The 287,649-nt window shown below is 42.7% G+C and overlaps 9 protein-coding genes and 1 non-coding gene across 19 annotated transcripts; 3 read left to right on the forward strand and 7 right to left on the reverse strand.

Moving 5' to 3' along the window:
* Window positions 1–19,327: 19,327 nt before the first annotated feature.
* Lin52 (lin-52 DREAM MuvB core complex component) lies at window positions 19,328–92,911 on the reverse strand. Of its 2 annotated transcripts, none has more exons than XM_075948023.1 (7): window positions 92,803–92,911; window positions 92,533–92,618; window positions 86,892–86,966; window positions 84,811–84,848; window positions 82,472–82,538; window positions 79,633–79,716; window positions 19,328–20,682 (listed from the first exon to the last, which is right to left on the reverse strand). In XM_075948023.1, the coding sequence occupies exons 2-7, from the start codon at window positions 92,561–92,563 to the stop codon at window positions 20,627–20,629; spliced, it is 351 nt and encodes a 116-aa protein (XP_075804138.1). In that variant the 5' UTR covers window positions 92,564–92,618; window positions 92,803–92,911; the 3' UTR covers window positions 19,328–20,626. The 2 variants fall into 2 exon arrangements, with proteins under 2 accessions (XP_075804138.1, XP_075804137.1); XM_075948022.1 differs by lacking the exon at window positions 92,803–92,911 and adding an exon at window positions 79,515–79,535 and having other exon boundaries at window positions 92,533–92,680.
* Window positions 92,912–93,043: 132 nt separating this feature from the next.
* Aldh6a1 (aldehyde dehydrogenase 6 family member A1) lies at window positions 93,044–113,114 on the forward strand. The gene is made up of 12 exons (XM_075947875.1): window positions 93,044–93,200; window positions 99,602–99,661; window positions 100,797–100,871; window positions 101,041–101,202; window positions 101,680–101,758; window positions 103,459–103,761; window positions 105,071–105,192; window positions 106,491–106,680; window positions 106,872–107,053; window positions 108,622–108,801; window positions 109,126–109,224; window positions 111,290–113,114. Exons 1-12 carry the CDS (start codon window positions 93,048–93,050, stop codon window positions 111,392–111,394), a joined length of 1,710 nt encoding a protein of 569 aa, XP_075803990.1. The 5' UTR covers window positions 93,044–93,047; the 3' UTR covers window positions 111,395–113,114.
* Bbof1 (basal body orientation factor 1) lies at window positions 109,209–140,266 on the reverse strand. Of its 3 annotated transcripts, XM_075947872.1 has the most exons (12): window positions 140,192–140,266; window positions 137,626–137,854; window positions 135,297–135,362; window positions 133,545–133,688; window positions 126,532–126,612; window positions 122,934–123,004; window positions 120,009–120,153; window positions 117,795–118,288; window positions 116,431–116,532; window positions 113,790–113,864; window positions 113,518–113,632; window positions 109,216–109,354 (listed from the first exon to the last, which is right to left on the reverse strand). In XM_075947872.1, exons 1-12 carry the CDS (start codon window positions 140,236–140,238, stop codon window positions 109,289–109,291), a joined length of 1,635 nt encoding a protein of 544 aa, XP_075803987.1. In that variant the 5' UTR covers window positions 140,239–140,266; the 3' UTR covers window positions 109,216–109,288. The 3 variants fall into 3 exon arrangements, with proteins under 3 accessions (XP_075803989.1, XP_075803988.1, XP_075803987.1); XM_075947874.1 differs by lacking the exon at window positions 133,545–133,688 and having other exon boundaries at window positions 109,209–109,354; XM_075947873.1 differs by lacking the exon at window positions 116,431–116,532 and having other exon boundaries at window positions 109,209–109,354.
* Window positions 129,472–133,683, reverse strand: LOC142834917 (E3 ubiquitin-protein ligase RNF113A). The gene is made up of 2 exons (XM_075947884.1): window positions 133,545–133,683; window positions 129,472–130,957 (listed from the first exon to the last, which is right to left on the reverse strand). The coding sequence occupies exon 2, from the start codon at window positions 130,844–130,846 to the stop codon at window positions 129,707–129,709; it is 1,140 nt and encodes a 379-aa protein (XP_075803999.1). The 5' UTR covers window positions 130,847–130,957; window positions 133,545–133,683; the 3' UTR covers window positions 129,472–129,706.
* Window positions 140,267–140,372: 106 nt separating the features above from the next.
* Window positions 140,373–179,247, forward strand: Entpd5 (ectonucleoside triphosphate diphosphohydrolase 5 (inactive)). 4 transcript variants are annotated; one of them, XR_012907694.1, is made up of 17 exons: window positions 140,373–140,450; window positions 143,718–143,796; window positions 154,162–154,234; window positions 158,139–158,421; window positions 159,390–159,469; window positions 160,887–161,030; window positions 163,469–163,544; window positions 163,764–163,799; window positions 164,477–164,565; window positions 164,801–164,880; window positions 165,583–165,644; window positions 166,453–166,554; window positions 168,171–168,311; window positions 170,044–170,100; window positions 171,677–171,792; window positions 174,823–176,985; window positions 178,143–179,247. XR_012907694.1 is itself a non-coding variant. In XM_075947877.1 (16 exons), exons 4-16 carry the CDS (start codon window positions 158,205–158,207, stop codon window positions 174,907–174,909), a joined length of 1,287 nt encoding a protein of 428 aa, XP_075803992.1. In that variant the 5' UTR covers window positions 140,373–140,450; window positions 143,718–143,796; window positions 154,162–154,234; window positions 158,139–158,204; the 3' UTR covers window positions 174,910–178,831. The 4 variants fall into 4 exon arrangements, 2 of the variants coding, with proteins under 2 accessions (XP_075803992.1, XP_075803991.1); XR_012907693.1 differs by lacking the exon at window positions 154,162–154,234; XM_075947877.1 differs by having other exon boundaries at window positions 174,823–178,831.
* On the reverse strand, window positions 178,874–190,431 carry Coq6 (coenzyme Q6, monooxygenase). 2 transcript variants are annotated; one of them, XM_075947882.1, is made up of 12 exons: window positions 190,191–190,431; window positions 188,092–188,226; window positions 186,737–186,795; window positions 185,818–185,941; window positions 182,765–182,895; window positions 182,063–182,170; window positions 181,923–181,985; window positions 181,538–181,645; window positions 180,673–180,875; window positions 180,483–180,598; window positions 180,168–180,334; window positions 178,874–179,471 (listed from the first exon to the last, which is right to left on the reverse strand). In XM_075947882.1, the coding sequence occupies exons 1-12, from the start codon at window positions 190,375–190,377 to the stop codon at window positions 179,442–179,444; spliced, it is 1,431 nt and encodes a 476-aa protein (XP_075803997.1). In that variant the 5' UTR covers window positions 190,378–190,431; the 3' UTR covers window positions 178,874–179,441. The 2 variants fall into 2 exon arrangements, with proteins under 2 accessions (XP_075803997.1, XP_075803998.1); XM_075947883.1 differs by lacking the exons at window positions 188,092–188,226; window positions 190,191–190,431 and adding an exon at window positions 187,875–187,929.
* A 174-nt stretch (window positions 190,432–190,605) lies between these two features.
* Window positions 190,606–204,037, forward strand: Fam161b (FAM161 centrosomal protein B). The gene is made up of 9 exons (XM_075947868.1): window positions 190,606–190,719; window positions 193,455–193,774; window positions 194,782–195,332; window positions 196,063–196,412; window positions 198,073–198,200; window positions 200,674–200,838; window positions 201,063–201,162; window positions 202,543–202,685; window positions 203,068–204,037. Exons 1-9 carry the CDS (start codon window positions 190,666–190,668, stop codon window positions 203,138–203,140), a joined length of 1,884 nt encoding a protein of 627 aa, XP_075803983.1. The 5' UTR covers window positions 190,606–190,665; the 3' UTR covers window positions 203,141–204,037.
* A 1,338-nt stretch (window positions 204,038–205,375) lies between these two features.
* Znf410 (zinc finger protein 410) lies at window positions 205,376–236,081 on the reverse strand. 3 transcript variants are annotated; one of them, XM_075947879.1, is made up of 12 exons: window positions 235,775–236,081; window positions 229,778–229,956; window positions 228,748–228,883; window positions 225,132–225,350; window positions 223,752–223,943; window positions 220,760–220,910; window positions 219,528–219,709; window positions 218,410–218,499; window positions 215,099–215,224; window positions 213,753–213,893; window positions 212,264–212,391; window positions 205,376–206,089 (listed from the first exon to the last, which is right to left on the reverse strand). In XM_075947879.1, exons 2-12 carry the CDS (start codon window positions 229,808–229,810, stop codon window positions 206,051–206,053), a joined length of 1,437 nt encoding a protein of 478 aa, XP_075803994.1. In that variant the 5' UTR covers window positions 229,811–229,956; window positions 235,775–236,081; the 3' UTR covers window positions 205,376–206,050. The 3 variants fall into 3 exon arrangements, with proteins under 3 accessions (XP_075803994.1, XP_075803995.1, XP_075803996.1); XM_075947880.1 differs by lacking the exon at window positions 213,753–213,893 and having other exon boundaries at window positions 235,775–235,900; XM_075947881.1 differs by lacking the exons at window positions 213,753–213,893; window positions 215,099–215,224 and having other exon boundaries at window positions 235,775–235,900.
* Window positions 236,082–237,555: 1,474 nt separating this feature from the next.
* Window positions 237,556–263,223, reverse strand: Ptgr2 (prostaglandin reductase 2). Its single transcript, XM_075947885.1, has 10 exons — window positions 263,099–263,223; window positions 257,859–257,939; window positions 255,140–255,258; window positions 250,913–251,104; window positions 250,311–250,481; window positions 246,028–246,237; window positions 244,174–244,295; window positions 243,317–243,404; window positions 240,999–241,038; window positions 237,556–239,393 (listed from the first exon to the last, which is right to left on the reverse strand). The coding sequence occupies exons 2-10, from the start codon at window positions 257,893–257,895 to the stop codon at window positions 239,317–239,319; spliced, it is 1,056 nt and encodes a 351-aa protein (XP_075804000.1). The 5' UTR covers window positions 257,896–257,939; window positions 263,099–263,223; the 3' UTR covers window positions 237,556–239,316.
* Window positions 263,224–281,961: 18,738 nt separating this feature from the next.
* On the reverse strand, window positions 281,962–282,068 carry LOC142835432 (U6 spliceosomal RNA). The gene has a single exon (XR_012907859.1). It is a non-coding gene; the product is annotated as a U6 spliceosomal RNA (small nuclear RNA).
* Between the last annotated feature and the right edge of the window lie 5,581 nt (window positions 282,069–287,649).

Here is a 287,649-nt window from a genome sequence, read left to right on the forward strand (position 1 = left end):
AGTAAACTGAGGCACTGATCATCAACATGCCAAAGGTCACAGAGGAAGCTGAGGACCGGAGGTTTATCCCATGTAGTCAGACTCCAACCTGTCCTGTTAACCATGACACTACCCACCCATCTTTATTAAAACTAGACAGACAGAAGGACAGAGTGGTGGACAGACATCCTGAACAACACCAACCTGCTGTATTTTTTAAAGTATTTAAACATTTTTAACTATCACATGTGGAAAGTGGGGCATAGCCATGGTCATGTATGGAGTTCAGAAGATAACGCGCGCGCGCGCGCGTGTGTGTGTGTGTGTGTGTGTGTGTGTGTGTGTGTGTGTGTGCGTGTTTGAGACAGGGTTTCTCTGTGTAGCCCTGGCTGTCCTGGAACTAGCTCTGTAGACCAGGCTGGCCTTGAACTCACAGAGATCTGCCTGCCTCTGCCTCCCGAGTGCTGGGATTAAAGGCGTGCACCACCACCATCCAGCCAGAAGACAAGTTTTGAAAGTCGGTTCTCTCCTTCCACCATGTGGGGGTCTTTGGCATCGGACCCAGGTTATCATGACTGGTGGCAAGTGTTTTTACCTGCTGAGTCATCTTGTTGGCCCAACCTGCTTTATTTTTGAGCGTATCATTTTGGGAGAGCAGAAAGGAGGATCCAGCCTGCATGGAGGCAATCACAGAGGGTTTGCGTCTTTGTTGATTGATGCACAGAGCGCTGTTGATGCACAGGCGAAAGAGCCATGGTCCTTTCCCTCAAGCAATTCTCAATGTAGGGACCGAAGCCCCCCAGACAGATGTGGCAACAAGTATAGATGGAGATGTGAATCATACGGGAGATTGGGGGCATCAGCCAGGCTTCCTGGAGAAGGTACACTGGAGCTGAGATTGAAAAGCTCAAAGGGAAACTCCAGTTCCCTTCGCAGGACCAAGTTCCTCCAGGGAGCCTTCCTTTCTCAGCTAACCCATCCGATTCTTTCTTTCTTTCTTTCTTTCTTTCTTTCTTTCTTTCTTTCTTTCTTTCTTTCTTTCTTTCTTTCTTTTTCTTTTTTTAAAAATGTGCGTCGGTGTTTTGCCTGCACATATTTCTATGTGAAGGTGTCCGATCTTGGAGTGACAGTTGTGAGCTGCCGAGTGGGTGCTGGAAATTGAACCCCAGGTCCTCTGGAAGAGCAGCCAGTGCTGTTGACTGCTGAGCCATTTCTCCAGCCCCTCATCCAGTTCCTTCTCTGAGCACCCACTCCAGAGAAGCAGATTTCTTTGTAGGACAATCTGTATGCCCACACTCCTGTGTGATCTGGCAGTCCTGTATCCTAGGCTGAGCAGAATCTGTTGAGCCTCTTATGGGCACAGTGGTTGCCTTAGGAGAATCCAGTGGTTTGGTTCCAGGGGCGCTTGGGATTCGGGGCATGAACAGATGCCCAGATACCACTCAAACCACTTAGAAGTAACAGCAGCCACCCAGTCCCTATGCTGTATGGGACTCAGGTTCTTATCTCTGGGTGGTCTGCCACCCACCCTGAGCTCCTCCTGCCCTGGCCCCCATGTCTGCCCTGCCTGGTGGTGGCTGGGGCAGCTTTCCTGAATAACGATGGTATTGGCTCAGATTAAGGGCAACTAGCTGGCTCTTGGCTTTTCCTTTTTATATAACAACTAATCTTCTAATCAGTCATTATTAAATTATATTCTGTTTTTAATTCATTCACAGATCACCGTTGGGACAGCTGGATGGATAATTGGGGAGAGATAATTTATGTAAATGAGGTGCAGCAGCAGAAGGTTGGGGGAGAGAAAGACCCAGAGCCAAAAGGACCCCTTGAATGCCCAGAGTGAGGAGGGGACAGCGCTGCACCCCATCTGGTTGTGATGGAGGTTGGAAGCCTGTTGGACTGCATCACATTGAATGTTTCTGGAGAAAGGGAAGCATACTACTATGGGGATCAGTTATTTGGGGATCAATTCTGCTCTTCAGTGTGCCCTTAGAGGCAATAGAATGCCTTGGAGAATTCTAGAGTAGAGTAATTCGCAGCTGTATCGCCACTCAAGCTGTTCATTAACCTTAGTGTTTACATCTGCAAAATGGGACTAATACAGGACCTGTCTTTGTAAGAGTGTTGTAGAGACCAAGTCCCTGATCATAAGGAGCTCAGTACAAAGCCAGGGACACCCAAGAGTCAACACTGAGTTCAAATCCTCCTCTCACACTTGCCCGCAGTCAGGAGGCTTCTTTGGCATTTGTGACGCTGACGCTGTATATCACTGATAATAGTCACGTGGGTACCGACACCTTGAGGGCTGAGCACCTGATTGTGCAGGGTCTTCTTCAGAGCAGCTGTTTGAAGAGGGAGTGGCTGACAGCTTCACTGCAGACACCGGGTGTCTTCCCATGGGTCCTGAAACAGAAACCCAAACTGAAGCCCCGGAAGTCACCTAGAAAGGAACAGGACATAGAGCACTTGTCTAGCACATTCAAGGCTCTGGGTTCCAGTTCCAGCCCAGGGGAATAAACAAAACAACAGCAACAAAACCCACAAGAGTTTCCTAAAACAGCGAGCCCGGAAGAAGGCCATTTTAGGAAGATGTGTGGAAGTGGCAGGCAGGGGAGACCTTCCACCTTCCTGGCCTCCCACGGGGACCCCAGAAATGGGGCACAGGTGGTCTGACAAAGACCGAAGAATGGGATCTGCATGGGCCTGGATTGGCAGGGACTGGCATGAGGAGGACCTTGGACTATTCCCAGAGGGATCAGGGGATTAAAGGGACCAGGGAGGGTGGTCCCAGGAGGTCCCTGTAGAGTAATGAGATTAGGCCCCAGACAGTGTGAGTGAAAGTTACTACCATGTGGGGCCTCTAGACCGCAGCTGTCACCCACGCCTGGGAGAGAGTTACCATGACTTCCCTACTGTCCTGGGGGCAGGCTAGCACCCTCTGTCTCTCTGTACCCCCTGCATTCCTGCTGGGGTCGTCTGCCAAGGGTCTGGCCTTTGAAGCTTAGTCTGCTGTCCACCCTTGACAGATGGGGCCACCCACACTGTGCTCTGGTTCTGTCTTGTGCTTGGTTTCCCGGGATAGAAGGCGATGGTAAGGATGCTTCAGACCTTCTAAAGAGAGACCTTCTGAGGCAGGGAGATCGGGAGCCAGGCCCCTGGGTTTGACAGCTGTGTGACCCCGGAGAGGTTTGTTAGCCCCTCTGTTCTAATTGACATAGTGGGAGCAACAGCATAACAAGGTTTTCACAGGAGAGGGCAGTGTGGGGCCTTTAGTGCCAGGCACTCTCCAAGGTTGAAGTCACAGGCTTGGGGCTCACATTTTTTATTTTTAAATGTTCTTTATTACTACATGTTAATTATATATAATAACGACTTTTATTATGGTATTCTCTCTCTCTCACACACATACATACACATATATAAAATGTTTTATCGTATCCACCCATTCAGTACCTTACTTGCCCCCTATGCACTCCCGCTGATCACCTTCTTCCCAATTAGTCCTCCTCACACTTTGACGTGAAGGGACCATTACTATGGGCTGAGCCCCTCGTAGCTCCCTCTAGTGGTGATGGAGCGGATAGCACGGGCTCGGGCACCTCGGCTTGAGCAGAACCGGTCTTCACGACTCAGAGGGAAGAGCTGGCATGGGTGCCAAAAAGACTTCCCCTCTTAACCAGTGCTGACACCCATCAGAAGGCCATCTTTCCTGCATTTGTCTGTCAGTTAAAGGTTGAAAGAAAGTACCTCCAAGCAGGGGCCACACATCAGAACATCTTTCCCGCGGTGTGCACAGCTCCAAGTCCCGCCCAGGAGGGAGGAGGGCTTTGACCTCGGGTGTGGACCGCTGACGCCAATCTGCTGAGAGCTTGAGGCACCTGGAAGAAGCCAGAGTAGAGGTAGAGAACCACAGGTAAGTCAGTCCCTCTGGAACTAGTTCACTTCCTCGTCGTCTACCCACAGGCAGGACCAGACCAGCAGTTCAGCTTTTCAGTCCAAAGAACCATACACAGATTTCTCATAGTCACTGCTCACGTTGGATTCAGGAGCCTATGTAACAGCCCCCAAACTCGTAGTGCTTTTACATGAATTGAAGCCTTATTAATCTCAGTATCTGTACATTTTAATATTATTCAAGAACACTGTTGTTGTTGTTGTTTGTTTGAGGCAGGATTTCTCTGTAGCTTTGGAGCCTGTCCTGGAACTAGCTCTTCCAGGCTGTCCTCAAACTCACAGAGATCTGCTTGCCTCTGCCTCCTGAGTGCTAGGATTAAAGCTACCACTGGCTGGCTTAAGAACACTTTAAAAGGATTTATTTATTTATCTTATAGATGTGAATGCTCTATCCACATGGACACCTTTACCAGAAGAGGGCATCAGATCCCACTAGGGATGGCTGTGATCCACCATGTGGGTGCTGGGAATTGAACTCAGGTCTTCTAGAAGAGCACCCAGTGCTCTTGACCACTGAGCCATCTCTACAGCCCTCAAGAACACTTTTAAAAAGAAAATTAAAAATAGTGAAAAGAATACAGCATGCTCCTATACCTTACACCAAGTTTTCCTGTGATCGTTTAACATTTGTGACTAATGAAGAAAATAGAACAATACACACTCACCCAAATAAAATTAGCCAGTGGTATGGACAGCATATAGAGGGGAATTTCACAGTAGCTCCCCTTTTCTGTCTAAATAAAAAGGAAGGTTTTAACTTTAACATAGTAAAATTACATATAACAAAACAGGTATCAAGCAAGAATTACAGTTACAATATTTATGTCTACTTTTTAATCATAACTAAGGAAAACTATAATTTTAACTATCTATTCTTCAAATCCATCAAAGACTCCAGAAAGATATAATATTACCTAAGTTAACTGGAAGTGCATTGTAAGCAACTTCCAAAACTCTAGAATTTACAGAGACATCTCTCTGCCTGGACAGTCACCCAAAGTTCTTCTGTATCATTGGGACATCCATCTTCAGCCTACAGGCCCATAGTATCTGGCAGACTTTTCCATGAAGCAGAAAATTTTGAGGACAGTTCCATCTATATTGGCAGTTTGTCAGTCACTTTCTTCTTTTTTTTTGAAAACTTTCAGAGTTTGCAGAATGTCTGACAGACTCTTTCATGAAGAAGGAACCTGAAGGATCATCTCACCTTCTTTAGGCAAGTTCAGCAGTCATCTCTCTGTGGGTCCCGCATGTCCAGCTCACACATCAAGAGCAGTCTCTTGTTCAAATGTCTAGCAAAATCCATAAGGAGCCTTTTTGATGCCCATCATCCTTTTGAAGTATATCAGTGCTGCCAGGATCAGATGTGTCTTATGTCATGAAAAGTCCTAATTTATTAAAACATTTAAATGCCATATTCTGGCAGGGAAGTGGTGGCACAAGCCTTTAATCCCAGCACTTAGGAGACAGAGGCAAACAGATCTCTGTGAATTCGAGGCCAACCTTGTCTACAAGAGCTCGTTCCAGGACAGGAACCAAAGCCACGGAGAAACCCTGTCTTGAAAAACCAAAAAAAAAAAAAAAGGCATATTCTGTTAGTCTTTGAAAAATTTGAAGAATACCTACCAAACTGAAATATATCTATGTATATCTAGAAAACCTAACATGACTACAAGCTTGACTATTATAGATGATTATCTATTAACTTGTATTTCTTAATTTAATTATACAATACATTTTAAATGAGCTGCACAAACACAATACCTTAATCAAGAGCAGAAACACATATACACAGTATAACAAAATTGATTTTAAATGTGTATCAATAGACCAAGATCCACACTAACGCAAAGTATTCATATCTATATCAGGATACCCCATGAAAGACCAGATTAACAGTGCTCCCAATCAGCAGAAAGTAGTCTAGAGAAAACGCCCAAATTCTCTAAATGAAGCCGGACGGTGGTGGCGCACGCCTTTAATCCCAGCACTTGGGAGGCAGAGACAGGCGGATCTCTGTGAGTTCGAGACCAGCCTGGTCTACAGAACTAGTTCCAGGACAGGCTCCAAAACCACAGAGAAACCCTGTCTCGAAAAACCAAAATAAATAAATAAATAAATAAACAATAAAATAAAAAAATTTCTCTAAATGATTATTTATAAATGTTTGTTTACATTTAAAGGGAGCTATGTTATAGAGATGCATACTTTGCATTGGTATGGATCTTGGTTTATTGATACAAATTTAAGGTCAATTTTGGTATATGTATATTTCTGTCCTGATTAAGGTATTGTGTTTGTGCGGCTCATTTAAAAATGGAATGTGCAGTTAAAAATACAGATTAATGGATAGTCATTTTTAATAGTCAGACTTGTAGTCATGTTAATTAAGTTCTTTAGATGTACAGAGATATATTTCAGGTGGATAGGAATTCTTCAAATCTTTCAAATATGGCATTTAAAATGTTTTAAGAACTTAGACTTTTCTCTACAGTGAGACACATCTACTTCTGGCAGCACCAATTACTTCAGAGAGGTTGACGGACATTAAAGAAACTTATTATTAAATTTGCCTTCAGTGTGACAAGGCTAGCCATTTGGGCAAGAAACTGCTCTTGCCAGGACTGCTTGATGGTATGCTATAAGAACCCGACATTCAGGACCCACAAAAAAAAAATGACTGTTGAAGTTGCCTAAAGAAGGTGAGACAGTCCTTCAGGGTTCCTGCTTCAGAAAAAGTCTGCCAGACATTCTGCAGGACACAGAAGAGAGTGACTGACAAACTGCCAATATAGGCAGAATTGTCTTTGAAATTTCCTGCTTCATGGAAAAGTCTGCAAATGCTATAGGTTTACAGGCTGAAGATGGATGCCCCAATCCATCTTTGGGTGACTGTCCAGGCAGCAAGATGTCTCTGTCAATTCTAGAGTTTTGGAAGTTGCTTACAATGCATTTCCTGTTAACTTGGGTAATAATATATCCTTCTGGGGTCTTTGATGGGGTTGAAGAAAAGATAGTTATAATTATAGTTTTCCTTAGTTATGATAAAAGATAAAATAGACATAAATATTATAACGGTAATTCTTGCTTGATACCTTTTTAAAAATATGTAGTTATACTATGTTAAAGTTAAAACCTTCCTTTTATTTGGACAGAAAAGGGGAAATGGTATAGGAAGTCCTTCTGTATATGTGTTGCTTTTATTGGTTAATGAATAAAGCTGCTTTGGCCTATTTGGTATACACAAATAATATATTCATTGACTTTCTTATTTGCCATTCCTGCCAGCACACAGTAGGCACTTAGTAAGAGCCGAATGTTTCTTGCATCTCGAGATCACACAATAACAATTGTGTTTACCTAGCCTTCTCCTTTCCACTGTGAGCTTGGATCAGCAGGCACAATAAATGTTTTCTAAGTGATTGATTTATACCAGGGGTGGGAGAATGTCTCCAAGCTTTCCCAGAAGTGAAGACAAGTGACCTCCATTGCCCCCAGAGGGAGGAAGCTGTGCTCCACCAGGGTGGTTAGAGGTGGCTGAGGTGAGGTGATGGGGGAATCTGCAGGGGTGTGTGCTGGAGTTTGAGCATTACTGGAGCCATAGCTGCCAAGCTCACCCTGTCCTGTACTGGAGAGCAGGAGCTAGTCAGCTGCCAGGACCACATCAGGACTGCGATCTCACTACCTAAGGGGCAGTCTGTCCTGGGGTGCCCTTACCTTAGGCCTTGCACCCCTAACACCCAATTGGAGAGGGCCCTTATCTGCCCTCCTCTTTCAATGGTTCCTCATAAGGTGATCCGTGTATAGCACCCAGGGTTCTTTCTAAGCAGAAGACGCCTGAGCCCTGGGTACCAACAGGTGCAGGGAGATGGGGATGTAGATGTGGTGACTAGAACCCCAGGCCTCCAGCATCTGGCATGTTCCAGACAGCCAGCTCATATTTTTCAGGGGTGCACTGAAAGCTGGAGACCGTCAGGAGCCTGGAGGCTCAGACTTGGGGGAGTCTCTCTGACTGAACAGTCTCTATCCACTCTGCTCCACTGTCAGCACTCCCAAATACGCTGACCAGTGTGCGCCAGGCACTGCAGCTGCAGAACCTCACAGAGAGCCAGGAAGTCCTTTAAAAAAAAAACTTATTCTCGATTTTTAGAATAGAAAAGTAGCATAAAGCTATCTGAGTCACAGAGCTCACATCAGCCAGAAGCCTGAACCCCCAATCTCCTCCCAGTCCACTCTGGGCTCAGGTCCTGCCCAGGACCTCAACTATCAAGTGCTGCTCAGGAGAGGCTCTTCATGGCTTTTGCCCCTCCCACCCCACTTCCCTAAGCTCCCACCTGCCTCTAGACTCTCCATCTCCACCTCAGCATTCACCCAGCTTCCAGAGAGGTCCTGGAGACCGCAGTGTTGGGGACACAGGGCCCTGGTGCCTCTTAGCTGGGCTCGTAGCTCAGAGCTTGAGGGATGCCCGGGCAGTGCACAGTGCTGATCCTAACCAAGTTTGCCAGCCCAGCTTTTCTCATGGCTCCCACATAATGGTCTGCTTTGTGCCCACCTGCCGATAATGCTTAATTAGGCGAGGAGTTGATTAATTTGAGGTAATTGACAGCTAATTAGAGGCCTACAGGCTCATTAACTTGACATCTTGTCTTTGTGAATTGGCTGAGGATGACTAGGTGAGGGTGGCCGTTGCTTCCCCCACCCCCAGCTCTTCCAGCCCCAATGAGGCATCACCTAGACAAGGGCTGGGCAGACCCGGGGACTAAGGTAGGGCGGTCCCAAGGTCAAGAGGAGAGGAAACTGTGGAGGCGAAAGATAAAGAGTCCCAAATGGAGAAGCCTGCCTGACTGTAGGAAGGAGAGAGAACAGGAATGGAGGGCATATTATACTGGGCAAAATCACCCGAGAGAGTGTGGGATCCAGGAATTCATACAGTGGGGAGGGCTGCGGGCGTAGGTGAGCGGGGAGCCCATTGGTAACAGGTGGAGGCTGTGGAGAAAGACCCACTTATAGCTGAATCCCAGCTCTGCCACTAAACCCAGGTGACTACCGCTGAGCTATTTAATCTCTAAGCCTTAGACTCATTTGTAAGATAGGAATAACAACGTCTGCTTATCTCATGAGGTTATTGTGAGCAGTTCATGGGGCACTGACGCAAAGAAAGAATTCAGATCAATACTTGGGGGCCTAGTAAGTGTTCAACTAAACATTAACTATTGGGCTAGTGAGATGGCTCAGTGCATAGAAACACCTGCTGTGCCAACACAAGGACCCGAGTTTGGTCCCTGGGGGGCGGGGGGAAAGAACTGACTCTGGGAGGTCCCTCCCACATCCACACATGTGTTGTGACAAACACCTGCAGGTGCTCACATACACATTACACACACATGCGTGTGCTTGCACACACACACACACACTAAATAAAACTACAAAATACGTTAACTACCCTTGAGAACAGGAAGTGACAAGGCAGTCTAAGAGGGCAGATGGGCAGGGGGTCATGGGAGACAATGACCCCTCCCACGGAGAACCAGGGTTTTCTTGTGGAAATCTGCATTCCTCACCACAACAGTTCTGAGAGTGTGGGTAAAAGGCCTTCTTGTTGCAATCTCTTTAGGGGGAGATTTAGAGTTATGTATTAAGATTCAGACATATACATGGCTTTTGACCTGAGCCCCCACTATTAGCGTGCCCTGAGGGTTTATATACAGGCACAAGGACTTACACATATAACACAGTCTGCAGACCCTCCCTGCATATCCCCAGTGGGAAGAAGATGGGAAACAGCCTAAAAGTCAAAAATCTATCAGTGACTAAATAGATTATATTTCCCAAAGCAGAATAGTATATTGCATTTGAACCTACACATATCAATATAACAAGATCCAAAATGCATTAAATATGGGGTGGGGGTAGGTCAGTGCCCTGAGGTCCAGGAGATGGGAGGACATATATTTTTTTATAATCTGTTCCTTTGAAATATGGTTTGTATTTATTACCTTTTCAGAAATCAGTTTACAATTAAAAAGCTACCCCCAAATAAACCCTAACTTAACATCTACCCGAAAAGGCAGAGTAACTCAATGAGGAGGGCGTGTGGCCCTCTCCACCTAGTTCCTTCCTCTTGTCTTTTCAAGGCTCTAAGAGGGCATGAGGACCATTTAGAATCCACTGCTGTTCTATGATGACGGAGCAATATGTGGTTCCACACTGACAAGAACGGTGGCAAAACCCAGGCGTGGCTATGATCCCTTGAAATGTAGTTTTGTTTTGTTTGTTTTAATAAATAAAGAAAAGAGGGTTGGTTAAGAGTGTGTGCTGTTCTTGCAGAGGATGTATTTGGTTCCCAGCACCCACATCAGGCCCCTCACGACTGCCCTGTAACTCCAGCTCCTAAGATGCCCTCTTCTGGCCAACACAAGTACTATACCCATATATATATATATATATATATATATATATATATATATATATATATATATATATCACCGTCACCCGGATACAGACACCTGGACATCAAAATTAAATTAAAAAAAGAAAGCTGGGCAGTGGTGGCACACGCCTTTGATCCCAGCACTTGAGAGGCTGAGACAGGCGGATCTCTGTGAGTTTGAGGGCCAGCCTGGTCTACAGAGCAAGTTCCAGAATAGCTAGGACACAGAGAAACCCTGTCTTGAAAAACCAAAAATAGAAAGGAAGGAAGAAGGAAAGAAGGGAGGGAGGGAGGGAAGGAGGGAGGGAGGAAGAAAATATTTAATGTTTTTTTAAATTTATTTATTTATTAAGGATTTCTGCCTCCTCCCCGCCACAGCCTCCCATTTCACTCCCCCTCCCCCAATATTTAATGTTTTAAAATTTTTATATGCATTGGTGTTTTGCCATGGGTGTCAGGTCCCCTTGAAGTGGAGTCACAGACAGAACTGCCATGTGGGTTCTGGGAATTGAGCCCGGGTCCTCTGGAAGAACAATCAGTGTTCTTAACCCCTGAGCCATCTCTCTAGCCCAAGAAAAGGTTTTTATCAGAGCATAGTTTTGGAAGGTGTAAGTCCAAACAGCATGGGACAGGATCATACAGAGCTGCCTTTTGGTATATCATGGTAGGCAGTCACGTGTGTTTTTGCTGGACCTGAATTTTTAATTTGTGCTTACTTTTAATTTAGATATAACAGCTACGCGAGGCCAATGGCTGCCACCGCATGTCTAGCACAGAAAGATGCTTAGAGTGAAGAAGCCAGTGGTCTTCCCTTACATCTGGAGAGTTCTCAGCCCAGAGTAGAAGCCTCAGCAGTCGGGGTTCCAAGCAGACCTGTGGCTTCTGGGCAGCATAGTCAGCCTGTACAGATGGGGCGCATCAGAGGCACTGGCGGCTCCATTGGAAGCTTAGAGGTAGTTAGGTGCACAAAGGCTCAATGAGGTTTTCCCCTGCTCAGGGAAGGTTTCCAGACACGAATGCCTGCATCACTGCCACGCTGACTCAAGCCCGCACCGTGTCCACTCCAGACTGCTGCAGAACTTCAGAGTCATGGTGCATGCATTCTTTCTGTCTGCTGTCATCCTGTCCTTGTCATCTAACTTCTACGTGGTATTTATGCATCACAGGCACACACATACACACACATATATACAGACACACATATATTAATAAAATTTTAAAAATTTTATTAATTTGCTTGAAATTTTTTATCATTTTTTATTTACATGAATGAGGCAGCCACCAATATCCTTACCAGTGTCTACTGGTGGGCACATTTCTATTGGTCATATGCCTAGAAGCAGAATTAACCAAGGTTGAATTAAAGTTTTTCTTTTGAGCCAGTCTGTGGTGGCGCATGCCTTTAATCCCAGCACTCAGGAGGCAGAAGCAGGCGGATCTGTGTGAGTTCGAGGTCAGCCTGGTCTACAAGTATAGGGAGTTCTAGGACACTCAGAGTTACAGTTAAGACCCTGTCTCACGGTGGGGCGGAGACTGTAGGTTCAAAATAATAGCCAGTAGTCCCATTTGCAGGATTGTCTCCCATCTTATTAGAGCAAACTAGACAGTTAGTGGCTCTAATTCAGGATCTGTTTAGAGTGATTACCAGGCACACAGGAAGCTTGAGGCAGGGCGTTGCATGTCTGCAACTTCAGCATTCAGGAAAGAGGACCAGAGGCTCCCAGTCAGCAGGCTACACAGCCTTGCCTCCAAGATGTGTCTCAAAAAAGGAAGGAGATTAAAGATTGTGCACACCTTTAATCCCAGCACTCAGGAGGCAGAGGCAGGCGGATCTCTGTGTGTTTGAGGCCACACACAGAGAAGGAGAAAGTAGAGGAAGAGAAGGAAAAGAAGAAGGAGGAAGAAAAGAAGAAAAAAGAAGACAGGAAAGAAAAGAAACACCTTCTTTCACAAATAGACTGCAACGGAAAGTTGGCTTTTTTGTTTTTGTTTTTCGAGACAGGGTTTCTCTGTGTAACAGTCCTAGTTGTTCTGGAACTAGCTCTTGTAGACCAGGCTGGCCTCAAACCCACAGAGATCCAGCTGCCTCTGCCTCCCGAGTGCTGGAATTAGAGGCATTAACCACCACCACCGGCTGGAAAGTTGGCTTCTTAGTCCTTGGGCTGGGAATTCCTTTGGCCTGAGGTCTCCTTAAACGCACAGTGCCATACAGAATGGCTTATTTCCCCAAATCTCCGACACCAGGATTTTGTTTCTCTGGAAAAAAAAAGTGGTTGAGAGATCAGGTGTGGTGATACACACCTTCCACATTTTATTATTACTTTATGTGGATGTGTGTCTGTGTAAATGAATGCCACATGTATGTGGGTACTCGTGGAGGCTAGGAGGGGGCATCGAGTCTGCAGTTACAGGCAGTGTTGCCAGCTGGTATGGGTGCAGGGAACAGAACTCAGGTCCTCTGGAAGAGCAACAGGGCTCTTAACTGCTGAGCCCTTTCTCCAGCCCTAATGGTGCACACCTTTAATCCCATCACTCAGGAGGCAAAGGCAGAAACATCTCTGTGAATTCTAGAACAGCCAGGTCTACAGTGGAACTCTGTCTGGGGAGGGGGGGGGAAGTGAGTATCAAAGCTTAGGAAATAAAATTAGAGAACAGTAACATGAAACCCCACATGAGTGCTTACTATATAGGGCTGAAAGCCAGTGAAGATGGAAAATGATTTCTTTCCCCTAATGGGTCAAAATGGCTCCTCAGTCCCCAAACTCCTTGATGACTTCCTTGTAAATACGGTCAGCTCATGGCTTGGTCAGAGCCCACCCTTGTAGAAGGATCTAGGAGCTGACACAGTCTAGGGGCAGTGGAACCTGCGTGGCCCTCAGGTGCACAGCTGGGCCCTCGCAGTCCTGGTCAGGAATGCCCACTGTGTTTGTTCCTGGGTCAAGGCCAGCTCCTCTGTGCTTTCCTGCTTATCTATCCCCTTATTTAACCTCCCAAACCCTGCCACCCACCTCCGCTTTACAGGCTCTCTGCCCTCCCCACACCCACACCCGAGGCCCCTTCATCATTTCCCCTTGACGTGTCTACTTTCATTTTCCTAGGACGAATCCTTTGACAATCGCCTGCCCATATTTCTAAGCGCGCTGGGTCTTGCTGTGCCGGTTTTCCTGTCCTCTCTGGGTTTTCGAACACCAATCATCTGCAGGTTTCATTAGCACGCTGTTTACACCAGTCTTTCAGATCACTAATGAAGATGGGAAGTGAGCCACCAATCCTCGCGGCCCCCACCAGGTGCCCCTCCCTCGCCTGTGCTGGAATCATTATCCTTCCTTGTGTGGCGGGGTCAGAACCAAACCAATTTGCATCAATCTTTGGTGCTTTGGGAAGTGCAGTCTGCGCTGTGGTCCTCTTGCAGCAGACTGCTTCAGCTGCTCTGGAGAGCTCCTGCCGCCTCCTTTGGAGGGGGATGATCAGGTCCAGCCACCCCTCTTAGCTGGCAGAAAGCCTCAGAGCTACAGCAATGGCCAGGCAGGACTCAGGGTTGCATGTGTCTGTCATGTCCCCCTCTTTGCGTCTTTTTTTTTTTTTTTTTTTGGTAAACTAAATGAGCAGCACATCTTGACAGAGGAAGGAGCTGATGCGGCCAGCGTGGGATTTGCATTTCTCATCTATTTCTACAGACATACAGGGCAGTGCTGCTTAGGATCCTCCAGGACCCATGCAGGTCTCTGGGCTTGATGCTCCAGGCATGGGGCTGGGTGGCTCAATCGCTTCTTAGGACAAGGCTCTTCTTCCTGCTGTTTTCTCCTATCTCTGGCCCTCGTGCTTTTGTCTTCTCCACCAGACATCTCATCTTGCAGGAGGACCCGAGTTTGCTTTCCAATACTCATGTGAAACCCAGGCATAGCAGGGAATGCTCGCAATCTCAGCACTGGGAGGTGGAGACAGGAGGATTCCTCAGAGTGGCTGGCCAGGCAACCGAGTTGAATTGGTTAGGGTTAGCTCTAGGGTCAGTGAGAACTAGCTCAAAAAATAAGGTGGAGGAGCAATGGAGAGACGCCTAATAATGCCCTCTGTATGCATACACGGTCCTGTACACACACACACACAAAGACAGAGGCGGCAGGGGATGGGGGAAGGAGGTCTGTATGAATGGAGGGCTCTTGAGATTGCTTCTGAGCCACTCTTGTATTCGTAGACTATTTCTGGTTCTAGGCCCCACATGCCTGTAGGCCTGACGCCAGTCAGGGCCTCTCATCTCCATTCTGCCTTAAGTCACTGACTTTTCTAACTTGATTCTCCCCTGCTGCTCCTTTGTGTGGCGCTGAGGGCACAGGTCACCATGGCTCCTGAAGCTTGGCTGCATCCAGGAAGGCACCAGGATGTGACCTGAGACCTCAGGCTCCTCAGGCTAGGCTGCCCTCGACCTACCATTGAGAAGGAAGCTGGGGGAGGGGGGCGGGAAGCTGCGGCCCCAGTGGATCCCATTCAGTCCTGGGAAGGGAATGAGAACCTGGAGGAATGTGGAAGGGTAGGGAACAAGGGACAGGGGCAGGACAGAATGAAGCAGGGGGATGTATTCCTGGGGAGTGACCGGAGTGATGTCCAGGGCGGAGACCAAAGATGAAGTGATTTGACATTCACAGCAAGACCAAGGTCAGCTCAGAAACCTTTGGAGGTCGTGGAGCATACTCCCCTCCAAGTCCTTTTCAGCCACGAATGGTCTTTTGTGGCACTTTCTGCAGTCAACAATTGAATTTACCAAGTGCACATTCTAGCCTGGGGTTGCTCCAGAAAGTGGAGGGCTAGAGGGAAGGGGAGAGACTTCTCTGCATTAATTACTCCAGGGCTACCATATCTCCCCTCAAAGTATCAATAATTTTAACAAATGTGAGCAGGAAAAAAATTAAAGCTGCCGGGTCCAACTTTAATAGCCCTGCCAAGCAGTCCTACAATGGGCAAGATAGGCCTGCCCTGCTTCCCACCTCTCCCAGGGACCCACTTAGTTGCTGCAGCTGCTCTAGGAGCTAGGGGACACCACTGGACCCACGTCACTGGCAGACCAAGGCACAAAGGTCAACTATTCTACACAACGTCACACTCCTACTGTTTGGCTGGAGCAGGAGTTGAACCTTGAAGCTGCACCACATCATCGGGCTGTTTCTTTGAAGTGGGAAAGGTTTTAAGGAAACAGGCAAAGTAGAACTTGACTAAACTATCCCCACTTGTCTAGAAATTTAAGCAATTTTTGGGGGTGGGTGGGTATGGGGTCTTGTTATGAGGTCCTGACTGTCCTTGAACTTGTGATCCTGCCCAGCTAAAACAAATTTTATTTTTTTGGTTCTTTTTGGAGACAGGGTTTCCTGGCATAGCCGTGGCTATCCTGGAACTCACTCTGTAGACCAGGCTGGCCTTTTGAACTCACAGAGCTCCACCTGCCTCTGCCTCTTGAGTGCTTGAACTAAAGGCGTGCGCCACACTGCCCATCTGGCGATGAACACAGTTCTCAGGAGTCAGTGCTTCCTTTCTGCCATGGAGGTCCCAGGGTTCAGACTCATCTCATCAGCCTTGATGGCAAGCACCTGCTGGCGCCCTCACCAGCTCCAGTGAATTCCTAAGTGTGAATTGCCATGCACTGTTTCACATTCTGCTTACCAAGGAGATGGTGACACCACCCATTGGGACTTACCTTGACATCTCCCAAAAGTCATTTAAAAGTCAGGTATTGTTACCACTGTCTCTGGAACAGGAAGGATGGGAAAACGGTCACTGTGAGATTTTGGGGGGGGGCTCTTTTGATATAATCTGATATAATAGAGCATTTTGGTTATTGGAGGTCACTTCCAAAAATATCGGGTATAGATCAAAATAGAGATGAAAAAAAATGTGAGCCAAGCTTCAGATTCCCACGGAAACTCCCCATACACCCTTGTCCCTGGTGAAGATCAAGTTGAGCACTGTGTCACCATAAGTACTTCTGACATGGGTCGCAATCACAGGACTGTCACAGAGTGCAGCTAATCATGATGGCTTGGGTTGGCAAATAGGCTCCTTTTCTGTTTTTTAAAGAGATCATCCAAGAGAGCATAGCAGCAGTCGGCAGGGGAAGAGCTGGAGATGCAAAGGTGATGGGGGCTAGAAACGCAGGCAGGCCGAGGAGTGGTGCCCCCGGCAGGCCATGCGCTCTGTGAGAGCAGAATCTACCTGCAGGCTGTGAGGAAATTCTCCCTGACATGGTTGGAAGCAGCTCAGGGAAGGTCCAGCAATGGTACCACAGCCAGACTGCACGCGACTTCGTTAGAGTAGACAAACAGGAAAAGGGATGAGGGCAGAGGATGCATAAACTGAGCGAGGTCAGGGAGCAGAGTGGGCTTCCTGGAAGGTCGGGATGCTAAGTGCTTCGGACTCTGGCTCCACAGAGAGCCCAGGCTGTGCCCAGTGCAGCTCTCCTCTGCCCATAGCCTGTGCCTTCTGGAGTTGGGCAAACCTCTTACAAGTTGCTTTGTTTAGAGACTGTCCCCCTTCCCTCGAGGTACTGCTCCCTCCTCCTCCCTGCATCTGTCCTCTGGTTAGAGTTGTGTGAAGCGGAAGACAATTTGGGGCTTATTAGTGTCCCAGGGAGACATGTAACTTGTGCTGCTGGGACCCAAACAGCAAGAGTCTTAGCAGCAAACTCCAGCCGAGGACGGACTGAGGATTGTCTTACCTAATTACAAGGAATGGCTCTCTTTGTGTTTGTGATTCTGTACGGTTGTCTGATCGCTTCTGATCGCTTTCCTCCATTTGCTGGCTCAGGTCATGCTGGAATTGTGCTAATTAGAAGAGAAATGGCCAGTGCGATCCTGTCAGCCCCGGTTACTGGTGGGGACAAAGCTGAACATTATTCTGAGGCAATGTTTTGTAAGAGCCCTTCTCCTGCTCTCATTAGGAGGAAGAGGACCCCAGGAGGGGAGTTCCGAGAGCTTGGCCTGGCTAATGGAGCATGGGGTGTTCCTGTGCAAATGAACAGGCTCTGCCAGGACTCCCCAACCAAGGGCCTCACACTTGCACCTGGTGTCACCTGAAGCCTCCAACTGTCCTCGGTCTAAACGAAAAAGTGCCAGACAAAGGTGGGAAGGTTGATGACCTTTTTAGATGCTGGGACACACTTCCTAAGTGGCAACAATTCTAAATAGCTACAAAGAGCCAGTTACAGGCTAATCAGAACTTAGGAACTGAACTAGGTTTTTTTTTTTTTTTTTTTTTTTTTTGGTTTTTCGAGACAGGGTTTCTCTGTGGCTTTGGAGCCTGTCCTGGAACTAGCTCTGTAGACCAGGCTGGTCTCGAACTCACAGAGATCCGCCTGTCTCTGCCTCCCGAGTGCTGGGATTAAAGGCGTGCGCCACCACCGCCCGGCAGGAACTGAACTTGGAATTGGCTGCTGGAATAGGGTGGACTTGGATCTCTTAAAGGAAGAAGACATAAAATGGAGACCATGACTTCAGATTTAGAGATAAAGATAGGCCAAGTTCAAGCTGCTAAGAAACCACTTATTTGACCTCCTGGGTGCCAGTTACTTTAGCCTACCAGCCTCCTTTCCGACCTGCAGTCCATCTTCCTGCGATGCCTTAACGCTGGGGGGATAGGGACCTCATTGAGAAGCATTCGTGGGCAGCCCACATGCTGTTCTGAGGCTGCAGAATCAGGAGTAATTCCACCAGCTGCATCTTCGCTGTCCTGATACAATAACAAGACCAACGCCAAGGGGCAGCTAGCAAAGGCCAGGCCAGATGTGGTGGTGAAGACAAACCACTGGCAACAGGTGACAGAGGGGCTCCTCTTCTCTAGGTCTCACACAAAGGAACTCATAGTAAAGCAGATGCAGATGTCTTCCATGAAGGCACGAAGAACTAGGTAGGTAGGAGGGAGACAAATCCCAGGAGCTTGTGATAGTAAAGGGCATTAAGATCTGGACTCAGATTACCTAAGTAATCTGAGGTATGACCAGGTGTGATCCCACGATCAGGTGTGATCCCGTGATCAGGGTCACTGGAATGGCACATTTACATATTGAAGAAATAATGGGGAAGGTCAGCTCCAGTGGCTTGCCAAGGGCTTACCGGAAGAAGAGGTAAGATATGTGCGAAGTGAAAGGGAGGCTTTCTGAGACTCCAGTGGTGCAGGCAAGCAAGGCACTAGGAACTGTTGAGGGTAAGAAGAGTTCTTACTGGAAGAGAGACTTTCTGCAGGAGAAGAAGGAACCCAAGCTGAGGGATCAAGTAGGATGCTCTTTCAAACTGTCTGGAGGACAGAGATGGCTCTTTGACAATACACGAAGGTGGTAGCAAAGGCTTCTAAAAGTTCCTACTGGGACAGGAACTCTAGCAGTGAGGGTAGGGCGGGGGGGGGGGTCAGAGGACTTGTCACTCAAGTTGTAGTCTGATGAGCCCAGGTTTTAAACACGCAGCTTGACCCTTTAAAGGAAAAATTCGACCTCCTATACAAGGGACATATTTATTATAAAGACACATACATAAAGAATAACCCTCTAACATTCTAAAATACATATACATACTTACATAAATTTATATTATCAATATAAAAATACATCATTAACATTTCTAAGGATGACAAATACAAAAACAATAAATATCACAATTCTAAAACATCTACTTATATTAATTTAAGTGCTGGTGAATAGGATGACAGAAAAAGAAGGAGGCCATAGCAGATCAAAACACCAACTACTGGCTTCCCATTACAGACGAGTTGGTTTGGGGAGCTAACCCAGTATTCTCCACATACTTTTCAATATCCCCAAACTCTGAAAAGTGCCTGATGCCATCAACTCTCAATAACAGAGTGAAGAAAAAACTCTTGACACATGGCATTATTTTCTGACCACTCGTATACACTCACTTTAACCGCATTTAGTGAGATAAAAAATGTCAATCACAGACTTAAGCTTAAAATCAACTGGCCCTTCAAGGGAGTACTCCAGCAGAATGTTTCTCTTCTCATACTTATCTTTCATGGGACATATTTCATTCCTCTTCCTTTCAAAAAGTAAAACTGTGTCGATCACATAGCACTAATGAAGGGAAAATTCAACATCAACTCTAGCATTAGGCACAAGTGTCACGAATGGTCAAGGTTCACCCTTGGTGAACCTCAGGAGAACTGTGCCCTAACAATACATGGCCACAGCTTCTCCTGTGTCCAAACTCCCACTGGACGATGGTCACAGAGCTTTTCTTCCATAATATTGAGGGAATTCTCTGCGTTTTTCAAAAACATGAGACTAGGTCTAATCCATTTTACCCATGGGCAAGTTTTTCAGATGTTAGCAGATACATACAACTAGCAAAAAAATCTGCGAGAGCTGCATTTAAGCCAGAACATTTTCACATGGGTGTGTCTATCATATAAGCGAGTATCTGACACGTGGCTGAGAGGAGAAGGGACAAAGCGCTGTCACCACCCCACAGCACTAAGTCATCAGGCTTTGTTTTCAGCCAAACGGGAGCTCTCACAACCGTGTCCTCCCGCCACCGGTTCACACTCCTCTTTCACTTACAAACGTAACAGACTGACCAGAGCTCCTTTTGATGCCTTCATACTAGTCTGGAAGTCTAGAACTCAGGGTGACACAGCATGAGCCTTTCACTCTAGAGAGTCACTACAAGGGCTCCACTAGTCTGGAGTCACAACTGCAAGGTGGCCTGGGAGGTGAGGGATGGACAGTGCTTAAGGGTGAAAGTGTCATTGGAGGTACAGCCTTAAAAAAGCAGATGGACATCTCAAGAAGACTCTGTTTCCTTCAGAATGGAAGCCAGAGAATCCATTAGATCTGACAGTTCACAGGTCAAGATGCGTAGTCTGGTCCAGCAAGTAGTTGATCTCTGACGTCTTCATCATGAACGCTCTTTAAAAAGACCAAGTACAACTCAACAGAACCCATTAATCGACTTGTCACTACTGACTTTGCCATTACAGAATAAAGTAATTAAAAGATCCTGAGCCTCCTGATCGCCTTTGGAAAGGACCTCTCAGATGACAGGGCTGCCGCGTTACCGCTTGTAGCCAGAGCTATGAAGTCAGCTCAGTGAATGGCAATGATCCTTGGGTAGAACAGATTCTTTCTTGCTTCCAGATGTCTCAGAGGTGCAGAGTGCCAGGAGTAGGGGAGAAGCCAGTCTTTCCCACGGAAGCATGTGGTGTGCATTGTCAGAGCCACACTGGGAAGGGGACTTGGTTATGGTCTTCAGGACACTGCACAAGCAGTTGCTACTTCTTGGGCTTCTCTAGGATGTTAAGGAATTTTCCTCTTGTCATTTCTCTGGCTGCAATCACAAAGTCAACAAAATATCAGTGAAAATCTAAAATGGAAAAAAGGGATTACAGGAAGATTTAAGATAAAAATGCAGACTAGAACAAGAGACTCAACTTCCCCAAAGGTATTGTCTGACTTCCACACCCTTGTCCTGCGCATCTGCACTTATAAATATATGTTAATATAAAAAAGTATACTGGTAATTAAATCAATTGATAGTTAAATCAATTGTAGACAACAAATTCAACCATCTCTAGTGTTCTAAAAGACGAAAACAAACTAATACTGACAATTAAAACTGGACAGCAAATGTGAAGTTGGCAATTGTCTAAAGTGCAGGTGACTGGGGTGGGGGGCAGGGAGAGTATCAGCTATTCTTATAAAAAAAAATCACCAAGGAATTCCCAGTAAGTCTCTCTGTTTCTCTGTCTCTCAACTCTAAACACTCAGGTTCACTATCTTATAGAGTTTGTTCTGGGAGGCTAAAATCCAGTCAAGATTAGAATCTTATCTGGACTGTTGGTCTCTGTACATTTATAAACTCAAATCAAAACCAGTGATCACACACCCCACCTCTGAGCAGTGGGAGGCCCCATGTACTGGAATGCAGCAGGGTTTATATTCCCTCAATGCAGTTCATCTGGGATGGTGTAATAAAGCAGGGTTTATAGAGCTTTGGTCTTCTCTCCTGGCATTGTCAGTCCGCAGGTATTTAATATAGCCAGGCAAGGTTTATGTGTCTTTCTCTGACTTTCAGCACCATCAATCTCTGAAACCTAGTTACTGCTAGGTTTATTCAGCTACTTGCCTGCAAGGCTCCAAAGTAAAAGTAAAACACTTCTCAATTAAAAAGGGGCACCACTCTAGAAGCCCCCCATTATAGTTCTGTCAAGCAAATTTTCAATAAGCATGAGCAACGTAACTCCCCCACCCCACCGCAGCCCCATCTTCATTCCACAACGGCATCTTTTTAGATCTCTTTAATGGATTTAACAGTTCTGAAAATTTCTGATGGCTAGGCTGGGAAGCCAGAAGTCTTTCAGAACTATGCTGTGGACACAGGGCAAGTGGTGTCTCATGGTCTCACAAGAACAGGTCCATCTTGGTTCAAGAAAGAAAGAGGCTAGGGAGGTATCTGCAGTAACAAAAAGAATGTTTCCCCCACCTTCTGTTGCCTTCATCTAGGACAGAATGACTTCAGGCAGGTCCTCCACTCCAATCACCCTAAGCCTAACGCCTAACAGCCGCTTGTTTGCCAGGCCTAGCGGTAAAGGCCTGTAATCCTGGCCAGGGCTGGACAACTCGCTCAAACCCAGTCATAGAATAAAGTAGACTAAAATAAGGCCTGGGGACAGAGCTCAGTTGGCAGAGTGCTTGCCTATATTTTAGCTCTAGGCTCTAGGGTCATTCAATCAGTAGCACTGCAGACCAGCTCCCCCATTCTCCCTGCCTGAACCCTAGTTCCTCATATGTACGATCTGTCACCACAGGAGTCGATCCTTCCCAGTGTTCACTAGCTCCCAAGCTCCAACAAAACACAGGGGGTGGTGTCTCAGTGCTGCCAATCCTGCCCAAGCCCAAATCTGACCCTTCCTTGGTGGATTTACACAAGGTTTTGTACATGTTTCCTTTACTAAAATGTCAGAGTTGAGGGCAGGCCTATTGAATACATGCTGGTCACAAAAACAATATACAAAAGAATAAATAAATAGGAACACAACAAACACTAATGCTTCCTTTAGAGTCAGTTAAGACTATACAGTGGAGCTGGGCAGTGGTGGCCCACCCACACCTTTAACCCCAGCACTTGGAGGCAGAGGGCAGGCGGATCTCTGTGAGTTCGAGGCCAGCCTGGTCTACAAGAGCTAGTTCCAGGACAGGCACCAAAACTACAGAGAAACCCTGTCTTGAAAATCCAAAAAAAGAAAAAAAGGGGGGGAAAAAAAGGCTAGACAGTGGCTTTTGGTAAACTACTCTCTATATGGTAGGTTTTTATTTTTTATTTCTCAAGAAAAATTATTTAATTTTTTTTTTCCTTGAGACAAAGTCTATGTAGCCTTGGCTGGCCTGGAACTTACTATGTAGAAAAGGCTGGTCTCAAACTCACAGAGATCTACCTGCCTCTGTCTCCCAAGTGCTGAGATTAAAGGCATGTACTACCTACCATGCCCAATAAAAACAACAAAAAATTTAGATTGTGTGTGTGCATGTCACAGTGCCCATATAGAAGTCGGAGGACAGTTTGTGGGGTTAGTTCTCTCTTTCCATCCTGGGTTTAAGGGACTGAATTCAGATGGCAGGCTTGGCAGCAAGTACCCTTACTGGCTGAGCCATTTGAAGGAATGCCAAATTAATGGAGATCAGGGGTCAAGGAAATCCAATCAGCTACTTAGCCAAGGAGAGACAGCAAAGATGTTTTATAGAGAATTCAGGATTTGGGGCTGGGGTACAGCTCAGTTGGGACACTTTTGGCCTCGTATCACATAAACTGAGCATAGGGGTGCATGTCTGAAATCCCAGCACTCAGGAGACAGGCAGGAGGGCCAGAACTTCAAGGCTGTACTTAGTTGCAGAGTAACTGAGGGAGGCCAGAGTGACTATATGGAATTTTTTGTTGTTGTTGTTCAAAGAGAACAAAGAATTTGAGTACCTTCTAGCTCAAGCATTTAGGAGCTGGGTAAGCCTTGGACTGGATGGCCTTCAAGTCTCATCTTCCTCTGCACAGCAGGAGCAGGCAGGGCCCACCTCTCTACCTTCTCCTGGATACTGTCAGTATCACTGACAATTGTTTTTAGAGATTGGCAAGAAACTAGTTCTGTTAGCCCACACACATTTTTTGAGTACACGAGCGGTGAGTGATGAGAAGGGAGGTCAGAAACCTCAGAAACTGCACTGACTGGAGCATTCACCCTTAGCCCAGTCTTCACAGTTACTCACACTTTCAGGCAGAGTGCCTACAAGGGTTAGCTGCCTACACTTGAGGTGAAATTGTAAACTTTAAACCCAAACAGCATCAAAGCAGCCAGTAGCATGGCTGGAAGCCAGTGTGGAAACCAGATGTGGGAAACACAGAACCCTGATGCACCCTGATTTCATTGGTGATTTCAGGCCTCCTAATTCCTTACTGTTATTTAAATTAGGGACTTTATTTATATGAGTGTTTCGCCTTTATGTATGCAAGCATGGTGCCTGCAGAAGACAGAAGAGGGAGTCAGATTTCCTGGAGCTGGTGCTATAGTTGTGAGCTGCCACGTGGGTGCTGGGAACTGAACCCAGATGCAGTGGAAGAGCAGCAAGTTTTCTTAACTACTGAGCCATCTCTTGGCCTTTTACTGTTGCCCCAACCCAAAGCAAAAGAACTGAACATGCTGAGACTTAGAATTTTAAAGTCTCAAATATTTGAGGGCGAAGAGTTTCAAAGGAAAAATAAGTGGAGTTTCTGAAGTCTCTTAGTGGTCAATTTTCCTTGAACTTAACCAATCCTTTTTTAACAACTCCCTTTCCACTCAATCATTCCTCCCCTTTTGACCTAATCCAAGTATACAGAGTTGCAGGAAACCACCGTAAAAGTGGAAGTAATTCAAAAGACATCATCTTCTACATGGGAGGGGAGGAAGTTTGCCCTCTTGCCAGTCCCATATAGGAGATATACGAATGCATGACACAGCCGCGCCCTAAAAGAGGGCTGTGTCCTATAAATCAGATCCTAAGCACCAACCCCTTTTTGTACACAGGGAAATTGCTACAGGTCAGGGGCTGTGCCAGAGCAAATGCCCTCCTGTTCACTTGTCATAGGAGAGTTAACATTTCTGATTAATTCGCACAGCCCTTATTTTATTCCCCATTTCTTTATTCTCGCTCTCTTGATCTGTTGCAGGGTGAAGACTTTTACTCAGCCTTCTACTGTAATCACCACCCGCACACCGCACCCCCTAAACCTAGTGAAATTGTTTAGCGATGCCAACCGCGCTTTTAATTTGCAAGACATCAGACACAGAGGTAATTTATACCAACATCTGTTCATTTTTGACTTCTGAAACAAACTCGCACATGCTGTTACAAAATCCCATTAGGAGTAAAGAGACAGCCTTCTGCTACTGTTTCGTATTCCTTACACACACACACACACACACACGGACGCACACAGGCACAAACACACGCGCACACACTTTCTTCTAGGAGGATTACACATGTAAATATATTTTGCTAATGTATTCTCACTGAAGGATTTCAATTCTCTTGGGAAGAGCCTTCAGAGCTACTGCTTACTGGCAAGGGAAAGGAAGCTATCATCTCCTGCCTAGCTCTACCCCTCCCTTCCTTCTTCCCAGCAGTTATAATTTTTTTTTTTTCTGGATAAATGGCCAAGGTAAGATTTTATGTCCTTAGCACTTCTAGTTCCTCCACTTTCTCCAGGTTCTTCCCAGTGCCTACGCCGTGTGATAACAGGAAGCAGCGGCAGGGCTGGAGGGTGCACAGTCATGAAGTGCCTGCCACGGAGCTCCAGGACCTGAGTTTGGTCCCCAGAACCCACTTAAAAAAAGCTGGGTGTGGTAGTGCACGCTTGTTAGCCCAGTGCAAGGGGTGGGGCCAGGTAGAGCCCTGGGGCTTGCAAATCTTATCTATAGAGTTCCAGGCTAGTAGTGAGACTGTCTCAGGAAAGAAGGGAGACAGTGCCTGAGAAGGAACGCCTGAGGCTCCCCTCTAGCTTCCACATGCACATATGTGTATGCACCCTCACACATGGATCCTCAGCACACAAAAGAACAATCCTAAGAGCTAGGGATGTAGCTCAATGGTAGCCTGCTTGCCTAACAGGTTTGATACCTGGCAGCACAAGTATATAAGAAAAAGGGGAGAGGGAGAGAAGAAAAGGCCTAGAAAAAAAGAAGTAGCCAGACAGAGTTTTATCTAGTTGGTGAAATTTGCACTTTTGCTTTGGGGTCTGTTGTCTACAACTACCAGCTTGAAAGGGAAGGCAATATTACTACCTCTCTAATAACTATGCAAGAGTGGGCCCATTGGTCATTAGCTACCAGAATGTGACATGCTGATGAGAAGCAAGATACCATGTCATATGATTTACAGGCCCTCCTAGACAGTGCACAACAAAAACGGTCTCTGCAGGGTTAGCGTGGGGAGGAGGCCACTGGCTGGACTGCAGTCAGCTCACAGGTTACGTTGCTTCTATCCCCCTTTGTACTTTCTCTCGGTTGTCAGGTTCACGGCAGCTGTAAAGACCTGGGGACACTTAAAGAGATCATGACGGAAGGGAGGACACTATCTTGCTTACTCCAAGAGGTGTGGGGTTAATAGCATCTCTTCCTTAGCCCCTTCATTTCCCCATCTACCATTTAGCCTTGACTCTAGTTCCCATTCCACAATGACTAGCCCCAAAATGCCTTCTCTGCAGTAAATTTTCTGGTGGCTGGGTGAAAAGATTCAGTAGTACAAATTGATTTCTTACAAGTGAGGGGATGAGGGATTACCAGAGGCCCCTGGTTAACGAGATTGGGTGCACAGTCTCTCTCGAGACCAGCCCTCTCTGCCAGAGCTTTGTACCTTTTGTCCATGACATATGGGTTTCATTACAGAAAGATTTTTCAGATTATAACTTTGAGGCAATTGCCTGCTAAAATTCTGCTCGACTTTTATGTAGGGAACAATGTAAAGATTAAGTAACTTTTTAATGAAATAGAAGAAACTCATAAAATGTTTGGGCTTCAATTTCAATCTTTGGGTGCTGCAATGTAATTAAAAACATTTGCAAGGTGGAGAAGAGTTATTCCCTATCTCTCTTGCTTTTCCCTCATCTAGAAGAGTAACAACCAGCAGCTTTCAGGAGCTTCTGCTAGAGCAGCCAAGAAAACAAAGGAGACAACATAATACATGACAGGTCTCTTTGGCATTCAACAGATTTAGACTCCTAAACCCAGTTCTTACCTTGAACCTGGACCCCTGTGGGCAAGTCCTAGTCTATCTCTTGGAGCTTCAGATTCACCTGCGCAAGGTGGGATTAATACAAAGATCACACAGGCATTCACAAGCGCTACCTCCTGCCATCGTATCTTTCTTGCACCTCAGTCTTCAGCTGCACCATGGAAACACTGCTCTACCACCTTCAAACTCACGTGAACACTGTTCTCAGGAGGAACTTCTTCCCTAGGTTTCTGGTTAGCCCTGGCAAGCATTGGTATTTTCTTAGATGTCCACAAACAAGGAGTACCATGTCTGTACTAAACAAACATACAGCATGATAACTAGCAAACGGAAGCTTATTAATCATCTTTTAAAAATAAAACTTTATTTTAAAATAATTTTTCATTTTATGTATGAGTTTTGCTTGCATATTTTCTGTTCACCATGTGCATGCTTGGTGTCCTCAGAAGTCAGAAGAGGACATCAGATCCCCTGGAATTGGACTTATGGATGGTTATGGATCACCACGTGGGTGTAGTAACCAAAGCTTGGTCCTCTGTAAGAGCAACAAGTTCTTTTAACTGCTGAACCGTCTCCCCACCCCCTATCTACTCTTCTTAGAAGCTCTTCAGCTGTGAAATAATCACGGATGGCACAGACTCTAAAGGTCTGCACTGTGCTGGGAGAAGGTCTGTTGATGACCTCCCATGACCTTATGGATGACTTCAGTAATTCTGAAGAGAAGGTTCCAGTTACATTCCAGTGTCCACTTTACAACTCCCCCAAAGTCAAAGAAGGGTTAGAATATCAGGGTGTTGAGGCGCTTCCTTAAAAAACATTCTTAGCTGTCTGCTATACTTGATTCCATCTCTTCTGCCATAAGCAAACATGACAGGAACAGAAAAAACAAACAAACAAAACAAATACAAAACCCAAATCCTACAGCCGCTACTGGAATCATGTTGGGTGTTAGAGGCAGTTACCTACATGAAGATTTACTTAGAAGAAAAAGGAACATATAAAAGCCTGACTAATTTAGTTTAACTTAACGTGCCAAAGGGCTGTTTATTTAATTAGCTTTGCAAAGATGTCTTATAGATATGGTTCAGCTTACTATCATTGTTTTGACTCTGAAACCTTGAATGTTCTCTAACAGCTATGACAGGAGAGAGACCCGCTCGTTGGCCATCACTGTGTACTATGCAGAAAGCATGAAGGGCGTGGCTCATCAATAAAGTCAGTCACAGAGTGCCTACTATGTGCCACATACGTTCTGAGAGAGACTGTTCTGGAAAGCCTGCTGCCTTAGAGGTGAAGCCAGGTGTTAACGGATATTTTGGTGCAGGAGGAGAACAAACAGATGCCAAGGTGGTTTCTAACGCTGATTTCGGTTTTGTGGGAACTGGAACGCTTTCCCGCTGCAATGGTAGTCAGCAGAGCAGTTCCTGCTCACCAACCTGAGATTCTTCACCAAGCTCTAGGTCAGTGTCAGACTTCCTCTGGACAGAGAGGAACACCAAGTCAATAACCCAAGTTTAATTCAAGAAGTAATAGCAGAAAGCAAAGTTAGGACTTGATGAACTCGTAAACAAATCTGGACAGTTCCAATGGAAAACAATTTTAATAGTGCTTCATAAAAGAAAGGGAAAAGAACAGAAATATCTAGCCAACAGATTTATATCCAGAATATAAAACATCAAGCAGGAACATAAAATATGAGAAGTGTCAGCCATAATGCTTGACGACTGAAGGCAGAAGCAGAAGAATCTTAATTGTCAGCCACTTGAAAAATGCTGTCTTCTGGTGAGAGGAAGCCTGTTTCTTCTTCAACTCTGTTTGCACAGAAAGAGCAAAACAAGACTAGATTTCAAATATGCAATCTTACCATCCTTCTCCCTACTGAAAAGCCCAAACAAAAAATCTTAAAGATTTGTATTCTAGAAAGGAAAAATTATGTATATGAGACTGGGTACATGTAGCCCAGGCTGGCCTCAAATTTGTTCTGTAGCTAACGAACTCTTGATCTTCTTGCCTCTACTTCCAGAGTGATGGGATTACAAATTCGAGCTAGCAGGCCTGGCTGGTGCAGTGCTGGGGACTGAAGCCGGGGCTGAGAGTGTGACAAGCAAGCACTACACCAACTAAGCTAGATTTCCCAGCACCCCTTTCTTTCAAATGGGGTTCATGTAGGCAGAGCTAATTTCCAACTTTTCTGTGTTGCCAAGAATGTCAAACTGCTGATTGTCCTGTCTGCCTCTTCCTCCTGTGGGCTGGTAGAACTAGAGGAGGTGCCACCAAACTCTACTTTGTTCCTCTCAAGTGTAAAGCTCAACTGTGAGAAAAACAAGGAGATCAAAGCAATCAATCAATAGTCTGGGGGTTAGAACTTTTAATAAATTACTCATAAATTTGTGCAGAATACTCATGCTTCAGGGCTTTACATAGTAATACATCCTGGGGAAACATGATGACCCAAGTCTTCACAAGGTTAATAGCCTTACTCATAAAGTGCGAACAGTAATAACCCATCGTCCAAGGTTAAGACAGCACAACCGGACAAAGAGCCTTATCAGTAAACAAAACACTCTGTCCCCAAGTCAGAGTAACTTATTTATATGTTGTATACTACTCTCAGAGAAAACAGGCCAAGCTCACAGTACAGATCACTCCACTCAACTTGGATATTTGGACAACTTCCCTTCTCGGTCCAAGCCATTTCTAAGTGCTGCTTAAGTCTGAAAAGAAAGGACTAGCCTTCTTGATCCCCAGGGCAGGGAAAGAGTTACATCCTCACACTGAGAAGCCAATAGAACCTCTCTTGATTATAATTTAGATAAGAACCACTAGATTGAATAATAATGTCTGAAACTCCCCTGGCTGTTTCACCTTGAGACGTCCATCACTGGGTTAAACATGATGCTAATTGCATTTGGATTGATTAATTTCTCTCACTCCTGTCTATTCGAATAACGCTTAACAAAATAATCATAGCATCCAGGGCCAAATCTTTTCCGTCAAAGGAATGAAGCCATCAGAACAAGCAGAGATGAAAGAAATGAAGATGACCCGTAATTACAGCTACGGTGATATCATTACCATATTATACAAAATGAGCATGGGGGGTGGAGGAAGGAGGGACTGAGATTTTTTTATTTATTTTGATGGAAACCTACAACCTAAGAATACAGATTTGATATTGAAAGCAAAGCACAGAAATATGTAACTTTAAAAAAATAAAAATCCTGCTCACAAAATTGCAAAATCCAGCAAACCCCAAGACCCAAGATATATCAAGTGTGTGGAACTGTGAGCAGGTGTCATCACACCATTTGCTCCGCAGGAACATTATGTACATGACCTGTGGAGATGTAAAACATTGTCTTCCTTCACACCACAAGGATTCCCATAGATACTGGAGAATTCTTCTTTACACAGAAAACAGACTTTTATTTTAATGTTGTTAGAAGTGGTCTTGTTTGTAAATTTATAACCTGAGTTTTAACAGCTCTAGTTTAAGATGTCAAAGAAAATAGACGTCTATGATCTTACATATGGTTGCTGGACAATATTATGGAGTTTATTTAAAACACTAGCAGGGAAGAACATAATACTATTTTCCTATAAAAGCCTGATAGGAGCTTTTAACACTTATGACAGAAAACCTTTGACTGCACAAGATTTGAAACCTGGTTCAATCAGAGTTATGGGTTGGCCCACCCCAACATCCACCCCATCTGTGATCTGCTAGAACATGTGAAGGGATCAGTCCCGCAGACCCAAAGCTGCAGAATCTCCACAACACAGCGCAACAGCAGGATAACCAAGATGAGTTCCAGTGAGGGCCCAGCATCAACGGTGTAGCAGAATCCAGAGGCCTCAAACCAGACCAATGGCTCTGCAATGAACACTTGCAAGTAAGATATATGGATAAAAGAATTTACTACATGACTCACTGTGTCACACCATAGCTTCCATGATGAGATTGATTTTTCCTTTCTTTTTTTTCTCTTAAATTTTATTTTATTTTGGGGGGAGGTTGCAAGGACAGAGCATGGATACAAAGGGATGGGGAAGATGCATGATGTGAAAGACACAAAGAATAAATAAAAAGTTAAAACAAACAAACAAACAAAGGGCTGGAGAGATGGCTCAGCAGTTGAGAGCACTGGATGTTCTTCCAGAGGTCCTGAGTTCAATTCCCAGCAACCACATCACACCTTACAGTTGGTTGGCTCACAACTAACTGTAATGAGATCTGGTGCCCTCTTCTGGCCTGCAGGCACACACGCAGACAGAACACAGAATATATAATAAATAAACAAAATCTTAAAAAAAAAAAAAACAACCAAACAAACAAAAAACAGAAACAAAAAAGCCTGGTTCTAAATCTAGAACTTAGTAGATGTGATAATTACATCATTTAAAATGTTCGAAATACATACAAAAGCGTACTAGAGGAAATGGCATGATATCTAGGATTTGTTTTAAAAGTGTCAGTGAACACATGCACATCAAAAAGTGTGACACAAGTGGGTGCAGATCTAACAACACAGAGGCTGACCATTATGGGATGTGGGGATCAGTGTGGGGTTCATTATACCATTCACCTTAGTTAGGACATGCTTTAAAAGAAAACGTCACTTAACATTTATCACTACATCACAGAATACTTCAATCATACTAATTCTAGAAGCTCATGATGAGTGTCGGGAGCAGTGAGACCCCAGATCTCTCGCTATCTCAGTGGAGACCTCCAAATGCCACGCACCGCGCCCCTGTGTCTGCGCTCTGTGCACTGGCACCCAGTTCCCGAGCTTCAGGCAAGGGGCTGGAGGTTAAAATACACAGACATACACAGACAGACAGACAGCGACGCGGGTCATCCTTAAATTCCCCAAGAATGTGTTCAGGGGCAGATTATATAGAGATAGCCACGCCCCAGCCAAACCCACCAGAAACCACTCTCCTGCCATCAGGAACTCCTGAGGGTCTCGTACTCAGAGCAGCTGTAGGCACTCAGATCAGGGGATTACAAGAAATTCAGGATCTGGGGTCTCACTGCTCCCAACAGATGAGCACTCAGATGAGCAGACCAAGAAAAGAGACAGGGATAATTAATTCTGCAAAGAGCTTGGAAATGGCTAGACAGAAAAACTGTTAGAAAAGGGATAATTTTTCATGTCACGAATATTTATTTTCATCGTTAAAATATTTGGATGAGAAATAAATTAGATATGATCAATGGTCAAAAGCAGATTAATTATTTTTTTTAAACACACACTGAACACAGGTTAGGTCTAGTAATAAAGAAATGCTACTTTCCAGCCCACCTCTCTCTTAATTACTTAAGAAATCACACAGATAAATAGCATAATATTTCATTCTGTCCATAACACGGCCATAAGAGAAGCTCACTGGGTCAATATGTCTCTACAAGCCTCTTGGGAGGTGGAAAGAATAAGTCCTTGGCTAGTTATTTATCGACTCTCTCAGAAGAGGCTACAGCAGATAGGACTAACTTAGCAAGACACAAAAGAAACTAGCTTAACTTAAGCTTCCACTAGCCCAACTGCAGTTCAACAACTTCATTCTCACACTATCGACAGCTATACACTTTATTTGATTATTCTTTTACTTCATAGACTTAACCAACAAAAAATTATTTATCTATCTATTATTTATTTTACGTGTTTAGGTGCATGCCATGAGTGTATATGTATGTTGTTTTAGGGTTTCTATTGCTGTGATAAAACACCATGATCAAAAGCAACTTGGGGAGGAAAGGGCTTACAGTTCCCCATCACTGAGGGCAGTCAGGGCAAGAACTCAAGCAGGGAAGGAACTTGGAGGCAGGAACTGAAGCAGAAACAGGGAGGAGTACTGCTTATTGGCTTGCCCCTCATAGCTTGCTCAGCCTGTTTTCTTTCTCTCTTTTTCTCCCCTTGCTTTTTTGAGACGGGGTTTCTCTGTGTAGCCCCAGCTATTCTCAAACTAACAAGAGATCTGCCTACCTCTGCCTCCTGAGTGCTGGGATTAAAGGCATGTGCCGCCACCACCCAGGACCACCTGCCCAGGAGTGTCATTGCTCCCAGAAGACTGGGCCCTTTCATATTAATCATTAATCAAGAAAATGCACCCCAGGTTTGCCCACAAGTCCATCTAGTGTGGGAGTATTCTCAACTGAGGTTCCCTCTTCTTCAATGATTTTAGCTTGTGTCACATTGACAAAAAACTAACCAGGACATATGTGTACTATACAGGTGCAGGTGCCTACAGAAGCCAGAAGAGGTCATTAGATTCCTGGAACTGGAGTTACAGTTAGCTGCTCCATGTGGGTGCTGGGAACAAACTCCGGGTCCCTTGCAAGAGCAACAAGAGCTCTTTAACTGCAGGGTCATCTCTCCAACTCCCTGATTTATTCAATTTAAAACAGATTACTTGTTACTCACATATGTATGTTCCATTTGTCCAAACTGACTGGAAAATAAATTCAGTGATAGAAGAGATTTTTTTAGTTATTGAACTTGAAAAGATGCAAACTGTACAGTAGTTACCTACTAAGTTTTAATTTAAAAATTTTTATTAATAAAACTATGCATCATAGAAAAATTATGTCACAGTATAAAGGCATAACACTTTCATCTTCAGCACTTACGAATTTCACTTAAAGCTGGATTATAATCAGATAAATTTTATTTTCCCTGTGATTAGAAATATTAGAAATAAATAAGCTAGTTAAACTGTGTTTACCCCAGAATATACTGTTTTGATATTTCTAAGTAATCTTATTTGTAATATTCATAAATTATAAGTTTAAAATATTAAGAACAGAAACAAAAATCCTTAGCCAGAAAAAAAAAAATCAAACCCTGTAAACAGTCTGCATCACTTAGCTCCAGAGCTTAGCCTGCACCTTGCTAATAGACACTGTGGAGCGAGAAAATAATCTCTTACGATAGTACAGACCAGCAATTAGGTATTTTTAAATAATTTAGGATCTTAAAAGTTGCTTGTGGGTAATCAATACGACAAACAGAATATAAGGGAAGTGTTGTTAATCAGAGTTTATGCAGGCATATAACTTTTCCTTAAAATTTATTTTAACTTTATTTTATGTACATTGGTGTGAAGGTGTCAGATCCTGGGGAACTGGAGTTACAGACAGTTGAGAGCTGCCATGTGGGTGCTGGGTGCTCTGGATGAGCAGCCAAGCTCTTAACCACTGAGCCATCTCTCCGAAGAACTGTACCTAAGGTTGACCTCTGACCTCCACGTGCATGTCTTTTCATCATTTAAAATAAATAAATGAAGGCAGAGGCAGGCGGATCTCAGTGAGTTTGAGGCCAGCCTGGTCTACAAAGCGAGTTCCAGGACAGCCAGGACAACATGTTACACAGAGAAACCCTGTCTCAAAAAACTACAATAAAACAGACAAACAAATAAATAAACAAATAAAATCCAGGCTGGAGATGCTATCCTAAAAGTTAAAATATTGTGTTTAACCAAATTCTGTGGTATAGTCACACCTTTAAAAACTTTCTTATCGATTATTACTGTATGTTTGCACACAATTGGTGTGTAGGGACACATGCCATGACACACATGCGGAGGTCAGAGGACAACTTTGTTGAGCAGGTTTTCTACTTCCACTTTTCCAACACACAGTTTCTCTGTGTAACCCAGGCTGCCTCCAAAGTGCTGGGACTCAAGGTGTACGGCCACCATTGCTGCTGCCGTCACCTCTATCACCACCACTACCCTGGGCCTGCTGCTTCTTCCACTTTTTAACTCAGGTCAACAGGCTTGCACAGGAGGCATCTTTATGGGCAAAGTCATCTTTCTAGCTCCCAAGTAGTCAAATCTTAAAATCAATTTTGTGTCTATATTCATGCTGACTCCTATAAATGAATATACCATACACACTATCCTGCTAGTTCCCCACTAAACTATTTTTTTAAAGATACAGAAACTACAAAATCTAGTTTCAGAATTTGCTCAAAGATTTATTTAGTAGACTATTTATCAAGTAAATAGCTGATCTAGCTGATTTTTAATAAATCTCAACACCCCAAATCCCAAATTAAGAGCCAAAAACACTGTGAATACAACTTCATTAATCACATTGTTTGAATGACTTTCTTTTTTCTTTTAATCTAAAGAAATTACTGTGTGTATGGATGCTTTGCCTACATGTGTATCTGTGCACCCTGCACATGCCTGGTTGTCCATGATGGCCAGAAAGAAGGTGCTAGATTCTCCCAGGGTTGGAGTTACAAATAGATAGGAATTTTGTAAAGCACAAAGAAACCAGGAGTCCTGCACTATCACTACCTGCCTTACTCCCTTGGGGCAGAGTCTCTCATTGAACCTGGGGCTAGAAAGCTACAGTGATACTCCTATCTCCCACTCCACCACGATCCAGAGTAAGTCTTCCCACATCAATGAGTGCAATCGAGACAACTTCTCACAGACATGCCCATAGGCTAACCTAATGTAGACAATTTCTGACTCAAGCCAGAAGATTCTAGAATATGTTAAACCAACAATCAAAACTAAACATCACATTCATATAAAAAGGCTAAAAATGGTGATACCAAAATTTTTGGATATAAATGTTCATAGTAGCATTAATACACTGTAGCCAAAATTTGGAAACTACTCAAATGTCCATCAACTGATGAATGAATGAGTGAATGGAAAATATGTGCTATTATCTACAATGCTATATGGTAACATAATATGTGGGTGCCAGGGATTTGAACTCAGGTCCTCAAGCCTATATTAAAAGTGCTCTTATTAGGGTTTTTGATCCTACTGCACGTACTGGCTTTGGGGGAGCCTAGGCAGTTTGGATGCTCACCTTAGAAGACCTGGATAGAGGTGGGCGGTCCTTGGGCTTCCCACAGGTCAGGGAACCCTGATTGCTCTTCGAGCAGATTAGGGAGGGTGACTTGATCAGGGGAGGGGGAGGGAAATGGGAGGCGGTTGCGGGGAGGAGGCAGAAATCCTTAATAAAAAATAAAAAAAAAAATAAAAGTGCTCTTATTTTCTAAGCCATTTTCCTAGTCCCCCTAATCAATGTTCTTTATTTTAAAAAAATTGGGGAACTGGAGAGTAGGCTCAACCATTAAGAATATTTGTTGTTAGCCGAGCGGTGGTGAGGCATACCTTTAATTCCGGCAAAGGCAGTCGAATCTCTGTAAGTTTGCGGCCAGCCTGCTCTACAGGACAGGCTCTAAAGCTACAAAGAAACCCCGTCTTGAAAACAAAAAAATACAAACAAAACAACAAACAAACAAAAAGACTATTTGTTGCTCTTGCAGAAGACACAGGTTGGTCTCGGCATCCAGATAGCGGCTCACAACCATTCTAAATTCCAGTTCCTGGGATCTGACACTTGCTTCTGCCCTCTGAGGATATTAGGCATGCACACACATATACACACATGCAGGCAAAACACTCATACACACAATAAATCTTTAAACTTCTTAAAAATTAGGGTTCTGTAACAGGGGAAGAGACAGGAACTCAGGACTCTTTGTGGAGACAGGATTTCGCCCCTTTGGTCTGAAGATTTGGTAGAGGTAAAGGGGTCTCTCTAGTGGTTGGCTGCTTTCCTTTTCTGATCTTCAGGTTGAACCCCAATATCTGTCTCTGGGTTTTTATTGTTCGTGCTACATATTTACACACAGACAAAATACCCTTACACATTAAAAAAAAAACCACTTGATTTAATTTTGTCTAAATTCAAGTAACATCAAATTTATACTTATGATGCATTATTTTAAAAAGATATTATGCCAAGCGGTGGTGGTGCATGCCTTTAATTCCAGCACTCAGGAGGCAGAGACAGGTGGATCTTTGTGAGTCCGAGGCCAGCCTAGTCTATAGAGTGGCTAAGAGCACTGGCTGCTCTTCTAAAGGACCTAGGCTTGATTCCTAGCAACAACATTGTTACTCACAACTGTATATAACTCCAGTTCTAGAGTATCTTGTACCCTCAACTGGCCTGAAGATATTATGTTTGATCATGGTACACAGACACGTGTACAAGCAAAATACCCATAATACACAAAAAACTAAAACCAAACCACCATCACCACCACCAAAAGCCAATTAAAGCAACCTAAAAAAACTTATAAAATCAGCAATTTCATAGTTTCATCCAAATCACAACAGCCCTTTGTATCCAGAAAATTTTACTAATGTCTAAGTCATTCAGGTTTCAGACAAAATGTTTCCTTTTACTCTAAATAATGTTTTAAAATTCACTGATTTTTGGATCAGAACATTGCTAATTCAAGCCAAGAATTAATAACATTGCTAGCCCCATTAACAAATTAGTAACTGTACTACAGAGGATTAGAAATAAACAGAAACATTGCATCTGGGCGGTGGTGGCGCATGCCTTTAATCCCAGCACTCTGGAGGCAGAGGCAGGCAGATCTCTGTGAGTTCGAGACCAGCGTGGTCTACAAAAGCTAGTTCCAGGGCAGGCTCCAAAGCTACAGAGAAACCCTGTTTTGGAAAACCAAAAGAAAACAAACAAACACAGAAACATTGTAAAATGGGGCAGTGCAACAGATACAGTTACTGTAAAGATCTTTGAAAGCAAAGAGAATGGGGTTTTATGGATTCTTTTAAATACAAAACCTTATTTGAGATCAGCCCATCCTTGCCAATCTCACCTCCCAGCTGCTCACAGACTTCTGCCTGAGCACTCTACTCCGGAGGCACTGAGCACCTTCCCAAGCCCAGTTAGTTTTTGGATATTTAGAATGGCTTGCTTACCTAGGTTTGTGTATCTACCTACTATTTACTGAGTTAATTTTTTTTTCTTTTTGAGATAGGTTTTGCTATGTAGCCCTAGCTGGTCTGTACTTGCTGCAGTCTAGGCTAGCCTCACACTTGTAGTAACCCATTCGCCTCAGTTTCCCAAGTACTGGGAGTTAAGATATCCACCGCTACTCCTGGCTTCAAAGTTCTTTAATGGTGCGGCAAGTGCGTAAGTAAACACCCAGCTGCTCTCGAACTTCTCATTCTACCTAATACTGTCCTCTAGGACAGAGCAAGGATCAAAGCTCAAGTAGTGAAGGGAGGAAAAAATGGGATGTAAGGAGTCTAGTCAAAAGAAAAGGGAAGTAGGTGAAATCTTAGCAACAGCTAAGTCAATGAGCAAACCCTAAACACTTTAGAGCAATGAAACCAGCTCTTTGCCATTCGAAGCGAGGATGCTGCTCAAGTCCAAAAAGGTTCCTAGAAATTGTACATGTCATTTACAATTAGAGACACTAAGTGTTTCTTTAGCTGAAACATACAATTAAGAGAATGGGATGCAATGTTATATCCAAATATGGTTGCTCCCTAGAAAGACAGGTGATGGCTCAACCCTCTCTCCAAGAACATTTGACACCTATGCTTTCATCCTTCAGGGATTGGAGTGAATTACATATGCTGTAGGTTGATAATTAGTTTTTCTTTCTTCCTTAAAAATGAAACAAAAAGCATAGGAGGCCAGTGTTGGTCTCTTCCCCAGGAGACACACTAGCCTGAGTGGTTTGAGGAATACATGCCTTGATCAGACTTGTACTATGACTGCTGAATACATGCGCCACCCCAACAACACCTGCTCTCCCAACCAGCCACCTGGGACTGAAGAAGGATCTATCAATTTCAGCTTCCCCAGAGAGATCACCCAGATGCCATAATTAATTCAATGTCATGTGAAAAGCAGAAAAACCCTACCCATCAACATCTATCAGCAATCAGAGGTCGATATTTAAAATAGTATACTAATTGGAATTATACAATTTTATTTTATTTTTCCAAATGAGTTACAAGTCGACCAAACATGGGCACAGTATTACTTATACCAAGGCTGGAAAGACATAAAGGAATTAAATTTCTTACTCAAATCTGTTCCCATTATCTTGCCAATGGCTTGAATTTTGAGTTTCATTTCTATATCACTGAATGGAAATAGTTGATTCTCATACTGAAACTGAATTATTTATTTGGGATTATAGTAATAACTTGTTACAGAAACCAAAGATCCATAAACAACCACATTTTAATTCAAAGTAATTAATTAGCCTTTTTCATAAACAAATAGAGGTGGCATATTTCTATGCTCTTTGCTTATTTTGCTATTGAATGCTACTTAGCCTATATATCTAAATGCTATTAATAGCTGGCCTTTGTCCTCCCTATTACCTATTTCACCTATTCTTTGTTTGTTTATTTTTAAGACAGTGTCTTACTGTATAGCTCTGGCTGGCCTGTAGCTTGCTATGTAGACCAGGCTGGCTTTCAAGTAACAGAGATCTGCCTGCCTCTGCCTCCTTGGTACCTGGACTACCACACCTGGCAATTTCACCTTTTGAACTCACTTTGTAGAACAGGCTAGCCTCAGACTCACAAAGATCCATCTAACTCTGCCTCCCGAGTGCTGGATTAAAGGTTATGTGCTACTACTGTCTGGTTAGTTTCACCTATTTTTAACCATAAAGTTATATATTTACATATTTCAAAAGTCAAATAATTCTAAATGATTTTTTAAAAGAAAAAAAAAAGAAACAGCTCCCAATGGCAACCACTCTCACCCTGTTCAATGCTATTTCTTCTTTCTTTTTTTTTTTTTTTTTTTGGTTTTTCTGAGACAGTTTGTCTGTAGTTTTGGAGCTAGTGCATTATTTTTTATAACCTCAATGTCTATTATTTACTGCTTTTTTCTTTCAATTGGACACCTTATCTATTGACTTGCCCTAATAAGGACAGTGATGATTTAGCTGTTTCCACACATTCCCCCACCTTTAATTCCAATATTACATATGCAAGTACTTCATCTTCTCAGAGTTCTACAGCCTTGTGCCACTTAGTGGCAGTGACATATTCAAAGAAACGCTTCACTAGGGTGATTTTTGTTTTTGTGTAAACAGAGTGTAGTTCTACAAACATAGCTGTTCCAGTCTACCATATACCAGGGTTAAATGGTGCATCTTATCGCTCTAGGGCCATGATGAATGAAATAATACAAATAAACCAAGAACAATATAACCAGAGACAAATTAAACACAAGATATGTGAGGGTACTGCTGGCACACCATGGCACGCCTTATAGGACTTTTTAAATATACATATACATATATTCTTTTTTAAAAGATCTTTTTATTGTGTATACAAAAGGGTACCAGATCTCATTACAGATGGCTGTGAGCCACCATGTGGTTTCTGGGAACTGAACTCAGGAGTTCTGGAAGAACAGTGTTCTTAGTCTCTGAGCCACCTCTCTAGCCCATATATATTCTTAAGCCATCATCAATTTACTGTAGTGAATACATACATAGCACAATCATGTATTGTAGTTATCAAGCACTATGTTCCATACTTCATCATATGTATAAGGAGGACAGAGAGAACAACTCTGGGAGTCAGTTCCCCCCATCTTTTCTGGGTCCTAGAGATTGAACTCAGGCAGTCAGACTTGCACAGCAGCTCTTTCACTTGCAGAGATCTAAGCTGGCTGCCCGCCCGCTGTATTTTCACTATTGGCCATGCAGATTTGTTATAGCAGCATAAACACAAGCACAGGAACAACATATATTATTATAGTGTTATGATAGCTATTGTGTAACTAGGGAATAGGAATTTTTCAGTTCCATTATATCAGTTGAATATATTCAGTCAATATATTCATCAATCAGTTGAATATATTGTCCATTATTGACCTAAAGGATTGTTATATGGTAGAACTTTATTATATAAATGCTACGATAGCCTTGCGACATAGTGAAATAAGCTATAATTTCTTTTCTTTCCTGGCATATTTCTATGTTTCTCTGGGATTTTGCTTGTTTTTCTCTGTTGTGTTTCTATTTACTTTTAATTCAACCATGGAATCTATGTCTCTGTCTAAATCTTTAAAAAATATCAAGGTGGCTAGGCGATGGTGGCACACGCCTTTAATCCCAGCACTCGGGAGGCAGAGGCAGGCGGATCTCTGTGAGTTCGAGACCAGCCTGGTCTACAGAGCTAGTTCCAGGACAGGCTCCAAAGCCACAGAGAAACCCAGTCTCGAAAAACCAAAAAAAAAAAAAAAAAAATCAAGATGTATTATAGAATTTAACTTTGCCTTCCTAAAAACATTTCGGTTATTGTTGTTGCTTTCTTCTTTAGTTTTCATATTAAGAATTTTCTTGCCAGGCGATGGTGGCGCACACCTTTAATCCCAGCACTCAGGAGGTAGATGCAGATGAATCTCTGAGTTCTAAGTCAGCCTGGTCTGAGTTCTAGGTCAGCCTGGTCTACAGAGCGAGTTCCAGGACAGCCAGGGCTACACAAAGAAACCCTGTGGGATTCCCAGGGGTTCAGAGAGATGTACCCAACTAGGTCCTTGGGCAGCTGAGGAGAGAGAGTTTGAAATGGCCCGATCCTATAGCCATACTAACGAATATCTTGCATATCACCATAGAACCTTCATCTGGTGGTGGATGGAGATAGAGACAAAGACCCACATTTGAGCAATGGACTGAGCTCCCAAGGTCCCAATGAGGAACAGAAGGAGGGAGAACATGAGCAAGGAAGTCAAGACCGCGAGGGGGCATCCACCCACTGAGACGGTGGGGCTGATCTATTAGGAGATCACCAAGGCCAGCTGGACTGGGACTGAAAATGCATGGGATAAAACCAGACTCACTGAATATGGTGGACAATGAGGGCTGCTGAGAAGCCAAGGACAATGGCACTGAGTTTTGACCCTACTGCATGTATTGGCTTTGTGGGAGCCTAGCCGGTTTGGATGCTCACCTTCCTAGACCTGGATGGAGGGGGGAGGAACTTGGACTGCCCACAGGGCAGGGAACCCTGACTGCTCTTTGGACTGGAGAGGAAGGGGGAGGGGAGGGGGGCGTGGGGAGTGGAGGGAGGGAAAAGGGAGGTGGGGAGGAGGCGGAAATTTTTAATTAAAAAAAATTTAATAAAAAAGAAAAAAAACCAGCCAAGACATTGCCTGCAAACTCTAAGAATACGGGTTGGGCTTGCTGACTGTGGCTACACTGTTGGGTTGGAGAACTTCTAACATCACTCACTACTGTCCTTCGGCTTGTCGGACTGTCTGGAGAAGTCTCTTCTAAGCAGGTGAAAGCCTAGCCAGGGAAGGGAAGACTTACCATGCAGTACGCATAATCTACAACATTCCAGTATACACCCTAATCTTTATGCATGTATGCATTCACGTCTGTGTATGGGCAGGCTAGGGTTGATATCAGGTTGTCTTCCTCAGTGACTCCCCAACTTAAAAAAATTTAATTTCTTCATCATCATCATGTGATATGTGTAGACACATGCATGCCAAGGCATGCCTGTGGAGGAGGTCAAAGGACAACTTTGTGGGGCTACCTCTCTTAGCTCTTCCCACCTTCATGAGGGTTCTAAAGATCAAACTTGGGTAATCAGGTTCCCATAGAAGTATGTTTTTTTTAAAAATATTTATTTATTTATTATGTATACAATATTCTGTCTGTGTGTATGCCTGCAGGCCAGAAGAGGGCGCCAGACCTCATTACAGATGGTTGTGAGCCACCATGTAGTTGCTGGGAATTGAACTCAGGACCTTTGGAAGAGCAGGCAATGCTCTTAACCACTGAGCCATCTCTCCAGCCCCCAGAAGTGTGTTTTTTTAAGAAGTGTTTTTTAAAATTAATTAACTAAATAATTAATTTTATGTGTGAATGTCTTGCCTGCATGTATGTAATTGCACAACATGCATGTACTGACCCATCACATTGACTCAAACACTTTAAATTTTGAGGCAGGGGTGCTCACTGAACCTGAAGCAAACTAATTCAGCTAGAGTGATTGGCCAGTAAATTCTATTCATGGCAAGCATTCTCCTTTTCCCCAGAGCTGGGGGAAAAACACTTTGTGTGTGTGTGGGGGGAGGGGTTCTGGGGCTTGAACTCAGCTCCTTGTACTTGTAAGACAAGTACCTTACCAAAACAACTACCTCCCACACTTCAATAGGTTTTTTTGTTGTTGTTTTTTTTTTTTTTTTGATTTTTTGAGGCAGGGTTTCTCCGTAGCTTTTGGTTCCTGTCCTGGTTTTAAAAATTTCAAAGTAAAAATATAACCCAGTAGTAACTGGAAGACATCACTACATAATGTTATGAAAAGATGACTCTCCTAATCCCTTAGTCACGTTAAATTCTCTTAACTTCTTTTGTGAACAGCTTTCTATTCTGCTTCATTTTTCTTGAGTGTTGTTCTCTTCCCTTTCTTTCCCCCACCACAGTGGACTCTCCTGTTCCTATCTTCTTCTAGTTTATAACCATGTAACTGTTCTTCCATTACTTATCTTACCAATTCCTCTGTGGGCCAGGCAGTGGTGGCGCTTGCCTTTAATTCCAGTACTTGGGAGGAAAAGACAGACGAATCTCTGTGAGTTCAAGGCCAGCCTGGTCTACAGAGCAAATTCTAGGACAGGGCCCCAAAGCTACAGAGAAACCCTGTCTTGAAAAACAAAAACAAACAAAAAATTCAAATGTGGAACACTTGATGCCAATTAAAGCCCATTCCCAAATCCTAGTTAAAAAGCCAAACAAGTAACAACCAAAACCCCAAGTGCAAAGAATCAATCAAACAAACAAAATTAGCAATTATTAAAAGAAATTCCCTAATATCTATTCTGAGTAAGACAATTCTAAGTATAAGGTTACTCAAATCATGCGTGTAAGCTGAAGAAGAAGACTACAAACTACATCAGAAACCCCTTTATATTTTGTTATGATAAAGTTATAAGATTAGTAGCTGACAAGAACCCAATAGATGAAATAACCCGATTATATGAAAGCACTTAATACTGCTTCTCCTGGCATCTTCCTTGCAAAATTAATTAAAACTAGACAGGATATATGAGTCTCATGAATTGAAAACTGGCCTTAAGACTGCAAGGAGTGATTATACACTGCCTTCAATCACATTAAGCAAAGTGTCTGGAAGAATGTCCAGAGTATTAGATTGGTTATAATCTAGTATTTCCATTAGTGCTTGGGAAAGTAAAGAGTAAGTTAATTAATGCTGAGTACACATTAACTAGAAGATATTTGTGAAAACGAGCATTACCTACAGTAATAGAGGATTTTTAAAAGCGGGAAAGATATGGAAAAAAACCTTTAAAAAGCTAAATTGTTTCCTTTCATTATAAATAATATAAAATGAATTTTCACCAAGTCCTATAGATATAGGATATGTAAAGCAGATGGACAAGAACAGCAGCCACCCTAGGAGACCTAACGCCTCTTAATCAATAATTATAAATTACAGAAATTTAAAACTCACAGAAAGATGTGAGACCAAGTTTTGCTATATAGCCTAGGTTGGTCTGTAATTCATGCTCTTCTTATCTCTGTCTTTTAGACTTTGTCACCACATCTGGCTTAGCTACCATATCCTTTCTTCCTCCTCCTCCTTCTTTTTTTTTTTTTGAGACAGGGTCTCCTGTATCCCAGTCTGGCTTCAGTCTTGCTACATAGTGAAAGATGACCTTTAACTTCTGATCCATTTGCCTAGGAAACTAAACCCAGGCTTTTATCTATGCTAAGCAAGCACTACACCACCTGAGCGACATCTCTAGTCAAAACTGTGGTCTTGGGCTGGAGAGATGGCTCAGCGGTTAAGAGCACTGTGTGCTCTTCCAAAGGACCCGAGTTCGATTCCCAGCAACCACATGGTGGCTAACAACCATCTGTAATGAGGTCTGGTGTCCTCTTCTAGCAGGCATATATGCAAACAGAATATTGTATCCATAATAAATAAATAAATATTAAAAAAATAAAAATAAAAAAAACCTGTGGTCTTATTCAAATACGGAGTGTTTATGGGATGCTCAGGGGAGGCTGGGGTCCTTCCAATCTCAATCTGTCTAAGTCAATCAAGGCTATCTCATTTCCTTGAAAGGGAAAGATTTGGGTACAGGAATGTGACCAACATCATTCAATGGCACAAGAGGGGAATCCACCTTAAAGCTTCTGATATTTTCTCACTGATAAAAGAATTCAGAGGGAACAATATTTCTTCTTAGATACTACTGACAGCATATAATATAAAACCTGTATTGGCCATCTTGAAAATATGAGAGGCCAATCTAAGAAGGAAATGAACACACTGAAGGGGAACTAATATGGGTCTCCAATGGTGAGTTGCTGAAAACCAGTCTTGAAAATGAAGCATCTCTGGACCGCTTGTTAGGTGGAGCATCTCAGCCTCCAGTCCACAGCAGCTGGGGTTCTCTAATTTGCAGATATAAGCAAAGAGACTCTATTAGTAAGCTACAGCTACCAAAACAAACAACTAAGTGAGTGGATTAAACATGAGACTTCTATTTTTTCATAGTTTTGGGCATTAGACATCCAAGATCAAGAGGCATGATCAAGGGACGGGCAGGGTTGGTTTCTTCTGAGGGATGTGAAGAAAGCATCTGTTCTATGTCTCTCCCTGGCTTGTAGATTCCTTACACTGCCTTTGCTCTGTGGTCACTTCCCTTTTGTAAACCTTATGTTGAATTAGGTCTCACAAAAAAAACTTGCTTTAATTTGATTACCTCTGTATTTCCAAATAAGGTCACAATCTGAGGTACCAGGTTATGGTGGGGAACACAATTCTTTTCAAGAATCTGATGACAGCTATGAATACTCCACAAACACAAATGTGTAATTTAGGAAATTCATTAACTCTAGATTAATCCATTCTTGAAATAATGTAATCAAGACTCTCTTGAGCACCACCCACACGGCCCCACTTAAATCAGTAACTTTAAGACGCTATGCTATAAGCCTTCGATCTACAATGCTGTCCTGCCTGCAATATATGCTAGTGCAATGGTGGGAGTCTATGGAGTAACCAACCACTCTCTGATCTGACTCAGAGCCCACTCCAGGAGACGGAACCCAGACCCGACACTGCTGGGGTGACCACGAACCCCAGACTACATAGTCCAGGGACCTAGGAAAAAACCAAATACAACTGTTATAAAACAAATTAACAAACAAAAAATATAGCAATAAAATGACTCCTAATGACATTCTGCTATAAGCTTCCTGCAGCAGCAGCTGGGAACAAATACAGAGACCCACAGCCAGACATTAGGCAGAGACCTGAACACTCAGTCCTAAACAGACTGTCTCTACCAAATCCCTCCCCTCAGGGCGCAGGGAACTCTGCATAAGAAGTACTGGGAAGTGTGTCCTTTTCCTATATCTTATTGCTTCCAGTGTAGTGCTTTTATGGGATTCCAGACTGCAAAATAATATTTACTTGTTTCATGTGTCTCTGCTTCTCTATCGGTTTCATGTGTCTTTCCTTGAGCTCTTTTCCTTCTGTTTGCTTGTTTTGTCCTATTAATTTTGTTTTATCTTATATTTTATTATTATCCCTTAGAAGCCTGTTTGTTTTCTATTGAGACAGAAAGGGGGTGGATCTGGGAGGAGTGTGAAGGGGACTGCAAACAGGTAAATTATGTGGGGGGAAAAACTCTTCTATAAAAGGGAAAAAAGAAGCAATGTAATTTTTTGGTTATGACTACAAGAAGCCAAGAAATACCTATTGAATGAGAGCTGTGTTAAAATTCCCAGAAAGCTTAAGAAAAAGATAATTACAAAGTAAAGGAACAGCATAGTGGTGCACCCCCTTAGTCCCAGCATTCTGGATATAGAGGCAAAGGCAGGAAGATCGCTGTGATTTAAGTCTAGCTTTCTCGACAAAGCGAGTTCCAGGCTAGCCAGGGCCACACAGGCTAGGCTCTCTCTTAAAAACAAACACAAACAAAAAGTCCCACAAAACAACAAAAACACATTCTGGCAAGTGATGTCTTTCCTTGATTACTAGAACTAAGGAGCTGTGTGTTTTTTTTCTTTCATGGCAAAGCCTCAAATGTAGGAGCTACAGTGAATTTATTTGAAGTAGAAGCTTCTTGCCTTTCCGATGCCTAAGGAATTTAAATTTTATCTTGTAGAAGGAATCCAAAGGGCAGAAGGAATTTTATGAACAACAATATGAAACATCTGGGACTGAAATTAGATGTTTTCACCACTGCCCATGCCACTTCATCATTAATATCTGCTAATAATGATGGTCAACTTAGCCCAAAATGCCAGTATTGAATAGTCACATAAAGAAAAGTATTCAGGGCTGGAAACATGGCCTGGTGGGAAATGGTGCTTGCCAACCAAGCCTTACAATCTGAGTTCAATCCCTGTGACCTACAAGGTGGAAGAAGAGTTATTACTCCCAAAAGTTTTTTCTGACTTCTAACCACACCCACAAAATAAACAAATGAGTAATATATATATATATATATATATATATTTTTTTTTCCCTTGGGTTGGAAAGCTGGTGCTGGGGCTCAGAGCAGTAGGTACTGCTTTTGCAGTAGACCCAAGATTCAGTTCCCAGCATCCACATGGTGGCTTACAGCTAGCTGTCTGTGTCTGCAGTTCCAAGGATCCGGCATCACAGACTTCTGCACCCACAGGGCACATAGACATACACTCAGGCACACACACAGCCATCTTTAATAAATAGATAAATCTAAAACCCAATCACAAGAAAAAGAAAAGCACTTATGGCTTAGTTTTTATCACGTTAACAAAGGAGTAAGTATGATTTGTAACCAAATGATGCCAATTCTTTCTCTATGTTAATATGACTTTATCTGGCTTAAACTAGCAGGACAAAACAAATCAATAACCTTATCTAGAGGAAATAAAGCCAAGTAAAATTGCACCCAAAACATCAATGTTTATGTCAGTCTTCAGCCCTTTCTTGCTCAGCTGTACAGTCTCCAATCAACCCTGAAATACAAGTGATTGGGCTCTTCTGGGCCCACCAGTTAAAGGGAGGGGACATTTATCTACCGTCAATTTGTGGGACAGTAATCTCCTTCCCACTGCTCTGATTACGAACAAGCAGGATGCTAGAGAAGGCCTCACCAGAAGCTTTAAAAATAAATAAATAAACCCAGCCCCTTCTGCTGCCGGAATACAGAAAAGATTGGCACTAATACAAGAGAAAGTGATGTGTCCAAACAAAAGCCAATCCAAAGGAAGAGCACACGCTAGCCTGGCATTGTAGGTAGCTGGATAGCATACTTGTTAAAAATGTATATTTTAATTTTCTGTATTGCAAAAAGCCCCAATTTGCCCAGGGATCCAGCTAAGCTGCCATTTTCTACAACGACAGAGTCTAATCTTTATTTAATGGATTTAGCATCTATCTTTACTAGAGTGGTCTCTAAGGAAAAGGGGAGGGGAGAATGCAGGGGCAGAGAAGAGCCTATCTGGTCCCCCTCCCCCTTTCATCCATCCTGCACTCATGTTTGTGTTCAAAATTCAATTACCTCCTTATTGATACTTCACAGAGATATTTAAGCTGCAAACATGAAGCCCTGATTTCCCAAGGGGCCATGCCCCTCTCTATTTCACTGCTCTGCTTCCCCCAGGGTGAATTCCTGAGGCGTCCATATTAATAGGTAATCAGTCACAATTCATTTATTAAACAGCTAGCAAGGTTTATCAGCCTGCCCTGATTAGCCCGAAGAAACCGCTGAATTCCTAATTTATTTATGGAAATGTGAGTGTCTTTTTGAATTCCATTCAGGATTTGCAAGGTGTTTAGGTTTAGCATACAAACATCTAACAGGCAGCACAAGCAAGCAAGCAGGCTTTCCAGGAAAAAAAAGACATTGCCTGACACTAGAAGGCAAAGAGCCAGTGACATACACTGTGGAGATTCTTCTGGTCCCCGGATTTGGGTCCCCATAATCCTTGGATTAGTGCTTATCTGATTGCTTTCTGTTTACATAAAAGAGTTAGAAATGCTGTCACTAGGCAGCGATAACTATTCAGTGCAACAAAAATCAATCTCTGGGATGCTGCTTTTTGATTGGCAGAAAAGTGGCCCTTAATGGAGTAGAATTGAGGACCTCAGTGATTTAAAAGACAATAATTCTTAGCAGAGTTTAAACCAGGCTGGAATACAAACCAAAACCACTAACATAATACTCTTGAAGCATTCATTTTAGAATAGTAACTAAACCAGCTCCTGTTTTAATCTTATACCACTCTAGGCTACTACATTGACAAAATAGCTTTGCATATAATTTCCACAATTCTAATCAATTAACAATTCACCCAAAATTGCCCATTACGGATTAAAAGGCCAATACAGATTAAATAAAGCTCTTAGGAGTAACATTAAAATACATCCAAAATGTCCCCCACTAGGTGAAATTAGAGAAGAAAGTGTTTTAGGGAATGAGCCTAGCACCAAGACTCCTGCTTCCAGCAGAATTAGACCAACTTCTTATTAAAAATGATAAAAATGTTATTAAAAATGCAAGGATTATTGTCAATATTTCAATGACAAAAAAGAACACAGCTGATGCTTATTTTTAATTATCCACCATTAATATTTAAGTTCTCATCTGCCCTCCTCACATACCACAATGTGTACAGTGGAAGACAAACCTTAACTCTGAGACACACATCAGCTGACTTCCAGCTGAGGGACATTCTACAGCATCCCTCCAGCACCTCTAAAAAAAATCAAGTCTTCAAACACAAGGGAAACATAAGAAACTGCCTTGGCTAAGAAGAGCCTAAGGAGGTTTGACTGCTAATAGGTAATTTGGTACCTTGGAATAGAAAAGTGACTTTAAGAATAAACTAAGAAAACCTAAATTTATGGACATTATTATTATTATTATTATTATTATTATTATTATTATTATTATTATTATTGTTATTATTATTGACAGGGTTTCTTCTCTGTGTAATCCTGGTTGTCCTAGAACTTATTCTATAGACCAGGCTGGACCAAATGCAGAGAGAGATCCACCTGTCTCTATCTCCAAGGGCTGGGATTTAAAGGTGTGTGCCACCACTGCCTGACTTAGTCATTAATTTTTTAAAATTTTTACTAATTATATATATGGTATTCCACCTGCATGAATGCCTGCACACCAGAAGAGGGCACCAGATCTCATTACAAATGGCTGTGAGCCTCCATGTGGTGGCTGGGAATTGAACTCAAGACCTCTGGACGAACAGCCAGTGCTCTTAACCTCTGAGCCATCTCTCCAGCCCTTAGTCATTAATATTTAAATTCAGAATTGTTTATTCATTATTGTATGTGTAGATACATATGTGTCATAAAGGACACCTTTTGTGGAGGTGGTTCTCACCTTTTTTTTTTTAAGTGTATTAGTGTTTTGCCTGCATGCATGAGGGTATTGCGTACCCTGGAACTGGAGTTATAGTTATGAACTGCTACGGGTACTGGGAAGTGAACCCAGGTCCTAGGAAGAACAGCCAGTCCTCTTAACCACTGCACCATCTCTCCAACCCCCTCAATTCCATTTTTTATGTGAGTTCCAGGGAACAAACTCAGTCATCATGCTAACACACAAAGGCTTAACCCAATGAGCCATTTTCATCAACAAATGTACCGCACTAATAGTAATAGGGGAAAATGGATACAGGTGATATAAGAACTCATTTTTACATATAAAACTATAATAAAATCAAATGTTTATTTAAAAAATAGTGACAGTTTACAGACTAGCTCAGAAAGTAGCCAAAACATGAAAAGTAATTTTATGTATTTACAGAACAAGGAAAAAAATCACTTTCCACTAAAGATTATCTTTGAAATATTAAAAAATAACACATTTATAAATTAAAAATCATAAACTTATTTTTGCTTAAAAAGAATAGCAAAAGTACATGAAATTGCTAACATAATTAGTTATCAATTTTGAATGTATTCTCCAAAAGGTATTATTAACATAAATTTACAATAGGCAAAGAACAGAATTAAAAAGGCATGTGCACATTATGTAGGAAGAAAGGAAAAGTTAAGTCAATTCTAATATTAAAATATAATTAGAAGAGGTGTCTGTAAACAAAAAGATGGCACATGGTTAACACTCTAGATTGTATTCCCTCTTTATTCCTCTCCTTAAGCTAAATCTCCTAGAAATTATTTGCCTGTGTGCTAAAGACAAATTACAGCCTTAAGTCAGAAGCATAAACTTTGTATCCTCTCAAATTAGTCATTGCAAGCATTAGGAGTCTATTAATAATACCCAAGTGAAACACATTTTTCCTTTAAGGCCCAACTTCTTCATTTACAATTACTACATATGGTCTTGGCTTCTAATTACTACATATGGGAAAGTCAAGACTCAAGTGTGCCATGGGGGCCAGAAGATAAGTCAGCAGGTAGTTACCTACAACCAAGCCTGACAACCTGCATTAGATCCTTCAAGTTGTCCTCTGATCTCGTTCTCTTCACACACACACACACACACACACACACACACACGCGTGCGCGCGCGCGCGCGCATGCACACGCATAATTTAAAAATCCCAAGTACATCATGGTAACCATGATGCTTTATATGCTAAAAGTAAGGGCTGTGGAGACAGATGGCTTAGACTTGATTCACAGCTCTTGAACTGGTCTAGACCTTTGTCCTCTGTAAAATGGGGTCAGCAGTCTTTAGACAGAAAGCATGTGAGTTCACTTTCTGCAATGACTATTGGTAAAGAGGCAAATAATGAGGCTGTTAAAACCATGATACAAGTTTTCCACTACAGGAAAATTCCAGAAAACATCTGAATAGTATAAAAAAAATTGTAGCATCCATCCACTCGTCCTGAAGACAACTCATCCTTTTGGTGCACATAAGGAATGCTGAGAAGTTATTATTCACTATCTGTATTGCACAGATAAGAAAAGGGAAATTGAGGCTATCAGTCACTAGCTGGTAGTACAAAGTCAAGATGAGTATAATTCTTCTGGCTCCAAGTTTTTAGTTTTTTAGGCATGTTTTTTTTTTTTTTGACTGGTAATTTTTTTTTAAGATTTTTTTCTTTTGAGGGCCTGGAGAGATGCCTTAGTGGCTAAGAGCACTTTCCGCTCTTGTTGAGGGTCCCACTGTCCATACGGCAGTTCACAACCATCTGTAACTACAGTTCCAGGGGCTCAAAAGCCTTCTGGGCTCTGTGGATACCAGGCACATGTGTGGTACACATACACACATGCAGGCGAAACATGCATACACATAAAAATAGAAATAGATTTAAAACAATTACTTGTTTCTATTTGTGTGTAAGGGTTTGCCTGAAAGTATGTATGTGCACCACATGTGTGCCTGGTGGCCATGGCGGTCAGAAGAGGATGTCAGAACCCCTGAACTGTAGCTATGGCTGGTTATGAGCCACCACATGGTGCTGGGAACTGACCTAAGTTGTTCTTCCTATGCAAGGGTAGTAAGAGCACTTAACCACTGAGCCATTTCTCTAACTCTCTGGCTGATAATTTTTGACATCTTTCTTATCTCACTTTAAGGCAAATTCCTTACAACGAAAGCTCCTAAATATCAGAGTTCTTAAATCTAATGCTTTCCTCCAGCACCATCATTTAAGGAAAAATTAACATAAAAAGAGAAACTCTTTGAGTAACCTTAAATTTGTATTAAAATATATTGCAAGGATAGAGAGATGCCTCTAGGGGACCCGGGTTTGATTCTTGGCACCCACAAGAAGGCTCATAATCATTTGCTACTCCAGTTTCAAGAGATCGGATCCTTTTCTAGTCTTTGTGGGAACCAGGAATGCAAGTGACACACCTATGCACACGCATGCAAAATACCCATATAAAGAAAACAAAAAATTAAAAAATGGACAGCAAAACAGATCAACTTTATTTTTTCTTTTAATTTCTGTTCAACTGCACTTCTGTCAGAAAATGTCACCAACATCTTTGCCCAAAGCAGTCAGTAATAATCTCAATCGTAGAATATAAATAGATATTCCTAAATATTAATGCTCCCTGAAGGAATTACCAGAGCAAACAAACTTCTTAAGGCTAGTCTAGATTTTATGTAGAAAACTGTATCTTCCAGTTGTTTTTGGACTTTAAATCTTGTTGGTAATATAGCAAATGAAAAACATTCTTGTCAAAAAAAAATTCTTGTCTACTTGTCCCACTTATGGGATCCTTTTAATTCCTAATGAAAAAGTTGCTAAGATTCACCTCCAAGTGCCTGCCTACCTTTTAACTAAAAACTCTAAAGGAAATGCTGCCATCTACTGAGTCATATTCATTATCATCTTTCCTTAAAGCCAACGATTGTGGGCAAATTTTATTAGTAAGGATGTTTGTGTTAAAAAAAAACAAAAACAATACCGGGAGGTTGTAGTGCACACCACCTTTAGTCCCAGAATTCGGGAGGCAGAGGCAGGTGGATCTCTGTGAGTTCAGGGCCAGGCTGGTCTACAAGAGCTAGTTTCAGGACAGGCTCCAAAGCTACAGAGAAACCCTGCCTCGAAAAAAAAAAACCAAAAAACAAAACGAAAACAAAAACATAAAAAAACAAAAACAACAAGAAAAAAAAACCCAACCACCACTCAGGCTAGTTGACACATACCTTTAATCCTTGCACTTGGGAGGCAGGGACAGGCTCTCTAGGCAGGGTTCAAGGCCAACCTAGTCTAAACAGTGAGATCCAGGCCAGTCAAGATATAAAGTGAGAGTCTATCTCAAAAGACACAAAACAAAGAAACAAAAACCAAATAAAACCAAACCGAAACTTTAAGGGACAAAGACATTGTGTACAGTGATAGCTGCCAGTGACAAAAACACCCAGAAACCATTTCAATGATTCTTACTCCATTGGCTAAGTCTGGAGAGTGGGTTCCCTTCATCTTCCTATCTGGCTAGAAAACCACTGCTGTTCAATACCCTTCTTTCACAAGCTTCAAAAACCAAACCCAGCTATAAGAGCTACATTTCAAGTTAAGGAAAAACTGGTTATCAGACTCCTGTCAATTTATTTCAATTTTTATTTCTTGTCTTTACAATGTTTTTAATTTTAGAAGTATAACACATAAACAGGAAACTGTAAGTATAAGAAACTTTACAAAATCACATATTCATGAAACAAAGAAATATAAAATGACCACAGTTGCCCAGAAATCTCCCTGCTTGGGGGTCCTCCCAGCCATCACAATCCCAAGGCAACCCTTATTTTGACTTGACTGGGTAATTTAGGAACATTATATGAATGAAACTATAACTTATGTTCTTTTGGATTTGTGTATCACTCAGTGTTCCTATAATGGCTTGTCAACAGTTCATGTATTTTCATAGGTATATAATCTATTGTATTCTTTTTAAAAGCTTGTTATTTATTTAATGTGTATGTGTGTGAGAGTATATGTATGTGCACTTTGTGTATTCAGGAGCCCAGGAAGGTCAGAAGAGGTCTCTGGATCCCTGAAAACTGAGTTGTAGTGGTTGTAAGCTGTATATGGGTGTTAGGAACCAAATCTGGGTCTCCTTCAAGTGCTCTCAACTGCTGAGCCACCTCTCAATCCTCTATTATATTCTTGCTACTGTCAAGGCACTGAAGATTATCACCAGCCAGCTCCCTAACCTTGTATGCATCTTTTGATATACAAATCTATGCCTTTCTATTTTTAGGATATCTAACTAGCATTAGAATCACTGAGTCACAGGGCGTATCTGAAAAGCCTTAGCAGGCATTACCTACCAGTTTTCTGAAAAGGTTGCATGAATGTTACAGAGGAAGGCTACTTCCACCTTCATCTCCCTTGCTGTTCTACTTTCCTGATGGATTAGCATGCAGCATGAAGGTCTTACCAAATGTACAACATATCCAACTTTAACTTCAACTCTTCAGAACTGAGGGCAACATAACCTTTATTTATAAATTATAGGGCTTCCGGTGTTCTGTAACAGTAACCAAGCCTTACTAATTCAGGAACAGAATTTCAAACTGTAAATTGTTTGAAGTTAAAAGCATCTGAAGCAGTATGAAGCAGGCCGGAAGTGCTTAGGGAAAGAGAGCAGGGAGCGTTTGAGATGACTACACCTTTCCAGACTCAGAGGCCCTCACCTAGATCTGGAGCCCAGGGATCACTAGAAGCCCAGTTTGAGGACGGAAAAGCCTGTGTCAATACCTGGAGCTCCATTCCAACTTCTCTTAACACTCTCTTAACCCTAACCAGAACCTCTGGCTCCTAAAGAGATTGTGCTTTTTGTTTGTTTTACTCATGCTTCTGGGGATGGAATTCAGGACTTTGCACATGCTAGACCAACGGAGATACATTCATGCCCGTGACTATCCTTTTGTGTTTTTCAGACAGTGTCTTTCACCTTGTAGCCCACACTGGCCTGAAACTCCTGGCCCTAGTCTCCTACCATAGAATATTACTTGATGGAATTACAGGTGACAGTCACCACACCACCTTAGCCTTAGGCTTTTTGAGACAGAGTCACATTATACAGTTTAGGCTGGCTACAAATGCATTATATAGCCCAGGCTGGCCTCAAACTAACAATCTTCCTGTTTCTACCTCCCTGGAGCTGTTTATGTGTGTGTAAAGTATCACATCTAGTGTAGATGACATGTTTTTCAATATCAAGTAAGTTATTTTAGTTAGAATTCAAGAGATTTTTATACCCTTCCTTCTTAAATGATTATATGGAATGTGTTTGAAGTACTTTCTTAAAATCAAGAATATTACTAGAATTGAATGGAATTACTCTAATTGGAACCTCTCCCCCAAGACTTCTCCTATTTGTAGTAACAAAGACCCTTGTCAATAACGTGAGAATACTGTGCTAACCTCATTCACGCAGCAATCAGGCCTGGTGCTGTCTTATCTCATCATGATGTCTCAACTTAAGGGCAAAAAGGAGACAGCTGCCAGAATATTTTAATACCTATGAATTTAGAGAATTGCTTTACGTCAGTCTAATCATTCTGTAGAGTTATAAAAATATCTGCTACAAAGTGGTGCTATGGGTATGTGTCCTTATATAGCTAGGGTAATAAAACATCGTGCAGTCCTGGGTCAAAGCCTGCCAAGCCACAACTGATATATATCAGGGATGCTGTGAATTTTTAATACTGTTCTTGCTAATCTTTTTAAAGGATTCTTGAATAGTTTTTAAAAAAGAATTAGCTGCAATAGCAGCTAACTGCTTCAGGGCTTTAACAATGAGCTGCGCACAATGAATATTTAAAACCAGCATTGCATGTCATAGAGAAGTAAACATTTGACATGGAAAAGGCATTTTAAAAAAAAGAAGAATATTTATTTTAAAAGAAGGGTCTTTGAGATTCCAATGAGTAATAAATACATTCAAAAGAGAAAGCAAAAATAATCAAAGTCATTGTCAAGGAACAGGTCATACTCACTAGGTTAGCGATGCACAACAGTGGTTGGTGACTTCCCACTCCCAGGCTTAATAGAACGAATAGAGAGAGGCCTTCGATCTGCCTCTCTGTTTAATTACTGGTTTGTATGTGTAAGAACAGACAAACAAGCAATGGTTTTTACTGAACTACCAACAAGAGGAATAATTATGAATGAAAAATAAATTGAGTTGGTTAATATAATAGCAACTGCTATATGGAATGATATATTTTACACAGAATCTGACATTGGGGAGGGAACCAATTTACCACTGAAAAGTAATTGTTTCTTTTATTTCACTTTCCCCATGGCCTACTCTATCTCTCACGCCTGCAAGCTATGCTAGTTAAGCACCTCACACTCAGCACACTCTCTTCAGTTTATAAATGCCTTGCTTCCCTAACAAGATCCTCAGTGCTTTGAGAGATGCTTATGTATTTGACATCCAAGGTCTAGCACACTGCTTTTCAAAACAGCCCATAATAAATATTCTACTTACTATCCTTATTATAATATACAAACTCTAAGAAATAGGTGTTAACCCTTGGTAGGATCCCAGATAATTTCACATCCATTTTGAAAGCTACAAGGAAAAGGAGAACTCATTCATGACTTGAAGAATAATAAAACCAGTATAAAGACCACATATTAAGATTCACCATCTTAACCATTTTCAAATGTACAATTCACCGGGTATCATTAATATCAAACAACCAATCTCAAGAACTTTTCATCCACAACTGAAACTCTGTAAGCAGTAACCAGTAACTTCTCATCCCCCTCTCCTGTCAGCTGGCAACCACTAGTCCGCATTTTGTACCTATGGGTTTGACTGTGTTAGGTACCTCATGTAAGTGGAGTCATACGGGGTTTGTCTTACTAGACTATTTTTTCTCACTGAGTGTAATACCCTCAAAGCTGCAGGTCAGACTTTCGTTCTCTCAGACTGCAGTAACAGTCAACTGCATGCGGTCACTGCGCTCGCTATTTATCCATCTGCTGCTGGACATGCAGCGTACTTTCCTCTTTCCACTCCCACCCCATTCTCAAAGGTGCTTTTACAGCACAAAGCTCTAAACTTTAAGGGACCTCAACATTTTCCCCCCTCATTTCTAAGCTTTATGCTTTGGTATCACATCTAAGAAACCACCGCTAATTTGAAGGTCATGAATATGCCTATTTTTTACAAAGAGTTTTAAAAGTTTCAACCCTTATATTTAAGACAATGATCTATTTTTACTTAGTTTCTGTATATTGTGAGGGAGGAATGGAGTCTGGTTCTAAATTTTGCTAATGCATAGTCAGTTGTCATTATATCTATAGTTCCTTCTTTCAAGTAGTTTTGAGCTCTTGTCAAACCCAAGTGATTATAACTGTAAAGACTGATGTCTAGGTTCTCAATTCTGTTCCATTGATCTATATGGTATCTCCATGCCACTTTCACATGAATTGATTGCTATAGCCATAGCAGGAAGAAAGAGAAGGAAAATTATGGGACCATGGGAAGAGAAATGAATACTTTATCCTGGAGCCTCTTGCAAGCTAAGAGTAAACTGCAACATAATTATATAGAATATTTCTGTGAAGAGTACTAAAATAGAGACAATATTCCTTTCATATTGAAAGAGTTCATTTAAGAATGTTTTAACAAGCTGGGTGATGGTGGCGCACGCCTTTAATCCCAGCACTCGGGAGGCAGAGGCAGGCAGATCTCTGTGAGTTTGAGGCCAGCATGGTCTATAAGAGCTAGTTCCAGGACAGGCACCAAAGCTACAGAAAAACCCTGTCTTGAAAAATAACAACAAAAAGTTTTAACAGAAATGAACCATACTGTAAACTTACAATTTTCTAGAAATCTCATGAAAACCATTTACTGAAAGAACATGCCATGAGCCCTTGAGGATTCATGGTCTTAGCTTATCAAATTGTAACTCATTGCCAGGTGGTGGCAACACACTTTTAGACTCAGCACTCGAAAGGCAGTGGCAGGTGAGTTTGAGGCCAACCTGGTCTACAGAGTGAGTTCCAGGACAGTCAGTAGAGCCCTGAAGGATGATGATTCTGAACTGGTATTTTCAGAGACGTCTTCAGGAAATCAAAGCTTCCTTTACATGAATCCGTGAATTGTAGGGGGCTTGATTTTATCACCGAAAGCTCTGTTGTTGATAGTTGGTTATGGTGTTCGCAGCTGCTATGTTAGAACTTGTCCCGAAGGTTCTAGTTCTTCAGTACCATGCATGCCTCCACCATTCTTTGCCACCCTGTCTCTCGGCCCTATTGCTTTTTAATTCTCAACTTGCTCTGGTTTAACAGAACCCATTTGATTCTGTGCACTGTTTTGTGTCTTCTAACTATTAAATTTCTCTGTCTACTCTGAAAAAAATCTAATATCTGCACTTCAGCAGATGTATTTGGCTTACCTTAGGAAATCATTTACCATGAATATTTTTTATTTATTTTTTTAAAATCTTTTTTTCACTGCTGGGGGTCAGTACTGTACCATTACTCTCAACTTATTCTGTTCTTCTAGGAAGAACAAAGCAAAAAGAATTGTCTCACATCTGAGAAATATTCTTTGACAAATGTATAACCAACAATTCTTCATTAAATGTAAGGCTCACAAACTCTCCCTTTAAGATGGGCATCTGGAACTTTTGGGACAAATTAGAGAATTGACTTGTTGCTTTCCACAAATGAATCCCAAAGTCTGTGTTAACCCTGAACATAAAATTTTTTCCTCTGAAAAGAAGGCATAGTTGCTAAGTTACATCACATCACATTTGAGCCTTTATATAAATTATTCTTTAACCAGAGGTAACTACCAAGTTGTTTTTCCACTAAAATAAATACTTTGGTGAAATATGTTGAATTATTCATAAAATTTTAGATTGAATTTGCCTCAATCTTTAAACTCAAGGAACGAGGTGCCAAATTAGCAACGGCTGCTGTAGGTCGTTGAGTGAACAAAACAGACATATGTGGCTGGTGGTGACTATTCTGAACAACAGCACAGGTTTGGAAGACCTCCAACACCCAGAAGAGCCTCAGAAATCTCTATACCTGTTACTCATGAGTTGACTGAAGGCTTAGACAAGAATAAATAGTAATTATTATTATTAAGCTAGGGGATATACACTATTCAAATGCTTAACATATCAAGGACGGGAAAAACAATCAGTCATGTTTAGACAAAACAGAACTTTGTGGTGTTGAGAATGGGTTTAAAAAGCTTTTAGTTTAAAAGGATGTGAACTTTTGTACTCTTCAACTTGTAAATGGATTCTGCTACTGAAGTCAGATGCAGCTAAAATTAGGTTTGTTAGGCCAAGAAAACAACTGATTTCTCCTATCACTGATCTGAAGGATTCCCAGGAAATTGTTTTGCTTCGATTTATTCATTATACCACCACTCCCTGCAAGGCCCTTAAAGCTCATGAGACACAACTGAACTTTGTTAGTCAAGCTGTTAGAAGCCTAACTCCTCATTTCCATGTGTTAACAATTCCCCGAGTTCATTGATGTGCCTAAAAACTTGATTCATGGGACTTCTGAAGCAGAAAGTAAAGGGAGAAAACCACTGATTGAATTTTAAAGGATGTCTCTAGTAGATGCCTTGGATTACAGTCAAAGTTGTTTCTCCTATCTGGTACTGAACTCTTTTCATATACCAAAGAAAACATCAGTGAGGAACGTAACAGTCGACAAACACCTCACTGATGACACATGACAAGATTCTTGCTAACCCTCTAAAAGCATTTCCTACTTTAAAACAAGCTTAAATAGTCTTGATGAAAGCAAAATCACTGAGACATCAGAGTTTGAACCACAGAGCCCACATCATGAATGCGACCAAACGTGACAATAAGTATTCACTTATGATGTCAAGTCAAATTACCTAGCCAAAGTCTTCAACTGGTATATCAGCACAGTGCAGTTCTATGCAGCAACTAAGAACACACCAGAGCAAAGCTATCTGAGATATAGTGTAGGTGAAAAATCATGTGTACATAAATTATGATCTTACAGCTGTGTAATAATAAATAAGCCTAAGTACAGAACATGTCTGTAAGTGTTCATAGAGAAACGGGTAGCAGTAATAGGTGACCTATGAAAAATTCAGGAGTTTTTCTTTTGACTTTATATTCTTCCATGCTATCTAAAGTTTTTCATATGACGAGCTTATATTACTTAGATAAGTTTATGATATTCCTTTTAGAGCCCACAGAGATCTCCAAAGTGGTCCCTTCAAAAGGAGTAAGTGGCTCCTCTTTGTTGTTGCAGTGTCCATAATTTAAATAAAAGTCAAGTGATTCTTTTTGTACTTGAAATCATTACAGCATCCCAAAGACTGCCTTTGTTCAAAAATTTCCATAGCAGACAGGAGAGAGAAAGAAAGAAAAAAAATCACACAACAGTACCATGAAACCGGAGGGAGGGAGAGCATACTTTAAATAGGACTTGGTAGGACAAGACAATCCACAAGTGCCAACCAGTTCCAGGGCTGGAAAGGTCTCAGGAGAGCCATCGCATTTCAATTACCATCACTAACATTACTTATTATGTGGCCTGCTCCAGTCCCCCAGGAAGGCAGCTTGTGATGATAATACCCAGTCTCTGCTTGTAAAACAATTCATTAGGCAAAGCAGAACAGCTGGGGCATCCACGTGCGAGCTCTCAAAGAACCGCCCCACTGGGACCTCTGGCCCCGATTTCCCTTTTCATGAGGGACAGCTACCACCCCTCTGACAGCTGTAGAGTTCTCCAGGGACACTTCAGGTTTAATCAGTACTTCCTGCACTGCAGAGGGCCATTTGATTTCTAACATAAACTAATAGCACTCCCTCTTTCAGCAGGTTACACCAGACATCAGATAAGAGGCTTTAAGGCATTTTTATCTTGTTCTAAAGCTCAAGAGTTAATGAGGCAGCAAAAGATATTGTCATTGAGTCCCGGTGTAGCTATATTATCCAATAAACATACTCTCTCCAAGACAGGTTTAATATGGATCGAGGAGGTAAAGACAGCTGCTTTACTATTGATCCTATTGAGAGGATGAGAATCCACTCGCCGTAAGCAGGACAAAATTGTGCACAGCGTGCAGCAAGCAGAATGCTGCAGAGGTAAGGAGTTGCCTTTAGAAACCAGGAGGAAGATGCTGTTTCCCCCACCGTCAGCAACATAAACTCATTTGGGATTTTAAACTAAGTTTTTTATTTTATTTCATTTTTTAAAAAATGTTTCTCAGTGAAGCTACCTACTTTCATGTGTTTGGCTGAAAACTATTCTTGCTAGCTTTATTGCCAATTAAAAAGTCTATTATAAAATAGCTTTATATTACAATATAAAATATTATTATAGTAAATGTTATATATATTATGCAATATGTTTTAAAAACCATGATAGCTTTTTAAAGTGTACCATCTACAAATCACATTTTATTGTTAAATGGTGAAGTCTGCCTCTAACTAACTTCTACATTTCACATAGAGCTTCTACAATCATTTAATCAATCATTCAATAAAACTAAAAGTCCATTGTAAGCAAGGCTATGTATGTCTAACGCAATAAATATAAAATCTAGCCCCTGGTTCACTAATCCTTGCTAGTTGTGTAAACAAGACATTACTAACCTCTTCTCCCTGATATCTCAGAATCTCCTTTGGCAAATATACAGAAATCAGAAAACCAAATACTTCTTTTACACAGTAGAAATATCTATCATATGCTTTCCCCCAGCAATTTAAAGTATTGAATATTTCTGGAATAGCTGATTGCTCCCCAGAAATTAAAGAGTTGTGTGTGTGTGTATGTGTATGTGGTGTGTGTGTTTACTTTCATTGAAAAAATAGCAAAACTAAACAACAAGAAAACTAAAAAATTCCTTGAAAAGGCATATTGAAAGACGGGGGGGGCGGGGGGCCACACACGAGATGGCCGGGGACAGGACACATAAGCATAGTGTACGATGTTTGCTAAGGCACAAGTGGGGGAGGGGTACTGGACATATACTCATTCATTTACAGAATTCCAGAGTACCAAACAAAGCAAATATGCTAAATAAAAATTTTTAATTAAATTATGTTGGCTGTATTTCCCAATACCATCTCTCCTCCTCCTTCTCCATTCATCTAACCCTAGATTTTTGCCCAGCCAAACCATGACCCAGATTGTATTATTTTATAGTCACAGCAGCTGACTCAGTCTGTCGGACTTCCAAGAGGGCAAATGAAAGAGTCAGCTATGTGGGATTCCTGTTTTGCTCTCTTTCAGATGTGATAGCTGGAGTCCCTTTAAGATAAAGCCACACACTAAGAAAGTACAGCAGAAAAGATAAAAACCTTAGTTTTTTAATGACACCATGAAGCTCAACAACCTACCTTGGTTTATCTCCTTCCAGTCTTCCCTCTTGTTTAAAAACAAAACAAGACAAAATAACACACAAGAAATTTAGGTTGTCTACGATTTGAGATTGTACAATACTCCAGCAAAGAAAACTGAAGTTTTATACCTCATCTCTTGGCTCCATCCTAAATTGTATTTTGTTAGTAACAAGGGCTTATAAGTCTGATATTCTTTGGCTCTTTTGAGTCAATTTTTTTTTTCAAAATGCTTAACTATTTTTTCCCAGATCCCAATCATCTCTTCCTGAGCAGCTTCCTTGCCATCTCTGAGGCCCATCATCGCACCCTTCAGTGTTTTCTGGGGGCTGCTATCAGGTTTTAGGGAACAATTTTCCATGTGGTCATTTACGCTTTCACAGTCTGGCTCCTCGTTGCTTTTCTCGACACACTTTCTAGTCCTTCCCAGCCTGAAGTACACTCACTCCACCTACACGAAAATGCCATCAGTACTACTTCAAGTCTTGTCTCTCTCAAGAGTTGTTCCTGACTTCTTTACCTCCCTGTTTCCTCCTTTGGAACCTGCAAAACACATTCTCAGGAAGAGAGCATGGGTATGAGATAACCAGGGTGTGAGAGAGGCCAAAGGAAACAGAGCTAGAAGGTCAAGCTAAAGATTTTTGTTGTTTCTAAGAACAGAGAACCACTGGGGCTATGCAAAGGGAATGGGGTCACCTGTCGATTTGTGTTTCAGAAATATTCTAACTGCAGAATGTGGCAGATATTGGAGAAAAGACCAATTCTACAGCTAATTTGGCTGGAAGAAGGAAAGAATATCCAAAATAAAGAGTCCATGACAAAACTTGTTGTCAAGGAACAAGTTGAAACTCAATATTCTGGAGGAAAATGATGGTTACTGGAGTAAATATATGTTTGTTGTAGGGAAAAACAGCAGAGTGTTAAGAAAGCTGGTGTTCTGAATTTAGTGCTAATGTTTTATCAAGATGCAATAGCATCATGCAATGGATAGTGGATTTAACAGGAGAAAACTGACGTTACACAACCCCTAGGATACCCCTACACCTAGATGAAGAGCTTCAGGAAATAATGACCACTGAGGGTGGGAGAATCAGTCTCCCCCAGGGATGAGCCCCTAAATGGTTATTCAATACCAAGTGATCAGCCCTAAAAACATCCATAAAAACAACAATGAACGTACTCAGCAGGTTGTTTTTACATGCACAACAACAATAAAGAAACACACAAAACAATAATAAAGAAAGAGGCCATGAACTTGAGAGGGAGGAGGGTGTAAAGAGTTTGAGGGAGGGGGAATGATATAATTATATTTTAATCAAATTTTTTAAATGAAAAAAACATCCAAGATTTTTAGGATCAATCAAAAAGTCAACGTGGAAAGATAACTTTTCTGAAATACGATGACTGTGAAGAACCATTTTTTAATTTTTTTTAGGAGAACCATGCTTATTTTTTATATTTAAGGGTAAAATGTCACGGTGTTTAAAATTTATTTCCAAATGGTTGAGGAGGGGGAGAATACACTGGCATGCGCACAGAGGTGTTTCGCTGGGTGTTTATGTTTTCTTATAACATAACTGAAGGAAAATAGATCTTAATAGCAGTTCTTCAGGGCTTCTCTCTTATTTGTGACAATGACATTAACTCATTTATTTGATAATTGAAAAAAAATTTTTTTTTCAAGACAGGGTTTCTCAGTAGCTATGGAGCCAGTACTGGAACTCGATCTATAGACCAAGCTGGCCTTGTGCTGGGATCAAAGGCATGTGCCACCACCTCCCAGTGAAAATAATTTTTTATTTTTTTTAAGATTTATTTATTAAGCATACAATGTACTGCTGGCAAGGAAGGCACCAGGTCTCATTACATTACAGATGGTTGTGAGCCACCATGTGGTTGCTGGGAATTGAACTCGGGACCTCTGGAAGAGCAGCCAATGCTCTTACCCTCTGAGCCATTTCTCCAGCCCAATAATTTTTTAAATTGCTCTTTAAATCCAAGAATTCTAGGATCTTAAAAAACACCAGCCAGGTGGTATTAGCCCATGCCTGGTAGAGGCAGAGGCAAATCTCAGAGTTGGAGGTCAGTTAAGTCTACAGAGCAAGTTCCAGGACAGTTAGGGCTACACAGAGAAACCCTGTCTTGAAAACCCAAACAAAACGCATGAAGATTCACTCAAGAACTATCTCTTCTACAAGTAGTCTGCAGATAAATACCATAGCTGTATCTTTAGTGTCAAGCCTGGCTACTCTTGGATGCTATTCTCCACCTGACTGAGGAGGCTGCCTGTCCACTCCCAAGCTGGAGACACATGACTGAACACTTCTTAATATCTGTACTTGTTACTTAATACAAGGCTAAGGGAAGAGCCCATTCAGAACAGAAGCACTCACACTAGCACTGAAATACCTTAAAGTGTGTTGTCTTTTAAAAGACACCTTCTTCAGCTCATGAGTCCGTATCTAATTAAATCCCTGTTTTCCTGAATTTGACAGCTGACGGCAGCAAAGAGCAGACAACTTCCTCTGCTTCCTTGTGTAGCTATCTACTTTCCCAACATCAAATCGTTTTATGGTAAGAAATTTTCTTACTAATAACAAGCTTCTTAACCTAAAGCAATTGCAAAGCCTATTTCCATCAGACATAGCTAGAAATCGCATCTTCTTTTGATTTGATCAGATATATGGGTGAAACTAACTTGGTCCTATCCTCTGTACTTAGACTGCATAAAGGCTGACATAAGAAAACAGACAGTTTGTATCTAAATGGATATCAACCACAGATGTTCACTAAGGAAAACAGTTTAAGTTCATAAAATGAGATGTGGGTAGCAACAAGTGAAATGAACAGCAAAGAAACTTTAGTTGTTTTTAGAGTACTGTGTTATACAGGATATAGTAGTCCTACAGCAACTTCCAAACACTAGAACTGGACGACAGTGTAATCTCAGTTTATATCACGAGGAAAGTGCTGCTGTGATAGGAAAGAAAGGGTTAAAAACTAAGAGGGTCTCCTGTTCTCCAGCAGGCCAAGACAGACTGAAGACAGGTGACCCACTGATGATTTAGAAGAAACCCCTCACTAAGGCCAAAGCAGAGGTGAAAATCAAAACTTTCAGATAATTTTTTGGAAACGGAGTCTTACTTTATTTATTGTTCAAGCTGACTTGGCATCTGCTTCATAGCCCAAGCTGGCCTTGAATCATGCTCTCCCTGGGTACTAGGATTATAGTTGTGAGTCACCTAGCCCCCAGATGATTTCAAATCCCATTTAGGCATTTAAAAAGCATATTTTTCATCATGGTTTCTGGGAAGAACTCAATTCTGTATCTCCATGAATTTTCCCACTCCCATCCACTGGTAGATGACTGTGATCAGCTGTGACCAAAAACAGAATACAAGCAGAATGAAGAACTCAGAGGTGTGGAGGAATCAGCCGACTGACTCCCATTCCACGTGGACTTGTGGCTGACTAGAAGGTGAGAATCTGCTTGTACTTCCGCTCACTGGCTGTATAAAGTACCTCACAGAAGGCTCCGTGTATGCACGGAGTTCTACCTTGAGGGTCTGCTTAAATATCAAGTCTACTGGAAGAAAACATTTGGTCTGTGTTTCCACCTATTTAAACGGAAGTTCTCTTAATTTTCAGTTTCTTTCCCAACTGTGATTAAAAAAAGAAAACACAAAAGAGATTCTAAAACTCACCCTCAACACCCAGCCTTTATGAGACAGTCTCATCATGCAGTCTTAGTTTGTCTGGAATTTGCTACTTAGACCAGGCCAACTCTAAGACACGGAGATCTGCTCACCTCTGCCTCCGAAGAGCTTGAATTGAAGGTGTGTATCATCACACCCTGCCAAACTCTAAAAATGCCTCCTTAAAGGCAGGTGTATTGAGAAATTTTCTCTAAGCCTGACGGGCAAACCGCTTTAAGCAACTAGGGAAGAGCTGAGAAGACATGGCAAAGATAGTCTTCATCTTACTTTTAGCTAGAAATGAATGTTCTGAAAAGGAAACTGCACCTTAGATGCTAAGAAGAGGAAAATGGGGACAGGGAAGCTTCCTTATCAACAGTGATAGGAAAGGAAGGGCATCTGAAAGGTGTTGTATAAAATTAAGTTAGAAAGGCTTCTTCACATTTAATGTGAAATTCATACCGATCTAAGAAGTTGTGTCTTCATTAAGGGAATGAACATTACTTGTCCATGTTCCATTTTCAGCACAGCCTTATCCTAGGGAGTCATTTGACCACAACAAGCAAGCAAATGAGAGGCCAAGGTCCAGCATCAATTCCTATCCAAGCATCCCCACCTAATCTAGCAAGCTAATGCAAATCAAACAAATACTTCAGTGCTGCCTGTAGTGAAGCCTGTACCTTTCCCAGGAGAGGCCTGTAAAACAGGACAGTCACTGACAGCAGTACAATTACTGACACAGATACAGACTTTATGGACATGTTTATCTCCGCTGTAAATCCACACTCTCTCTCCACTCCGATTCACGAGTCATAAAGAAATTGCAGATAATGAAAAAGTTGGGGAAATTTACAGCATGTCGGAAACCTCAGACAGCCAGAAGAAATTAAAGAGCTGACTAGGGATAAATCACACAGGTACAATTAAAACTTCCCATATACCTCTTCATTTCCAAACTGAGGCACAATCCAATGGAGCTGATGAAAAGTTGAGGTCATGACTCCTCAGGCTGCAATCATTTCTTAACTAACTGCATGTTAAAAATTAGCTAATTCATAGGTCATGCGTAAACACAGATTTCTTTCTGCTCTTCTGATTTCCTCTTCTCTCCACTAGAAGCACCCACAGAGCAATTCTGTCTGTAAACAGGCCGAATTGCAAGAAGCAATAAATGGAAAGGTGATGTCCCCTCTCCTACTGCCATCTCTGTAGGTACAGGACATCTTTTACCACATGACCATGGACTGAGCATTAAAATGAGAAAGTGGAGCTACAATGAGTGAATAAAATTGGAGGTTTCTTCTTCCTCAATAAATAACCACTCTGAAGTTTTCATTTTATCTCTTTTCAACACTCCAAAGGGGATTTTAAAGGACTGTTATGTTAGATACTAGAATAAGAATCACTTTTGGTGATACTTATTTTTCAACAGTGGATGAGTTAATGGTTCAGTTATACAACCATCTTTGCACGTGGTGATTGATATGCAACTCTTATTTCAATAGTAAATCAAAAAATGTCCAAAGAAGTAATGCCTATTTCTTAAACAATGAGGCTTAAAGAGACCCCTACCACTTAAGACCACAAGAGCTGACATTGTGGTCCTGTTATTCTCAAAGGCCTTTTATAAAATCCTGAATGAGGGGAAAGGAGAATTCTATCACATGTACTCTCCCTTCACCTTCCCCAACTTACTTAGATGCAACAGTGGCCTTTAAAAACACTAGGATCTCTCTTAAAAGCAGAAACAAGAATATAGATTTTTGCCAGCTAACTTTTATATAACCAAACAAAAACAAGACTGTCAATGAGGTCAGATGCAAGTCAATACTAAGCACTATGCATCTATATAGGACAAAGCTCCCAGCCAAATTAGCTCTAATATGATTTGAAATTATGAGCCCTATCAATAAATAAAGGCTTTTTCAAAAAAGATTTGGAGGATGCAATCGACATGGCTTCGATTTTGTTCCAATGTGACCCCCTGATGATTTCAAGTCCATTTTACACTTCAGAGAACCCAAATGTCATTTTCATTTTATATATTAAGATTTTATTCTCTAGAGTAAAAATAGTTCTAAGAAACTGTTACTAGTTTCAACCCACACAATCATTGCCAGAAAAACTTAGGTCCTATCTAGTAGATGGACCTTAATTCTACTTATTCAGTAAGTACAAGGCATGATCTCTGAGCTGTTCATGCTTTTAATGAAAAGTACCTTAAGCTTCTAAGTGTCATAAGCATCAATCAGTATCTAGGATCAACAGCAACTGTTAAATAGAAGCAGTTTTATTTACAAGCTCCAAGAAGCAAATCATATTTTATCAAATGAGTATTAGAGTGAAGCTAAGAAACATAAGCTGTTCCTCTGCTGACAGGGAAGGCTCCCCAGAATCAGAATCAGAAGAGCTGGAGTCTAATCCTAGATTTACAGGTAACTACTTGACTCTGGGCAAATCAGTTAAACTTCCTTATTGATCTGCTTGTTTATTTAGAAATAGGCTCTCATGTATCCCCAAGCTGACTTCAAATTCACTGTGTAACATAGGAAGATCTCGAACTTCTGATCCTCCTAACTCTACCCCAAAGTGCTAGGACTACAAGCATTGTCCCAGCACAATTGGTTTACCATTTGTGCAAGGGATCAAATCCAGGGCTTTGTGCACACTGGGCAAGCACTCTTACCACAGCTGCACCCCCAGCCGCTATGTCTACAAATTTTAAATGTACATTTAATTTGATCTAAGAAAGGATGATTGTTGCAGCATGATTTATATTAGTGAGATGCTAAAAATGGCCTAAATGAGCACTGAAATAATCACTCCAATAAACTGCTATTCTGGAGTCTTTTCACAGCACCTTACATCAAGAAAACATGTTAGAGAATAGGAATAGCTTAGAAGTGGACATATAAAAACCACATATATCTGCATAATAGCATGTATGAGTGAGTATGTGTGCACACAGATGCATCTTTCAATATGATATCACTTACAAGATATGTTTAGAGTTTAATAAATAAATAAATTAAAAAAAAAGATATGTTTAGAGGGTTTGGCAAGATGTTTACCAAAATGTTAATAGATTGTTTCAGTATGGTCTAATTTTGGTTTTCTTTCTATTTCCTAATATTCTCTCTCCCTCTCTCCTCTCTCCAGTATCCTCTGAATCCTGCCATTTCTCCAGTAGGCACTACCCCTCGTCCTAAGGTGTCAGGTACTAGTCCCTCCAGCCCTTACACACAGCTCCCCACATGAGTGTGGAGAGCAGTCTGTGATGGCCTCCCCAAGGGATCCCACCACGTCTGGCATTCTGTCCCTGGAACTCTAGCTCCTCAGCTGCTCTACAATCAGCTGTTTCTCAAGAGTTCTTCTCCCGACACCACTGACTAGAAACTCTCAGAGCAGTATGCTGCAACAACCAAAGGGACAGTCATTTGTTGCCTTATGTCCAGCATTATGAACACATTTTTTCTTGTATATTTTGTCATTAAAAATTCACCTCTGTCAAGAAGATGACTCTAGTCCCTTAGAGATCATTTGGTCTTTCTGCCACTGGCTAACATGCCCAGCAGAGAAATCCAGAAGCCATGCTTGACAGTTTTCTCCCTCATCTCTCAAAGAAAATCCATCAAGACTTGTCCTTGCCCTACAACTTTCTCAATTTAATTACCTCTCTCCATGTCCATCAACAGCACCCTAGTTCAGGTCTTGGCTTCTGCAACGACATTAGTTAGCCCAGTTTCTCTCTGATCTTCCTCTTTAAAAATTCTGAAATAGTAGTAGTAGTAGTAGTAGTAGTAGTAGTATGTTTACACATGATGTATATGTGAGCAGTGCCACGGCACATGTGTAGGTCGATTCTCCTCTACCTTAGGCAGGTTCCAGGGATTGGACTCAGGTCAACAGGCTCGTGAGGCAAGCATCTTTACCCATTGAGCCGTATCACCCATTTTCCTGCCCTCCTCTTAAACATTTCTACACAGCAAATCTGGGCTTGCCACAGCAAGAGTCAATTTTAATGGGTGACAAGCTTCCTGGGTGTCTCCTCACATGTGGCTTTATTTAGAGCCCATGAGTAGACGGAATCTATATTTGTTTCTGGGTTCTATGTCCACGTATTCTATATTCTCCTAAATAGCCTCTGCACACATTTGTAGTTAGAACTAAGCTACCTCACATTTCTCAGAGATTGTTCTTTCCTAATATTTACTCAAACTTTAAACACAGAAGTTCTTTTTCTTGAGACAGAAATGTCTCACATAGCCTAGGCTGGCGTGTGCCAGTTTTATATGGAGCTGGGGATCAAACCTAGGGCCTCAAGTATGTTTGCCAATGCATTCTATTAACTGAGGCTCAGCTCCACCCCTCTAGAGTTTTTGTATGGAGGCCAGAGGTCATTTAGGTGTTGTTCCTCAGGAACTTTCAAGCCTGTTTTTGAGATAGGGTCTTTTACTCCATCCTACTGGAATTTGTCAAGTAGGGTGGGCTTACCGGCCAGCATGTCCAGGGATCCTCCTGTTCTTACCTCCTCAGCACTGGCTTTTGTAAAATATGCATTCTGAGAACTGAACTCTGGTCCTCATTCATGCCTGGCAAGAACTTCACTAACTAAGCTATTTCTCCACTCTAAGACTTGATTAAATAACAACAACAACAAAAAAATTGGAGAATAGTAAAATATTTTTATATCAGAAATATCACTTTAGCTCTGTTTTCTCATTCAATATCCGAAACAGATTTGAAACTGTCCTATTGAAGGACATCCTACCAACACCCAGTCTTAAATTTAACCTCTCACAACAGGCAACCAAATGCTTTATTTTTCTAATCAAGAGATTTCTCTAGTTATATGAAAAAGTATCCTTTAACAAACTATTAACATAGATTTAATGGTTGGAGATACTTTTCATTTATATATGTTAAAGCCATTACTTCCCCAGTACCCGCAGTGAGTACTTTGTATTCATTTATAAATTCTCATGCAGTGTCACTCCTTTCCAAATTATATTTTCAACACAAAACAGCAGATAAAACAAAGCTACTGCTCTTTAATCTGAAACAGTAAATACTGTTAAATTGAACTCTCTAGAGCATCAATAACAAAACTTATAAAAGACAAGCAAAACAGAATGTGTTAATTTATTTCCTAGATTCAAAGCCTAGAAAGGATGCGACTCTCATGAACCCTATTGGAATTAGTGTAAAAAAAAAATAAAACTCTGATAAATCTTACCTGTTGTATCTCTCAAACAAACGGCTGCAGTTTCACTTCAGACTGCAGGCATTCTAAGTGGATCTTTGCTTCCTCTATAATTAATACTAAGTGTTTAATTTTCCAACTACAGGCAATACAGTCTGAAATGAAGTTTGACAAAATTGCCCAATGTTTGTTTAATAAAAGATGCTTTTTTTAAAAAAAATTATGTCTAAAAATGTGTGCATGCATAACTGGGGCCAAGGAGGTCAGAAGACGGCATCAGATCCTCTGGAAATCATGTTACAGGTGAGCTGCCATGTGAGTGCTGGGAAGCGAACCTAGGTCCTCTACAAAAGCAGTAGGCACTCTTAGCTGCCAGCCGTCTCTCCACAGCCCTCTTTGGGTTATGTTATGTAATAAGTCTGCTTTTCAACTCACGATCTTCCTCCCTTAATCTCCCAAGGGCTAAAATGACAAGAGTGGGCCATCATGGCTGGCACAAAAGATGCCAACCAAATCACCTTGTGCCCTTGACACTCCCGAACCTCTACTTCTGCAAGGACACGCTAAAGTTGGAAAAAGAAGTCCTATTCATTTTTTAACCTCACTAGTCGTTGTAAAAACTGACCCGCTGTTCCTGACATTTAACTAAAAATAAAAATAAAACTGCTGATTTTATGATCTCTTTTTTTTGTTGTTGTTGTTGTTGTTTTGGATTTCTCTGTAACTTTTGGAGCCTGTCGCCTGCCTCTGTCTCCCGAGTGCTGGGATTAAAGGCGTGTGCCACCACTGCCCAGCATGATCTCCTTTTTAAAAAATAATTTTACTTATTAGGCAAGCTGTGGTATCACACATCTTAATCTCAGCACTTGGGACAGAAGAAGGAGGATTTCTGTGAGTTAATGGCCAGCTCATGATCTACATAGGGAGTTCCAGGCCAGTTAGGGCTACACAGGAAGGCCCTGCCTAAAATTTTACACACACACACGAATATATATATATATATTTCTGTTGTGTGTGTGCACATGCCAATGTGCATTCCAGGGATCAACCTCAGGTTGTCAGGCAGCAAGCACAGCTACCCACTGAGCCCCTCACTGACCGGTACTGTCCTTGCATGTGAGTATTTTCTAATGTTTACTTGGTCATCCCTCTGGTTGTCATGGACCTATTTGGTCTTTCTGTGATTACAGCTCTGGGGACTGAACTCAGGGCCTCATATTCTATCACTGAGATAAATCACATGCACATACACTAGTTCCTCTAAATATACATCTTCTTATCTAGCATATACTCTGTAGAATTGAACAAAATGATACTTTATCCTAATTGATTTATGTCCTGTCTTCTCTCCTCTATCCTGTCCCTCCTTCCCAAATCACAAGAGAGTAAAATACCAGAAACATTTTATGACAAAATCCTCTTTGTGAGTAAAACCATTTCAGAGGCAATGCTGGGTTTATGAAATAACTTGACTAATGGATAAAAGATATGAATGCTTATAAGCCTTAAAGGTAATTTAAGGATTTGTGTATCCTAATTTGTTAGCCAAGGGAAAAATGAGAAATACCAACATGTTTTATTTCCCATTACCATAATACATTTTTAAACAAAATACTTAAAAGCTAAATTGACAATTTCTAATTATGAGAAATAACCTTGATCCTTTCAAAGTGCGGATTCTAGATTTTATGCTGTATTTATTTATCTAAATAGGATGCTCTTATAGTGAATCCTGAGAGATGTTATGGAATGCATAAAACAAGACATAAGGCTAAGTTTTGAATGGTATTTGAAAGAGCAAATAGCAGTAGTTTTTACAGTGCTTTTAAATCAAGTTTCCTGAATTTATATTTTTAGGTTATAATAATTTATCCTTTTTTTCCCCTAAGACAGGGTCACATACAGCCCAGGCTGACCTGAAACTCAACAGAGTAGAATCTGCCCTTGAACTCTTGATCTTCTTGCTTCCACCTTTAGAGTCTTAGAGATGTGCACGATCATGTCCAGATCTAAATTTATATTTTCTTGACTTTGCAGCCTTAAAAGTAGATACGATCAATATATACGAAAATGAAATTCACTTTCCTTCTTCATTCAGTGAAGCTTCCTGTAGTAACTAACTTCCACAACTGCCCTCTTCTCTCTGAAACAATTACTTGTTTTTTGTTTTTTGTTTTTTTGAGCCTGTCCTGAAACTCTCTCTGTAGACCAGGCTGGCCTTGAACTCACAGAGATTCACCTGCCTCTGCCTCCCTAGTGCTGGGATTAAATGTGTGTGCCACCACCGCCCAGCACTCTTTGTATTCTTAAAGAATTTATTTCTCTATGGTCCATTAAGAGTTACTTATCCTCTTTCCCTTTCCTCATAGATTTTAATGTGCATAGTGAAGTCATATATTTACTCAGCTTAATATACCATACAGAGAGCCCAGTGTGAAGCAGATAAATAGCTGCCGAATGGGACGGACACATTTCTTTCTTTCTCTTCTTAATCTGATTATTCAAAATGACTTAATGGCTGGGAGCTTTATTTTAAAATAATTTAATTTTTCTTAAAGGGTCACTAGCCCAAACTTATTCTATCAATTTTAGATAAAATTCCTGTTTTCATTTAATATGGCAATGCCTCATATTGCATAGTAACATAATAGAGTCCAAGGATGAAAAAAAAAACCAAACTAGGAAGAGAGATAATACAGGTCAGAGAACTGAACCCGTTCTGAGAGTCTGAAATCCAAGTGTGGGAGCAACTTATTAAACAATCACACTTTTTGAATGTTAAAAATCCAACCTTCGGGCTGGAGAGATGGCTCAGAGATTAAGAGCACTGGCTTCTGGCTGTTCTTCCAGAGGTCCTGAGTTCAATTCCCAGCAACCACAAGCTGACTCACAACCATCTATAATGAGGTCTGATGCCCTCTTCTGGTGAGTAGGCATATATGCAGACAGAACACTATATATAGTAAATAAATAAACCTTAAAAAATAAAAAAAATAAATAAATCCAACCTTCATGCTGGGTGGTGGTGGCGCATGCCTTCAGTCTAGCACTTGGGAGACAGAGGCAGGTGGATCTCTGTGAGGCTAGCCTGGTCTACAGTACAAGTTCCAGGGCAGCCAGAGCTGTTACATACAGAAAACCTGTCTCGGAAAAAAAAAAAAAATCCAACCTCCATCATGCAAAATGCTACTAAGGATAATAAAGAAACTGAAGGACTCTGAGCTTCAAAAAGGAAAAGAGCTTTAAAAAATAAGATGGAGCATTGAGCGGTGGTGGCACTCACCTTTAATCCCAGCACTTGGGAGGCAGAGACAGGCGGATCCCTATGAGTTTGAGGTCAGCCTGGTCTACAGAGTGAGTTCCAAGATAGCTAGGACTGTTACACAAAGAAACCCTGTCTCAAAAACTCAATCAATCAACCCATAAATAAATAAATATTTAAAAGACAAGATGGAGTGATTAAAAGAGTGCCACACATCTTTAATCTTGGCACTCTGGAGGCAGAGGTAGGCGAATCTCAGTGAGTTTGAGGGCATCTAGGCCTACTAAAGTGAGTTCAGAACAGCCAGGGCTACATAGAGAAATCCTATCTCAATAAACCAAAAAAAAAAGAAAGAAAGAAAGAAAGAAAGAAAGAAAAAAAGAAAGAAAGAAAGAAAGAAAAAGAAAAAAAACAAACAAAACAAAGAGTGGGGTAAAAAAGCTGAAAGGCAAATTGTAGTGGCACAGAACTTTAATCCCTGCACTCAGGAGGCAGAGGCAGGCCTGTGAATTTGAGGTCAGTATGGTCTAATAATGAGTTCCAGGACAGCCACAATACAGAGAACCTGTCTTGATAGAAAAGAGGGAGGAAGGGAGGAAGTTAGTCAAACAGTTTGGTAAAACCACAAAAACTGCTTTTACCCAAATCAGAAACCCAGTTCAAGCAGTAGAAGTCCTATAAGACTTATGCTGCCATCTAGAGGCTACATATGAGAAGACTACTTTCCTTCATTTGTTTCCCAGAGATTACCAAACAGGCCTTATTCTAAGAGCCAAAGAACCTTGATACCGGGCCACAAAGAACACCTAGAGTGTAGAGTCACAATTATTCTTTCCTTCAGTCACAGACTAAAATTAGAACTCAACGGAGCTAACTCTCCTTTAGATGTATTTAGAGCTAGATGTGGTAGTCCATGCCTGTAAATTCCAACATTTGGAAAGTTGAAGCAGGAAGATCACCGTAGTTCAAAACCAACCTGAGCTATACAACAACATTCTGTCCCATAAGCAAAAAATGTAGATGGAGAGTAATTTCTCAATATAATTAGCTACTTTTCAAAAGCATATGCCTAGAGGGTCCTAACAGAAGTGATTAGAAACATTGGTTTCATTGGTTTTTCTTTGGTACAATCACTAAAACTTATACCATATATTAGCAGACTCAACAATGTAATTAACTGAGTGGAGTATCGAGTTTAAATGAGGGCTGGAAAGAGAGCTCAGTAGTAAGGAAGTCATCAAGTTCTTGGGAAGGATCCGAGTTTGGTCCTCAGTAACAATAGCAGGTGGCTCACAATGACTCTAACACTGTTCTGGGGGATCAGGTGCCTTTGGCCTACTTGAGCACTCACAAGCATGTATGCACATACATATGCAATTAAAAATAAAATAAATTTGCCACACAGTGGTGGCACACGCCTTTAATCCCAACACGTGGGAGGCTGAGGCAGGTGGATTTCTGTGAGTTCGAGGCCAGCCTTGTCTACAGAGTGAGTTTGAGGCCGACCAGAACTGTTTACATAGAGAAACCCTGTCTCAAGCCCCTCCCCCACAAAAAAAGGAAGAAATCCTTTGCAAAGTCTAAATAGGGAAGTCTCAAATGTCTTTTACACAAATGGTTTTAAAAGCTCAAAGAATCTAGACAAATTCAATGTAATTTTATTTTCATTAAAAATTACCTATGGAGGGCTGGAGAGATGGCTCAGTGGTTAAGAGCACTGACTGCTCTTCCAGAGGTCCTGAGTTCAATTCCCAGCAACCACATGGTGGCTCACAGCCATCTATAATGAGACCTGGCGCCCCCTTCTGGCTTGCGGCACACATGGAAGGAATGCTGTACACATGATAAATAAATATTTTAAAAAAAAATTACCTATGAAAACACCACAGTCTTTAACACCATACTACATGCTCTCTGCCAAGATCAGAAAGGAAATGAAGGACATCTACTCTTACCACTTTTGTTCACAACTGTAATGAAATTTAACTAAGGTAAGAAAATGAAATCAAAATATATCTAGATTAGAAAGGAAGAAACACGGGCTGGAGAAATGGCTCAGCCCTTAAAGGCTAGGCTCACAGCAGAAAATATGAGAAAGGAAGAAACAAAATCATTCCCACTTGCAACAAGGAATCTGCACACACACAACTTTTCGTACGGCTGGACATGTAGAACTGACTGATAGCTCATGAAAGCAGGTTAAGTATTCAGCATCAATGGGCAAAAGAAAATCCAAACCACAATGACCCTTATACTCCTAGGATAGAAGTAACAATTTTTTAAAGGACAATAATAAGCATTAGCAAAAATTCCTCTACTGCTGGTAGAAGTATACAATGGTTCAGTCAGCTTGGAAAACAGCCTAAGAACTCTTCAAGAAGTCAGATATAAGCAAAGAGCACACCTTTAATCCAGCACTTGGGAGGCAGAGGCAGGCAGATCTCTGGTCAATCAAGTCCAGCCTGGTGTATAAAGTTGAGTTCTAGGACAACCAGAGCTACGCAGAGAAATCCTGTCTCCAAAACCCAAAGGAGTCAGATATAGTGCTACCATAAGACCCCAGTTATAAACACAAGAGAACGGAAATTCATGTGTACACATGACTTGTCAGAGCAGCATTGTCAACAAATCTAATAGTAGCAACGATCAAATGTCTCTCAATTGGCGATAAATACAATGTTATACCTACCCAAAGGAATATGATCTGACCATACAAAAGAGAGCACTGATATATTCTGAAACACAGCTGAACACTGAAAATGCTATTTCAGTAAAAGAAATCAGGGCTGGAGGGAGCTAGCAAAGTACAGGCTCTGGGTCTGATACCCAGCACTTTGAGTAAGAGACAATGAAAGAGAAAGAGAAATAGAGAAAAATGAGACTTCAGTCACAAAAACATGATTCCAAACTAGACAAATCTATACTGGCATAAAACAGATTAGTGATGACTGAGCCTCTAGAAGCTTGAGAGGAAATGAGGAGTAGGGCAAATGGGGCCAGGGATTTGGGGTGGTAATGAAAATATCCTAGACTTGACTGTGTTGCAGACTGAGCTGTTCAGTATAAATAGGTGAATTACAGAAACATGAACTGCAGCTCAATAAAGCTGTTACAAAAAAAAAAAACACAAACGCTCCAGAGTTCCAAGGATTAGCTCTAGCTACAAAGAGATGATTAGCAGTTTTCCAAATTTTTATAACTTATTTTCAGTTATTTCCAAGTTAGTGAGGATAAATGAGTGGGTCATTTACATAACTACTGAAAAACTTGTCACCTTCAGAACCAAGAAAAAATCAGAAAAGGGTAAAAATTGTAGAGAATTAGTAGGATGCACAGCAATTAAATGGGTCTCAGGAATAAAGGCAACAGCCTAGTGTTGTAATTCACAGGGCTAAGTCAGTATCCCACCCACACCATAATGGTAATGAGGAAGGCTCAAGCACATAGAGCCAAACAATTAGCACACTCCATGTTGTATGTACTAAATAATTATCTACTGCTATCAGAGAAGAAAATATCCCAAGACCTTCAAACATCACTTCTCATCACTAAACACCAATTACCTAAAACTAGAGCAATTTTCAAAAGCTTTCATCCTTTCCATTTTAAGTCAATGGGCCTCGTTAGACATCATGTGTCATTCCATCTAGAGCATCTTTAATTGACTGCCAGTTGATCCATAAGACTACAAAGGGAGTCTAAAAGAAAATGACTTTTATTTTGAAAAGTTATATTTAATCCCAGGACTAAAACAAATATAACAAATTTCCAAGAATGGTGAAAGTGCCTTAAAAATGAAACAAATCTATAAAAGTTATTGTATTTTAAAAATCTGTACACCACAAGGGTTATCTGACATATAGCCATGAACAAAACCAAAGGGTAACATAAGGCTCACCTCCCAAAAGACAGAATCTAGTTACTACCAGTACTACAAGATTCTTGTTATTCCTATACTTTCATTTAACAATACTGTGAAATGACAATTATGTTTTGAGGCTAAATATTTCTGCATTTTTTCATCTCATCATCTTTATCGGGGCAGATATTTGCATGAAAACAGTATCACTGGTCCTCTGGGATTCATCAGTTCCTACTGCTTATTTTTCACCCATGTCATCCTTTCAATTAATATAGAAAAAAAATACCAAGACATCGAAACACCAGATTAAGGTGTCAAGTGAAAGGCAATCCCTGGAGTAGATGAATAATCTAAGAGGGCAAAAAAAATGTTTTTATGCAAATATACTATACACGCTAAAACAAGGAGACTATATCCAAGAAATCCTACACACATCGATGTAAGCATTTCAATTTCTAACTTATTTTCTAACCTCAAATAAATTCCCGATGGCCAAGGAAGATGGCAGGAAGTTACAAAGTACTGTTACAGAAACTAAAACAGGCTGAGTTATGAAGTATAACATAATTTATGTTTCTACTGTATTCATCCAACCACGCTGGCAGGAAAACAGTCTTCCTTGTTCAGCTTAAGTTTAGTGATTAAGATGGCTGAATTAGTTGACTACAACTAACCCCAATCCCAATGCCGTCAGTTCTTAGAAACGTAAATACTTGGCAGTGGGTAAGGCACTACACTGCTAAACCTAATGACCTGAGCTCGGTTCCTTGTTAGCTGACTACTGCCATGCACGTCTATGCTCTAGTGCAGAACAGCTGAAGTCTCTCCCAGAAAAACACTCTTCCTTCCTGGAGAATCCTGATATTCAAAAACACAAACTGGTCTCTTTTGCTCACTTTCCTTAGTGCCTAGAAAAGGCTACGGACAGCAGCAAAGACTCGAGGACTAATGGCTCAAGCAAAGTGGAGCCTGGATACACCAAAGGAAAAATAAGAATACACCAGTGACATAATTAAGGGTCGCAGACCTAGACAACCTCAAAGCCATTTCTACCCCTGGATTTTTAATAAACGAATGTGAACTAACAAAGTCTCTCTTCAGACTGAACTAGTTTTAATTGATGTCCTAGCACTTAAAACAAAAAGGTTTCAAAAGATATGTATTGCACAAAAATTTTTACCTTTAAGTCAATAGTTTAGCACATTCTATCATGAAAGGTACAAAGTTACACCAAGTTCCTACCTTCAGATGGCTTGTCTTTGCCTTGGTAAAAGGAAAGGTATATTTTCATGAGTTATAACTAGAACTCATTGTGGAATATACAACATGTAACCTTGTATAAAACTAATTGGGTACTCACACTCATCCAGTCCCAGCTGATAGGCCAGGTTCTGGAGCCCTCGTACCTTCTCCATCAAATTAGCTGTGGTGAGGCTCCCCAGCTCTGAAATAGAAGACTTTATTTCAGTATCACCTCTCACTGATCTGCGGTAATAATTGATTTGGGTTGATAGTCCTAGTAATAAAAGATGTCTAGTTGGGTTGGGGGTATAGCTGAATGTCAGAACACTGACCTAGCAAGCAGGAAGCCAGGGATTTGATCACCAAAACAATGAAAGAGTGAGGAAGACTTCAAGCTTAATTTCCTTCATGAATAAGTACAAAACAGGCCCTTTATTTCCTTTCCTCCAATTTTACATACTCTTCAGCAAAAACTGTGAAGTTTTCTACTACTACAAAAACACCTCAACATTATACTTAACAAATTAAGTGGGCTTTAAATTATTTATTTTTACATTTTTAAAAATGTATTTAGTGTGTGTTTGTGCGCAATATTGCATGGGTATCAGAGGACAATTTGAAAGGAGTCAACTCTTTCCTTCTAGCATGTGGGTTCTAGAGAGCATACTCAGATTCTCAGGCTTGGTGGCATGTGTCTTCACAGCTGAGTCAGCTCGCCTGCCCAAGTGTGTTATAGCATCTGTTTATAACATTCATTTTCGCCTATCACACAAAATGAATATACCGTTAAAATATGAAGCCTTATGATGTGACATATCATAGAGAAAACCTTGCAGACACATCTTGGTCATGTAAATCAGATGTTGTCTCCATTTACAAGTCCCAGGATTTCAACTATATATAGTAGCAATAATAGCAACAAAATACTGTTCACCCTGTACCCAACTGTAGAAAACATAAACTTAAATATAAATCCAAACTTTCCCTTCAAATCCAATTTTGCTTATTTTATTTACAATTAATTTTACTTACTTCCCAGATTTTACTTACTTAAAATAAAGGTTACAACCCAGATTTTCATTTAAATAGCACCTAAATGCTTGTTTAAAATAGAGATCAGTTTTCATGAAACATAATGCGCTGTGAACTCTCACTAAAATTTAGTTTTCTTAGAAACTATAAGTTCATCATTTATTACATAAATAGTTTTGGAATATTAGGACAATGAATCTGAGATCCTTCGAGACATCGTTTTCCATGGGTGGGTGAGGAATCAGCATCTAACCCGCACTGAGTAACTTCTGAAATCATACAAAGGAGTTCTGCTCTTCCATTTATCATTCTGCAGTCTTTCCTGCAATGAGCATATGCCACTTTCTTGACTAGTTTTAAATAGCTCAAGAATTCCTGATTTTTACCTTAATTTCAATCTATTACTTCACAACTATCATGAATCTGAACACCATAAGAATGATTTTTTTAAAAAAGACCAAAACCATAAAATTAATGTTTTTTTAATTTAAATTTCCATTCTGATTGAACTCCAAATCATTTATCAAACAACAGTATTCACTGCTCATAGAATTCTTGATAGAAGAACTGAAAGGACAGAAAGAAAGAAAAGATTTATCTCAACCCACTAAGAGAGTGGTTCTCACCCTTCCTAATACTGTGACCCTTTAAGCAGTTCCTCATGTTGTGGTGACCCCAACCATAAAATCATTTCATTGCTACGTCATAACTGTAATGTTGCTGCTATCATGAATCATAATGTAAATATTGGAAGGCAGGATATTTGGTATGGGACCCCTGTGAAGAGGTGGTTCAGCCCCTCAAAGGGGCACAACCCACAGGCTGAGAACTGCTACACTCACGGATTGTCATTTTATAGTACTAAGGACAATATGTGGCTTTAAATTTTATAAATAAGGCTCTTCTATTATAGTGAAGATTAATCTTTAAAAGATCAGAGTTTAAACTTTATAAATTTATAAACACTAGCTATTTTATCTCTAAATCTTTGTTATTATCATACCTAACAGGGCCTTCATAATTCAGTGAGAAATTTAGGTAAGGTTTTTTTTTTATCCACTATAAGCATTATACAAAAGTAAGTTAATATGAAAAAAAATAAACATGAAAGAGTTCACTGTGACTCATTCTTGAACTGGCTGAATTTCTACACCTATAAAAAGTAGAGAAAAGCATTCCCACCAGACATGAGGAACTATGAAGACAGATAGCAAAGTAGGCAGTGTGAAGCCAAGAACGTCGTACGGACGCAGGGACAGAAAAGCTGTACAGTGGTTTGTGGACAGATGTAAATGCAACAGGAGAGGACAAGCCAGGCCTGGTGGCTACCCAGAGTCCCAGGTACTTAGGCGGCTGAGACAGAAGAAGCATCAGTTGGGCTCATGCACTCAGAGGCCAAACTGAGCAATGGGGTGGGACCCCACTAAAACAAAAACAAGCCAGGTAGTGGTGGCACATGCCTTTAATCCCAGTACTTAGGAGGCAGAGGCAAGAGGATGGATTTCTGAGTTCTAGGGCAGCCTGATCTACAGAATTGAATTCTAGGACAGTCAGGGCTACACAGATAAACCCTGTCTCAAAAAACAAACAAACAAACGAAAACCAACTAACCAAACAAACAAAAAACCCAAACCAAAGATAGTAGACACTGCAGGGCTAGAGAGATGGCTCAGAGGTTAAGGACGCTGACTGTTCTTCCAGAGGTCCTGAGTTCAATTCCCAGCAACCACATGGTGGCTCACAACCATCTACAATAAGATCTGGTGCCCTCTTCTGGCCTGCAGTCTTACATGGAGGCAGCACACTGTATTGTATACATAATAAATAAAATCTTAAAAATAATAAATAAAAATCTCACTTGAAATAGGAAACAAATGCACAGAATATTTTTTTAAAAAAAGATAGTAGACACCAGCATCACCTACCTTTCAACATATCAATGTCATCACGTTCTATTTCAGCCATCCATTTGGGTGGAGAGCTAGTGATGGGCTGTCAGGAAAAAAAAATATCCATTCAGGTGCATCCTTCTTATGAGAATGTAGTTCATCACACAGCCTTCAGATTGTCTGAAAATCCTGGAAAACTACAATCTCAAAAATCCAGGTTTTGTAGGTGAATAGATGACTCAGTAGTCAAGAGCATAGACTGTTCTTCCAGGGGACCCAGGTTTGATTCCCAGTACTCACAACTACTGTATCCTTAGTCACAAGTGATCTGATGCCCTCTTCTGGCCTTCTCAGGCACCAAGCACATATATGGTACACAGACATACATACATACAGGCAAAATATCCATATACATAAAATAAATAAATAGAATTTTAAAAGCAGGTTTTTAGGTTCAGCTTTTACTTCAAAAATTCATTTTATAAAATCCTGCTACTCAATTTTAAAGTTGGTCTCAGAAAGGTAGTGGATGAATTTCGATGTGACTATTACTAATTCAAGAATAAGTTAGTTCATCGATAACATTATTTAAAATTCCACTCTTATGAAAGACTCCAATTGAAAGTTTAAGACAGTATGAGTAACTAACAGAAATAAGAATCAGAGATGAGAAAACTCCCAGTTCAAGTGGGGAGAGAATAATGGTCATCACTTGACATTTCATCACTAACTTCTTTTTGTTTTTTTTGGAGACAGAGTTTCTCTGTGTAGCCTGGCTGTCCTGGGACTGTCTCTGTGGACCAGGCTGGCTTCAAACTCACAGAAATCTGCCTGCCTCTGCCTCCCATATGCCGGGATTAAAGATGTACGCCAACACCACTCGACTAGATTTCATCATTAAATTTTTTTCCACCTATTTATTTGTGTGACATCTCTGGGGAGGTAATAGAGCATGTATATGCCATAAGCAGGTGTGTGGAGGTCAGAAGACAACCTGTGGGAGTCAGTTCTCTCCTTTAACCATGTAGGTCCAGGGACTGAACTCAGGTCATCAGGCTTGAGAACAAATGTGTTTACCGAGTTCATAATTGTACTGTAGAAGTTTTTAGAAATTTTCAGCATTTAAAAATGTTAATGGAGCCGGGCGATGGTGGCGCACGCCTTTAATCCCAGCACTCGGGAGGCAGAGGCAGGCGGATCTCTGTGAGTTCGAGACCAGCCTGGTCTACAGAGCTAGTTCCAGGACAGGCTCCAAAGCCACAGAGAAACCCTATCTCGAAAAACCAAAAAAAAAAAAAAAAAAATGTTAATGGACATAAGTGGGGAACAACTGCAACCCGAGCAGAGGCTGAGGCATAAGGAAGGTTAGTTCAAGATCATCTTGGGTTACTGTGGTGCCCCTACAAGAACAGATATTTGAATACTTAGACTCTAGTTGGTGGAACTATTTGGGAAGGTTTAGGAGTGTGGCCTTGTTGAAGGAGATGTGTCACGAGGGGTGAGTTTTAAAGTTGCAAAAGCCCACACCCAGTCTCTCTTGCTCTCCGCCTGCTGTTGGTGGATAAGATGTAAGCTCTCAGCTACTGCTCCAGCACCATGCCTGTCTGCCTGTTGCCATATTCCCATGTTCCCTACCATCATGACCTCTGAAACTGTAAGTAAGCCCCCAATTAAATGCTTTCTTTTAAAGTTGCCTTGGTCATGGTGTCTCTTTATGCCACTTCAAAAGGACAGTGACTAAGACAGTTACACTTGAGATCATCTTTCCCCCTCACCCTGTACAAAAACCAAATCCTAGATACTCCCAGATATACTGATTCAGAATATCAAAGGCCATTAAGAGGGACTACTAGAAAGAATAGAGATAAGGAATTAAACAAGACAAAAATTTTTAAAAGCTTTGCAGCTGTACACTGACAATTCTGCCATGCAGACAAAGGTTAAGAAACACAACCCTGGACCACAGTGATGGCTCAGCAGGTAAGTGAGCTTGCTGCTATTTCTAACGATCTGAATTCAAACCCCAGTAACCACATTAAAAAAAAAAAAGACCTCCCACATAAATAAGGGGGAAAAAAGATGCAAAATTAAATATAGTTGAGACAAACAGAATACCAATGTTACACCAAGTATTTCAACTGCTTAACCTTGAGGTTTCTAAGCTGAAGAAAAGGCTAATAGGCAAGGGTCAGTGTCAAAGCATTTAAACAGAGGAAGGGATTACAACAGTTAACTATGAGAATATAAACATATTTAAAGATCTACAGTCAAAAAAATGATTAGAAGACTATGGCACTATTTTTTAAAATAGATTTGAGCTTTTTACCCAAGGGCAAGCTTTGAGTAAACCTCCATAAAAATAAGTTATTACTTACACTCTTGAAAGAAGCAGCAAATTCAGCAACACCTGGTACTAGAGAAGAAAAACAAAAAACAACAAATGTTATTCATGCAAGAAACATTTGTGTGTTTAGGCACAGAGGATTTAAATAAAAAAACGAAGTTTTGGGCTGGAGAGATGGCTCAGTGGTTAAGAGCATTGCCTGCTCTTCCAAAGGTCCTGAGTTCAATTCCCAGCAACCACATGGTGGCTCACAACCATCTGTAATGAGGTCTGGTGCCCTCTTCTGGCCGGCAGACATACACACAGACAGAATATTGTATGCATAATAAATAAATATTTAAAAAAAAAAAAAACGAAGTTTTCCCAGGTGGTGGTGGCTGTGTTGACACACACCATTAATCCTAGTACTCAGGAGGCAGAGGCAGGTGGATCTCTGAGTTTGAGGCCAGCCTGGTCTACAGAGTGAGTTCCAGTACAGTCAGGGCTACACAGAAAGAAATCCTGTCTCAAGCAAACAAACAATCCAAAAAACCAAAGTCTTGCCCCCTTCAAAGAGCTTACAATGTAGAAAAGGACAGGTCAGAAATCACTAATACTGATTACATTTCAGAAAGATGTTAGGTGCTATAGGGAGACATAAAATAGAACTCTAATCGGAATGATGGGGCAGGAAAAACTTCTCTGAGAAGCCAATGCCTCAGCTTTTAAATAACCAAGATTTGGCTTGGAGAATAGTAAACTATCTCTTGTCAGAAAGTTTAAGTTTCCTTCCCAAGGCTAGAGGTATAGACAATGAAAGAGTTCTTGTCTAGCATGCACAAGACCCTGGGGTTGAGCCCCAGGGATGCAAATAAATAAATAAATAACAAAAATGAGCAATATAAACTTTCTTTTTAGTTGTCCTTTCTGTTAATCAAATTATTGACTCAGAGCTGGAGAGTTGGCTCAGAGGTTAAGAGCATTGCCTGCTCTTCCAAAGGTCCTGAGTTCAATTCCCAGCAACCACATGGTGGCTCACAACCATCTGCAATGGGGTCTGGTGCCCTCTTCTGGCCTGCAGGCATACACACAGACAGAACATTGTATACATAATAAATAAATAAATACTAAAAAAAAAACCAAATTATTGACTCAAATGTCTCATAGACAGTATCACATTAAAAATCAAAAGAAAAAAATTACATATTTTAAGTGAAATAATGTTCAATTCTACTAAGAAATACAAGCTAGGGCTGGTGAGATGGCTCAGTAGGAAAAGGCACTTGCCACCGAGCCCAACAACCTAAGTTGTGGATTCCCAGGTACCAGGTAAAAGGATAAAACTGACCCCTACAAGTTGTCCTCTGACTTCATGTACATCATGGCACATGGGTGCCTCTCCCAGCCCAATAAATAAATGAATGTCACTTAATTAAAAAAAATGAAAATAGAAATACAAACTAACATAATGACTACTAACATCCAATATTGGCTAGTGAGAAAATGGGCAGTCATTCTCTTCTACATACAGAACATATATGCAATGTGTCATTAATATAATAATTAATAATCATTAAGATGCTGCTTGTGAAATAAAAATCAGATGATTTAGGTTTTCAAACAGAATGTATAGAAACTAGAATATCCATTATATTTAAAAGAATGAAGTAGACCTACAAAGAACAACATGAAAAGATACATCAAAGTACAAGTTTATTTAAATTAAGCTGAAGGCTCTATACATATGACTTCATTATTATGAAAAACAACACCCCACCTCCACCATGTGTATATGCATGTGATTATTTGTATAAGCATAAAAAAAGTCCAAACCGATTTGTATAAAATTACTAATAGTATTTAACTTAATAAGAGTGACTAAAGGAGATGAAAAGCTTTGTGCATGTCAGAATTATCTGAAATTATTACAGATGTAGTTTTAGAACTATAATTACTGTTTAAAAGTTCCTCATTGCTTGTCTCACAAGTCCCTATTTTTACTGTACATCAATTTCTTCTCTTTGAAGTGAAATAAAAACTTAAATCATCATAGATACATGATACCCTTTGAAATTCTCCCATAGGAACAGACTCTCCTGCATCGATTCTGATATGAGAAAAGAAAAAACTTACATTGTTCAGGCCAAAGATCTGGCGAGGCACGGTCAAGTTTCTCAAAACTTAGCAAAGATGTTTCCAAATCCGTCCCTGGAACCAAATACCAGGATGGGTTGAGATACACATTCATTTATATTTTATTACATTTCAATCTTAAAGAACTTAAACTGAGCCGGTGGTGGTGGCGCACACCTTTAATCCCAGCACTTTAATCCCAAACCTTTAATACCAGGCAGGTGGATTTCTGTGAGTTCAAGGCCATCCTGGTCTACAAGAGCTAGTTCTAGGACAGGTTCCAAAGCTACAGAGAAACTCTGTTCCCAACCCACCCCCCTCCAAAAAAAACAAAAAACAATAGAGAACTTAATTGAAATTTCAAAGATCTGAATTGCTTCTGGGGCATGATAATACAAATAAATTGGATTCTCTCTGATCAAAACTCTAACCAATAAGAATATTTAAGAAAGTTAGGGCTGGAGAGATGGCTCAGTGGTTAAGAGCAGTGATTGCTCTTCCAGAGGATCCGGGTTCAATTCCCAGCACTATATGGCAGCTCACAACTGTCTATGGTTTCAGTTAGTACACATGTAGAGCAGAGACATAGAGCAAGCAAAATACCCATACACATAAAATTTTAAAAAAAAAGAAAGAAAAAGAAAATTTGAGCCAAGTGGTGGTGGTGCACGCCTTCAATCCCAGCACTCAGGAGGCAGAGGCAGGTGGATCTCTGTGAGTTCGAGACCAGCCTGGTCTACAAGAGCTAGTTCCAGGACAGGGTCCAAAACCACAGAGAAACCCTGTCCCGAAAAAACCAAAAAAAAAAAAAAAGAATAAAGACGGATGGAGGGAGGGAGGGAGGGAGAGAGGGAGGGAGGGAGGGAGGAAGAAGAGAGCTGCTTAGAAAAATGAGTATTGGCTGGACATGTTAGTCCACATCGGTAATCCCAGCACTTAGGAGGCTTAAGGCAAGAACATTGAGAGTTTCAGGCCAGCCCAAAGTATACAGCAAAACCCTGTGTAAAAAAGGTGTCAGCAAATCTACCTATGTCTTTACTCTTCAACTTTCATCCAGTTACAATCGGCTAAGAGTTGCTACTCTCATGGAAGACAATCTCTACTAAGACTGTTGACCACTGTCTTCTGCTTTAACAGGGACCTCAGTGTCTCATGCTCAACAGGCAAGCCTGCTCTACAAGTTTTCTTTTTGACTTTTGAAAACAACATATATTTCCAGGCAATGATGGTGCACACCTTTAATCCCAGCACTTGAGAGACAGAGGCAGGTGGATCTCTATGAGTTTGAGGCCAGCCTGGTCTACACAGTGAGTTCCAGGACAGCCTGATCTATACAGAACTCTGCCTCAAAAAGCCAAAACACATTTATTTAAAAAAAAAGTGAAATATTTTTTTATTGGGTTTGTGTTCATGACATAACAATTTAAGAAGTTGGTTCTCTTCTTCACCATGTGGGTTCCAGGCTCAAACTAGATTAGCAGTTTTGGACAATTTCTTTTACCCAATACGCATCTCATTGGCCCAGAATTTCTCTCCCTTGAACAAAAAAGAGGGGGGGGGTGCTGAGAGATCTCAGTCAGTAAACTGTTTGTTGAGCAAGCATGAGGTCCTGAGTTTGATCTCCAGAACTTCTATGAAAAGAAACATGAGTTAGCACTGCTGTGGGAGAATGCTCTTGTACTCTGTAAAGATCTGTCACTTGTATTAGTTTAATAAAATGCTGACTAGTCAGTAGCCAGGCAGGAAGTATAGGCAGGGAAACCTGACTAGGAGAATTCTGGGAAAAGGAAAGGCAGAAACAGTCACCAGCCAGATGCAGAGGAAGTAAGATGAGAATGTCTTAACTGAGCAAAGGTACCAAGACACGTGGCTAAATATAAATGAGAATTATGGGTTAATTTAAGTTGTAAGACCTAGCTAATAATAAGAGAGAGCTAATAGGACAGTTTATAATTAATATAAGTCTATGTGTGTTTCTCTGGGATCGAACAGCTGCAGGACAAGGCGGGACAGAAACTTCTGTCTATATAACACGCTGTTTGTAATCCCAGCACTGAGGGATTCTTAGAGCTTGCTGGCTAGCCATTCCAGTCTACTACTTTTAGGCCAATAAAAGACCTTACTTCAACAAGGTGGACGGCTTTTGAGAAACTACACCGAAGGTTAACTGTGTCTCCACATGTATGCACACACGTGCACCAGGACCCACATGCATGTCTAAGTGCAGACACACACATAAACATTATAAGCATGTAAACTCTCCCCATAAACTCATAACCTCCCTCCTGGGTATCCTGTTCTTACTTCCTCACCTCACACTTGTGTGTGTGTGTGTGTGTGTGTGTGTGTGTGTGTGTGTGTGTGTTGTATGGGTGTAATGAGTGCAAGTGTAGGTGTGTGTGACTATGGAGGCCAGAATACTTACTGTTTTCCTTTTGCTCTCAGGTTCATTGTCTTGAGACATCTCTCACTAAACCAGAAACTAGCTAGACTGGTTAACAAGCAAGCTCTTAGGATCCACCTGTTTCTGTCCCCCAAATGCTCGGATAACAGGCACATGCAGCCATACATGGCTTTTAAGTGGGTGGCTTTTTAAGGCTTGAGATTCAAACTCAGGTCCTCATCTTCACAGAGCAAGCATGCTTACCTACTGTGCCAGGCCCTACTCTCTCTGCTTAATGTATAAAAATCGTGATTCTGTCTGGACATGCACTAAACTACTGTTATCAAAGTTCTCTATATTAAATCCTCCCAGTCATTTCCTCTATGCCACCTCTCTATGGCATGTGATGCTCCTGCGCTCCTATGAAACCACCATACTGGGGCTTCTCATAGGGATTCCTTCTTCAGTCTCTACTCAGACCTCCTCCTATGCTACCTTCACTCTCTACAACTTTCACTATCATATATCAACAATTACTTATATTTCCAGTCTCAGCCTTTCTCCTGACCTTTAGAAGGTCATGTCCAAGACGTTACTTGATATCTCTCTCCATTTACATGTAGGGAAAACCCCTTAAGCCCACTATGTTCAAAACTGCACTTTCCCAATCATTTTCATCTCAAGAAATTGCAGTATCATGAACCCCAATTCTTTAAAGCAAACTCCTTTTTTTTTTTTAACTTTTCACTAGTTTAGATTTGTGTGGGGTGCAGCATTATATAAATCCTGCATCCATTGGCCTTTACAGGATGGTTGCCACCATTTCTATGGGTCCAATTCACCTTTTCCCAGAGTACTCTGATTTTGCTTGGTTTGCCTCCACGAGTCCCTGTGTGATTTTTTGCTTTGTACACACAAGCACATCTCTTGCCTTACAGAACTCACTTCCACCTCAGGCAGGAACACCTTCCATTTGAAGAAGAGTTTTGTACCTACTTTGGTTCTAGAGACCCTGCTTATCTAGCAAAAACAGCCTTGCGCCACAGTCTTCCAGACATGGTCTTTTAGAAGTCTTGTTCCCAGGAAACCTCTACAGGCACCAAAACGAAGAACCCCAAGTCTTAAACAACAAGAACAAAAATACTACCTGTCTTCCTTCATGTTCCTTGTCCTTCGCTTTTTCTTGGTAAGTGCATTTCTTTTTTCCAGACAGGGTTTCTCCGTGGCTTTTTTTGGTTCCTGTCCTGGAACTAACTCTTGTAGACCAGGCTGGCCTCGAACTCACAGAGATCCGCCTGCTTCTGCCTCCCGAGCGCTGGGATTAAAGGCGTGCGCCACCACCGCCTGGCTTGGTAAGTACATTTTTAACAACGAAAAAAAAAGCAGACTGGAAAATCTGTTTTGCTGTGAACATCAATGTGAATGAGCTCAAAACTTAAGATGCATTTTACCTAAAACATTAAAATCAAGTAAGAAGCCAGGCGTAGTGGTGCAGACCTTTAATCCCAGCACACTGGAGGCACACAGGGAAGCAGGAGGATGGTGAATTTGCAGCCTGGCCTACAGAGTGAGACCCTATCTCAAAAAAGGAGAAGAAGACAGAGGGAAAATCTGGTAACACTGTTTTTGCATATAACCTAAATACTCTTTTCAGTGCTGGAGACTGAACCTAGGGCCTCGTTCATGATAGGCAAGTCTCCACCTATACCCTCACTTTTCATTTTTTGTTTTTAGATTTATTTATGTGTATTATTGTAGTCTGAATGTTATGTACACCACATGCATGCCTGATGCCCAAGAAGGTCAAATCCACTCAGTGACTGTGAGACACCATGTGGGTGCTGGAAACTGAAGCCAGCAGCAGGTGCTCTTAATCATGGAGCCATCTCTCCACCCTCCTGTATGCTCTCTAACTTTTAAAAAGAAAACTTTCCATTTGAAGCCAGATGGTGATGCCTGCCTTTAACCCCAGCACTGAGGAGGCAGAGACAGGCGTTCTAGGCCAGCCTGGGCTACAGAATGAGTTCCAGGACAGCAAGTTACACACAGAAATCCTGTCTAGAAAAAACAAGCCGGGTGGTGGTGGCTCACACCTTTAATCCCAGCACTCAGGAGACAGACAGGCAGATCTCTGTGAGTTTGAGGCCAACCTGATCTACAAAGGGAGTTTCAGGACAGGCTCCAAAGCTACAGAGAAACCCTGTCTCAATAAAAATAAAAGAAAAAACAAACAAAGAACCCCAACTTTTTGAGACATACTCGGCCCAAAATTCCCTCTGTAGTCTAGGCAAGCCTGAAGCAACAATCTTCCTACTTCGATCTCCCAAGTAGCTAGGATTAGAGGTCACTCAGCAAGGGCAGTTTCATTTTTTGACAAATGCTAATTTAAGGTCAAACGCTTTGCAGGCATTATGCTAAAAGCTAGGATTAAACTATGAAATAAGGCAGACTTGGAACTTATGACCGGGTGTGGCCCGGGCAAAGTTACCAGAATAACTATGCTGACAGTGAACAGACTGAGCTACTGAAAAATGACAGAAGGGCAATTCCAAATACTAAAACAGAATCGCCAGCAAAATCATAGGGGTCTTACGAAAATACTTAATGGCCATCTGAGATAATTTGCATCTTAGATGACATATAAGCAGAATTGTTCCCGCCCTCAGCCTAAGGAAACTACATATAAAGAAGAAGAATTCGGGTTAAGAGTTGAGACGCGTATGAACTACATTAACAAAAATAATTTCCATTTCCCACAGGGCTCAAGGCCAGGAAACCAGGTCCTCGCTCCTCCTGCTGCCAGGGCAACAACAGTCCTAAACTGAGAGACAGCATGTTTCTCTCTCGGCTCAGTCACCAGTCACAGCGAGGGCTTGAGAAACTCGCTCTAGCTCTACTGAGATGAGAACAGAACCAACACCCCAATGGGCCGGTCCGAAAGCAAGCTCCCTTTCACCTAACCCTTTTTGAACCCTGAGCATCACCGATGGGCCAGGGCGACCTCTGTTCTTATTCCGGGAAAGGGTCTGGTTGGTGGCCTCCTTCACCCAACTAATACACAGCGGGGAGATCTGATACTTAGCACCTCCGGAGACGCTGTGAAAACCCTTTTAGCTGAAAACCAACATACGCCAAAGGAAAGAAGTGGGAGAGAAAGGAGAAGGGCTCAAGGAAGAAGAGTGAGCGTGAAGACATCGGGAGTTCCCAGAGCAGCAAATAAAGAGACTACAGGGCAACAATCTCCAAACCGGCTCTTACCATCTGTGGGAGACGCCATCTTCCAGCCCATGTCACGTGACGTGGCCAACCGTCGGCGGGAAAGCGAGGCCCCGCAAGCCACGCCCCTACGGAGATACCCTATCCTCAGTTCGCGGGCCAGGCTGGTTACCCTAGCCCATAGGGTAATATTTGCCTAGTCCCACCCCACAAGGCAGCCCCGCCCGTGGTAGTTAAGGTGGAACGCAGACAAAATTCCCTGAAGGCCTTATTTACTTTCCATAGCAAGGGGGCGGGACCTCGGGGGCCTACCTGTAGCCAATCGGAGTTCCCGATTAGGGGGCGTCTTCCCTGTCTCCGCTCCGTGCTAAATCTGCAGCACCAAGTCGGGGTGGGGGGGCGTCTCCCTGCCTCCGCCAACAAAAATCGGCCGAGGTGAAAGGGGGGCGAGAACGCTTCCGCTTCTGACCAATCACATATCTCCAGGGCTGGGAGTGACGGGAGGGAGTCAAGAGCTCTGACAAGTGATTGGTTAGGAGAAGTGACCCTCTCCTCCAATGGACAGGCCCGACCTGTGGTGGGCGTGGCATAGCGGCGTGACTTCTTGGAGGCACTGGCAGCCCCAGACTCGGAGAACTGGGCCAAAAAGCTGGTGGGCCATGGCGTCGGCGGTGGCGGCAGCGGCAGCAGTGCGGACCCGGATCCTGCAGGCGAGTGAGGGTGGCGACGAGGGACCGTGATGTTAGGAATGAGTCCTTACCGCCCCGACTCTAAACCATGCTCCTGCCGGACAAACGTAGTGGCCCAGCTCCTTTGCAGACCCTCGTTCCACCAAACCCGTGGGTCCCGGTTGTCACTCTGTACCGTCTCTGGCCTTGGATCCAGCCCCGGAGCCTCACGCCTGGCGCTCCGTCTTTTCACTCCTGAGTCTTTCCTTTTCTGGCTCTGACCCACCCACCTCCCGTTAAGCTCAGTCCCTGCTGTCACTAGCTGGCCTCTTTCTCTCTCTGGTTCCTGCTAAGGTCTCTCTTTCACCTCTGCACCAGCCACCTCTGTTCCCCAGGAACTCCCCGTTTTGGTCACCTTTCTTAGAGTACTTTTCTTTGCCAGGAGCCTCCCTTCCCCCATCCGACCTCTGTTAATAATCTGAGGTAAGGGGGCAGGGGAGCTCACTAGGGACCTGCAACGAGGGTCAGCGAAGGAACTTTGAATCGCCTAGAAATAAATGTACCCTAGGTTTTCGAATCAAAGGCAGCCATTTGCTAGCTGTTTTCACAAACTATCATGGTTCCTAGTGTTTTTTTCACAAGTTCTGGGGTCAAGTTAAACTTTCTCTGCAAAGTTAAACGGAGTTAATTTTTAGAGTTAAATAAGGGCACTTTGTTAATACTGCTTCGTTCAAAAGACTAAACATTTCCCAAACAGGTGGTAGAAAATGAAAGCCTAGGAAAACACGTTCCCAAAGCCAGCTCCTCAGGTGCCAGCACACCCTCCCCTCTGCCAGACTGGGATGGGAACCCCGCAGAAGCCAGCCTAAGGGCAGCTATAGAGCTACTACGGAAGCTTCAAGCCTGTGATCCCAGCTTTGTGTATAGCCTCTTCTGTGTTTGCACCTTAGCAAGGACTTAGAATATAAAGCAAGATTTACTATGTTCCTGGCAAGATTCATAATCATGCATTAGCAACATTGTCTCCTTCTTACGCGTCCAGCCTGGGAAGGTCCTCTATGCTGATGCACTTATATAAAATTTTATTTCTGTTCATCAGGTTTCTATGAGTTCTACTGCAGAAATGTGTGTGTTCGTTAGATTATGGGTGGAGTCACCAGGAGTTCAGGATTGGATGTGCTGTTTAATGGGACAGTGTGGAGGATGGGTTGGAGGCCATAGAGGGCTGGCATGACTCCACTCCCTAGTTCTATTCTGGTATCTTTTTCTAGTAAGAGAGACAGCATTTCCAGTCCACATTTTCCATTACCAACCTCTTAAAATCCTTTATAGAAATTGCCCCCACCCCATTCATTGTTAGCCCATCACCAGAGGAACAGAATCTCTCTTCCCACGCATGTTATTTTTTAAACAGATATAGATTTTTTTTTCTTTTTAAAAACCAATTTGAAGAAACCTCTGAAGTGACTTGGGGAAAGGCCAGAAGTAGTTCTTAGACAACTAGGAGTTACTGTAACGTGACACTCTGATAGAGGCTCGTCTGAATGGCCGTGGCGGCTCATGTACACAGGGCCACCTCTTGGAGAAACTGCCACGGGAAAATTTCATGAGACTGCTTCAGAACCAGCCTGGGAGGGGAATCAGCCAGAGATCAAGAGGGGAGATGAGGTCAATTGAAGACGAAAGTGACAAACAGCATATAGTCTAATGGTATGCCTGAAAATGCTGTAATGAAGCCTTTTACTTTGTAAATGGTTACTTAAAAAAAAACAACAAGAAAAAAGTAATTTCTAAACTAAAAAGTAAAACTGGAAGCTGGAGAAAGCTCGAAGGATAAGTAAGAGCACCTGCTGCTCTTCAGAGACCTTGTGTTCAGTTCCCGGCACCCACCCTGGGCAGCTCACAACCCTTAACCCCAACTTTAGGAGATCTGCTGCCTTCTGTACCCATCCATGTTGCATACACTCTCATATACACAAAAATTTTTAAGAAACTTAACAAAAACAAACAAACAAACAAAAAAACCCCACCTGGGTAACATACTAAATCCCTAGCACCAGAAAAAGGGAAAAGAAAGAAAAATAAACAGAAAAAAATTGTCTAAATTTGACAGCCACTGTCAGAAGAAACTAGGAAGGATCAAACTCATGTTTTCAGAGGGGCTTTTAAATTTTTTTAGGCTAGTGTACAAAGTAATGAGTGAGTTTTCAGTGAATTTAAATATTCGGCCTATCTTTTTCTGTTCGGGGACTAGTAGAACTTAGCCTAAACTCTCTACTTTGTGTGATATTATCTTTCCTATTCATAGATTAAACAAAACCAGTCTTAATGAAACCCAGTGACCTGCCTCGTTGATGCCATGCCAATCTGCAAATTTAACCCTAACTCCACTACTTTCTAGCCAAAATATCTGTGAGAATTAGAATTGAAAGCACGGTGAAGTGAATTGACCGACACTTCAGGTCACTGACCCACGCTCACCCAGTTAGTAACTGACGGCGCTGAGAATTTAGGACTTAGACCTCGGCAGGCCTTTCTTTCTTTACACCGTCCTAGACTTTGAATGTACTCCCAACTGTAATGCAAGGAAAGCACTAGACAATTGGAGGTCTCCAGAGCACTGAAGGGACGCAGGGAAATGAGTCCCAAACTCAACCAGTCTAAGTCAGCACAAGCTAGGGGAGAAGACAGGAAACAACAGGTAGGGGTTAGCAGCTAGAGCAGTGCTTCTCAACCTGTGGGTCATGACCCCTTGGCATTGAATGATCCTTTCACAGGGGTCACAGATCAGACATCCTGCCTATCAGGTATTTACATTATGATTCCTAAAAGTAGCAAAATTACAGTTAGGAAGTAGTAATGAAAATAATCTTGTTGTTGGAGTTCACAACATGAGGGACTGTATTAAAGGGTTGCAATGTTAGGAAGGTTGAGAACCATTGCTCTAGAGAGCGAAAGTCAGAGGCTAGTTTCTTCAGGAATGGTGCTAATGAGTATTTCATAGGAAATGCGAAACAGATATGAGGTCTGACCCTGCAAAAACTACATGGTGATATTTCATGATAATGGGTGCACTGTCTGCTTTATCTTCTTTACATGAGGAAGACTGTGTAGGTTAAAACATAAAAGTAACTGACCTAATATGCTTAAATTAGCTGATGCGTGCGCTTGCACTTTTTATGCTTAAGGGAGAACGCATGAAACAATATTACCAACAAATTATTGCTTGGGAAGGATTCATCCCTTGAGTCTGTGAAATAGTAACAAATCCTCAGTCTGGTAGAGGGATTAGGCTAGGGGCAGAGGACACAATGGTCTAGTGATCTAAAGAGAGAGACACTTAGTAACTAAACAAGCTGCCATCCTGTAATGTGGAATGAAAAATGGAAGAATTTGGGTGCCTTGTGAACTCTACGATTAGGTGCTTACCCCATACCCGAGGTTGAGACTTCCTAGAAGAGATGATGGCCAACTAGAAACCTGGGGGAGTAAAGAATGAACCAGGCAAGTGGACTGAAACAGAGTCAGACAAGATGGACAAAAGCAAAGAAGATAGAACTTGTCCAGCAGGCGAAGCAGGATAATGTCCGACTCCAGAAAGGCTGGACTATAGCGCAAGGAGGAAGTAGTGCTCACATTATGAGACTGGAGAAGCAGAAGTACAGCACCGGGGTGCTAATCTTGATTGTAAGGGCAGCAGAAAGCCACTGGAGGTTTTGTTTGTTATGTTTTTTTGTTCATTTGTTTGTTTTGTTTTGCATTGCTGAGAGAAGAACACAGGAACTTGTACATGCTTGTTACTTTACCTCTGAGGTACACTCCCGGTGGAGTTCAGCATAAGCGGGTAGTCTAACCTAATTTCTCTTAGAAAGACCCTCTGGCTGGGCTGTGGTGGTGCACGCCTTTAATCCCAGCACTCGGGAGGCAGAGGCAGGCGGATCTCTTTGAGTTCGAGGCCAGCCTGGTCTATAAGAGCTAGTTCCAGGACAGCCTCATAAGCTACAGAGAAACCCTGTCTTGAAAAACCAAGAGAGAGAGAGAGAGAGAGAGAGAGAGAGAGAGAGAGAGAGAGAGAGAGAGAGAGAGAGAGACCCTTTGATTATGGAATAGAAACTATATTCAGAACTGGGAATAGTGGTGCATGCCTTTAATCACAGCACTCAGGAGGCAGAGGCAGGCAGCTGTATCTCTCTGAGTTCGAGGCCAGCCTGGTCTTCAGAATGAGTTACAGGACAGCCAGGACTACACAGAGAAATGCTGTCTCAAAAAACAAAACAAAGACAGAGGGAGGGAGGGAGGGAGGGAGGAAAGAAGGAAAGAAGGAAGGGAGGGGAAGGAACAACTGGATTCAAAACATGTAAGATTGGAAACTATGAGACTTATTGGAAAACCACTATTGAAATCTGAGAGACAACCATGGTAATGACTTGGAAAATAACAGGGTGAAGAGAGGAGAGGGCAGTGTGTTCAAAGATTTCTAGGAAGATAGATTGCCAGGACAGGTTTCATTCACTGATAAGAGAAAGGGAGGAGATGAGGTGACATGGTCAGCCAGGTAACTAAGGACCCTTTGCTCAGGTAGGTGGGATGTAGGAAGTAGAGCAGACTGGTGGGAGGAAAGGGAGGAGTTCAGCTATGAAAATAGTTTCATGGTCTACCTGAAGGAGAAAAGTCTGGCTGGGAACTGCAGCCGTGGGGATGATCAGAGCCTAATGAGGCCACTGGAGTCATTGGAGTCTCTCAGGGAGAGTGTGTACAGACCAAGAAGAAAGCAAGTCCAGGGCTAAGCCTTGGGCAACTGATGTCCTGTCCGTGAAGATGAGAATAAGCCAGTAAAAGAGACTGGGAGTAGACACAAAGGGAAAGGGGTGGGGTGGGTGGATAAGACACCAGGGTGGCATAGAGACAAATGAAAAGACTTCAAGAGATGAGAGTAATGAACCACGTCACGTCTGCTGTGAGGCCAAGTCTAAGGAGGACTTAGAAGGATATAAAAAGTCACTGATGGCCGGGTTGTGGCGGCGCATGCCTTTAATCCCAGCACTCGGGAGGCAGAGGCAGGCGGATCTCTGTGAGTTCGAGGCCAGCCTGGTCTACAAGAGCTAGTTCCAGGACAGGAACCGAAAAGCTACGGAGAAACCCTGTCTCGGAAAAAAAAAAAAGTCACTGATGTTTAGTCATGAAGGTTGAAGCAGATTGAAGAGTTGATGAGAGTTGTGTAAAGATAATTAAGAGAAAAATATCCAAGATCTCACAGTGAAGAAAAAAAGCCGAAAGGTCACTGGGATTTTGCTTTGCTCTCCCCAACTCCCTGTTCCTCGTGATCTTCATCAAAAGAATGCAAGGGAGACGCACGCACAGTGTAGTACAGAAGTGAAACTCTCTATTGGTGCAAGTGTGCAGTGGCCAAGGGGACCATTGTCATAAAGCACGCTGTCAAAAGGCAAGAGTGAGCAGCGGACAAAGAAGCCACCATCCCAGCTTCCTATTGCTTGAATGTTTCTTAAGTCAACTTTTGTAGCATATGTTGAATATGTTTAGAGGGACAATATGAGACTTAACATTATAGTTGAATCTCCCTCCTTAGTTTCCTGATTATTTTACCCTACCAAATAGCAACATATAATCCTGTACCATTTTAAAAAATAGCTTCATTAAAGTGAAGTGGACACAAAATACATATTTTACATATAGCATTTGGTAAGCCTTAATGCCTGTGAAAGTATCACAAAATAATTATTATCCCAAAACTTTCCCTTTAGCTCTCCTGACTGCTATTCCTCTCACCCCGGGTAACTACGGATCTGATGGTGCTATAGATGAGCTGCTAGCACCAAGTTTTGTTTGTTTGTGTTTTGTTTTGTTTTTCAAGACAGGGTTTCTCTGTAGCTTTGGAGCCTGTCCTGGAACTAGCTCTTGTAGACCAGGCTGGCCTCGAACTCACAGAGATCCGCCTGCCTCTGCCTCCTGAGTGCTGAGATTAAAGGTGTGCGCCACCACCGCCCAGCTCCAGAACATGATTTTTATGATTTATTGTTCCATAACTTTCTGTGTCTTCTAGTTTATTCTCAGGATTTTTATTTGGTTAGTTGTTGGGGTTCTTTTTTGTTTGTTTGTTTGTTTTTGTTTTTGAGACAGGGTTTCTCTGCATAGCCCTGGCTGTCCTGGAACTCACTCTGTAGACCAAGCCAGCTACTCACAGAGATCCTCCTACCTTTACTTCCTGAGTGCTGGGATTAAAGTCATGCACCACCAAGGCCTGACATTTATCAGATTTTTGTTTTGTTGAAAATAGGGTTTTACTGTGTAGCCATGGCTGGCCTGAAATTCACTCTGTAGACCAAGATTGTCTCCAAATCACAGAGACCGCCTGTCTGCCTCCTGCGTGCTGGGATTAATGTGCCACTGCACCTGCATTTACCAGATCCTTTTTAATCCCATAGGTTTCTTCTAAAGTAAGCTCCACATGGTACCCAGCATCCTCCTTCTCTTCGTCGTCGGTGGTGAGTGTTTTGGGCTCTAAAATGGACTTCTGAGAAGGAATCCGTGTAATTTTCAGGCATTTTCTGTTCATACGACTGTGAAAAACTCTTAGTTTGCCTTGATCTTTTTTTAATTGAAATTTGTGTGTGTTTTGCCTGCATGCATGCTGTGCACCATGTGGGCCTCCTGCCTGTAGAGATAGGAGATGTTGTCGAATACCCTGGAGCTGGTTACAGATGGTTGTGGGTGAACCTCTTAACTGCTGAGCCATCTTTCAGCCCCTTGTTTTGTGTTTTTAAAAACAGGTCTCTCAGCTTTAGGGAGGCAGAGGCAGGTGGATCTCTGAGTTCAAGTCTAGCCTGGTCTACAGAGTGAGCTTCAGGATGGCCAGGGTTACACAGAGAAATCCTGTCTCTGAAACAAAACAAAGCAATACAAAAACCAGGTCTCATTATGTAGACCTAGCTTGACTAGAACTCGCTAGATCAGCTGGCCTTCAGCTCCTGCCACCACTCCTCCAAAGTGTGGAGGCTACAGATGTGTGCCACCATGCCCAGAAAATTTTTCTGCCTTGGTTTTCTTATCTGTTACTGTATCTATTATGTTTCAAACAGTTTCAGTGTTGTGAGGTGATCTTTAGCATCACAATTTTTAATGACTATATAATAGTCCATCCAGTGTATGTAACTTGATTATCTTCATATAACATTTAGTATGCTTCAGTTTTTCAATATTGTAAAATAACCATTCTTAGATAGTTTTGAAAAATTCTTGGACTGGAGAGATGGATCAGCAGTTAAGAGCACTGACTGCTCTTCCAGAGGTCCTGAGTTCAATTCCCAGCAACCACATGGTTGCTCATAACCATCTACAGTGGGATCTGATACCCTTTTTAGAAATAAAGGGATACAAGCAGATAGAGCACTTGTATACATAAATAAATGAAAATTAAATTTTTTTTTATTATTTTACTCTTTATTCTCACAAGGTATAAACATTTCCATTGTGACTGGAAGGTTAAATTTTTGGTGGGGAAAGGGCTATAGAGGTGGCTCAGCAGCTAGATCCACTTATCCACCAGAATTCCTTCTTCATAGAAAGAGAAGCAAAAGAATTAATATAAAGGGTTTTTTTGGGTGTGTTTTTTTTCTCTAGCCAACTGTAAAACTCTTCATTGATGGGAAATTTGTTGAATCCAAAAGTGACAAATGGATTGACATCCACAACCCAGTAAGCAAAACGTTTTGGGGCACTTAAACCTACTAGCCCAGAATTTTGGGAGCAAGGGGTGGTGGGGGGAGGGGCTCTGGGACTCTCCCATAAAGCACAATGTTGCCCCTGTAAGTAGATCAATATGGGGAAGGTGAGGCACTAGCAATAAGTGATGGCTTCTTTTCAGGCTACCAATGAGGTCATCAGTCGGGTCCCTCAATCCACCAGAGCGGAAATGGATGCAGCTGTTGCGGCCTGCAAACGTGCTTTCCCTGCATGGGCAGACACGTCCATTTTAAGCCGTCAGCAGGTCCTGCTCCGCTATCAACAACTTATTAAAGAAAACCTGGTAAGGACTTGAGTGGTTTTCTAGCCTGTCTCCTAGGATACATTGGTCACCTCTTCAAAGACTTGTTGAGCTCTCCTGTAACTCTGCAATACAGGAGAACATTGATCATGGCCCCTTCCCTCATGACCTCATGAGTTCTCTCTCAGTTTTGTCTGTCCTTGGAGGAAAATAGGGACAGAACTCAGTGGTAGAGTTTGTGCTTAGTGAGCATGAACAAGACCCTGGATTGAGCCTGGCAAGGTGGTTCATACCTGTAACTCTAGCACTTGGGAGGTGGAGGCATGAAAATCATGAGTTGAAGGCTAGCCTCAACTACAAAGTGAGTTTGAAGCTAGCCTGGGCTACATGAGACCTTGTCTCAGAAAAAAAATGGCATCATCAACAACAAAATCATGATGATATATTCCCACTATCAAGAAAGTGAGTAAATAAAGGAACAGCCTTGGATTGGTTTTTATGTGTATGTTTTCTCTCTAGAAAGAAATTGCAAAGTTAATCACACTGGAACAAGGGAAGACTCTAGCTGATGCTGAAGGAGATGTGTTCCGAGGCCTTCGTAAGCTGGGAGCCCCTACTGGGACTTGTGGGAGAGGTCAAAAGACAGTGGGAGATTTACCCCAGAGTAGGGAGGTTGATTCTTTCTTTATGTAGATCTTGCTATCCTGTGGTAACTTTTTTCCTTTGTTTTGATTTGTTTTTTTTGTTTTTGTTTGTTTGTTTTCCGGCTCCAAAATTATGACATGGAGAGTTATTATTAGTTATGAATGTTTGACCTTGTTGTAATATGGAAGTGGCGGGGCTGTGTCCCCAATACCCCAGCCGCCTGCTTGGCTAGCTTTTGCCCCGAAATAACAACACACAAACTGTATTCATTTAAACACTGCTTGGCTCATTTCTACCTAGCCTCTTCTAGGCTAACTCTTGCACCTGGACTAGCCCATTTCTTATCATCTGCATAGCACTGGTCTTACCGGGAAGATTCTAGCCTAAGTACATCCTGGGTCGGAGCTTCATAGCGTGCCTCTTCCCTGGAGCGGGGAGCATGGCATCTCTCTGGAGAGGAGAGCTGTCGAGTCTGACCTCACTTCCTCTTCCTCCCAGCGTTTTGTTCTGTTTACTCCTCCCACCTATCTTCTAACCAATGAAATGGACCAAGGCAGTTCCTTTATTAGCCAATGACCTTCCTCCATCATGACCTTATCTTAAGCTCCTACTAGCTCTTATAACTTAATTTAAACTGTTTTTCTTCATCTACATTTTGCCTTGGGGCTTTTTACCTTTCTTTCCTTCTGTATGTCCTATTCCATGTCTGGCTGACTGGCAGCTGCCTGGCTGGCTGATCCCAGGTGTCTCTCTTTCTCCTTTGTTCTCTTCTCTCCCTCTCTCTCTCTCTCTCTCCTCCCCCACCCCAGCCTAGAGTCTTCCTCCTACTTATTCTGTCTGTCAACACTGCCTCTCCCTCCTTTGCCTAGCTATTGGCCATTTAGCTTTTTATTAAACCAATCAGGTGCCTTAGGCAGGCAAAGTAATACATCTTTACATCATTAAATAAATGCAGCATAAAGAAATATAACACCCCTTTACATAGTTAAATATTCTGCAGCATAAACAAATGTAACACATTTTTACATTGTTTAAGTACTATTCCACAAGAGTTTTTTGTCTTTTGAGGCAGAGGCTCACTGTGTATCTCTCTGGCTGCCTTGGAACTTACTAGGTAGCCAAGTCTGGCTCTAACCCATGGTCTTCCTACCTTATCCTGCAATGTGCTATAATTACAAGGTGTGTACTACCACACTAAGCAATACCTTTTAAAACATTTTTAAAGGTGATACTTGTTAGGTACCTTTGAGACTAATATACTGGGTTTCGGAGGGCTTTAATTAATTAATTTATTTTATTAATGCGAGAGTACTCTATCTGCATGTGCACATTTTTGGCAGAAGAGGGCATCAAATCCCACTAGAGATGGTAGTGAGCCACCATGTAGTTGCTAGGAATTGAACTTAGGACCTCTGGAAGAGTCAGTGCTCTTAACCACTGAGCCATCTCTCCAGCCCCTTGGGTTTTTGTTTTTTTTTTAAAGCTCAAATGTTTCATAACATTTGCACTGTCTTTCTTACACACTCAGAGAATCTGTTTATCTAATCTCCCCACATGGAAGGCCAAATCACCGGTCTGACCCACCCCGTATTCTCAGGATTGGATAGAACATAACAAAGCTAAGTAGTATTCAGTCTGTCTTCTCTCTTCTAGAGGTGGTCGAGCATGCCTGTAGTGTGACATCCCTCATGCTGGGAGAGACCATGCCATCTATCACCAAAGACATGGACCTTTATTCCTACCGTCTGCCTCTGGGGGTGTGTGCAGGCATTGCACCATTTAATTTTCCTGCCATGATCCCCCTTTGGATGTTTCCTATGGCTATGGTTTGTGGAAATACTTTCCTAATGAAACCATCAGAGCGAGTACCTGGAGCAACTATGCTTCTTGCTAAGTTGCTTCAGGATTCTGGTGTCCCCGATGGAGCTTTGAACATCATCCACGGACAGCATGAAGGTAACTTTTTTATGTGTCTACTTATCTGATTCCCAAAGGAATTAAGGTGTTCAGTATTGGTTGGTAATTTTAATGTTTATTTATGTGCATGTGACTCTCTGTGTGTCTGTCACATATATTGGGTACCCGAAGAGGCCAGATCAGGGCATTGGCTCTCCTGAAGCTGGAGTTTCAGGTGTCTGTGAGGTGCCCAGTATGTGTGCTGAAAACTGAATTCATATCCTCTGGAAGAGTGAGACGCATTCTCAACCACTGAGCCATCTCTCCGGCTCTGTGATTGGGGATTTTAGGATGAGGGAAATTAGCAAGGGAGGATTTACTAATAGTAACTTCCATGTTTTAAGGTCATGTGTCTTAACCGTCTTGCCATTAGGATGGGTTAAAGTAACTAGGTAGTAGCAGTGTTCCTTACTCTATACCACATGTTAGGATACCTGAAAAATGGACTAGGACCAGACAAAGATAAGATTAAAGAGAAAGTTCATTTTCTTGTTTACTAGCTCAACAGCCCTTTAAAGGAGGTATTATTTTTAATCTTACAGATGAGAAAATGAAGGCAGAATGCAATTAAGTCATTTGCTCTAAGTAACGCTACCAGAAACCAGGAAAATTAGGATATGTCTATTCAGGAAGGCTGGCTCTGATTCTTACTTTTAAATAGTGTACCCTATCAGAACCTCTTGCATGAAGGTCTAAGTATCTGAGAATCTTAGACATACCATATTCTTAAAGGATAAAATGAAAGAATTAAGTTTTGAAAGAGCATTATTTTATTTGAGAAAAATAGAAATTGTAGTCTTTATGGGCTGTCAAAATGGATCAGCATGTAAAGGCACTTGGCAAATAAGCAAGATTCCTGGAAACCATGTAAAGGTAGGAGGAGAAAACCAATTCCACAAAACTGTCCTCTGATGTCCACATGCACAGAGACACACACATCATCATCACCATCACACACATGCACACAATAATAAAAATAACGTTTAAAGAAATTATGACTTTCAGAGATTAGAAATGTTTCCATTTAGAAGTGTTTCTAAAATACTAAATAACAAATAGAAATAATAACAAATAGAATAAATAACAAATAGAATTTGTAACTTAAAGACAGGTGTGAAGGCACATGACTGTCAACCCAGGACTTGGGAGACAGAAGCCAGTGGATCTCTGCGCGAAATAAGAGCACATCACAGTGGGATTTCCATGTAGATATGTTTGAATGTTAATTCACAGTCTGGGAAAGGGGTGATTTGCTATGTTGATAAGCCTACAGGCTTCTTTATGGTAATAATTTATTTTCTTTTTAAAGCTGTAAATTTTATTTGCGACCATCCAGACATCAAAGCAATCAGCTTTGTGGGCTCCAACCAGGCAGGAGAGTACATCTTTGAAAGAGGGTCAAGAAATGGCAAGAGGGTTCAAGCCAACATGGTAATTTCTCACTCCCCTCACTCCTCAAGCTTGGCTGTGTGTATATGGAAGAGCTAGGGATTGTCCTCAGTAGTCAGGACACTCATTCCATGTCCCGTGATGCCAGCATTCGTCACTTCATCCTGACTGTCTTCCCCTTAGTCCCCAAACTTTGTGAAGTTTAATTCTGTTGTGGTGACCATCTTTTATCATATACAATTAATCTTGGTAACAAAGGACTTATTCTTCCTCAAAGATGTTACTCAAATTCTTTAGTCTTCAGCAGTAACAGCCAAATTTTTCTTTCTAAACCTTATTTCTTGATTCTTTTAAAAGTGTACCCTAACTATTATTGATATGGCTTAAAAATATGATAAAGATACAGTTATCTTTATTATTGTTGTTGTTATTTATCGTTACAACAACCAGTTTGTTAAGGGGCTGGAAAGGGACTGGGTCACATAAGGTTCATGTCCTCATATAATACATAGTTTACTTTTGTAGCTTACTATTATTTTGTTTGGTTTGGTTTTTTGAGACAGGGTTTCTCTGTGAGTCCTGGCTGTCCTGAAACTCACTCTGTAGACCAGGATGGCCTCAAACTCAGATAATCTCCTGCCTCTGCCTCCTGAGTGCCAGGATTAAAGGTGTGCGCCACCACCGCCCCTTCTACTAGTCTCTTAACCTGCCAATTTGAAAGTAACATCTTCCCCGCTCCCACCACCATCTTGTAAATGGCTTTGACCTAAATGAATACATACCAGTTTCTCAAGGATATTAAAATAAATGAAGCCCTGTTTAGTATTGCTTAGACTTCAGCAGTATGAAAAATAGTCTCTGGCCAGTGCTACAGAGTGAGTTTAATACTAGCTTTGGCAACCCAGTGAGACTCTGTCTCAAAGTAAAATGTTTAAAAAAAGAGATATACCTCAGTGGCTAACATTTCCTTGTCATGTATGAGACGTAGGTTCAATTCCCAATATTGCAAAATTTTTTTTTTGTTTTTTTGTTTTTCGAGACAGAGTTTCTCTGTGGCTTTGGAGCCTGTCCTGGAACTAGCTCTGTAGACCAGGCTGGTCTCGAACTCACAGAGATCCGCCTACCTCTGCGTCCCGAGTGCTGGGATTAAAGGCGTGTGCCACCATCGCCCGGCTATTGCAAAATTTTTTTTAAAAAGCCATTTTAATCTTTGTTCAAAATAACAAAAGATACAGTTTTTCCTTATATTCTCATTTTATATATCAGATTCTTTGCCTAAGTTCTGGCTTAACTTAATTAACTTAGCTAAGAAGACCTGTCCACTTTTCGCATTTTTTTAGGGTGCCAAAAACCATGGGGTAGTCATGCCAGATGCCAATAAGGAAAACACCCTCAACCAGTTGGTTGGTGCTGCATTTGGAGCTGCTGGCCAACGCTGCATGGCTCTTTCAACAGCCATCCTTGTAGGAGAAGCTAAGAAGTGGCTGCCAGAGCTGGTGGAGCGTGCCAAAAATCTGCGAGTCAATGCAGGTAACCAGTCACCTGCCAGGTAACTAGACTTTGCTTCCCTGGCACTAACTTCTTAGATCTGGCATTGGCTTTACCCAGGGGAGCCGTTCTGTACACTTCTACTGCTGCCTCTCTTGAACTCTACTTGTCATTCAGAGCTATTTCAGCAAATTTTTTGTTAATATCAACCTTGGACCCTTCTTGTTCTATAGGAGACCAGCCCGGAGCTGATCTTGGCCCTCTCATCACCCCCCAGGCCAAAGAGCGAGTCTGCCGTCTGATTGACAGTGGAACAAAAGAGGGGGCTTCCATCCTTCTGGATGGGCGAAAAATTAAAGTCAAAGGCTATGAAAATGGTAACTTTGTTGGACCAACCATCATCTCCAATGTCAAGGTAAACAACTCTGGATTATATTACAAATGCCAAAGCTGAGAACACCTTAGAGGCTCTGGAATCTCTAATTTATGAGTAAAGACTATAACTCTTGCCAGGATTTCTGTCTGAAAGCTAAATAAATCTCCCTGACTCCCAACCAGAGCTCTTTACAATGGACAGCACATGTCCTGGTTTGCTTTCTATTGCTGTGATAAAACATGACTAAAAACCACGTAGGGGAAGAAAGGGTGTATCTCTTTTTGTTCCAATCACATGCCAATCTGATGGAGGTAATTCCTCAGTTAGGGTTCCCTAATCCCAGCTGACTGGGGTATGTCAAGATGACACAAAACCAACCAGTATGGCAGCCTCTCCCTGGAAGACGAAATATCCTCAGCCTTGCGAAAAGGAGTCTGTCACAGTTATTCTGGTGCACAGTACAAATCAACCACAAGTTTGTGGCTGTGTTCCAGTAAGATTTTATTTATGGACATACACTTGGGCTTTATAATTTTATGTCATGAAATAATCTTCTGGATTTTTTCCTAACCATTAAAGAAAAGGTAAAAACTATTCTTAGCTTGTGGGCTGTATAAGAACAAGTAGCTGCCACATCTGGCCTACAGGCAGTAGTTAAAACCCTTTGTGTTACATTTCCGTTCCCCACTTGCTCATAGCTACTATAGTGCCCCATTCAATATATTAACTACCCAGGATTTATAGACTATCTTATCACATGCCCAAAAGTTAATTTCATCTTTACTAAAATGAAAAAAAAGAGGTCATCAATCAATTTTATATGTCAAAGTTTGAAAGTCTCTCAGCTAACATTTATGATGAAATTGAGGCAGGCTTTTTGTTGTATATCCTCACTAATCCTGAAAGATCACAGGTTGAAGTTCCTTGCCACAGAACAGCAGAGGAAAAACTTATTGGCAACACACACAGTTGGCTAGATATAATGGTGAAGGATGTTTTGAATATTTAACTAGAAACCCAGGATCAAAATTGGAGACTTATTTGAAAGCAAAGGAATGAGTGAGAATGGGTGTTTGGTTACAGAGCACTCAGCAAGGAGTTTCTAGAAAAGTTCTGGTGTACTTAATATATGTTTGTTCATAAAAATGACTTTTCATGTAACTTTCATTACTTTAAAAGTTGTACAAGTATTAAAAAGGAAGCTAGTAATGGGTCTTGAAATAGGGCACTGAGCCGGGCGATGGTGGCGCACGCCTTTAATCCCAGCACTCGGGAGGCAGAGGCAGGCGGATCTCTGTGAGTTCGAGACCAGCCTGGTCTACAGAGCGAGTTCCAGGACAGGCTCCAAAGCTACAGAGAAACCCTGTCTCAAAAAACCAAAAAAAAAAAAAAAAAAAAAAAGGAAATAGGGCACTGAACAGCAAAGAATGCAAGAATTCCACGATATTTATATGATGGAAGTGCCAAAGGTTTCCACCTTTTGAACAGAAGTAAGGGAAGATGGAAGATTACTAGCACGAAAGCTGCTTGTGGAGTCAGGGTGCCAAAAATGCAAAAGTACTCAATTTAAAAGGCTGACTTCTTTCTGGATCCATCTCTCCTGACAGCCAAGTATGACCTGTTACAAAGAGGAGATTTTTGGCCCAGTTCTTGTGGTTTTGGAGACAGACACATTAGATGAAGCCATCAAGATTGTAAATGACAACCCATATGGAAATGGAACTGCCATCTTCACCACCAATGGAGCCACTGCACGGAAATATTCTCACATGGTGGATGTCGGACAGGTTTGTGAATGGAGTCTTTGAAGATTCTTATAACTAAGAGGACAAAACAGTACACAATGATCAGTCAGCTGCAACTTGTTTGAAGACTGCACCTTTAATTGCCCATAATTCCCCATCCTTTCCTCAGTAATAAAAATTCTTAGGGTGAAGCACAGGGTGCAAAGATGACTACTCAAAAATTGCTACCTCTAAAAAAACCAAGCCAAGCAAAATCTAAAATCCAAAGAGAAAAATAAAATTGGTCTCTGTAGTCTTTGTGCTTCTATATGGACTCTCTGTGGGTTGAGCTGTGATCAGTACTTGATGTGCGTTTCTTCTCTTTAGGTGGGCGTGAATGTCCCCATTCCAGTGCCTTTGCCAATGTTTTCCTTCACCGGCTCTCGAGCTTCCTTCAGGGGAGACACCAATTTCTACGGCAAACAGGTAACTTTTGAGTTGGAATTTTCTTTTCCTTTGAGAAACTTTCTTGAACATCTTCAGAGCAAGATTACATAAGGAAGGACCGGCTGGCAGCTGCTGTGGCATCATCTTTTCTGCTCTGTTTCATAGGCCCCTAAAAAAAGATTTAAAAGTTAACAAAATTTTGCCAACCCTCTTCATGTGTAACTCAAGGCAGTAGGTTTAGAGAAAAGAGTATAAGGAAATCCAAACCTTTGTATAGATCATCTCCTTTTTCTGTGACCCTCTGTCATCTGAATGACATCTGACCATTTAGCATGTCTTGGCTTAAAGATCCTCAAGCTTATTCTTTTTTTTTTAAAGATTTATTTATTTATTATGTATACAACATTCCTTCCATGTATGTTTGTATGCCAGGAGAGGGCACCAGATCTCATTATAGATGGTTGTGAGCCACCATGTGGTTGCTGGGAATTGAACTCAGGACCTCTGGAAGAGCAATCAGTGCTCTTAACCTCTGAGCCATCTCTCCAGCCCCCTCAAGCTTATTCTTATACAATAAATTATCCATATATTAAGTGGGGTGGGATTGAACATAGGTCTTGAATCCGTACACTATTTTAGGTTTGCCACTTTACATAATATAGTACATTATCACTGACTACTAGAAATAGAAATTGCTTAATACCAGTAACTTTACCATGTTACTTCAGTTTCTCCTCATAACATCAATAAAAGGTGTTTGTGATATAAACATTATCACAGACAGGGCTCAAGAGTTAGCCATAGTAAAGGGTAGAAGCAGGATTTGAGCAAAGTCTGTTGACCTTGCTTCTTAGCTTGGAAATAGAGTGGCCTGAAAAGTTAACAAGATTACCTCACTCAGTTTTTCTGCTTTGATACCCTTATGCTTAAAATTCTAGCTTTAGTATATTAATGATGTCTAAGGATTGACTGTTTAGTGTGTGGCAGATATTATGTCAAGTGTTTTTATTATTTAATTCTTTTTTAATATTTATTTATTTATTATGTATACAATATTCTGTCTGTGTGTGCCTGCAGGCCAGAAGAGGGCACCAGACCTCATTACAGATGGTTGTGAGCCACCATGTGGTTGCTGGGAATTGAACTCAGGACCTTTGGAAGATCAGGCAATGCTCTTAACCTCTGAGCCATCTCTCCAGCCCTATTATTTAATTCTTTGTGTGAGAGATAGGAAGGGCTATCCATTTGGAGGTCAGAAGACAACCTTGGATGTCGACCCTTGCCATCTTGACTCCTTGTTGTTTGCCAGACTAGCTGGCCCTTGAGCTTGCAGAGAGCCTCCCATCTCACCACACAGAATTACTGAAGCTTGCTACTGTACCTGACTTTTAAGGGTTCTGAGAATCTGAACTCAGGTCCTAATGTGGCAACTGCTTTAACCACAAAGACATCTCCCCAGATTTATTTTTTTAGAGACATGGTCTTATATATCCTAAGATGGTCTCCAACTCACTGTTGTAGTTAAGGATGACCTTGAACTTCTGATCCTCCTGCCTCTACCTCTTGGATCTAGAATTATAGTTATGTCATACCATGCCTGGTTTATTCCATGTTGGAGATTGAATCCAGGGCTTCATGCATATTAAACAAGCATTCTACCAATTGAGCTATATCCCAGCCCCATAAATGTGGTTTTATTTGGGAGAGGGTTGTTTTAATTTTATACACACACACACACACACACGTATGTATGTATTTTGCCCACATACATATCTGTGTACTATGTGTGTAACTGATTCTCTCAGAGGCCAGAAGAGGGTGTTGGATTCCCCTGGAACTGGAGTTACGGGTGATTGTGAGCTACCAAGTGGGTACTGGGAATGAAACCTGGGTCCTTTGCAAGAGCGGAGTTGCTATTAATAGCTGAGCCATCTCTCCACACCCCCGTAACTGTTTTAAGTAGACTATCTCATGAACATTGGATTTTGTTGCACCAATCACTCAGATAGGAACCTGAGTACGTTAGCATCACCTTCAAAATTAATTTGAAGTTACATACTCCTAGAAGTATACACTGACTTTTTTTTGTTGTTTTTCTTTTTAGGGCATCCAGTTTTACACTCAGCTAAAGACTATCACATCTCAGTGGAAAGAAGAGGATGCTACTCTTTCCTCACCTGCTGTAGTCATGCCTACCATGGGGCGTTAGAAGCAAGTTCTTCAAGACTCAATACAATCTGAGTCATTTCCTGTCATTCTTGGCCACCTTCACTTGCCATCTTTGCTCAAATCAGATCCATGATAATGGAATATGATGCAACTAAACTCTTTCTTAGAACTGCTAGTCCCTTCAAAGTACTAGAGAGACGGCAGGGAAACACTAGTGCTGTCTGCACTTGCTCTCTGTACTTCTGTTCTGGAGGTAACTTGTAATTGTGAAATGCTTGCCTGGAGTGAGAGCTGAGAACTGTCTTCTAACAGTTCTTCTAATGACTTGGAAAGGAATGCCAGTGTAGGGACAGAGTTCCCAATAATTGGAAGAACTCTTGGATAGGGAAATAGGAAGTAACAGTTCACCCTCAGGTTGAGCCTCAAACACAGCCCTCCATCGATTCTCACACTTTGTTTTCTCTTATCCCAACATTGTGACAACTGCTGCTTCTCTGCTCAATGCCACTTTCTTCTTGTTTTGATTCATGACCACTTAATTCTATCATTGTCCATATTCTTTTCTTAAAATACTTCTCAAAGATACCTCAGGACGCAAACAATATGTTAGCTTTTTGTTATGTGTGCCATGTTTCATGGTTCACTTCAGCAATCATTATCAATACTCTAGCCATTAATACAGATGCAAATAAATCCTTAGAAAAATTATATCGCAAGTTATTTTTTACCCAGAAATCAAAGAATGTTCCAATCATGAAAGTGGGTAAGATTCTTTGCCTTAAAAAGCCTAACCTATTTTTTATTTGCCAAATTTTGTGTTATTCTTTCTTTTGCCAGCATTTCTCATTAGTTGATACTTTTTAATGAAAGATCTTTTCATATAGAATAATCGATTGGGCTACAAGAAACTTACAAGTTTCCATGCTTTGACAGTATTTGGCTATCACTTCTTCAACTGTCTTTTAACTTGCCTCTCTGATGATCTAAACCTTAAGTCAGAAGAGGCTTCTGTGCTGAATAGAGTAGTTTCTGGCTGTCTGACCTGTCTGAAGCCCAGCTTTCTGAACTAGACAGCTGCTTGCTCTGCTAGCTTAATCCTCAGTGCTGAGTGAGCTGTGGTACAAATCATTTATTTTCCTCTGTTCTGTACAGTCACGTGGACAGTGCTGCCCTGGTCCATCAGGTTATCTGGTGAGTTAAAATAAAGGTGGTGAAAAACCTTGAAAATTCCTACTCTGTGGGCATAAGATTATTAGGGTATCCTCATCTGGGTAGAATTCAGAGCCTTCAATCATTTTAACAAAATACAACTCTGATTTTTTGTTTTCCATCCTAAAGTCAAGTAGAAACTTGTAGTTTGTGATTATAACACCCTGTGTTTTCTTATAAAACATAGTTCATACCTAATTTAATCCAACAACTTTGGGCTGGGTTGATAAGTGGTTATTATCTAAATTCCAAACAGAATTTAATTACAAAAAATCTAATATTTTCATTAGATATAAAGGACAGTACTTTTAAAAATTGCCGACTAATCAAAATTGTGTTACTTTAATTAGAATCAACTGATTTGGGCAGCTACTTATGCTCAAAGAGTTTGTTTCTTAGATGAAATTTACAGTTCTATTCAGGTTAGTATCACTAAAACAGATAACCAGCATTTTCCTTTTTATTCTTTTATGATCTCATTTGAGTTTTGTCAGATTATGTACTGATTATGAATAACCAAATACAAATAAAAAGTACTTAAGGAAAAAAAAGCCCTTGGAAAAAATGGTCTTTTTCTTCCTTTGTTCTCCAGGTTACAGTGGTTTCTGTGTCTGATATATGCTCAAAGCCAAGAACTGCAAGGATATTCTGTCTGTGCTCCTATAAAGACAGGAGGGCTGAGGGTTAGCTCCACAGGGAGGCACAAAGCTTCATTTACCAGCACTGAAAACAGTAATGCAATACACATTTTGACTAAGCCGCCTATTTCAGAAAGAAATCTATAGGTTCTTCAGGTACATATAATATGCCTTATTAGTATGGACATTGTTATAAAATTTTCTATGGTCTCTTCCTTAAGAGCTGCTTGGGTAGTAGAGAACTGTGAACTAGCCAGACATCATATAGTGAAAGGTAACAATGGTGTATTGTCTGATTAGATAGCAGATTCCTTACTCTGTCAAAGTCCTGTAATCCTTTAGAAATAACACCAGGTGACATCATTTTATTGGAGTCTGATACTGGAGCTCGCTGGGTGATGAAGGTTTGATCTGGAAGGTTAATTTCATCCCTATAATGACAAAATAGTGCTGTCAACAGTCATACATGGAATTTGGTTCAGAACAACAGACTTGCTAAATCATTCTCACTTAACTCCAGCTATAAAATATCCACAAGGGACACTGCGATCAGGCTTTTGTTCATAACTCTGGCAGGAGAACTCTTACCTAGTTTCTTTCATTTCTTCACTGTCAGGAATAATATGGTCTGGAACAGGAGGCTTAGAGCTCTGCTTGTATTTCCTGTGATGGATAAACATCAATAAACAAATGAGGCATGTCTTCTTGTGCCTTCCTGTTTCAATACCCTTAAAATGAGTCAAATTTCAGTTAGATAAGGTTTCCATTTTAAGAATGAGTTTTATACACACTATATATATATATATATATATATATATATGCACACATATAAATAAAACAAATATATAAAAATACATATAAATAAATATATAAGCAAACATACAGTTTATTTTGGTTTTGGTTTTTTGTTTGTTTTTGTTTTTTTAAGACAGGGTTTCTCTGTGTAACAGCTCTTGCTGTCCTAGAACTCTGTAAACCAAGTGGCCTTGAACTCAGAGATCTACCTGCCTCTGCTTCCCAAGTGCTGGAATTAAAGGCATGTGCCACCATTGCCTGGCTAAAATGTGATATATTAAGTAATGGAATATAATAGCTTAGAGTTAAGACATGTTGAATTCCAGAAACAAATATCTATGGAGAGAACCATAATGGAGGTCCTCATGTCATGTCATGGACAGTGAGTAATGACTAAAGGCGAGGCTGAATGAGAGAACTGATCAAACACCCAGGACGTTCCCTTCCCACAGTGGGTCCGTGGGTAAAAGTACTTGTTGCAAAAGCAAGAAGACATGAGTTCAAATCTAGCATTTGGAGGAGGATACAGGTAGATCCTGAGAACTAAACAACAAAAAAGAATTTATGTCAAGTGAATGGTTTTCGGTTGTTCTGAGATAGAGTTGGCTTCCAGTTCAACATGAATCTAAGGATGAACTGAACTCCTGATCCTCCTTCTTCAACCTCTGGAGATAAGAAGAATTATATAGATTGGGGAATCTGTCTTCATTGTGAAGATCAAGAAAGTTCTGACAAAGGAAAAGCTTGAGCCAATAATACCCAAGTTAACATACAGAAAGGGTAAAGAGCAACTTCAGGGCACATATAAACACAGACACACACAGACCCTCAAGACACAGAAGTTAGCCAGTGGTAACAGGCGCAATATACTTCAGAAAGTGTAGGAATGTAATTGATTCATTATTCTGAATGAGTGAGCTTATAGAGATCAAGTGCTATGGAATAATCCTTCGATACACTATGAAGATATATTACTCTCATTGGTTAATAAAGAACTGACTGGCCAGTAGCCACACAGGAAGTATAGGTGGGACAGCCAAATTGAGAATGCTGGGAGAAAGAAGGGTAGAGTCACCAGGAGACACAGAGAGAGCAGACATGCTGAGGACAGGTAAAGCCACAAGCCACATGGAAATACATAGATTAATAGAAATGGGTTAATTTAAGTTGTAAGAACTAGTTAATAATAAGCCTGAGCTATCGGCCAAGCATTCATAATTTATATTAGGTCTCTTGTGGTTATTTAGGGGCACCTGCCAGGATACAGGAAATCTCCCCCTACAATAAAGAATATCATATGTTGACTTCTCAAGAAAGTCACAAACGCCACTTCTAAACTTGACTTAAGCAAGTGTGAAAAAAATAGCATATACTTATTCAAATGGTGGCAACAATTAATACTCTAGTAGTAGTTAAACATGAAAGAAATCCTTAGTAAAACACTAATAGTGCCTAAATGATTGCTAAGTCATTTATTTTAGCTGTTTACTGTTTATACTCTATGTAGGTCAATTACAAAAGACTTGTTGAATTCACAGTTATACATAGTCAATTGTGAACTTTTACTAAGTTCCTAATTGTTACTATTCTAACTTGAGGTGGAGGCAGATAAGGAGTTCAAGACTAGCCTGGGGGCTGGAGAGATGGCTCAGAGGTTAAGAGCACTGGCTGCTCTTCCAGAGGTCCTGAGTTCAATTCCCAGCAACCACATGGTGGCTCACAACCATCTGTAATGAGATCTGGCGCCCTCCTCTGGGGTGCGGGAATATATCGAGGCAGAATGTTGTATACATAATAAATAAATAAAAATCTTTAAGACTAGCCTGGGTGACAAAGTGAGACAGAAGCAACCCGAGCTACATGACACTTTGCTACAAAACAAAAAACATCAGCCTAAAATAATTTGTTCATCTCTGCAAATCAATGTAGGCTCAACAGTTAAGTTTTCCTGAAGGTGGGGCTGGAGAGATGGCTCAGTAGTTGGGAGCACAGGCTGCTCTCCCAGAGGTCCTGAGTTCAATTCTCAGCAACTACAAGGTTTTTCACAACCACCTGTAATGAGATCTGGTGCCCTCTTCTGACCTGCAGATGTACATGCAGGCAGAACACTGTACATAATAAATAAGTCTTTGAAAAAAAAAAAAGTTTCCCTGAAGGTGCCGGCCATTCAGCCCATCAGTGATCCTTAGGAAGCATCACCTTAAATGTCTGAGATTTATTTTCTCTCTCCCATTTCCACATCTCCTTTAGTTTTTGTGTTTATTCGTTCATCTCCCAGTCTTTGTCTATAAGAGTTGCAACAGCTGAGCAAGTAGCTAAGGCCTTTCTGGTTCTTTAATGTATTTATGTAATTCTCAATAGCAATACAGTCATTGTTCCCATGTGGCTTCTAGGTTTGATAACCTGACATTTCATTACAAGAATGGGAAATTACCTCGCAGCAAAACCATTCATTTTTGCAAAGAGCAATCTTAAGACTTTCTCCTTTTGCTCCCAGGTCAAATCTCTAATATCCACATTTTTTTGAGTACTTGGCCTGAAAAATTAAAAAAAAAAAGGTGAAAAATGTGACCAAAGTAAACTGACCAGATAATATATAATGATTTCAAAGCCAACTGTGCACATTACAAAATTATAACTTGAAAAGGGTCATCAGCACGCTAGCCAATGCAAAATGTTCTGTTGTCATGAAGTGAAGTAAGAAACACACGTGTACTGTGATCTGAACTGGCAGGTTACAGTGGGCAGACTACAATGCTGAAGAGAAACTGGATATACCTCTGATACAGTCTAAGCTGCCTCGGACATCCCACTTTCTATGGTAGGAGTAAATCTTTAGATATTTGGAAATTTTGAGACTTTTGGTTAATAGTGATGTAGGGGCACTACTGAATGCCCTCCAATCCATGGAACATTTCTGCATGACAGTAGTTAACTACAAAGAATTATATTTATTTCTTAAAAATTATATAATTGTTGTTACCTATTAATTTTATATCAAAATAGTAAAGGAATAGCATAAAAGGAATTGAAAAAGTATGCTTATTAAAAATGTTTAAACTAGGCTGATGTGGTGGTGCATGCCTGCAGTCCCAGCACTTGGGAGGCAGAAGCAGGTGACCTTTGTGAGTTTGAGGCCAGCCTGGTCTACAGAGACAGTTCCAGGGCAGCCAGAGCTGCATAGAGAGACCCTGTTTCAAGAAAGAAAAAAAAAAGTTTAACCTAATCTAATAAAGACTTTTCAACAAATTTCCAATTTATAAAAACTAAGATAAAGTAAGAGACATTACAATGATGTCATTAAGCACAAAATAATAGCCACCTTGCTGGGCGAAGGTGGTGCACGCCTTTAATCCCAGCACTCGGGAGGCAGAGGCAGGCGGATCTCTGTGAATTTGAGACCAGCCTGGTCTACAGAGCTAGTTCCAGGACAGGCTCCAAAGCCACAGAGAAACCTTGTCTCGAAAAACCAAAATAATAATATTAATAGCCACCTTTACAAATGTCTGTCATGAGAAAAATGGGGATGGCTGCTAAAAACACACACAGCCTACACACTATGCCAGTACAGGGGCTATGAAGATAAGTCAGTTCCTGTCCTCAAGTAGCTTACTACAAAATCTAAAATCTGTCCAACAGACTGAATCTGCTCTTTTCTAGAGGAAAGAAGACAGGCTATAGCCTAAGCCAGGAATTTCTGTCTGTCCTGTGCTAGGACCTGCTGAGTTTTCCCTTTTTTTTTTAAAGGATAAGAAAACAAGGACACAAAAAGACAATATATCACAGTGCCATTAGTACCATTTTTCAGCCTCCATGAGATCCTGATTCACACTATTGGTACTGTGCTCTTTGCCATCAAAGGTCCTGATTTTAGGATACTCCGTTCTTCCCTCACATGCTGATCTCATTTTTAAATTGAAAGCAGCCTGTGCTATGTGCTTGTATTGCTTCCTGTTGATGAGAATCTGCTCCTTCACTTGGTATAGAGCATCGAGAAAGAACTGTTCCACTTCTGTCCTCTCGTCCAGGATGTTCTTAGCCAGCTTCTTCACTCGATTCATTTCCCTGTCCTTCATCTCAAGAAGCTGCTGCAGCTTGTCAATTTCTACCTGACCTGCTTGGTTCTCTATAATTGCCTTTTGCTGCAGTTTCAAAACTTCAGCCTCAAACTCCGTGGTCATACAGGTCAGAGCGTTCTCCAAGCTTACCACCTTCTTCTGAAGAGTTTGGATTTGTGATTTCTGCTGGGTAAGTTGCATAATCTTTTCCTTAACCAATAGCTCGTTGATTTCCTAAAAAACAGAAAGTAGGGGTTTTTTTTCTTTAAATATTCTAGAACTTAAAAGTCCCTCAATAATTTTTTAAAATTTTATTTATTCATATTTTAAGTATACTCTGCATGTATACCTGCACACAAGAAGAAGGCATTGAGTCGTATTACAGATGGTTGTGAGGAACCATGTGGTTGCTGGGAGTTGAACTCAGGACCTCTGGAAGAGGAGCCAGTGCTCTTAACTGCTGAGCCACCTCTCCAGCCTCCCTTAATATGTTCTGTTACCTAAGGGGATCTGAGCTTCATGTTAGGCTGAGGCAATTATTTTGATATCTCTGTGGGCAGAAAAACATCTTTAGATCCTTGCCTAGGCTTGTGAAAGCAATCAGCTGATTTTATTAATTAGGAAACTTACAAACTTCCTCTATAATTCCTTTTTCCCTTTTTTTCCTGCCATAAGAGGGCACCAGATCTCATTATAGATGGTTGTGAGCCACCATATGGTTGCTGGGAATGGAACTCAGGACCTCTGGAAGAGCAGTGCTCTTAACCACTGAGCCATCTCTTCGGCCCCCCTCTATAATTCTTACAAGGATATATATTATTAAAATCAATAAAATTGTGCAAAACCACTGGCAAGTCTATAAAGAAAACTGTAGCAGATTCCTAGTTGTCTATCCTAATGTCCATTTTCTCTCTCCCTCAAGTCAGTTGAAAATTCCAGGGTCTCTTGCAGTTCAGAAAGGACAGGTTGCAATATAAGAGAATTTGGGGGGGGGTTGCTTGCTTTTTTTCCCCCAGACAGAGTTCTCTGTGTAGCCCTGCCTGACCTTGAACTCTTTCTCTGAAGACCGGGCTGGCCTAGAACTCAAGAGATCCAACTGCTCTGCTCTCAAGGGCTGGAATTAAAGGAATGTGCCATCACCACCCAGCTGAGATAGAAGAAATAGGACACTTGGCAAGATTTTTAACAGAGCCATTTTTTGTTGCTTTGTTTTTGTTTCTTATCTTCCCTCCTGTTGTCTGGAGTAACCTTTAGGTCTCTTGTCAGCTACTCTGGCTACGGGGTACTCAACAGACACAAACACTAAAATGAAAAAATGTTTAAGAGTAAGAAAGATGTCTTGGCAGTAAAGAAGAGCACTTGCTATTCTTGTAGAGGAACCAGGTTTGGATCCCAGCACTCACATGGCAGCTCACCACTGTCTGTAACCCTAGTCCCATAGGATCTGAAATTTTCTTTTGGCCTCCACAGATACTGCATGCAAATGGTGCACAGACACGCATACAACAGGCAAAACAACATACACACAAAATAAAAATACAACTTTTTCCAATATGCTACAGAGAATTAAAGAAGACAATCCTAATCTGAATTGCTTCCCTTCAAGCTTCCTTTAGGATGCTTTATGTTGTGATACCACTAATGTGAGGTCAGTTACAGACAAATTAATTCCTAAATGATTTAGGATCCAACAATAAACAAAACCAAATGAGTATTCTAAGGTATTAGAGGAGGAGAAGGTGAGAATTATGTTTTTATTTCTGATGTATTTGCAAAATAATGCCTAACATGTCTATAAAGTCATTTAGTAATTAATCTTTTCAAATAATACAATTATCAAGACAGAAGGAAAACAGCACTACTACCTTATCTATCATTATTATGCTTGATTCTTGGTATTTACCAATATAATTCTTAAAAAAAAAGGAATGAAAATCTAAATGAGAGTGGGAACCTTTTGATGTAAAAGGCAGGAATGACTTTCTTGTAACTTCTTGGAGTTTTTCTGTCGCACTTCAGCTTCCTTCAAGTGGTATGTAAGCGCCTTGTGAAGATACACGTTCTCTTTGAAAACATTTCTCCCAGCACTGTTCAACTGCCTGAAAGATAGATAGATTTAAGAACCCAAAATATAGGCTCAAGATTCTTGTATATGGTGGGGGGGCAGGAGGGTGAGTCAGGGTTACTCTATGTAGACCAGGCTGGCCACAAAATCACAGAGATCCATATGTCGCTGCCTCTAGAGTGCTGGAATTAAAAGTAGGCATCACCGCACCTGGCTCATGCCTAAGTTTTAAGTACTAGGGAACAATGTCAGCTTTATCCTCCAAACATTATACTGACCACCACTAGGCCGGGTAGGTGAGTGAGAGAATACTTGCTTAGCATGTGAGAGTCCCTGGAATTAACTTCGAGAGCACCAGAGTTTGGGGGAGAGCAGAACACCGGAAACATATGACACTACCACAATTTAGCCTATGAGTAACCACTCAATAGGTAGATGGTGACTTTGTGACTAAGTTCTTCCTCAGCAATAAGGAAAAATCTATGTGTTAGCTGGCCACGATTGTACAAGTTGTTTGACAACTTGAGCTATAGCAAGAACCTGTCTCTAAAAGAAAAAAAAAACCAGGAATAGTGGCATCCCTTTAATCCTAGCTATTCAGGAAGCTGAGCAGGAGGCTGACAAGTCCATGCCTGCTTGGGCCACCTATCCTGTATAAGGCTGGCCTTAGCAATTAAGCAAGACTATTTCAAAAAGTGAAGGGAGCTTTGGGGTGTAGTGCAGTGGTAGAATGGATGTGCACGCCTGGGTTTTCAATCTCTAGCATCTCACACGCAGTGATGTGGCACCAGTTTCCCATGCCCTCCTCTATCCATGTCATATGATGACCTATAGAACTCCAAGGTCACAGAGGTACAAGATGGTAGCAGCCCAAGTTCCCGCATCACCACCTGAAGAAAGCTGCCAGACTCATCATTACATTAACAAGAAATAAACCATCAAGACCTGGGGTTCATTGTTAACATAAACACACTCTAGCGTTATTACATAAATATATATATAATCTGACAATCCCACAAAGTTGCTCAATGGCCCTACTTTAGGTGTGTTTGGAATGGCCTCACTGTGCAGTCTAGGCTGGCTTAGAATAGGTGATACTCCTCCCTCAGCCTCCTGAGTACTGGGATTATTTTAAGTGTGTGCCACCATATCTGGATGGCCTATTTTTTTTTCATGAAATTTATTTTCTTAAGAATTCTTCCAGGGGCTGGAGAGATGGCTCAGCGGTTAAGAGCATTGCCTGCTCTTCCAAAGGTCCTGAGTTCAATTCCCAGCAACCACATGGTGGCTCACAACCATCTGTAATGAGATCTGGCGCCCTCTTCTGGCCTTCAAGCATACACACAAAAAGAATATTGCATAATAAATAAATAAATAAATAAATAAATAAATATTTTTTAAAAAAGAATTCTTCCAACAAGCCAGGTATTCCTAGCACTTGGGAGGCAGAGGCAGGTGGATCTCTGTGAGTGTGATGCCAGCCTGGTCTACAGAGTAGTTTCGGGACAGCCAAAGCTACACAAAGATACCCTGTCTCAAAAAAAAATATTCCAATGAGGCCAGTGAGATAGCTCCATGTTGGTAGAGGCAGCTCCATGTTGGTATAGAGGCACTTGCCAACAATCCGAAATGACCTGAGTTCTATCCTGAGAAACGTGATGGAAGAGAGAACCAACTTCCTGCAAGTTGTCTGACTTCCACACTCAAATTATGGCACTACTATGCCCTCAAATATGCCTACCTACCTAAGTAAATAAAATAATTTTTAAAATAAATTTTCTAGTAGTTAATCATCATGCAAGTAGGTAGTCAGGATATAACTTCAAATACTAGGTTATTGCTACTATATCATGTTATGGAAAGGATGGAGCATAAAGGGTAGGGGATATGAAGAATGTTGTGCTTTCCTGTTGCTTTAAGGGACAAGCCAAGCCCACTCCCATTACCTCTGACCTGCCCACCGCCATCTTGGGCCCTTTCTTTTCTGCTTCCTTGACGTGCGCTTTTTATTATAAGGAAGACCTGGGAATGTTATGGTTTTGGTCCCTTTAAGAGACAAGCCACACCCATTCCCCACCCCATCTGCTGAGGCAGGCTGATCTTCAGCTTCCGGCCTGAGCTCGCTCTCTTTTCCATCTTCCTCTCGGAGAGGCAGCTTCACTTCTGCCTCTCTTCCCACTTCTCTGCTTCCCCCTTCTCTGTCTCTTTCTCCTCTTCTCTCTCTCTCTCTCTCTCTCTCTCTCTCTCTCTCTCTCTCTCTCCCTCCCTCCCTCCCTCCCTCTCTCTCTCCCTCTCTCTCTGTCCCCCCCTTCACCCTTCCTCCTCCATAACTCCCTGAATAAACATTCAACCTCACCCTGCATGCCCTGTCTGTCCATGTTTCTGTCTTCTGCCCACCTGCTGCCTGCCCACCCGCCATGTGTCTCCCTGCCTGGGACCAGCCATTGCTCAGGGACCAGCAGCTGTCTCTACCTGGGACTGGCTGCTCCCAGGGCCCGCTGTCTGCCACCACATGGCCCGCCACCACATGGCCTGCCACCACATGGCCCACCACCACTGCTAGGGCCACCGCTCTGGGACTGGCAGCCATTTCTGCCTGGGACTGGCTGCTCCCAGGGCCCGCTGCCTGCCACCACATGGCCCGCCGCCACCATTTGGGACCTACAGCATTTCTGCTGCCTACTGCTGCGGGGATCTTGGAGCATTTTTAAAAAAGAATAACAAAGAGGATACAGGTAGACAAAATATTTAAAGCAAATTTGCCAAGAGACAAAGGAAGGTAAGAATAAAATAGAGGAAGCAACCGGCTCTTACACCACAGCTTCATGGTGGGCTCTCTCAGCCAGCATTATTATCCTCTTCTCAGCCTCTTGTTCCAGACGGTGCTAAAAAACACAATATGGGAGGCTTAAATACAAAACCATACATACATACATACACATATATATATATATAATTGATATTTATTGAGCTCTACATTTTTCTCTGCTCCCCTCCCTGCCTCTCCCCTCTCCCCTTCAATCCTCCCCCAAGGTCCCCATACTCCCAATTTACTCAGGAGATCTTGTCTTTTTATAATTTCTACTTCCCATGTAGATTAAATCTATGTAAATCTCTCTTAGTGTCTGCATTGTTGTCTAAGTTCTCTGGGATTGTGGTTTGTAGGCTGGCTTTGTTTGCTTTATGTTTAAAAAACCACCTATGAGTGAGTACATGTGATAACTGTCTTTCTGTGTCTGGGTTACCTCACTCAAAATAATGTTTTCTAGTCCCATCCATTTTCCTGCAAAATTCAAGCTGTCGTTATTTTTTTCTGCTGTGTAGTACTCCATTGTGTAAATGTACCACATTTTTCTTATCCACTCTTCGGTCGAGGGGCATTTAGGTTGTTTCCAGGTTCTGGCTATGACAAACAAAGCTGCTATGAACATAGTTGAGCACATGTCCTTGTGGCACGATTGAGCATCCTTTGGATATATGCCCAAAAGTGGTATTACTGGGTCTTGAGGAAGGTTGTTTCCTAATTTTCTGAGAACTCGCCACACTGACATCCAAAGGGCTGTACCAGCTTGCACTCCCACCAGCATTTGCAGAAGTGTTCCCTTTTCCCCACAACCTCTCCAGCATAAGTTGTCATCAGTGTTTTTGATCTTGGCCATTCTTACAGGTGTAAGATGGAATCTCAGTTGTTTTGATTTGCATTTCTCTAATGACTAAGGATGACTAAAGATGCAAAACCATACTTCTAAAACAAATATTTCATATCACAAAATAATTTCTTCAGCATCAAACAGAGTTCTTTGTTTGGGAGCTGGAGAAGATTCTTCAGTGCTTAAAAACCCTTACTGCTCTTACGCTGGACTGGGTTCGGTTCCTAGCACCTACGTGGTCGCTCACAACAATCTATGACTCCAATTCCAGGGATCTGAAACCTCTTCCAACATCCATAGGCCCCTAAACATGCATGTACTCAGCACATACACATAAAATTAAATAGATTTTAAAAAATATTCCTGTTCTTGTGACCTGATATAAAGAACTCTTAATTACTGTTGGATAAAAGAGGCAGCTAGAGGATAATATGGGGTTGGAGGGAAGGCTCAGTGGTAGAGAGCTCTGGCTGCTCTTCTAGAGGCCTGGGGTTCAATTCCCAGCACACAATATGGCAGTCCACGGTTGTCTGTAACTCCAGTTTAGGGGAATCAATGCCCTTTTCTGGCCTTGGTACAAGAGACACAAGTGCACAAACATAGATGCAGGCAAAACACCCATATATATAACTATAAATAATTTAAAAATTTCTCACTGAGGCAGCAATGTAACTATGATGGCTAATCTTGGTTGTCAACTTGGCACCCCTGGAACAAAGGAGCCTCAATTAAAGAACTGCCTCTCTCAGACAGACATGTGGTCATGTCTGTGGGGCATTTTCTGGATTGCTAATTCATGTAAGAGGGCTGAGTCTGCTATGAGCCTGGACTGAAAAAGAAAGATAGCTAGCAGATTGAGCCTGGGAGCAGGCCAATAAGCAGTCTTCCATGGTCTTTGCTTCGGTTTCTGCCCTCACTTCTCTCAAGGTTCTGTGACCTGGGGGGCTGTAAGATGAAATAAACTCTTTCCTTCCCTAGTTGTTTTTTCTTGATGATTAACAGAGCAACAGAAAAGCAAGCTAGCATAATGATATATCCATAAAGCAGGGTAAGACTTAGCACGCAGAGCTGGAAGATGTTTTGCTAAATTAAACATGATAAGTCACTCATTTTAAAATTGTGGGATGTGCAGGGCATGATGGCACACACCTATAATAACAGGCATTCAGGAGGAATCTCTGTGAGTTCAAGACCAGCCTCATCTACATTTTGAGTTCTGGGTGAGTAGAGGCTGCACAGTGAGATCCCATCTCAAAACAACAACAACAACAAATAAAAAAAAAAGAGGGAAATACCAGGCTGAGGACTTAAGCCTTCACAAGTTGGCAGTCCCTCTTTTTTTTTTTTTCTTTTGAGACGGGGTTTCTCTGTGGCTTTGGAGCCTGTCCTAGAACTAGCTCTTGTAGACCAGGCTGGCCTCGAACTCAGAGATCCGCCTGCCTCTACCTCTCAAGTGCTAGAATTAAAGGCGTGCACCACCACCACCCAGCTTGGCAGTCCCTCTTGAGGATATTTCAAGACTCTGACAGAAACAACCTAAGTGCCTATCCACTAACTGATGAATAGATGTGGTATATATATATATATATATATATATATATATATATATATATGAATGTTGAAATGCTGTTGCCATAAAAAAAAAGTGAAATCTGGTCATTTATGACAGCTTTACCAGAACTATAGCTCACTGTGCTAAGTGAAATAAGTAAGGCACAGAAAGACTGTGTGATTTCCCTCAGAAGTATACTCTAAAAAACTTGGTCTCCACCAGGCAGTGGAGGAAACTTTTAATCCCAGCACTCGGGAGGCAGAGACAGGCCGATTTCTGTGAGTTAGAGGCCAGCCTGGTCTACAGAGTGAGTTCCAGGACAGCCAGGGCTACACGGAGAAACCGTCTCAAAAAACAAACAAAGACAAAGGTTGACTTCTGGCTGGAAGTATAACTCAGTGGTAGAGTGCTTGCCTACCACGTGTAATGTCCTATGTTTAATCACAGCACCACAAAGTAGGTAAATGGAAGATAGTTAAACTCATGGGAGTTAAGATAGGAATGGTCGTTATGGAGGCCAGGGACAGCGAAGAGGGTGTCTTAGGGTTTCTGTTGCCTTCTGACTTCTGGGATTAAAGGTGTGCAACACTACCACCAAGTCAAATTTTGTTTTTATGTATGAATTAAAAATTAAAGGAGCTGGGCAGTGGTGGCACACGCCTTTAATCCCAGTACTCGGGAGGCAGAGGCAGGTGGATCTCTGTGAGTTCGAGGCCAGTCTGGTCTACAGAGTTAGTTCCAGGACAGGCCCCAAAGCTACAGAGAAACCCTGTGTTGAAAAATAAAACAAAAACAAACAAACAAACAAAAAACTGAAAAAAAATTAGACACTGAGTTTTAAAGAATGTAAAGATAGTTTTTCCTCATTTGTATTCTATTTTTTTTCTTTTCTTTTTCTTTTTGATACAAGTCTTAGCTCAAAGCTAGCTTTGGACTCAAGATCCTCCTGCCTCAGCATCTTTTTTTTATTTCATTTATTTAATTAATTAATTTATTTATTTATTAAAGATTTCTGCCTTCTCCCCGCCACCGCCTCCCATTTCCCTCCCCCTCCCTGCCTCAGCATCTTAAGTGCATACCACTACACTTATTTTCTGCTACTTGATAACATTTTCTAGATGATACCAATGGAATATTGGAATGCTCAGAATGCATATAAACATACTTTTTTCTAGTAAACAAAGCATTTCTTAACACTAATATTCTATACCTTTTCTTCAAAAAATCTGCCTTCTAGTCTTCTAAGAGTCTCCTGATGATTTTTCTCTGAGTTTCTTAAATTTTCTTTCAGCTAAAAAGAGAGAAAAAAAATGGCTCAAAGATTGAATGGGACATATTCAGAGAAAATCATGAAGATACATTGTATATCATATATTCTTGAAACATAAACACAGAATCAAACGTCATCTACTCTGATCACATTTTCCTTAACTATCTATAGATTTACCAGATTGGATTGAGTTTCTTTTCTTTTCTTTTTTTTTGGTTTTTCGAGACAGGGTTTCTCTGTGGTTTTGGAGCCTGTCCGGTAACTAGCTCTTGTAGACCAGGCTGGTCTCGAACTCACAGAGATCCGCCTGCCTCTGCCTCCCAAGTGCTGGGATTAAAGGCGTGCGCCACCACCGCCTGGCTTGGATTGAGTTTCTTAAAGACTTTCCATGAGTAACCATTCCCAGGGCATTCAGATATTTTCTCTTAAGATATACGAAATTCGGAGTCACAAAATACATAGTCTGCAACTATAAAGATGATAACTGCTCAGCAGTTAAAGCACTTCCAAGCAAGAGAAGCAGCTCAGAGCCCTAGAATTCCTGTGCGTGACGGGTGCTGGGCCACCACTCTGGGTTTGATTGAGACTGCCTCAAAGAATAAGGTGAAAGAATGATTGAGGAAGATTCCCTCCCACCTGAGGCCTCCACATACATGTACACACACTAACATAATACACACATGCATAAGAAAAAGGGGAAAAAGGAATAATACAATTATCTCAGGCCCAGTGTGGTGGCACACGCCTTTAATTCCAGCACTTGGGAGGCAGAGGCAGGTGGATCTCTGTAAATTATACTTGGTCTACAGAGCAAGTTCCAGGACAGACAGAGAAACCCTGTCACAACAAAAACAAAACAAAGAATCAAAAAAAATCCCCATAAAAATATTCTCCTGGATGTGTCTATGAAGGTTTTTTTTAGGAAGGTTCAGTGGCTGGTGAGATATCTAAGTGATTACGAGCATTTAATGTTTTTCCAGAGGTTTGGTTTCTAACATCCATGTTTGGTGACTTACAATTGCCTATAATTCCAGCTATTAGCAATCTGACGTCTTCTTTTGGCCTCTATGGGCATACAAACACAGATATACTTAATACACACACATGCACACACAAAATCTTTTAAAAATAGAAAGGTTCGCCTCAAGAGAAGAACCACCCCAAATGTGGGCAGCACTATTCACTAGTTTTGGGTCCAGGATTGAATGTGAGAAGAAAGCAAATGGAGTACCAGCATTTCTCATTCTTTGCTTCTAACTGTGGGCGTGACCAGCTGCTTCGCATTTTTGAGGCCATTACATCCCCAGCATGATGAACTGCACTTAAATTGTAAGCCAAATGTTGCTTTTGTCACAAGTCTTCTTCACAAGGAGAAAAGTACCCAATACATGTAAGATTTAAACAATACAAGTAAAGCATTTAGCACAATAAACATTTAATGGCATAATGTTATCTTCACCTATTATAATTTGCCCTAATATACTAAATCTCCATTTTATTATTTCTTTCAGATGTTCTTTCTTACTGTTTGTATTTGAGTTCTGAAATGGCTTATTTTGTCACACTTTCAAAATTAATGTCAATAAGCCAGTTAATGTATGGTTCGGATACTCCCCACCCAGGTGTCTAGAGATGGAGCTCTGATACATCATAAGACTCCCCAAAATCCATATATCAATAAAAATCTTTCAAAAGATAATTAGTGGGGTCAACAAAATGGCTTAATGGGTAAAGGTACCAAGGAGTCACAGAGTGGAAGAAACTGACTCCCAATTCTATTCTGACTTCTACACACAGATAAATAAACAAAAGTTATGGTGAAAATTAGTAGCTGAGCATAGTGACAAACACTTGTAAGCCCAGCAGTTGTAAGTCTGAGGCAAAAATCCCAAATTCAAGGCCTGCCTGGAGGGGGCTGGAGAGATGGCTCAGTGGTTAAGAGCATTGCCTGCTCTTCCAAAGGTCTTGAGTTCAATTCCCAGCAACCACATAGTGGCTCACAACCATCTGTAATGAGGTCTGGTGCCCTCTTCTGGCCTACAGACATACACACAGACAGAATATTGTATACATAATAAATAAATATATTTTTTTTTAAAAAAGGAAACTTTGGCCTGGCGGTGGTGGCACACGCCTTTAATCCCAGCACTCGGGAGGCAGAGGCAGGCGGATCTCTGTGAGTTCGAGACCAGCCTGGTCTACAGAGCTAGTTCCAGGACAGGCTCCAAAACCACAGAGAAACCCTGTCTCGGAAAAAAAAAAAAAAGGAAAACTTTAAAAAAAAAAAAGGCCTGCCTGGAATATGTAATGAGTTGTAGATCAGTCTGAGACACAGAGAGACTGTCTCAAAACCCCAAACAAAGAGCGACTGAGATGACACAGGAGGAAAAGGGTAAGGGCGTCTGTCACAAGGCTGGCAACTTCCTAAGTTAGTTTTATAAGTACAAGTGGCTAGAGGTGACTCCACAAAGTTGTCTCTGACCTCCCTTACTGCACAAAGGCAGAAGCATTCATACATACACCATACTTACACAACAAAGCACTCATTTCACTTTCAGTGTCTTCTTTAAAATACATGACTTGAATTCCTTTTCCTAAGTTAAATGTCTTCAGACTCTTACAAGTCTATACAAATAAAAATCTCTTACCTAACATAGACATTGCAATTTTAAGTATGTGGGCCCCTCACCTCTGCTTCATTTCTTTCACATTTGAGATTCCACAGAACTGCCCTGGTTTTTTTTCCAGTAACGCAGTAACTTTGCCCTTGAATTTTAAGTGTTCCTAAACAGCCCTCTGAGGAATGCCTAAAACCTACTTCTCCAATAGGTGGCGACATTGTTCTTTTAAAAAGAAAAACCACATCAGGACACTAGAGCATGAACTAGTTATTAATTTATTTTAACTTAGAATGTATAGCTATACACAGGATGGCAGTCTGAGAGTTCCACAAGTCCACTGTACTGATTTAATCTGCAGCATTGTTACATAAAACAAAACTTGGATACTCTTCCTGGAAAATTTAATATTCCTTCAATGTTGGTTGGTTTTTGAGGTGACCAAAACAAAAAGTACTCTGAGATCTGACAAGTATGGAAAACCTAAGTGACGGTAATTAGACTCCATCAGGGTCTTCTGGGGTGGTGGAAGCACCACGCTCTGCTGTTTGATACTTCTCCAGTTTAGCAATCAATTCTTTCGCGGGATTGAAGACCCCATAGGTCTGCTGCTCACAAACATAGCAGCGTGGAGTGGTACGGTAATGCTGCAGGGCACAGGCCTCGCAGAAATAATGCTTACACTTGGTGACAACTGGATTTCGGAAGGTTTGGCGACAGATGAAACATTTGAATGGTATTTCGTCATCATCACTTTCTACTTCGTAGTTTTCATCTTCATACACACCATAACGGCCCTCATCAAGCTCACGTTCTATCTGCCACCCGTGCTTGTAATCTGAACGGTCATGGAGGAATTTGCAGCTGTCTCCAAAGCCACAGAAGCCGGTTTCCTTGTAGTCCTTACAGATGTCAGGCTGGTAATCCCAGCGCACGGTGGCACGTAGATGTTCAGGAGCTCGGATGGGGCCTTTTCTCACCATGCCGGAGGAGGCATTGCCCATGGACGTATCCTTGGGCTTCATGTATTTCTGATAATTATTAATTCCACGATAGATCTTGTCATCCTCCTTGCCTCTCAACTCCTCCTGGATTTTTTGGCTGCGCTCAAAGATGGCCTGTGCGTCTTTCTCCTTTTCTGTGTCCAGCTCGTAGACAGCTGTGGCCCCCATATCTTCCGGCCCCACCGGTTTCGCCGAGCGCGTGGACTTGTAGACTACGCCCAGACTCTCATTCTCGGTCTTCTCCTCCTCTTCGCTGCTCAGATCACGGTAGGCCGCCTTCTGTTTACCACTGCCACTCGTCTTCTGAATCATTGGATTGTGGGTGGCCCGCTTTTTCTCTGGTCTCACCACTGCGCAGCTCTCGTCGCTACTGCTTCCGCTTTCCCCAGAGTCGGGGTCGCACACTGGCCGCTTCCGGCGGCCAGCACTCCCTTTCCGCCCGGGCTTTTTGAAGAGGAAAGAGCACACCTGGTCCGCCGACTTTCCCTGAGAAACTTGCTCTGCCATCTTCGACTTCCGAGCGCTGAAACGGCTAGCAGAATCTACGGGATGCTGGGTGGCGCGGGATACTACGTCATTCGCAGCTACGTCACTACAGAGCCGCACTCTGGGGCCGAGAACGTCAGAGCGCATGCACCAGTCAGCAAAGGTTTAAGAAAAAGATGCCCTCAGTCTTTAGTTAAATGCTGTTGTGCTTCTTGTTTTGCAATGAATACAAAATTTCCGGCTCAAAGAATTTACAATCTAGTAGGGAAGATAAGGTAAATCAAGATGTGTTCTGTATCAAATCCCATGGGAAGACAGAAGGAATCTTAAACAGGACTCTAGGGGAAGGCCTGGGGAGAAAGTGCATTTAAGGTAAGCCTTTGAAGGCTAGGAGAAATTTTAATGGATAGAGATCTATCAGAAATCTATTAAAATAAAATATTCTGAACAAAGCAAGAAAGACAGAACTGGAGTGTAGCTGATAGATTGCTTCTCAAGCATGCCCAAGGCACTGACTTCAAGCACAAATAAAGGAGAAGACTTAAAAGTTATGTGAATATCCAATTTGGGTAAATTAATGGATAAAAGACCATGTAGTGGTATAAGTGTATTGTTATAAAAGATTAAAATTTAATTTAAGATGGGCATGGTGATGCACACTTTTGATCTCAGCACTTGCAAGACAGAGGTCAGTAGACTTCTGTGAGTTCCAGTCTGGCCTGGTCTACAAAATGATTTCCAGGACAGCCAGAGCTGTTACAAAGAGAAACCCTGTCTCAAAAAACAAAAACAGGCAGGGCAGTGGTGGCACATGCCTTTAATCCCAACACATGGGAGGCAGAGGCAGGTGGAGCTCTGTGAGTTTGAGGCCAGCCTGGTTTACCAGGCTAGTTCCAGGACAGACTCCAAAGATACAGAGAAACCTTGTCTCAAAAAAACAAAAACAAAAAAATAAAAAAAAGGAAAGAAAAATAGAAACAAAAAATTAAAATTAGATAGGTGTACAGTCTTAACTTACATATTAGGCTGCTTAGACAATATGCTCTTTACAGCTGAGAAATATAGATTCTTGAGGGAAGTGATCAGATCATCAGAACTGATATTTTAAAGATTCCTAATGGAATTGAGGCATTCCTGTAATCCCAATACATGGGAGGCAGAGGCAAGATCAGCTCAGAGCCACCCTGGGCTACATGAGACCTTTCTCAAAATAAAATTAAGGTGGGGCTTACAGAGATGATTCAAAGATTAATAGCATGTATTGCTCTTGCAGAAGATCTGAGTTCAGTTCCCAATACCAACATAAGTTGGCTAACAACTGCCTATAACTCCAGCTCCAAAGGCTCCAAAACTCTTCTAGCTTCTTTGGGTACATGCACACATGTGCACACACCCAACACCTATACACATAACTAAAAATAAAATCTGAAGGAAAAAAGTGAAAACAAAATAATTTGGGAGGCTTATGCCTGTAATCCTAGCACCTGAGAGGTTGAGGCAGGGATGTTGTAACAAGCATGAGGCCAGTCTGGGTATACAGAAAGTTCCAGGCCAGCCTTTATATAACAAGATTGTGTCTCAAGCAACCTAAACAGTCCTGCTGCTGCTGTGTATACTTAGGGTTATAAGGGTGTATGGTGGTTACAATTCTTTGACACTATCTTCAAGTGATGGAACCTGGTTTCCACCCCTAAAATGTGGACCTGATTTAGAGACTCTCCAGAAATGTTGATATACCACTGGAAACGATGTCATGAGGAAAGCTGCTGGGCTGGGGTCCAGGTCAATAGTAGAGTGCTTTCAACACACACACACACACACACACACACACACACACACACACACACACATGAAGATAGCTTCTGCACAGCTCTTGAATTATTCACTCTCAATGTTACCCACCAACATATAACTAGGACACTCAAGCAGCTTACCGAGTGTCCAGGTGAATGATGCTGAGGCCTACCGTCTGTCACTGACAACACCTGCACAGCCATATGAATGTGCCAATTTGGAAGCAAATTCTTAAGCTTTAATCAAGCATTCAGATGATTCTATCCCTAGCTATACCATGGAAATCAGAAAATAGCATAAAACAGGCCTTTCAGGAAACTTCAGTGTTCCTCACCTCATTCAACCCTACCCATACAGCCTTCTTATTTTTCTTAAAATGTCTCTCATCCTAAATACATTTTCCTGTGGAACTCTCCTACTGACAATTCCTAATGACATATATGTAGTTTAACTACTAATATGATAGGTGTCTTGGCTGAGATTTGCCAAGTTCACAAATCAATGCCTAGAAAGAAAAAAGCGTTGTCAGGCAGGTGAACGGACTCAGCAGATAAGGGTGTTTGCCACCAAGCCTGACCATCTGAGTTGACCTCTGAAACCTACGTGGTAGAAGGAAAGGACTGACTACAAGATGACCTCCTCTCACCTCCACACAGATACACTCCACACACAAACACATATATAGAAAATAGACATACAGATAACATAAAAATATATACAACAGATGAAATATTTTCCTTTTTTTCTCTAAAATATCATGATTTTTCTCAGGAATAAATGTGAGAACTTTTCTGGGGGGCATTAAGTTGTTAATCCAATCTTCTTAATGAGAGACAGTTCACTGAACTTACTGCTTTTTCAGTGACAGGTTTAGTTCCCAGCAGCAACGTGGTGGCTCACAACCTTCAGTCAGTCTAGTTCCAGGGAATCCAGCATCCTTTTCTGGCCTCCTCCAGCCCCAGCAATACATGCAGCATACTTAAATTCATACAGGCAAATATGCACATACATAAATCCTTTTTTTAAAAGAAGAAGAAACAAAGAAATTTACCTCATCTAATTCTTTTTCCACTTGGATTTTTCTCCTCTGGAATTGTTTTATTGTCTTTAACTCTGTCTGAATCATGCCAATTTCTTTGGCTTTTTGATAAAACTGTCCCTCCAACTCATTTATTTGCATAGTATACTTTTGTTCCTGTATTCAAAAAAAAAAGTAAATGAGTTAAGAAAAACAAATGTTCCACAGAACCATGCTTTATCTGAGGCCTGAGCCATTATGTATCTTCTCAAAAGAACTGTTCCACCTCTATTTTGCATAAAGCTATAATTTTTGCACAAAATTTTAATTCCTGTAAAATAATGCCAGTGGGCCTTAAATAAGAAAAAAAATTCAGGAATCTGGTTTTTTGTTTGTTTGTTTGATTTTTGAGACAGGGTTTCTCTGTAGCTTTGAAGCCTGTCCTGGAACGAGTTCTTGTAGACCAGGCCGGCCTTGAACTCACAAAGATCCACCTGCCTCTGCCTCCCAAGTGCTGGGATTAAAGGTGTGTGCCACCACGCCAGGCGTTTTTTGTTTTTTGTCTATGTAGCTCAGAAAGTAGAATGTGTGGTTAGTATGTGAAACCCTGGTTCAGACCCCAGAAGAAAGTAAAACCCAAATCAAATAAGACACCTCTAAAATTCAAAGCTTCTGGGTTTGGTTGGCAAGACAATCTTACAGAAAGGAATTTCATATTATATTTAAGACAGGGTCTTCCCACTTGCTTCCCTTCAACTTCCTTAGCCTCCCATTACTGTGCCCTTGAACTATGTAGCCTAGGCTAGTTTTGAACTCTCAGCAATCCTCCTGCCTCAGCCTCCTGAATGCTAGAATTGCAGAATGAGCCACCACACCTGGTTTTCACCTAGTTTTAAAAAAAAGCAGTAGTGTTGAATTAAAGAAGTGTCATGCATGAAATCCTAGGTTCGATCCTCAACACCACACGGAGGAAATATTTTTGCAGTTTTGATCAGAGACCTTTATTGATATGTATTAGGAGAGAAACCACCTGCCCTCAAAAAGTTTTACATTATTTTGAACTCTTCTAGCAATCTACAGGTGGTGATATTAGTGTTCTGAGATTGTTACTCTAGTAAGCCCTAAGTAATAAGGTAATTATACTGATATCATTTAGAAGTCTCTGTAAGGGATAAAGGTGTATCATACATCAAAATAAAAATCTTGTGTGTGAGTCTGGGTGTGTAACATTAGGTATAACATCTGCCAGCATGAAGAAACCCCTGGGTTTGATCATTAGCACACAACCCAGCCCGATATTCTTGCATCTGTACTCCAAGTATTATTATTCATTTTGGAACTTGATATCCATCTTTTTTGAGAGAAGATCTTGCTATGTTGCCCACGACACTGACCTTGAGAACATCTAAACTCCTAGACTCAAGTAGAACTCCCACTTCAGCCTTTGAAGTAGCTGGTGTGTGCCACATACCCCTATAAGATGCTACTTTTGGACATTTGTATAAACAAGTACATGAGTTTTATATTTGTTCATTTCTTGTTTTGTTTTTGTTAAATATCTGGGGATCAATGCTTCTGAACCCCCCCTTTTCACTCTTTTTAATTTTTTTTTTTTTGTTTTTTTTTGAGTCGGGGTTTCTGTGTGTAACAGTCTTGACTGTGCTAGGATTAAAGGCAGGCATACACTACTTCCTTCCAGCTTCACTTATTGGGCCTAAAATAACCAAACTCACCAGAAATCTGGTTCCCTGATAAGTAAACTATTATGTATATGTAGATACTTACCAATTTTTCCTTCTCTTCTTTGGCTTTTTCCTTTGTTTCAACTAATTGCTGTTTCAGTTTTTCTATCTGTAGAAGACAAAATGCAAGAGTAAGGTGACACAGAATTGCTTTGTGTCCTATTTCTATTCACAAGCTTTATTAATTTATGTAATAGTAAAGACAGTAAGCCAGGAAAGACAGTGAAGAAGGAAGGGACAGGGATTTTCTCATATACTTAATCTGTTATTGACATTTCCGATCTCTAGCTACCATCAGAATTACGTGGATAATTTTTTTGTTGTTATAAAATACACAATATTGGGATGGAGAAATGACTCAGTGACTCAGAGTGTTTACTGCTCTTGCAGAGGACCCAAGCCTAATTCCTAGCACCCACATAGCAGCTCACAACTGCTTATAACTCCAGTACCAGGATCTGATATCTTCTGGCCTCCATACAGACTCCTGCATGGATATGATGCTTAGGCACACACAGATACACATAAAAACCACAACGTTGAATTTACTCTGGCAACCTCTTCTTTTTAAATATGGTTTTTCTAGAAAGGATTTCACTGTATAGTGCTGGCTGTCCTGGATCTCACTGTGTAGACCAGGATGCCCTCAAATTCAGAGATTCACCTGCCTCTGTCTCGTGAGTATTGGGAGTAAATGCATGTGCCGCCACCACCAGGCTCTGTCAACCATTTTTAAGTGCTCTCAGGTAAGTAAGTGGTTCTTGTTCTTGTTACCTAAAAGGTCTTTAGAATTTTTCATTTTGCAATTCTCCTTCTCCTCTCCTCTTTGCCTTTTCTTCTCCTCTTTTCCTCTCCTCATTTTACCTTGTTTCTTAAATCTGAATCCCTTATGTATTTCAAATGACTTGAATCATACAGCATTTGACCACATGTTACTGGTTCATATCATGTAACATAATGTCCCTGAGGTTACTGTAGCATGTTACATGGTTTTCTTAAGGCTATCCAATTGTCTATAAATATGTAAACATTATCTTTTTCTCTTTGGGGAGGAGTGACGGGTAGAGAAAGAGTTCTGCTATGTATACATGACTGACCTGGAACTGGATATGTAGACTAGGCTAGCCGCAAACATGGAGATCTACCTGTCTCCCAGGAGAGCTGATTAAAATGTGTGCAGCCACACCCAGCCTCACTTTATTTTCTCTATCCATCTATTTTTTAATAGAATTTTAAGTTGTCAGTTGTTTTTTCAAATTTTTTAAAAATGATGTGTTGTGTCTGAATATGACCACCTTTGTATGGGTGCCACTGGTGGTCAAGAAGCATCAGGTATCCCTGCATCTGGAGTTCTAAGCAGTTGTGAGCTGTCTGATGTGGGTGCTGGAAATCAAATTTAGGTCCTCTGAAAGAATAGCACACACTCCTACCTGCTAAGCCATCACTCCAGTGGTATTTTTAAGCTGCTTTCATCTCTGTTGATGTAGATAATGCTACAAGAAAGAAAAAGCTAATGATAGCAAAGCTATTCTGAAATAACAGCTTGCTTCAAGTGGAATTAAGTGTAGATGGAAGTTGTCTTGCAAGCCACTCCCAAGTTAATCATACAGAGGCTTAATATAAATTATAAATGCTCAGTCAACAATTTAAGGCTTGTTACTAACTAACTCATACATAAATTAACCCATATTTCTTTCTTTCTTTCTTTCTTTTCTTTTCTTTTTTTTTTTTTTTTTTGGATTTTCGAGACAGGGTTTCTCCGTAGCTTTTTGGTTCCTGTCCTAGAACTAGCTCTTGTAGAGTAGACCAGGTTGGCCTCGAACTCACAGAGATCCGCCTGCCTCTTGCCTCCCTAGTGCTGGGATTAAAGGCGTGTGCCACCACCGCCCGGCTAACCCATATTTCTTATCTACCCTCTGCTGCGTGACTCATGGCTTATTACCTCATTTTCTACATATCCTGCTTCTTCTGTGTCTTCTGGCATCTCCTTTGACCTCACCCTTCTTCATCCCTGCATCCTTAGTTTGGTTTTCCCACCTATACTCCTGCCTGGCTACTAGCCAGTCAGCTTTTTATAAATCAATCTGAGTGACGAATCTTTACAGTGTACAAAAGGACTATTCCATAGCAGTTAAGGGCTAACTACAGTGCCCTAACCATGTGATGAGATTTCAAGGTCTTACCATCTTTAAAAAAAAAAACAGCCCAGCATTTGAAGGCAGAGGCAGATAGGTGTCTGTAAGTTTGAGGACAGCCAAGGATACATAGAAAGACTCTGTCTCAAACAAATAGAAAACAAAACTTTAAAAATATAACCATGTCACATAAACACAGAGGGAAGTTATGGGGTTCACAGTTTTCTACCTACCTACCATATTATCTTTCTCCTGATCCTGCTTCTTCAAGTAGCTTAATACAGACATAGTGTCTTTTTCCAATTTATAGTGCTGTTTCTTTAAGTCTTCATTATTTTTTGCCAGTCTTCGGGAAGTATCACGATACTCAATCCTAGAGAGTTCTGTGACTTCCAATCTGGCCTCCCAAAGAGAGGCATTGGCCTTGGCTCGCTCAATCACTTGGTTCTCTGCTTTCGCTACTTTCCTACAGAAGATGATAGTGAGAATATGTGACTTTCTTTACCTTATCAGCACCATTTCTCTTCTGTTGTGCTTGGCACTGCCTGGCACATAAAAGCATTCGCGTTGGGTGAGCGCATTAATGAGAAATACACATCCATTTGTGTTCATATAAGAGAAGAGGAATGCTCTGGGGTGACTTTAGAGGGCTAGAACAACAAAGAGGCACTAAGACACCGAATGCATCTCCTAAAGCTCTATGCCTTCTCATTTACTTCATTCTTCCGTATTTCTTCATTTATTTTTGCTGTGCTGGGTATCAGACCTGATCTCAAGCATGCTAGGGAAATACTCTACAGTTCCAGATCCTAATCTTTTCTACTAGTTCACTCAGTTGTGAACCTTGGCTCACTCCCCCCACTATGGCTACATTTCTACATGAGGATACATTTGTATGTCTGTAGTCTCCACACCCACTCCATCCCCAGTTTTTGTTATTGTTGTTTTGTTTTGGCTAGTTCACGCACAAATGATCAAATTATTTGAACAAGTATTTTAAATATTTTACTTGCTGGTACCACAGTAAACCAGGTTTTAAGGGAAAACACACAGCATAATCATTTATGCTGAGAGGAAAAAGAAATTTAAGTAAGGCCCTAGGGATGAAGACTGGTAACAGCAGAACCATGAAAAACAGTAAGAGTGGATTCAAAGCTTTAAGTGATAAAAGGTGAGGTTCTTCAAAATAAATGTCTCGAAAAACCAAAAAATAAAAGTTTCACCTATAATAGAATTTTAAATTTTAAATAGTCTCCCGAAAGCATGTAAGATCCTTCCTACTTAAACTGCGACCTTCCATATCCTCTCAACTCCTGATTCTTTACTCCTTTTGCACATCTACCTTTGTTCTCTTCGAATTCAGGCCAGCTGCACTCCTAATTCTCCAGTCTCTCCCTTTCCAGTGTGACTTAGACACTAGCAATAGAATGCCTTTCCACAACCTCCAGCTGGGACCAGACAGTATCAAGAAGTGATGCGAGCACTTAGCTGTCTCTAAGAAAAAGACCACCAAGTTACTGGAGAAACAAAGGAGGGTTTCTCAAATGAGCCATGGAATATTCAAGGAATACAAAGTATGTTATTGTTCCTCCTCGTTCTCATGTGTTCTGAAGATGAAGAGCCAAAAATATAAAACATGGCTGTGAGTAGCAGGAAGGCGATAAGCTCTCGGCAATTTTTAGAATGTTCTAGACTGAGAAGTTATATTTTGTGTTCTCAGTCACCTTGTAGAATATATATGTTAGGACGTCAGGGATGTGGCTCTGTGGTAGAACACTTGCCTATCAGGAGAAGGCCTGAGTTTGATCCTTGGAGTAGGGGTAGGGAGTCTACAAATCATTAGCTTATCATTTTACACAGGAATAAAATAGAAAACACGATGGTAGTGGTTTAACTGTGGACGGTGGGATGACAGGTGATTTTTTTCTTTCTCCTTTAGTATTTCCCATATCTCCCAAGCTTTCTGTACTGAGTATAACTTGCTCTAAGTTACTCTTCTGGAGAAGGAACCTAGGACCCTGCACGAGTACTCTATCACTCAGCTACACTCACACACCAAACAAGTAACCTTTTTGGTTTTTCCTTTTCTTTTTCTTTTTCTTTTTTTAAGAGACAAGAGCTTCCTATGTAGCCCTAGCTGCCCTAGAATTTGTGCCTCAGGGGGGCTGGAGAGATGGCTCAGTGGTTAAGAGCATTGCCTGCTCTTCCAGGGGTTCTGAGTTCAGTTCCCAGCGACCACATGGTGGCTCACAACCATCTGTGGTGAGGTCTGGTGCCCTCTTCTGGCCTGCGGGCATACTCATAGCCAGAATATTGTATACATAATAAATAAATATTAAAAAAAAAAATTTGTGCCTCAGCCTCCAGAGCAACATGATGGCTGTGTGCGTTTATTGAACCTATCTCCAATGAATTCACTTCATAATCACAAGTTTAAGGGATTCCTTTGCGGTTCCCACATGCAGTGGTGTTGAATTCCATGTGTGCCTCCAAAGTCTTTAGGAACTACGGGGGTAGCCCACTAGGTCTATTTAGTTGACATTCTAGCGGCAACTCGTGGCACCTAGAGGTGGGGGATCTGACCAATCTGGTCAAATTCTTTTGCGTTCTCCCTTTGATCCAAAAGAATTCCTGAAAGGCCCAGGGAACAACTCTAACAACTCAGACCAGAGCCAGTCTCATAATGAAGCGCTCTAAAGATTCTAGGGCCAAGTTGGAGTTGGACAGCTGTCCTCAGAAGCCGCGGCCCTAGATTCAAACAGCCCAGAGGAAAAGGGTTGCTCTGCGTCGCCGCCGCGCTTACTTTTCTTTGCCTTTGTTCTTGCCTTTCCTCTTGTCCTTTGCCGGCATTTTGACTTCTCCAGGAGTCTCAACGCCGTTGTCTCCTGGTGGCCGCCACCTGGGCAGACGCGGTCTCTAAGGAAACCACCACGCCGAAGGGCTAACGTCCTCCGTGCCGTTGAGGGCACGCGGAGGGCGCACGCGCGTGACGTGAGCGCGCCGAGGGGCGGGGCGGAGAGCGCTCCGAGGAGGCTGGCGTCCGCGCCTGGGCGGCGCGCGCGGTGAGTGTGCACGAGCCCCGGCGGCGTACCCGGGGTTGGGGCCGGGCGGGAGGCCGCGAGGCTGGGAAGGGCGGGAGCGGGGCAGCGGGACGCGGGGTGGCGGCGTCCTAGCCCCGAGAGCCTGGCCTCACACCTCACGAGGCTCACTTCCCAGCGGCTCTCCGATCGCCACGCGCGCATCCGAACAGCGCCGGTGGGGCTCGTAGCGCTTCAGGTCGGGCCGGCGGCTCCTCCACGTCCCCGGCGCGGCCAGCGCGGCAGTCCTGCCCGCGTCCCTGCTGCTGCCCCCGCGGCTCCCGCGCTGCCCGGCTCATGCTTACCTCCCCTCCATCCCTGCTACGGTCTCGCGGGCTCCGGAGAGGACTGCGCACCCGGGGACGCTCCAGGCCAAACGCTTTCAGGGAGGCGGTTGACTTTTCCCAGGGCGGTGGCTGGGGTGAGGCTGCCAGCCTTCGCGGGTCAGCGCGCTCGTCCGCTCTGAAGCCGTCTCCCTGCCCCGAGCCGCGTGACAACGAGGGTCGTCCGCCCCTGTGTCTGCAGTGGCAGGTGCTTAGCTCCAGCCGACTCCCCGGTTACTGTTAGCAAATATCGCCCGCATCCTCTAGTGACCACAGTCTAGTCCCTTTGCTTCAAGTTGCATAAAGTTGCAAGTGCTTGCCTCTTATCCCGGGAAAAGGAGTACTCCAGTGTTCTAGTTTGTTCCCAGAGGAGGAGCCCTGTGATTATGCCTTCATTCAGTGAGAGCGAGTGAGTCATTACGGAAGACAGGTATTGTGGCTGCCAAGTCAATAGTTAGACTTATGAGTGAAAGCCCTGTTTTGCATTATCCTCCGTTTCAAATTACAGTTAGCAGTTATTTGAAACATAATTGTTAGACACCCCCCCCCCCACACACACACACAGAGTTCTTTAGGGAGAACTTAATTACTATGCTCTTAACTATAAGGTGAAGTCCCGCCCTGCCTCATCCCTGGGGGCGTGGCTTATGTAGTTTGTAAATTTTGCAATGTGGTTGATTCGGTAAAGGACCTTAAAAACCGTTTTGAACCATTCCTAACATAGTTATAGAATGTTTTGACTCTTTCTGGTTTGTTCTCTCCTCTGTGTGTGACATGCCAATAGACCCACGAGCAGAATTTCATTACTTCTGAGAAACAATGTATAAAGCACCCTACTGATAAGCAAGCAGAAAGGGAGTAGAGCATCTTCTGTCATATAGTGTATATTTAAACTTCATTACAAAAATCGATTGTAAATAAAAGCCAGTCCCAAATTTACCATTTGAACATAGGCCTACTGATAAATGCATACTCAAAAAATTTTGACTTCAGTAAGATAGCTTCTTCGTTGGTTTTTTTAAACCTTTATCTTTATTTTATGTATATGAGTGCACTGCTTGCCATTGTATGTCTGTGTGCCAGGTGCTTACAGTGCCCCTGGGGGCCAGAAGAGAAAATTGGAATTGGAATTATAGATGCTTGTGAGCTAACATGTGGATGCTGGGACTCAAACTTGGGTCCTCTGGAAGAGCATCTGGTACTCTTAATCTCTCAGAACTCTCTCTCCAGACCCACCCCACCCCTTTTTTATATAGGGTCTCAGTGTATGTATTTGCCTGGCCTAGAACTCACAAAAATCTGCCTTCCTTTGTCTCCAAGTGCTGGAATTAATGATGTGTACCACGATACCTGGCAAGATTGCCTCTTAATTATATGCATAGTACTTTACTTTTAGTCTTTTTTTTTTAGGCAGTGTCTCATATTTAGCTCTGACTGACCTGGAACTTACCATGTAGACCAGGCTAGCCTTGAACTCACAGAGATCTTCCTGCCTCTGCCTCCAGAGTGCCGGCTGGCTATGCATTGTGCTTTAAAATACTATATATTTTATTGTATTTTATCAAGCATAAAATAATCTGTTTTGAGACTAAAATAAAATTACAGCATTTCACCCTTTTATACCTGTTTTATGAATTTATTTTTATAGATTAAAATATGTGACATAAATAAATATATATCATTTTAAGACCTACCTAAAGTTATTGATATTTCACAACTCTATTCAAAGACTACTTTTTAAAAAAATTAAAATATAGTATCCATTTTCCCTTTCCTTTCTTCCATCCAGCTGTAATCAGTCCCATGTATTCCCCCTTATACTTACACACTCTCCTTCCTTCTTTCTTTCACAGCTTCTTTTTCTTTAACTGCTGATACATATATAGTTTTATTTATATGTGTGTGTGCATATATATATTCCTAAATAAATAAATAAATACAACCTGCTCCGTCCATATTATGTTATTTGTATGTATATGGTTTCAGGGCTATCTAAGCAAGACCTGAGCGAGATGACACCAATAGACTTGCTAACATGGCAGGGGAAACCTTCCAAGGCCCCAACCCTACACAAAGAGCTACAGGCAACCAAGTAATGCTGAGAATGGGAGACACAGTCTTCCCCAGGGAAGAGCCTCCCTCCCAGTTGGTTTTTCAGTACCATGTGGTCCACCATGAATGTATATTAAAAAAAAACTTTAGAGCTGGCCAGTGGTGGCACACATCTTTATTCCCAACACTCAGGAGGCAGAGGCAGGAGGATCTCTGTGAGTTCAAGGCCAGCCTGGTCTACAGAGTGAATTCCAGGATAGCCAGAGCTACACAAAGAAACCCTGTCTCAAAAAGAAACTTTTAAATTTTCTCTCTCTTTCTCTGTGTATTGTGTAAATATGATGTGTGGGGGCAGATGAGTGTGTAGCTGGATATGATGTGTGCATGGAATCCGTTCTCTTCCTGGGTCCTAAAAGTTGAGCTCAGGTCATAAGGTTTGCACGGCAAGTACTCTAATTATTCACTGAGCCATCTTGCCAGCACTGACACTAATCACAAGAGAAATGCCATGATACTCTATTCTGGTGGAAGTAGTTTTAAAGACTACAGTGTTCTGAGCCTTGCATTCTCCACCAAAGAACTGGGTACTGTTATTCAGTCATCTATCGACAGGAAGTAACTGAGAGTAAAGAGTGTGTGTGGGGGGAGGGGGGAGTTCCTGTTCAGAAGCTTACCTGTTTCCATTTCCTTCCGCAGTTGCTGACTAGTAGCTTCACTGTTAAGTTTCATGAAATTTGCTTTGTTTCATTATTGGGACCATTGAATGCTTTTAAGACATAGTCATTTAGCATTTTGTTGACTTGGACTTGTTGAGTGCTTTTAAGACATAGTCATTTAGCATTTTGTTGACTTGGACTTGTTGATGTTTTATGCTCAGTTTGCACAGTTCTTGGTTGATACAGAAATGAAGAGTATCTTGGCTGAATGTTCCAGCAGAGGGGACCATTATGACCCTGGTAAGTAGAGCATCGAGACACAGGTACCATCTCTGCTAGCTTGAAGCTGAATATGCACCTCAGATGCTTCTGCCTCCGGGTAGGAGTTGTTTGCTTTTATGTCATTCTTGAATTTGACCACCCTTTGCCAAAGGTAGATTTTTTTTTCTTACTCATTGATTATGTTATTATCAGGTATGAGTTCAATTCAGGACTATTTTGTAGCAAAATTAATATTATGCCTAATCTTTTCTCCAGGTGTTTTCAGAACTGTTTAATCATTAGTTAACTATGACTTTACTGAGTTTTATTTACTTCAGAGATAAAGTTTTGTACTGAAAAACAGCCATTAATTTTGTTTTCATGCAGCTTGTAGAATCCTGGGTATGTTATGCCCAGATCTGCCAAGTCACCCAAAATCAACAAGGAGACTGAGTCCCGTATGTAAAACCAAAGAGTCTTTATTTTAATCAAGTTTGCAAACTCGGTCTCTCCATGTGTCCAACGTATTGGAATAATCAGAGAGCCCTGAGCTCAATTAGAGTTGGGTTTTTATAGTAGTAAAGGTGGGGGTGAGGGGTTTCTGAGGTTCAGGGCCCCTGAGTGGCTGACATTTGTCTAGGGGTGTCCTGGTGAGTGTGTGCTGGCAGGTGGTCCTATCTACAGCAGTTGGAACATTAGGCATTTCCTTTGGATGGTCTGTTCTTGGGTGGTGCTTGGGTAATCTCAGTTTGTGGTCCTTCCAGAAACCAGGTATTGCTTTCAGGGTAGACTACTGAGACTCAGGTCTCCTTTAAACTTATTGATGGCTGAGTCCTACTCTGGCAGGTAATAATAGTTGGAAGTTAAAATCTTCCTTTGGGTGCTCTGTTTTTTTTTTAAGCTTTTCAAGGCTTGCTGAGTCCTACAGGTAAATATTTCATTATACAAACTCTATCTAAAGAGGCTGATCAGTGTTTCTGAACACTGTAGAAATGAGTTACCTTTATCCTACTTTTTTAACCACATGGAATTGGTTTTCTCCTTTTATTGTGGGATCTGAGGATGGAACTCAGGTCTATTAAATGGACATTATTTTGTGTGTGATTAGTTCAAATTCCTACAGGAGCACTATAAGGAATCCTGGAGGGTCAAGATTTATTTTTCCAATTAAATTGATTTAAATTTACTGTTTAAATTGTATATAAGATGTATTGGGGCTGGGATGTAACTTAGTTGGCAGAGTACTTTCCTACGATGCTTTAATCCCTGGGTCTCCAGCACTGCATATAGTGGGTGTAGCAACACATGCCTGTAGTCCCAGAATTTAGAAAGTAGAAGCAGGAAATCAGAAATTCGGGGTCATCCTTAGCTACAAGGATAAAGGCCAACCTAAGCTACATGAGACCTTGTTTCTAACATATTGTATTCTTTTTGTTTTTCGAGACAGGGTTTCCCTGTAGCTTTGGAGCCTATCCTGGAACTAGCTCTTATAGACCAGGCTGGCCTCAAACTCACAGAGATCCTCCTGCCTCTGCCTCCCGAGTGCTGGGATTAAAGGCGTGTGCCACCACAGCCCGTTGAAACATATTGTATTCTTATAAATGATTATTAACTAATTAATTGTTAGTTCTTTCCAAAATATTGTGTTTTTATTAATTATTTCTCCCAACACAACCATTAGCTTAAACTAAAAGTCAATTCTTTAAGAAAAGTATCCCTGGATAGGTGTGGTAGTGCATATCTTTAATCTCAATGCTAGAGAGGTGGAGGCAGGTGGATATTTGTGAATTCAAGTCCAGCCTGGTCAATACAGTGAGTTCAATCTAACCAGGGCCACATAGTGAGAGGGTGGAGGTTAGGGAGGAAGAAGGAAGAGAAAGACCCAAGTTTTAGGGTAACATATGACAGATACTTCAGATTTTCATCCGTTTAGGAAAAATCGCCTGACATAGTGCTCATACTTGTAATACTAGTACTGGGGAGGCAGAACAGGAAGGTTCCATGAGACCTTGTCTCAAAAACAACAACAAACTCTCAAGTGTCTAATGAGGAAACAGTACATCCCAAGCTCCTATTAGGCTGAGGGGCACTTGGGAACAAGAGAGAGTTCTTGCTATAAAGGTGTACAAACACAAACACACACCACAAATAAGTAAATAATACAACATAACTAAGAGGGACTGGAGAGATGACTCAGCAGTTAAGAGCACTGACTGCTCTTCCAGAGGACCCTGGTGCAATTTCCAACATCCACAAGGCAGCTCACAACTGTCTGTAGCTACAGTTCCAGGGGACCTGCCACCCTCACACAGACATACGTACAGGCAAAACAGCAATACACATAAAATAAAAAATAAATAAAATTTAAAAATATAACTAAGGAGCTTCAGAGTTTGGGTGTTTGTGGTGTGTGTGTGTGTGTATGTGTTTGAGACAAGGTCTTGCTATGCCCAATTTGCCTCAAAGTCAGTATGTAGCCCAGGCAACCTTGAAGTTTTGGTTCTCCAGTTTCAGCCTTCCAAGTGCTAAGGTTACAGCCATGTGCTGCCACACCCAGTTGCCCGGTTATTAAAATGACCTGAGGGTTTGAGAAGCACTGGAGGGCAGCAGTGGGTTCTTGTCAGGAAGCAGGCAAAGCGTAGGGAAAGGTAGCCCGGGAACTCAAAGTGAAGGACGCAGGAGTTATGGTGTCACACCCTCGCAGTCCTAGCATTTAGGAGGTGGAGGTAGGCAGAGACAGTTCAGGGTTATCTTCAGTTACATCTTAAAGTGAAAACTGAAGACGGCCTAGGTTACTTGAGACTCTGTGAAAAAAATCCATGTTGTTAGAGGCCTACCTCCATACTCAGACAGTGATATGCACATATATCCCCCTCCATGTGGGTACACAAAATATCACTGATAGAAACAGTCTAAACCAGGTGCACACACCTGTAATCCCAGCGTTTAGGAGGTAGAAGAGGGTGAATCTCTATGAATTCAAGGCCAGCCTGGTCTATAGAGAGAGACCTTGTCTCAAGTAAATAAATAATAAAAATTGATGAAAAAAGGAAACAAAAGAACTTAGAATGTCAGAAGATTGTCTTTGATCCTTGTGACTTGAGGGCTAGACTGTCTATAAATAGGTTTGCTTCATCTTATATTATCTGGTTGGTTGGTTGAGTGGGTTGTGGGGGAACAGTGATATTTTTAGATTTTAAGGGGAATTAATTAGCTGTCACCATTTATAAACCAGCAAGTTTTATAAATCTGCGCTTTTAGCCTATCCTTAAAAAAAATCACATTTATTTATTTAGAAGGGGTGGTGGGTGTGGGTGTGAGGGTCAGTGTGCCACAACAGGGTGTGGAAGTCGGGAAATTACCTGGGGAGTCAGTTCTCTCATTCTACCACATGGGGCCAGGTTGAACTCAGGTTGTTGGACTTGGCAGCGTGCACATAAGTGAGCCATCACTGTGGGCCTGGCTTATCTTCACAATTGGATGGGCTGGAAATATGGGGTCTGCCAGTCAATGGTGGTGCATGCCTTTAATCACAGCACTAGGGGACAGAGGCAGGTGGATCTCTGTGAGTTCAAGGCCAGCTTGGTCTACAGAGCTAGTTCCAGGACAGCTAGGGCTACACAGAGAAACCCTATCTTGAAAAACCAAAAAAAAGAAAAAGAAAAAAAAAAGGAAGGCATATGTGAGGTTGCTTGGTGCTCAGTAATTAGTGTTAAAGATGAATGAGTCCCTGCAATGACTAGTATAATTTTAGTGGGAAAATGATGAAGAGAGTATTTTAGGAAGATGGTGGTATAGGATTTCAGAATAGCAACAGTGTTGACCAATAGACCAGTTCAAGTCTGAAGTAATAAAGGACTAGAATTTAGCTATCAGCAGAACTAGGAGGAAAGAGGAAGAGATGGGAAGGGTTTTGCAAACAAAGACTTGATAAGAATGTTGAATATAGAAGACAAGAAAGAATAAAGTTAAAAACTAATAAACTTTTTAAATTTCATATTAAGAAAGTTGTGGTGCCACTGAAAAATTAAGGGACTAGTAAAAGAATCTGTTTAATCTTTGTATATGAGTCAATAAAGCTGGAAGAGTACTATAGAAGTGCCAGTTTGAAGTATCTCTGGTTTTGACTCATTATCTTGGATTATTTAATGGTTTTTTGTTTGTTTGTTTTGTTGAGGCAGGGTTTTGCTGTGTAGCCTTGGCTGTCCTGGAACTCACTCTGTAGACCAGGCTGGACTTGAACTCAGAGATCCACCTACCTCTGCCTTCCAAGTGCTGGGATTAAAAGCACTGCCCAGTTTGCAATTTAATTTTTAATTAAATGTGGGGTGTGTGTGTGTGTGTGTGTGTGTGTGTGTGTGTAGGTGTGTGTAGCCCTGCCTGCCTGTCTCTCTATCTGTAGACTCTATCTGTAGATATGTACACACGAGTGCAGGTTCCCCAGGAGGCTAGGGATGTCAGATTCCTTGGAATTGGAATTGTGAGCCTCTGGGAAATGAGTTCAAACGTGGTTCCTCTGCAAGAACTACAAAGACTCTTTTTCCTCCATTCCTGCACACACACCAGAAGAGAGCACCAGATCTCATTATAGATGGTTGTGAGCCACCCTGTGGTTGCTGGGAATTGAACTCAGGACCTCTGGAAGAGCAGCCAGTGCTCTTAACCTCTGAGCCGACTCTCCAGCCCTGCAAAGACTCTTTAATTGCTGTGGCATCTCTCCAGCTCTTAAGGGTTTGTTTGCTTGCTTTTAAGGAAATCCTACTACATCCTAGGACTATAAAGGGTGCTAGGCAAAGTGTTTGTAGTCAACAGAGTGTAAGAAAATCTCCTCTGAGGCCTGGGGAGGTGGCTCAGGAATGTGAGGTTCCGACTTGGTTCTTGCTGTGCCAACATGAGGACCTGAGTTTGGATCCCCAGTACCCACACAAGAAGCCAGGCATGAAAGCAATACCTCTAACTTCATGTACTGGGCAGCAGAGACAGGCATATCCCAGGGACTTGCTGGCAGTCATTCTAGTGAAAGACCTTGTCTCAGTAAAGTGGAAAGAATCACCCTCTGGTTTCCACCTGCACACACGTAGTACACAGACACATGTGCACTGTGCGGCATATGTTCCCACAGTCAAGTTTAGAACTGGGGCTTTACTGATCTTTAGTAATTACTCTTTTGCAGGGCTGCATAGTGAGACCCTATCTCCAAAAAAGTTACTGAGTCCTATATATAATGTCTTCCTGTATGCTTCTGCTTGTGAGACAGTTTAATTTATAAGTGAAATACAATAATAAATGATAAAATAGGATAAATATAACTATGCTTTGATAAAAAGATATTTGAAACTTACAAATTGTTCATTTTCAGAATTTTCCATTTAAATGTTTTTCAACCACAGTCAGCTGTGGATAACTGAAACTTTGCTAAGCAAAACTGGATAAAGGGGTTGCTGTAAATGCCTCCCACAGTCAGTACTTGTTTATGAGGTAGAGATAGCTTATTACTTCATATTTTTACTATATTTGTTTATTGGGCAGTATAAACCCCTCTCCGATTGATGATGCATTCTTATCTAAAAGACTGATTCTTCACGCATGGCTAAGAAAGCACCTTGTGATTGTGAAGAAGAAGGGAGCAGTAGCAGCAGCTGTCCCCTCTGGAAGGTAATTATTGTAGCCCACTCAGTCAGCTTAACGCAATGGAGAACGAAGGCTTGCACTGCCAGACTCACTTTGAAATAGCACCTGCATGGTTTCATTGTACAGAATGACCCTTATAGACACGAGTGGTCTGAAAATCTAACACCCTCTGACGGAAACAAACTACAGAAGGAAGGAATCTGCACATAAGAAAGAGTTTTATATATGTTGTCACTACCAGTGCATCAATTCTAATCCTTTAATGGGAGTTATGGTATTTGATTTGAAGACTGTAGGACCTTAAAGAATTTATGACTCACTGCCCTCCTGATGGGAATCCACCCAGACTAGCATGGTGAGATTTTGGCCGAGACTTTGAGGCAAAGAGCCTTCCCTCCCTTCCCCCCACCCCCCACCCCCAGTGTGCGCTGAATCACCTCACTGGGAGAGTTTTACTATTTGAGCATGCTCTGTTTCCATGCACACAGTTTTAGTGGACTTTAATAAAGATTGATTTTTCATTAAGCCTTTATTAGTTTTCTTGACATTTCAAATGACATGTGGCTAGGTCTGTCTGTCATTTTCAAAGCTGAGCTGGTGGTCAGTAGTACCACTTTCTACCAGTACCTCTTGAATACCTTAGCAGTCTATTGCTCTGTGGTTAGAGACATTTTAATGTATGTAGTGTAAATTCCTTTTATGTTTGTGTTTTTACTCTGAGTATTTAGTTTTAGTAGGTTGTTCAATTACTTACTGGTAGAAATTGTGGCTTATTTTCCTCTTTCTCTTTCAGGAATGTATCTCATCTTTATTTCAAATTTTAATTAGATTTTGCTTATAGAAATGATCAGAATATTGTGTGAAGTGTAATTTTTATTTTTTTAAAGATTTATTTATTTATTTATTATGTATACAACATTGTGCCTCCATGTATGCCTGCACCACAGAAGAGGGTGCCAGATATCATTACAGATGGTTGTGAGCCACCATGTGGTTGCTGGGAATTGAACTCAGGACCTCTGGAAGAGCAGCCAGTGCTCTTAACCACTGAGCCATCTCTCCAGCCCCTGAAGTGTAATTTTTAAAATTTAATTCTTTTACTTATATTAACAAATAGATTTAAGGTTTTTTAAAAAACAGTATTAAATTTTTACTAATTTTCTCCTATCACTTTTTTTTTTTTGAGACAGACTCTCACCACCTAAATCTGGGACTCGTTAGTTAGATGGCCGGATCGGGTGCCCCCTTCCCCACTGCATTTCGGGTGTATTCGTGGGTGTCTAAGGCCCTACATTTGACTTTGAAAACCTAAAAGGTGTTATGTATGCCCATCGTCTTCAGATATCAAGGTCCCAGATGAGTCATGCTCACTGCTGAACTCTTCCACACTCACCTTTGAGACCTACCTTCCTTTGCTTGATGTGGCTTTGGCCATTTCTAGTCCTGTAGTTAAGTTCACTGTTCAAAACTGTTATCCGAGTTACATTTTAAACTTGCCCTATGCTTAATGTTTAACCTTGTTAAAGACAGCTTTGCTGTGGGCACAGATGAATTGGCAGTAGGCTGGTTTACATGGCACTGTTTTCAGGACTTCAGATGGACTTCTCTAGTCTCTTATCCTGTTGAAATTCTCAATTGTTGCTAAATGCTGCCATTTTATCCAAGCTGATCTATACTGCTGTTTGCTTAGGGAGGGAGTGGAAAGACCTAAATAATTACCTCAGGGTGTTACCTGGAACCATACAAGATAAATAAGCCTAGTGCTTTAAAACCCTGAGTTAGGGCCTCCAGAACTGTCCTTCCTGACATTTGGCCTCTCCTCTGGAACACCTGTATTTTCTAGGCATACTTGAGATTCTCAGAAATTCTCTTCAGTTAATGCCTTCCTCTGACCCAGGATCTACCTCGGCCCCATTCATCACCTACCCCTCCCCCCCTCCTAAGCAGCTAGCGCCCTGAACACATTTCTCCCAGAGTACTTATCCCAACACATTGTAGCCATTAGTTTACCCATCTGATTTTTTTTTAAGTAAGCGTCTAGACTCTAGCCTGATGCTGATATGTTAGACACTTAGTTGGAAAACCACTGCCCGGCTTTCTAGAGACCACCCCAGGAACGGAAATTATCATTAACTTGTCCACTGATTATCTAATGTACAAACAACTCAAGGGCTGGAGAGATGGCTTAATTCAGAGGCTAAGAGCACTTGTTGCTCTTGTAGAGAACCCAGGTTTGGATCCTAGCACCCATTTGGTAGCTCATGACTATCTGGAACTCCAGTTTCAGGGCTAAACAACGCCACCTTCTGGTCTTTCTGGGCACTCACAAACACAGTGCACACCCAGCAAGGCCATGTAAGTAAAAAAATAAAATTCAAGGATTTATTTTCTTTTTAGAGACAAAATCTCATTACTTAGCTCATGGTGGCCTTGAACTCTTTCTTCTTTCTTTCTTTCTTTCTTTCTTTCTTTCTTTCTTTCTTTCTTTCTTTCTTTCTTTCTTTTTGTTTTGTTTTTCAAGACAGGGTTTCTCTGTATTCCTTTGGGCCTGTCCTGGAACTAGCTCTTGTAGACCAGGCCTTTGCCTCCCTAGTGCTGGGATTAAAGGCCACTGCTGCCCAGCTGGCCTTGAACTCTTTTATCCCCAGGTGATTTCAGACTTGTAATGTTCATATCTCAACTCTCAGGTGCTTGGGTTACAGCCCTGTGCTACCAAACCCCACTAAAATTCACTTTTTTGTTTTGTTTTGTTTTGTTTTTGTGTTTCAAGACAGGGTTTCTCTGTATAACAGCCCTAGTTGTCCTGGAACTAGCTCTGTAGACCAGGCTGGCCTTGAGCTACCTGCTTCTGCCTCCCATGTGCCCGGATTAAAGGCCTGTGGCACTACCGCCCAGCTAGAATTCAGTTCTTAAGAAACTTCTGCCCTGTCGGGAAATAGTAATTCACATTTTTAATCCCAGCATTCAAGAGGCAAAGACAGAGTAGATCTCTGAGTTTGAGACCAGCCTGGTCTACAAAGTGACTTCGAGGACCACCGGGGCTACACAGAGAAACTCTATCTCAAAACATCATCCACCCCACCCCACCAAAAAAAAAAAAAAGGAAACTCTGCCCTAGGAGCAATAATTCTGTTGGTTGGCATTTAGCAATTATAGAAGTAAATGCACACAAAAGGTGGAGAAGGGAAGAATGGAAGATGAATGATAAAAGATAAAAGAGAATGAGTTGGCAAAAATCTACACAGTTGCAAACTAGCACAGGGTGACTCATGTGTGAAGCAAGGCTTGTTTCAGATGGGGTGGACAAGGAGCAAAGAGCAAAGGCAATCCACAGTGAGCGCAAGCACTCCTAGCAAACAGGCAGACAGGATCTGGTGAGTACCTCATGGGGCCCGGAGCCTCCTGCATGGTGGTCTCCCATAGTCTAGAGGGCATGGAATATGAGGAAGAAGCAAACTGAAGCTCCGGGGAGGCTGGCAGGAGGGCCAGTGTTTACTCTGGTTATAAAGGAACAGTGATAAGCTCAGGAGATGAAGGAAGCAGGATCTGAGTTAGAGGCCAGCCTGAGCCACACAGAGAGACATCAGAAACAAACAAGCCAAAAACTACTTTTGAAAAGACAGTAACAGGAGATGGGCACACATTACCTGTACCAAAGACGTAGAGCAGTTGAAGGGGCTGTGTTGGGGAGAAGAGAATGAGCAAGAGATTACTGGAGAAAGAGTGGATTTAGAATATTGTATTCTTCCCAGTCTTTAAAAAGGAAACAACTGTCTAAATTAATTTGAGTAGCATAAAACTTAACTCATTTGGACAAAATGAAACCTCTGTGTAATCTACACATTTGGAAAAACAGTCTGTTCTTGGCAGCTTGGGATCAAGTTCTCCGGTGTGGGGAGATTAATTCTTTGGAAAGAAGTCAAGTTCCTATGCTGTGCCGAATGGTCCAGACCTATGTCTGAGCTATTAGGTCTGCTTTGATCCCTTCAGGGTGTTTATCCAGCACCTACGGTGTATTATCACTGTTCTAGCCATAAATACATCAGAAGCAAAACTCAGAAATCCCTGTAGGTGGAGGAACGTGGAGGATAGAAGTGGAGAAAGGAGGAACATGGAAATAGAGGAGACTGGGAGTTGGGAGGAGAAAGTCACCGTGAAGAAAAGTAGAGAAGGAGCATGGAGCCAGCTGAGCTGCAATTTTCAAAAAGGAAGGCAGGGAGGATTTCACTGAGAAAATGGCATGTGAGTAAAGCCTGTGAAAAAGTGAGCAAGTCATGCAAGCAGGTCTTGTGAGATGCAGCGCCTCGGTCAACTCCACAGCGAAAGCTCTTCTAATACCATGTCAAGGTGCTGAGGGCAAAGGAATCTCGTGTGGTCTTGCTTTCTTGTAAACCCTTTGTTAGACCTTCTCCTCACACAACTATGACTCTGCAGTTTCTAGCTCCATGAAAACAGATACTTAGTGTGTGTTTCCTCCCTTTTTAATCTCTTCTGGAAGAAAACAGGTGTCTGCTCAATGAATGTTTGCTGGAGAAGTTTATGGAAACTACAGTAATGCAGAAAATCTGAGTGACCCCAGAAGGAGTTTAGTGACAGATTGAGAAAGCCGATGAACAAGTCTAAAGCAACTGGGCATGGTGATACATTCTGCTGAGAGGCAGAAGCAGGCTGATCTCTATGAATTCAAGCCCAGTCAAGACTACATTTAAAAAAAAAAACAAAAAACTTTGTCTCAAGTTATCTAAATATCTAAAATAGTATTTCTGCTTTCAGCTATTTTAAGTTGACCTTCATGAGCTGCCCACTTGCTGTAAAAGAAGAACCAGCAACGGCAGTGCTTTAAGAAGTGAGTACAAGTCGGCCGGGTGGTGGTAGTACATGCCTTTAATCCCAGCACTCAGGAGGCAGAGGCAGGCGGATCTCTGTGAGTTCGAGGCCAGCCTGGTCTACAAGAGCTAGTTCCAGGACAGGCTCCAAAGCTGCAGAGAAACCCTGTCTCAGAAAACCAAAAAAAAAAAAAAGAAGAAGAAGAAGAAGAAGTAAGTAAGTACTACTCACTTCAAGAAGTCTGGCCAGGCTTCTGCCCTGTCTGTGATTGCTTTCCTGGAATGGAGTTTCCTTTGTTTGGGATTCTGAAAGATTAGCAATTCTCATTGTTTATTTCCCACTAAATAACAGCTTTCATTCTTAGCCATAGGATAGAAGTTGAGCCTTGATCCTCAAGTAGCTTTTCAACCTGCCATCGCCGTGCGTTCTATGTAATGTCCACCTAGGAAAGAATAAATGTTTAAAACAACCACATAGAATTGATTCCGTTGTTCCACTGAAGGCTACTACTGAAGGTTTGGGTCTTTTTTTTTTAACGAGATTTATTTTATTCTAATTGTGTGTGTTGATGAGTGCTTGCATAAGAGTATCAGATCCCCAGGATCGGGAATGATAGGCAGTTGCGAATGACCCTGTGTGGGTGCTGGGAACCCAACTCAGGGCCTCTGTAAGAGCAGTACATACTCTTAACTTCTGAGCCATCTCTCTAGCCCTGCTACTGAAGGTTTCACCACAGATTTCAGGAACATTCATTCACACTTCCTTTAATGGCTTTGATGCATTATGATGAAAAAAAGCCTCTTGTACATTTTGAGAAGTCAGTAATAATAGTAACTGATAATAATATTACAATAATAACAAATCTATTGTTTCTTCGCATTTCCCACAACATATTAAATAATCAATCTTTAAACAATATCATGTAACTTAAACACAGAAAACCATAGAGAAGAAACAGAACCCTTGTTCTCACCCCCCTTTCACAGAGGAGGCAGTGAAGCCTTAGAGGCTAAGGGACTCCTCAGGATTGTGTAGCTCCCCAGGAGATACAAGCACTGGACTGAATCCCAGGACTCAGACTTGACAGTTGTGTTCTCTTTGTTGTGTTCCTTGCTTTTATGCTAGGTTTCCAGCATCATTTGAACAAATTCAAAACAAATAGTTAGCTAACACATGCTGGTTTTGTCTCTTCTGAAGGCACATTTAAAAATACAGTTGCGGGGGCTGGAGAGATAGTTCAGCACGTTAAGAGCACTGGCTGCTCTTCCAGAGGTCCTGAGTTCAATTCCCACATGGTGGCTCACAATCATCTGTAATGAGATCTGGCGCCTTCTTCTGGCCTGCAAGCATACATAGAGGCAGAGTGTTATATACATAATAAAATAAATTTTTTTAAAAAAAGAACGAAAAATACAGTTGCTAGGGCCAGGTGTGGTGGTGCAAAACCTTTGATCTCAGTACTTGGGAGGCAGAGGCATGTGGGTCTCTCTGTAGGTTTTTGGACAGCCTGCTCTACATAGTTCCAGGACAGCTGGGGCTACATAGACCCTGGTACAACACATGAACACATAGACATTTGCCATAAGGGGGTGTTTGAAATCAGAGACAATGAAAGGTGGATAAAACATCTGATTTCTGGTCAGGATTTCACCACCGACTTGTTTTCTGACTTCCAGCAAGACATGGAATGTCTCTGCCATAATTTGTCCGTTCACAGGCTGCTCAGCAGTTAAGAGCACAGGCTACTCTTGCAGAGGACCCAGGCTCAATGTTCAGTACCCACATGGCTGGGGACAAGTGTTATGTAACTCCAGTTCCAGGATATTTGACTCCCATTCAGGCCTCCCTAGCCACGGAGCAAAAACATGATACACGGACCTTGTATACAGACAAAAGAGATCGATATGTGAGAAATTTACCCATTCATTGTAAGTTCTCGTGACAGTCACATGATCTGAAACGTAAAGTGTGGTGGTCTTGTTAGGAGTTTGGACTTAAGTTGATTTATTTCCTTAAAATGTTGTGCATGAAGCCGCTGCCAATATTGACCACAGGTACAGTTTGGTAGCCTACTTCTGGAAGTCCATAAACACAAGGAGAGATGTTTTATAACTTGGTTGTTGGTGAGACTTAAATCCAGTGTGTAAATAGCTAAGGAAGACCTTGAATTTTTTTTTTCTGAGACAACTTCTCACCAAGTAGCACTGGCTGGCCTGGAGCTCACTGTATAGACCAGGCTAGCCTCGAGCTCACAGCAATACGCCTTTCTCAGCCTCCCTGACTTCAGTTTTGACCAACCTCCCGTTTTTAAAGGCACTACTTATCTGAGAATGACCTTGAACTCCTAACCTTCCTACTTCCAGCTCCTGAATTTGCTAAGATTACAGGAAGGCACTGACACCTGGTTTAACCCTAACCTAGTGCTTCCTGCATGCTGTGCAAGTTCTTCGCCCAACCCAGCCACCCTTCAGTCCTGAGTTTATACCGTCTTTACAACTTTAATTTAGAAGTTCAGCATTTTTTTCTTCAGCACTAACATTAAGTATAGGGCCTCTTAGTAGGAAAACACTCTACTCAGTTATATCCCCAGCAATCCCACACCACTGCTGTGACCTTGTTTTGAGACAGGGTCTCATATATCCTAGGCTGGCCTCAAACTAGAGTATAGGTGACTTAGCTAGGGTTTCTGTTGCAGTGAAGAAGCACCATGACCACAGCAACTCTTTTAATTGAGGATGCTAACAGTTTCAGAGGTCCAGTCCATTATCATCCTGGTGGGACATGGCAGCATGCAGGCAGACACGGTGCTGGAGAAGATGAGAGTTCTACATCTTGATCCTAAGTCAGCAGGAACCAAACTGTGTCACTGTGGGTAGCTCGAGCATAGGAAACCTCAAAGCCCAAGTCCACAATTCCTCCAAAAAGATTACACCTATTCCAACAAGACCACACCTCTGAATAGTGCCACTCCCTACAGACAAGCATTCAAGTATGTGAGTCTATGGGGGCCATGCCTGTTTAAACTACCGCAGTAGGCAAGGATGATTTGAAATTCTGACCCTTTGCCTCTACTTTCCTGAGCGCTGAGATAACAAACTTTTACTTCCATGCTTGGTTCATGTGGTGCTGAGTATCAAATTCGGGGATTTATGCATGCTGGTCAAGCATTCTAATTGACCTACATCCCCCTTTAAAATGTTCCATTTTGAAATAACTTTCTTAAGTTGAATAGGCTGACCTTAAACTTACTTTGCAGCCCAGGTAGGTCTCAAACTTGTGATCCTTCCAACCTTAGCCTCATGAATAGCTGGGATTACAGGTCTATATCATCAGGCCCAGTTGAAAGAAACTTCTTTTTTAAAGGTTTATTTATATATCATGTATGCCTGCATCCCAGAAGAGGGCACCAGATTTCATGATAGATGGCTGTGAGCCACCATGTGGTTGCTAGGAATTGATCTCAGGACCTCTGGACAAGCAGGCAGTGCAGTGCTCTTAATCTCTGAGTCCTCTCTCCAGCCCCCAAAGAGCTTCTTCAGTGCCAGTCAAAACTAAGAGGAGGAAGGCATGCTAGTGTATGATATAAAGGCAAATTTGTCAAAATGGAAAGAAGAAAATTAAGTCGACCCATAGAAGCAGGGAAGAAGACAGCCTTTGAGTATGTGAAAACCACCCTACAATTCAAGACAAAGTGTGGGAAAGTATATTTTAAATCCCGGTTTCCTCTTGGAACCAGATACTCTTTGGTAGAAAGGCCTAAGAGCCTGAGTTGCCCTGGTTTAGCTTGTTGTACTGGTTATGAGAAATAGAGAAGGAACACCTTGGAGATCTGTAGGATTTCCATAATGAGTTATTTATTTACTTATTAAAATAGGTTAACCATAAAAGCCAATTGACTAACCTGTGTCTCTTTGTTCCCTAAGCCCCTACAGGAGTGTGAACAGCCTTGCTTCAGCAACAAAGCCTCAGGTCCACATCTTGGGAAGAATATGGCCACTTCTTGGGACGCTGTCTTTTTCATGCTGATGATAGCCTGTGTTGGCAGCACTGTCTTCTACAGAGAACAGCAGACTTGGTTCGAGGGTGTCTTCTTGTCTTCCATGTGCCCCATTAATGTCAGTGCCAGCACCTTTTATGGAATTATGTTTGATGCAGGCAGCACTGGAACTCGAATTCATGTTTACACTTTTGTGCAGAAAACAGCAGGTGAGTGCAGCTGGGACCCTCTGCAGTCTGCATGTATCTATGCCTTAGCATCTTCTTCCAGAAACAGATGTGCTGGGTGTGGTGTGGATTAGAGAACCTTCCAGCCGTTGGATATCAATCCTCAGAGATATTATTGAACACATAGTTTAATGTGGAATCAAGAGAGACTTGTGGGATAGATTAGGGGCGTAGCTCAGCTAGGGGAGCATTTGCCTAACTTTCATGAAGTCCTGAGTTTGATCCACAAGAGCACATAAGCTGTGCATGCTAGTGCATGGAGGGGAAAGCAGGAGAATAGGGTCATCCTCGGCCACACAACAGGCATTGTCTCATAGGTAGGTAGGTAGGTAGGTAGATAGATAGATAGATAGATAGATAGATAGATAGATAGATAGATAGTTTTGACCAAGTATAGCTGTAACTCATCCATCTTCTCTAAAGGTTAATACCCCAGAGGTCCAGAATATTGAGAACGTTGGCAGTGATTCTGGGGGAAAGTGTCCCAGTAAGTTTTCCCTGCCGTCCTTGGAAAGGGAACTGAGGGGACCTTGAAGAGTAACTTTCTCCTCTGAAATGTCAGTTTTCTTTTCTTGGGTTATCTAAAGAGCCCAGGAACTCAGGCGGGAGGACCACAATTCAAGGCCAGCTGAGGTTGGGTAGGGAGCTCAAGGCCAGCCTGGGTTACATAGTGAAACTGTCTCCAAAGTCTATTAACAGTTTGAAAAAGAAAGAGAGAGTTGGGGGAAGGAATAAGAGCTGGAGTTTCACCAGAGAGAGAGCAGAGGAACCGTCAGGGTTGCATAACACCCTGTGGTCCCCTTCCTAACAGTTTTGCAAAGCATTCCTCACCACAGCTCAGCTGGAGACTTGTAATTTACTAAATCATACAGCAATGTCTAGAGATTAGCATTTGAAGTAGTCTAACATCTGGTAACCTCTACCCCCTCTCTGTTTCATGGACAAAATAGGACAGCTTCCCTTTCTGGAAGGTGAGATTTTTGAGTCTGTGAAGCCAGGACTCTCTGCTTTTGCAGATCAACCCAAGCAGGTGAGTGGTATGATCGATTCTTTTGTTTCCATGTTGTATATGCTAAGGAGAAAGCCCAGAGTGAGTGCTCTGTGGTTGAGCTCTGTCCAAGAAACCTTTTACTTTGTATTTGGGTCAGCATCTCACTAAGTTAACACAGCTGACCTTGAACACACTCAGTGGCATTAGAAGGCCTTAAAATTGTGCCCATATTATTTCAGTCTCTTGATAGCTCTACAACACCCCTGTCATTAAACTCACGTTGTAAATCTCCTGCTGTTCAGTAATAATAGTGAGGGCATGTGAGACCATTTTTCCTTCTTAGTGAGGTTCTGAACTGGATACCCCAGACTCACAAGGAGTAGAAAGAAGGCTAGAAATAGATTTGGGGAGTGGGACAGGTGCCTCAGTGATTAGAAGTACTTGCTGTGCAAATGTGAGGAGCTGAGCTCAGACCCCAGCGCCCATGGAAAAAGTTGACATGTCATTGCTTGACTGCCTGTCACCACAGCACTGTGGGGATCAGAGACAGGAGGATTGATGGGTCTTGCTAGCTAGCTGCCAACCTGGCCAGGTGTGGTGGCTTATACCTGTAATCCCCAGCATTTGGTAGTCTGAGGCAGGAAGATTACCAAGAGTTTGAGGCCAATTTAGGCTATATAGTGAAATGTATTTGTTTTGTTTTGACAGCCTGGGCTACAGAGAGACCTTGTCTTAAACAAATAAATAAAACAGTGTGAGCTTAAAGAACTGAAATGTGTTTTCTAGTTGAGCAGGTAATTGGCAAATGTGCTAAGGGTCTGAACTAGTGAAAGCAGCTTCATTAGCAGAAGAGGATTTGACATTTAGAAAGGAAGATTGTATTATGTTTGCTAAGAGGAGGAGTGTGCTGGCTCATACCTGTCTACTCAGCCAGCATGTGGGAGACTGAAGCAGGAGGAGTAAAGAAGTTTTGTCTCAATGGGTAGCTTGTTATCAGAGTAAATTTTCACTTAATAAAACAGAGGGTTGGGGCTGGAGAGATGGCTCAGAGGTTAAGGATGCTGACTGTTCTTCCAGAGGTCCTGAGTTCAATTCCCAGCAACCACATGGTGGCTCACAACCATCTACAATGAGATCCGGTGCCCTCTTCTAGCCTGCAGCCTTACATGGAGGCAGCACACTGTATTGTATACATAATAAATAAAATCTTTTAAAAATAAGTAAATAAATAAATAAATAAAACAGAGGGTTTTTATTTTTTCATTTTATTTTGTGTACGGGTGTTTTTCCTATCTTCACCATTGCCTGTGGTGGACAGAAGAGGGCATCAGACACTTCCAGGACTGGAGTTACAGACAGTCATTAGCTGCCATGTGGGTGCTGGGAATCAAACCTGGGTTCTTATAAGAAAATTAATGCTTTTAAGCACCAATACTAATGCCATTCTCTTTTAAAGGGCGCTGAGACTGTTCAAGAACTCTTGGATTTGGCCAAAGACTCAATCCCGAAAAGTCACTGGAAAAGGACCCCAGTGGTTCTGAAAGCAACAGCTGGACTGCGTTTACTGCCAGAACAGAAAGCCCAAGCTCTGCTCTGGGAGGTGATCTTTGAATCTGAATCTTGGATAATGCTGGGTTTTGTTTCTGTTTTTTCCTTTTAAGAAGTACTTGAGAGTGACTGCTGCTTTTAGTATCCCATCATTGCTCAGTTATTGTGGTGACTGGGTAGTCAGCTGGTCATTACATTTTAAATTACCACCCTTCAACTTGAAGAGGTTTTCCTTAAAAAGTTCAAAGTACTCCTTCCATGATATTTTTATTGCATTTATTTTTTTGTTTATTTTGAATGTGTTTGTGTGTGTGTGAACTCAGCATGTGCCAGGGTGCAGCATGGAGGTCAGAGGTCAACGTAGAGTTCAGTCACAGTTCCACCCAGATAATCAGGCTTGGTGACGAGTGCCCTTACCCACTCAGCCAGCTCACCTGCCCTCCAAGAAATCATTTATTTGAATTTTCCAAAGGTATAATATAGAAATTGTTTTAAATAAACTCTACTGAAGAAAAATTACATATAATGAAATCTGTCTACTTATCAGGGTCTGAGCATTGGATCCCCAGCACATCCATAAAAATACCAGGCATGTTGGCACACATCCAAGATCTCAGTACTGCAGAAATGAAGACAGGGGATCCCTGGGACTTGTTGGCCAACCAGCATAACCTAACCACCCAGGCCCCAGTGAGAAATCCTGTCTCATAAATGAAGGTGACGACCTTGAGAAAGAAAGCTCAAAATTGACCTCTGCCCTGCATACATCTGTGCACACAAATGTGTACACACACTGCAAATATGCACACACAAATTAAAATGTAAATGTACATTTAAAGCACTCAGATAAAGGTGTTTTGACAAATATAGAGGTCTTGTACCCTTTTTCAGTCTGTTTTCACTACTCTTGAAACCAGGCAACCACAGATTTGCATTCTCTCACTGTAGGTAAGTTTTGTTTCTTCTTATGTTTCATAAAATGAAACATTATACAGTTTATAGTCTCTGGCTTTGTAAGTCTGTTTTTTTTTCTCTCAGCATAAAATGTTGGGAATATTTTTAAAATATTGTTATTCAAATAAAAATTTAAATGCAATTTTATTAAACTTTATATTATATTGTATGTATTTATATAATAAAGATATTACAAGAAATATTAAACATTATATTTCATGTTGTAAAGAACATTTATATAGGCAGAATCTCATTATAATAAAAATAATCACAGCAGAGTGAGATTCAGCCCTCCAAAGTGCCTCCACCTGAATTGTGTTCTTGTCCTAGTTTTAAGGGGAGTCGTTAACAAGGGCTTCCTGGGAGCAGGTTTCCTGACTCTCAGCCCATAGGGTTTAAGTTCTTGTCCAAGCATGTCTGTGGAAATTCAAATCCCAATTTTTATTGAAAAGTTTTTTCTTTTTTTTAAATTATTTTTTTTAATTTATTTATTATGTATATAGTGTTCTGGGCACCAGATCTCGTTATAGATGGGTGTGAGCCATCATGTGGTTGCTGGGAATTGAACTCAGGACCTCCAGAACAGCAGTCAGTTCTCTTAACCTCTGAGCCATCTCTCCATCCTGAAAAGTTTTTTCTTTAGATTTACTTTTTATTTTATAAGTATTTTGCTTGCATGCATTTCTGTGTACCAAACGCATGCCTGGTTCCTATGGAGGTGAGAAGAGGGGGTTAGATCCCTTGAAACTGAAGTAATAGATGGTGTGAACCACTATGTGAGTGATGGAATGGAACCTGGTCTCTGCGAGAGCAACAAGTGCTCTTAACCTCCAGACGTGCTGTGCCGTGCACAGGCCCACATGAATGCACACATATGTGCACACTCACACACAAAAATCCATAAATGTTCTTAAAACATTTTAAGGTCATAATGCATGTATCGGTGGCCTATACTTGTGAAGAATCAGGAACATTTGTGTAAGGCCTTCGTTCACACCTCTTCAGTAAGACTCCATGAGGCTAGGTGTGAGGACTCCCTAAGTCTCTATAGGCCCTAGCTATGCACCAAAATCCAGCAGAGGCAGAGTGCCTCAGCTCCTTCTAGGCTTGTCAGCGTTCACCGCTTGACCAGGTGGAGTTAGTCAGGGTGCTAACAAAAATTACAGGCTCTTGATTCAGATGGAAGGGTTAAATATATGTTCTTCCCTAGGTCCAATTGATAATAAATTTAGATGGGTTTCTTTTTTGTTTGTTTTTGTTTTAAAGTCAGGGTTTCTCTGTAGCTTTGTAACCACTGCCCAGCTAGATGGTTTCTTAAGAAATCCATGCCATGTGCTTATTTTTTTTTCAAGAAAATTACATCCTTGCCTAGTTCCTCCTCTGGCTTCCCGGGGGAAAGGAGTAAGTGCTGCTGTCGTTTTATCTTGGGAAAGAACGAGAGAGAGCTGTTTTCTAAGACGCAGAGAACTCAGCCAATGGGATCACTGTTGATGATTACTGCTTCATGGAACCTAGGTTTTTTGCACTTTTCCTTAGGTAGAGGAGATCTTCAAGAAGTCACCTTTCCTGGTCCCAGATGACAGCGTTAGCATCATGGATGGGTCTGATGAAGGTGGGACAGATGCTGAAATTCATACTGTGGGGAAAGCGGGTGGAGTCAATGGAAGATCCCGTTAAAGGGACTGGGAATAAGGATCCAGCAGGAAAGAAAGAGGAGCTAAGTAAATAGGGAGGGATAGGGCAAGGAGACAATCTCTAGACATGAAAATTAGAAATAGAACAGAGAGGAAAATGCTCCAGAATGTAACCTTTTGTTTTTCTCTCCTTTTAGGCATATTAGCTTGGGTTACTGTGAACTTTCTAACAGGTAAATTAAATACATCTTGAAATTTATCTTTTAGCTTTAACTGGCTTTTACAGTTTTTGTTTATTATTTTTACCAGGAGGGCAAAGTCTACTTCTTTCTTCCTACACTGTTCTTTCTTTGTTTTGGGGTTTTGTTTTTTGTTTTGTATTTGTTATTGTTTGTTTTTTTTAGACAGGGTTTCTCTGTAGCTCTTGTAGACCAGGCTGGCCTTGAACTCACAGAGATCTGCCTGCCTCTGCCTCACTAGTGCTGGGATTAAAGGTTTGTGCCACCACCCAGCTGTACTTTCTTTAAAAGAAGGGGCTGGACTGGAGAAATGGCTTAGGAGTTAAAAGCACTTACTGTTCTTTCCATAGACCCTTGGGTACCTATAATTTCAGCTCCAGGCCTCTAATTTCTGGACAGCCACACTCATGTGTATATAACTACAACATACATAATTAAATTGAAAAAACCATCTTTTTTAAAAAAGAAGAGGCTAGGGAGATAAGCTAGTTTTATAATCTGCTTTCAAGGCCTCAGCTTCAGCCAACCCTCTGAGTTTACATTAGCCTGCAGCCTCTGGGCTCAGAGAGCAGTCAATCGTGACAAATACCTTTGGTGCACAAGAGCAGAGGAGAACCTCCAGACAGAGTATCTGGATGGCCTGGGTACTCATACCTTGCTCTCATTAACAGGTCAACTGCATGGCCATGGCCAGGATACTGTGGGGACCCTTGACCTGGGGGGTGCCTCCACCCAAATCACGTTTCTACCCCAGTTTGCGGTGAGTCTCTTTATTAAGGCCCTGTTGGCAACACACCTAAACAGTAGCATGGCGCTCAGAAAGCGGCACCCTGTTTGGAGACGTCAGCTCTACCGTGAATAGGCCAGGTGGTCAGTGACTGAAGAAAGTGAACCTTCCCCATCTCTGATTTTGGGGGAGAGGGTTGTGGATAGTGGTACTAAAATCCTAATATAATTGCAGATGCTGAAGTCTTTTTGCTTTTTCTGATTTGCAGAAAACCCTGGAACAAACGCCTAGGGGCTACCTCACTTCCTTTGAGATGTTTAACAGCACTTTTAAGCTCTATACACATAGGTGAGGAGGGGGTAGGGAAGAATAATAGTTTATATTGTGTTACTTTTCATAACTTTTTGTTACTGTATCTTTTTTTTTTTTTTGGTTTTTCGAGGCAGGGTTTCTCTGTGGTTTTGGAGCCTGCCCTGGAACTAGCTCTTGTAGACCAGGCTGGTCTCGAACTCACAGAGATCCGCCTGCCTCTTGTTACTGTATCTTATCAGTCTCTGAAAGTCTCTGCCAATCTCCTCCCTGTCTACTGAAACCTAAGTCATATGCCAAACCTGAGAAACGTAGGAGGCATCCTCATTTTTGGCCTCAAAAGTATGTGATGTAAGAGTCAGTTTTTCTTTAGATGGGAGAAGGCCCAGAACTCAGCCAGAGCTCCATACCAACTCCTGTGATCTGGGCTCCAATGTTGAGAGAGCAGTCTGGAATTGATAAGAGCTAAACCAATGAGAACTTTTTCTGGGGCTGGTTCTCAGGCTGGACCACCAGGAATGATCTATTCTTCGGCATCACACCTGAGCCATTTACTGCATATCCTTGATCCGGATTCCAGAGTCTTCTTTTATTGGTCACGTGAATAATGTGGCACAGAGACATGGGGCAAAGTTTCCATGTTCCAAAGGGAGTCAGAGAATCACGTCACATTTGAAAAAGGCAGCAGAGGGCTGAAAACATCCAGGACAGCCTGAAATCGGCCAATCCTCTATTTTACAGTTACCTGGGATTTGGATTGAAAGCTGCAAGACTGGCAACGCTGGGAGCCCTGGAAACAGAAGGTTTGTCTGAGTACCAGTTCGTGGCGGGAGACAGTGGGAGTGGTGCCAATCGCAGCTCGCCTCTTCCCTTCCTTGGCATCCATTCTGTGGAGCAAAGGGTTGTGTTGCATAATAGACACAAAAACGGCTGGTGCTGTGATGTGTCCGCCACCTCGAGAGTGAGGGCTGCTCATACAGGGTAAGAGCCTGTGTCTGCAAGCCTGAAGCTCGACAGTGTGGAGTAGGAACTTGTACAAGCCTTTGTCAGGAAACAAGGTCTGTTGTGTTTGCCAAGTGGAATGACTGAGCAGTTTCCTTTCTGTCTTCATAGCTGGGCACAGGCAGAACTGGCTGCAGTCCCAGCTTTGTGATTGGGAACAAATCGTTGACCTTTCTGTGCCCTGGTCTTCACCTTAAACATGATTTTGGCATCTGATGCACTCCAGTGCCTTGCTCACAGTAAACTAGTACTGGGATGAGGAGCATGTACCACTTCAGTTTACCAAGTATCTTGAATATCTCAGCTACCAGTGGAGGAATGTTCCTCTATTAAAGAAAGAAACTTACATTACTATTTTCTTTATTTCTTTGGGATGTGATAAAAGTTATAAATCCTGCCAAATGTGCATATGCATGAAAATTTGCCTCTGATTTAGAGAGTTCACCACTACCACAGAGCCTGTGAAGAATCCATGTCACAGGATGCAGCCAAGGAACCAGTTTCATAAGATTGTGAGGCCCAGATCCCTTGATGATTCCTTGCAACCTGTGTGCTTCTTCTACATTCCCTCTCTCACACGCTTGCTTTCCTGTGTTGTGGTTCTTCCAGGAACTGATGGACATACATTTCGAAGTGCCTGTTTACCAAGATGGTTGGAAGCAGAGTGGATCTTTGGGGGTGTGAAATATCAGTATGGTGGCAACCAAGAAGGTGAGTGGTGTTTCTTCACTGGTTAAAATTCCCTTCATCGTTCATGGTCTGGGAGAGTCCTATAGGAACCTGTTCCAGAGCCTAGAGAGACTTACCATATTGGAAGCACTCACTGTTGATATGTTCAGGGGCCAGCAAGCAAGGCAGCAGGTGCTCTGCATCCTGTTCTGCCCCGTGGAGGAGTTGTAACCTGTCTGGTGCAGCAGTGTGAGTTCCTCTTTCAGATCCAGTGTATGCTTAACAACTTCAGTTACAGTAAAACTCAATTGAGATAAGAATCATTCATTTCAGATACTATAAAAGGCACAGATATTAAAGTAAAGGGGACATTGTGTTTTCCCAGAGAAAGAAACAAGCTTTCTGAATAATTGCTCACAAAGACCGTGAAACATAATGACGGCAGTAAGTACCACGGTGGCTGTGGCTGTTTTTGGTGATCACAGGTTAAGGGGAGGAGCTGCCGTGGACACGAACGGTGAGGTTGAGGAAGGTCATACATCTTTTTTAAGACTTCTAAAACTCAGCCACCTTTTTTGGTTTCTTCAGTTAATTTTATATTTTTGTCATTTTTAAGATTTATTATTTTGGCCGGGCGGTGGTGGCGCACGCCTTTAATCCCAGCACTTGGGAGGCAGAGGCAGATGAATCTCTGTGAGTTTGAGGCCAGCCTGGTCTACAAGAGCTAGTTCCAGGACAGCTAGGACTGTTACACAGGGAAACCCTATCTCAAAAAACCAAAATAAATAAATAAATAATTTATTTTTTATGTGTATGTATTTTATGTGTTTTGCTGGCATGTTTGTATGAGCACTGTGTGTGCGCCTAATACCCATGGAGGTCAGAAGAGGAAGTCAGGTCCACTGGGACTGGAGGTGCAGTTAGTTGTGAGCCTTCACATGGTTGCTGTGATCTGAACCCGGGTCCTCTATACGCGCAGGGAGTGGGGCTGGAGAGATGGCTCAGTGGTTAAGAACACTTGCTGCTCTTTCAGAGACCTGGGTTCAATTCCCAGCACCCTCATGATGACTCGTTGGATGCCACTTCTGGACTCTGAAGGCACCAGATAATACATGCACAGATATACATGCAGGCAAACACACATGTAAAATAATATTTTAAACGAGCAGCCAATGTTCTTCATTAAGTCATGTCTTCAGCCTCCAGCTATTATTTTGTTGTGGAGGAAATTCCTGGGTTAGCTTGTTCAGCAGGTGCAGCTGTTTCTGCTGCTGCTTCTTGTCTTCAGTTTTTCAGACTTAGAGAACCAGCCGTCCCTGCTCTCGTCTTCCTGGAGTGCCCTTTTCTCCCTGAATCTAATAATTAAGAGGGTCTAGTCAGTGCCTTTGTGCACAACTCCTATCTTGAATAACATGGACCCTACAATACCTTCACGCCACCCTCAGATTGTCCAGCTGTTTCCAGAGCTCCTCCCCGTCCTTGCTGTGAAGGTTTAAGCCTAAACCTCAGCCATAGCTATGCTGCGTCCACTGCTGCTGCTCACAGGCTAAGGTGCAGCCACCTTGAGTTCTTGTTCTTCTCTCATTGACCCATCAACTTGCCACAGAAGGTGACTCCCTACATCATTTTTCTCAAGTGATAAACTTTCGCCCTGACAGGGGAGATGGGCTTTGAGCCCTGCTATGCAGAAGTCCTGAGGGTAGTGAGAGGAAAACTTCATCAGCCGGAAGAGATTCGGGGAAGCTCCTTTTACGCTTTCTCCTACTACTATGATCGAGCTGCCGACACACACTTGATTGGTGAGTACCTGCCTGGTTCAGGCCATGAAGGAAGCGAATGGGACTGTGCTGGGGAAGGTCAAGGGCATTAAAGGCTGTGCTGATTGGAGAGATTTACCAACTTTTCCAGTAGTGTTATACTAGCCACTAGAATGGAAAGGTGAAGGCACTTGCGGTCTTTGGGAAGTGGGAAACGACCTAATGTTCATAAAGTCTGTCTGTTTGAGGCAGGGTTTTACTATGTAGCCCAGGCTGGGATTGAACTATGTAGCCCAGGCTGGCCTGGAATTAGTAGCCATCCCTCTTTCCCAGCCTTCTGAGTAACAGGGCTGCACAGATGTGCTTCCATGCCTGACTTTGTATCTGGAGTCTTTTTGCACTTTTTTTCAGTAATGGGGTTGAATCTAGAACCTCTGCACACGCTAGGCAAGTGTTCTACCACTAAATTATATCTCCAGTCCCCCTTTTGAACTTTTCATTTTGAGATAGATCTAAGTTGCCCAAGATGGCTTTGAGACGGATTATGTACCCTGTGTAGGCCTTGTAATTGTGATTCCCTGCCTCAGCCTCTTGAGTAGCTGTGCTACCAGGACAAGCTTGCTTTATATCTTTGTTACAAAACTGTATGTTAGCTGTTTTGTAATTATGACTAAATACTAAACGAGAGAGACGTTAGAGGGTTTCTTTTGGATCATGCTTTCAGAAGTTTCGGTCTATGATCAACTTCCTTGTTTCTGCCACAGTAAGGCAGAAAATAATGGTGGAAGGACTTAGAGGAGCAAAGTTGCTTTTACCCCATGGCCACCTGGAAGGAGGGAGAAGCAGAGGGCGGGGCCTAACTAGAGCCCTCAGCTACACCTTCCTCTTGACCCATGTGCCCCACCTAAGCCCCACCTCCAAAAGTTCCCATTACCTCCCAATTGTATTACCAGGTTATGAATACATCTATACCTTAATTGATGAAGGACAATCCCCATGGTTCAGTCACCTCTCAGTGATTGGGGACTCCACTGTCTGGAGACCAAGCCTTCAACACATGAGCCTATAGGAGACATTTCCTATCCAAATCATAACAAATTGAAATACAGTAAATGCACGTATTGCTTTCATGGTTTGCCAAACCTTGCCATGTATGTACCTGTGAAACCTCCCCACATGCAAGATATTATAGCCATCACCCCAATTTCCTGATCTTTTAGGGTTTTTTTCCTTTTCATAGAAGTTGTGCTTTTTTAGGTGTGAGTACACACATGATCTGTCATGACTCAAGAGAGATGATTTACTACCCTGCTCACTATAGTTTCTAATTCATATGTATGTGCCTGCATGACTTTCAAAGTACCATGTGTGTAGGTGTCTACAGAGGCCAGAGGGCATTGAATCCTGTGGGACTAGAATTTCAGGTGCTTAGGAGCCACCTGATGTGAGTTCTGGAATTGAACCTGAGCCCTCTGCAAGAGCAATAAGTTCTCATAACCACTGAGCCATCTCGCCAGCCCCTCCACCCCAACTAAACTTTTAAATGAACCTAGATTTTTATTGTGGTTAAATATATAATACAAAATGGGTAACATGCATTAATCATCAATAAACAAAATAGACAATGTGGATTTGTATTGTACAGATATCATGTTTATGTATCAGTCTTTTATGTTGGGAAGTGTATATTTCTAGTTTTTATTACTATATGTCACTGGGATAAATGTCCTTGTTTCCTTGACGTTTTGACACTAGCTATTCTGCTTCATTTTAGATTATGAAAAGGGCGGTGTTTTAAAAGTTGAAGATTTTGAAAGAAAAGCCAGGGAAGGTAAGTGTTAGGAAATTCTTGAAGTTGGGCTGTTAAGTGTGGCTGCCAGTGCAGGGCCTCCTGGGACTTCTGAGCCTTCCAGTCTGCTGGAAGATGCTTTAGGCGCTGTCAGAAGAATATGGGGATCTAAGACACTTCAGGGAAAGAAAAACAAACTGTTTTTCTGAGACAAAGTCTTACATAGCCCAGGATGGCCTCACATTTGTGGTGTAGCTGAGGATAAACTTGGATTCTGTTTTGGTTTCATTTGGTTTGGTTTTTTTTAATATTTATTTATTTACTTATTATGTATACAATATTCTGTTTGTGTGTATGCCTGCAGGCCAGAAGAGGGCACCAGACCTCATTTCAGATGGTTGTGAGCCACCATGTGGTTGCTGGGAATTGAACTCAGGACCTTTGGAAGAGCAGTCAGTGCTCTTAACCACTGAGCCATCTCTCCAGCCCTGGTTTTGTTTTTTAAGTCAGGGTTTCTCTGTAGCTTTGGAGCCTGTCCTGGAACTCGCTCTGTAGACCAGGCTGTCTTCAAACAAACAGTGATCCACCTGCCTCTGCATCCTGAGTGCTGGGATTAAAGGCATGCACTGCCACTGCACCCTGAATTTTGATCCACCTCTCAAGTACTAGGATTATAGGCATGAGTTGCTGTGACTGACTTATGTGATAACAGGGATGGAACCCAGGCTTGTGAGGGCTAGGCCGTCATTCTAACACCCAAGCTAGCTATATATACATGTAGCCTGGCCCGCTCACTCGCTCTCTCTCTTCATTTTAACAACACCTGAGTTAGCTATACACTCAGCCTGGCATATATTCATTCTCATTCTCTCTCTCTCTCTCTCTCTCTCTCTCTCTCTCTCTCTCTCTCTCTCTCTCTCTCTCTGTGTTAGAATAGGTTTATCAGCAGTAATAAAGAACTGAGCACCTTGAGAGCACAAATCTAAAATACAAATGATCTTTTCCTTTGGCCACAAGAGAGAGTTACATTATAGTTTCCTGTCCGCTGGGCCTCAGTTGAGTGACTACAGTATGTCATAGAAATTTGAAAAGCAGGTTGCTGAAAGTATAGTTCAGGTGTTGAGAACTTGCTTCGTATGTGCAAGGCCCTGGGTGTGATTTCCAGCAGAGCCTTGCCCCTGCTTACCCCACACCCATAACTGGTAAATAAGCTAAGATGCACATAAAATTTGTTTTTGGTTTTCCAAGACAGGGTTTCTCTGTGTGACAACCGTGTCTGTCCTGGAACTCATTCTGTAGACTCGGCTTGGCTTGAACTCACAAGATCCACCTGCCTCTGCCTCCTGAGTGCTGGGATTAAAGGCATGTACCACCACACCCAGAGAATAGATGATTTCATACTGGAAATGTGCAGGTTCTAAAGAAGCTGTAGTCTTGTAGAAGTAACCGGTACACAGATGTATACAGTACACAGTATACAGTAGACAGGCTAGTCTACAGGAAGCCCAGGTACCAACTAAATGGAGACATTTTTGCTTACTCAACCCTACCTACAGCTCGAGAAGACCCTATATCTCTTTGTTGCAAACTTGAATGCTGTTTTCTCTCTCACTTTCAGTGTGTGATAACTTGGAGAGCTTCACCTCAGGCAGTCCTTTCCTATGCATGGATCTCAGTTACATCACAGCTTTATTAAAAGATGGCTTTGGCTTTGCAGATGATACCCTCTTAAAGGTAAGAAAGAGCACTGGATCTTACAGTTGTCTGCTTGTTGCTTTGGGAAAGAACTTGTCTGGTGGTCAGAGCAGCAGGTGTTCTTGTTTGGGCTGAAGCCAGGGCACCCTGCTGGACACCACAAACACATGAAACACCTGGATGCAGTTATAGTCTCTGAGGCACGGTGTCCTGTGGACACAAGACAGAAAGACTTGAATATATTCAAGTCACATTGTTTATGAAACCAATTTAGAACTCAGTGAGAAGAAGCATTGAGAAAGAGATGGGGAAATAAATATCCAGAATACAGTACAAACCAGTTGGAAGGGCTGTGCTTCCTGAATCCCAGTTCCTCATCTTGACTTTGTGTGCCCTCACCTGCCACTGATTTATGGTTGTTAGAACTTAAGCTGAAGTTTGATCAAGAGAGCACAAGATAAAAAGCAGCTGGGGTCATCATCACACACACTTGTATTCAGAGGCTGTGAGGCAGATGAACCTTGCCTCATCCTGCACAATGATGTTAACACATATGGCTGACTTCAATGTCTCAAGCATATGTAGTGTATCCTGTATATTCTACGTCTGCTGGATACTGAGTCGAATCTCTTCTAACAGCTGTATGCAGCTTGAGGACAGAGATAACATTTTAACCATCTTTGTAAATATAATTTGCAATCAATAGTGGTATAGAAAGTAAGAAGATAAATGATATGAAATTCATAAGATAAATTTTAGAGGGGTTGGAGAGATGGCTTAGTGGTTAAGAGCACTTGCTGCTCTTGCAGAGGACCCAGGTTTGGTTCCAGGACCCACATGGTGGCTCACAACCACCTGTGACTACAATTCCAGGGGATCTGATGCTGCCTTCTGGTCTCGGTGGGTACTAGGTACACACATGGTACACATACATACTTGTAGCTGAAACACTGATACACATAAAATATACAACTTTTATTTGTTTGTTTGCTTTATTTTTGTTTTTCAAGACAGGGTTTCTCTGTGTAGCTTTGGAGCCTGTTCTGGAACTTGCTCTGTAGACCAGGCTGGCCTCAAATTCATATAGATCTGCCCGCCTCTGCCTCCCGAGTACTGGAATTAAAGGCGTGCGCCACCATCGCCCAGCCTGGCTACAGTTTTATTCTTTTTTTTTTGGTTTTTTCGAGACAGGGTTTCTCTGTGGCTTTGGAGCCTGTCCTGGAACTAGCTCTGTAGACCAGGCTGGTCTCAAACTCACAGAGATCCGCCTGCCTCTGCCTCCCGAGTGCTGGGATTAAAGGCGTGCGCCACCATCGCCCGGCTTATTCTTTTTATTTATGTATTTAGTTAGTTTTTTTGGGCAGAGGGTTTCTATGTGTAGCCCTAGCTGATCTAGACCTAGCTTTGTAGACCAGGCTGGCCTTGAACACACAAAAATTAACCTGCCTCTCCTTCCCGAATGCTGGGATTAAAGATATGTGCCACCACTGCCCAGCTACAATTTTTTTTTTTAATTTTTTTTAAAGATTTATTTTATATATATAGTATTCTGTCTGCATGTGTGCTTGCATGCCAGAAGAGGGCAGCATATCTCATTATAGACGGTTGTGAGCCGCCATGTGGGTGCTGGGAATTGAACTCAGGACCTCTGGAAGAGCAGCCAGTGCTCTTCACCACTGAGCCATTCTCCAGCCCTTAAAGTTTATGTTTTAGGGGGTTGGAGAGATGTTAGTTTGCTGTTTGTCTCAGAAGTTACAAACATTGCTGCTTGCCTTAATAAGGGTTTCTGTTGCTGTGAGGAGACATGACCGCTGCAACTCATAACCAAAACCATTTAATTGGTTGGCTTGCTTACAGCTCAGAGGTTTAGTCCATTATCATGGAGGGAGGCAGAACAGCATGGAGGCAGACCTGGTGCTACAGGAGGAGCTGAGAGTTCTCATATCTTGACCACAGGCAACGTGAAGTGAGCATGGATGAGACCTCAGAGTCCACCTCCACAATGACACACTTCCTCCAACAAAGCCACACCTCCTAATAGTGCCACTCCCTATGAGCTTACCAAGGCCAGTTACATTCAAACTAGTCTTCCAGAGAACTACTTCCTAGTATCTAGTAAGGTGGCTCACAACTGCCTGTAACTCCAGCTCCAAGAGATCCAATACCCCTGGCCTGCAGGTACCTGTACTCATGGGCACATACCCACAGGCAGACACATCTACACATAATTTTAAAAAATAATAAAACTGAACAATCTTTTTTATAATTATATTGTTATTTATTATTTTATGTGTATGAGTGTCTTGCCTGTGTGGTCTGTGCACCCACCTCTCATATCTGGTGCCCATGGATACAGAAGAGGGTGTCAGATTCCCTGGAACTGGAGTTCCAGACAATTCAAGTTGTCACGTGGGTGCTGGGAATTGAACCTGGGTCCTCTGGAAGAGCAGCCAGTACCCTCCTTAACCACTGAGCCACTTCTCCAGCCCCTGAAAAATCTTTTTTAAAAAAGGATCTATTGTACAACAAATAGTTTATTACTGATGAAGCAAGTCTGCATGTGCTGAAATTAATGAGGAAGGAGTTTACGAAAACAATTTGATAAACTTTTGTACAGAAAATTGCCCCTTTCTGTAATTGAGGGACCAGATCTAAAGTTTTGTCCAAAGCAATAAAGGCATTGAGCTATCAAGACAGTCTGGTGTCGAATGCCTCAGCTGGTTTTTATTAATGCTTAAGGCACAGTTGCTTACATAGACTCCAAAAGCCGAGAATGTGCTTTTCTGTCCTAAATACAGTCCCAGCTCTTGCCAGTTCCCTTCCTACCACATCCATGAACATTACATTCTGACTGCCTTGTCAGATTAGGGAGCATCCAGAGCCTTTTCTGACACAACCTCTGTAAAAATTTCTGGATAGTACGGCTTCCTGGGCCTGAAGTTGTCAGGCATGAGCAATTAGGGCTGGGCCACAGGAGTGCTCTTCATAGGGGTTAGCTGTTCAAAGGCCATCCTTGCTAATGTTAAAAACTGGATGAAAATGTGAAGACTTTTTCTTCTTCCTTAACAGCTCACAAAGAAAGTGAACAACATAGAGACGGGCTGGGCCCTGGGGGCCACCTTTCACCTGCTGCAGTCTCTTGGCATCTCCAGCTGAGGCTACCGTGTCCTCTGAAGCCTGCATTTCTCAAAAACTTTGTTTTACAAGAAGGAGAGGACTCAGGCATTTTCTGAACAATTTGGGGAAAGCCTGGACTGAAACCCATTAACTGGCTTTATTGGGAGGGAAGGGGTTTTACAGATGAGTCTTGCCCTTGAGCCTCGTGATTTGGGCTTACTTAATTTTGCACATCTACTGTGAACAGCTCCCTAACCACTTGGCAGGTGCACAGCTGGCACAAGAGTATAAATCTTTTGAGATTTTTTTGTATGTCAGAGTCCTGTGAAGAAAAAAGAATAGGCTTGGAACTCCATGTTAGATTGAGAGTTCAGAGACAAGTCCCTGGGAACCAAAGAAAAATCTTGGAGTGCCTCATTCCTTTGAGTGTTTCAGTCTTTTGCTTATAAGCTAAATTAAGCTGACCTACTGAAGTCCCATAACCTATCAATACTGATACTTTTTCTTCTTCCCACCCTTACACATTCCCTACCCTAAAACCCAAGGTGAGAACTATCTGGCTTTGCATTTCCATCTGTAACTCAAAGGGAAAAAAGACACTATATTAGAATTTGTGTGATCCTATGACACAATTTAGAGCTTAGAGTGGCCCTGGGTATTTTATTTTTAGACAGAGGTCATGTTACGTTGCTCTGGGTAGCCTGGTACTGTGTAACCCAGGTTGCCTTGAATTGTCAATTCTCCTGCCTCAGCCTCGAGTCTTGGGTTACAGGTGTGAGCCGTCATGCTCATGTCATGTTAAATCTCACAAGATGAACGTGCACCTCTCACCTGTGCCGACTAGAGCTGTGAGGAGGGCCGTCCCACTGAGGGGGCAGTCGCAGACCATGACCTTATTCTCATGGTCCTAAACTTAGCATCTTTCTATTTCTGTGAAATACAACTGCACCCTAGTTTTGGTCTGTGGTTAGAAGTTAGTGTGTGTGCTGTTGAATCTAAAGATAACCAACGCTTTCAGTTTGTCCCTTTGGGGGTTGGGGTGTGGAAAGTGCTGGAGATTGAACCCAGGACTTTTTGCATGTTAGGCACAATGTGCTACCACTATGCATTATAGTAGTGTTTTCTTGCCTGGGCCCTTGCTGATTTTAGCCACTGTTTTCTGAATTTGTCTCCCTCAGGATTTCATATCCCCTTACCACTGATACCCAACATTTGATTTGATTGATTCTTTCGGCCCATGTCAGAACAAGGGCTACCATTTCTAGAGAACCATGTTTTTTCTCTCGGGCCACTGTTTTGAGGTTGAACACAGATCATCATGCGTGCTAGGCATGGGTGCTCTACTACATTATAAAGTCATTATATTAAGGTTTTCTGCCAGGCAGTGGTGGCGCACACCTTTAATTCTAGCACTTGGGAGGCAAAAGCAGGTGAATCTCTGAGTTCAAGGCCAGCCTGGTCTATAGAGCAAGTTCCAAGACAGCCAGGGCTACAGAGAGAAACTCTGTCTTGAAGGAAAAAAAGTCATGTCGTTTCTTGTGTGACTATCATTGGTTTGCCTCCTACTCGGTTCTGGACTTGAAACATTGCCTGCTGCTCAGCAGCTCTGTCATAGCATTTCTCCTTCCTCTTCGCTTTCCAGTTTTCAGCTCCCCTAACTTGACATTTTCAGTCACCCCCTCTTCCTTCCACTCTTCATAAAGGATGTGACTATGCGTGGCTCCATGGCAGTCCCCAGGGAACCGTCTTTTTGAAGCCATTACATTGAGTCAATAAGTATTACCATCTGCTGTGTATAAATAGTAGGCAAATTTGTATATTCTTCCCAATTTTAGGGGTTTGTTTTAATTAAATGTGGAATTTCTTCAGACTTTGATACTAAGAGTATGTGTCTTGAGACTAGATTTCATTGCTGCTTAAGTCAGCCCATGAGCTTCTAAGGACACAAGTGATCCTTTCACCTTGGACTCCCAAGTAGCGAGACTATAGGAAGGCATGCTGAGCCTGGCTCAAACTTCCATTACTAAGTTCACTTTCACTTATTGCCTTCTTCAAAACAACGCGCACCAGGCAGTGGTGGTGCACGCCATTAATCTCAACACTTGGGAGGCAGAGGCAGGCAAATCTCTGAGTTTGAGGCCAGCCTGGTCTCCAGAGCAAGTTCTGGGACAGCCAGGACTACACAGAGAAACCCTGTCTCAAAAGAACAAATAAACAACAACAAACCCCATAATGTTCATACATAATGAAATAGATTTCCCACACTGGAAATAGCCTGAAGGTAAAATCCAGTTTCCTATGGAATGCATCCTCAGCGTCTCTCGCAGGCTTCTCCATCTCGGATGTCACTGTTTACAGCTTCATTAGCGGAGAGCTACCTCCTTCCCTTCAGTCAGCCTCTGCTTTCTCCTAGTCCAAAGCCTTTCAGACTCTTTGAAGATAACTACATTTTTATGACTTTTAAAAAGACGCGGCATACTTTGAAAGTATTAGACAAGGCATAGTCCACTAAATGCTCCCACAGTTGAGAAAAGCCAATCTGCTTCCCCAAGAGTAAACTCTACAGCAGGCTTTACGGCACAGGCCTGTAATTGGAGCTGAGGCAGGAGGATTACAAGTCATAGGCTTTCTATGTGGCCAGTTTGAGGCCGCTGGGCAACTCAATAAGGCATTCAAGAAGTTTTAGAAGGGATAGGGGTTAGAAGATTTCAGTGGGGCTGGAGGTGGCTCAGAGGTTAAGAACACTGGCTGTTCTTCCAGAGGTCCTGAGTTCAATTCCCAGCAACCACATGGTGGCTCACAGCCATCTATAATGAGATCTGGTGCCCTCTTCTGGAATGCAGGCATACATGCAGGCAGATTTAAAAAGATTTCAATGGCAAAGCATATTCAGCATGTCCGGTCCTAGATTCAAGCCCAGCACTAAATAAACAAAGTGAACAGCTCCAACTGACAAGTGAGTTCCTGGTCTTTCTGCCACAGGTGGCGCATGAAGCCTCAGAATAGGCACCCTAGCTGTGTATTGTCCTGTAGACACCTTCTGCTACCTTGGAAACTGCCAAAACTCTTAAATAGAAGGACTCTCACCTCAGAAATTTATCTGCATACATCCATCTTGACCAGAGAGCCTGCAGATTTACCTCTTTGTTCTTTTAAATACAATTTGGATTCTTATATTTTCTTAGGAAAAATGAAAGACAAGGGCATTTTTTTGTTTCAAACAAGAGTTTCTCTGTTAGCCCTGGCTGTCCTGGAACTTCCCTGAAGACCAGGCTGGCCTTGAACTCAGAGATCAGCCTGCCTCTGCCTCTCTAAGTACTGGAATTAAAGGCATGTGCCACCACTGCCAGGCAGCATGGGCCTTTTTTACTAAGTGGGTCCTGTGTGTTCTGATGTTGCTGACAAGTTCCATCTCTGTGAAAGTGTAAATATAATTTAAATACCTGCGATGTGGTCTGGTGTGTGGTGGATGCTGTGTGTATTATCACTATTATAAGAAGAACATCTGAGTCACAGATGTCCTTACAAAGTGTGCCTTAAAGTTCTCATCTCTTTAACTTTTTTATTTTTCTGTATATTAGTCTGTATTCTTATCTGGGCTACCTTTTTGGAAAAGATGACCTCTGGCCATCAGTTTTTCCCAGCAGCTGCCATCTTTTATTCTGGGGACATTTTCTGGATTTACTGACATCATATTACTTTGTACTAAGTTTTCTACATTGTTTAAAAAGCTGTCCTGTTGCAGTAGCTATCTTATCCCTCCGAAAGTTATTCCAACAGTTCAGCTTGATTGGAAGGAGACTTTCTTATTTCATCTTTTCAAAGCAGACTTCTGAGCAAGACATTCTGTCCAGTGTTCTTATCTAGCACAGGTAAGTTCTCTTCTGGAGGCCTCTCTGGTGCTGTGCAGTCAGTACATCAAAACCCCAAGTCAGAAACCACTCCATTAGCCGCCTGCCAGCACACATGGACAGGCTGTCCCTGAGGCCTCTGCAGCTGTGTGTGCAGTAAGGTTATTTATTGTTTTTAATAACAGAATCAACAGAAAATGACATCACAGAGAGGAGCGTAAACAAAACTGAAATGTATAAGAAAGTCTAAAGCATTAATAAGACCTGGCTGTTTCTTATCTTCACTTCCCTCTTAAAGTCCAGTGTACTTTGTCAAAGCAATGTGTATTTAATTGGCATGCCAGTGTTAATTTTAAAACAATCTAACAAAAATGTATCAAGTATTTCTGATTCTTTGTCAAGATAATTGTATAAATTTATGACCTGTATTAAAATATTCTGTTTAGAAAGTATTCTTACTAAGTGAAATGAGGAATATACCAGCTCAGTAATTTGTTTGTTTAGTAATAAAAAGCTCCTTTCAATCAAATAGTTTTCCTTTGGGTTTTTTCCTTAAATATCACTCTCTTTTTTTTTTTTGGCTAAACAGGCCCATTAAGCAGAAGAGGAAAACAGACACAAGTTCTAGTGTAAATTTATGAAGCCATCTTGGAAACGCACTCTGATGGTCACAGGGCTAGGTGGTCTCTGTCATCAACATCATCTCCAGGAGAGGAGCACTCACTTGCTGGCAAAGGCCATTATCTGTTCCTGGAGAAAGAGGAAAGGTGAGGACAGGTGACTTCATTATGAAATAACCAAGGAGACGAAGGGAGAAACATGGCAGAGGTTCCATACAGACACTCCTTCTAGGAGTCCCTGCTTTTTTTCAGCTCTAAGAACAGGGTTGGCAGGGCTCCCCTAGGACTGGTGTTATGGATGGTCGTGAGCCACCATGTGAGTGCTGGGGATTGAACCAAGGTTCCTCTGGAAGAATAGCAAGTGTTTTTCGCTGCTGATTCATTTCTCCAGCCATCAGCCTGTATTCTTAAGTCCTTCCTACGTAGTTCAAGTTACTGCTTAGATGTGGCACCACAAACCCAGCAGGTCCTTTTATTCATAACCAGCTAGGAAGGTAGACCAGGTATGGTGGCTGGGCATGGCAGCACATGCCTTTAATCCCAGCACACAGCAGGCAGAAGCAGATGGGTCACTATGATAGATAGATAGATAGATAGATAGATAGATAGATAGATAGATAGATAGATAGATAGATAGATAGATAGATAGATAGTCTGGTATACCTAGCCAGTTTCAGGCTAGCCAGGACTACATACAAAGTTTCTATCTCAAAAATAACTACAATAAAAAATGTTATAGGCAAGAAAATTAATTCAAATAAATTTAGAATGTCTGCAATCCTTTCTCAGTAAAGAAAAATCTTGGAGAGCGGCAGGGGTCACTTACTTTGAGAGGAGACACTGCGTTAGTTGCCTGCAAGCCCCATGTCCTGAGCAGCACCAGTGGAGTGGCACTGGTTGAATAGAGCCTTTTCAACAGGTCAGTGGCAGCCAGAAGAGCAGTATTGTGACGCTGCCTGTCTGTTTCATAGCCTGTGAGGTGGCTCATGGAACCTGGAGTTAAAAAGCAGGAACAAAGGTCAAACCCTACTCAGCAGTAAAAGATCTCTTCCTCCTCCCAGTAGACACTACCACATCTTGCTGCCTAGGGCAATTTGGCAACCCTGACCTTTACATGATGTCAGGGTACCCGAATCCTTACCTAAGTCCTTCCCATTGAAGGCCGCTGTACTGAGATGACGAAGCAAGCTGGAAATATCCCCGAAGCCCATGTTGACACCTTGTCCTGCAAGTGGATGGACTCTGTGGGCTGCATCACTAAGAATAAAGCAGCATTCAGATGTGGCCTCCAGCAACAGAGAAAGGAGTGGCCTGCTCCATTATGGTCTTACCCGATGAGTGCCACCCGAGGCCGGACGTACTCAGCAGCATGTCCCAGTCCCAGAGGAAATAGGGCTCTGCTTTTAGCATCCACCTTGGCTATACTTGGGGGCAACTGACGAGCTGAGACCCTAGTGGGCTTCAGGAGGCTGACGACATAGTGCAACATGGTGCTGGCCGAATCGACGAAGTCTGTGTGGTTAGCATCACTCCACTGCACGCCATCAGCCCCCAAATGGTGAAATTGGTTAGTGACTAGTAAACAGCTAAGGCCTCAACCCCTCTATACAACCAACGCTAAAGGTAATGCTGCTTAACATGCCTAAACGGGTCTTGTTCCTGAGTGACAAGCCCCTTAAAGCACATGCAAAACTCCATTTCCTGGTATTCCCCACGGGTTTTATCTCTGGGTTGGCCCCTGACTAGAACTGAACTTTACCTTTCACTAGTCCCCAGCAATAGCCACAAATTAGCTACAGTGAAGCTCACCTTATGTCTCTAAGCTTAGGTAAAGCGTAGGATGCCCTCCCACCTCTATCTCCCGGGAACACCTTTAAACCCTCCTCTCTGTCCGCATGCTATGCTCTGCATGCAGACATCTGTTACTGCACTTGTCATTCTCTCTCACTTGACTGTGCGTCCTGGAGCCGATACATAGAAGGCTCTACCCAAAAGGTGCTGTGCAGCACAGGAATATACAGTGCATGAGCCACTAACCCTGGCAGGCCTTCACCAGCACAGCAGCCACAGTTTCCGTTGTTTTGCATTTCCTGTATGCCCTCACAAAATCTAAACCAAGGACTGTACTGGCTAAGGGGAACCTGCACGATGACTCCTTTTCCCCGTCCCTCCAGTAGCTGGACAGGTGATACTCACAAAGGCAGAGTTGATGGCATCCACAAACTCTTCCTCATCCATGCTGACCAGCTCTGCGGCATGATCATGGGATGTGGACCAAACCAAGGAACTCAAGGTATCTGAGAGCTGTATCAAAAGAAGAGCATCAGCCTGGTGTGGTGGCGCATGCCTGTGAGAACAGCATACAGCAGGAGGAGTGTCAAGCCTACCTGGGGTATAGTCCTCAAAACAACAACAAAAACCTGCCTCTTCTGAACTTGCGTGTTTTCAATCATAAAGGAAACCAAGAAAAGGAAGCCATGCACGCATGGGACATAGTTCCTTTAAACCAGGCTGAAGGAAAGTGAAGTTCCAAAGACTGAGGCTGGCTACCTTTGAGCTAACTGGCCGGAAGATCTCTTACCGGGAGCAGAGCAATAGGCCCTGAAGGGAGAAATCTTTGCCAGGCTACGTTGTTTTCTGTGGCCTAGAATGGAAAGAAAGTTCTTATAAGGGGTACTGAGTGCTAAGGAAAGGCCCCCAGATGGCAGCTCCAGAGCTCACCTCTGATAAATGCAGAGTGGCCACCACAGCAGACTGGTCATAGGTCCAGCTAACATTCTGGATCCCAGCAGCTCGTCTTACTCCTGAGTTGTGCCCATCAGCACCAATCTGCGTGGACACAAGGGCCTACTAAGTCTTACAACCACTTCAAAATCAAACTGCTCCAGTGTCTTTGCCCTCCTGTCTAGTCCAGGTGGAATGGGAAACCATAAGGCTTGTCTCACTCACAACCCTACAAGGACAGCCCTACAAAATGGGACCTCAGCCTGGGACCAAATGTGGCTATCTGAACCAAGAGGTGCCAGCAACGGCCATATTCAACCAGTTTTTTGATATGTGAACTAGAAAAGACAGGCACAGAGTGGCCACTGCAGTTGAAAAAAGAGAAAGTTGGTGAGCAGAAAGAGAAACAAGAAAATGAGAGCCTCAAGGAGATAAATGGCACTGGGACTTCAGAGACAGAAAAAAGAACATGGCCCAAGTTTCCAACACTCCTGGGAGGCCTGGTTATCCTATCCTAAGGTGGCCCATGAGGTTGCTTCACATAAAGCAACCATCTAGCTCAGAATGCCTTGAATAGGGGGTAGTCGTTCTATAAAGAATAACTTAAAATCACCCCATGGTGTCCATCTGGCAATACAGACTCTAGAATGTAAGGTATGGACATGCAAGACCCCTGACAAAGCAAGAATCTTCAACTACCAACAGTTTGGTCTGGAGGGTGCTGCCATCACCTAGGGTAATATGGACCCAAGGGCTGGAGTCTGTCATGGAAAACGGGGCAGGCCAGGCATAGTCAACAGCTTTGCTCCTGTAGAGAACCCTCACACGGTCTGCGGAAGGCAAAAGAGAAAGAAGCAAAACATCAGAAAGGTGGGTAAGGACTGAGCACAAACTGTAAGTGCCTAAAAGCAAGGCCCCTGGATAGCCCTGTCCTATCATTTACTGGCAAGCAAGAAAAGCAAGAACTAAAAGTAAGTCAAATCATTAACACTCTGGCCCTGGAACTGCTGGTAAAGAGCAGAAGCCAGAGAACCATTCAATGTCAGAAAGATAACAAGAGCAAGTACTAGCTGGGCACAGTGGAGCATGCCTTTAATTCTAGCAAATGCAGGCACATCTTTTTGAGTTTGAGGCTAACCTGGTCTACAGAGGGAGTTCTAGGCTAGCCAGAGCTACACAGTGAAATCCTGACTCAACATCCCCATCCCCAACACAAATGAGAAAAAGAGAGAGAGAAAATTCTAGCATAGGCTCTCCTCCTAATTTTACTGTGTCTGAACGGAGGGGAGGGGAAGGCATGATGACACAACACACACACACCACAGGCTGAAATATGTGTTATACCTGAAAAGATTTTCTTCTTGGGTGCTAAATTATAGTTAGATGAAGAAATAAACTCTGGTGCACAATCTCAGGGGACAATGGTAACAGATGACAGTGATGTAGGTAGATCAGTGGAAAAGCACGTGCCTAGCATGATGTAAATCCTAGGTTCAGTCCCAAGATACAGACACAGACAGACAGACAGAGAGACAGACAGATACACACACACAATGATTCTGGTGATGGAGCCTAAGGCCTTACACACTAGACAACTGATCTACCATTGAATATACCAGCAGTCCAAAATTTTGTTTTGTTGTTTCTCAAGACAGGGTTTCTTTGTGTAACCCTGGCTGTCCTGGAAACTCACTCTGTAGACCAGGCTGGCCTCGAACTCAGACATACACCTGCCTCTGCTTCTTAAATGCTGGAATTAAAGGTGTACACTACCACTGCTGCCCAACCCTAAATTATTTTTAAAAGCTAGATGGTGGCCCATTACATAAATGAATGAACAATATCCCATATAAAAAAAATTAACAAGCTGGGCATGGCGGCACATGCCTCTAATTCTCGTATTTGGGAAGTAGTGGCAGGAAGACCAGGAGTTAAAGGCTAGCTGGAACTATATAGCGAGTTTAAAGTCAGTCTAAGCTACATGAGATCCTGTCTTACAAGACTCAAAGAAAAAAGGCAAAACTCATATAAATTGCTTCCAGTTTTTCTCTCACTTGAATCCCAAGATATTATACATAGAGGAATTCATATATTTCCTAAGTAGTTTATATCCAGAACATGCATAGAACTCTTCTAACTAAAAAACAAAAAAATGACCCATTTTTAAATGTGCAAAAGATTTTCAACAGGTATTTCTCTAAAGCAAACATACAAATAATCACAGGACGTTATTAACGTTATTACTCACTAAGTAAACAGATTCAATGTGCAAAAGTATAAGGGTCACACTAGGACCACTGTAAGTTAAAAGTATAAGGGCCACACTAGGGCGCTGTAAGTTAAAAGTATAAGGGTCACACTAGGACACTGTAAGTTAAAAGTATAAGGGCCACACTAGAGCGCTGTAAGTTAAAAGTATAAGGTCACACTAGGACCACTGTAAGTTAAAAGTATAAGGGCCACACTAGAGCGCTGTAAGTTAAAAGTATAAGGGCCACACTAGGACGCTGTAAGTTAAAAGCCAGCACTGAGAAGGATGTGGAGAAAGTGAGCCACTTAAACCAGGGGAAGGTGAATGATGCATCTTCTAGAAATGTCTGGAGATGCCTGAGAATGTTAAATACAGAATTATGATGTGACTATGCAACTCCACTTCCAAGTGAGGAAAACACATGTTGCTGGGCCTGCTTCTGCAAGCTACTTGTGAGGCCGAGACAAGCAGTTACAACTTAGAACCTGCCTAGACTACAGAGTGAGTTTAAAGCCAGCCTGAGCAACCTGCTGAGACCATGTCCAAAACAGAGAGCTGGGAAAATAGCTGAGAGTAGAGAGATTGCCTAGCTTTTAAGACCCTGCATTCAATCCTGCGTCCTGGAGAACACATAAAACAACAAACCAGCCATCACACAAACCAGTCACGACATTATTCACCAACTGCCCAAAGTGGAAAAACACAAATTCTATTAACTGATGAATAAATAAATATAATCTGATATATCCATACAATAAAACATTATTAGCGATAAAAAGAAGAGTATTACTAGTTCACGCTGCAACGTGACTGACTCTAACCCCTAATCCAGTGTGGCTCACTTCTGAGCTGCTGAGAACAGACAGCTCTAGAAAGATAAAAGCAAAGGTTCAGTAAGAATGAGGAATGACAATAAGGTGTGAGGTTTCCTTCTGAGTGATGGAGACGTTCTAAAGGATCCTGAGGCAATAGATGCACAACTCTATAGATACACTGAAAGTCACCGAGTTACACAGGTAAAATGGGAGAATTTTATGATATTCAAGTTTATTCAAATAAAGCTGGTAAAAAGAAAGGTAAATCCTAAAAGAATTCCCCCCCCCCTTTTTTTTTCTTGAAAAGACCTCACTATGTATCCCTGATTGGCCTGGAATTCACTATTCAGTCCTGGCTGGCTTCAAATGCCAGACCTGCCTGCCTCTGTCTCCCGAGTGCTGGCATTAAAGGTGTGCCATCGGGCTATTCAGTATCTGTAAAAGGGCCCTTTTTTTCTTTTTTTTTTTTTTTTGGTTTTTCGAGACAGGGTTTCTCTGTGGTTTTGGAGCCTGTCCTGGAACGAGCTCTTGTAGACCAGGCTGGTCTCGAACTCACAAAGATCCGCCTGCCTCTGCCTCCCAAGTGCTGGGATTAAAGGCGTGCGCCACCACCGCCCGGCGGGTCTTTTCTTCTGACAAGTACAGAGGCAATCATTTCCCAGAGAGGGATGGAGATGGCAGCTCACCTGCCACAGCCTCCAGCTGCTTGGTGAGAGCACACATGATGACGTCATTCTCCACTATGTAGCCCATGTCATCTAAGTTATCCCTATCGAACATGATCAAGGCCTCTGAGCAGGAGTCCCACACCTGCAAACACAAAGAAAAGTGCATTAACTCTAAAGAAATGAAACACAATTCCAACCCCAAGCCAGATGTGGCTTTCCAGAATGAGGTAGCACATCCCAGTCTGTTGGCTGTCGGCCTCTTTGGCAGGATACAAGGTGAGAAGCCTCAGAATCAGGAATGGTGGGCACACCTGTTTGTCACAGGTGAGGACTGATCAGGCAAGACCCAGCTACAAAACAAGTTCAAGGCAAGTCTGAGCTACCTGAGCCATTACCACAAAAAGACCAAGCTAATTAATTAAAAAGAAAGTAGATTATTAGCCGGGCAGTGATGGCGCATGCCTTTAATCCCAGTACTCAGGAGGCAGAGGCAGGTGGCGGATCTCTCTGAGTTTGAGGCCAGCTTGGTCTATAGAGAGAGTTCTAGGATAGGCTCCAAAGCTACAGAGAAATACTGTCTCGAAGAAAATAAACAACAACAATAACAGTAAGTCGATTCGCAAGAATGCCTTCTCACACTGAATTTAAATTTTAATTCATGCCAGGCAGTGGTGGTGCACGCCTTGAATCTCAGCCCTCAGGAGGCAGAGGCAGGTAGATCTCTGTGAATTTGAGGTCAGCCTGGTCTACAGAGCAAGTTCCAGGACTGGCTCCATAGCTACAGAGAAACCCTATCTCAAAAAAAACAAACAAAAAACCCCAAAAAACAAAAACAAATTGATTCATAAAACGTCCAGAGAAAGCAGACTCTAACAAGGTAACATAAGACAGACCAAGACATCAAGACATACCGACAAAATTAAGGGAAAGGAGGTACCTGCATCCGCCGGAAGGCTTTGCACCGCATATTGCAGATGTGGTCCCATGCACCAAAACCTAAAAAAAAAAAAACACAGTGAACTCACATGGACCTCTGCTCCTGGGCTCCTTTGTGTCTCTCCAACTGCTAAGCAGGAGGTTGTTTTCAGTGTTTTCCAAAAGCAGAAGGGAAAAGCTCTTCAAGCTGTCAGGGTCAAGCCCTTCAGCCCTCTGCTCCAGATCACACAGCACGAAGACGCCAAAAGGCCAGAGCACAGTAAAGCAGTGATAATAAAAAAGGAAAAGTAAGCAGCATCAGCCTTTTTCCTTACTAGCTGTTATTAGCTATGAACATTCTAAAGACTGTTTTCTTCATCTCTTCATGGCACCAAGTACATTTGTGCTTTGAAGCAATATTTACTGAGCATCTAACAAGGGCCAATTATAATTTTAGATCCAGAGTAGATCAAACAAATTCCCATGTGCAGCTGATATTTTAGCTGAAGAGACAAGACAACATGAACATGCACATAATATAATGTCAGGACAGCCAGGGCAGTTACACAGAAAAACCCTGTCCAGAGAAACTATAAAGAAAGGGAAAGAAAAGAAAAGAAGGATCTATAGGAACTAAGGAGGTAACTCCATACATGTAGTGGTTATGTCTCATATCATCCCAGCAGTTGGGAGGTAGAAGCAGAGGGACCAGCATTCAAGATTAAGTTCAAGGCCAGATTCTATCTTTGAAAAAAGAAAAGAAGCCAGCCTCTAGTCCCAGCACTCAAGAGGAAGGGCCAGGTAGATTTCTGAGTTCAAGGCCAGCCTGGACTCCAAAGCAGGTTTCAGGAGGATGAAGAAAGAAAGAAAGAAAGAAAGAAAGAAAGAAAGAAAGGAAGGAAGGAAGGAAGGAAGGAAGGAAGGAAGGAAGGAAGGAAGGAAGAAAGAACGCACAAGCAAGCTATCAAGCTAAAGTGACTGAAGAGTTTAATTCTAGATAGAACGGTGTCAGGTAGGATGGCCTGATGGAGTACCACATGGCACAGACAGACAATTCATCTACATCCCAAAAAAGACCATTAAAATGCAGACTCCCCAGCCCGCCTGAGGCCTGACTTGGAATAGAGTGAATGTAGGGGACTAAATAATAATGGTCTAACATCATAAATGAGGTGACATGATGGATCCACGTGTCTCGAGATGTCCTCTCCAGACCAAGACTCGACACTGTCCACTTCAGCAGCCCTCATCTTCAGTTATGACCACTGCGAGCTTCCTCTCCCCTGCTCTGGGGACTGCCCTATGGGCCTGCTCTGTGCCCTGTGGGAAAGCCGAGAGGAGAGGAGGCAGGACCAGGAGTCAGGCTCATCTACTCACTACTGAGCAGGGTTGCAGAGCCAGGGGAGATGGAGCTGACTCTGTTGCTGTAAGTGTCTGACAGTTTCTCCAGTACTTTCTTTGGACCTGCCTCTAGCAACAGGATTTTCTTGTCACGAAAATGAATGTCATGTCCTAAAAAAGAAGAAGAATTAACATTTTAATTAATTTTAGGAATTTAATTACAAGGACTTAATTACACAGTAGGGCAACTACAACTAATAACAATGCTGCACACTTCTAAAGAGAGCAGAATTTTCAAAGTTTTCATCATAAAGAAATAATAAATGCTTAAGGAAATGTTTAAGCAGACTTAAAATTATGTATGTGTGCATCAAACATTACAAGGCACACCATTAATAAGTATACTTTTTATTCTTTAAGTTTTCAATCAGAAACAAATACAAACCAGCTATGGTAGCTCACACCTGTAATCCTAGCACCTAGAGGCTAAGGTGGGATGTTTGCTGTTGTGTGATATTTTCATTGTGTTCTGACAAGTAAAGCTTGCTTGGAGTCAGAAAGTGATAAGGTGAACGGAAACAGGACCCTTTCTGGTTGGAGAAACGGAAGAGGTAGGAAGGGACTGTGGCACTCTCTTTGCTTCTCTGATTGGTCAAGTTTTTTACCCTGAGATCTCACTCTTGGTTTTTACTGATTAATTTAATTAGATTTATGCTTCAGGTTACCATGATTTTCCAGTCAGCCTAGGCTACAGAATGAGAACACGTTTCAAAAACAAACAAAGCACAAAACACCAACAAAAACAAAAGAGACGAACTAGTCTCATAACCTTGGATGTGAAGTTTCTAGGCTGGGGACACAGACAGTGGTGGCATATGCCTTTAATCCCAGCACTCGGGAGGCAGAGGCAAGTGGATCTCTGTGGGTTCGAGATCAGCCTGGTCTATTAAGAGCTAGTTCCAGGACAGGCTCCAAAGCTACAGAGAAACCCTGTCTCGAAAAACCAAAAAAGAATGGATTTAAATGTACTAGGGAATTATGCAGGGAACTGTTCCCAAACTCAGATGTGAGAGGGAACTACACGCATGAAACATAAGTTAGTTGCATGTCTGAAGAGGAATAAAGGAAGACAGAGTAAACTTAAAGGGAAAATTAATAAAAATTTAATAAAATTTAAAAAATTTAATAAAAGCCTACATGAATTAGGAGTGTGTTTGGAACCTCAGCTTTAGGGAGGTAGATGTGGGGAGGGGTGCCACTTCAAGTTCCAGGCCAGCCAGGACTACAGAATAGGACCTCATTTCAAAAGAATAAATAAACAAAAGCCTAATGAAAATGTCTTATATATTGTTTGTTTGTGGTTTTTTTTTGGACAGAGGGTTTTATACACCTGATGCTGACCTGAATCAACTTATAACTGCAGAAAAGGCAAATTACAGACAGGAGGCTGGAGACTAGCTCTTTAGGGCTGAGAGGATAAGAAAAAATGGAGTAACTTCTAATGAGCTCCAAGATTTTTTTTTTGTTTTGTTTCTAAGAATAAGTGTACTAAAACTTACATTGTTGCTTTTTTTTTGGGGGGGGGGGAGGTTTCGAGACAGGGTTTCTCTGTAGCTTCGGAGCCTGTCCTGGAGCCTGTCCTTGTAGACCAGGTTGGCCTGGAACTCACAGAGATCCACCTGCCCCTGCCTCCTGAGTGCTGGGACTAAAGGCGTGTGCCACCACCGCCCGGCTACACAACTCTGCGAATGTATTAGAAAAACAGATTGGACTGCATGCTGCTTTAAGTGGGAGGCCTTACAACTATGTGAACTGTACTGTGAGCCTGTGAGCAGCTTTAGGGCCGGGCGCCTTTAATCCCAGCCCTAGGGAGAAAGAAGCAAGCAGATCTCTGAATCCAGTTTGGTCTGTTATCCAATACTACAAGGCTCATAAATTCTGGGCAGTTCCCACGGGGCGGAATGACTTATAAGGCCCGCCCACTTTTGATCCCATAGGACTGAAGCATCGTGCTCATTCCTGTGGGTCCGAGGGCTCCCCTGGGAGGGAAGCGAGCAAACCACCAGGTCCGGCTGTGAGCATGTCCGTCCCTCCGCAGCCCAGTTCCCCGCCAGCCACCGCCGGGGTGCACCTACCCAAGGCACAAGCCATGGCAGCGCCCACCAGGCCTCCTCCTGACACCACCACATCGTACACGGTGTCTGCCGAGGAGCCGGCCCATCGCCGACAGGCAGCTAGAGGGCGTCGTCCGGCCGCAAGCGGCGCGCTACTCCACCAGCGGACACACAGCAATCCGGTCATCGAGCCAGTGCGGGCCGCCATAATGACTCGCGCCTGCGCCCTGGACACTCCAAGCACCCGCCTGGGTAGCACTTCCGGGGCAGAGTCTTTCAACCCTGTGCCGCTTCAGGCCTTTCTTCGGAACCGGAAATAAATGGGCGGAGAAACTAAGCCAATCAGAAAGTGGTTCCTGACTCCTTGGGCGGAACAGACTGGACACTGGAAGCCAATCCGAGGCTAGCGCTACAAAGGGGCGTGGCTACCAGTGTCTCGCCGGCCGCGCTGCTGTCACCGCCGCTGTCGCCGCCGCTTCTGCTTCTGGTTAGGAAGATGACGGTGGGGAGATCTGCCGGGGCGCCCGAATGCGCCGAGTGGAGCCGTGAGGTGAGCGGAGAAATGAGGAAGCAGGATGCCTCAGAAAGGAATCCCCAAGAGGGGAAACTGTTTGGCGTTGCCGTGGAGACAGAGTCAGGGGCGTGTCACCGAAGGGCGTGGAATTACAATTACTTGTGCTTAGGTGTTAAGGGACTCTGTCTTGGGGACTAGAACCGCTTGCTTCTAGTACCAGGCTCTGACATCGGGGAGCGTAGCTATAACAAACACGAATTAACCTTGAAAATATTAAAGTGATATCCAGCTTCATATAAGTATCCAGAAAAGGCAAGCCTAAGGGGCAAGTCGTTGCGTGCGACTGAGGAAGAGGGGAGAAACAGGGAGAGGCTTCCAAAGGCTGCTAAGGTTTTGTTGTTGTTTTAGAGTAAGGAAATGTACTGTAGTGATGAATGCGCAGCTTTGCGGATATACTAAGGTTCATTCAACTGTATGTATGTCTACTCTCAACCTCATTTTCTAGAAAACAAGACAGATTAAACAATTTCCCCCAAATCTATAAAGACCAAAGGTAGGCTGCTGGTTGCTAAGGGTTGACAGAGTGAGAAACAATTTGCGATGGTTAAGGGAAATTAAAAAATAGCTACTAAAGGCTATAGTGTTTCTTTAGGACCATTGTTCTCAACCTGAGAGTCCTGGCCCCTTTGGGGGGCATATGGCCCTTTCCTAGGGATGGGATATCAGATATTTACATCAGGATTCATAACAGTAGCAAAATCACACTACAAATAACTTTATGGGGCTGGAGAGACAGCTCAGAGATTAAGAGCACTGAGCCAGCCTGAGTTCAATTCCCAGCAACCACATGGTGGCTCATAGTCATCTGTAATGAGACCTGGTGCCCTCTTCTGGCGAGCAAGCATACAGACAGACAGAAAATTATATACATAATAAATAAATAAATCTCCCAGCACTCGGGAGGCAGAGGCAGGTGGATCTTTGTGAGTTCGAGGCCAGCCTGGTCTACAAGAGCTAGTTCCAGGACAGGCTCTAAAAAGCTACAGAGAAACCCTGTCTCAAAAAACCAAATAAATAAATAAATAAATCTTTAAAAAAATAACTCTGATTGGGGGTCAGCCCAACATGGGGAACCATATTAAGGGGTTGCAGTATTAGGAAGGTTGAACCACTGCTTTACTGCTTTAGGGGAAGAAAGAAAATGTTCTGAATTACACTATGAGAATTAAGCAATTCTGCTTATATTAGAGCCAGTGCCTTAAAGAGTTGAGTTGTATACCATGGGCATTGTGTTTCAGTAATATTTTTAAAAAGAAAGAGCCAGCGTTATGGTTCAGACCTGTAATCCCACCAACTCAAGAGTCTAAAGGCAGGATCAAGAGTTCAAGGTCACCCTTTGATGATGGAGTGAGGAAGAGAAGGAAAGGGGGAGAGAGAATTGAGCCCTGGATCACATGCTCTTCAGCAGCGGAGCTAGGGGCACAGCACACACAGATCTTTAACCCAGATGGATGGCTCCAATTGCAACTAAGCATCTATCTTCCCCTCCTAGCCTAGTTCCTGCCAATCTAAGGGCATGTCAGGCCAGTCCTCCAGCCACACCAGCTTCTTCCTGTCACTTCAAGATTCACTTGAGGAAATAAAAATCAGCCTAAAACTGAGAATCAGACATTCCTGACCTCAGTGGTCCAGTTCTGCTCTCAATTTTATAATGGCGGCAAAGCAGCATGCATTCAGCAGGAACAAGACTTTAAACTTTTATTTTCTACTCGTGTGGTACTGGGGACAGAGCCTAGGGGACTAGCCCTGTGCATAGGTAAGTGTTCCGCTGCGGAGCCAAAGCCCCGCCCCAGATTTTCAGTCTTTCTCTGAATAGCCATAGGATCCCTGTGTTGGGCAGTGGCTGTGACTTGCAGTTCCTTGTGAGTCACACAATCAGGAGAGTAGCACACTGATGCTAAAACTCTGTCCCCGCACATTTGCTATAGTTTTCCTGGAGGCTATGCTATGAGTTGATGAATTTAATCCTGATTATTGGTACATCCTGGTGACCTCAGATGTGTATCGGCAGAAAAGCTTTCCTAGGGCACATTTGTGTTATCTTGTTCTCACGAGAATACAAGCTTCACGACATAGTAGGCACCCGGCCCAAATGTTCTTATATACACATGGATGAACGTGGTTTTGGTGCTGGTGCTTCACAGTGCTAGGCAAGGGCTCAGCCGCTGAGTTTCACTCCTAGCCCTTGACATATTTAAAAGCCGGTTGGGTGTTCTACTCTCATGTTGCTCTTTCACCTAGACACATCGTTCCTGATGCCAATCATCCTTTCCTGATGATGGTGTGGAAGTTGGCTAGGATGTGAGGAAAGTAAGGCTGTCGATGGGGAAATAAGAAGAGGAAGATGTGGAACAATTAGGTTAATCCCAAATCACCCTGGGAACAGAGGGTAGCCAAGGTCACGGGCAAGGTCACGGGCAGGCATCCTGGAGCACTGAGAACAGAATGTGTGCTTCCCTTGTTACTCAGGGTGTTCTTCGTGCTGAGAGGAGCAGGGAACTGGCATTAGCTCTCTGCACGGTCCCTACCCATAAACAGGCATATAATACATTGTATTGGGAAATGGCTTTTGAGTGAAGAACACATCTTACTTTTCTTTGCCCCTTCTTAGTCCCTAATATACCGGGCCTTATTCAAAGCAAGGTTAAAGTCATTTTTGAGTCTCTCTGAAATTACAGTTTAACTCACTATTGATTTCTCTTTTGTTTTAGATATTTCCCCCCAAATCTTCTTCAGACACTGAGCCAGAAGATGAGCTGTCTGGAGAAGGGCTGGTTTTGCCCAGAGCTGGAAAACTCCACGAGTTCCTCAGCCCAGAGGAGGAAACAGATTCTGCTTCTGACTCCACTGGGAGCTTTTCTAGGACCTTACAGGCTGGAAAGCAGAAAGGCCGGTGGAGTCGGCTGGAGTCTCTGTGTCAGTCTGACCCAGACAGTGGTCAGGACGGCTCTGAAGATGAGGAAGACTTAGAGACTTTCTTCCAAGACAAGAGCAGGGGGAAGCCACAGGTCCGGGACCCTCCATCTCTTCGGTAAGACATTGCACTCAGTGACTGCGCATCCCGGCACTGCAGGCCAGTCGTTCCATAGTTCAGGACCCTTGCCTTCCCTGTCAGACCACCTCTGGAAGTTGTCATTCATCTAAGACCCAGCCCAGAGTTAGCTCTGGGATCCAGCCTCACGCTGCGATTCTTTTGAATAATGCTATTTTCTGTCTATGGGTGTTCTGCCTGCGTGTACTGTGTACCATGTATTTGCCTAGTGACCGTGGAGAACAGAAGAACGTTGGGTTCCCCAGAACTGAAGGTACAGACAGCTCTGAGCAAACACTCTTAACTGCTGAACCATCTCTCCAGCCCACGTGTTTTGAGTCTTACCTGGCCATCCATCCTAAATAACTCTGGGCAGCACTTGCTTAGTTGAAGCACAGGAATGACCGACGGGATTCCTTTCCCAGACAGCCTTTCCTCCAAGAGTGACAAGGTTCATTGCCTGTGGCCAAGTCTGCCAATGTGTATATGCTCTATCTTTTATGTTTGTTTCCTGTCTTTTTGAGACATAGTCTCATATACTGCAGGCTGACCTTAAATTCCTGAGCTTCCTTCCCAGTTACACCTCTCAAGGGCTTGGATTACAGGCTTCCGCCACCACACTAGCCTTTATCTCATTTAATATGTACTCTCTTTCCAATAAGCTCATGAGTGGATATTATTTTTGCCACTCTACATGGGAAATCCAAACACCTCAAGGTTTGAATTGGATCCCTTGACTCTGCAGCCCTGTGCTACCCCACTGCACTGTTTATCTTAGGCAGTTATCAGAATGCAAAGTGGCAATTCATGCATGAATTCTTAGGGGATAGTTTCCATTGGGCCTCTGAGATTGCCTGTGGCAAGAAGGGAAGCCTTTGGGGCTTTGGGGCCAAGGCTAAGAAGCCTCTTGGTTATGATCTGCTGGGCAGGGGGGATGGTGTGGTGAGGGATGGGGTGAGGCACTAGCCTCCTGACTGCAGGGTCTCACAGTGCAGCTTTCTCCTCAGGTGTGGCTCCATGAGGCGCTGCAGCTCCATGACCAGCCTTCCCTGTGACTTTGCCAAGACACAAAACCTGCCAGCCTCAGACTCTGGGCCTCCCTCCCAGCACAGAAGTGTCTGCTCCTGGGCATCCTCCATCACTGTCCCTCAGCCCTTCCGCATGACACTGCGGGAGGCCCAGAAGAAGGCCCGGTGGCTGGCCTCACCTGCCTCCTTTGAGCAGGAGAGGCTGCAGGCCCAGAAACAGGGGCAAGAGGAGTCCGAGTGCTTTCGGCAGTTCCGGGCCCAGCCTGTGCCGGCGCATGTCTACCTCCCACTCTACCAGGAGATCGTGGAGCGCAGCGAGGCACGGAGGCGTGCAGGGATCCAGAAGAGGAAGGAGCTGCTTCTCTCCTCCTTGAAGCCCTTCAGCTTCCATGAAAGGAAAGAGCAGAAAAGGGAAGCTGCTCCACAGACAGACTCGGCTGCAGTGGCTCAGGCCAAGGTCCCCCCAAAGAAGGCCACTAGAAGTATCCCCAGGGCTGTTCTGGAACCAGCCCTTGGGGACAAACTCCAGGGTAAGGATACAGAGGCGCTACAGAGATGTACATGAAGGTTCAGGGACTCCACTGGTGTGGGGATTACCCCATACAGTCGGTGTAGGCCAGCAGAGAGGACTGGGTCTGTCCACAGTGGCTCTCCCCCTTCCTAATGCTGTGACCCTTTACTGCAGTTCTTCATGCTGTGCGTGCTGTGCTGACCCCAACCAGAAAAGTATTTCATTGCTACTTCATAACTGTCATTTTGCTACTGTCATGAATCGTAATATAAAATCTGATATAAAGGCTATCTCAACCCACCAGTTGAGACACACTGGTCTATAGAATGGTCCTACAGCAACCCCCCTCCTTGACCTGTCTCTGTAAGTACACGTGGAAACCTCTGGAGCAGCATAGGTACGGAAGCAAAGGTCACTACATAAAGGACCTCCATCAGCCAGTACCACTTCTAGCCTGCTGCCTGTGGGAGGGCCACCTGTCCCTCCCTCACCCTGGAGAGGGACTAACCATTGGGGGAATGGTTGTTAACATTCCTCTATTATCTACCACGGACTTTAGTGTTTAAATGAGGGTAAGTTTGGCCCGTGGTTGCCTTGCCTGTAATCCCACCTTTTCAGGAGGTCAAGGCAGCAGGGTTTAGATAAATTGGAGACCAATCTGAGCTGCACAGTGAGAGTCTGTCTCCAAAAAAGGGGAGAGTGTACTCCAGACTTATCACCTCTCCTCTTCCTTCACTGCCCTCTCACAGAAGCAGAGCTCCTCAGGAAAATTCGAATCCAGATGCGAGCCATGGACATGCTCAAGATGGCTTCGTCCCCCATCAGCACGTCCAGTAGCCAGACTCCCCGCACAGCTACCCGCACCCAGGAGGAAAAGCTGAGCTTTCTACAGACAGATTTCGGATTCCAGCCTCGGGTGAACCCTGGGGTCCCTGACTACGAGGGCCTTTACAAGGCTTTCCAGAAAAGAGCTGCCAAGAGAAGGGAGACCCGGGAGACAATACGAAACAAGCCCTTCCTGCTACGGACGGCCAGCCTGTGCCACACTCCACGGCCCTGTGATGTCGCTACTGCTGAAGGCGGGAAAAAGAGAACCCAGGCAGGTGGCAGGGAGGGCCAGGGTCTGATGCCTGATGTGCAGATAGAGTGGGCCCAGGTCTCAAAGGAAGGCAGTTACCTTGACATTTTTCTTTTTCTGTTTTGACCACCTGCTCAGTTGCACTCAGATCCACATTTGTTTTTAAGATTTATTTATTATGAATACAGTGTTCTGCCTGCACAAAAGAAGAGGGCACCAGATCTCATTACAGATGGGTGTGAGCCCATGTGGTTGCTAAGAATTGAACTCAGGGCCACCAGAAGAGCGGTTAGTGCTCTAAAGGTCTGGACTGTCTCTTCAGCCCCCAGCAGATCCACATTCTGTAAACTGAAAACAAGAACACACCTTTCCCACCTCCCTAGAGGGATTTCTGTAGATGTAAGTCCAAGCAAGCCTGAGAGCCCAGTCTGTCTTGGCTTTGTGTCCTGTCGCTGTGATAGAATACATTGACCAGAGCAGCTCCTTCTAGCTCGTAGTCCCAGGTTGCAGTCTGGTACAGCTGGGAAGTCACAGTGGCAGGAATTGAAGCAACTTGTCATATTTATAGTCAAGAGCAAAGAGCGAGCGGACACACTCTTGTGCTCGCTCTTTATCCACGCACACGACTGGTGGGTCTCCCCACTTTAATTAACATAATTAAGACAACCCCATGGACACGCCCCCAGACCACCTGATCCAGATTCTCTTCCCAGTGATTCTGGAGTGGATTAGATGGACAAAGCTAAACACTAGGATTGGGGGCTGGGTGGTGGTGGCGCACGCCTTTAATCCCAGCATTTGGGAGGCAGAGGCAGGCGGATCTCTGTGAGTTCGAGGCCAGCCTGGTCTACAGAGCTAGTTCCAGGACAGGCTCCAAAGCCACAGAGAAACCCTGTCTCAGAAAAAAAAAGACCCATATCAAAAAAATAAACAAAAACATTAGGATTGGTATACAAGTTTGGGCCTTATAACTAAATAAGATCTTGTTCTCATCCCCAGGGGTGGAGGTAATATTTTCATTTCTAGTCCTTCAATGAAACTGAATCCTAATTAGGATAGAAACTAATTGCATGGGCTGGAGAGATGGCTCAGTGGATAAGAGCACTGGTTGCTCTTTCAGAGGTCCTGAGTTCAATTCCTAGCAACTACAGGGTAGTTCACAACCATCTGTAGTGAGATCTGGTGCCTTCTTCTGGCCTTTAGGCATACATGAGACAGAACACTGTATACATAATGAATAAATAAATCTTTTTTTTTTTTTTGGTTTTTTCGAGACAGGGTTTCTCTGTGGCTTTGGAGCCTGTCCTGGAACTAGCTCTGTAGACCAGGCTGGCCTCGAACTCACAGAGATCCGCCTGCCTCTGCCTCCCGAGTGCTGGGATTAAAGGCGTGCGCCACCACCGCCCGGCTATAAATAAATCTTTAAAAAAAAAGAAGAAGCTTGGTGGTGGTGGCACATGCCTTTAATCCCAGCACTAGGGATGCAGAGGCAGGCAGATCTCTGTGAGTTCGAGGCCAGCCTGGTCTACAAGAGCTAGTTCCAGGACAGGCTCTAAAACTACAGCGAAACCCTGTCTTGAAAAACAAAAAACAAAGAAAAAACGATTTGTTTAAAAAAAAAAAAAGAAAAAAGAAAAACTAATTTCATGTTGTCACCAATGCCAGCTCTTCTTTCTTGTAGAAGTCCCCTCAGCCAGCCGCTACCCCCTTGCCAAGGAGTCATTCTCTGAGTGGTCTTGCTTCCTTTTCTGCCAACACCCTCCCTGTGCACATCACAGATGCTACCAGGAAGAGGGAGTCTGCAGTCAGGTGAGTAAGGAGGTCACAGCAGACCCATGGCAGAACTAGAGCTGGTCCTGCTGCTGGGTCTCTTCTGCCATTATCAGAGACACCTCAAGGGGCTGGAGGAATTCTCTGATGGGGTGGGAATATGTGCTCCCATCCAACAAATCCTTTTGAGGTCTTAGTCTGTGCAAGACACGATGTCAAGCCAGAGATACCCTGGGGAACTTAGAGTGTAATATGAAGTCCGAAATGTGGGGTTTTTCAGGTGACTGCCCTGTCTTATGAGCAGTCAATATAGAGGACTATGACGACACAGGGGCACCTAGGGTACTGGTCTCACATGTCTAAGGTAAAACATGAAGGATAAGAATAAGGAGGAAGGGGCGGGGCGATGGTGGCGCATGCCTTTAATCCCAGCACTCCGGAGGCAGAGGCAGGTGGATCTCTGTGAGTTCAAGACCAGCCTGGTCTACAGAGCTAGTTCCAGGACAGGCTCCAAAGCCACAGAGAAACCCCGCATCGAAAAAACAAAAAACAAAACAAAAAGAATAAGGAGGAAGGGACTGGGAGATGACTCAGTTGGTAAAGCATTGGCCGTGCAAACCTGAGGACCCGAGTTCAGATCCTCTGTACCCTACAGTCTGTGCCTAGTCTGTGTCTACAGTGCTTTCTCTTTCGGGTCAGTAGTGGATGGAGAGAGAAAATCCTCCAGCTTGTTGGACATCCATTCTAGCCAAAATGGGAGTTCCATATTCAGTGAGCAGCTGCTGTCTCAACATAAGGTGAGGCCAACTAGATGGCAGAGTAGATAAATACACTTGCTGGCGAGCCTGCCGACCTCAGTTCAATCCCTGGACCCCCGTGGTAGAAGGTGAGACTTGACTCTTGCAAACTCTCCCTGACTTCCACATGCATACTATGAAATATGCCCCCTCTAAGGAATAAGGAGGAACGAGTCAGACAAAGGCTAGAGAGACAGAAGTTTCCAGAGAAAGAGAATGTGTAAAGCCTGCCTATGAGACTGTTAGTAGTATTGTATTATTTTTGTCCAGCCTGCTGTCCCTGGCAGTGTGCTCAATGATCTTTTCTTTTCATAAAAAAAAAGTCTAATCTGTGGACTTTCTAGCAGTTAAGCTGACCTGCCTCTGTGGTGCTGTTCTCATTTAGTCAGAGTGAGCCAGGGAGCCATGATCTAGCTGAGCCTGAGCTGACACCCCAGTTCCTCCCGAGAGGCTCCCAGGGTGTAGCAGCAGTACCCTATGTCCCCGTCTCACCTTGCAAGAATATATTTAGGATGTAGTGATACTCCCTCCCTCCTCAGATTTCATGGCTGCTAACCCCAGGCCAAGCGCACCAGTATCCCAAGGCCTAGGAAGCGACCATATATGCTGCCCAGTGGCGGGGTAGGCACTTAAGCAGATTAAACTTTGGTGCCTTTCTTCCTGCCGTTTGTATTTCTACGTGCAGAGTCTTTTGGGGGAACCCACCACAGAACTCTAGAGTAATTACATGAACTGAGTGCTCCAAGTTGAACCCACATTACCTACATTGGAGGCCTGTTTCCAGACCTTCATGGAAATGGAGATTTGACCTCTCAGAGAACTGGGAGCCTAAGTCACTGCCTGCACAGTGGTAAAGGGCAAACTCGGGAATCCACCATCCTGGTTCTGGTTTTGGTTTCCCTTTGTATTCTGAGTAGCTGTGAACAAGAGACTTTCTGCCTCTCAGTCCCATGTCAGAAGGGGCCTCATGTGTCTACCTCATCAAGGCCTTGTGAGAATTACATGAAATGTAATGGTCTTTGGCTCCTGGTAGGCGGCTTGGTAAACGGTAGCTGTAGTACTGTGCCAGATAGGGGAAAAGCCTAGCAGACCTACTGAATTTTAGCTGTGTAAAGCCATTTTAACTCGTGTCTTCTGAAGAAAAAAAAGAAAGAAAGAAAATGGGTACCTCTTGGTGGGAAATCACAGGACCCAAAGGGCTGGAACGGTATCATCTACCACTGTTTTCTACTCCAGAATAGATGTTTGTTTGTTGAGATGGGGTCCCATGTAGGGCAGGGACATCCTGAGCATCCAATCCTGCTCTCAAGTGTTAGGATTTTTTTACCACCATGCCCATCCCCAGAATCATTGTTTCTGTAAGTGTACTTGTGGCAAATTTATAGAAAATATCTTATTCGTAGAAACACCAGCTAGGGGCTGAAGATGGCTCAGTGGGTTAAGAGCATGTACTGTGGAGGACTTGAATATGGGTCCTAGCACCCACACTGGGCAGCTAACAACCGCTTGTCACTCCAGCAGACTTGATGCCCTCTCTGCACCCTGGGGGCACCTGCACTCACATGAGCACACAACCCTTCAAACAAACAAAAAAATCTTACCCAAAACAAAACAAAAAAAACCACTTAGCTGACTTTGACTTTCCAGAGAAGTCACTAAGATTGCTTGCTTATAAATGTACCCACGTTATCTCTCACTTTTGCTTTCTCCTTTAGAATGTCACTTGAAAAAAAAGACAAATCAGACAAGAGCATTCAGTGGCTGGAGATGCACAAAAAGAACTGTCAAGCCATGTCTAAATCAGTAACCCTGCGGGCTAAAGCCATGGATCCCCATAAAAGCCTGGAAGAGGTGTTCAAAGCGAAGCTGAAAGAGAACCGGTCAGTGTCCCCTGTGCTCAGAGGAGCACCTGGGTTAAGTTCCAGCACACCGCAGGCTTTGAAATAACAAGATGGAGTCAGGGTAAACTGAGTCATCAAAGTCAGTCAAGGATTTTGGCAGGCAGTAGGAATTCAGTGTACGTGGGAATGACTCTGCTTAATCTGAATGAAGGGTTTTCTGATTAAAAAAGATTGGTTGCTTCTAGAAACTTTGTTAATTCCAGGAACAATGACCGTAAAAGAACAAAGGAATATAAGAAAGAATTGGAGGAAATGAAGAGAAGAATACAAACAAGGCCCTATCTCTTCGAACAAGTTACCAAGGTAAACTGAGAGTCTCAACTCTTCTCTGCCTTGAACCAAGGCTTCTTAGAAACCGTGAAAAGATCTTATTGTGTGAGTATCAGAGTTTTCTAATACTCAGATATTCTAAATTGAATGCCATCAATTTGATTGTACTGAATGACCTAGGAAGTTAAAGCAGAACACTTCTGGGTGTGTCTTTGAGGATGTTTCCAGAAAGAACTAACTAAGGAAGGAAGACCCACCCTGACTATGGGCAGCACGATCTCATAGCTGGGGCCCAGGTGATAAAAGGTGCGGGCACACATTCTCTTTGATTCCTGGCCATCATGATATGCACAGCCCCTGCCATATGCTTTTACCTCCATAATGTTCAGCCTTGCCAGACGTTAAAGTGACAGGGCCAAAGGACTATGGTCTCAGACTTCTGAAACTATGAGCCAAAACAAGTATTTCTTTTCACTTTTTAAAATATAAAGATATTTGAGACAGGGTTTCTTTTTATGTGGTACAAACTGACCTATAACTGATTGAGTGCAGGCTGGACTTGAATGTACCATCTTCCTGCCTTAATCTCCCCTTTGCTGGAATTAAAGAAACGCACCACCACGCCCAGCGTTTACATTGCTTATGTCAGGCAGTTAGTTAATGACAAAGGCTATTTGTTTTATTAATGCCATTTTACTCCAAACATAGGTCCGTAAGGGTCAGGGTGCTTGCTTTTAAGCACCCCAGAAATCTCTTTCCAGAGATCTCCCTAAGGAAGCTCACCTCAGGCAGTTAGGTGCTGTGTCTGACTCTGGTTCAGTGTGGGTGAGCGCTCCATCATACGAGTGTGTGCTATTCCTAGGTAATGGTGGATGTCCTCCTGCTGCAGATACCCCTTCCCCTAGAATTTACTTAGGCTGACCTCCTTAGGTCCATTTTTGTCAAGTAAGCTCATTCTTCTTTTCACAACAGATCTTTCAACATACTAGAACAAAATACAAAGTAGCCTATGGTTTTGTTCTTGAATCAGTAAAACAAGATAGGCTTCTTCTGGCTATATAAGGACCATTGTCATTCTGCTAAGGATTTTAATATGTTAGTCTTCCTGATGATGATGGTTTGGGTGCTTTTCAAAGGTGGCTCTCAAATTAATTAACAGTTGACACCTCCCAGAAGTGTTAGAATACAGAATTGTAGACCTCGTCCGAGACCTACTAAATGGAAACCTGCATTTGAACAAGATCCCCATGGGGCTCCTTTTTACCAGCTATGGCTACGAAATAAGCCTCAATGTGATTGTTGTGCCAACTTTTGTCTAGCACTAAAGGTGGGGGTGGTGGAAGGGGCAATATTATAAAGACTGATTATCATAATTCGCGAGACTTCTACAGTCAGCCAACTTCCACTCCACAGGCCCTTGCCAGGAAAGAAGCAGAAGAGCGGTATCGGGACACCCTGAGGCAGGCTGGCCTGGAGGAAGAGTTTGTGAGAACCAAGAGTCAAGGCACACAGGCTGTGCAAGGCAAGAAGAAAGCCAAAGCTAAGGATTCTCCTAGGTACTGAGACCCTCGTATCATCTGTGGCTCTAACTTATCATCCCCAATGACACCACTAGGGGAAAATTTAGGGATGTTACTCATTTTGAGTTTACAGTCCTATACTTCCACAACAGCTTGTCCACACATCTCTACTTGTGAGATGATCAAACTGCTTGGCTGGCAGACCTCTCCTTATAGCTAACTCCCTGGTATCACCTCTTTCATAACTAATACGTCATAAGAGAAAAGCAGAATATTACTGTTATTTCCAGTTTTATTGTTTTAATCCCAAGTAATTCCTGTTTTTATCTTTAAAATTATATTTCTACCAAATAATGAAAATGCTGAGACCATTCTTAAGCCTTATACATCCTTTCAATTTACAATATTGTTTTCCCAGAATCCATGATACTATAAAACTCAGCATCCAAGATTCATGGCAGGATTTAGATGATTCTGGACCAGCCTGCTGACCCATGGAGGAACTGAAGAGCAATGGCTTGAACAGCTAATCAAACTGCTTGTTGAAGCAGTCCGTTCATCATTACCACATCTGATCATCAAGCAGCCAACTAGGTGAGGAGCTTGAGTTTAGAGCCATGGCTACTGTTAGGGAATGGGAGAAAATAACAACAGAAATGGCTTGAAGAGATGGAAGTAGAGTCGAAAGCAGAGGGGTCCAAGGTTCTTGCTTTGCGCTTGACACTAAGGAGTGGGCACAGAAAACAAGGTAGAAGCCCACACCTATGGAGTAGGTACAAGAGGAATGCAGGTAGAAAAAAGGAACTAGAGATCCAGGGCTGCCAGACCATACACATTCTCTTTTTTTTTCGTTTTTCGAGACAAGGTTTCTCTGTGGCTTTGGAGCCTGTCCTGGAGCTAGCTCTGTAGACCAGGCTGGTCTCGAACTCACAGAGATCCGCCTGCCTCTAGCAGCCAGAAACCTGGTGTCCTGGCAACCACACCTTTAGGAATACTGTGCATGTAATAAAACGTAGGTCTCAGTCTACATCTGCAACCTGACGCACAGGCCCTAACACTAGCATCTGATACACAGGAACAGGTCAGTTGTTGTTTGTAGGATGTCTTCACACCCCTTGCCTCTACCTACTGTATGCCCTGTAGCACCCATTGCCAAAAATGGCCTCTAGAGGGCAAAAAAAGTCCTGGATTGAACATCACTGCTGTAGAAAGCAAAGAGAGACTGATAATTTTGGAAAAACAAGTAATTGCTATGAACTTAGTCTCCATACTAAAGGATAATTATGCATGCCAATAACAAACTCAGAACAGCAGTTCTGTTCTGCCATTCTTGAGAACACAGCACTATGTGAATGTTTGTAACAGCATAAAATTCATTTTACATAAAACTTCTGAACACTGTGATTTTGTACTAATAAGTAACCTTCGAGATGTTTTTGTCAATTAGCTGTGCTGTAGGCAGATAACAGGCTAATAGAAGCCAATTTCTCATGTTAAACCATTTCTGGGAAAATTACCATTTATTACTGCCATTTTCCAAGACTTAGACGTCATATTTTAGACTGATACTCTGACAATAGCAATTTAGGTTTGCCAGTTGTTTGCTTGTTTTTTTGTTTTGTTTTTTTAAGTTGAGGTAGCTCCCATTGTCCTGGAACTCTCAATGTTCCAGGCTGGCCTTGAACTCAAGAGATCCAGCTGCCTCTGCCTCCTGTGTGCTAACATTAAAGGGGTGCACCACCACCACCAGCTTAGGTTTGCCAGTTCTAAACAGTGGTGTCAGGTTTTCTTTTTCAAGATAGGGTTTCTCTGCATAGACCAGGCTGGCCTCAAACTCAGATCTAATGTCTCTGCCTGCCCAGTGCTGGGATTAAAGGCGTGCACCACCACCACCTTGTCTGGTTTCCTAAGGCTCCTCAGTTCAGTTTTACCTATACAGTATCCTAAAAGCTAGCACCCTATCTTATGGTAGTAGTGTTTTTTCCTTTTTAAAATTATGGTATGTGTGTGTGGGGGGGGTATGTACATGAGTGCAGGTCCCCACAGACACCAGCAGAGGGCATCAGATCCCTTAGAGCTGGAGTCAGAGGGTGTTGTGAGCTGTTTGATGTGGGTGCTAGGAACTGAACTGGCATCCTCTGGAAGAGCAGCAAGTACTCTTAACTGCTAAACCATCCCTCAAGACAGAAGTGTGTTTTTACCTTTTTCTTTTCGGAGACAAGTTCTTACTATGTAGTTTTGTCTATCCTGGAATTCCCTATGTAAATCAGACTTGCCTCAAACTTAAGAATTCTGTCCTCTGAATGCTGGGGTACCACCACACCTGGCTTATCAGTGTTCTTTTTATTTTCTTAAGGCAGTGCCTCACTGTGTAAACTTGGCTGCCTGGAACTTATGTGACAAGGCTGGTCTCAAACTCATAAGGGATCTGACTGCCTTAAAGGGATGACTCCTATCCCTAGCCCCCTTTCTCTTTTCTTTTCAATGCCCTATCTTAAAGAGGAAGACTAGATTATTTTCTTGACCTCTTCTCTAAAACAGCAGTTCTCAACATATGGGTTGTGATCCCATCAGATATTTACATTACAATTCATAACAGTAGCAAAATTACAGTTATGAAGTAGCAACGGAGATAATTTAATGGGGTCAGCACAACATGAGGCACTGTATTAAAGGATTGTATTAGGACAGATCAGAACCACTGGTCTAAAACAAGAGCCAAAGAGCAGACTGGTTGTTTTGTTTATTTAAAAGGAAAACTGAAACTCTAGATCATGTGGTTTTTAACTTAAAAAAAAAACCCTCATAACATGCTACTTTAAGTCCCATAAACAAAACAAAATGACCAAGTAGAGGTGTACAGGTACCTCAGCCTGGGCCAAGGGGAGATTCAAGTAATTTATGTTTTACAGCCCAATGGCTGAGAGTCTTTTACGCAGGTTGCTAAAGGAAGAATGTCACAACATAACTGGCATCACTCCCTTCTTCAAAGCAACAAGGCATCTTGAAAACTCAATGTCCTGGTGAAGTTCTAGAGTTGGAAGCAGGCCATCATTTAACCAGATAAAGATAGCTGGGTCTAGGATGAAAACTCTCCGAAGGAAAACCCGCACAGTCACAATGCAAATATTCATCCAGCACATCATTACACTGCAGTAGGAAGAGAGGCAGCTACAGCATCCAGCCCAGTCACAGCCTCACTCTGTCAGGATCAGATGGAGGTGGAAGAGAAGCCCTCAGGAGGAATCCCTCTTCTCAGCCAGGGACGATGGACAGAAGCAAGGCGAGATCTTTGGCCTTCACAGATTCATTTTAGTTCTGGCAGAATGTGAGTCTTCTGGATCTGTTCCCATCATGTAATCTGGGGTCAGATAGAGCTGCTTCTCCAGAGGTCAGCACACTCATGTCTGTCTTTCCGTTAAATCTCCTTGATTTAGTAACTATAAAATTGAAAACAAATATAGACTAGGTTACAGATGAATTACAGAAGCAAAAAACACCTTTGACTAAATGAAAGGGTTAAGAGTGGAATCTGGGGAATGGACTGATAAATCCAGTAAAGGATGATGGGCAGAACTTACTTATAATCTGTTTTTAATTTTTTTTAAAGATTTATTTATTGTGTATACAATGTTCCTACTGCCTGTACACCTCCATGCCAGAGAGGGCACCAGATCTCATTACAGATGGTTGAGAGCCACCATGTGGTTGCTGGGAATTGAACTCAGGACCTCAGGAAGAGCAGTCAGTGCTCTTAACCTCTGAGCCATCTCTTCAGTCCCCGTTTTTAATTAAAAAAAAAAAGATTTATTTTTATTTCCTATGTATTGGTATTTTGCCTGTAATTATGTTTCTATGAGGGTGCTGAACTCCCCTGGAGTTACAGTTGTGAGCTGTAATGTGGTATTGGGAATGAACCTGGGTACTTTGGAAGAGTGGCCAGTGCTCTTAACCACCGAGACATCTTTCCAGCTCCCAAAAGCTTGCTTTTGTTGTTATTTTGGGAGACAGGGTTTCTCTGTGTAGCCCTGGCTGTCCTGGAACTTACTATATTATAGACAAGACCAGTCTCAAACTCAGAGATCTACCTACCCCTGCCTCCTGAGTAATAGGATTAAAGGCGTGTGCCACCATGTCTGGCTGCCACATTAACTGTGACAATAAAATAACCTGAATCTACAAGTTCAACAATTGTGTTCATACCCACCAGTCAGTAATGGAACAATCACCACAGGGAAATCAATAATGGTAGAACCAAAACTGTTGTAAAGTCAGAGTCAATCCAAAATACTGACAAGCAGGGAAGGGAGCTGTTTCTGTTACAAGTCCTGAAGCAGGAACCTGCCCATTAGAGTTTCAGGGTTTCAGTAGGCTTAAAACCTTTTCTGTGGTGAAGGAAGACAGGCCTGAAGGACTCCTTCACTGATATTCCACTCTGTGCTGTTCAGTTTTTGAATATTAACTGATGAAACCAGTTTCCACCTGTGTGTGTACGTACATATGTGCATGAAGGAGGTTCATATGCCATCTACCTTGTTTTTTTGAGACAAGGGCTCTTGCTACCCGAAGCTCATGAGTTTTGACGATGCAGTCACATATTGTCCGTCTCTATCTTCCCTACACTGGGATTACAAGGCACATGCTGACAAACCTAGAATTTTTTTTTAACTCCCCAATGTTGGGATTATAGGCATGTGTCACCATGCCAGACGGTTTTTTACAAGGGTTCTTGGGAGCCAACTCAGGTACTCATGCTTGTATGGCAAGCACTTGACAAAAAAGAGCTACCTCCCCAGTCCCACCAGAAAACAGGCAGAGCATGCCAGGAAGCAATATTCCTCCTGGTCTCTGCTTCAGTGCCTGATTCTAGGTTCCTGCCCTGGCTTTCCTCCATGATAGACTCCAATCCATAAGCTGTAATAAACCTTTTCTTCATAACTTGCTTCTGGTCACGGTGTTTAAATCACAGCAATGGAGAAACAAGGTAATGTGTTACCAAATGAAAACATGGACTCTGTTTCAAGTTACACAACCAAAGATAGTTTTGAGGAGATAAAAAAACAGAAACTCAGGCAGAGGCAGGCGGATCTCTGTGAGTTCGAGACCAGCCTGGTCTACAGAGCTAGTTCCAGGACAGGCTCCAAAGCCACAGAGAAACCCTGTCTCGAAAAACCAAAAAAAAAAAACAAAAAAAAAAAAACAAAAAACAGAAACTCAATATTAGAGGACAACAAATTATTACTAAACTTGTTGGGTATGGAAAGACAGTTATTTTAAATCCTTATCTTTTAAGACACATACTTTAAAAAATTACAGATACGACTATAATGCTTCAAAATATTCTGGCACAAACAGTAAGAGCTAACAAAAGCAGTATAAGTATGGAGGGACTGGAAAATGGCTCAGTAGTTAAGAGCATTTGCTGCTCTTGCAGAAAACGTGAACTTGGTTCCCAGCGACTACTCTGTGGCTCACAACCACCTGCAACTCCAGTTCAAAAGGATCTAATGCCTTCTTTGGCCCCTCAGGGAACCAGGCATGCATAGGATACATACACATACATGTAGTCAAAACAAACACGTAGAATAAAAATAATTGTTCAGGTTGGGTGAATGGTACACGGATTTTTATACCCACACCTCTCTCAATAGACCCTCCTAAAGCTATTTCTTTTTTTTTTTTTCTTTTTTTTTTTTTTTTTTTGGTTTTTCGAGACAGGGTTTCTTTGTGGTTTTGGAGCCTGTCCTGGAACTAGCTCTTGTAGACCAGGCTGGTCTCGAACTCACAGAGATCCGCCTGTCTCTGCCTCCCAAGTGCTGGGATTAAAGGCGTGCGCCACCACCGCCCGGCTCCTAAAGCTATTTCTATAAAATAAATTTCAAAGAAGAAAAAGAAAGAGAGGCAAAAATACAGGGGACAGTGGTGTGAGACAGATGAATGGTTCCAAAACAGCAACCTACAAAAGGTAACTTAGAACCAATAATACCAACAGTAGAATGTTCAACACAAAGTAACAAGTCACAACAACAAAGTCCTGACAGAGTATGCTGACATGAATGCCCAGCAACCTATCATTCTAGATAACCCAAGAGTTAATATATTTAGAATATTTAGAGTCATTTGGATACTCTAATGGCTTACTAGAACACAAAGGCTATACTGAAAGGAGAGAGGGAAAAGGAAAGGTTGTAAAACAAAACACTGGCCTGGCGATCTCTGCAGAAAGCCTATCTGTATGCCATGAACACGTGATCGTCACACAGTCTCAAGACACAAGGTCAAGGCCTGATTAGTTTTCTTTTTTTTTTTTTTTTTTTTTTTTTTTGGTTTTTCGAGACAGGGTTTCTCTGTGGTTTTGGAGCCTGTCCTGGAACTAGCTCTTGTAGACCAGGCTGGTCTCAAACTCACAGAGATCCGCCTGCCTCTGCCTCCCGAGTGCTGGGATTAAAGGTGTGCGCCACCACCGCCCAGCCTGATTGGTTTTCATTCTGTTTTCTGGGTCAGCCAAGACGATACAGTTGGAAGAGCTCAGAATCAATCTAAATCTCTTCGACTGGGATGATAGATCTCAGCAAACAAGCAACTGAACAAGATCCTTTTAGCTCAGATGGTTTGTCCTGTTAGCTCTCAGACTCATGACCATAGCGGGAAAAACGACACCTTTTTTTCTGAACAGGGAACGTTTCGGATAAAGATTTTTGGCCTTTTCTTTTTGCTTAGGTGTTTTGTTGTAGTTGTTTGTGGCAGGGTCTCATCATGTAGTCTTGGTTGGCCTCACATTCATCATGTCGACCAGGCTGGCCTCAAACTCATAGACCTGCCTGTTTCTGCCTCCCAAATGCTTGTATTAAAGGTGTGTTCTACCACACTGGCCCAATTTTGCTCCCCTCCCCTTTTGAGAGAAGAGCTCACTCTGTAGCCCAAGAGGATATCCTGGAACTCAGTAGTATAGATTGCCTACTAACACATAATTCTTCTGGTTTCTCAGTGGTGGGATTATAGACACATGTCAACATGCCTGGTAAAGAACTGTTTTATGGTGGTGGCACACGCCTGTAATCCCAGCACTTGGGGAGGCAGAGGCAAGCGGAGCTCTGTGAGTTCAAGGCCAACCTTGGTCTACAAATCGAGTTCCAGGACAGCCAGAGCTGTTACAGAGAAACCCTATACCAAAAACAAAAAATATTTGCATGGATTATTATCGTGTAAGTAATATATTCTGATCATACTCTAACCCCAATTGACCTTACTCATCTACGAAGCCCAACCCTCTCTTCTTTTCATGATACCAGCTTAATTTCCCCATTTTTAGAGTGTATGTTACCACCTATCGCATTTTTTTTAAATACTTTTTTTGGTTTATTTAACTTTATTTTATGTGCATTGGTGTGAAGGTGTCAGATCCCCTGGAACTAGATCTTCAGACAGTTATGAACTGCCATGTGGGTGCTGGGAATTGAACCTGGGTCCTCTGGAAGAACAGTTAGTGCTCTTAACCACTGAGCCATCTCTCCAGCCCCCCACCTATCGCATTTTTAAGATGGTATGTATACTCGTGTTTGCATATACGCAGGAACACATGAGTGTGGAGGCCTAAGGTTGAGTCCGATATCTTCCTTGATCACTCTCCATTTTATTTATCAGTCAGGGACTCTCAGTGAACCCAGAGCTTGCCTATTCTAGTTAGTTAGCCACCTGTCCCAGCAAATTCTGAGACTGAAGTGCCTGACACAACTACCCAGTGTTGCCATTGGTGCTTGGGATCTGAATGGGACTTTAGGTTTGTCTGGCAAAAGCTTTATCCACTGAGCCACCTCTCCATATTTTTTTCTCATGTGTGGTGTGTATAGTGTATGTAAGTGTGTATTTTGTTATGTCTGTGTGCACATGTATGTACAGTGTGGAGACTACAAGTTAATGTTGCCTTTTTCTATTGCTTCTCCACCATTTTATTTTTTCATCTTTTTTTAAATCTTTCTTTTTAATTTATTCTTTGTGTTTTTCACATCATGCATCTACATCCCATTCATTTCCCCGTCCCTTCATATGTGCCCTTGCAACCTCCCCCAACAAAATAAGATTTAAGAGAAAGAAAAAATAAAAGAAAAAAAAAAGAAGAAAAATCAATATTGTCATGGAAGCTGCAGTGAGTCACACAGTAAACCATTTTATCCACATATCTTTACTTGCGAGTGTTCATTGCAGAGTTACTGGTCTGTTTCTAGGCCTCTGGTTTCTGCTACACTGTTGATGCTAGGCCCTCACTGGGACTCCTCTTGGTTATCCTGCTGTTGCCCTGTATCGTGGAGATCCTGCAGCTTTGGGTCTGCAGGACCAGTCCCTTCACGTGTTCTAGCAGATCACAGATGGGATGGATGTTGGGGTGGGCCTGGGTAGTTGCAGGTTTGGTTAGCCTTCCAGCTCTCTGGCATAGGGGCCACTCTCCCAAATGCTGCAGCTAATGAGGGTCAGGGACAGCCCTCCTACCTTTATGCCCTTAGCGCCAGCTCTCCCACCTGTCTCAGGCATTGGTGTGAGTGGGGGTGGTAGGGCATCTCTCTGCTCCCTATGCTGTCACATGACAGATGAGTAATGGGGACAGCTCTCTCATGCTCACAACACAGGGGCTGGTTCACCCACACCTTTGCTAATGTTTTCAACTTTTAAAACACCTTTTCTACACTATTTTGTATGCATGGCCTTGTAAAACCACAGAAATATGACATGGAGTCAGCTCTCTCCATTACATGGGTTTCAGGAATCCAATTCAGATCATTAAAATTCAGATGGTGGCAAGCATCTTTACAGATTCAGTTTTCTTGCTGGTCCTTCTCCCCATTTCTTGAAACATGGTCTCTCCTTGAATTTGGACGCAAAAATTAATTTCCTAGACTGGCTACTCCCTAGCACAGCGTTACAAATCTACACTGCCCACATCTGGCTTTAACTCGGGGACTAGGGATCTGAATTCAAGTCCTCATGCTCACATCACAGGTACTTTATCAACTGAGCCATCTCCTGAGACACTTGTGGTGTTTGTTTGGGGACTTGCTTTGTAGAACAGGCTGGCCTCGAACTTCCAGAGATCTGCCTGCCTCTGCCTCCTGAATGCTGGAATTAAAGTAAGTGTCACCACTGCCTTGACCTCTTTATTGACCTTCATGGATACCTGCAATCATGTGCATGCATGACACAGAGTACAAAGAGTTAAAAATAAACTTTAAAAAAGTATGTATGAAGCCAGGCGGTGGTGGCGCACGCCTTTAATCCCAGCACTCGGGAGTCAGAGGCAGGCGGATCTTTGTGAGTTCGAGACCAGCCTTGTCTACAAGAGCTAGTTCCAGGACAGGCTCCAAAACCACAGAGAAACCCTGTCTCAAAAAAACCAAAAGTATGTATGAAAGTGCTTAGACCTCAAGAGTGTCCGCTCAATCTCCCAACTTACAAAACAACAGACTGCAGTAACACTGGACTAATTAATGCTTAAAGGAAAAGAAGCCAAAGTTACAGGAAGTGGAGGTTAGCAAATTTTAGATCCACTAACTAGATTCTCAATCACTGTCCATTTAAGTCACCACAGAAACAAAGTGAGGGCAGGATAGAGATGGCTTTACCTCCTGTGGATTTACCGCAGTTAAGACAGAGACTTCATAGGACTGCCTCCCCGTCTGCATGGCCACCAAGTGATGTGTCACGTCAGTCACTGAGGACAGGGGACGTGAGGATCCTTCAGCAAGCACCTCTGTGAAACAAGAGGAAATTATCGTTAACCAATAGTGATCCATGTGCACACCACTGCTTCAGCAAGCCAACCATTGCAACTGCTAACTCTGTTCCCTGGAAAATTCAACCAAGTTTTCACTGTTTCATTGCTAGTGGATTTAGAAAGTTACAAAAGGAGGGTGGGAAGTTAAAGAAACTTGGATATAAGAATGACAATTTTTCAATGTAACAATTTAGAATAATATGTTACTTGGATTAAAACTATATGAAATAGGGCAAACACTGCACAGGCAAGCACAAGAACCAGCCCTTGCGGCCATCAGTGCTGATGTTCTGAGCAGTACGTCCACATCAAGAACATGAGCTAATCCTGGCTTCAGAATTCACACTCTATCCCTTCCTCCCTTGAATGTGCTCTCCAAGCCCAGCAAAGCTCTCCATGCCACTTCTGTCTTCTGATGTGGTCTGCACTAGTGCTGCACAGGGACCGGGTGGACTGGCGAACACATTTGGGGTCTTGTAAGCTCCACACAGAAGTTACAAAAACTCCGACTGTGAAGGAAGAAGTGACTAAAACACAGGGTCTCATACTTAGTAGACATTCATCAGGGGGTCACCATGAAAATTTTTAAAATAGTATTACAGATAAATCACTTAGCCCTCAAGCAAACTGCAAGGTTTCTTTTGTTGTTTTGTTTGTTTGTTTGTTTTCTTTGTAGCCTGGTCTGCTCTTCCTTCCAGACTATACGTATAATGAATGTTTGCTGATGTAATTTCATCTATTTCTCAATGATATTTCATACCATTTATGCTGTTTCAACTTATGGTCCCTACCTCCTACTTTTGTCTTTCCCATGGTGCCAGGCACACAGTAGGCACTTAATAAATGCATGCTGACCTCACCTGGTAAGTTTTTCAGAGAAGAGGGCCTGGCCTGTGTAAGCTGGGTGAAATTTCTATACCAGAGGAGCAACTGTTTCCTAGAGAGCCCTTTCTTTTCTCCAGAAGATATGGCTTTTGAAGGTATGGAGAAATTGCTTTGTATCTCCTCTGAAAACCTGGTTATGCTCTGTTTAAATGTTTAAAAGTTAAGCTCTTCCATACTGCAACAGGAAAGACAGACACAGTTGGGCTAGAGTGCTAAGGACTACAGATAATAGTTAAAATGTTTTTCTTTATTCTTCTGTTAACATCATATTTAATCATTAAAAGAGAAAAGGTTCATTTATCCACCCCAGAGAATAAATTCAAATATTATTCAATGACACCATCATACAAGAAATAATATTAATAACAATAATCTCCTCTATTTTGGAGATACTCTACTCCTTAGCCCCGAGCTACAACTTGTTTCCCCACATAAAGAACTAGAAGTCTTACCATCATCAACTCCAAGAATAGAATTGGTATTTGGTAGACTCAAGGACTCTCCACCAAGGCTGGACTGGGAATTCATAGACACCAGGTTTTTACTGGGTACTGAAGCTTCTTCAAGCAAACTACTGCCCATTAGTGGCTCAGCTGTACAGAGAACAGGATGTGAGAGACATACAGCAGTCAAGGCTGTGCCTGGTCCTCATCTCTCTTCACAAGAAAGCTGGCTACCTCTTTCAGAACTGTAAGCTTTTGTCTTGGATGCTTCTCCCATTTCACTCACTTTCAGATAATAAGAATAAACCTACTAAGGAAGCCAATCCTTAAGGATAATTATCTGTTCATGTGACCACCATCTGAAGATCATCATATAATAGAGAGAGAAATAAGGACATCCTTTGAAAGAAGCACTTGGAATTTTTTTTTTTTCAAGACAGGGTTTCTCTGTAGCTTTGGAACCTGTCCTGGAACTAGCTCTTGTAGACCAGGCTGGCCTCGAACTCACAAAGATCCTTCTGCCTCTGCCTCCCAAGTGCGAGTGTTTGGAATTTTTTAAAGAAAGACATGGAAAAGAAAAAGGAGCTCTATTAATTTTAAAGTAGGGTAAAGGCTGCCAAACTATTAAATAAAAAATGTTAAATCTTTAGTTATATAGAAATCTTTAATGCCTGTGCTCTTTAAAAGCTGGATCACAGACCGTCTGGCTGACCTCAGCCTCGTCAGGGGACATTTACATACTATTTTTTGTTTTCTGAAAACAGGGTCTCAAGCAGTACAGGCTGACCTCAAACTTGTTGAGGTTGGCCTCGAACAGCTGATCTCCCACCTCTACCTTTCACGTGCCTGGATTACAGGCATGTGCTACCATGCCTGGCTTTTTTGTTGGTTTCCTAAAACAGGGCTCTCACTATCTTGCCCAGGTTGTCCTCCCACCTCAGCCTTCCAAGTGGATCTACAGCTATGAACCATTGGAGAAATTGTTATTTGTGTATGTGTGTGTCTGTGCGCACGCATGTACACACATTTTTTGTGGTGTTTAAATTCAGGGTCTTACACATGTTAAGCAAGCATTCTACTACTGAGCTACATGCAAAGCCCTTAGTGGAACTTTTAATAGTATGTGTTCTGAGATTTACAACTCACTCATCTCATTTTTCAAGTTCCTTTATTGTTAAGGGAGGAACAAGAAAATATATGTTTTGAAAGCTTACAGATGATTATACTGTACAGCTGTTACAAACTATAAGTCTATCAAATGAAACCAAATCTCTCTACCTAGCTAGATTTCCAATTAGCCAAGAAGGCCAATGGCCTGGCTACTGAACAGTTCTCCACAAGACCCTTCTCCTCACCAGTTTGTTCCTGTTCTTGACTCCCAGTTGTTCCTAGCTGCAAGTGGTGCTTTCTCATGTGGACATTTCTGCTCCCACTCTGAGAAAAGGTCTTTCCACAGACTTGGCATTGATGAGGTTTCTCTCCTGCAAAAAGTACTGTGTTAAGATAGGACAGCCCAGAAGACAGTATAGACTGCCGATGGCAATTCAGTAGACAGAAGACTGAAGGCTGCGCTTTGGCATACAATCTCTCACAGGAAAGGGAGGAAGTCTGTCCCAGGAGGGCTAGCACACGCATTGGCTCTAGCACTTCTCTTTGGACTAAAGTCCCCCTGGCCTTCCAAAAAGGCCTAGTATTTATCTCCTTTCCAATAGTCTTCCATCAACCACCAGAATTTGTATCTACCTTGAGGACTCATTACAACCCTGGGTTCGTAATATCCCACATTCTATTTCCTTCAATACTCAAGATCTTCAACATTTGCAAACAGTTTCCAAAGCCTTATTGTTTTTTCTTTTCTTTTGTTTTTGTTTTGTTTTTCAAGACAAGATTTATCTGTAGCTTTGGAGCCTGTCCTGGAGGAACTAGCTCTTGTAGACCAGGCTGGCCTTGAACAGGTGTGTGCTTCTACAGCCCAGCTGTATTACGTTTCCTGGCTGTACTATTTTTTCAGGTTTATTCATATGAGAATGTGTGTGCTTCTCTGTGGGTTTATGCATCACTTAGATGCAGGTGCCAGCAAAGGCCAGAGAGTATGAGGTCTCCTAGAACTGGAGTTACAGGAGGATGCAAGATACCTCTCCAGCCCTCTGTTCCATGTCTGTGTACTAGCTATAAACAACCCCCAAATAAATCAAGAAACCAATTTAATTTAATCAGAAGGAACCAAAGCACCAATCCCTTACTCTGAAAGCTCACAATGGAGACCCGGCACAGGAAAGCAAGTCAACCATCTCAGAACTTGGGGAGCTGAGGCAGGAGGATGCTCCAAGTTCAAGGCCAGCCTGGTATATGTGGCTTATTCCAGTCCAGGCCTGCTTGAGCAAAGAAAAAACCAAGAGCAAGCTCATAATGAAAAGCATTTTATTGCACTTGCCATTTACTTGTGCAAATGATCAAACTGCTCTACTTCATGGAGAAGAGTTCCAACGAAAGTAGCTAATGTGAGAGAAAAGAACTAAGGGAACTGCAGTTACCTAGCAGGGGAAGGGGTGAGAGAGGACCCTGCGCCACTCATCAGTTCTGTCAACCAGACTGTGTGTGGGTTTAATGTGACATAAATGAAGCACACAGTATCATATACAATGAATTTTTGCCCAGAATTTTGAAGTTTTGAAGCTTTTAGAGCCTACTTCTATTTTTTAAACGACAGGAAAACAAGCTGTAAAACAAAAGCAGGTGCTAGGAAAAAACTCAGTGGCAGAGTTCCTGCCCAGATCTAGGTTCCATCTCCACACTGGGGGAAAAGACATAAAGGAGGCTGACAAATTCAGAAGATGGTACTCCTATAGGACCCCAGTAACACAGTTCTATGATAAATCTACCAACAAACAACAGTATAAAAAAATTTAGGTTCAAAAAAGATTTACTAGCCAAGAGAGTAAGCAGTAGTAGATCCTAGGGGATCTTTATTTAAAGGAACCAACTTCTGGGTTGAGGCTATAGCTCAACAGTTAAATGCCTGCCCATTATGAAAAAGGCTTTGGGTTCAATTTCCAACATGAAATAAATTTTTTTAAAATATCTATTTATCTATCTATCTATTTATCTATTATGTATAAAATATTCTGTCTGCGTGTATGCCTGCAGGCCAGAAGAGGGCACCAGACTTCATTACAGATGGTTGTGAGCCACCATATGGTTGCCGGAATTGAACTCAGGACCTTTGGAAGAGCAAGCAATGCTCTTAATCACTGAGCCATCTTTCCAGCCCAACATGAAATAAATTTGAAAACTTTAAAGATAAGCCGGGCAGTGGTGGTGCACTCAGGAGGCAGAGGCAGGCAGATCTCTGTGAGTTCAAGGCCAGCCTGGTATATAAGAGCTAGTTTCAGGACAGGCTCCAAAGCTACAGAGAAACCCTGTCTCAAAAAAACAAAACAAAATAAATAAATAAAATAAGAATTTAAAGATAAATGAATTGAAGTAATTTTGGAGACAACTGGACAGAACATGGACTGAATATAAGATAAAAGCAAGAAGTTATTTTTAAATTTAAAAGGTATTAAGAAGTCATCTTTTTATATTCTTGTATATATCTGGCTGTACATCTGATATAGTTTATATAACCAGTACAACACAGCGCTAGTAATACACATGTGAAGTCCACATCTGGCCCACAAGCTATCAGTCTGCCACTTTGACTTGGAACTTGTCATCATATTAAAACAGCCCAGGAGCTGCAGACAGCTCAATTGGTAAAATACTTGCCTAGTATGCAGAAAGCCCACACTTACAGTCCCAACACCTGGGAGGTGGAGGCAAGATGATCAGAGGTTCCAGATCATACTGTGTGTGCTACATAAGACTTGTCTCAACAAAACAAAAAACAAAACATCTCCAGCACTGAGATCTCAACTATGACAGTCTCATCCCTGACTGACTATACATCTCCACCTCCCTAACGCTCACTGAAGTGCTTTGCTCTAGTCATCAAAATCAAGTCTTCTTGCCTCCACCTCCTCAGTGCTGATTTCTGGTTGGGAAGATGGGAAAGGAGGGAAGGGAGACAAATACCACTTCAGATTTTTCCAGCAAGTTTACAAAGTCTGGCCTCTATAGAATATTTTCATAAAGTCTGAATGACATTTTTATCAGGGGAGATTAGGTCATCTGCATAGAATGAGCAAGCTGATAGAATCACAGGGAATTTAATAATACAAAGCAAAAAACAGGTCAGTAGGTCTTTTCTTCTCCATTGCTAGCTCCCAAGAAGTCCTACTGGGCAGTGTATTGGAATGGAGACCGAGCAGGGTGGCCATGCCTCCTCAGAAAACATGAACACCACAGGTCTCGCTGCCACTAACATCAGCCTTCCCACTGTGCACAGGATTTTGGAACCCCCCTTCCCAGAGGAATGAAGATGTCAATACTCCATATCAATATGACACATAAAAGATTCAACACAGATCTCAGAAAAAGGTCTGCCTAATGCAAATGTAAATCTGAAGAGAACAGGAGCGCTAACTGAGGAGAAAATCTTTCCAATATAATTATTAAGGGCCTTAATCTCTCAGTGTCGAGCTTTATCATCTTAGAACACTGCGCACCTCCTTCCCACCCTCGTCTCTTGCTGTTTGCATTCTATGAACAGCACAGGCTCTAGTACCTGAGTGAACTACCAGGTGCTTCCGGAGGCTGGAATACTCTGCAAAGGAACGGCCACATCCCTGGGCTTCACACAGGAAAGGCTTCTCTCCTACAGGCAGACAGTGAGACACAGGCTCAGCCTTCTGAGAACTGACCATCGTGTTCTGCTTTCTTTAACTTATGCTATGTAACGTCAACAGGGCACCCAGCAAATGTTGTCTCCCAATGTTCTGGAATACAGACCACCAGATAGTCTTCCAATTTTTTATTCAAATTTCTTCCTTGGGATAAGTACCATGTACTACTTCAAGAACACTAAAAAGAGAATTATTCATTCCCTAACATACTGGAAGGTTATGCCATTTGGAGGGAATCTTATCTAGAACAATTGTTGTTCTGAGCCCAGCTAGCTCAGTCGGTAGAGCATGAGATTCTTAATCTCAGGGTCGTGGGTTCGAGCCCCACATTGGGCGCCATTCTGTAGTGGGGAGCAGGACAGCTTGGACTGTACTTTGTAAATGCCTTTAAAGCATACCTTCCTGACACTTGTGCAGGGACAAAGAGTGGCACAAAAGCGGGGAAGAGGTACTAAGTTCAGCGTTTAAGTTTTGCAAAACACATTTCTGACAAAGGCTTCAAAGGCACCTGTAGTATCTCAGACTAAAAAGCAAGGAATCTTTCCTTTGCTCCATCCATTCTGACATTTATTCTATTTCTCATATTGCAAGCTCTAACAAGAAAGCAAGCACCCCAAGTTCAGGGGTTGAATCTTAGCTCATATTTAATGCTCTGTAATATTTGTATGGCTCAATAAATGCAACCATACAATGTTCAGAGAGACTGGAAAACAGGCTGACTCGTTCATTATCTCCTGGTGCCACTGCAATCTAGGACAGCCTTACCCTTCTTATAGGACAGGCTTATGGAGACAGAATCGACACTGTCCATTCCTCACACAGAGATGAGGTTGGACACATTGTACTGACAATGAACAGAACGCACGAGACACTGAAATGAAGGGAATCTTTCTTCAACACTGCACCTCCATTTCTACTCCCATATTGCTTTCCTAAGTAGAAGCGGCAGCAAGCAAGAGCACCGCCATGGAGACCAATAAAGGGATGCAGAGCTGCACACCTGTGTGGATGCGGCGGTGGTTCTTCAAGTTCCCAGCTGTGGTGAACTGCTTACCACACCCAGACTCATGGCACATGAAGGGTTTCTCCCCGTTGTGTGTCCTCATGTGCACCTTCAGCCTCTGCAACACATAGAAGCTTTTCCCGCAGCCTTCTGCAGGGCAGATGAAGGGGCGCTCGTTTCTGTAGAGACATCATAAGCAACAAGACTTGAAAACACTCTGTGCTGGTGGTGACAAGCCAACATTTCTACTGACTCTCAAGGCACACAAGAGACCCCAAACTTGGGTATATTAAAATAACTCTTAATATCTGAGGCATCTCTCTAGTCCTGAGACTTAGAATTTTTGCTCTTTAAGATATGTAGATGCCAAATGTCTTATTGAAATATTTATCAAGAATGAGGTAATGAGAGATGGAGGCAGAAGAATGAGGAATTCAAAGCCATCCTTTTCTTTTTCTTTTTTTGCTTTGTTAATTTGTTTTGAAACAGGGTTCCTCCACGCGCCTTGGATGTCCTGGACCTCACTCTATAGACCAGGCTGGCCTCAAACTTAAAGAGATCTGCTTGTCTCTCCCTCCCGAGTGCTGGAATTAAAGGGGTACACCGCCACCACCTGGGAAAGCCATCCTTTTTGTTTGAGGCCTGCCCAGGTCACATGCCTCAAATAAAATAAGTAAATCAGATAACACAATTCTTTCTATTAACATACAAGACCCCTCAACCAGGTATGGTGATGCACACTTATCTCAGCATGTGGTAGGGTAAAGAAGGAGGATCTTGAGTTCAAAGCCAGCCTGAGCAAACAGTAAGAACTTGATTTTAAAAAGGGGGTTTGGGGCTGGGACTATAGCTTGGGGGACAGTATATTTTTAGCAAATTAAAAAGCTCTGGTTTAGATTTCAGAACAACAAAAACCAAACAGGAGGTCTTGGCATGGCGGTAAACCCAACACTTGAGAGGCTGAAATAGAAAGATCATTTAAGCTCAAAGAATTTGCAGCAACTTGGACAGCATAAGATTCCATCTAAAAACAAGTAAGAACCAGAGTTCTTGTTTTTTTGTATAGCCCAGACTTGTCTCAAACTTGCCAGCCTTCTAAAGGCCGAGATTACAGGTGTATATGTGTCACCACACCTGACTAAGAAAGACAATCTTTGCCAGGACAACTGGAATCCCTGCTTTCCTGGAGTTTGTCTGTTCAGGGACAAGTTCCTCTATGATTGGCTCACCGGTGAGTTTTAAGGTGGTATTTGAAATGAGCCGGCCACACAAACGTCCGGTCACAGCCTTCAACTGTGCACCTGAGCTTCTTTTCCACTGGAGGAAGAGGTCCAGAATCTTTGGGCTGCCCGTCGCCAGAACCAAGGTGGACATTTTCTCCTGTAACAAGCAACATATTTATAATTCAGGGGAAAATCCTACTTAGATTCAAACAATAAAACTCCTACATTTCATCCCAAGTGGTCTTTAAACCTATATATATTCATGTACAAGAGTACTCTGTATTCCCATCCAGAGAATTACCCGCAGTTATCATGTTTTATTTAACAAGACCAAGTTTCTGACAAATGTAAAAATATCAAGTATGGCTTCAGAAAGCAAATTTAAAACTATTTTGTAGGATCCAGGCAAGACAGTACAACCTGTAATCTCAGCTTTTAGTAGGATCCTAGCACTCGAGGCAGAGGCAGGCGGATCTCTGAGTTCAAGGCCAGCCTGGTCAAGAGAGCTAGTTCTAGGACAGGCTCCAAAAGCTACAGAGAAACCTTGTCTCAAAAAACAAAAAAAAAAATCTTCATTTTATTTCTAGAACCCACATGGTAGGAGAGACCCAACCCCCACAAAGTTGTCCTCTAATCCCTAGAAGGGGTGTGCACGCGTGCACACATACACACAAAATAGAACTGTATTTTTGTCTTATGGGTGTTTACTTTGTATTCCGAAATATAAGACACTTGTTAAGGCTGTAAGGTAACTATCTATTTATGTATTTATTGTTTATTTTTGAGATGGGGGTCTCACTATGTAGCTATGGCTGTCCTGGAACTCACTAGATAGACCAGGCTGTCCTCGAACTCACAGGGATCTGCCTGCCCTTGCCTCCCAAGTGTTGTAATTAAAGATATGTGCCACACTCACCCCATCCCCTTTTTGTTTTTTTTTAAATATTTATTTATTATGTGTACAATATTCTGTCTGCGTGTATGTCTGCAGGCCAGAAGAGGGCACCAGACTTCATTACAGATGGTTGTGAGCCACCATGTGGTTGCCGGGAATTGAACTCAGGACCTTTGGAAGAGCAGGCAATGCTCTTAACCACTGAGCCATCTCTCCAGCCCCCTTTTTGGTTTTTGAGTAAGAAAAACATTCATAGAATACTTTAGATTGAAAGCTCATACCTAATTATTAAGTCTCTGCAATGGCTCAAACAGGTTAAGATATTGACCTTTATACTCTAAACATGAGAAAATTAAAATCATGCAAGGCAAAAAAAAAATCAGTAAATGATGTCGTCACATCTGGACCCCAGGCCTGCACTGCTTCTCACCGGCAAACGTGGCACTATTTTCTAAACATGAGTAGAATGGTGAAGGTTTCAGAATCTAAGGATTAGAAAAACCATCTCAGGAACCCCCCCCTCAAATGATTAGAATAAATAAAGGGCACTATAATGCACTATGATAGTCACACATAAAGTAATTATTTGAAGATGAACAAAAAATAGAATTTTCTGCGCAGGAGCTACTACTGTTTTTAAAAATGTAATACTCTGAAATTATCTGTGGAATCCCCAAGTTCTCTGAGATATTATTTAGTTTTTGTTTCTATATGATCAGCAATTAAAATAGTCATAAACATATTCCTGATTATCAGCGAAACTCCCAACAGCTGTGTACCAACAATTCTGTGTTTAATCTCGGTTTGGTTCTTGATAATGCTGACACAGGCGGTAATAACTTAATCACCACAGCTAATGAATATACAGAAAGAGAACCAATCGAAAGAGACTTAAAATTAATGGTATGTTATATAAATGAAGGCTTGATTGGTAATGGGAAGTTCTTAATGTACCCATCCATGATTTTTTTTTTTTTTTTTGGTTTTTCGAGACAGGGTTTCTCTGTGGTTTTGGAGCCTGTTCTGGAACTAGCTCTTGTAGACCAGGTTGGTCTCGAACTCACAGAGATCCGCCTGCCTCTGCCTCCCAAGTGCTGGGATTAAAGGTGTGCACTACCACTGCACGGCCCCATCCATGATTCTTAAGAGTAACATGTATGTCTGCATGTATGAACAGTGCCCATGAAGTGTGCCCAGGGGAGTGTTGTGGGATCCTCTGGAACTGGAGTTACAAGTTATGATCCACCTGATATGGATGCTAGGAACCAAACACAGTTCCTTTGGAAGAGGAGAAATCACTTTTAACTGCTAAGCCTCGTCTCAACCCCAAGATAGTTGCAGTGCTAAGCTGCCAGGTGATACAGATGATTTGGGGACAGTACTCCAAAATAACCAGCAGCACACGTGAAGCTCAACAGGCATGCAAGCTGAAAAAGAAATACCACAGACTAAAACAGCTCAGTGGGAGAAGTGCTTGTCACACAAGCATAAGTGCATGCATGTCACACAATAAGGGGGCCAGAACCCTTAGAAACTGTAAAACTCGTGTGGTGTAATCCTAGTAGTGGGAAGGTACTTTACCTCCATACGCATATATGTGTATACATATAAAAACATTTTTTAGAGATAATATAACTAGCCCAAAGCAATCAGCTCATCAACAAAACTGCCATGAACCAGCAATATAGTTTTAGCAAAACAGTAACTCAACATTAACTTTATAGTTGTATTTTTACTAACTGATAAAACTATTTTAACTTCTTTGAGCTCTAGATATAAAAAGTTTATGCCTATGTGGGCCTTGAAAATCCTTCTGCTTCAGCCTCATGAATGCTGAGACTAAGGTTCTGTGCCACCATTCCCAGGCCCCTACCTGCTCTCTAAAGAATACTCTGTATATTCCTTCAAAGTTGGAAACTCAGAACATAAGTTTAGCTGGTTTGGCAGACAAAGCCAAGTTATTTTATAAAATAGGACAACTTATTTTTAGACTTCCATGCTTATCAATAAAATAACTTGATTATACACAATTCAAAATCTAGCTATTGCACCACCCAAACCTCTGCATGGAAAAGCAGAAAGGAAATGCCACAGGAGCCTCACCATTGCTGCTGGTTTTTGCATTCTTTGCCAGCTGTGCACGAGTAGCAGCAATCAGACTGTCATGGGCCAACTCCTGGACCCGCAGGAACCATGGGATACTGCTGTCTGTGCTCTCACCAGAAAGGAAGTCGTTCCCTGAATCCTCTGTCTCATCCTGTACAAACACGAAGTGCTCAGTTGAAGAGCCCAGACCTGGAAGAAAGACAATAATACAGGAAGGTTAGCCAACATCCTGTTAGTAGCCCTGGCACAGGGACTTTGTGTCCTGAATCAAATCATTCTAGATCCTTCCTTTTCACTTCAAGTTTCTGTTCTTATAAATAATAAAGCTATCATTTTTCCATTCAGCCCACACACTTTTGTTAACTCTGCCTCCTCTTGTTTCAGAGACATAATGTTCTTTCCTGCAACTAGGCCATTTGAAATTTTCCAATCCATGCTCAGTCTTCTCTCTTGTATGTCAGTTAAATTCTCCCTCATTAGGGCAGGAAAAAGGGCTCAGCAGTTAAGAGCCCTTGGCTATCACTATATGGGCTAGGCTGGCCTTGAACTCACAGAGGTTTGCCGCCCCTGCCTCCCAGGTGCTAGGATTAAAGGTGTGCACTACCACTGCCCAACAACTGTATTATTGGTTTTGTTTGAGACATGGTCTCACTATGCTGCCCTGCTTCAGCGACACGTGTGTGTGCTAACCTTCAAAACAACTCCCCTTTTAACTTGCATTTCCACCCAGTCACACTCCATTCTCTCCTCATGTCTATCTTCCAGTAAGTATTATTTTTGCAAAGGTCACCAGATAGAAATGTAATCTCACTAATCCATCCTATAGTATTTGGAATCATTTAGTATCCTTTCTTTCTAAAATATTTTCCTCCCTTGGTTTCCCATCCACCATTTTCTCCCAGTTCACCTTGTTATTCCATTGTCCTCTTAAATGTTCCCTTTCCCAGGGTCCTAGACCCTTTTTTCTATATATGCTTCAAACATCTCTAGAATCAAAGAATCACGATCCACGTTTCACATTTTCTGAATGTGATGAGCAGCCCAGCTGCCTACTTATCCCAAACCTCTCCAGAACTCTGGATTCCTATTTTTATCTCCCTCCTCAGTGTGCCTCCAATAGCAAAACACCAGCCAACTCATTAGGAACTAAGCATCCTCCCCCAAGCCTGTTCTTGCTCTCACTATCTTGATAGGTCAAGGGCGCCACATTAATTTTCCAAATAAGTAAATGTTTCTGTTGCAGGATGTAGTGGCACACCAACTAACTCTCTAATCAAATAATAAAGATTCTTTGCATCTTATGAATATTAAATACTGGCTCACCTCTAACTTTTTTCCCTAAAAACTGAGCAGAGCCCAGAAAAGATGAAAACGTACCTGCTCTTGTTAGGTTAAGAAGAATAAAAGAAGTGCTATCACTTGGCTGTAAATCTTGCAACAAGTTAGGCGACTCTGGAGTGGACAGAAATTCTGGGGACTTCTGTACAGTCTGAGCCCTTGTCTCTTCTCCGTCTGGGCCCACGTTCACCTGAAGGCTCCTCAAAACAGCTGAAGACGGGACCTCCTTGGAGGAGTTAGTATGATGTGGAGTATCATCTAGTGAAAGAAAACACCACAGCTTCATGTAGCATTCACCTCCAGGGAGCTCGCCTGTTCTATCAATAGCACCTAAGACACTAAACTTCAATTAGTTTCTACTACCCTTACAAGAGTATACAGAATTCTCATATTTGCAAATACAAAAAGTGCCTTAGAATAATCACAGGGGGAAAAACAGCCTGGGAAAGCACTGAAATTCTGTACAACCATCAGTATGTTTCATTACAATTTGGGGTTTATACTGAATATACATAAATAATTTAAAAGACTTGCTCTAAAGAAGTTTGTTCTAAGCTGGACATAGTAGTGCACATCTTTAATCTCAGAACTTGGAAGACAGAGGCAGGCAGATCAACGTGAGTTCGAGGCCAGCCTGGTCTATAAAGAGGGTTCTATGACAGCCAGGGCTAAATAGCAACCCAATCTCAAAAATCCAAAAAAGAAGCTTATTTTAAGGGATGGGTCACATGAGACTCTGCCTCAAAAAAAATAAATAAATAAAACACCTCCCCTCTTTTTTTTTTTCGAGACAGAGTTTCTCTGTAGCTTTGGAGCCTGTCCTGGAACTAGCTCTTGTAGACCAGGCTGAAAACACCCCATCTTTAAATTCTTAAAAACAAAGCATTTTAAATGAAAACTACCATTTAAAGAAGAGAGGAGATGGGTATAATGGCTCTATACAATCAGGAATTACACTATGTGACGAAGTATTCACTATTTCCAGAGGCTTTCATTCGTCTTTAAAAAAGGTAGGTAACACTTTTTTTCTCTTTTAAACAGATGACAAATAAGATCATAATAAAAATGGACAGACTACTGTTTTCATTGGCTACTGGTCTAATGAAGTAGTACAATAATGTGAATCTTCCTAATACCACACAACCAGACACTGAATGATAATTTAAAATGGCAATCCAATGCCATGTGTATTTTACCAAACACACAAAAAATATTTGAAAAACATAAAATTCATAATAGCACTGTTCATCATAGCACAATATTGGAAAACAGTCATCAACAGAGACATTAACAAAAAAGTTGTGGTCTGTAAATATTGAAGGATACTCTGATTCCAAACCAAGCTATAGTAAGAATGAACCTCACTATGACAGAGTAAAACAAGATACAAAAACATCTACTAAAGAGATTATATCATTCCATTCATTTAAGGTCACAAACAAGATAAAATTAAAATACAAGAGCAGTTAATTTTGGAAAACAAAAGAAATAATCACAAAAATACAAACAGTGGTGGTGCATCAAAGAAGGGAAGTTTCACCGCCGCGGTCCGGGTTCGATTCCCGGTCAGGGAACCAAAAAACAACAACAAAAAAAAAAAAAAAAAAAAAAAAGAAGGGAAGTTTCTGTATCAAGGGAGCAGGCCTATGGAGAGCTTGGATGATGTTCTTGTTTGGGGAGGTCCGCATACGGACAGTTCCTTATATTTATCCCTCAAGCTGTATTAATGTGGCTTTATACCTTTCTGTAGTCGCCATATCTCATAACAGAAAACATGAGGGCCAACAGTGTGGCTGAGAACAGGTGTGGGTAAAGCCGCTTGTCACAAAGCCTGATGACCTGAGTTCAATCCCTGGGGTCAGTAAGGCGGGAGAAGAGAACCGACTCCCACAAGTTGTCTTCTGACCTCCAAGCATACGTCATGGTACATGCATTTAACATTTGATTTACTTGATTTCAACTCCTTTGGAGATATACACACAAGTGGAATTGCTGACACATCTGACAGCTTTTGAGGAATTTCCATACATTTTCCATAATTTAACAGTGTACAAGGTTCCCTTTTCTCCACATTCTTACCAATGTTTGCTCTCTTTAGCCATAATCATTCCAACAGAGTACGGACTTTTTGTTTCTAGTTTAATTCCCTAACTTGCTCCCACCTCTTAAAGATTCCCCATCAGTGCAAACTTGTGTGGGTATGCATGTCTATTCATGAATAGAGCCCACAAGAGGGGATTAAGCCATGTGTGTTGGCTCACACTTTAATCCTAGCATGGGGAAGCAAAAACAGGTAGACCTCTGAGTTCAAGGCCAGCCTGGTCTAAGCAGTAAGACCTCCTCTCAACAAAACTGTGTATCAGATCTTTGCAGCCAGAGCTACAGATTTTTTTTTTCTTTTTAGTTTCTTTGTGTAGCTCCGGCTGTCCTGGAATTTACTCTGTAGATGTAGACCAGGCTGGCCTCAAACTCACAGAGTTCACCTTCCTCATGAGTGCTGGGATTAAAGTTGTGTTCCACCACTGCCCGGCCAGATTATTTTTTCTTTGTTACAGTTACTAGAGCGCGTGCTTATATGTTCATGCTATGCTGCAAATGTGGAAGGCAGACGACAACTTTCAGGAGTCAGTTCTCTCTTGTGTGGGTTCCAGGGATCGAGCCAGGTCACCAGGCTTGGTGGCCAGTTCCCTTTTGTTCTGTGGGGATTCAGGCTTCAGTTCTCATGCTTGCACAGCAAGCACTCCTAACCATCTCTCCAGCCCAGGGTGGGGAAACCTGGATGTTTATAATTTATATATGTCTGTTTTTCCTGAATCTTAGAAGACCTTAAAGTCTTCATAGACCATCACTAGAAGAAGTAATCAGAATTTTAACAAACAACTGTCATCAACAGGCTGACACTGCCCTCCCCCTGATTAGTATTAACATTCTAAACAGTTCTCAAACAATTTAGATTTGAGAGAGGGAGGGAGAAAGGGAGGGATGAAGGGAGGGAGGGATGAAGGGAGGGAGAAAAGAAAAAAAAAAGAAAAAGGAAGGAGGGAGGGAGGGAAGGAAGGGAAAAAGGAAGAAAGAAAAGAAAGCCCTTTAAAATATTATACAGGTCAATGTAGAACACAGCCTTTAATCCCAGTGGAGGCAGAAGCAGGTAGATGACTGAGTTCCAGGCAGTCAGCCCATCTCAAATACAAAACAAACAAACCCCCCAAACCAAAACTTGATAAGCATTCCCTCACTTAGACCACACTTTATACTGTTACCTCTATCCCTGCAGCCTGGTTTCTCACCCTTTCTCTGCCAGTATTATTTAAGGCCACCTTTTAGTCTTGTCTCCTTGGCCTCCCAGGGGCCTTTAACACACTGATTTCCCTGGGTCCCATGCCTCCTAGCTATGCTGATATGCACTAACTCTAAGCTGCCGTTCTGCTCTCCTCTCAGGCCTCTTGCTTGATCCCAGGCACTGCACTGGCCTTTCTGTCTCCCACACATCCTTATCCTATGTTAAAATTACTCAGGCATGTATGACTTCCATGGCTGCTTTTCCCCATGACTCTTAAATTTTACTTTCAAAAATCAAATTATCCATTCTACTCTTGCCACAGAGTAGGCTAAACTCTTAAGACTTCTTTGTCCTATTGTAGTGAACATATTTTACCTGGTAACATTAGCCGACTGCATTCTGAGGCCTCGGTCACTGGAAGGAGGGATAAGCAAGTAATATCTTTAGCTTCTGATTCTACTAGCCCTTGTCCCAGGGGGATGGAGGTATTCTGAACAAACTGAACCAGGAGCTGGAGAGGAAAAGAAGCAACGTTGAGAAACAGGATGCTAGGAATGAATCTCAACTTTCAAGTTCATCAAACAAATGATGATATAATTCAGTCTTGTTCCTGGTCTCAGTCACATACACAGAAAAACTAGAGTAACCACACCTCAAGGTGTGTGTTCTACAGAATGGCTGATAGATGTAATTAAGTTATCAAATTATGAAAGTGTATTTTAAAATGAGCTTTTTAAATTTTTAAATCAACTGCACTGTATTGATTACATCTTACAAAGCATTTTCCTGGGTAGTGGTATATTTAATCCTTGTATTAAATTCCTAGGTGAACATGTATTTTACAAATGAGGAATCAATCTGAAAACACTGACTTGTCTAAGAGCCATAACTAGTTAGAAGTTCTAGTCTTCAAAATTAAGTAATTATTTCAAATTTGGTGACTTTCCTATTATGGAACACAGATTTACTAAAATTAAGGTGGGAAAATAAATGAAATTATAAAATGCTTAAATCTCCCAATAATGTTCAGAAAGAAAATATTTTCATGTATATGTAAGATTAACAATTTATGTAAATAATACACACACATATACACCACAACTATATAATATAAATTCATTTTAGGGATATAAAATATTTTATTATATAAGCAAGCACTTTAGTATTTCGTTAAATACTTAAACAGCAAATGTAAAAAATCCACAAAAGATAGAAACAGAACAGTAAAATCTTGAAGAAAACATTTAGTAACAGAAAAATTGCAAACTAAGAGTTGCAGTAAAAGTCATTTGGCTCACAAAATCAAAAATATTTACTATTAAGTCACTAGAGAAGTTGTTTCCTGAACAATGGGCTACGCATAAACTCTGAAAACCCACCAAAGAAAACAGCTAAGTGGGCTCACCTCTGGTTTGGACTCTAACTCATCTGATAACATTGATTCAGCTTCTGAAATCCTGTGGTTGTTCAGGGCACAGGTTCAATCTAATTCAGAGTCAATGACACCTTCCTGTTATACTCATAGCCCATTAAGAAACATGGTTTTTCTGTAAGATGCTGAGCTAGGTTGGTAACCAATTTAACCTAAAATAGGGTAAAAAAGAGACACAGCATTAAGAGCAGCAGGAACATGTAACTAAATAAACATATGCCTTTATATCTAAAAAAAAAAATCAAAGAATTCAGCCTATAACATTTGTTTTAAACAGAACAAGTCCAATAAGTATCAAAACCTATAAAAGCATTGTTTTGATAAACTTTCTACTTTTTAAGTTCTTATTTTTATTTCAGGTACACGTATCTCATTGTGTATCTCGCTGTGTTTCCAAGTGTCCACAGAGTCCAAGAGGAGGTATCAGAGCCCTGTGTGGATGCTAGGAATCAAACTCGCTGCAACAATAGCAAGTGTTCTTTTTTGTTTGTTTTGTTTGTTGAGACAGGGGTTCTCTGTGTAGCCCTAGCTGTCCTGGAACTTGCTCTGTAGACCAGGCTGGCTTCAAACTCAATATTCACCTGCCTCTGCCTCTGATGCTGGGATTAAAGGTGTGCGCCACCATGCAGCATGGCAAGTGTTCCTAACCACTGAGCCATATCTTCAGTTCCCACAAAGTTTCTCCTTCTAGTGAAAGGTTTTTTTTTTTTTCTTTTTTTAAAGACAGAATCTTGGTATATAGGCATGACTGGTCTAAAATTCACATATGAACCAGGTTGGACTCCAACTGTCAACAAATTCTCCAACCTCTTCCTCCTGAGTGCTCAGGTAACAGCTATCACCACACCTCGCTATAAAAAGGTCTTCAAGGGGCTGGAGAGATGGCTCAGTGGTTAAGAGCATTGCCTGCTCTTCCAAAGGTCCTGAGTTCAATTCCCAGCAACCACATGGTGGCTCACAACCATCTGTAATGGGGTCTGGTGCCCTCTTCTGGCCTGCAGGCATACACACAGACAGAATATCGTATACATAATAAATAAATAAATATTTTTTAAAAAAGGTCTTCAATATGGAAAAGCTATATTCCAAAAGATGTTTGTCAAAAATAAAAAGCAGAAACCAGGAAGCAACACACGATTACCTTTTAGAAAACCTGAACACATTTACATAATACAGGGTATGGTTAATTAAATATGGTACTGGTACTTCAAAATACAATTTTGGTTGGGAATGTAGTTCAGTGGTAGAACATTTGCCTAACGTGCAAATACCTGGGTTTGAGTCACAACACCACACACACACAGATTGTGAAGCCCACGCAACAAAGAAAATTGATTACAAATCTCTTTTTCATTTCAACACTAATTACATCATGCATAAGAAAAAGTAAAAAGAAAGTCACACAGACCCAGCAGTGTTACCTTGTGTAACAGGTCAGTGGGCTTCACTTTTCTGGGCTCTCCAAGGTGATTATGCTGATCATTTAAAACACAAGCCTGCGGGGGGGGGGGGGGGGGCATGGTGGTGCACACCTGGACTCCACAGCAGATTCACCACCAGCTGGGATATACTCTTTCTCAGAAGTGTGTGATGGTGCTGAGTGCACTCTCCAGCACAGCCACAACAACAGGGTGGCCTGGGCAGTTCTGTACTTCCCAGAGACAGAGCACATCTGTTTTCACTCTCCCTCTCTCTCAGCTCCCCTCCTTCCCTGGTCACCACTGCAGACCTTGCTAGACCCCAAGCTGAAAATTCTCTCAGTGCTTAAGTTCCCTCCACCCCAGTGCTCTGGCACATGAATTCACTTAGTTTGGTGTGACTGCTGATAAAAGTGGGAGTACTGCTATCCATAAAGATGGTTAAAAAAAAAAAATGTACCTAGGATGGAAGCTTTCCATTAACACCAGGGCAGACTGGAAAGTCAGACTAAGACAGACATTAAGAAATACTGGAAGCCAGGCAATGGTGGTACATGCCTTTAATCCTAGCACTCAGGAGGCAGAGGCAGACAGATCTCTAAGTTCGAGACCAGCCTGGACTACAGAGCAAGTTCAGGACTACACAGAGAAACCCTGTCTTGAAAAACAACAAGGCCGGGCGATGGTGGCGCACGCCTTTAATCCCAGCACTCGGGAGGCAGAGGCAGGCGGATCTCTGTGAGTTCGAGACCAGCCTGGTCTACAAGAGCTAGTTCCAGGACAGGCTCCAAAGCCACAGAGAAACCCTGTCTCAAAAAAAAAAAAAAAGAAAAAGAAAAAGAAAAACAACAAGAAGAAGTCCTGAAATTAGGGCCTGTAAGATGGCTCATTTGTGAAGGTAGCCACCATTCTGACAACTTCAATTCAACCCCCAGGACCCATGTGCTAGAACTAAGACTTACATGTTGTCCTCTGACCCCACATGTGTGCACACACATAAATACATCTAATTCTTAGGAGAAATACTGGAATTAAAGCTTTGTTGATGTTAACAGCAGCCTGCAGTCCAGTTTACAAAATATATATGAAATATTCCTTTTACTTATCACATAAAGCAAAGTATCATAAATGCCCAACTTTTCTTTCTACATACATTTTTCTTCCTCTAGCACTACAATAGCTTAATATGGTTAATCCACTCATCTTCATGAGAGGAGGAAGCCAAGGTTGATCAAGTTATTAAGCTGTATAAGCAAGCTGGTATGAAGAGTTGGCACAAATAGGAAGTGATTACATCTAAGTCTGATCTTAAATTTCGAGGGCTTAGCAATTCCTCTTCCCCAATTTCAGTTCACATAACAAGCCAAGAAATTACCAGATGTTTGTCCAGATTATTACTAAAGTGCATCCAATTTTGAGATTCTTGACTTGCAGAATCACTAAGACATCACACACCCTTAGGGGTTACCTACTGTGTCTTTTTATTTTAGTGGTTTCGTTTTAATAGTCTTTGAAAACAAGGAACAACTGCAATATGCATATTGTAACTGAATACAGCCATACAATCCTGGTGCCAAAATTTCTGGCTTGTATAGGCACTTAATGAACAAATAAAGTAGAATACACTAGAAAAGGCTGAAGCCCCAGGAATCTTTGCAAGAGCGAGGGGTGGAGGCAGGCATCTGTAATCTCAGAAATGGGGAAACTGAAGCAAGAGACTAGGGAGCTTTCGGCTACACAGCAAGATCATATCTCAGAATGAAAAGAAAACAATCCGCTCAAGAGCACAGCGGTTCGTCAAGTGTTCTATGTGGACTGCATTAACACAGACCTTACTAAGCACCTAACTGGCCAGCAGTACGAGGGCAAACACGTAAGCTAGGCCTGCTGCTAGTTCCAAGTCCATTACTTAGTTAACCACTTCAAAAGCTGCAATGGAAACTTTTTCTTGCAATGCAAATCTTTCCAAAAAACAAGTTTGGGGCAGGACACAGTGGCACACACTTTAATTCGGCACTCTGGAAGCAGAGAAAAGCGTATCTCTAGGAGTCTGAGGCCAGCCTGGTCTACACAGTGAGTTCTGGGCAAGGCAAGGCTACACACACAGTGAGCCCTTGTTACAAACTTTCAGTCAACATAAATGTTCCCCATTTTGTAAGATTTTTAGTTTTTATTTATTGTGCATGGGTGTTTTGCCCACATGTTGTCTGCACACCACACATATGTAGTACCCGTGGAGGCAGAGGGTGCTGGGTGCTCGGTTGTGAATCGCCATGCGGGGTACTGGGAACTAACTAGATCCAGGCCCTCCACAGAGCAACAGTGCTCCTAACTGCCGCTCTGAACTTTGCAGATCCCACTCTCACCCACTTTGGAAAGTACAATTCAACTGTCTTTAGTATACCCATAGTTGTGCAATCACATACACAATCAGTTTTGTTTGTGGGAGTGTGTTTTTTTTGGGGGGGGGGTTCAGACAAGCTCTTGCATAGCCCTGGCTGTTCTGGAACTCTCTATATCTGAGGCTGGCCTTCAACTTCTGGTCCCATCTGCTTAGATCTCCCAGTACTAAGATTAAAGGTGTGTACCACCATGCTTGGCTAATTTTACATTTTCCCAAAAGAAACCCTGAAGTCACCAGCCACTTCTAAAGTACTCATTACTAGGCGTTTGAAAGGCCCCATACAAGTTTCCCTGTGAGCACGTAAGAAGCAATGGCTAAACATTCATAGGATAAGAAACATGACGAAAGACACCCAATTCCCTGCCCCTCTACTCTGGACTTTTCTTCTGACTTCCAAACCTTCACTATCAGTTACTTGCTGAGTAATTCCACATATATATCCAGCAGCGATTCAAACCAAACCACATGCAAACCCAGATTATCACCTCCCTACCAAACCTGTTCTTCTTGAATCAACCCTTTTATTTATTGCCCAATCTTCTTCCCACTTGGCTGCAAATTCTATCTAGCAGTCTCTCTCATTCTTCATATTTAAATAATCCCAGCCATTAATGAATTCCCCAAATCATTTACTCCTCTTGTGATACAGTTTAGATTTCTCGGTATCTTTCAACTACACTATTAATATAGGCTTCTAACAGGTTACCTTGCCTTTAAAAGTTTCCCTTTCCTCAGGGCAGAGGTGGCACATGCCTTTAATGCCAGCACTCGGGAGGCAGAGGCAAGCAATCTCTGTGCATTTGAGGCTCGACTGGTCTACAGAGCAAGTTCCAGGAGAGTAGGAATTACACAGAGAAACCCTGTCTCGAAAATCCAAAACTAAAATAAAAATACTCCTTGCAATCTATCTTTTACCCAAACACTCATTTTCCCCTCAAAATACAAGAATGGCCGGGCGGTGGTGGCGCACGCCTTTAATCCCAGCACTTGGGAGGCAGAGGCAGGCGGATCTCTGTGAGTTCGAGACCAGCCTGGTCTACAAGAGCTAGTTCCAGGACAGGCTCCAAAACCACATAGAAACCCTGTCTCAAAAAAAACCAAAAAAAGAAAAGAAAAAAAAAATACAAGAATGTTTGTCATCCCTCATACTCAAAGTTTAGCGTCGCAGAATAATGGTCAAACCTCTACACTAATACACTCCCCCCAAAAACTAGAAATTGCAAAATTTTCTCCAAATTTGACACCTACGAGATCAAGACTTAAATAAAAATCTACATCTTCTGATGCTCGGTTGCCCTGTATTCTGCTATACACTACGATAACACAAAGTGTAATTTCTCGGGGCCAAAAACACCAAGAATTGTCCGTCTTCAAAATATTTTTTCTTCTCTTTGCATATTTTACACTGGCCCCTGTGCCAACGTAAAAGTATGAACTCTGAATCCCATCTCAATATTTAACTCCTAAATGGTACCTAAGTACATTTCAGAGCCTCATGCGCAAGGGGGATAAAGTTTAATAAACTAATTGGATCTTCTTCTGAGAAACTTCAGAGGACGAAATTCAATGAGCAAAACACAGCCAGGCTACCAGCACTCGCTGCCCACACACGGGCCTGAAGTGTCAGGTAGAGGAGATGCCAGACGTCCAGCCCTGGTCTTCAGGCGTCCCCCTTCCAGACCCAGGGAGTGAGGGGACGCCGGAAAGGGAAGCGGTCGCTCTGGGTGAAACGCCGGCCGGGCACTGCTGGCCAGCCTTCCCGCCAGCACAAAGGCCTCGGTGCAAGGAAGGCCCGAAGGTCCGCGGACAGGCCCGGCTGCGGGTGCAGTCCGGCGCCTCCGCCCAGGGGACTCGCTGACTCCGGGTTTTTGGGTGCAATTGGCTTCCAAGCACCCGCCCGCAAAAACAAGCCGAGGAGCAAAGACAGCGCGCCCCAGATCCTGGGAGGCGTAGGGCCGAAGCCGCGGGGTGTCGGACCGGTCGCTCGCAGCCCGCCAGACGCCGGGGGGGGGGGGGAGCTGAAGTGGGGGGGCTTCCTTGTACCCTTAGGGGCGAACTCGGCTGCAGAACCCCAAACCCGGCCGTGGGTTCCTTTCTCTCCGGAACCACCTAGCTAAGCGCTGTGGCCAGTCCCAGCCCGGGGCTCACCTTCCAGTCCAGGGCAGCTGGCCGTCCGGCAGTCAGTCCCGAATTCCGTCCACACACGGCGTCTTCCGGCTCCCGCCGGAAGCAGCTCCCGAGCGGGACAGGAAGTTTGGCCACCCCCCCCCCCCAGCACACCCACTGGCTTTCTTCTCCGCCCCGCGGGTGTTACTCGGGTCGAGGTGCTGACCCTCGGGCAAGCTGCTTGGGCCGACCTCCCCGTCCCCTCAGAGCCACACTGGGCTCCGGCCGGTGGAACCGAAGCACCCCGCCCCCTGCCCTCCAGGACTCCCGGGTCCCGAAGTCTGAAAGCAGGTCAGTGCCTTCTAGCCGTGACGTCACCGCCTTCCCGCTAGGTGGCTGTGTGCCGCCCTGGTGGGTGTGCAGCTTTCCCCGCAGCTGCGGAGTTATGACAGTTAAGGAGAAACACCAAAACTCTCCATGAAGAGGACCCAAGGAGGGACCTGCACAATCAAGCCCTGCAGTGTCCATTGGACTGGGTATGAATTTAGGCACATATACAGCTGTGGGAACGTTTAAGAATCTAGGCTGTCCTGACTGAGGGCTAAAATACCAGAGTTCCATGGTGAATAATAGTACTTGATGGAACTTTTGAGTTTGACTTACTACGTGAAATGTAAAGACCTGGCATGGTAGCACAGTCCTGTAATCAATCCCAGCGCTCCCAGCACTTGGAGTTCCAGGCCACCTAGGGCTATACAGTGAGACCCTGTCAAAACCAAAATAACAAGAAAAAAACATGATGTGGTTCGCAAGAGTGGAGGATTAAAGGCAGTGCCCATGAGAATTAATGTTCTCTTAAGGCGTTTATTTTCATGTTTAGAGATAAACTAGGAGCCTAAACAAGCTAGGGATTAGTAGATTGGGTACAAAACAAAACATTCCAGGCCATCTGGGTGGAAATAATTACTTGGTACACAGTTCCATGCTGTGTACCCAGTTGAGGATTGCTGTGGCAAGGACAACTGGGCTACATAGCATCTGAAAAGAAACCTTGGGATGGCAAGGAAATGTTTACTAGGAGCTAAAGTCCTAAAGTTTAAGTAAGAATTTAAAAAAAACCGAGCGGTGGTGGCACCCACCTTTATTCCCAGCAGAGGCAGGCAGGCAGATCTCTGTGAGTCTGAGGCCAGCCTGGTCTACAAGAGCTAGCTCCAGGACAGCTAGGGCTACACAGAGAAACCCTGTCCCAAAAAACCCAACCCCAAACAAAACAAAAAACAAAGTAGATTTGGGAGTTACCAACATATGAAGAATGAAGAACCCTCCAGAAAGAAACTGGTCTAGAGCAAGTATATAAAACAAACAAGGTTAGACAAATGCAAAACTGGATTGAGTGATTACTAATACAGTTTGAATATATTTATTACAAGTGTCACCTATAAAATACATTGGCTGTGTAAAAAAGTGTCTTAAATCACACTTAGAAAACATCTTCAATTTTACTTTTCTAAAGGTTGAGTTACAATTAATAAAAACATCAATATATGTAGAATATTCATGTCTACAACCATTGGTTAGTTTACTTTGTCCTATCATTTTCTTTTTCTTTTTTTTTTTTTTTGGTTTTTCGAGACAGGGTTCCTCTGTAGCTTTGGAGCCCGTCCTGGAACTCTCTTGGTAGACCAGGCTGGCCTCGAACTCACAGAGATCCGCCTGTCTCTGCCTCCCAAGTGCTGGGATTACAGGCGTGCGCCACCACCGCCCAGCTTGTCCTATCATTTTCTGAAGCTTTTTTTTTTTTTTTTTTTTTTTTTTTGGTTTTTCGAGACAGGGTTTCTCTGTGGTTTTGGAGCCTGTCCTGGAACTAGCTCTTGTAGACCAGGCTGGCCTCGCACTCACAGAGATCTGCCTGCCTCTGCCTCCTGAGTGCTGGGATTAAAGGCGTGTGCCACCACCACCACTATTTTCTGAAGCTTTTTTACTTGGGGCGAGTTGGGAGTGGGGGTTGCTATTGGGAATTAAGGCCCCCTGAACAGTGTTCTGCCCTGATCACTCCCCCAACCCATTTTAATCACTAAAATTCCAAGTGATGTTTATATCTACTTGCCCTCCAAAGTTTCCCAAAGTACAGGCCTTTACCACTCGCACTCCAGAGGTCGACAGGCAGCTAGAGATCTGTAAATTCCAGGGCAGCCTGAATTACATAGCAAGCTACATAACAGACTGTCTCAAAAATATTCCTAAAGTTAACACAAGCTTTGTTAGGCTTGCTACGTAGTCAGTAATTTGGGAGAACACAGCCTGCTAGAAATCTGGTCTATTGAGCTCTCATCAACCCAGCTGACGTTATTTATCTCTTCATACCACTCCCAACCCAAAACTTCTCTTCAACCCCTAAACTGTTCCTCAATCTGATACTCCCAATGCTGCCCCCAACCCTACTTGCTTATGCTATTAAAAGCCTCTCTTTGGGCAGGCTGGGAAGATAGCTCAGCAGCTGCTCTACCAGAGGACCTGCATTCAAGAACCCAGCACCTACATGGTGGCTCGAAACTCTCTCCAGGGCCAAGGGATCCAGTGCCCTATTTGCCTCTGCAGGCATCAGGCATGCATGTGGTGTACAGACAGACAAGACACATAGGTACATAGAGACTTTTAAAGTCTCTCTTCCGTGTGAAATATGGAGAAGCCTATCTCAATCCTAATACTCTCACTTTAAGAATAATGTTAAAAATTTCCCCAGTTCAACAGATGTTAACCGCTTCTGACCTTAGAATTAGAGTTTTCACTCAGTTTTAAAAATAACTTAAAGATATGTCTACATATGATCAATTAACAGTTGTATTAACTATCCAGGAGTTTTTAAATATTTGATACAAATATATGTAACATGAGTTTTAACAAACAAAATTAGCCAAGTATAGTGAGTAACACGTGCCTGGAACCCCAGAGATAATTGGCAGTGGGAAACCTGAGGAATCAGTCCAGCCTGAGCTACACTAACAGACCCATCTCCAAAATAATTATTATTACTAGTTATTATTACAAGGAAAATAAGTCAGGTATAGTGGGACATGCCTGTGATCCCAGCACTCAGGAGACAGGTCACAAGAATCACAAGTACGAGGCCAGTGTGGACTTTGTATTTGAGACCCTGTCTCGAAAATAAAATAGAGAAGAACAGATGATAGCAAACCTATTGTGGCAGTGCTTCTCACCCTTCCTGATGCTGCAACCTTTAACACAGTTCCTCACGTTGTGGGGACCACAACCATAAAATTATTTCATTGCAACTTCATAACTAATTTTGCTACTGTTATGAATTGTAATGTAAATATCCGATATGCAGGATATCTGGTAGTGACTCCAAAGGGGTCACAACCCACAGGTTGAGAACCATTGTATTATGGTTAACAATCACATCTTAGATATATAGTTAATATATGATATTGAAAATAAGGTTATGTAACTAAAAATATTACAATTACACTTAAGTCTGTGCTGTAAGATTATTTTTTAAATGTGTCTTAAGAATCTTAATGCACAGTAGGAAATGTAGGGCTTCCTTGATGAAGATACGCAGACTACAGAGAAGACTCTTCTGAAATGCAGACGATCTGCTTCCCGATGTTGCCTCCGGTCATCATGGACTGGAACGCAACTGAAAAAAAAGAATAGGTCATCTGAAAAGAGAAATGTTCCTATATGTTTGTTAGAGGTCTAACACATAAAATTAGTTTGAATAATTTCTTCAGTGATTTTTCTGCCTTTTGTTTATTTGTTTTTTGTTGTTTTGAGACAGGGTTTCTCTCTGTAGATCAGATGGTCTCGAACTCACAGAGATCCACTGCCTCTGCCTCCTGAGTGCTGGGATTAAAGGTACGTGCCACCACTGCCCTGGCAAAAAAATAAATCTAAAAAGAAAAATCATTGGGTCAGGTGGTGGTAGCGCATGCCTTTAATCCCAGCATTCAGGAGGCAGAGAGAGGCAGGTGGATCTCTGTGAGTTTGGGGGTAGCGTGGTCTGCAGGGTGAGTTCCAGAACAGAACACATAGAAACACTGGCCCAAGTATATATATATATAAATAAATCTAGGCCTGGGGAAACAGCTTAGTGGCTAAGAGTCTTGTTGCTCTTGCAGAGGAAACAGGCTCAGTTCCCAGCACTCATGTGGTGGCTCGCACATCCCTATGAATACCAGGCATGCATGTGTACAAACATGCATGCAGGCAAGACACACACACAAGAGACTTATTTTATTTGTAGAAGTGTTTTGCCTGCTGCACGTATGTAAGTGTACAACATGTGTATGGTGCCAATAGAGACCCAAAAGGGCTCTGGATCACCTAGAACTGGTTATGAACTGCTATGTAGGTGTCAGGATCTGAACCCCGATTCTCTGAAAGAGCAGCAAATGCTTATAACCAATGAGTCATCTCTTCATAATTTTTGTGGGTTTTTTTGTTTTGTTTTGGTGTGTTTTTTGTTTCTCAAGACAGGGTTTCTCTGTAGCTTTGGAGCCTGTCCTGGCACTAGCTCTTGTAGACCAGGCTGGCCTCGAACTCACAGAGATCCACCTGCCTCTACCTCCTGAGTGCTGGGATTAAAGGCGTACACACCACCAGTTTATTTATTTTTATATTAATTTATATTTGAAACAGTCTCATTAGCTGAGAAGGCCCTTGAGTTGATTGTATTGCTTCTACCATCTGAGTTCTGGGGTTATAGTGGTTGCTAATACGCATGATTTGTGTATCATTTATGGTAGACAAGCTCTCTACCCACTGTATCCTCAGCCTCAGCAATAAGTAAGGTGAGTGTGGTGGCAAATTCTTGTAATTCCAACACTTGGGAGGTCAGGAATTTAAGGTCAGCCTCAGCCACCTATCAAATTCAGAGCCAACCAGGGCTACACAAGACCCAGACTCAGAAAAGCTCTGCTCCATCCCCATTCTCCCTGTAAAAAAAGAGAAACAAAACAAAGCCAAGAAAAGAAGACGTAGCTCAGCCTTGGCTATGCACAAGGTTCCATCACCGCATAAACAAAAGCACAGTCTTTCTGTTAACACAGCTCTGCGGTGTCTCCACAAAGAAAAGGGGTGGGGAGCTAGGGTTTAGCACAGTGGTAAAGTGTGTTTAGCATGAAAGAGGCCATAGGTTCATTCTCTAGAGCATAAAAAGAAAAAAATACCTGAAAGTAGCATTAAAAGAAAAATCAATACATGCATTGAGCACATACGTAGAAGAAATCTTCACTCATCTTACCTCCCATGTTTTCCAATCCATTTATCACAGTCTCTTTGATCTGTAATCAAAAATAGTTAGATTTAGAGTCAATGGTTTCCATAAAAGGAAACAATGCAATTTAGGATTTTGCATACAGTATAAAAATGGATAGCACCATTTTTCAGTAAAATCCTAATCCTATATTCCTGTTGTCTGATTGCTTAAAAAAAATTACACATTTATTTGTTTTGTGGGTGAATGCACATGTCGTAGCATGCATGTGGAAGTCAGAGGACAACTGGAACGAGTACTCGTTCTATAGACAAGGCTAGCCTACTGATTGGTTTAAAGGCATAAACTACCATGCCCAAATCAGTTCTTACTACTTTTCTACCACATGGGTTCTGCGGATCAAACTTAGTTCATCCACTAGGCAGCAAGTGTCCACATTCACCGAGCCATCTCATTGCTGCTCCACACTAATCTTAAACAAACTAACTATACAGGCAATTTAGCTGAAAATGATTTGAATTTATGACCCTCTTCTGCCTCCACCTTCCAAGTACTGGGATGACAGGCCTTGCCACTACACCCAGTTTTGTTTTGTTTTTTTCCCCCTCCTGGGGTGGACTAGTCTTCATGCAGGCTAAGCAAACACTCTATCAAGTTACACCCTCTAGGAAAATAATTATCTAAGTGTATATACACATATACAAGTTTGCCTATCATTTTCAGGTTTCAAGAGCATCTTATTTGGATACCAGATAAATAATTTCTAATTTCAGGCAGTGGTGGCACATGCTCTTAATCCCGGTCCTTGGGCAGGTGGCAGAAGCAGGTGAATCTCTGAGTTCAAGACCAGCCTGGTCTACAAAGTGAGTTCCAGGACAGCTAAAGCGACACAGAGAACTGTCTTCATAACAAAACAAAAAACTTCTAATTTTGCCCAACAACTAAAATCAGAATAACCATAAAGGAAATGAATATTAAAAGGACATTTACTTAAATCTATAAAAATTATAAGGAAATAGATTATATTAAGCTGAAGTAACGTAATTGTACTACTGAGTTTATAACTGCTTTCTGTACTTTCTAAAATGTAGTATTAACTCATTCTAGTTACATAAAATTTAACCAATTCTCATTTTAGAAATATCCACAGAACATTCTGGTATGTGCTTATGTGACTTTTAAGATAGCACAATTTCTGGGACTAGAGAGATGGCTCATCAGTTAAGAGCACTGGCTGCTCTTTCAGAGGACCCAGGTTCAATTCCCAGCACCCAGATGGCGGCTCATAACTACTTGTAACTCCAGTTCCAGGGTATCTGACACTCTCTTCAGTCCTCTGTGAGAACCAGGGCAAGCAAGTGGTATACAAAAATTTTTGTAGACAGAACATCCAGAAATAGCATGAAAAAAGAAATCAGAATTCCTCAGTACAGTTCCACAAATACTTGTTAAATTAATGAACATTACAAATTTAGATTTCAGGAGACATACCTATTGACTCTGTAACTAATCTATGGAGAATAAAGCTTAGTAATTGTTTAGCTTTATTTTATCTGTGTTTTGCCTGCATGCATAGATGTATGTACATGTATGCACCACTGTGTGCTTGGTGCCTTGGGAGGCCAGAAGAGGTTACTGGATCCCCTGGAACTGGAGTTATGGACAACTTGTAGCAGCCATGTCAGTGCTGAGAACCAAATCAGGTCTTCTGCAAAAGTAGCAAGTGTTCTTAATCACAGCAGCCTGTACAGCCCTGAGCTTAACAAAATGTTGCATAAAGCTAATAACAGTGTTTCTCGATCAGAAGATTATGGTCATCTGGGAGGAAATTAACTTTTTAAACTATGTGTCTACGTGTGTGTCTCTGTGGAATATGTGGAGTTACTTAGGCGGTTCAGAGAGGGTTACAGAGCCCCTGGAGCTGCAGTTGCAGTCAGTTGTGAGCAGCCTGACATACAAGTCAGAAAACAAACTTGGGTTCTCTGCAGGAGCAATGTGCTCTTAACCACTGAGCCAATTCTCTAGCCAATCTTTTGTAGGAATCTTTTGTAATGAAACCAATGTTTGCTATAGTAAATTCAAAAAAAAGTATGCCAAATGGCAGCAGAAATATACTTTTATTGTTAATAGAAATTTGGATTGGGGATGTGACTCAGTTGGTAGAGTACTTGGTTAGTTTTGGGTTCAAGCCCAGCACCACATAAACTGGGCACGGTAGAGCATGCCTAGAATTGTAGCACCAATGAGGCAGAGAGATAGGGGATTAAGGGTTCAAGGTAATTGTCAAGTTCAGACCCAGCCTGGGCCACAGGAGACCTGGTTTCAAAAAACAAAAGAGGGTTTACCTTTAGCTTTCCTTCTTTAAACCACTGACTCAGCTGGAGAAGTCCAGGCTGAAACTTATCTTTATAGTTTAGCACAATAAATCTCTCTCTGTAAACAGAAAATGAAAGAATAATGATTAGAGAATATTTCAAGAGTGAGAACCCGAGGGCAGTGGTGGCACAGGCCTTTAGTGGGAGGCAGAGGCAGGCAGATCTCTTGAGTACAAGGCCAGTCTGGTCTATAAAGAGTATTCTAGAATAGTCAGGGCTGTTAAACAGAGAAACAAACAAATGAACACAATCAAATCTTTCAAATTGGTAATCCCTTTTGTCTTTAAATTAGCCTATAACCATGCCGAGTCTGGTCAGATTCAGCTTTAGGTGTAGTGAAGGGATAAGTAAGTACAGCAAACTTTGTTTATATCTGTTTATCATCTATAACTCTGGCAACAGCATTGTGATTTTTCATTTATAGATAACATTCCTTCCTAGCCTCACATAATCTCATCCAATCAAAGCCAAGTATCTATTTTCTGAGAAACAGTTAACCAAAATTTAATTATTGAACCTCTTTAAATACATACTTTTCAGTCAGGTGGTGGTGGCGCACACCTTTAATCCCAGCACTTGGGAGGCAGAGGCAGGCGGATCTCTGTGACTTTGAGGTCAGACTGATCTACAGAGTGAGTTCCAGGACAACTAGGGCTGTGAAACCCTGTCTCAAAAATCAAAAACAAAACAAAAAACAACAACAAAAAAATTTCAATTATATTTAATAAGGAAAAAAACTATAAATGAATACATTTCCCACCTATGAAATTCAGCTCCACAGCCCCAGCCCCTGTGACAGCGTAGTAAGGGAAAGGTCGTGCACACACCTTGTGATGTTTCTTTCCTTCTGGATTGCTTCTGCAGCAGGGGACAGTGGAGGAGGGTAAGGCACATCCTTATTGTACTGAGAAATTTGACCACACAGGATGATGTGGCTGTTCCGATTCATCTGCACAGAGAAACACTGACAGTTACACCCTCAGCCACCTTCCTATTGATGGATTTAGGACTACATCAATGAAAGCTATTTAACTACCACACTTAAACTTTTTTCAATTAGTTTCATTTATTTGGAGATTTACCTATGTAGAAGTACTTTTTATTTATTTGTGTATGTGCACACGCATGCACATACCTCCATAAACTTTATGTTCACCACATGCATGCAGGTGCCTGTGGAGGCCAGGAGAGGGCCTTCGATCTCCCTAGATCTGGAGTTACAGATGGTTTTCAGCTGCTTGATGTAGGTGCCAGGTTCCAAACTCAGTCACCCACAAGAGCTGTAAGAACTCTAAGTGCTGAGCCATCTCTCTAGCCCCTACAGATTTTATTAAGTCCACTCTGAAGGAATGTAGAATAAAAGTTTGCTGATCACCAAAAGAATTACATTAGTTGCCAGTGACCTTGCTGCTTTTTTGTACTATGTTCATTTTATTTATTTGTTTGTTTGGTTTTTCGAGACAGGGTTTCTCTGCAGCTTTGGAGCCTATCCTGTAAAAACTAGCTCTTGTAGGTCAGGCTGGCCTCGAACTCACAGAAATTCCATCTGCCTCTGTCTATCGAGTGCTTGGATTATAGGTGTGTGCCACCACTGCCTGGCTAGTATGTCTATTTTTTTAAAGCTTATTTTTTTATATGTATATGTGTGGGTCTGTAAATCTGTATAGGTGTTGTAACAGGTCCCCAGACCTTAGCAGGTCCCGAGACTTTACCACAGCTGACTCCATGATGGAAGTAACATTCAGGCTGTTAAACTCTGCACTTTGACAGCCCCACCTGCCAAAACAAAAGCCCAATCCATCAAAGTCCATAGTTCTGGGAAAGTCTAAATGTATTAACCTTGCTTTTTGGCTTCTGTAGTTCTGCTTCTGATTAACTGTTCTTGTTACCTGAAGTATGTCAACCCAGGATATGGTTTTTGTGCTTAAAAGCTCACCCTGAAAAAGGCTTGGGGCTACACTGGGACCCAAACACGGGCCATCTAATAAAGACTTTCTATTGGCTTAAACCCATGTTCAAGTAGTCTTCTCCAGTGGACACCCCACAACTGACACATCCGCATAAGTGCCAGCTCTCCCTGGAGCTTGAGATACAGGTGGTTTGAGCTGCCTGACATGGATGCTCACACAGATTCAAACCCAGGTCCTCTGCAAGACCAGTACACACTCTTAACCACTGAACCATCTCTCCAGCCCGACCATGTATTTCTTTAGATTTAAATAATATAATCTCAACTGCAAGTAATTTTACATATAGTCAATATCTATATATTTTTATTATCAACTGTTGATATTTTACCACATTGTCAATAAAAATATATAACATTGATAATCTATGAAAACCATCTCCCTACCCAACTCAGGGGTTATGGCTTTTAGGTGATTGGTGGTTGGTGAGATACAGGACAGAATCTCAGTATTCCAGAAGTGTAACTCTTAATTTTTCACAAAAGTAAACTGAAGGTGAAAATATATCACAAGGCAGGAACTGAAATTCAGAACACAAATGTGGAATAAAATGAAAGCAAGTGTCAAGATCTTCTGTATAACTTAAACACAATAATCATGGAATTTGTCAAAATGAACACTACACTTTTATAGCTTCCCTCAGTATCAAGCAAAAATATCACAATGAATAAAACAAAGCATTGGATTTATAACGGAATGAAACCAGCAAACCACCTGACTTATCACCGTATCACTGATGTCACCACCAACATTGTCAAAGTAGACATCCACTCCAGTTGGGCACGATTCTTGGAGCTGTGCTGCCACATTCCCATTTTTATAGTTAATTGCAGCATCAAACCCCAGTTCTGAAGTCAAAAAGAGGCATTTCTCATGCGTTCCACAAATTCCCACCACTCTGGAACAGCCAAGCAGGTGGCCAATCTAGGGAGGAAGTGTTTGAAAATTAAATGGCTTTATATTCACACAAACATAAAAATGTCAAAGAACACAAGATATTGCAAGTACAAGAGAATATTTGCCCCGGCTAATTTTCATGTCAACTTGAAACAAGCTAGCATCATCTGAGAGGCGGGAACTTCAGCTGAGAAAATGCCTCCATAAAATCTGACTGAAGGCAAGCCTGTAGTGGCATTTCTTTAGTGTTTGAAGTGGGAGGGCCCATTCCGTTGTGGATGGTGCTACCCCTGGGCTGGTGGATCTGGAGTTGATTAAAAAGGCAGTCAATAGTAGTCCTCAGCTCCTGTCTCTGGGTTCCTGCCATGACTTCCCCCAGTGATGAACTGTTCCCTTGAAGTATAAGGATAGACCCTTTCCTCCCCGAGTGACTTTTAGTCGTGATGTTCCATCACATCCAGATTCACCCTAAGGCAGCACTCTGAAAGACTCTAAATGCATTTGTAAGCTCCCTCAAGACATTTTTTTTTTTTTTTGGTTTTTCGAGACAGGGTTTCTCTGTGGCTTTGGAGCCTGTCCTGGAACTAGCTCTGTAGACCAGGCTGGTCTCGAACTCACAGAGATCCGCCTGCCTCTGCCTCCCGAGTGCTGGGATTAAAGGCGTGCACCACCATCGCCCAGCCCCCTAAGACATTTTTCTAAAACCTTACACTCACTCTATCTTGGAAAAAAGAGTTGCGCACGCGCGCGCACACACACACACACACAGAGACAGACATACTGGACTGCTTATCCTTCTGTGTCCTTGTAAATAACCACTAGCTGGACTGTTCATCCCCCTGTGTCCTTGAGAATAATCTTCAAACGTAACTCCATTTTGGAAATTGAGACAAATACAACCCACAGATGTTGACTCAGTTCCTGATGTATTAATTTAGTAACTGAACCAAAGGTCAGGATGGACCACAGATGCTCTCCCTTATCACCTGACCATGCAGCTATTCTCCTGCCCTGGAATAGACCAAACACTACTAGTAACGCTTTGAATAAGCCAATCCAATAAGTTGGAAAACAACCTACAGGTCTCCCCCCACCTTGTGTCTGTGGTTTTTCACTTTAAAAGATGGGCTGTAACAGCTATTGATGTCCTTCATATCCTGAACCTGAAGGACCCTTGCTTTTGCATCAATTTGTGGTTATGTGAATGGTGTCTGGAGCAACTCTCCCCTGATGTTTGGACATCTAGTCCAACAACTCATCACAATTTAGGTTTGATTACAGTGCTTTAGACTAAACATTTAAAATGTGGTGGCACATGCCTTAGATTCCAGGACTCAGAAGCAGAGGCAAGTGTCTCTATGAGTTCAAGGCAAGCCTGTTCTATATAGCAAGTTCCATAATAATCAAGGCTACATAAAGAGATTATGTCTCAAAAAAAAGAATGAAATGAAAAGAGAAAAAAATTAAAACCAAAGAGACTGAGAACAGGTAATGTGATCCTTAAAAAAAAAAATGTAGTTTAAAACTTACAACTTTAATGTAATTTTTTTTTCAGTGACACTATCAGGTCAGAATAATGTAATTTTTAAAATAAGTAATCAGACCCAAGCTATCACTCTTAAAATTCAATAATTTTCAGGGCTGTGGAGAACACAAACAATAGCTAAAATACATTGTTTCCCATACTATAAAAGCTACTGTAGCCGGGCGGTGGTGGTGCAAGCCTTTAATCCCAGCACTTGGGAAGCAGAGGCAGGCGGATCTCTGTGAGTTCGAGACCAGCCTGGTCTACAAGAGCTAGTTCCAGGACAGGCTCCAAAACCACAGAGAAACCCTGTCTCGAAAAACCCAAAAAAAAAAAAAAAAAGCTACTGTATCAGTTACTTTCTATTGCTGTGATAAAACACCATTACCAAAAGCAACTAAAGAGAGAGAGAGATTATTTGGGTTTACATTCCCCAAGGGAAGCAAGGCAGCAAGCAGCGGGCATGGTGGCAGAAGCAGGAAATAGACCACGTCTTCAGCCACAAGCAGGAAGAAGAAAGAGCAAACTAGAAGTAGGATGAGGCCTTGAACTCTCAAAGCCCACCCCTAGTGACAGACATACTTCCTCCAGCAAGGCTGCACCCTCCCCAGCCAGACAGCACCACCAAATGGGTGACAAGTATTCAAAGGGGCATTTCTCATTCAAACCACCACAGCTACTGTGATGGCTGATCTCAACTGTCATCTTGACAACATCTAGAATCACCACCACGAAAGCAGACCTTTAGGCACGTCTATGAAGACTAATCCAGATTAGGTTAACTGAAAAGGGAAGACCCACCGAATGTAGGAGTACCTCACTAAATACACAGGAGAGAGCAAGCTGTGTGCAAGCATTCGCTGCTTTCTGTGTCTTGAGTGCTGATGCAACATGACCTGGAGCCTGGAATTGTGCACCCTGGAATTGTGCACCAAATAAAATCCTTCATCCTGGGCAGGCATTTTATCACAGCAAAGAGATGACTAACTAATATTGCTGCTATTTATAAAACATTGAACTTTCTACAGTTCTTTCAAAACATTTATTACATACCTACAGTTCAATAGCTTTCTGCAGTATCAGCACTTGGAAGGTGGAGGTAGGAGGAATAGGAATTCAAAGCTGGTCTAAGCTACATAGTAAGTTTGAGGTCAGCCAGGGAGACAAGTGACTCCATTTCAAAATATACATTAATAAATAACCTTCTTGAGGATGAAGAATTCATATTAATTTTTCTAAAATAGGAGTTTGATTTTATATTGTTGTTTGGTGCAGGCAACTGAACATAGAGCTTCATGCATGCATAGCAAGGGCTCAAAGCACTGAGCTACAACCCAACACCCCTCTTCATCATATTTTGTGAAGATGTATTTATCTGTGTGTATTGGCTGCATGTATGTATGTATGTGTATTGTGTGCATGCCTGGTGTCCAATAAGCCAGAAGGCAGCACTGACCTGTAGCCACTCTGGTGCTGAGAACTGACCTGAGTTTTCTGCAAGTACAGTGAGCACTCTTGGTCACTGGGCCATCTCTCTATTCCCTGCTTATCTTTTATTTCAAGGAATTACAGACGGATCTCTAAGATTTCTATCCCTATATAGATGACAGAACTACTCTAACACTTGCCACATCTATTTTATTTAACAGAGAAAGAGACACAAAAACCTGTTTTTTCCATATTGTTATTAACAGAATCTAAACAGGTAATAATACCATTTCTGCCAACAATGTGCAAAATAATGACATAATAAAAATTTTAAAGAAGAAGTCTGGAGAGAGGCTCAGTGGCTAAGAGCACTTACTACTCTTATAGAAGATCTGGGTTTGGTTTGAAACAGCAATATCAGGAGGCTCACAACCACTTGTAACTCTAGTCCCAAGGGATCTGACACTCGAACATACATGCATGTGCTCACACAAACACATCAAACAAAAATAACAAATCTTTTTAGTTAAGATCATTTTTATCCTTGACAAGTTCATATATGTGTATCCTATGGTTTGGTTACAGTCGACCACATTCCCTCTCTCACCTTTCCCAGTCCTCTGACTTCCTCCTTCACCGTAACAGGCCCCTCCCACTTTCAGTCTTTAATTAAGTTTAATCGGTGTTGCTTGCATATGCGTAGGTATGAGGTTATTTGCTGTATCATGGGAACTTACAAATGGCTAACTCTAAAATTAGTTACTTTTTGTGAAAAACTTTTCTGTAGTCCAGGCTGGGCTTGCACTCACTAAGTAACAGAGGATAGCCTTGAACTCTGAACTTCTTCCTCTGCGTTGTAAGTGCTGAGATTTCAGGTGTCACCACACCTGTTTTATGTGGTGCTAGGGATCAAACCCAGAGCTACAAGCATGGTAGGCAAGCGCTCTACCAGTTGATCTATGTCATCAGCCCTCAGTTGTTTTTTTTAATTGATTTTTATTGAGCTCTACATTTTTCTCTGCTCCCTCCCTGCCTCTCCCCTCCCCCCGCCAGCCCTCAGTTTTATATTCTAAATTGTACACATGGATTCTGTGATCTGCTTATGCCTTCTATTTTAGAAAAGTCAAGTAATTTTTGGAGACTTTACCTGCCCAGCCAAAGATCCACAGGCACCCGCTGCTCCACTGACAACCATTGTCTGATTGGATCCAGCAGATATGTGACCTTTCTCCTGTACCCCAATCAAGGAAGTCAGACCAGGCATACCTATAGCTCCAAGAAAATATGAGAGATGTCCATCCACAAGTTGTGGGTCTACCTGAAATAAAAGATGTACATTTTAGCCAGGCGATGGTGATGCACACCTTTAATCCCCGCACTTGGGAGGCAGGGGCAAGTGGATCTCTGTGAGTTCAAGGCCAGCCTGGTCTACAGGACAGGCTTCAGAGCTATAGAGAAACCCTGTCTCGAAACCCCTCCCCAAAAAAGTCCATTTTAAGCAATACTGAAATCACAGTTTTAAGCCAAGAAGTCAGAGCTAAAGAATGACTAGTGTCCACACCCAACTCCCTCTGTCAGATCTCTATGCCCTCCCTGTAAGTATACTGCATCAAGACCTTTAAGGTGATACTAAGTGAAGTCAGAGAGTTGGGGACCTAATCCAATGTTAGTCCCTCCCTCACAAAGTAATATGAATGTAGACATGAGAATAAAGGAAGAAAACTCAGCAAGTTTTATATTATACTTCACCTTTTCAAGGCCATTCCCATCTAGAATGGCTTTGGTTTGCCAGGGCCAATAAAAAGAAGTCACAAAATCGCCTTTAGCCAAATGTATGTGCTTGCTCTCTTCCACAACTCCAATACCGCCACCGTCAACCACCTGAGACAGCTGCCAGGGCGCTAAGTAATCAGTGCCAGTGTCCTCGTTCATCTTACAGCGCTGGGGAGAAGAAGGCCTTCATTAAGGGACGCTCAATTTACCCAGTGAAAGAAAAGCAGGTAAGGGGCTGGAGAGATGGCTCAGAGGTTGAGAGCATTGCCTGCTCTTCTGAAGGTCCTGAGTTCAATTCCCAGCAGCCACATGGTGGCTCACAACCATCGGTAATGAGGTCTGGTGCCCTCTTCTGGCCTTCAGGCATACACAGAGACAGAATATTATATACATAATAAATCAATAAATATATATAAAAAAAAGAAAAGCAGGTAAGTCTCTCTTGCGCTATACCCCCCCTTTTTTTTACTCTGCAAAAATTGGGGAAACCATATACCTAGCTCTTACCAGTAAAGAAGCCTAACTGAAAATAAATAAATAAATTTAGATCTGTTCTAAATTAGAGTATGGTAATCAAGACAGTGTGGTGCTGGCACAAAAAAGGCACATCGGTAAGACCTTTGAGACAGTTAGCGGGAAAGGCACTTGTCACCAAGCCTGTCTGACAACCTGAGTTCGGTCTCCAGGATCCACATGATGGAAGGAGGAAAGAACCAACTCTCAGTGTCCTCTGTCCTCCACCTGTGAGCCCTGGCAGTCATGTATGTGCACATGCAAGTATGCACAAAAACACAGATTCATAAATGTCATCTTTAAAATTTTTAAAATGAGTGGAATTCATTAAGGAAACCACCTAGGGCCCATCTTTTCCTTCTGGAAGTTTTAAAGATTCATTGTTGGGTGCAGCAGTGTGTATCTGCAACCTCAGCACTTGTGGGGGGCGAGGGGCGGAGCCAAGTGGATCCTGGACGCTTGCTTATCAGCCAGTCACCCGAGTTTGATCCCTGAACCCACATGAAGGTGGGAGGAGAGAACTGGCTGCACAGCTGTACTCTGGTCCCCACATGTAAACAGAACACATAGGGTGGGCCTGGAGAGACAGTTCAGTGGGTATAATTAATACAATTGTTTACAGACTCAAAGATGGAAGGGGAGATGACCCATCTATTTTGTAAGGCTGGTGGGATGGCTCAGCAGGTGAAGGTGCTTGCTACCAAGTCTAGCAACCTAAGGTTGGTCCCCAGGATTCAAATGGTAAAAGGAGAGAACAGACTCTTTCAAGTTGTCCTCTGGCCAACTCACACACACACAAATAAAACATTTTAAGCCGGGCAGTGGTGGTGGCACACGCCTTTAGTCCCAGCACTCAGGAGGCAGAGGCAGGTGGAGATCTGTGAGTTCGAGGCCAGCCTGGTCTACAAAATGAGTTCCAGGACAGCCAGAGCTAAAGAGTAAAATCCTGTCTTGAAACACCCCCCCCCAAAAAAAACCAACTGACAAAAAAGTACCAAACAAACCCTTCAACTACAACAAAAACAAACAAACAAAAACAGAATTGGAAGATTCACGCTTGCTACTTTCCAAACTCACTGTAGTCATAATAATCAAGGTAACAAGGCACATTTGAATAAACACACATATTAATGGAATAAGGTTTGAATCTAAAAGTAAATGCTCTAATGGTCAACTGATTTACAATTTATTTATTTTTTAGTCTCACTGTAATTCAGGCTAGCATCAGACCTGCAGTGACCTTCCTGCCTCAGCTTTCCCAGTGCTGGGGTGCACGTGTGAGACCCCCCAGCTCACAGTCAGCTTTCCCAGTGCTGGGGTGCACGTGTGAGACCCCCCAGCTCACAGTCAGCTTTCCCAGTGCTGGGGTGCACGTGTGAGACCCCCCAGCTCACAGTCAGCTTTCCCAGTGCTGGGGTGCACGTGTGAGACCCCCCAGCTCACAGTCAGCTTTCCCAGTGCTGGGGTGCACTGTGAGACCCCCCAGCTCACAGTCAGCTTTCCCAGTGCTGGGGTGCACGTGTGAGACCCCCCAGCTCACAGTCAGCTTTCCCAGTGCTGGGGTGCACGTGTGAGACCCCCAGCTCACAGTCAGCTTTCCCAGTGCTGGGGTGCACGTGTGAGACCCCCCAGCTCACAGTCAGCTTTCCCAGTGCTGGGGTGCACGTGTGAGACCCCCCAAGCTCAAAGTCAGCTTTCCCAGTGCTGGGGTGCACGTGTGAGACCCCCCAGCTCACAGTCAGCTTTCCCAGTGCTGGGGTGCACGTGTGAGACCCCCCAGCTCACAGTCAGCTTTCCCAGTGCTGGGGTGCACGTGTGAGACCCCCCAGCTCACAGTCAGCTTTCCCAGTGCTGGGGTGCACGTGTGAGACCCCCCCAGCTCACAGTCAGCTTTCCCAGTGCTGGGGTGCACGTGTGAGACCCCCCAGCTCACAGTCAGCTTTCCCAGTGCTGGGGTGCACGTGTGAGACCCCCCAGCTCACAGTCAGCTTTCCCAGTGCTGGGGTGCACGTGTGAGACCCCCCCAGCTCACAGTCAGCTTTCCCAGTGCTGGGGTGCACGTGTGAGATCCCCCAGCTCACAGTCAGCTTTCCCAGTGCTGGGGTGCACGTGTGAGACCCCCCCCCAGCTCACAGCAGATTTTCAACAAAGGTATCAGGAGCAAAGGTGCAGTCTTTTCAACAAACGACACCTACACAACTGTACAGTGCAATACTATTTGTTTTTTTTTTTTTGAGACAGGGTTTCTCTGTAGCTTTGGAGTCTGTCCTGGAACTAGCTCTTGTAGACCAGGCTGGCCTCAAATTCAGAGATCCGCCTGCCTCTGCCTCCCGAGTGCTGGGATTAAAGGCGTGTGCCACCACCGCCCAGTTTATTATTTGTGTTTTAATAAATAAAGGCTGCTTGAAGATCAGTGCAAAGCAGCCAGACTAGTCAGCGATACAGGCCAGGCAGTGGTAGCCACACTTTAATCCCAGCACTAGAGAGGAATATAAGGCAGGATGAGACAGGAACTCACTCTCTTTCAGTCTGAGGATTTCATAGCGGTAAGAGCTCTCTAGTGACTTGGCTGTGTTGATTTTCTGATCTTCAGGGTGGACCCCAATATCTGTCTCTGGGTTTTTATTGTTCATGCTACATAACTGTGTATCCACCAAAAGACTGAAGCTGAACCCTGTGATGATTTATTCATCTGGGGTGTCAGTGGGGTTGTAGTTCAATATGCTTGCCTAACATCACCTGGAATATGGAAGCATCCGCTCCTTCTCTGGAGTGGATGTCTTTGCTCTGCTCTTAGACTTCAGAGCTGTTCTTTGGCCTTTGGTCTCTGGGACTCACATTCCCAACGGACAAGTGTAGCAGGCTCCAGGCCTTTGACCTCGGAGTAAGACTTTCATTATATGTTCCCCTGGTTCTCAAGTCTCCTTCAGACTTGGACTGAGCCAAGGCCTCCCTGGTTTTCTAGTGGACTTTTCAGTCTCCATAATTGTGTTAGCTATATCTAGAAAACAAAGACTATAACTCAATAATACAGATCATTTTTTTAAATTTTCCATGAAATGAGACATTTTTCTGTTCTTTAATCAAATTTATTGTTATTTTTTAATGTGAATGAATGTTTTTCCTGCACCAAGTGTATATCTGATGGCCAAAAAGTTCAGAAGAGGGACTTGGACCCCTATAATTAAAGTTACAGACAGCTGTGAGATACCATGTGGGTACTGGGAATAGAACCTGGGTCCTCTGCGAGAACAGTAATTGCTGTGAACCATCTCTTCAGCCCCAAATAATTCAAGTTTAAGATGTTTGTGTACTCTAGGTAGGTATTTCTTCAAAGACATACAAGTGGCCAAAAACCACATGGAAATATGATCAAAATTAATCATTAAGAAAAATGGAAAACAACCCACAATGAGATACTTCTTCACACTAAGTATTATGTCTATAAGTGTTAGTGAGTGTTAAGATTGGCATGGTGGCACACGTCTTTAATCTCAGCACTTGGGAGGCAGAAGCAGGTGGATCTCTTGAGTTCAAGAGAACTAGAGGACTATACTGAGAAACCCTGTTTCAAGAGACCAGGAAAAAAAAGACATCATTTCTCAAATAAACACAATAAAATTCTGATGCAACAACACTAAAACATAAGAGCAGAATTATTTTCATCAATTACAACACCCCGCTTCTTACCATGTAAGGATCCACAGAGAGGTAGAGAGTTCTAACCTGAACTTGTCCTTCACTGATATTATCTGCTAACCTGACTTCTTCCATCCTGAAGTTCTCTGCCACTGGATTTCCATTTTTCCCTAGATTTTCAAGCAAAAATATGAAGTTAAAACATGATGGAGGGCCGGGCGATGGTGGCGCACGCCTTTAATCCCAGCACTCGGGAGGCAGAGGTAGGCGAATCTCTGTGAGTTCGAGACCAGCCTGGTCTACAGAGCTAGTTCCAGGACAGGCTCCAAAGCCACAGAGAAACTCTGTCTCGAAAAACCAAAAAAAAAAAAAAAAAAACATGATGGAGGAAGGTCATTGGCTAATAAAGGAACTGCCTTGGCCCATTTTATTGGTTAGAACAGAGGTAGGTGGAGTAAACAGAACAGAACGCTGGGAGGAAGAGGAAGTGAGCTCAGACTCCGCAGCTCTCCTCGCTGGAGCAGACGCCTCAGAAGAGACGCCATGCTCCCTGCTCCTGGGCAGACACACGCAATGAAGCTCCAACCCAGGATGGACCTAGGTTAGAATCTTCCTGGTAAGCGCACCTAGCTGTGCTACATAGAATATTAGAAATGGGCTAGTTCCAGGTGCGAGAGTTAGCCTAGAAGAGGCTAGATAGAAATGGGCCAAGCAGTGATTAAAAGAATACAGTGTCCATGTAATTATTTCGGGGCATAAGCTAGCCGAGCAGGCGGCCGGGGTGCTGGAAACGCAGCTCCGCCGCTCTTATTACTACAAAAACATTGCTTTTTTTCCCCCCTAGATCGTCCAACTCAGAGAGATCTACTTGCCTCTGCATCCCATGCTGGGACTAAAGGTGCACAGCGCCATGCCTAGGAAAAGTTATTTTCTTATAACATTTTCTAAAGTTACCCTAGGATTTAAAGTGCTCCCTTCTAATTCAAACAAGGGTAACTCAGCATAAATTTTCAAATAGTTCCCATCACTCTTGAATTTAAGTTCAGAAATACTCTTGCAAACTAATTTTGTTTTTAAAAAATGATTATAGGTATATAACATATGCTGTTTCAAAGTAGGAAGACTCTGAAAATGAAAAATCCCACTCTCTTGTGTAGCTGGGTGGTGGTGCATCTCAGCACTCAGAAGGCAGAGGCTGTGGAGTCTGAATTTGAGGCCAGCCTGGTGAGTTCCAGGCCATCCAGGGCTACACAGTGAGACCTCTTTAGAAAGTGGGAAGAAGTGAGGACAGAACGCTGGGAGCTAAGGGTGGGACACAGGATGACTGGAGAGATGGCTCCGTGGTTAAGAGCATCTGCTGATCTTCCAGAGGTCTGGGGTCTGATTCCCAACACCCACACAGTTGCTAACACGCATCTGGAACTCCAGTCCCAGGGTATCCAATGCCCTCTTCTGGCCTCCATGGGCACTGCATGCACAAGGTGCATAGGTACACATGGGAGCAAAACCCTATATACATAAAATAAAAATAAATCCTCAAAAAAAATTGAACTCAACTTTTAATTATGTAGTTAAAATTTATAAAGTAATAGAAAAGCCAAAAAAAGTTAGGTAATCTTTCCATCTTCATTTTAAAACGAACGGCTTACATGAACATTTACTATTTTGCTTTTAAAGTCTTAAAGATAAGGTAACTAGAAAACTTGAGGTATAAGAAAAATGCTTAAAGTCAGGCAGTAGTGGCGCACACCTTTAATCCCAGCATTCAGGGAGGCAGAGGCAGGTGAATCCTTGTGAGTTCAAGGCCAGCCTGGTCTATAGAGTGAGTTCCAAGACAGCCAGGACTGTTACACAGAGAAACCATGTCTCAAAAAACTAACCAACCAAACCAACCAACCAAATAAATAAATAAAATGTTTAAACAGACACTAACATCACTGAAGTGTATTCATCTTGAATTATGTTTAATAAGAGCAAACTTCTTTTCAAGAACCACCAGATTTCCAAGGTGAGAGCCAATGTAAAGGTCTAACTATTCACAACACTAAAACCGAGGGCAGAAAACATGGTGAGCGGGCAACAAGACAGGACCACAAAACAGTGGGCCCACACTTGGATTGCTGCCACACCTAAGTTTCTATGACCCAGGGAGATGTCAGTATTGACAGAAGATGGTGTATGTCTCGTAAAACAGAAAAGCCAATGTAAATAATCAGTCACACCAACCACAAGGAAAAATCCAAAATTAGACACTTTCAATATAACTTTCCATGATTCAAATGGCCTTGAAAAGTTAACATCTGGGGCTGGAGAGATGGCTCAGAGACTGAGTGCTGACTCCTCTTCCAGAGGACCCAGGTTCAATTCCCAGCACCCACATGGCAGCTGACCACTGTCTGTGACTCCAGTTCCAGGGAATCTGACAACTTCATACCAAATACATATAAAGTTAAATAAGTATTTAAAAAAGGAGAAAAGTTGACATCTGAAAACGGAATATGACATAAAGTATCTAAGTAAATGTATCTAACACATTTACTAGTCTTTTTCTTTCTTTTCTTTTTTTATTTTTTGAGATAAGGTTTCTCTGTGTAGCACTGGCTGTCCTGAAACTTACTCTAACCTCAAACTTAAAGATCTGAAATTTACTAATCTTAATTTACTTTACTACCTTAGTTTACCACATGGATATCATGGCGATTTTTATTCTTCTATTTCCAGGAATGATTACAGAGACCAGGACTGCTCATTTGTCACAGACGATACATACCAGGTCGGGAGTTCAATACTACTCTCTGTACAATCATCGCTCTGTGCAGGAGCCTCACAAGACTTCTGTAGTAAATAAATCCTGTAATTATAAAAAAATCGTTAGATATGAAGTATTTAATTAAAAAAATTTTAAACTCTTGAGTTCAAAGTCAGCCTAGTCCATAAAGCACGTTCCAGGATAGCTAGGGCTGTTATACAGAGAAACTCTGTCTTGGAAAACCAAGGAAAGAAAAATCTAAAACTCCATTTGTGCTTCTGAATGAAGAGAAAAGGTCATATTTAGAATCTAAAAAGAGCTAGAGAAAGTGCTCAGTGGTTAAGAGCATTGGCTGCTCTCAGTTTCCAGCACCCACAGGGCAGCTCACAACTCCAGTGCTGGGGATCTGTCACCCTCTTCTCTCTCAGGCACCACATGCATGTGGTGTACAGACATACACAAAGGCAAAACACCAATACCCATGAACTAAAAAGAGCAGAATCTAAAAAACCATATAATACTCTCCTGTCAGTTTGCTTCCTAATGTAAACATATGGAGAAAATAGTAACTAAGTCCAATTAGAATTCTTAGCTAATAGGATCAAGTTCATCATGTGTCATGGATAATTCTGAGACATTTGTCTTCACACTGTCAGGATTAAGCATTCTACTAAGGCTTGATTAAAAACAAACATATAACAATAGGCCCAATTCACGTTCCTCCAGAATCAGGCAGTTAGTCAAGCTATAAATGAAAAACACTAGCCGAGGACTGGAAAAACAACTCAGCAGTAAAGCACTTGTCCAACATGTACAACCAGGATGGGATCCCAAATATCAGAAAACAGACTAAAAACTTAACCGCTTGGCCAGCAAGATGCCTCCTTGTACTGGAAAAGGCTCCTGATGCCAAGCTTACTGACCTGAGTTTATCTCCAGGACCCACATGACTTCCAGAAGTTACCCTTTGATCTCCATGTGTGCTGTGCCATACACACAGCCCTGACACCCACACAAAATAAATTTAAAAAAATTTAAACTGTTTAGCTGGACATGATGGTGCACAACTATTTCTGGATTCGAGACCAGCCTGGTCTACAGAGTGAGTTCTGTAGACAAGACAGCCAAGGCTACACAGAGAAACTCTGTCTCAAAAAGCCAACAACAACAACAACAAAACTCTCTTCAACTGTAATACAACCAATTTTTCAAAGGTTCTTTCGTGTTTGTGTTCTGAGTGTGTATGCCAGGGTGTCCCAGAGATCCACCTTCTCAATGACTGAATTACTAACAAGCTTTCTTTTTCTCGGGGGTTTGAGCTTATTTTGTTGTTTTACATTCTTGTTTTGGTGGGGAGGGGCATGTATACTGTGGTGTACATGTGGTGGAGCACGTATACTGTGGTGTGCACGTGGTGGTTCACGTATACTCTGGTGTACACATATACTGTGGTGTGCATGTGATGGTTCACGTATACTGTGGTGTACATGTGGTTCACATATACTCTGGTGTACACATATACTGTGGTGTGCATGTGATGGTTCACGTATACTGTGGTGTGCATGTGGTGGAGCATGTATACTGTGGTGTACATGTATGTGGTGGTTCACGTACTGTGGTGTGCATGTGATGGTTCACGTATACTGTGGTGTGCATGTGGTGGAGCACGTATACTGTGGTGTACATGTATGTGGTGGTTCACGTACTGTGGTGTGCATGTGATGGAGCATGTATACTGTGATGTACATGTATGTGGTGGTTAATGACCTTCTGCAAGAGTCAGTTCTCTTCTTCCGCCAGAGCGTGAAGACTGGAGAGATGGCTCGGCTGTGAAGAGCACTTGCTGCTCTTGCACAGGACATGGGTTCCCTTAACACCCACACAATGCCTCACAGCTATTTCTAACCCCAGTTCCAGAGCACCCAGTACCCTCTTCTGGCTCCCTGGGCACTAGACATGCACTTGATGCACATGCATGTAGGCAAACACTCATACATAAAATACATGTAAAAAATGACATGTTTAGGACTGGAGATACAGCTTAGTGGTAGAGCACTTGCCTGGCGTGTATGAGGTCCTAGGCTTGAAACCTAGGATCCAAAGGGAAAAAACGAAATGTCTGGTGTTGGTAACATTCAGTAAGGCCGGATGATGAATGCAGAAACATCCTACTCCTTTAAACTCTCTAATGTGCATACTGATAATCTCACTAGTGATGGCAGAAATGGCTAGCTGATCTCAAACTCATTCCTTCCTTTGGGATACTCTTCATCAGAATAAAATACTTTCCGGCTTTCCTTTAAAGCAAATCCCATTATCCTCCTGTTTCACTCAAAAATCCTTCAGTTAGGTTTCTGTACAACATAAATACTGCGCCATTAGTGACAGAATCAGCAGCACAGGCAGCCTCCTGCCCCTAACATCCAGTGCTCAAACAGCCCAGACACTGGCAGCTAGTGGTCAGCGTCAGCACTCAGGTTCACACACTGCATTTGGGGCTCTCTTTCCTTTCTATTGCATGCCGTTGCTTTGTTTCGTCACTTTTGTCTGTAAAGTCCTGACTGTTCCTCAGTGTGACTTTTTCTTCTATCTTCTTGTCCTATTTGACAGTGATAGGTAGATTAGGTAGATTTAGAGGATAATGAGATTCAATTTCTCTTTCTTCACCCCACCCCCCACTAGGGATCCTGGCATGCAGGAGGCCAGATTCTTTTGGGGGGGGGGGGGCAGGAATCTTTTGTTGTTTTGTTTTTCGAGACAGGGTTTCTCTGTAACTTTGGAGCCTGTCCTGGAACTAGCTCTGTAGACCAGGCTGGCCTCAAACTCACAGAGATCTGCCTGCCTCTGCCTCCCGAGTGCTGGGATTAAAGGCGTGCGCCACTGCCCAGCATAGGACAGGAATCTATGCGGTGCTGTCTGTCTTATTTCACCATGTCATTTAGTCCGTGGGAGACTTTTCTTTTTGAGATGGGGCTGCTGGGTGTTCACATTCCCGAGTTGGGGTTCAGGGCTTCCTTGGCCTTATCGTCTTAACTGGCTGCGACTACAAGTACACTTCATCACATCCTGCCGGACACATTTCCTATGGAACTGCCATGTATAGAAGTCACATAAAAATCAAAAGGCGAGTTTATTCCAACGCAGTTGGTCAGACTGTCCTGTGGTTATTAATTGTACTGTGATGGCTGAATTTTCTAAGAAGCAGTTCCAATTATCTCACTCTCTTTTCCTGTGGCTGTGAGGAAATACCCTGACAGAGGCAACTTCAGGGAGAACAGGTTTGTTCTGGCTCACGGTTCAAGTGTACAGTCCATCGTGGAGAAGTCACAGCAGGTGATGTAGGCAGGGTCACAAGACACCCCAAGAACCAGAGACAGTGGATGCTGGTGTCCAACTAGCTTTGTTCTTTTTATTCAATCCAGGACCCAACCAGAGGAAACAGTGCCAATCTGAGGGTGAGTCGACCTCCCTCAATTAACCTAAAGTCAACCTAAGTCCCCGCAGGTGTGCCCTGAAGCTTGTCTCCTCAGTGGTTCTGATCCCGACGATCAGTGTTAACCGTCAGACAGTGAAGTTTAGAATTTGCTTACTTTCAGCCTTGTTTTATTTCCCTAAAATAATAGAGCCAACAGTGATGCCTACCACTTGTGATCCCAAAAAGGTAGAGGCCAGGGAACTGAGTTCAAAGTCAGCCTCAGCTACATAACAAAATTCCAGGCCAGCCTGGGCTACAAGAGACTTTGTCTCAAAAAAAACAACATAATATGGCTAACAGGGTACTATATGCCTGTAATACCAGAACTTCAGAGGCTGAGGCCTGAGGATCTCAAGTTGAAGGCCACCTAGATTACAGGAGAGATCCTATCTACAAAAGAAAAATCTATGGCTTGACTACACATGTAGCTCAGTGGTGAAGCTCCCCGAAGACAAGCAAAGCATTCAAAGACATGACTATGATATGACAGGCCTGCATAAACACGGCTCGTCATCACGACAGGTGCCACTGCGGGTCCTTCTGCTTTAAATCAGAAATCTTCACCCGCCAAATAGAACTGATTAGTGAAGGACAGCCAAACTCTCGACAGCATAACAATCAACCTTGATTTTCTCACAAAATTTCCACCTAGAATACGACAGGCCAAATTCAAGATGAGAAGGTCAGTGGGGAAGAGCCATGACAGAGCCGGTGGAGGTGGGTGGGGGTAAGCCTCAGCAATCCCATTTGCCTGTTAAATTAAGTGGGTTTGTAACTGGTGTTACTGTTCTAAAATAATACCACCGAAAGATCTGCTTAGTCATAGAAAAAAAACCCTCCTGAGCGCCCATGTAAGGAGAAGCTCACTGAGCAGAGAACATGTTGTTTCTAGCCAGGTGGGACCTCTTGGTTTAGTTCCTAATGTTTTTAGGTGCCCAAAAACTGGGTGAGTTTTCCTTCCCCTAGGCATGATATAGTATAGTGTACATTTGTAATCCCGGTTATTCGGCAGAACTGGGATGGCAAGTTCAAGGCCAGTCTGAGCAAATTCGTGAGAACCTGTCTCAAAATAAAAATGAAAAACAAACTGGAGATAACAGTCCAGTAGTAAAAAAAAAAAAACAAAAAAAAAACATTTGTTTAGCATGCATGGGGGTGGGTGTCCTGGATTCAATCCCCAGTAGAGAAAAAAATGAATTATTAGTTTGCTTAAATTCAACTTCCTCCTCAAACACCACCAAGATGAATTTAAAAATGTCTCCTCTTCCCAGAAGTTATAAGGGGGGGGGGGGGGCTGAATGACTTGTCCACGGTCACACAACTTGGCACTCACACTTGAACCCATTCTAACACACCATTTCACAACATGAGCTTCCTAACGCGATGCTGCGAAATCGAATCCAGGCCCAACACCTTTTTATAAAAGACGCTTTGGGTTCAGCTGTATCTTGTCTGACCATTCTGCCCCAGAGGATTCTGGCCTTTCCTCTGCCCTCTCTGCCATCATCTTAGATTCCTACATGGTTCTTCCTTCCCTGACAAACCCAACCTTCCTCTGTAGCTCCTACTACCAACCACTTTCATAGAAACTGACCAGAATTTCAAGCCGAGTGCCTAGGTCCTCAGCACCAAGAGCTTTTGACAAGATTTAAGTATATCCCTATGCACACAGTAGGTGCTCAATAGATGCTCAAATCTGAGGCCCCTCAGACAATCATGCCCAACCCTGACAACTCTTAAACAGCTGCTTATCGGGCATTCTCTAGTCTAACGTCCCAGGCTATACCGCGGGTGTCGCCAGGAGCTCGGTGAGGACGCCCGCAGGTCACCCCCGGATCGGAGCTTTCTCCTCCTCTGTGGGTTTTATCCGACTTCCGGCGGGGCGTCCGGATGCAGTGATCCCCCCTGCACGACTGTCCGCTTGAGATCTCGCGAGATTTGGTGACCAGCAAGGTGCCTACTGGCGGGACGACCCTTGCCCTAGAACCACACTACGCAAGCGCAGGGCTAAACTGGCTCCGCGCTCCCTCCCGGGGCGGGACCTGGAGTTTAGACGGAATCCCGGGTCCCCGTGGTCGGGGAGCGGTGGGAGGAATAGCTGGTGCGTTGCTAGTCTAGGCAGGAATATGCATAAATTAACGCCCGTTGGTGTTCCGCGGCCGCTCTGGACCTTGACCTGCGGTGTCACAGCCTGCGAGTTCACGTCAAGTCCCGGGTGTTCTCCTCGGCTCCCCTGGACGGGAACCCACGTCCTGGCACCTCCTATACAGGCGCGCTGACACTCACAGCCCCAGCCTCTAGAAGGAATTTTACTCGTGGACTCGCTGAGTCTTAGGTTGGGAACTTACAGTGAGGCAGCTGCCATCACGCCTAACCCTTGTTATGTGGGTGGGGAAACTGAGGCCTAGAGGACTGGAGCAGTGGTTCTCACCCTCCCTAACGCTGCCACCCTTTCATGCAGTTCCTCATGTTGTGGTGACCCCTAACCATAAAATTATTTCGTTGATACTTCATAACTGTAATTTTACTACTGTTATGAATTGTAGTGTAAATATCTGTGTTTTCCGATGGTCTTAGGCAACCCTTAGGGTTGTTGAACCCCAAAGTGGTCACAAGGTTGAGAAACATTGGATTAGTCCCTAGAGAATGTGGTTGGATCATCTACCTTTAAGCCAGTTAAGGACAGTGCTGCCCAGAGACCTTTAGTCTTTTCACACACACACACAAACACACACACACACACACACACACACACACACACACACACACACATTCTCTCTCCCTCCCTCCCTTCCTCTCTATCTCTCCCTCTCTTTCTCTCCCTCCCTCCACTCCAGACTGCTTAAAAATGGTTTACAGAATGTATATTGATTTCTTAGTGTAATCATTAAGCTTCTCTTCCTAAACTGGGCTGACTTGAGCAAGGCTTGTTTCTAAGATAACTTCGGATCTCCGGGAGCTGCAGACCCTAGCAGACCATTCTGAATGGGGCATTAGTAGGAAGCTGTTAACACGGTATCTCCCCCCCCCCCCCTGCAAGAGCTAATGGCACAGCACTAACTCTGGTATAGAGTAGCTGAAGCCGTTAATCCCAGCACTCGGGAGGTAAAGGCAGGCAGATCTCTGTGAGCTTGAGGCCAGTCTGGTCTACAGAGAGAGTTCCAGAAAAGCCAAGGCCACACAGAGAAGTCTGTCTCGAAAAACAAAACAAACAAACAACAAAAGAAAAAAACCAGAAAAAGAGTAGCTGAAAAATGAGTGCCGACAGCAACTGGGCAGCTACCAAACGAACTAGAACCTCTGGTAGCAGCGCATCCAAACATTTTCACCTCGTTTGAAAAACCTCAGGAAAGGGCTAGGAGGATGTTATCACTGTGGAAACGTCTTCCGGCAGGAACTGCTCTCTTAGTGGTCAGAGGAGCGAACCGGAGGAAAAGGAGACGCTCCGATAGACTAAAACAGATGGGAAAGAAAGAGGTAGTCTATCGCTTATGTCTAAAACTCCAGGAGAAGAAACTTGGGTGGGGCTGTCTTGATATGAAGGCCCCCTTTCTCCCTCGAGTGAGTTCGGGTCCCCTAAGTTCAAAAGGTGAATGGAGGACTGCAGGTGTGTTTTCGTCAGCATTTCTCACTCAACACTGAAAAACAACTGTGTGTGTGCTGTGTCCCTCAAACATTACTAATAAACAAACATTTAATCTGATGTGTTTATATATTCACTAAATTAAAATGACTTCATTTGACTTCCTGTGTAGTCATCTCCTTCAGACTGCAAATTCCCCCGAAGGAAGAACCAAGTGTGCCCAACCTGCTTAATACGTAGCGATCCATGCATCAGACATGATTTCATGCTAAATAAATACATTTTCATGGAAGTGGTAATTGTTCCATAATGTGAATGCAAACATATGTTCTAAAGCAATAGCACACTCATGCAGGGACAAAACCACACCTGCCTCTCCCTCGGTCTGTAATGCAGTGAAGGTCTCTGTTGTTGTTGGCTTCGCTTATCCCGGTCTCCCAGCACCTTTTGATGAGTCCTGGTCTAGAAAGGTGCTTGATAGATGCCAGTTGTAGAATATTCGTAAGATTTTGTCCAAAAGTCACATGCTTCTAGCTGGTAGGAAATGGTCCAGTGGTTAGAGTACTTGGCATGTAACTGTAAGGGCCAGCATTCAGATCCCCAGAACTCACAGAAATGCCAGCGAGGCCCAGCAGGCAAAGACAGAGGATTCCCCAGAGCAAAGTGGCTATGAAAACTTTTAAGATTGGTTGAGAGACCCTCTCTCAATGAGTCAGGTTAAAAGGCATTTTAGGACAATTCCTAGCATCAACCTTGGGCCACCAACGCACATATGTGCCCACGCCAAAAGAAAAAAGACAAGTAGGAAAAGGGGGGAAATACGTGTGTGTGCGTGCATGTGTGTGAGAGCGTGTGCGCGTGTGTGTGCATGTGTGTGCGTGTGCTAGAAAACTAAGCATGGTGGCACACTGTAGCCCTCGCCTTCTGGAAGCCGAAGCAGGACAATTGCACGTTTGACACAATTGAGAGCTGTCAAATGAGACCCTGTCCCTAAGAACAGAGAATACTAAAGTAATATGTTTAATGTTTTTAATGGACATGTAATTCACTGTAGGCTGAGACTGCTCATTCATTTCTCAGCTGCCCAGGCCCAAATAATCACACGGAAAATATATTAATTACAACACTCCTTATGCATATTCCTAGCTATCTCTTACATCTTAAATTAACCCATTTCTATGATTATGAGGCTGTGCCTGGGTAAAGTTCCAGCATCGGTCCCCTTTGCCAACTACATGGCATCTCTCTGACTCCACCTGCTCTCTCTCTCTATGTCTCTGTTTGGATCTCCTGCCTGGCTTTACTCTGCTAAGCCATTGGCCGAAACAGCTTTATTCATCAACCAATAAAAGCAACACATATACAGAAGGGCATCCCACATCGATTCACATATCAAAATCTATAATTATTTTAATACGTTTGAGTGTCTTGCTTGCTTGTATGTATGTACACCAAATGCATACATGATGCCCTTGGATGTCAGAAGAGGGCATTGGATTCCCTGAAAATAGAGTTACGAATGATTATGAACCATCAGGTGGGTGCTAGGAAACAAACCCAGGTCCTCTACAAGAATAATAGGTGCTTCTTACTGCTGAGCATCTCTCCAGCACAAATTCTAAACCAGGCAATGGTAGCATATGCCTCTAATCCCAGCACTTGGGAGGCAGAGGCAGGCGGACCTCTATGATCTCTGGGAGGCCAGCCTGGTCTATGGAATGAGATCCAGGAAGGCTCCAAAGCAACACAGAGAAACCTGTCTCGAAAAACAAAGCAAATCAAAAAAGACAAAAACCAAATTTTGCTTATTATACAATCTAGCAGTTTTTAGAATATTCAAAATGTGTGTCACTATCCACATTTTCTGATCGTATAATTATTTTTTATCACTCTCTACCTATTAACAAGTACCTTTTCCAGCTCCTGGCAACCACCAATCTCCTTTTTGTCTGCATGGATTTGCTTTATACATTATCATAAATTATTATTATTATTATTAAAGAGTATATGCCGGGCGGTAGTGGTGCACACCTTTAATCCCAGTACTTGGGAGGCAGAGACAGGCAGATCTCTGTGAGTTTGAGGCCAGACTGGTCTACAAGAGCTAGTCCCAGGACAAGCTCCAAAGCCACAGAGATACCCTGTATCAAAAAACCAAAAAAAAAAAATTAACCCATTTTCATTTTTTTTAAAATATATTTTACCATGAGGCTTGTGGCCTACTGGCAAGGTTCTAGCTGACAGCTCGCGTCTCTCCTCTCTGGTAGATCCATGGTGTCTCTCGACTCTGCCTTCTTTCTCCCAGCATTCAGTTTATTCCCCTCCACACACACCCTGCTTATCTCTACTCTGTCCTATCACAGGCCAACACAGCTTCCTTATTCATTAACCAATAAAAGCAACACATAGACAGAAGGACTTCGCACACCAAACCCTATCTCAAAAAAACAAAAACAAAACAAATGAACTTTTATTACTCAGAATTGAGTCAGGAATCCATTAAAGGTCTCTGCAGTCAAACTGCCAACTAGGCTGTGGTCTCGTGAAAAGACACAGAGAGATCTGCTCCCAGGCTTTCTTCCCTGGCCTTCTATTCAGGAGCTGTTAGATTAACTGAAGGTCCAGTTTCCTGGTGACGAGCATCCTCTCTCAGCTCCACATGCACCTTCTCCATAAGACTCTGTTAGGCTCACGAGCGAGCCAGCCCCTGACTGGGGGTGGAGGAAGGGAGAACATGGCAAGGTGGATGCCTCTGACTTGTGTGGGCACACCTGCGTGCTGAGGACTGAACCGAGTCATTGCAGGCGCCACTCACGTCCTCTATGTCTGAACTACCTCGCCGGTCTTTCTTCTGACATTAAAGGAATTTTATAATGTGTGGTGATGATGTTCCATTTCCCCCACTTAATTTCTTAAATCGGACCTCAAATAAAAACCTTTTAGGATTAATATCATATAGGTGTAGCCACAGCGTCCACAGGGCTTGGGCAGCGTGCCAATCCACTACCACTGTAGCCTAGGACAGTAGATCCAGCACCTTGACCTCCTTTTTGCTGGCCTGCCTGTGAGACGTCACTTTGGCTGGCAGTTACCGAGTTTGGACATTGCTCTTACTTCTATGTTGTACTTCCTTCAACTGCAGAAGAGCTGCCTATTACTTTTGTTTTTGTTTTTGACACAAGGTTTCTTTGTGTAGCCCTGGCTGTCCCAGAACTCATTGTGTAGACCAGGCTGGCCTCGAACTCAAAAATTCACTTACCTCTGCTTTCGAGTCCTGGGGTTAAAGGCATATGCCACCACTGCCCAGCAAGTTACCTATGCTATGGCCTGCCCTACCCTGGCAGAACCTTTACACACTGAGCTGTGGGGAAGTAGGATGGAAATAGACCCAGGCCAGAACATCTCACACTCTCAGATTCTTAGCCGGAGCCCAGCAGTTCTTCAGGCATAAAGCCTTCTCAGATCATTCATGCCTGTGGTCCATTTTCAGAGCACAGATTACTGTTCAGGAGAAACTTGTACATCTTTATAGTTTTGATTTTTTTTAAAAGATTTATTTATTTATTATGTATACAGTGTTCAGAAGCCTGTGTGCATACCTGCACCCCAGAAGAGGGCAGCAGATCTCATTACAGATGGTTGTGAGCCACCATGTGGTTGCTGGGAATTGAACTCAGGATCTCTGGAAGAACAGTCAATGTTCTTAACCTCTGAGCCATCTCTCCAGCCCCTAGTTTTGATTTTTTTTAAGGGCTTGGACTTTCTGATCTCTTCAGTTAGCCATAATCACAAGATTAATGCATTTATTTTTTGGATCTCAAATAATCTAGAGAAAAAGTTGAGATTTCGGGATGTACCCAAGCTGGGTTTAATGGTGCACACATTCTACTGAGAGGTAGAGGCAGATGAATCTCTATGAGCTTGAGGCCAACCTGGCCTATATAGTGAGTTCCAGTTCAGTCAAGGTGATACAATGAGAATCTGTCTTCAAACAAACAAACAAATCAACAAAAGTATATCCCAAGAGAATGTCTGCAAAAGAAACTTTTTTAAAAATGAGAAAATGTCTCTTAATTCAACCCCAGTATTACAGAAAAGAAGGGAAAAGAGAAGTTGGATGTGGTGGCTCAGGGCTGGGCAGCGCAGGGTGTTTCCAGTTCCTTGGACTCCCATTCAAGGAACTGAAATAAATCCCACACAGATTGCCAAGTAGCATGGGAAATTTATCTAAAGCAACAGAATAAAGGAGATCAGGAAGCACCACAAGGGGCAGCAGATACTCAAGGGCATCCTTTTATAAAGACCAAGAGAAGGCGAGGTTAGTTGCTAATGGGTATAGTGAGTGCGGTTCTCTGTTTTGATTGATAGATTATAGGACTTTAAATCATTTTTCTACTGTGCATGGCCTTAACCATAATGCGTCAGATTTTATGCATAGACTTAAGATACTGAATAAAATATTTTTCCTAAAAGTTCACACAAGGACACAGTTTTGTCTTACTGAATGTACATCCCAAACCAGATCAGGTTAGACCACTCCCCTGACATATACCATGTACTAGGATATGCTGGGAATATATCTGAATAGAAACAGTGTAACTTTAGTTGTCATTAGGGGCAAAGAAACTGACTATTGTTAGGAAGATTGTAGTCTGATGCGGGTAGGTGTGAGATTCTAGGTGCCTTGTTCAGAGAGGCGCATGCACTTGCTGTGTGTGTGTGAATAGTATGTGCAGGTAAAGGAGCTAGGTTGCCACGTACGTTGTATAGAATCCAACCAAGCACAGTCCCAGAGAGCTAAACTTATGCTTTTCTGCCTCACCTATAATCTTAAGCATTTGGGAGGGTAAGGCAAGAGGATATGAGTTTGAGGGTAGCCCGGATTACATAATGAGATCCTATGCTTTGCTAGTTTGTTTGGCTTGGTTTTTTTTGTTGCTGTTGTTTTGTTTTGTTTGACAGTGTATCGCTGTCACCTTGGCTGGCCTGGAACTCTCAATGTCTTTTAGACTAGCCTTTAACTCCCAAGACAGGTGATGACTTCATTTTTGTAGATTGTCACAAATGATCCTTCTATTTACTTAAATAAAATTATCTTTCTTAGAAGTTTTTCCTAAAGTATTAAATTTGCTGTCACGTGTTGATCACCTCTGAGCTTGACTGTGTGTGTGGTTTCTATGGATAGACAACTGGGACTTTTATAATAATAAATAATGGACCATACTCATATAACTGATCCCTATTCTTATTATCAACCAAACGCTTATCCCTCCTTTTTTTTTTCTTCCCCTCTACCTCCTCTTCCCTCTTCTCTTCCTTTACACGGAAGAGTTTTATCTGAATATTTGTTTTATATTCCTAAACAATGAATCCCAGGATTCCTCTCTGGTGACTCCCTTCTTTCTTTGTGCTCCATAATGCCAGCTGAGGTTGTCAATACAATGCAGCCAAACTGATGGATGAGAATGGATTTTTTTCCTGCCGTTTTCCCAGGGATTTGAGCTGTGCATTGAATCTGGGCTGAATCACTCCACATTTATTTAGCATTGCTGCAAGGTTCACAGCAATTCCCCCAACTCTGTGAGCATCGATGATCTCAGATCCAGCAGCATGACTGTACCTCATCATCACAGTGTCTGATGTGACTTTGGAGCGCGGTCCAGTAAGTCTGACATTTGCCTTTCTACTTGGCATTGCTCATGCTCTTGAGAGTATGACAGCATCAGCCAGGACGTTCATGTGCACCATTACAGCAGCACAGAAAGGCAAGCAAAGAGCTTATTCACTATTCTGAGTCATCTTTCTTTCCACCCTCCTGGTGCTAGGGATGAACTTAGGGCCTTGCACATGCTAGGCAAGCTCTCTGCCCCTCAACCCACCTCCTACTCATTCACTGTTGTTTAGTAATAAACATGATACCAGATCGAAAATATCAAAAGCATAATGTTGAATAGTAAAGGCAAATTACAGGGGTTGGGAAATGGCTCAATAATTAAGAGCACGGGCTGCTCTTTTCTTTCTTTCTTTTTATTTTTTTTATTATTGGGGGGGGGGGGTTTCAAGGCAGGGTTTCTCTGTGTAACAGCTCTAGCTGTCCCAGAACTATCTCTGTAGGCCAGGCTGGTCTCGAGCTCAGAGAGATCCTCCTGCCTCTGCCTCCTGATTGCTGGGATGAAAGATAGGCACCGCCACTGCCTGGTATACTGGCTACTCTTGCAGAGGACCCAGGTTACCAAACCCAACACCCACATGGTGTCTCACAACCATACCAACCCCAGTTCTCCCTCCTTCCCCTTCTCCCGACCCCCCAACCTGTCCTCCATCCTACTCTTGTTCTTGTTCCCTTTTTATTTTTAAGACTTATTTATTAATTATGTATACAGGGTTCTGCCTGCATGTTTGCCTTCAGGCCAGAAGAGGGCACCAGATCTCATTACAGGTGGTTGTGAGCCACCATGTGGTTGCTGGGAATTGAACTCAGGACCTCTAGAAGAGCAGTCAGTGCTCTTAACCTTTGAGCCATCTCTGCAGCCCCCTTGTTCTTGTTTTTAAAAGGCAAAACTGCAATTGACGCATATACAGAAGAGTTACTTAGGGCATCTGTGGTAAGCAAGCCTTGTTCACAGAAGCAGAGAGACAGCAGGTCTCTAACAGGTCTTTTGGTTAGTTTGGATAAAGGTTTGTCTATTTTGTTGATTTTCTGGAAGAACCAACTCTTTGTCTCATTGATTCTTTGTATTGTTTTCTTTGTTTCTATTTTGTTGATTTTAGCTCTCACTTTGATTATTTCCTGCCATCTTCCTGGGTGAGTTTGCTTCTTTTTGGAAACTCAAGAACAAAAAGGGATCACTGTGTCAAGCCTGCTCCTGTGGAGTTCACTGCCTAGGGCCTGCTCCAGCTGAGGTAGCTGGCTCAGACCTGTTCCCACAGATGTCCCTGGCCTGGGCCTGGTGCCACAATGGACTCTGGTTAAGACCTACTTCCTCGGAGGTCCCAAACTTGCTCCTGGACCTGGAGAGGTCTATTGTTCAGCCTACTCCCTCAGTGATCACTCCCTTGTACCTGCTCCTGTGGAGTTTGCTGCCTCAGGCCTACTCTGACAGAGATTGCTGCCTCAGGCCTGTTTCTGTTGATGTCCCTGGCCTGGGCCTGCACATACAGAGGTTCCTGGCTTGGGCCCAGACCTGCAGAGGTCTCTGACTCTGGCCTTCTTTAGGAATTTATGGCTGGTTCGGTGACCAGTTTGCTCTAGGAATTTATGGCTGGTCTAAGTGACCAGAGACCAATTGACCTAAGATAGTTTTAGCAATTAAAGTATTTTAGGAATACTTTCAGAATATGACATAACCATAGCTCAGCAGCTCACTGCCATGCACAGGATATTATGGGAACACATCAGAAGAGAGCTGACCCTGACAAAGCAGGCACTGATGGAAGAGAGGATATGAGGGCACAAAGAGCTCTCAGAGGAAATGGTGTCAGACTAAATAGGAAAGACATTAGACCAAATTGGATTAGCAGTTACAGAAAGCAGGAGGAACGGGTTGCAGATGGGTGTTGGCTGAAGCTGGGTATCAAGGACAGCTGCTAGTTTGAGGTCAACCTGTTCTACATAATGAATTCTAGCCATCGTAGGCTACAGTGAGAACCTGTCTGAAAAACAACAAAAGCTGACCTAGACTATGAGAACATTGCATATGCAAGTCTAGAGATAAAAGAAAACAGAGTGTGTTCCGGAAACTGAAATAAAGTTCGAAACAAGGAATTTGGACTCGATGGATGGAGGCACTTGTCACTAAAACTGACTACCTGGGCCTAAACCAGTCTTCTCCCTTAAACTCTTAATCTCAGGTCCTCGTCACAACAGAGAAAAACTGCCTGCGGTGTACTTCAGAGTGCGTTCCCAAGACAGTCACCATCTCTGCCAGGAAACATTTTGCAGAACTCTTTCAAGTTATTATATTTTACCTTTCAAAAACTATTATATTTTACCACGTTTACTTATTATGTTTTTCTAGTTTTTTTGGTTATACTTTGTTATTTTTGCTACTATATCTACGGTAAAAGAATCATAAAACTTTATACTGCGGTAAATGAATGATATTCATTTACAAATGAATGAATGTGTGTTGCAGAGGTAGGAGGATCTTTGTGAGTCCGAGGCCAGCCTGGTCTACAGAGCGAGTTCCAGGACAGCCAGGGCTACACAGAGAAACCCTGTCTCAAAAAAACCATAAATAATCCGGGCAGTGTTGGCACACACCTTTAACCCCCAGCACTCAGGAGATAAGAGCCAGGCGGATCTCTGAATTTGAGGCCAGCCCTGATCTACAGGACTACAGGACAGGCTCCAAAGCTATAGAGAAACCCTGTTTCAAAAAACCAAAACCAAAAAAAAAAAGGGAAAACAAAGTATATATAATGAAATTGGGATGGGTATAAGGTGCTTGCCTGTAAAATCCTAATAGCAGGTGTCTGAGGCAGGAGGATTGTGAATTTGTATCTGATTTCTAGGAGGAAGCACACAAAACTCTGTTCTTTCCCAATAAAGGAGCTGTCTTTGTTGCTACTCTTGTTGCTATTATTATCTGGAGATATGTGTAAGACAAGGTCTAGCTATGTAACCCAAGCTGGTCTTGACCTAAAGAGCCTTCTGCCTTGGCTTCCTGAATGCGGGGGATACTAGGCAATAGCAGTCATTAGTCCCTTGAATCAGCCCTGAGTTTATGCTAAAACAATGAGGGCTCTCTCCATGGGGAGCTGGTTGTCCTTACCAACCACGTGATTAAGGGTTTGGAGCTCTGAACCAGTATGATCTCCAGGAATGGGAGGAAACCAGAGACTGAGTTACACAAGATGTTCAACGTCTACTCAGCTGTGCTTAGTTAATGAAAAGTTAGTCCCTCTGGGGAACTCACCAGCACCTACCTACCTACCATCCCACCTCCTGGGAGAGCTAAGGCAAGAGGCTCTCCTGAGCCCAGAAGTCCAGAACTAGCCAGGGCAACAAACCAAAATCCCATTCTAAAATAAAACCCAAATAAACCCAATATGCAGTGGAAGGATGCAAAGATAGATATTTATCTTTCAAAAGTGAAGTTTTGGCAGCAGGAGAGATGACTCAACGGTCAAAGAGCATTTACTGTTCTTGCAGGGGTCTGGAGTTCAGTTCCCAGCACCTACAGTAGGTGGCTCACAAACACCTGTAACCCCAGTTCCAGGGATCCAACACCCTCTACACTCAATGGGCCACCTGAACACACGTGATACATATACATATAAACTCAAGCAGGCACATAGAGACATCATCATCATCATCATCATCATCATCATCATCATCATCAGAAGAAGAAGAAGAAGAACCTTTAAAAAAACAGGCAGATCATTTTTGTTTGTTTTTGGAGACAGAGTCTCCCTACGTAGCCTGGCTGGCCTGGAATTCAAAATGTAAACTAGGCTGGCCTTGAACTCACAGAGATCTGCCTGCCTCTGCCTCCTGAGTGCTGAATTAAAGGTGTTCACCAACACACAACAAATTTTTTTTGAAAAACTAAAATCAACTTGATTAGCAAATCATTTTTTGACTAACCATATGCTATAGAATTTATAATAACCAACTAATAAATAATTGACTTAATAATGTATAATGATACTTAACTTTATGAAGAGCAGAATAGCAATTATACATCATGACCAATAATTTCACATTCTGTTTCAGTGTTTATTACGACAAGAGATAGTTTTACAAAAGATGTAGAGATTATACATAGGTGCAAAAACAGTCGAAGATTGGGACTGAAGAGAGGCTCAGCAGTTAAGAGTACTGACTGCTCCTCCACATGGCCTGGGTTTGATTCCTAGCACTTACATGTCAGCTCACAACAGTCTGTAACTCCAGTTCTAGGTAACCCAATGCCGTCTTCTGTCCTCTGTGGGCACAAGGCACTCACGTGGTACACAACCATACCAGCACATACACATAAAATAGTGAAAACCAGAAAATATCTAAAAATAGTTGAAGATTCTACCCAAATTATCACTTGAATGTCTCCTCAGAATGGTGCCCATAGTTGCTTACAAGGAAAAATGACTGAATCAGGAAATGCTCAAGAAGGGATTCAGAATATGCCACCCACAAATAAAATATTGATTATTTTGAGCTCAAGAAAACTGAGAACCAACCAGTCAGTTTAGGAAAAGCTCATTACCTCCCGCTCAACTCCCTGGATTGCTTTCCCTTTCTGGAGGAAATGGACATCCTATGAGCCAAGGTATCTGCACAACAGAGAGGGTTATTCGAGGCAGTGTCTTCACCCGAGAGCTTTCCGCAGGCATGAAGTGTGACCTTTGCTCGCCGTTCATTTTCTCCTGCAGCTTCCCAAAATTTCTCTCCAGCACCTCCCAGAAGCCCCAGACTGCTGCTTCTTCTGTAGCTGGAGATAATCACATAAGCCTCATGTGTCTGGCCTCTTTGACTAATTTCGGAGGAACTTTTGCGCTTATTTGCAAAACAAGACTTGTTTGGTTTTTTGTTTTGGGGTTTTGTTGTTATTCTCTGGTTTTTGTTTTGTTTTGTTTTGTTTTGTTTTCTTGAGACAGGATTTTTCTGTGTGTCATTGGCTGTCCTGGAACTCGCTCAGTAGACCAGGCTGACCTCAAACTCACCGAGATCCACCTGACTCTGCCTCCTGAGTGCTGGGATTAAAAGTGTGTGCTACCACTGCCCAGCATCTTAGGGTTTCTTTTGCTGTGGTAAAACACCATAAAACCATATCCATAAGTAACTTGGAAAAGAAAGAGTTTGTTTCGTGGCTTGTATTCCATCATTTCAAGGATGTCAGTGCAGGAATCTGGAGGTGGGAAGTGATGCAGGGGCCATGGAGGGGTGCTGCTTACTGGCTTGCTCCTCTTGACTTGCTCAGCCTGCTTTCTTAGAACACCCAGGACCTCCTGTTCAGGAATTCACCACCTACAAGGAGCTGGGCCCTCCCACATCAATCATTAACCAAGAAAATGCCCTGCAGGGCTGGAGAGATGCCTCAGTGGTTGAGAGCACTGCCTGCTCTTCCAAAGGTCCTGTGTTCAATTCTCAGCAACCACAAGGTGGCTTACAACCATCTGTAATGAGATCTGGTGCCATCTTCTGGCCTGCGGGCATGCATGCAGGCAGAATACTGTATATACAATAAATAAATCTTTAAAAGAAAGAAAAGAAAATGCCCTGCAGACTTGCCCATAGGCTAAACTCTATAGGTCATTTTCTTGACTTAAGATTCCTTCTTCCCTAATGACTTTAGCTTGTGTCAAGTAGACAGAGCTATTCAGCACAGGGATGGAGCAAACAGAAAAATATGGCCAGAACGACATCTAAAATACAACCTGTGCAAAAGTCCTAGGCAGTGATTGAAGGTTACTCTCAGGAAGAACTTTCGCTGAAGCCTCTATGTTCAGAAACAGGATTGCCAAGAAGCCACTTCCTGAATGCTGTGGAAGAAAAACCAAATGACAGATACATAACCAAAGAGGACCAGTGCATGAATACAGATGTGAGCCTTTTATTGTTTTGCTTTGCTTTCTGTGTGTGCTGGAGGCTCCTTGCTTGAGTAGGTTTCTAAGAGTTTTTATTCTGTCTTTCTGCTGGGGGCCAGCTGCTTGCTGACCAGATGGACAAGTCCATGGAGCCTGGGAAAGCTGCTGGTTCTGGTGGGTGCTACATGGACTGGATGCAGTGCCGACATCAGGAAAGAGCATTGGTGATGGCATCTCAGACCACCCTTACAGTCATGGCCTGGTGGCTGAAATGGACCGCAATTCCTGAACAGTGGCAGCTGCCACGGGCAAGAAGAAAATTGCCAGGCTATCAAAGATCAAGCCCTTTGTGAAAGTGCATAGCTCCAATCATCCCGTGTCCACAGTGCTGTCCTCTGTGGATATCCCCTTGGACACAACTGCTGTCAACAAGGACATCTTACAGGTATGTGATTAAAGGTGTGTACCACCATCGCCCAGCTGGGATCACACTCTTAGAGAATAATTGACTCCCGTCCCCTAGCAACCATCAGCTCTCAATTTCTCTTCAGCCGGGGGTGGGGCCCCATGCGCCCCTCTGTCACCCACGCTGGAAAGTTTACTGGCTCGGTAGCGGGAAGGCAGCCACAGCTGCTGTAAGTTCAATGAGTGTAATAATCCTGTCTAGTCCAGAGGACACTCTTTTGCCCCAGCCCTCCTCAACCTCTAAGTTCTTACCCCTCTGCAGTGATTTCTGAGCTTTGTGGGGAGGGATGTGATATACATATTCCATTTACGGCTGAGAACTCCACAAACACTTGTTCTCTGCACTCTGACCAGGTGTCTCTGTATTAGCCACTGTCCAGTACACCAAGATGCTCTCTGATGGCACTGAGAGCTGCACTAATCTACGGGCCTGGAGATACCTATTTAGACTGCAGTTTGGTACTATGTCTATTTATCAGAATAGTAGTAGTAGGCTCTCCCTGAGAACCTATGAGCTTTCCAGCCTTAGGCTGCTGGACAGATTTACAGTACCAGACACAACTTCCCTCCTTCAGGCCTTAACACCAATCAGAAAGCAGTTGGTGCTGCTTTCTGGTGTGGTGGCGCACGCCTTTAATCCCAGCACTCAGAAGCCAAAGGCAGGTGGATCTCTGTGAGTCTGAGCCCAGCCTGGTCTGCAGAGAGAGTTCCAGGACAGCTGGGGCTACACAGAGAAACCCTGTCTCGAAAAACCAAAGGAAAAAAAAAGCAGTTGGTTATCTCTATCATCTTCATGTTGCTATTGCACCAGTGGGCATATCTTGCATATGACTGTAATTGTAGCTTGCAGGATTCATAGCTGGGTCAGACTGTTGAAGACTTTTCTCCCCCACCAGCCTACATAGCATCTTCCAGGACTATGAAGTTAGTCAGGAAGGAGGAAGCTCCAGGTCAGTACCTGCTTGATTTTTCTAAGTCCTATGTTTTTTGAGTAAAATAAAAATAATCATATTTGCTTATTTTATTTTTGGGTGTGTAGACACACAAGCCACGCATAGCACATGTGTGGAAGTCACAGAACAACTTGTATGAATCAGTTCTCTCCTCCTATCACGTGGTTCCAGGGATTAAACTCAGGTCATTAGGTATGGAAGCAAGTGGGCAACCAACTCAAGAAAGGTTATTTGTAAACAGAGACTGTGCTTTCGTTTCGGGCTGCCCAGACCCGAACAATCACACAGAAACTACATTAATTACAACGCTGTTTAGCCAATGGCTCAGGCATATTCCTAGCTAGCTCTTACATCTTAAATTAACCCATTTCTATTAACCTGTGTATCACCATGAGGCTGTGGTTTACCGGTCATGTTTTGGCATTTTTCTCCTTTGGCAGCTACATGGCATCTGCTTGACTCTGCCTACTCTCTGTATCTCTGTTTGGATTTCCTGCCTGGCTTTATTCTGCTAAACCATTGGCTAAAACAAGTTATTCATCAACCAATAAAAGTAACACATACACAGAAGGACATCCCACATCAGCTAAATTTATCTGTCTGTCTGTCTGTCTGTCTGTCTGTCTATCTACCTATTGTTTTTTTCAAGACAGGATCTCTGTGTAGCCCTGGATGTCCTGGAACTTGATCTACAAACTATGCTGGCCTCAAATCCAGAGATCTGCCTGCTTCTGCCTCTGTGCTGGGATTAAAGACGTGAACCACCCACCACACCCGTCTGAGAGATGACTTTTTATGGACAGCTGTGCAGGATTATAATTAGAGGACACAGGGAGGTGATCTTTTTTTAATGATTTATTTATTTTTATTTCCTGTTCATTGGTTTTGCCTGTCTAAGGGTGTTGGATCCCTTGGAACTGGAGTTACAGACAGTTGTGAGCTGCCATGTGAGTATTGGGGATTGAACCCGGTTTCTCTGAAAGAGCAGTCAGTACTCTTAACCACTGAGCCATCTCTCCAGCCCCCCAGGGAGGTAGTAATCTTTGATAGCAAACTGGGTAACAAAAGGTTCACTTGTTCAGGTTCTTCCTTGTATCTCTGTCTTCAGAGACAAGGGAAACAGAGAGCACATGCCCTTCTGGGGGAGGGGCGCAGGGTGGAAAGGAAGCCAGTCATCTTACAGGCTACTCTAGGGGTGGAAGGTGAGGGACAGGGACAGTGGCTTTCCCAGGAATTATATCTAGAGGTGATGTTTCCCACATCCCATCACCTCTGTTATTTGTAATCTCCAAGTAGGCTTTGTTGCTCAGATCTTTCTTACCAGAGCTTGTGGCTGAGGGGCCGTATTGTTATTGTCAGAGGTCGCGCGTGCGCACGTGTGTGTGTGTGTGTGTGTGTGTGTGTGTGTGTGTGTGTGTATGTGTGTGTGTGTGCATGCTATTAAGCAAACTTATTGGCAGTTCTGATGATGTGGTCCCAGAGGGAGGAAGGAAAGCGTTCCAGGCTCAGGACACCTGCAATATTGCTGTGTGCAATCAGAAGCATCGTTTTCTCAAGGGGTCTCCTAGCAACAGAGGCTTCACACTGATGTTGTCAGATCCTCCCCAGCCCATTGACTCAGTGCAACAGGGAAAAGCCAAGAGAGAGAGAGCGGTGGCAGCTGAGGTGGAGGCTGTCCTTCAGCCCCAGCTGCTGTTACCACTTAGGGTCCCCATGAGACAAAGGAAGGAGCCACTGCAGGCAGGGTGCCTGGATGGAACTCGAATGATTTATTTATGGCCCTCTAGCCATCATTTTATATTTCCCATCAAGCAGGAGGTTTATGTTTTATTGCCCTAGAGAAGGGTTGTGAAAGGCAAAATGTCTTTTTGGTTCTTATTAACCAAGTCCTGGGAGGATATAGATCAAGGAACAGAAAGGGAAGGGGCTCAAGGGGGTTAAGTTAGAATGGCGTCCAGTCTTGGTTTCCAGGCCCGGAACAAAGATGTCCCCAGAACTGAGCTTCTCAGTCATCACAGTGTGATCGCAGTAACGGCATCGGTGTCAGAAGGACATCTCCAGCTTGGACTCGGGAAGATTGTGGAATCTGCCTGATTCCAAGATTCCCAGGTAGGAAGCACCAAGAATGGCTGGTTACGTACTCTACTGGCCTGGCAGAGTGGGCTCAGAGGCAGCAGCCCCTGGTACGGAAAATAGTCCCGACTGTGGGCTCAGAGCTTACTCTCCGAGGTTCAGAGAACAGTTGTCTTCATCTGGCTTCATTGGGACTATATCTCCCTGAACACATCCACCACCTGCCACACAGACACACATATAGACACATACACACACGCACACACAGAGACACACACACACTCACAGGTGCGCCAAGAGTGAGGCTTGCCTACAGGAAGGTCCTGAGTGATGCTGAGAGGACCTCAGCATGAAGCAGCAGCTGGACTGCCCCGCAGGCCTCACGTTTGTTGCTGCTCCGTGCCCCCCCACCCCGCCCCTCTCTTGGTGTGACCAGCTTCTGTACCTGCATTCCTCAGGCTTGCTAGGGTCCTTCCTAAAGGAAGACCTTGTACTCACATCCTTAGGTCACATCATCTGGGGGAGGGGACACTACTCTACACGCAGCTGTAAGCCCTAGAGCAGAGCAAGCTCTGGCAGTGTTTGCTAGGAAGTCCTGAGGGGTCTCCCGGATTCAAGGCTTTCAATTTCTGCTTTTCTGATGGTGGGGATGGGTCCCAGGTCCTCGCAAGTGCTTCACCATTGAGCTAAACCCCCACCCCTTCAGTAATAGTACGTCCCGTACAGTCATCCCCGTAGAACAAATGTTTACGTATCAGATGCTGCTGATGAAGATAAAGAGAGGCCCATGAATATGACCCAAATACTTCTGAGCCCCCATTTCCTTCCGTAAGATCTGCGCTATTGTATTGTGATAAAAAGCAGAGCGGCCCTGTTTCCAGCAGTCTTGCAAGCAGCTAGGCTTTTCTTCAATACCTGAGTCAACTGGGAAAGAAGCTACGAAAAGTTCTCTGGCCCCGTAGTTTCACCCACAAGGCTTTGCTTACACCTGCCTGCAGAGCTTCAGTCTCCAACCCCTGCGGGCTCTTGGTACACTACTGTCCCCACCCTGCCCCCTACTCTGGCTCACTCCTGGCGGCTTCTCACAGACCAAGAGTTTCCTCAAGACTTTGGGGAAGGGATTGGGCTGGGAATGGGAAGACACAGGTGGAAATTGATTGAACAAACCGGCTTTCTCCCAGGAATCAGGTGTCCTCTCAGGGAGAGGCCAGAAGAACACGTCTGCAGCTCAGCTGCCCTCACTGCGCCAGTCCCACACGTAGGGAGGTACTTTAAGGGGGGCTGCTACAGGCCTTCCAGCCCATTAGGACAGTCTTCATGTTGGTCTCTCAAGCGGGAGGCGGTCTGACCGGCCCCTGCTTCTCTCTCTGCCCCTGGCACGGCTGTGTTCACGCTTCTCATGTACCGCCCATTACCGCTGTCCAGACTTAAGATCCAGCCTAGTAAAAACAGGGCTTCTCAAGTTGGCGGACCTCTAGACCCTTTGCCATATTGTTCCTTCTGGCATCAACACGTGATAAAAGTCGATGCGGCTGACGGAGTGCCAGAGCGCCGTCTTTCTCCGCTAACGGGGGAGAGCAGGAGGGAAGTAAAAGCAGGCTGTGTGCAGCAAACGCTGTCGTTCTCACACAGCCGTGCGCGTTTGGGGCTCAGAAAAGGATACCCTAAGTCTGGTACTTTGGCATATTGAGTACTTTGAAATTAACAAAACAAAACAAAAACAAAACTCAGGGTAGGAGATGTATGTGCCAAGTTCTGGATTCAACACACACACACATACGCACACACGCACACACACACACACATGCATGCACACACAAATTTTTTTAAATATTTATTTATTTGTTATGTATACAATATTCTGTCTGTGTGTATGCCTGCAGGCCAGAAGAGGGCATGCAGATGGTTATGAGCCACCATGTGGTTGCCGGGAATTGAACTCAGGACCTTTGGAAGAGCAGGCAATGCTTTTAACCACTGAGCCATCTCTCCAGCTCCACAAAAATGTTTTAAGATTGAAGAAATAGCCACACACTCTTTTTTTTTTTAAATATGGAACGCTTCACGAATTTGCGTGTCATCCTTGCGCAGGGGCCATGCTAATCTTCTCTGTATCGTTCCAATTTTAGTATATGTGCTGCCGAAGTGAGCACATACACTCTTAATCCCAGCACTCGGGAGACTGAAGACGGCGGATCTCTGTGAGTTTGTAGGCAGCCTGCTGTATATATCAAGTCCCAGGCTAGCCAGGGTGACATAGTGAACCCCTGTCTAAAAATAAATAAATAAAAATAAATAAATAAATAAAAAGACAAATGCTGGAGAGATGGCTCAGAGGTCAAAAGTACTGACTGCTCTTTTGGAGGTCCTGAGTTCAATTCCCAACAACCACACGGTGGCTCACAACCATGTGTAATGAGATCTGGTGCCCTCTTCTGGCATGCAGGAATACATGGGAGGCTGAATACTGTGTACATAATAAATAAATAAATCCTTAAAAAAAAACAACAAAATGATATTTAAAAAAAATAGGTTAATCTTTGCCTGCTTTCTGACCCTGGATGCCTTGTGACCAGTCTTTCCTCGTGGTGGCCTGCATCCTCTCAGACGATAAGCCAGGACAGACCCTCTGCCCTTTAAGTTGCTTTTTGTCGTGTATTTGGGCACAACGACAACAAAGGAACCAACACAGGGAAGTGGTGTTGAGAGGAAGCTCCGGAACAGCTGCAGCGATAAGACTATGGTGCGGTTCACGGCCTCAGTTTTGCTAGAGGTCTATGGGAACTGTTGGACGCTGTGAGCAGAGCTAGACTGTCCATTCTGGAGAGTTTAGAAGGCCAGACTTCGGGGAAAAACATGGATGCTGGAAAGCCCAGATCATACATTTTCAGAGTGACAAGAACTCTCTTGGGAGCTGGGCTAGGGGTCATTCATCTTAGATTCTGAAAAAGAAACGAGACTCCATTCTGCCAGTGTCCTGAGAACTTAAGTGAGGACGGGTTCAAAGTAATGGGCTAGACTTTGAAGATAGCTGTCTTACAAGGTGCCTGCTCCCTACCCTAGGACTTAAATTGATATTCCTAGAACTCAAGTTAAAAAGTCAGACATCATGGACACCTGTGTGATCCTGCTGGGGAGGTAAGGCTTGCTGGCCAGTCAGCTTAGCTGGTGGGCTCCGTACCAATGAGAGATGCTCTCTCAAAAAGCAAGGTCAGGACTGGAGAAGCCACTTAGGAGAGACACCTGCCACCAGGCCTGAACTCCACCCCCAGAACCCACACGATGAAAGGAGGGAGTTGACCCCAAAGTTAGCTCTTATCTCCACATGCATGCACTAGCGTGTCCGAGATCCCAGTGTAGCCCCAAGCCTTTCTCAGGGTGAGCTTTTAAGCACTAAATCATATCCTGGGTTGACACACCTCAATTAGCAGGAACAGTTAGTCAGAAGTGGAACAACAGAAGCCAAAAAGCCAGGCTAGAACATTTAGAGCCTTTCCCAGAACTGTGGACTTGGGTGGATTACTTCTTTGTTTTCGTTTTGGCAGGTGGTATTGTCTACATGCTGAGTTTTATGGCCTGAATGATAGGTCCATCGTGGAGTCAGTTGTTCTGAGGGCTGGCGGCCTGTTAGTAACAATCCCACAGCTATATCAAAGAGGCAGAAGCATTTTTTTTTCACATGTAGTACAAATGTTGATGTCACGGTGCACATCAAAATGGCAGTGGTGGTGCATGACTTTAGTCCCAGCATTTGGGAGGCAGAGGCAGGCAGATATCACTCAATTCAAGGCCAGCCTGGTCTACAGGACAAATTCCAGGACAGCCAGAGCTACACAGAAAAACCCTGTCCTGAAAAACGCAAAAAAAAAAAAAATATAAAAAGAAAGAAAGAAAATAAATAAATTTTGATGTCATATTTCAAAAAATATTCAAATCTGAGGAGAAATCATACAAACTTTAAAATGGTCTCAGAACTCAACGCCTCTCACATTCTCCTCTCCCTTCCCTATCTCTCACCTCTCTTTCTTTGACTTAGGGGAGTCTTTTAGAAAGAGCACAGTTGTCCTGAACCCTCTCTGTAATTTCACCAAATGGCAAGATTCACTCTAGGGAAAGGAGCTTGCAGTTGACAGGGACCCAGAGGCACCTGTTCTTGGGCTGTTGTCTAGACCCCTAGGTATAATTCGTTCTTTCTCAGAAACCATCTGCACTGCCCACTTCCCCTCTCCCACGTGGGGAGAAGAGAAGCTGAATACTGGGTGCTCAGTTTCATCCCTGTGAACTGTCCATGCACACAATAAATAAATGTGTGCATTTTCCCCTGTCAATCTGTTTATTCTATAACATTTATGTTTCATCAGCTTCAGTGGTCAGATCTTCAGACAGCAGAAAGGAAGGTCCCTCACCCCAGTACTTGCTTTAACAGAGTGAGTTCCAAGACAGGCTCCAAAAAGCTACAGAAAAACCCTGTCTCAAAAAACCAAAAAAACAGTCAGATGGTGGTGGCGCATGCCTTTAATCCCAGTACTCAGGAGGCAGAGGTGGATCTCTGTGAGTTTGAGGCCAGCCTGCTCTACAAGAGTTAGTTCCAGGACAGGCTCCAAAGCTATGGGGGAAAAAAACCAAAACAACAACAACAACAAAAACAAAAAAACCCCTCAAAACCAAAACAAAACAAACAAACTAAACCAAAACAACAACAACAAAAACAAAAAATTCCCACTGTACACATTATTTAGTATCTACACGATTTTTCCTGCTAACTTTGTGTCTGTGAGATTGAAGCGACTTGCTGGCTCTAACTGTGACACATTTATTTCCACTGTTGTATTGTATTCCACGGACGAAAGCCCTACTGTGTATTTTTCCACTCCATCCTTGATACTAGGATTGTTTCTAGTTCAAGTCCATGATGAGCTGCCAAGAACATTCTTGCAAATCAGTCCCGGGACACATGTGCTCTCTTCTGGGCCGATGACCTAGTGTGACTTCGCTCTAATCCAGGCTTAGTGCATGCATGCTTCTTCTGTGTCTCCTCTTTCAAAACTAGTTCTCTGGAGAGGACCATGAGTCCACCCATGCTAAGGGATAAACGGTCAAGAGGATTAATATGTATCCTGTTCCATTTAACTATGAGAGGAGATCAAGTGGATTAATTGCTAATTGTAGGATTAAGTATTTGGAGGCTGATTCGGGAAGAGATTCCAAAGCTGACCCTGGCTGGGGACAATAAAACATCTTATAATGGTAAAACAAACCAAGAAAACAAAAACCAAAGCATGTAAACAACACGTCAGCCAAGGGCTGTGTTCTCTTTGAAAGGTCACCAACTCGGCCTAAGGAGTGAGGTCCCCTCTTCAAGGGTCAGGTAGCAGCCAATGGAGTTGCTGGAGTGCTGCGGTGTGGTTTGAATAGGCCACGTCCTCCACAGTTAGTCCCCAGCTGGTGGTGACAGACTGGGACACTGTGGAACCTGTGAGAGGCAGGGCCTGGCTGGAGGAAGTGACTGTCTGGAGGGGGGGAGTCTTGAGGTTTGACAGCAAGGCCCCACTTTCTGGCGATACAATGTGACTGCCTTCCCCTCTTACCACCCCCATTGCCTTCCCCGTCATGGTGGACTCTGGTTCCTCCAGCTATTACATCGGAATAAACCCTTCCTCCTTTACATTGCTTCTTGGCAAGTATTTATCACAGAAATGAAACAGTTGGAAAAACAGAAAAGCCCTTACAGGACAGGCACTGCCTCGCGAGCCCCACCTGTATCAGTCACATGACACATTCTGTCACACACACACCCCAGCTTCTTTTCTTTCTGTAAAATCGACTTGGTTTCAGAACTAAAATGAGGAACGGCTGTGTCCCATTTTGTACCATCCTTGCCATTCAGTAAGTGCTGAAATGGCATTAGACATGCTTTCGCTTTTTTATTTTTACTTGAAACTGAGCATGGGCACTTGCGGAGTCCAGATGCTGTAGACTGACTGCTGAAGGTTCTCCCAAGGCCCACATATTAAAGGCTTGGTCTCCAGACTGATGTACTGAGAGGCGGTGAACGTTAGGCGGCCTTTTGACAGGTCTCTGGGTCACTGGGGTAGGGCCTTGAAGGGAATTGTGGGAGTTACTTTTTGGCTTCTCAGACATGAGTATGCAGTTAGCTTTATCATGTGTTCCCCACCACGGCCATCGGCATTCCCATCAGAGACCTAACAGCAATAGGCCTGCCCAGTCACAGCCTGGGGCCTCTGTAGCCATAAACCAAAGTGAGTTATCTCGGGCATTTTGTCTCTGACAGAAAGACGACAGACCAGATGGCTAGGCTGACGACTGGGGCAGCACTTACTGGTGCTCCTGGAGAATCTTTTTTAAGAAGAAAGGGGAGATTGGAAGGCAGAGTAGTATGAGGGTGCCAGTGGAGAACAAGGCTGCTGGATAAATGACCTGCTCTCCTATGTGTTGACCGGAAAGTTCTAGGTGGTTTCTACGCAGTTCTTCCAAACGTCTCCAAGGAGATCTAGCCATTTGTCCACAGTGACAACCATTCCCAGGACAGTCTTTGTTGCTTCTTATTCCTTCCCTGTATCACTCTGCCCTCCTCTCACACGTGTGTGTGTGTGTGTGTGTGTGTGTGTGTGTGTGTGTGTGTGGTGCTTGGGATAAGGACCAGGGATGCCATCCTCAGCCCAGAAATTAGAATTCTTTTTTCCCCCAGCAGAACTTCTCAAAAACTGACAGAGTCAAGATAGCAAAAGAGACCGGAGAGATGGCTCTGTGATTAAGAGTGTATACTGCTCCTGCAGGATCCACGCTCCGTTCTCAGCACCCACAGAAAGTGGCTCACAGACACCTAAAACTCAGCTCCAGGGGGATCCAAGACTTCTGGCCTCCACCAGTGCCTACATCATGTACACACACCCATCCATAAGGTACACATACACAAAATTAAACATAATAAAATAAATGTTTGGGCTGGGTGTTATGGCTCATGCCTTTAATTCCAGTACTTGGGAAGCAGAGGCAGGTGAATCACTGAGTTCAAGGCCAGCCTGGTCTGTAAAGGGAGTTAGTTCCAGGACAGCCAGGGCTACACAGAGAAACCCTGTCTCAAAATCAACAACAATGCCAGGCGGTGTTGTGCATGCTGTTAATCCCAGCACTATGGAGGCAGAGGCAGGAAGATCTCTGTGAGTTCAAGGCCAGGCTGGTCGAAGGAGCTAGTTCCAGGACAGAATCCAAAGCTGCACAGAGAAACCCTGTCTTGAAAACTAAAACACAACAACAATAACAACAAAACCAACAAAAAAAACCCAAAAACAAATGAACAAACACAACAGCAACAAAGATTTTTAATTATTTATGTATTTGTGTAACCCTGTCTCAAAAAATATAAAAAAAAAACAAAGAAAACAAAAAATAAAAACAACAACAAAGACAAATTTTTAAATCATATTTATTATGTATCTATTTATTTATTTGTGTGTGTGTCGGGGAACAAAGAAAACAAAAAAATAAAAACAACAACAACAAAGACAAATTTTTAAATCATATTTATTATGTATCTATTTATTTATTTGTGTGTGTGTCGGGGAACACCACAGTACTCATGTGGTGGTCAGAGGACACTTTACAGGAATCACCTCTCTCCTTCCACCATGTAGAATATAAAAATGTAGATTCCAAAAATAAGAATGTAGAAATCAAGAAATATAAAGTTATAAGCCTAGGAGAATGAGAACA

Source organism: Microtus pennsylvanicus, chromosome 14 (genome assembly GCF_037038515.1).
Source record: "Microtus pennsylvanicus isolate mMicPen1 chromosome 14, mMicPen1.hap1, whole genome shotgun sequence".
Classification (NCBI taxonomy): Eukaryota; Metazoa; Chordata; class Mammalia; order Rodentia; family Cricetidae; genus Microtus; species Microtus pennsylvanicus.

Coding starts and splice junctions, on each gene's coding strand:
- Lin52 (XM_075948022.1), bottom strand. CDS start 92,563: ATGGGCTGGAAGATGGCGTCTCCCACAGATG. Junction 79,717..82,471: donor TGACATTGATATGTTGAAAG/GTAGGTGATGCT, acceptor CTTCTATTTCAG/AGCTGGGGAGCCTCACCACA. Junction 20,683..79,514: donor CAAAGACAAGCCATCTGAAG/GTAGGAACTTGG, acceptor TTGTGATTGCAG/CCAGAGAAATGACAAGAGGA.
- Aldh6a1 (XM_075947875.1), top strand. CDS start 93,048: ATGGACAGGCCCGACCTGTGGTGGGCGTGGCATAGCGGCGTGACTTCT. Junction 101,203..101,679: donor AACTTATTAAAGAAAACCTG/GTAAGGACTTGA, acceptor TTTTCTCTCTAG/AAAGAAATTGCAAAGTTAAT. Junction 106,681..106,871: donor AAATCTGCGAGTCAATGCAG/GTAACCAGTCAC, acceptor CTTGTTCTATAG/GAGACCAGCCCGGAGCTGAT.
- LOC142834917 (XM_075947884.1), bottom strand. CDS start 130,846: ATGCGCTCTGACGTTCTCGGCCCCAGAGTGCGGCTCTGTAGTGACGTA.
- Bbof1 (XM_075947872.1), bottom strand. CDS start 140,238: ATGCCGGCAAAGGACAAGAGGAAAGGCAAGAACAAAGGCAAAGAAAA. Junction 133,689..135,296: donor AAGAAGAGAAGGAAAAATTG/GTAAGTATCTAC, acceptor TTTTGAATACAG/GAACAAAAGTATACTATGCA. Junction 123,005..126,531: donor GCAGATTTTTTGAAGAAAAG/GTATAGAATATT, acceptor TGTGTTTTTTAG/CACCGTCTGGAACAAGAGGC.
- Entpd5 (XM_075947876.1), top strand. Junction 165,645..166,452: donor GGGAGCCCTGGAAACAGAAG/GTTTGTCTGAGT, acceptor TGGTTCTTCCAG/GAACTGATGGACATACATTT. Junction 170,101..171,676: donor TGAAAGAAAAGCCAGGGAAG/GTAAGTGTTAGG, acceptor TCTCACTTTCAG/TGTGTGATAACTTGGAGAGC.
- Coq6 (XM_075947882.1), bottom strand. CDS start 190,377: ATGGCGGCCCGCACTGGCTCGATGACCGGATTGCTGTGTGTCCGCTGG. Junction 186,796..188,091: donor CTCTGCAACCCTGCTCAGTA/GTGAGTAGATGA, acceptor TTTTTTTTTTAG/GTTTTGGTGCATGGGACCAC. Junction 182,171..182,764: donor CCCTCCAGACCAAACTGTTG/GTAGTTGAAGAT, acceptor GTGTCCACGCAG/ATTGGTGCTGATGGGCACAA.
- Fam161b (XM_075947868.1), top strand. CDS start 190,666: ATGACGGTGGGGAGATCTGCCGGGGCGCCCGAATGCGCCGAGTGGAGC. Junction 196,413..198,072: donor GCGGGAAAAAGAGAACCCAG/GCAGGTGGCAGG, acceptor TCTTTCTTGTAG/AAGTCCCCTCAGCCAGCCGC. Junction 201,163..202,542: donor TCTTCGAACAAGTTACCAAG/GTAAACTGAGAG, acceptor TCCACTCCACAG/GCCCTTGCCAGGAAAGAAGC.
- Znf410 (XM_075947879.1), bottom strand. CDS start 229,810: ATGTTATCAGATGAGTTAGAGTCCAAACCAGAG. Junction 215,225..218,409: donor GCACCTGGTAGTTCACTCAG/GTACTAGAGCCT, acceptor TACTTTTTGCAG/GAGAGAAACCTCATCAATGC. Junction 206,090..212,263: donor CTGCGGTAAATCCACAGGAG/GTAAAGCCATCT, acceptor TCAATTTTATAG/TTACTAAATCAAGGAGATTT.
- Ptgr2 (XM_075947885.1), bottom strand. CDS start 257,895: ATGATTGTACAGAGAGTAGTATTGAACTCCCGACCTG. Junction 250,482..250,912: donor ATGGGAATGGCCTTGAAAAG/GTGAAGTATAAT, acceptor CTTTTATTTCAG/GTAGACCCACAACTTGTGGA. Junction 246,238..250,310: donor GTGGATCTTTGGCTGGGCAG/GTAAAGTCTCCA, acceptor CTTCCTCCCTAG/ATTGGCCACCTGCTTGGCTG.